The 288358-nt window shown below is 44.8% G+C and overlaps 1 protein-coding gene across 2 annotated transcripts; it reads right to left on the bottom strand.

Annotated features, from left to right (window-relative positions):
* Positions 1 to 58255: 58255 nt before the first annotated feature.
* On the bottom strand, positions 58256 to 258355 carry LOC147709790 (fucolectin-4-like). 2 transcript variants are annotated; one of them, XM_086925560.1, is made up of 6 exons: positions 258270 to 258355; positions 182561 to 182628; positions 153027 to 153176; positions 152465 to 152608; positions 115648 to 115930; positions 58256 to 58812 (listed from the first exon to the last, which is right to left on the bottom strand). In XM_086925560.1, the coding sequence occupies exons 2-6, from the start codon at positions 182625 to 182627 to the stop codon at positions 58665 to 58667; spliced, it is 792 nt and encodes a 263-aa protein (XP_086781686.1). In that variant the 5' UTR covers position 182628; positions 258270 to 258355; the 3' UTR covers positions 58256 to 58664. The 2 variants fall into 2 exon arrangements, with proteins under 2 accessions (XP_086781686.1, XP_086781687.1); XM_086925561.1 differs by lacking the exon at positions 258270 to 258355 and adding an exon at positions 247579 to 247769.
* Between the last annotated feature and the right edge of the window lie 30003 nt (positions 258356 to 288358).

The raw sequence follows: 288358 nt of genomic DNA, 5'->3' as shown, positions 1-288358 counted from the left end.
CAGGCGAGGGCTAGGCCAGGTTACACTAGCCAGGCGAGGGCTAGGCCAGGTTACACTAGCCATGCATTGGCTAGTCAGGATACACTAGCCAGGCGAGGGCTAGGCCAGGTCCGTGAGCCAGGCAAGAGCTAGCCCAGGATACACCAGCCAGGCGAGGACTAGGCCAGTTTACAATAGCCTGGCAAGGGCTAGGCCATGTCCCACGAGCCCGGCGAAGGCTAGGCCAAGTTACACGTGCCAGGTGAGTGCTAGGCCAGGATACACTAGCCAGGTGAGGGCTAGGCTAGGTTACAGTAGCCAGGCAGGGGCTAGACTAGGTTACACTAGCCAGGCGAGGGCTAGGTTACACTAGCCAGGCAAGGGCTAGGCCAGGTTACACTAGCCAGGTGCAGGCTAGGCCAGGCTACACTAGCCAGGTGAGGGCTAGGCCAGGTTTCACTAGCTAGGCTAGGGCTAGGCCAGGTTATACTAGCCAGGCGAGGGCTAGGCCAGGTTACACTAGCCAGGCGAGGGCTAGGCCAGGTTACACTAGCCAAGTGAGGGCTAGGCCAGGTTACATTCGCCAGGTGAGGGCTAGGCCAGGTTACACTAGCAAGGTGAGGGCTAGGCCAGGTTACATTCGCCAGGTGAGGGCTAGGCCAGGTTACACTAGCAAGGTGAGGGCTAGGCCAGGTTACACTAGCTAGGCGAGGACTAGGGCAGGTTACACTAGCCAGGTGAGGGCTAGGCCAGGTTACACTAGCCAGGTGAGGGCTAGGCCAGGTTACACTAGCCAGGTGAGGGCTAGGCCAGGTTACACTAGCCAGGTGAGAGCTAGGCCAGGTTACACTAGCCAGGTGAGGGCTAGGCCAGGTTACACTTTCCAGACGAGAGCTAAGCCAGTATACACTAGCCAGGCGAGGGCTAGGCCAGGTTACACTAGCCAGGTGAGGGTTAGCCCAGGCGACACTAGCCAGGCGAGGGCTAGGCTATGTTACACTAGCCAGACGAGGGCTATCCCAGGATACACTAGTCAGGCGGGCGCTAGGCTAGGTTACACTAGCCAAGCGACAGCTAGGCCAGGCTACACTAGCCAGGCATGGGCTAGCCAGGATACACTAGCCAGGTGAGGGCTAGGCCAGGTCCCGTGAGCCAGGCAAGAGCTAGCCCAGGATACACTAGCCTGGCGAGGGCTAGGCCAGGTCCCACGAGCCCGGCGAAGGCTAGTCCAAGTTACACTAGCCAGGCGAGGGCGAGGCCAGGTTAAACTAGCCAGGTGAGGGCTAGGGCCAGGTTACATTAGACAGGCGAGGGCTAGGCCTGGTTACACTAGCCAGGCGAGGGCTATGTCAACTAGCCAGGTGAGGGCTAGGCCAGGTTACACTAGCCAGGCGAGCGCTTGGCCAGGTTACACTAGCCAGGTGAGGGCTAGGGCCAGGTTACATTAGACAGGCGAGGGCTAGGTCAGGTTACACTAGACAAGTGAGGGCTAGAACAGGTTACACTAGCCAGGCAAGGGCTAGGCCAGGATACACAAGCCAGGCTAGAGCTAAGCCAGGATACACTTGCCAGGTGAGGGCTAGGCCTGGTCCCGCGAGCCAGGTGAGAGCTAGCCCAGGTTACACTAGCCAGGCAAGGGCTAGGCCAGGTTACACTAGCCTGGCGAGGGCTAGGCCAGGTCCTGGGAGCCAGGCAAAGGCTAGGCCAAGTTACACTAGCCAGGTGAGGGCTAGGCCAGGTTACACTGGCCAGGGGAGGGCTAGGCCATGGTACACTAGCCAGGTGAGGGCTAGGGCAGGATACACTAGCCAGGCGAGGACTAGGCCAGGTTACACTAGCCAGGCAAGGGCTAGGCTAAGTTACACTAGCCAGGCAGGGGCTAGACTAGGTTACACTAGCCAGGTGAGGGCTAGGCCATGTTACACTAGCCAGGCGAGGGCTAGGCCAGGTAACACTAGCCAGGCGAGGGCTTGGCTAGGTTACACTAGCCAGGCGAGGGCTAGGCTAGGTTATACTAGCCAGGTGAGGGCTAGGCCAGGATACACTAGTCAGGTGAGGGCTAGTCCAGAATACACTAGCGAGGCGAGGGCTAGGCCAGGATACACTAGCCAGGTTGAGGGCTAGGCAAGGTTACACTAGCCAGGTGAGGGCTAGGTCAGGTTACACCAGCCAGGCGAGGGCTAGGCAGGTTGCACTAGCCAGGCGAGGGCTAGGCCAGGATACACTAGCCAGGTTGGGCTAGCCCAGGGTACACTAGCCAGGTGAGGGCTAGGGCAGGATACACTAGCCAGGCAAGGGCTAGGCTAAGTTACACTAGCCAGGCCGGGGCTAGGCCAGGTTACACTAGCCAGGCGAGGGCTAGGCCAGGTTACACTAGCCAGGTGAGGGTTAGCCCAGGCGACACTAGCCAGGCGAGGGCTAGGCTATGTTACACTAGCCAGACGAGGGCTATCCCAGGATACACTAGTCAGGCGGGCGCTAGGCTAGGTTACACTAGCCAAGCGACAGCTAGGCCAGGCTACACTAGCCAGGCATGGGCTAGCCAGGATACACTAGCCAGGTGAGGGCTAGGCCAGGTCCCGTGAGCCAGGCAAGAGCTAGCCCAGGATACACTAGCCTGGCGAGGGCTAGGCCAGGTCCCACGAGCCCGGCGAAGGCTAGTCCAAGTTACACTAACCAGGCGAGGGCGAGGCCAGGTTAAACTAGCCAGGCGAGGGCTTGGCTAGGTTACACTAGCCAGGCGAGGGCTAGGCTAGGTTATACTAGCCAGGTGAGGGCTAGGCAGGTTACACTAGCCAGGGGAGTGCTAGGCCAGGTTACACTAGCCAGGCAAGGGCTAGGCAGGTTACACTAGACAGGTGAGGGCTAAGACAGGTTACACTAGCCAGGCGAGGGCTAGGCCAGGTTACACTAGCCAGGCGAGGGCTAGGCAGGTTACACTAGACAGGTTTGGGCTAAGACAGGTTACACTAGCCAGGCGAGGGCTAAGCCATGATACACTAGCCAGGCGAGGGCTAGGCCAGGTTACACTAGCCAGGCGAGGGCTAGGCCAGGTTACACCAGCCAGGTGAGTGCTAGGCCAGGTTACACTAGCCAGGTGAGGGCTAGAGCCACGCCTGTGGATGAAACTCCACCTCTGAAACCTACACTTGCCAGAGCCTGAATAAGAGGCTTAAGCTCAGTTGTAAGCACCAAACAGCCTCATTCTGTAGAAAACTGCACCGGGCAAACCATTCTCTGGACCCCAGGCCTGCTTCGGTGAGTGACGAAATGGAGGAAAAACATTTTCCATTACATTCATGGGGAAATAGCCCTGGTATCAAAACCCAGTGTGTTCTGGAGCCAACAAGGAATTAGGTTCCCTCAAATCAACACATTTAGGCTGGAGAGGTTGCTAGGGTGTTGGTTCTGGGCTCAGCTCCTTTTTCCCTCCTGACCCAGCACTGTGGTGGCACGGAAGTGGCGTGGGGTCGGAGCGCTTGAGTCCCGTAGCACGAGGGCAGCGAGGCTTGTATCTCTTTGCAGTTTGAGCATCAGCTGGGCAGTCCACATGCTGCTCACTACAGCAAGCAGTTTATGTTGAAAGGACCTGTCTTCCCAGGTTTGCAACACAATATAATATTTGTATTTGAATCATATGGGAAGTCATGAAAGACACTGGGAACTTCTGTTTGTTGCAAAGACATTAATTAAGGATTAACAAACAATGCAGTCATTTCCCAACCAGTCTATAAATTATGCAACCAACCAAGTTGGCTTTGTGTCAAATAGTTTATTTAACGGTGGTGCTTCAATACACCTTTGGATGTGAAATCAGTATATTACATAACTCTGTGCCGGGCAACACTGGGCTTTCAGCCAGACTCTGGCTCGCTGAGAGGCTTCTGAGAAGAATCTGTTATAATCTACATAGGCATGTCTTTAGTTTCAGTGGAACTGTCCTCGTTCACACCTTTAGAGGGGTGAGAGCCATCCCTGTTGCATATTTGGGTTACACTACCCTGCCACCACCATGGTCATCATTGTTAGAGGCCCCCCCTGCACCAGGGGCCTGGCTTACACCCTTGGCAAAAGCTACCTGGACCTCTTTAGGAACCCTGTTCAAGATTCTCTTTCATCCCAGGTACTGTTAACTAGCGATTTGTGCATCTTTGCTGATTTTAAAGTGGGGTTGTGCGAACTTATTTTCTAAGTTACAGAGTATTTACCAAAACAATGAACAAATAAAAGATATAGCACATCATATGTAAGAGTTCTGGGTGGCTTCGTCGATTGTTTGACTTGAGTCAAGTACGTAGGAAATGGGGACGATTTAGTGACATAGCCTGTCTGGTTTGTTGTGTGGGTAAGGCTAGGGGATAATCTAGTGATGTGTTGTTTTTGTGATACATTGGCTAAGTGGGCATGATGTAGGATGTTGATTGCTGAACTGTAGAATTTGATGGTGTCTGGAATGTTGGGGTCTCTGTGATGGGTGGAGCACAGCAGTTACAGTTGAGGAAGGACTGAGGCATAATATCAGCTACCGATGCTGTGGCTGTAATGTCAGGGCCTAACATCAAAAAATGAACTTACCTCCTGTCTGACTCAAAACTTATGCACGGAGATCCTTCCCGCCAACCACAAAAAGTCCCCTGACAGTGTTAAATCTGGTGGTATCTGGTAGGTTAATGTTTTGCTGGTGCAGCTCTAGACCTTTTCTATTAGTTGGCCTTTCTCATCAATGTCTGAAATGCCAGTGATCCATACATTGTTTTGCTGTATCCTGTCCTCTGTGTCTTTATGGCAGTCCAGTAGGTTTCTCAGCAGAGACAGAAGAGCACTCTAGTCTTCAGGATGCCTTCGTCTTTGGTATCTTGGGCATCACTTTTGCTCTGTTCCATTTCCTATGCCCATGCTTCAGCATCCTGTATCCTATTTTCAATTTCTGAATGTTTGCTTCCTATGAGGACACACTCTCCCTACGTTCCGTTGCAAAATTCGTTACATGTTTCTTAATGGGCATCATGTCTTGCAGGATTGCTGCCAGTGAGACATTGTTGGACCAGTTAGAGTGGGGTTTTAAGGCTCTGGGACTTCCAAGTGTCTTCTTTATCAATGTCCTTCTAGATTTTGCTGCCTTTTAGCTAATTTCTCTTTAGTTTTGTGTTGACTTGCCAGGCTTCTCCAGGAGTGTGAATGCTATGCCTCTTTAATATGTGTAATGCTTTGATTGAGACCTTGTTGTAACCACCTTGTAGAGGTGAAAAGGCGAGCTGGTGAAGTTTATGCTGCTTCTTTACCATCTCGCTTGTGTGGCTGATTTTATATCCACTGCAGTGATATCTGCGATCCTGACTACAATTTCAACTCACCCATATCACCTCTCCATATGAAATGGAATTTTTCACATAATGAGCAGAAAATATTTGGTGCTTGCTCAACAGCTGGTGCCAGACTTTAGATGATGGGTGCGGGGCTTCGTTCTAGTGTCGCCTCTTTCAAAATCACGTCCAGTTGTCAGACAAGATTTCACAATGCGCGTTTATGGAAGCCGACCGTGACACATGACTCATGTATTAGTGAGTTAGACAACAGGAGCACAGGGTGCATTGAGTTTCACAATAGCTGCGCCTCCTATTGCAGCACAAGCATGAGGTGCCACCTGCTAAATGAATCATTGATGTTTCATACAATAGAATCACACCCAAACAGTACTGCACAGGCCTTTATTTACCAGGGGTTGTACATGGTCCATTATGACAATTTTCAGGCTTAAAACATTCAAAGTTGAAAGCCTCACTGAAATGTATTGTTTAAACCTGGCTTTGCCAGAGAACATGCCTAATAAACGCAAAGAAAGGGCTTCATGGACACTTTGGCTGTGGCATGTACAAACAAAATATTGCACAGCGAGGATCTCACACAGACATAGAGTGCCACACAGACTCCCAAGGAAAAAACAATCATACTTGCATGTGACCACAGTTAGAACCTCACCCATTCACTCATTCATGTACTCATTCACTCACTCACCCACTCACTTACTCTGACACTCACCCACCTACCCACTCACCTACTCACTCACCCATCCACTCACTCATCCACTCACTCACTCATCCACTCACTCACTCATCCACTTACTCACTCATCTACTCAATCACTACTCACTAACTCCCTCACTCACTCACATTAACTCTCACAGGCACCTGCCCCACAGATAGAATGTCATGGAGGCATTTTTCGGTACAGGCTGCAAGACTATTACAGGCAGGCAGTGATCAAAAGACACTCAGATTATTTCTCAAATTGGAAGAGTCTCACGAGGTAGTAAGCATCACATGAGCAGAGTTTTAGTGACAGGGTGCCTCGCACTATCAGAGTGCCACATACTATGACTCTGCACACTACGCCAAGTACAAACTTTTCAACATTTGACTCTCGGGCTGGTGATAGAGAGCAGCCACAGGTTTCTTAGGAAGGCATGTGGTACAACAGACTTAGCACTCAACAGGCACCTAGAACTGCAACAACCCATTCGTCCAACACAGTGCATATCTTTGTACTTCAGTGCACAGTAAAAGTCAATACTACACACAACACAAAATGTATCCGGGACTCAAAGTCTCCAGTTCAGCACTCTTACTGCCAGGCAAGGAGGCCTCATGTGTCCCCGTCACCTCCCTTAGTCTTAGCTACCCTGGTGTAGGTTTCAGCACTCTCCCTTTGGTCTGGTAGGCATTTGCAGGCACTCAGGCACTCAGGGTTTGTCTCACCCACAGTTCCGGTCTGTGTTAGACTTCTCTGAGGCCTCTCACTCTTCAGCCCTGGTCCTCCCCTGGACGTGCTGACTGCATGTGTGTTCATCAGATGCTCCACTCTTTCCAAGGAGGCAGAGGACACAGAGTAGTGTCAGAAGGCAGAGACACTCGCCTCGTTGTTCCACCGCAAGATCCCCTACATACGCAACAGCTTTGGCGCAGAGACCACACCCCCCACCACCACCCTCTGCACCTGGACCCCGATCAGCACCGAAGACACCACCCGCATGATGAACACATTTCCACTCCGGCTCCCCAACCAACCCCTACCCACACCACATCTTCAACAAGGCCAACTCCACCATCGCACCCAAACTCCGGGACATCATCAACACCTCCTTCGCAACCGCCACCTTCCCGGAGAGCTGGAAACATGCCGAGCTCAGCGCCCTCCTGAAGAAACCAACAGCGGACCCCACGGACCTCAAGAACTTCCGCCCCATCTCGCTCCTCCCCTTTCCTGCCAAAGTCATCAGAAAAGACCGTCAACAAACAACTCGCCGCCTTCCTCGAGACAAACCGATCCCTCGACCCTTCGCAGTCTGGCTTCCGAGCAAACCACAGCTCCGAGACCGCCCTCATGGCAGCTACCGATGACATCAGATCCCTGCTCGACAACGGGGAAACTGCTGCCCTCATCCTCCTGGATCTCTCAGCAGCATTCAACACCGTATGCCACCGCACACTAATACAGAGCCCCAGCAACACCGGAATCCAAGGGAAGGCCCTGGAGTGGATCATCTCGTTCCTCTCCGGAAGAACCCAGAGAGTCCAACTCCCCCCTTCCGATCCACAGCCTCCCAGGTTATCTGCGGGGTACCCCAAGGATCCTCGCTCAGCCCCACCCTCTTCGCCGGCCTCCAGGAAGGAATGAAAGACGTCGCAGAGTGGATGAAGACCAGCTGACTGAATCTGAACTCAGACAAGACGGAAGTTCTCATCCTGGGATCATCCCCCTCCGCCTGTGACGACTCCTGGTGGCCCCCTGCACTGGGCACCGCTCCCAAGCCCACGGACAACGCACGCAACCTGGGCTTCATCCTGGACTCCTCCCTAACGATGAGCAAACAAGTCAACGCCATCTCGGCATCCTGTTTCAACACCCTGCGCATGCTCCGGAAGATCTTCCGGTGGATCCCCACCAAAACCAGGAAGACGGTCACCCAGGCCCTCGTCACTAGCCGACTGGACTACAGGAACACTCTCTAAGCTGTGACCACAGCGAAACTACAGAAAAGACTCCAGCACACACAGAACGCTTCTGCACGACTCATCCTGGACATCCCCTGACACAGCCACATCTCTGCCCATCTGAGAGACCTGCACTGGCTCCCTGTCAGCAAGAGGATCACATTCAGACTCCTCACCCACACACACAAGGCTCTCCACGACATGGGCCCCAAATACCTCAACGACCGCCACACATTCTACCCACCCACCCGCCAGCTCCGTTCCGCCAGCCTCGCCCTTGCCACCATCCCACGACTTCGCAGAGCCACCGCCGGAGGCAGATCCTTCTCCTACCTGGCGGCCAAGACGTGGAACTCCCTCCCCACCCACCTACGGCTGACCAAAGACCATCTCTCCTTCAGGAAACAACTCAAGACCTGGCTATTCGTGCAGTAGCAGATCCCCCTCCCCCCACCCCCCCCAGCGCCTTGAGACCCTAGCGGGTGAGTAGCACGCTATACAAATATGCTTGATTGATTGTTCGATTGATTGAGAAGCTTTCCTCAGTCAGGGGCCTTCTTGAAGGCACATGGGATCAGTAGAACACAGGCCCATAGGTTGTGGCAGGGCCTTTTCCCTCCTGTTCTGGGTGAGTAGTCGATTCAGTGCCTTGGTCATCCACAGGCTCAGGAAGCAATGTGTTCTGCCCCCGGTCGCTGATCTGGGGATAACAGCTAAGCTACTTTAAGGCACTTTAATGTGGCAGTAGTGGCTTGGTCTAACTGGGCGCACTTTTGGTCAGTTTATAGGCAGTCACTCGGCCACGCAGTCGCAAGCGCTTCAAGGTAGCAGTTTTGCTTTGAGCAGGGTGTTCTGCACAGCCACACTTGGGGGAAGTGATACTGACTCACACAATCCCCTTATTTTGCAGTGCAGACCACTCGGGCACTCTTAGGACAAGTGCCATGGGTGCAACAGCAAGGCTGAAGGGGCTATCGACTAACGCACACTTCAGCAGTGCTTCGAATGCACTGTTTCGGCAAAAGTCACCGGCCTCCAGCTTAGAACATGCCAGTTATGCTTCCATGAAAGTCTGACAAACCCACAGCACCAGAGTCAACTATTCATGCTCATGCCAGCAGGCTGCTCTTTCTGGAGGGCTGGCTCACTCCTTCCCTGCTCTTACTGGCAGGATCCCCCAGGCATTCAATGACAATGACCAACTCTTCTTTCAGGTCAGACTTCAGGTGATATCCCCTCACCTCTGTGGATGTGGCTGTCAGGCAGAAACCCGCCCTGGCGGTATAGCAGTCCTCTGGGTATTCTGCAGAGCGGCCCCTCCTCGGTTGAAGAGATTTTGGAAGTGGAACTAGTGGGTCAACAGCTCCCAACCTTACACAGGTATGGCAGGTAGGGGATGTGTATTCTCTGCACTTCAGAGTTTGGTCGACTCTCTCTTCATGTGACCTTCTCCGGCTGTTTCCTAAACTCAGCCTTTGTCTATAACATATTCAAAGTGAGGCAAATGGGAGCAGTGGTAGCACTTGCACCTATGTGTATAATACTTTAAATATACTAATATTATTGATAATACGCTAAGTTGGCCCTTCTGATATAGGAAAGCGTCGGTTGCAGGTTAGGCAAATCTCTGCATTATACAAGACACCTCAATATGTGTTGGATTGCTTCAATCCCCTAGTGTGAAGCCTTGTGGCACATGCATTTTGAGTGCTTCAGTACTGAAGTATCAGCAGACACTACTGTGAATGCAGTGGTACTACGATTTGGTGTAACAATGCAGGGTGCAACTCTGGAGGAAGGAGCATTTAGGAGTCTTCTTGAGGCTCCCGTACTATGATACCAGGGTACAGGTGCTTTATGGTAGCCCTGTGGGTGTGTCGGTACCGTTTCACAGATGCATACTACATTCATGGTGGGTACAGGTACTTTGTGGTAGCCCTGCGGGAGTGTCGGTACTGTTTCACAGATGCATACTGCACCCATGGCGGATACAGGTGCTTGGTCATGGCCCTGTGTGTGTCAGTACCGTTTCACAAAGCATACTACACTCCTGGTGGCTGCAGGTGCTTTATGGCAGCCCTGCAGGTGTGTCCGTACCAATTCACAAAGCATACTACACTCCTGGTGGCTGCAATTGCTTTATGGCAGCCTTGCGGGTTTGTCAGTACCAATTCACAAAGCATACTACACTCCTGGTGGCTGCAGTTGCTTTATGGCAGCCCTGCAGGTGTGTCAGTACCGTTTCACAAAGCATACTACACTCCTGGTGGCTGCAGTTGCTTTATGGCAGCCCTATGGGTGTGTCAGTACCAATTCACAAAGCATGCTACACTACTGGTGGCTGCAGTTGCTTTATGGCGGCCTTGCAGGTGTGTCAGTACTATTTCACAGAGACATACTCCTCTCGAGGTGGGTACAGGTGCTATATGGCAGCCCTGCTTTGTGGTAGCCCTAGGGGTGTGCTAGTACTGTTTCACAAATGCATAATTCAATCCTGGTGGGTACAGGTGCTTTGTGGGAGCCTTGCGAGTGTGTCAGTACTGTTTCACAAATGCATGCTGCACTCATGGTTGTTACAGGTGCTTTGTGGTAGCCCTGTGAGTGCATCGGTACTGGTTCACAAATGCATACTGCATTCATGGTGGGTTCAGGTGCTTTGTGGTAGCCCTACGATTGTGTCAGTACTGTTTCACAGATGCTTACTGCTCTCGTGGTGGATGCAGGTGCTTTGTGGTAGCCCTGCAGGTGTCTCAGTACTGTTTCACAGATGCATACTGCACTCATGGTGGTTTCAGGTGGTTTATGGAAGCCATGTGGGTGTTTCAGTACTGTTTAACAAATGCAAACTGCACTCATGGTGGGTTCAAGTGCTTTGTGGTAGTCCTGCAGGTGTGTCAGTACTGTTTTACAAAGCACATTGCACTCATGGTAGGTACAGGTGCTTTTTTAGGAGCCCTGCAGGTGTGTCAGTACTGTTTCACAAAGCATACTGCACTCATGGTGGGTATAGGTGCTTTGTGGTAGCCCGGCGGGTGTCTGTACTGTTTCATAAAGCATACTACACTCCGGGTGGCTGCAGGTGCTTTGTGGTAGCCCTGTGGGTGTGTCAGTACTGTTTCACAGATGCATACTGCACTCATGGTGGGTTCAGGTGGTTTATGGAAGCCCTGCGGGTGTGTCAGTACTATTTAACAAATGCAAACTGCACTCATGGTGGGTTCAAGTGCTTTGTGGTAGTCCTGCAGGCGTGTCAGTACTGTTTTACAAAGCACATTGCACTCATGGTGGGTACAGGTGCTTTGTAGGAGCCCTGCAGGTGTGTCAGTACTGTTTCACAAAGCATACTGCACTCATGGTGGGTATAGGTGCTTTGTGGTAGCCCAGCGGGTGTCTGTACTGTTTCATAAAACATACTACACTCCTGGTGGCTGCAGGAGCTTTGTGGTAGCCCTGCAGGTGTGTCAGTACTGTTTCACAGATGCATACTGTACTCATGGTAGGTACATGTGCTTTGAAGTGGCCCTGTGGGTGTGTCAGTAGTGTTTCACAAAGCACATTGCACTCATGGTGGGTACAGGTGCTTTTTAGGAGCCCTGCAGGTGTGTCAGTACTGTTTCACAAAGCATACTGCACTCATGGTGGGTATAGGTGCTTTGTGGTAGCCCGGTGGGCGTCTGTACTGTTTCATTAAGCATAAAACACTCCTGGTGGCTGCAGGTGCTTTGTGGTAGCCCTGCAGGTGTGTCAGTACTACTTCACAGATGCATACTGTACTCATGGTGGGTACAGGTGCTTTGTAGGAACCCTGCGGGTGTGTCAGTACTGTTACACAAAACATACTACACTCAAGCTGGGTACAGGTGCTTTGCGGCAGCGCTGCGGGTGTGTCAGCACCGTTTCACAAAGCATACTACACTCATGGTGGGTACAGGTGGTTTATGGAAGCCCTGCGGGTGTGCCAGTACTGTTTCACAAAGCATACTACACTCATGGTGGGTACAGGTGAATGTGGTAGCCCTGTGGGTGTGTCAGTACTGTTTCACAAAGCATACTACACTCATGGTGGGTACAGGTACTTTGAGGTAGCCCTGCAGGTATGTCAGTACTGTTTCACAAAGCATACTACACTCATGGTGGGTACAGGTGCATTTTTGCAGCCCTGCAGGTTTGTCAGTATTGTTTCACAGATGCATTCTGCATTCCTGGTCTGTACAGGTGCTTTGTAGGATCCCTGCGGGTGTGTCAGTTCTGTTTCAAAAATGCACACTACACTCATGGTGGGTAAAGGTGGCTGTGGCAGCCCTGCAGGTGTGTCAGTACTGTTTCACAAAGCACTTTGCACTCATGGTGGGTACAGATGCTTTGTGGCAGCCCTGCGGGTGTGTCAGTACTGTTTCACAAAGCATACTGCACTCATGATGGGTACAGGTGCTTTGTGGTAGCCCTGTGGGTGTGTCAGTACTATTTCTCAGATGCATACTGCACTCATGGTGGATGCAGGTGCTTTGTGGTAGCCCTGCATGTGTGTCAGTACTGTTTCACAAAGCATACTGCACTCATGGTGGGTACAGGTGCTTTGTGGTAGTCCTGCGGGTGTGTCAGTACTGTTTCACAGATGCATACTGCACTTATGGGGGATGCAGGTGCTTTATGGAAGCCCTGCAGGTGTGTCAGTACTGTTTCACAATGAATACTACACTCCTGGTGGCTGCAGGTGCTTTGTGGCAGCCCTGCAGGTGTGCCAGTACTGTTTCACAGATGCATACTTCACTCATGGTGGGTACAGATGCTTTGTGGTGGCCCTGTGGGTGCGTCAGTACTGTTTAACAAAGCATTCTACACTCCTGGTGGGTACAGGTGCTTTATAGTAGCCCTGCAGGTGTGTCAGTACTGTTTCACAAAGCATAATGCACTTATGGTTGGTACAGGTGCTTTGTGGCAGCCCTGCAGGTGTGTCAGTACTATTTCACAAAGCGTGCTCAAAAATGCATACTGCACCCATGGTGGGTACAGTTGATTTGTCATAGCCCTGTGGGTGTCAGTACTGTTTCACAGATGCATACTGCACTCATGGAGGATGCAGGTGATTTGTGGTAGCCCTGCAGGTGTGTCAGTACTGTTTCACAAATGCATACTGCACTTATGGTTTTTACAGGTGCTTTGTGGTAGCACTCTGGGTGCATCGATACTGTTTCACATTTGCATACTGCACTCATGGTGCGTTCAGGTGCTTTGTGGCAGCCCTGTGAGTGTGTCAGGACTGTTTCACAAAGCATACTACACTCATGGTGGGTTCAGGTGCTTTGCCGTAGCCCTGTGGGTGTGTCAGTACTGTTTCACAGATGCATACTGCACTCATGGTGGTTACAGGTGCTTTTTGGTAGCCCTGCGGGTGTGTTAGTACTGTTCACAGATAAATACTGCACTCATGGTGGGTACAGTTGCTTTGTCATAGCCCTGTTGAGGTTCCGTGATTCTGAACCCGTTCAATAAAGTTTGTCGTATCTAGACGATTTTGGTATCAGCGGACCGCAAATAATGAATGCGGCATGTACGAGTGTTTTCTTCATAATCGATCTATGGAAACACTACGTATTCAGGGATTCCTTTGGAACCTACGGGTTTCATTTTGTGTACGGCAGCCATTTTGTGGTTGCCCTCACATAGGCCGATGACTGCGGCCGAACGAATCTTTGGGACACGTATACCTTTAGCTGACTTTTATGTGACCGAAACGAACTGACTCCCTTGCCCGAAGCTGACCTTGTTGAGCCAGTTCCTTTGTTAGGCAGCTGGTCAGATAGAGATCAAAGAGCAGGACATTGCTGAGTTCATGGTACATACACACACCCTTCCTTCTTGCTTCTCATCTGTTTCTGTTCCTTCCTTTTTATGGCTTAATTATGGTTTGGGTCGAGGTCCTTTTATTATGGGTTCGTCCGGCCTGTCCGAGCACAAATGTTGGATTTTGCCTTGTCATTTCTGGTGGGCTGGACAACCGAAAGTGGGTTTGTAGTTATGCGATACGTTTGAAATATCACCATGTGATTGGTCCGTTTGTAAATAAATGATGCTAGTCAGGAATGTGATTTTTAGCATAAAAGACGATGTTTCGCTCTATGAAATTGTGCAGTCTCTAGCGAACCACCCGTGTTGTGCTTAGTAGACCTCTGTTCCTGGTTGCAGCCAATAAATTTGGTCTTTGACGTCACCGAGAAGTGTCCCGTGTCTCTGTTTGCCAAGGCAGGGGAACTTGAAGACATCGGGCGTTTTCCCTGGCGCCGCTGGGTTCTAAAACCCAGTTCTTCAGTTGGCGCCCAACGTGGGACGACTTCAGTGGTACCGGTCCGAGCCTGAAGATCGTGAGGAGCTTCGTGTAAAAAGTCTGGAGGAAGGCCTGCCACTTCATCGACCCCTGTATGTTGTTGTGGTCCGAAAGTCTTTGCTGCGAGGTTCCCCGCTTTCCGACGGCTACGAAGGACCTCTGCCCTGACTGTCGCCCTGTCTTGGAGCCCTTAGACAATTTGTAGTGCAAAACAATAGACGGGTCTTCTGGCGACACCATCGACATTTCAGTTAAGTATGAGTGGAGCGTCTCCCAGTACTTAGTTTTGTTTTGGGTATCCCCTTGGGATCTTTGATTTGGGACTTGCAAGCCCCAAAGCCGAGGGACTCGTGTATTCGCGAGGCTATCGTCTTTGATATTCCCTTGAAGTTTGAAGCTAGACTAGTGAGTGAAAATGCCAGGTCTTAGCAGACTTGGAAAGATATTTTGTTGTGGTTGTAATAGGGATTCCCGATTGGAGGACTCGTGTCCGGTTCCTCCGATTGGAACTCCGACCTATGAGCTCTATTTAAAAGATGGTGTGGGCCCTATCACGTATAATGAAGTATGGATTAGGTATACCAGGAAGGACGGTGTCCTAAAGTGGCCCCAATATGGTAGCTTTGAAAATGAGATTTAAGATAATCTAGAAGTCAAATTGTTCAAGCAGAAAGCCTGGCCGGCGATGTTTGACTCTTTCCGCCTATGGGGAAAGGAAGCCAAACAGAAAGAAATTAAGTTAGCGAAGATAAATAAAAGAGAACGAGGTATTTCGATGGTGCAAGCTGCTGTACAGTTTAGGGATAACGAAGAAGAACAAGAGAGTGAGCAGTTGCTTAGGCAACGTAAACTGGCAAAAGATAAGTGCTATCCAGCGTTGCCATCTCAGCAGCAAGAAGAAAAGAAAGACCTTGAGAAAGATCCTTTGATGGCACATTTATTGAGTTCGCCACCCCCTTATGTGCAGAGTGCTACAGCACCTCCGCAACCTTTAGTTGCTCAACCTCCCGTTGCTTTGCCCCCTGTGGTTCTACAACAGCCAGCTCCTCTTCCGTTGGCTCCTACTTCTTTGGCGCAGCCTTCTCAAGGGCCGCCGACTTTGCTACCTCATTCGTCTGCTACTCCTACGCCTGTATTGTCTACTCCTTCTGCAACTGCTCCTATGCATGCTTCTGCTATTCCTGTTTTTCCTCCTGTTCTTCTGTCAACTTCTCCTTCTGTTCGACAGAGAATGACTAATACTGTTGCTGGTTTCTTTTCTCCTCTTTTTGGGTCATTGGGTATGTCTCCTGTCTCAGAGCGTAAACAATTGCGTAGTCAATTGCCTGGTCCAGATGAACGTTCAGTATTGGATGATTTAGCGCGTAAATGGGTTACTTACCCTTTGCACTATAGTCTTGAGTGTGTTATGGATGTTTTCCGTCAATGGGAAGCACAGAACCAGAGATATGTTTTTGGGACAATGTGTGCTTTCCTTCGTGAGGAATGGGAAGATGGTGAATTAGGACGAGCTCCGCCTGAGCTGTTCCGTATACAGTCTGAGTTTGCGAAGGGAACTATAGTGGGTATTGATGTTGAGAAAGCAGTTGCGACATTGTTGTCGTTTATGAGTGAGTCTCCTTCTAGGCCGTTGTTTGAGCCTGATTCTTCAGTTAGGAGAAAGGCGCGACAATATCCAATGAGAGAGGTTCCCCCAGTTTGGAGACCGGGTGATGCAGCTGCTGTTCCAGCTGTTCCGCCTCATTGTCAGTGTGTTTGGGTACATGTTCCATGGAAAAGAGTTGAAGTTTTGGCCCTTAAGCAGTCTTTGCCTGATCCACGTAAAAATCCTGCAGGGTATTATAAGGAATTATCACAGACTGCGGATTCATGTATGATGAATTTTGCCGACATAAACATGTTGTTTGGGAATGTTGTTCCACAGCCTATATGGGGAATGATTCGTCATACGGATCATGCACAAGAGTTAGGTGATAAATGGAATAATATTAGAGCTGCAGATGCTAGACAAGTTGGTGGTGCTAAACCAGAGGATTTAGTTGCAGAACTCCCTGGTAGGATTGTTAGTTACATGAAGACTTTAATGCCTGCCGTGAGTGTTAATTGGGACAAGTTGTCTGCGTGTAAGCAGAAGAAAGACGATAGTGTGTCTGACTTTTTCAACAGGTTCGAAGAGACGTTTATCGACCATAGTGGTCAGTACATGAGTACGGAAGGTGGTCAACGGTTGTTCGTTGACAAGTTTGTGCATAATTTGCTTCCAGAGTTGTGCACTAAGTTGAAGGATTCTGAGAGTACTTGGGCTGTTTCGTCGTCAGCGCAGATTTTGGCTACTGCGCAGTACTACGAGAATAGGGATAAGGATGAGAAAGAGATAGCGGATAAAAAGACTAAAGAATTAAAGACGAAGGTTCTTTTGCAGCAAGCGTATCTGCCTCGTAATAATCAGCGCGATTATCAGCAACCTCAGCAATATCAGAGAAACTCGCAAAGGTTCGAGTCTACTCAACAGCGTTTTCCTGTAGGCCCTAATGAGTGTGCGTATTGTAAAGAAGAGGGTCATTTCAAGAATAGTTGTCCGGTTCTGTTACAGCGCACAAATGGTGCTTCTGGTGTGAGAGGTCGAGGTGTTCAGCAAGCTCCTAGAGGTAGAGGACGTGGTGTGTTTCCTCAGAATGCGCGTTCCTTGCCTCCACAGAATTCTATGAATAGCTTTGATCAGCAGAATGGTGCATCTGGTAGGACGGCTCAGTACTATGCGGACGATTACTACGTCGAAGGCGAGAATATGGATGGTAATGATTGCTAGGACAGCCATAGACAAAGAGAGGGAGTTGTTTCAGTTCCAGTTGATCAGAATGGACCTTATGTTAAAGTGATTGCATCAGGTGTGTGAGAGCCTTTTCTGTTGGATACTGGTGCTGCGAAGAGTTCTATTATGCACTCTAAACTCCCTGGCGCACCTTTGTCTGGCTTAACGAATGTTTCAGTAGGTTTTTCTGGCGCCCCGGTTACGAATCCGATTTCTAGTCGTTTGTCTATTTCTGTTGGACCTTGTGAATTTGAAGCACACCTTATTCTGATGACAGGTTGTGGTGAGAACTTGTTGGGATTGGACTTATTGAAAAGATTGTATGCAACGCTACATTGTTCTCCTTCAGGAGTACCGCTTACATTGGGAAAGAGAGTGATCTCTCCGATGTATTTATCTAAAGATAAACTTCCAGCTGAATTGTCTTCTCTCCCTGATTCTCTTTGGGCTACTGGTCCGAATGATGTGGGTCTTTTGGAGATTCCACCATATGTTGTGACGTTGAAAGCGAATGCTAGATTGCCACGTATTCCCCAATATCGAATTTCTAGTGATGGTGAAAGAGCACTTTTAGCGATCATCTATGATTTGATTGAGAAAGGTGTGATTGAAGAGACAAGAGGTAATGTGTGCAATAGTCCGGTTTTGCCTGTTTTCAAAAGAACTGATTCTTCACAGCCTCCTGTATATAGGTTTGTGATTGATCTTCGTGAGGTGAATACGATTGTAGTTCCGCAATTTCCTGTTGTACCTGATATCATCGCTTTATTGACTTTTATTCCAGCTTCAGCCATGTGGTTTTCGGTGATTGACTTGAAGAATGCTTTCTTCAGCATCCCGATTGCCGTGGAGAGTAGAGATATTTTTGGCTTCTCTTTAGGAGGCCGAAGTTTCCGGTTTAAGCGCTCTCCTCAAGGCTATTGTGAGAGTCCATCGATCTATAGTCAGGCTTTGAAAACACAACTTGATTTGTTTGTTTTACCTGATGGTGCTGCCCTTATTCAGTATGTTGACGATCTGTTAGTTGCGGCTGACAATGAAGAGATTTGTAAACAGGCTACTTTGTCGTTGTTACGTCATCTGTCTGATTTCCATCATAAGGTTTCTCTTTTGAAGTTGCAATATTGTCAACAAGAAGTTACCTGCTTAGGTCACCTCTTATCGAAGGAGGGAAGAAGATTGACCCCAGAAAGAATTCAAGTGATTGCGAAAATGAGTGTGCCTACGACACAGAGAGAAGTGCGTACTTTTCTGGGTATTACATCGTACTGTAGACAGTGGATCCCAAATTTTTCTTTGCTTGCGAAGCCTTTGATAGATCTTACTGTTAAGGATACTCCAAATTCTATTCCTTGGACTGACGAATGTCAGAAGAGCTTTTTAGAATTACGCGATGCGTTGTGTTCGGCTCCTGTGTTGGGTACTCCTGACTACAGTGAACCTTTTACACTGTATGTCCACGAGAGAGAGGGATGTGCATAGTCAGTTTTGACACAGCAGTTTGGCGATAAGCAACGTCCATGTGCTTATTTTTTGTCGACTTTGGATCCGGTAGCTAGAGCGTTGCTGAGTTGTTTGAGAGCTACAGCAGCAGCGGCTGTTTCGATTCGACAGTCTGCTGGTTTGGTGATGGATAATACATTGGTTGTGATGGTTCCACATGCAGTGGATACCTTGTTGAATCGCACCAAGACACAGCACTTAATTAGTGCTCGGTTGTCAGGTTACGAATTGACGCTCTTAGCGAGTCATGTGCATATAAAGGGATGCAACACGTTGAATCCAGCTACGTTGTTGCCGATTTCAGTTGAGACAGATGTTACTGAACAGCATGATTTCTTCCTTAGGACAGAGGAAGAAAGGAAAGGGAGAATAGATCTTAGGGACACTCCTCTTCCAGAGTGTGATGGTACTTTATGGCTTGATGGTTCGTGCTTTAAGCTTCCGAATGGTGATACGACTGCGGCATATGCTGTTACGACTTTGCATACGATTGTTGAAGTTGCACGTATCCCACATAATTCAGAACAAGCAGCAGAGTTGATTGCATTGACAAGAGCGTATGTGTTGTCGAAAGGGAAACCAGTGACTGTGTATACTGATTGCCAGTACGCGTTTGGTGTGGCTTACAGTTTTGGACATTTGTGGAAAGAGCGTGGGTTCCTGACTTCGCATGGGACTAAGATTCAGCATGGTCAGTTGGTGAATGAGCTCCTTGAGTCGCTTACTTTGCCGTTGCAAGTTGCGATCGTAAAATGCAGTGCGCATAAGAAAGTTACTGATGATGTTGGTCGTGGTAATGCGTTTGCAGATGAAGTCGCGAAAGAAACTGCGAGAGATGTGATGAGTCGAATGTATGTTGCGGGCCCAGCGAGATGGCTTCCGGATAGAAGTATGTGTGAAGATACGATTGAGAGCGTGAAGTTCATCCAAGCTGAAGCTACAGAGAAAGAGTTGATTGAATGGAGAGAAAGTAAGGGTAAATTGGATTCGAATGGTTGTTGGATTGAGTTGTCAGAGCATCAGCGATGGTTGTTACCCGATGCGTATGTACTTCCAGTGGTTACGATGGCTCATATAAGTGTGAAAGGGATTTGTAAGTTGTTAGCTCCTGTATGGCAGAATGCTGGAATTCCTAAGTGTGCAGAGAACTTGGTCAAGAATTGTATGGTGTGTTTGATGTACAATCCTGGTAAGGGAACTCCAACTCCAGCTGGTCATTTTGCTCCCCCCAACGTATCCGTTTGAGGCTTTGCAGCTAGATTTCATCCACATGGAGAGGTGCAACAACCTGAAGTATGTGTTAGTGGTTGTTTGCTCTTTTTCTAGATGGGTGGAAGCGTCCCCTTTGAAAGATAACACTGCCTTGTCCACAGCTAAAGCCCTTATTAAGAAATTTTTCCCTAGGTATGGTTTGCCGAGAATGGTCTGGAGTGATAATGGGAGTGAATTTGTGGGTCAAGTGATGAAGAGAGTGTGTGATGGGTTAGGAATTCGCCAGAAATTCCACGCTGCAAATCACCCCCAATCAGCTGGACTGGTAGAATGCTATAACGGCACCCTTAAGCTGAAACTAGCCAAAATTCAGGCGAGCTCTGGTCTTACATGGCCTGATGCCTTGCCGTTAGCACTTCTGTCCAAAAGAATGACTGTGCATTCACGAATGGGACTAAGTCCATTTGCGGTCGTGTTTGGTCGCCCGACAAATATATGGGGAGTGCCGCGGCCGACAAAATTTAGTGCGATAGAGCACCCTGTGTTGCTTGAATACCTTTATGAATTGACGGCTAAATTGCGTGTTTTGCATCAACAGGTTCATGATACCTTGTCACAATCATCTGAAGATCCAGGACATGCTATTAAACCTGGGTCCTGGGTCCTGATAAAGAATTTCCAGCGGACCAAGAACGAGCAGCCCTGCTGGATTGGTCCCTACTTGGTACTTTTATCTACACGGTCAGCAGTGTGAGTGCGCGGTAAAAAGAACTGGATCCATGGCGTACATTGTAAGAGGGGCCCTTTGCCTCTGCCGTACGACCGGTGGGTCCAGAAAGGACTTACTGTCTCTGAAACTGAAACCGTGCCTTGTTTTCTGCCTTTTAGCGATACCCGTTTGATTGGAACGAACTCTGAACGAGAAAGCGACGATCTTCTGCAAGAAGCTGTGCCTCCGTCGAATCGTTTGAACACTTCTGAACCTGAGCTTTTGTTTCGAGAACAGACATTGCCTGGCAAAGAGCGTTATAATTTGCGACCGAGAGTCGCTGGACAAATAAAATAATAAATTCTTTCTTTACTGATTTTTTTTTTAAGGTTAAGCTCTCCTCCGAGGAACTGTTTTGATTTTGTTTTTCGAACCACCATCCGGGTTCAGCTGTAGGGTCGCGGTGTCAAGTTTGGAGTGCAAGCCGAAGACGTTAGGTCGACGGTTCTGGTTGGTCTCAGGGTGTTCCCTGGACTGACAGATGCATTCCCTAGCGCGGAACACCCTACCGCCACGAACAGCACGATTAGAGGATGGAGTTTTTCGAGATGGAGAGACCTGTTAAAAGAATGAGCTTCAAGAGCAAAATATGTACTGTCATGAACAGAAAACGTTTTTTAATATTGTGTTTTTTTATGTTGTTTAGCTTATTGATGTTTTTAATTGGATATGTGACATTCTCTTTTCAAGTGACGTCCATGCCCACTACACAACCTATGTCTCCTCCTACTGTTTCTTCACATTCTTTTCACCCTCTGCCCGAACATGAATCTGTTAGGAGAATGTAATTCGCTAATAATTCCTTTGTTCAGCTTCTGCACCAACACCAGCTACTAATGAACACGACTAATTGTTGGGTGAGTGGCCTTATGCCCCATACTACCGATAAAGGTATTGCTTACCTGGTTTTGCCTTTTAGTTACAATGGTTCCGTATGGGCATACAGAACGATGTTCATCTATGTTCGTGAAATCTATCCCCTACGTTCTGTGAAAGATAGTCCGAAGACTAGTGCTCTAGTCAAGGGTATAGTCGACATGATTAGAGTAATTAGTTTCTATGAGACTATCCCGAGAGATGAGACACAAGCATACATTGGATGGAACGTGACTGGATACGGAGTTAGTCTGAGTGTTAACCAGTGAGCGAAAAGATCCCCTCCAATTTAGATAGTGCCCCATCAGGGTCATTATTGTCTGCAAGGTAATGGCAAGAATCCGAGAGCTCAGTTAGGGAAGAGCGTCTGCACTGAGACGTATGTTTTTGCGTCCCAGTCTTCCCCAGCGTTTCTAGCAGCTAAGGGTACCTATTTCATCTGTTACGATAGAGCGTATACATGGTAGCCCCCTGATTTCTCGGGCACATGTTTTTTCTCGTTCCTGTTGCCTCCCACGTATACAGCTGCGGCAGATTACCACAAGACGAGAATAGTTAGAGGTGTCTTCAGTAAGGAAGATACCGTAGGACAAGAATTGGGAGATTTCTTGAAGGGTTTTCTGCCGTTTTGGGGACCTCTGGCTAACAGCAGGAACATTCGACAGTTGACGAGAGTGGTTGAGTCCACCATAGTCGAAACTGCCGGTGCCCTTAGTAACCTGACTGCTGAGCTTCAGTCGGATCGCCTTATGACTCTTCAGAACAGAGTTGCGTTAGATGTCATACTTGCAGATAGAGGAGGGGTATCTAAATTGATTCAATCGAGCTGCTGCATTTTCATTCCAGACAACGCTCCAACAGTTTTCCAAGCCATTTCCAAGCTACATAAGATCTCCGAGTCTGTACATATAGACAAAGGAGATTGGTTGTTAATGGGATGGTTTGGGGGATTGCTATCCACGTGGGGATGGAATATTCTGATGGTCATTGGGATGATCTTAGCTATTCTTTTCCTGTTCTGTCTTTGTGTACAGTGTGCTCCTGCTATTTGTGGCCTTTGTGCTACTTTGTGTGCAAGGAGACCTGTCCAGAGAGAGTTGGTAAGTACTAGGATGATGCTACAGCAACATCTTGATGATCTGATGAATATAGACCTGGATTCAGACTGACATGAGTTTGGGTTTGTTGCCTATGTAAGGGCAAAAGGAGGGTCTGAGGTTCCGTGATTCTGAACCCGTTCAATCAAGGTCGTCATATCTAGACGATTTTGGTATCAGCGGACCGCAAATGATGAGTGCGGCATGTACGAGTGTTTTCGTCATAATCGATCTATGGAAACACTACGTATTCAGGAATTCCGTTCAAACCTACAGGTTCCATTTTGTGTATGGCAGCCATTTTGTGGTTGCCCTCACATAGGCCGATGACTGCGGCCGAACGAGTCTTTGGGACACATACACCTTTAGCTGACTTTTGTGTGACCTGAACGAACTGACTCCCTTGCCCGAAGCTGACCTTGGTGAGCCAGTTCCTTGTTAGGCAGTAGGTCAGATAGAGATCAAAGAGCAGGACATTGCTGAGTTTATGGTACATACACACACCCTTCTATCGTGCTTCTCATCTGTTTCTGTTCCTTCCTTTTTATGGCTTAATTATGGTTTGGGTCGAGGTCCTTTTATTATGGGTTCGTCCAGCCTGTCCGAGCAAGAATGTTGGATTTTGCCTTGTCATTTCTGGTGGGCGGGACCACCGAAAGTGGGTTTGTCGTTATGCGATACGTTTGAAATATCACCATGTGATTGGTCGTTTGTAAATAATTGTTGCAAGTCAGGAATGTGATTTTTAGCATAAAAGACGATGTCTCGCTCTATGAAATTGTGCAGTCTCTAGCGAACCACCCGTGTTGTGCTTCCTAGACCTCTGTTCCTGGTTGCAGCCAATAAATTTGGTCTTTGACGTCACCGAGAAGTGTCCCGTGTCTCTGTTTGCCAAGGCAGGGGAACTCAAAGACATTGGGCGTTTTCCCTGGCGCCGCTGGGTTCTGAAACCCGGTTCTTCACTGTGGGTGTCAATACTGTTTCACAGATGCATGCTGCACTCATGGTGGATGCAGGTGCTTTGTGATAGCCCTGCAGGTCTGTCAGTACTGTTTCACATATGCATACTGCACTCATGGTTGGTACAGGTGCTTTGTGGTGGGTCTGTGGGTGCGTCAGTACTGTTTCACAAAGCATACTACACTTGAGGTGGGTACAGGTGCTTTGTGGCAGCCCTGCAGGTGTGTCAGTACTGTTTCACAATGCGTAATATACTTATGGTGGGTACAGGTGGTTTGTGGTAGCACTGTGGGTACATCAGTACTGTTTCACAGATGAATGGTGCACTCATAGTGGGTTCAGGTGGTTTGTGGCAGCCCTGCGGGTGTGTCCGAACGGGGTCACAGATGCATATTGCACTCATGGTGGATGCATGTGCTTTGTAGTAGCCCTGCGGGTGTCCGTACTGTTTCACAATGCATACTGCACTCATGGTGGGTACAGGTGCTCTGTGGCAGCCCTGCGGGTGTATGCATATCAAGAGAGAGAGAGATGACCAGATAGCTAGTTCGTATCCCCGTGGTTTATATATATTTAATCAAAAGGAGACTAGCTCATCAACTACTAAGTTAAAGGACTCAAATATGTTTTGTCAGGGGGTAGAAACACCTTGTAGGTGTGTTCATGAAGCCCTCACCCACCAACCTAGTTGGTGGCATGCTTCATCATCGGGCCCACCCAGTAACACCTAGCATGTCCCGGGTGTGCTTCAACGCCTGATTACAGCGGAGAGGGTATATTGCTGAGTGTGCAGTGTGAGGTGTAAGGTATAGTGATGTTAAAACGGCTTGGCGGGGGTCCCAGTACTCGAGGGTAAATTAAACTTTAATAACTGGGCCTCCGTCAGCGGTTAAAAATAAGGCTTTTTGGATGTAGGAGGAGAGTTACGACCTCTCACATCCAGTGGTGGGTCGACATGTTTCAGCCAGTGCCTTATAACTATGCTGGCTTTCTTCAGGACCAAGATAAAAGGGTTTAGGTGTGAATTAAAAGTAATGGGTGTGTAATACAGACTATGTGTATACACGCCCTAAAGTGTTTATCTATGTGTGAGAGGGGGATTCCCTTCTCAAAAACACGCTAGTTTTAGCTGTATATGACTTCAAGGTAGAGAAGTGGCAAGGGGATGACCAGCTTTTATGGGCAGAGCCTGCCTGGGACCTGTTATGCCTCCTTCGCATACCTGCGGTTGTGTCAGTACTGTTTCACAAAGCATACTACACTCCTGGTGGCTGCAGGTGCTTTGTGGTAGCCCTGTGGGTGTGTTAGTACTGTTTCACAGATGCATACTACACTCATGGTGGGTACAGGTGGTTAGTGGTAGCACTGTGGGTGTGTCAGTACTGTTTCACAAAGCATACCGCACTCACGGTGGGTACAGGTGCTTTGTGGTAGCCCTGCAGGTGTGTCAGTACTGTTTCACAGATGCATACTGCACTCATGGTGGATGCAGGTTATTTTTGGTATCCCTGCCGGTGTGTCAGTACTATTTCACAGATGCCTACTGCACTCATGGTGGGTAAAGTTGCTTTTTCATACCCCTGTGGGTGTCAATACTATTTCACAAATGAATACTACACTCATGGTGGGTACAGGTGCTTTGTCATAGCACTGTGGGTTTCAGTACCGTTTCACAGATGCGTACTGCACTCATCGTGGGTACAGGTGCTTTATGGAAGCTCTGTGGGTGTGTCAGTACTGTTTCAAAAATGCATACTGGACAGGTGGTGGGTACAGTTGCTTTGTTAAAGCCCTGTAGGTGTCAGTACTGTTTCACAGATGCATACTGCACTCATGGTGGATGCAGGTGCTTTGTGGTAGCCCTGCGGGTGTGTCAGTACTGTTTCACAAAGCATACTGCACTCATAGTGGGTACAGGTCCTTTGTGGTAGCCCTGCGGGTGTGTCAGTACTGTTTCACAGATGCATACTGCACTCATGGTGGATGCAGGTGCTTTGTGGTAGGCCTGTGGGTGTGTCAGTACTGTTTCACAATGCACACTACACTCCTGGTGGCTACAGGTGCTTTGTTGCAGCCCTGCGGGTGTGCCAGTACTTTTTCACTGATACATACTGCCCTCATGGTGGGTACAGGTGCTTTGTGGTGGGCCTGTGGGTGCGTCAGTACTGTTTCACAAAACACACTACAGTTGAGGTGGGTACAGGTGCTTTGTGGCAGCCCTGCAGGTGTGTCAGTATTGTTTCACAAAGCATAGTACACTTGAGGTGGGTACAGGTGCTCTGTGGCAGCCCTGCAGGTGTGTCAGTATTGTTTCACAGATTCACACTGCACTCATGGTGGGTACAGGCGCTTTGTGGCAGCCCTGTGGCTGTGTCAGTACTGTTTCACAAAGCGTACTACACTCATGGTGGGTACAATTGGTTTGTGGAAGCACTGTGGGTGCATCAGTACTGTTTCACAGATGCATGGTGCACTCATAGTGGGTTCAGGTGGTTTGTGACAGCCCTGTGGGTATGCCAATACCGTTTCATAGATGCATATGCACTCATGGTGGGTACAGGTGCTTTGTGGTAGCCCTGCGGGTGTGTCAGTAGTGTTTCACAGATGCATACTGCACTCATGGTGGATGCAGGTGCTTTGTGACAGCCCTGCAGGTGTTATCAAAAACACTTGAGGGAGGTAGAGCAAATCGTTGGATTCGTGCTCCACGGGGATAATTAAATAAACAAAGTGAATCCAACATGGAAAGGGGAAAGAGTGATCAATGAATGTTGAAGCACTCAGTGTTTTGAAAAATACCCCTCACACACCAAAAGGCCCCTTGGTGTCATGCTTCATCATCGGGGTCTTCGCACCCCTCTAGCGGGATGCGGCGTGCTGCAACCTACGGCTACGCGGGAGCACTTATGGTGTTGACTATGTGTGGTGTCAAGTGTGTGGGGTATATTTAGAGTGAGTGGGGGGTGTGTAGTGAAAAAATTAAAAAGTACCTGGCACTAGAGTATAAAAAAGAAAAAAAAAATTATTCTGAACTCTGGCTGGTACTGTTAAAAGAAGTGCAGGACGAGGTCTAAGTTGTGTAATGAACTAGACCTCTGGTGTGCGTTGTTGTCGACATGTTTCGGAGACAAGCTCCTTCCTCAGGACGGGGGCACAACCTCCCCTCCCTACTCACGTCTTTGTTACTAAAAAATGTGTATTTACAGAAAAGTGAAATTGAAATTATAGGCTAAGTGTGCCTACAGCGGTCTGCTACAAGCACAATCAGCTGATCAGCGGAGCAGCGTGCGGGGTAAGACGGTGATCAGAGAGTCCTGTTCTTATAGCCACTGGAGCTACACCCCGACGTCCCGATTTTGCTCATGAAGCCTACAAAGAAGCTTCACAAGTCATTGTGCTTGTAGCAGACCGCTGTAGGCACACTTAGCCTATAATTTCAATTTCACTTTTCTGTAAATACACATTTTTTAGTAACAAAGACGTGAGTAGGGAGGGGAGGTTGTGCCCCCGTCCTGAGGAAGGAGCTTGTCTCCGAAACATGTCGACAACAACGCACACCAGAGGTCTAGTTCATTACACAACTTAGACCTCGTCCTGCACTTCTTTTAACAGTACCAGCCAGAGTTCAGAATAATTTTTTTTTTCTTTTTTATACTCTAGTGCCAGGTACTTTTTAATTTTTTCACTACACACCCCCCACTCACTCTAAATATACCCCACACACTTGACACCACACATAGTCAACACCATAAGTGCTCCCGCGTAGCCGTAGGTCGCAGCACGCCGCATCCCGCTAGAGGGGTGCGAAGACCCCGATGATGAAGCTTGACACCAAGGGGCCTTTTGGTGTGTGAGGGGTATTTTTCAAAACACTGAGCCCTGCAGGTGTGTCAGTACTGTTTCACAATGCATACTATACTCATGGCAGATACAAGTGCTTAGTCATAGCCCTGTGGGTGTCAGTACCGTTTCACAAAGCATACTACACTTGAGGTGGGTACAGGTGCTTAGTGGCAGCCCTGCGGGTGTGCCAGTACTGTTTCACAGATGCACTCACGGTGGGTACAGGTGCTTTGTGGTGGCCCTGAGGGTGTGTCAGTACTGTATCACAAAGCATACTACACTCCTGGTGGCTTCCGGGTCTTTGTGGTAGCCCTGCGGGTGTGTCTTTACAGTTTCACAGATGCATACTGCACATGTGGTGGATGGAGGTGCTTTGTGGTGGCCCTGCAGGTGTGTCAGTACTGTTTCACAAAGCATATTACACTCCTGGTGGCTGCAGGTGCTTTGTGGTAGCCCTGTGGGTGTGTTAGTACTGCTTCACAGATGCATACTACACTCATGGTGGGTACAGGTGGTTAGTGGTAGCACTGTGGGTGCATTGGTACTGTTTCACAGATGCATGGTGCACTCATGGTGGATGCAGGTGCTTTTTAGTAGGCCTGCGGGTGTCCGTCCGTACTGTTTCACAATGCATACTGCACTCATGGTGGGTACAGGTGCTTTTTGGTAGCCCTGCGGGTGTGTCAGTACTTTTTCACAGATGCATACTGCACTTATGGTGGATGCAGGTGCTTTGTGGCAGCCCTGCAGGTGTGTCAGTACTGTTTCAGAAAGCATAATAGACTCATGGTTTGTACAGGTGCTTTGTGGCAGCCCTGCAGGTGTGTCAGTACTGTTTCACAATGCATACTGCACTCATGGTGGGTACAGGAGCTTTGTCATAGCCCTGTGGGTGTTAGTACCATTTCACAAAGCATACTACATTTGAGATGGGTACTGGTGCTTTATGGTGGCCCTGCGGGTGTGTCAGTACTGTTTCACAAAGCATACTACACTCCTGGTGGCTGCAGGTGCTTTGTGGTAGCCCTGTGGTTATGTTAGTACTGTTTCACAGATGCATACTACACTCATGGTGGGTACAGGTGGTTAGTGGTAGCACTGTGGATGCATTAGTACTGTTTCACAGATGCATGGTGCACTCATGGTGGATGCAGATGCTTTGTGGTAGACCTGTGGGCACATCGGTACTGTTTCACAGATGCATAGTGCACTCATGGTGGGTACAGTTGCTTTGTTGTAGCCCTGTGGGTGTCAGTACTGTTTCAAAATGTTTACTACTCTCCTGGTGGCTGCAGGTGCTTTATCGCAGCCCTGCGGGTGTGTCAGTACTGTTTCATAATAAATGCATCCTCTACTCGAGGTAGATACAGGTGCTTTATGGAAGCCCTGCGCGTGTGTCAGTACTGTTTTACAGATGCATACTGCACTCATGGTGGGTTCAGGTGCTTTGTGGTAGCCCTGCAGGTGTGTCAGTACTGTTTCACAGATGCATACTGCACTCATGGAGGAGGATGCAGGTGCTTTGTGGTAGCCCTGTTGGTGCATCGGTATTGTTTCACAGATGCATAGTGCACTCATGATGAGTACAGGTGCTTTGTGGTAGCCCTGTGGGTTTGTCAGTACTGGTTCACAGACAGATGCATACCACACTCCAGGTGGCTGCAGGAGCTTTTGTGGCAGTCCTGCAGGTGTGTAAGTACTGGTTCACAGACAAATGCATACCACACTCCAGGTGGCTGCAGGTGCTTTCTGGTAGCCCTGCAGGTGTGTCAGTACTGGTTCACAGACAGATGCATACTACACTCCAGGTGGCTGTTTCACAAATTATTCTACACTCCTGGTGGCTGCAGGTACTTTGTGGCAGCCCTGCAGGTGTGTCAGTTCTGAGGTTCCGTGACGATTTGAACCCGTGTTTTCAATATTGTCGGAAATACATAATATTGGTATCAGTGAACCGCAAATGATCCATTTAGCACATCCTGGTGTTTTCGCTATGCTACGAGCAAGAGCACTCCTGTTATGAACACATTTCTGATCTACCCACGGCATCCATCTTAGATCATGGCAGCCATTTTGTGTTTCTTGCCCTCACATACGCAATAACCTCTGATCACTTCATTTCGATTAAGGACACGTAGCCTTAGCCGGAGATTCACCTCTTTCATGACACGTGCACCTTAAACCAGATTACGCTGTAGCTGCATGACTCGACAAAGGCTGCCTCCTCTGCCCGAGGCCAGTCCTGCTAAACTGGTCTTCGTGTCCATTGTCCTGATCACGATTAGGCGGCCGAAGCCGGTAGCCTTGCCCATTTACAACCCACAAACATCTCTTATCCCGCTTTTCTATCTTCCACCCTGGCTTCGTTCCTTTCTTTCTGAATCTTTATTAGGGGGAGGTAACGAAATTTACGATGAGGCGGTCCGGCTCTTGAATGCAATATTGACAAGGGATTGTGATGAACTAGTGGGAACCCCTCTTCGTAATGTTTGGTATCAGATTTTATCGACGGTTCCTGTGTAACGCCAAATATTTATTGTTTTAGACACAAAGGTTTTGAGAATGTATTACATGTAAAGAATTCGCCCCCAGCTTAAAATTTAGTATATAAGGAGCAACCCTCTTTGTACAAATTGAACAGGCTCCTAGAATCTGCCCATGTGTGGTTTCTGTGACTTCTGTGTCCCTGCAGTAATAAACCTTTGGTCTTTGACGCCACCATCGAGAAGCCCGTGTTTCTGTTCATTTGCGCACCAAGGCAGGTGGAACTCCGGGGTCTTTGGGTGTTTTTCCCTGACACCTCTGGACGGAACCAAAAAGTCCAGAACTCCAATTGGCGCCCAACGTGGGGCCACGTCATTCGGTACCGGTCCAAAAGCCTGAAGAGTTCGAGAAGCTTTGTGTGAAGATTCCTGAGGGAGGCGCCCCACTTCATCGATCCCGGCATATCGCAAAAGTGGCCCGAAGTTCTCTTCCACGAGGGTTCCCGTTCAGGACGGCTGCAGTGGGCCGTTGCCTTGACCGTCGCCCTGTCTTGGACCCGAGGTGCAGCCCTTAGTACAGCGAAACGTGACGGGTTTCTCCTTGGTGACGTCTTCAGTGCCTCAGTTAAGTATTTAGTGGTTGCTAGCTGGTTACTTCGTGAGGGTTGTTAAAATCCTTTTTGGTTCTTGGTTTGGTTTGGTTTCGTAAGATTATCATTGGTTGTTCTGGTTACGATAATCTATTTGGTTTAGTTTGGGTATCGATACATCAGTTCGTTTTTGGTAGGCCAAAGTTCTTGGTTCAGGTGCACATATCTGTTTCGTGTTTTGTTTGTTTTGTGTTCCGGACTGAAAAATGGTAAGTCGGAGAAATTGTATGTTGTCGTGCTTTGGTTGCAACAGTGACTCACGATTGGAGGACTCATGTCTGGTTCCTCCGATTGGGACTCCCCTATATGACTTGTACTGTAAACATGGTGTGGGTCCTATATCTTATAATGAGGTGTGGGTCCGCTACACTGAGAAAGATGGTGTCCTTAGTTGGCCACTACATGGTAGTTTTGAACCCGAAATTCTTGACAATTTAGAAGCGAAATTGTTTAGGAAGAAAGCCCGGCCGGCAATGTTTGATTCTTTCCGTTACTGGCGAAAAGAATCCAAACAGAGAGAAATGAAAAGGTTAAAGAAGGAACAGAAAGAGCAAGAAGAGTTGACTCTGGAGCAAGCAACTAAGCAGCTGCAAGATAACGAGTGTGAGAAGGCCATAGAAGTGGCCATTAGAGAGCATAATTTAGCGATCGACAAGTGCTATCCTGCCTTGCCATCGAAAACAGCCAAGATACTAGAGGACCCCGAAAATGATCCTCTGTTGTCTTATCTGTTACGGTCACCTCCACCGTATGCACAAGGTGCTACGGCTCCACTTGTACCGAATGTTCAATTGCCGGTTGCTGGACAACCTGGTATTCCTGCTCCTGCCCCTCAGAATCAAGTTCCTGTACCTCCTGTGGTTAATGTGAATGTTCCTACGGCTCCTCCTCTTCCTGGGTTGCCGACTTCTATACCTGTATCTGTCTCGCTTACACCTACTGTTCCACAAACTATTTTTCTCGATACTCCTACTGTTCCGCTATCTGTACCTACCTCTACTGTGTTCTCTACGTCTGCGAGTGTGTTGACTCCGCTTTCTGTTCATCGAAGAATCACTGATTCTGTTTCTAATATGCTGTCTCCTTTCTATAAAACCTTAATCAAGACTCCTACTTCTGACTCTGTTCAGAGACGTAGTCAGCTTCCAAGTACTGAAGAACGGGGAATTTTAGATTCCACGGCTCTCAGATGGATATCGAAGAGTAGGAGATATAGTACGAGAGATGTGCTAGATACATTTATGCAGTGGAAGGAACCAACACAACGGTATGTCTTTGATGAGATGTGCTCGCTGTTACGAGAGGAAATAGAAGAAGATGATATTGAATCGAATTTAGAAGACTTAATTAAGATTCAGAAAGAGTTTGCTGCAGGAATGATAGTGGGCCAAAATATAGAAGAAGCGATGGAACTGATTTTAAGTTATAGGAATGACCCATCACTTCGTTCACCGAGAGATTTAGAGAAAGGTAAGACGAAGCTAAGTCGCCAATATCCAATGAGGGAGGTTCCTCCGATTAGGCGCGAAGCTGTGCAAGCTGACAATGTCAATGGTATTGTAGCTGCTCCGGCCCAATTCCAAAGGGTATGGATACACATTCCATGGAAGCGAGCCGAAGTGCTAGCAGTGAAACAGGCTTTGCCAGACCCGCGTAAGAATCCTGCTGGATACTATAAGGAATTAACACAGACAGTTGAGGCTTGTATAATGAACTTAGCGGACATTGATATGTTATTTGGTAATGTAGTTCCGCAACCAATTTGGGCTAAAATTCGTAAAGAGAATCATCCAGTTGCCCTAGGTGGTGATTGGGCAGCTATCGCTGCAGCAGGTGGTCAGCAAACAGGTGGTGCAAAACCCGAACCCCTAATTGCTAATCTTCCAGGTAGAATAATTGACTTAATGAAGACTCTGATGCCCGCATTGCGTGTTAATTGGGACAAGTTATCAGCATGCAGGCAGAAGAAAGACGAAAATGTCTCCGACTTCTTCACGAGGTTCGAAGAGACTTTTGTAGATCATAGTGGTCAGGACATGAGTACAGAAGGAGGACAGAGACTGTTTGTCGATAAATTTGTGCATAATTTGTTACCTGAATTATGCAATAAATTAAAGGATTCAGAGAGTGCGTGGGCTGTTTCTACAACTGCGCAAATACTTGCAACTGCACAGTATTATGAAAATAGGGATAAAGAGGAAAAAGAAAAATCAGACAAGAAAACGAAAGATTTAAAAACTAAAGTTCTTTTGCAACAGGCGTATCCGCCTCGCATGGATCAGACTAATATGCAACAGAATTCGTATCAAAGAACAGACTATAGTTCACCGAGGCCTCAATATCAGTGGAACCAGTGTGCGTACTGTAAGAAAGAGGGTCACTACAAGAATGAGTGTCCGATCTTAGCGCAAAATAATGCAGCAGCAGCTCAGAGAGGTCGTGGTGGTTTTGTGCAGAATTCTAGAGGTCGAGGGCGAGGTGCTATGCCTCCACAAACGAATGATCGTCCTTCCAATCACTTTGATCAACGAAATGGCCAGTCTACTCAGCAAAATAGATCTCAACAATATCTTGTTGAAGACTATTGTGAAGTAGATGAAGGATTTCAGCAAAATGGGTACTAGGACAGCCATGGACAGAGAGAGGGAGTAGTATCAGTTCCAGTGGATCAGAGTGGGCCTTATGTCGCAGTAGCAACATCAGGTGTAGTCGAATCGTTTCTGTTGGATACTGGTGCAGCAAAAAGTTCTATCATTCATGCGAAACTCCCTGGCGCACCTTTGTCCGGCTTAACAAATGTTTCTGTAGGTTTTTCAGGCGCCCCTGTTTACAACCCCATATCTGGTCCTTTGTCTATTTCTGTTGGACCGTGTCAATTGAAAGCACCCCTGATTTTGACGAAGGGTTGTAATGAAAATCTGCTTGGTTTAGACTTGTTAAAACGACTATATGCGACATTGTACTGTTCTCCGGAAGGAGTACAGCTTACATTGGGTAAAAGAATCACCTCTCCGATGTACTTGTCAATGGATGCACTCCCGCCAGAGCTGCGTTCACTCCCTGATTCTCTTTGGGCGACTGGTCCTAATGATGTAGGCCTTTTAGAAATACCACCCTATGTAGTAACTTTGAAAGCAAATGTAAAATTTCCAAGAATTCCTCAATATAAAATATCTAGTGAGGGTGAGCGTGCACTTTTATTGATTGTGCAAGATTTGATTAAGAAAGGTGTGGTTGAGGAAACTAGAGGAAATGTTTGTAACAGTCCTGTATTACCGATTTTGAAACGAACTGATCCTACAAAGCCTCCAGTATATAGGTTCGTCATCGACCTCAGAGAAGTTAATAAGATTGTGGTCCCGCAGTTTCCTGTGGTTCCAGACATTACCGCCTTGTTAACATTGATTCCTGCTACAGCTACTTGGTTTTCAGTCATCGACTTGAAGAATGCCTTTTTCAGCATTCCGATAGCCGAGGAAAGCAGAGATATTTTCGGCTTCTGTCTAAAAGGTCGCAGTTTCAGATTTAAACGCGCTCCACAGGGCTATTGTGAGAGCCCATCTATTTACAGTCAAGCATTAAAAAGCCAGTTAGATTCCTTTGTCCTCCCTCCAGGCTCTGCTCTAGTGCAGTATGTAGACGATCTTTTAGTGGCTGCCGATGACAAGGAAACTTGCAAAGCAGCTACGATCTCGTTATTACATCATTTGTCTAATTTGAATCATAAGGTGTCACTTTCGAAAATGCAATACTGCTGCCAAGAAGTGACCTACCTAGGTCATCTCTTGTCAAAGGAGGGAACGAAGTTGACCCCAGAGAGAATAAAAGCAATTACACAGATGAGTGTTCCTCGCACGCAGAGAGAAGTACGTGCCTTTTTAGGTATTACCTCTTACTGTAGGCAGTGGATCCCAAATTTTTCTCTTTTAGCAAAACCGTTGGTAGCCTTGACTGGGAAAAATGTTCCGAGTCCGGTGCCATGGTCTGATGAATGTCAGGAGAGCTTTTCTGAGTTACGAAATGCACTGTGTTCAGCTCCTGTATTGGGTACACCTGATTACAGCAAGCCATTCACGCTCTACGTTCACGAGAGAGAAGGTTGCGCGCTGAGTGTTCTGACACAGACATTTGGTGATAAACAACGCCCTTGTGCGTATTTTTCATCAACATTGGATCCGGTAGCTAGAGCGTTACCTAGTTGTTTGAGAGCTACAGCGGCAGCTGCGGCTTCCATTCGACAATCTGCTGGTCTGGTGATGAACAACATGCTAGTGGTCATGGTTCCTCATGCAGTGGATACACTCATGAACCGAACTAAGACACAACACCTTACCAGTGCGAGACTATCTGGTTACGAGCTGACATTATTAGCGAGTCATATTCAGATCAAAAGATGTAATGTATTGAATCCAGCAACGTTGTTGCCGGCTAATCAAGAGTCGAGTGATTCCGAGCCACATGATTGTTGTTTTAGAACGGAGGAAGAGACAAAAGGACGTATTGACTTAAAGGACACCCCATTATCGGATCCAGATGGCACACTGTATGTGGATGGATCATGTTTTAAATTGGAGAATGGTGATGTGAGTGCTGCTTACGCAGTAACGACTTTGAAGACGATTGTGGAGACTGCAAGAGTGAGTCAGAATTCTGCCCAAGCTGCAGAATTAATAGCTCTAACAAGAGCGTGTGTTTTAGCTAAGGGAAAGAGAGTGAATGTTTTTACAGATAGTCAGTACGCATTTGGCGTGGCCCATAGTTTTGGCCGTTTGTGGAGAGAAAGAGGTTTCATTACGTCCCATGGGACTAAGATTCAACATGGTCAGCTAGTTAACGACTTGTTGGAATCTCTAACCTTGCCGACTGAAGTTGCGATTGTAAAGTGCAGTGCTCATAAAGCAATCACGGATGATGTTGGTCGTGGGAATGCTTTTGCTGATGAAACCGCTAAACAGACAGCTAGAGATATGATGAGCAGAATGTATGTTGCTACGTCTGCAAGGTGGATTGCTGAGTCTGGAATGTGTGAGGATACAATGGAAAGTGTGAAAGAGATTCAGAAAGAGGCAACTGAGGAGGAAAAACGTGTATGGAGGGAAAGTACGGGCAAGTTGGATTCAAATGGGTGTTGGATTGATTTGACAGAACAGCAGCGTTGGATGTTGCCTGATGCGTATGTGCTTGCAGTGGTGACGATGGCGCATGGAATAGCGCATATAAGTTCTAAAGGAATCTGTAAGATGTTGGCTCCAGTCTGGAAGAATGATGGGATCAGTAAGTGTGCAGAGAGAGTGGTGAAAAATTGTATGGTATGCCTGATGCATAATCCTGGCAAGGGAACTCCAACTCCTGCTGGTCACTTCGCTCCTCCTTCCTGCCCCTTTGAAGTGATTCAGTTAGACTTCATTCACATGGATCGCTGTAATAATCTGAAATACGTCCTGGTGGTAGTCTGTGCTTTTTCCAGGTGGATCGAAGCATACCCACTAAAGGACAATACTGCCCTATCAACTGCCAAAATTCTTCACAAAGAATATTTCCCTAGATTCGGTATGCCACGGATTGTATGGTCAGATAACGGAAGTGAGTTTATAGGGAAAGTTATGCAGAGTGTGTGTGCCGGCCTAGACATAAAACAGAAGTTCCACAGTGCGAACCATCCCCAGTCTGCTGGTTTAGTGGAGGGTTACAATGGCACCCTCAAACTAAAACTAGCCAAAATTCAAGCCTCCACAGGTTTATCCTGGCCAGACGCACTTCCCTTGGCTTTGTTATCAACGAGAGCAACTGTATATTCTAGAGTGGGGCTTAGCCCCTATGAGATCGTCTTTGGCCGCCCGGCAAATATTTGGGGTGTGCCGAGGCCAAAGGAGTTTTGTTCTCTAGAATATCCTATGTTGATAGACTACCTTTACGACTTGACTGCTAAATTGAGTCTTATTCACCAACAGGTTTTCGATGCATTGCCAAAGCCTCCGGAGAGTCCAGGGCATCAGCTGAAACCCGGCGATCAAGTGGTAATAAGAGATTTCGCGAGGACGAAGAACCTTCAGCCCAGATACATCGGCCCCTTCCAGGTCCTGCTTGTGACAAGAACAGCAGTTCGTGTAGCTGGTCGTAAGCATTGGGTGCACGCGTCTCATGTTTAGCGTGTACCCTTGCCACTTCCTTACGACGACTGGGTGAAGAAGGGAATTGGTGCCTCCGAATTTGAACACACGCCAAAGTTCATCCCTTTCAGCGATGCCGAGTTGATCACTGACACTCCAAACTCTGACTCTCCTCCTGAAAAGACTCCTCTGAACTCTGAACATTTGTCCTCTGCATCAGAAAAAACTCTGTCATCTGCGAACTTGAACACTGCAACAGCTACCAGTGATACACTATTTGACGATCAAACAGTACCTGCAAAGCAAAGATACAATTTACGACCTCGTAACATGGACAAATAAAGCAGGCAACTGCCCATTGTGATATTTCGAAATTTTGAACTTTTGCCTTCAGCCAGGAAGCTTTGCTATTGTTTTATTGTTTTTAAAATTGCCTTGCCGTCTGGGTAGCCGTAGGGTCGTGGCTGTGTGCCTAGTTGAATCTGCGGGGGTCTGACACAAGGTCGATCTTTCTGTTGGTTCTGGGAACTCCCAGGGCTGATAGAGGCATTTTCATCTACGTACACATCATCAGTGGTCGCGAGCGGATTGTAGAAGATGGAGCTTCCTGCGCTGCAACGAGAAAATGTGATTTATGTTCGCAGAAACAGACTTTATAGAATTCTTCACAGCAAATGCTTTTTGATACAATGTGTCATTACATTTTTGATTGTTTTGATGACGTTGGTGGGTGGAATCGTTTTCGGTATGAGTTTGATTTTTGTGCCAGTAACTACAGTACCTCCCCTTGATCCTGTTACTTCTACTGTTTCTTCTATACACTCCTTTCACTCGTTTCCTGAACATGAGCAAGCCCGACGCTCAGAATTCATCAATAACACTTTTGTGCAGCTCTTGCACCAACACCAACTGGTGGTTAACACTACAGACTGCTGGGTGTGTGGCTTGATACCCCACACTATGGATAAAGGTATTCCCTATCTGGTTTTGCCTTTCAGCTACAATGGATCATTTCAGGCCCTTCAAACCATCTTTGCTTATGCCCTTGAAACCTATCCTCCACGTCCACCACGTTCCACTAAATATAACTCTGCCAACAAAGCTTTAGTCCAGGGAATTATTGACATGATCAAGGACGTCAATAATACTCCATCATACCCTAGAGACGAATTGCGAATATATTTGAGTTGGAACTCTTCAGAGTATCGCCTTAGTTTGGGAGAAAGCAAGCGTAAAAGCTCAACTCCAATCTGGGTCGTACCTCACCGAGGTCAGGTCTGTTTGCAAGGTAATGGGAGAAATCCGAGAGCTCAGCTAGGGAGGAGTGAGTGCGTAGAGACTTATGTGTTTCCGGCTAACTCTTCCCCTGCCTTTCTTACTGCTAGGGGTACCTACTTCATCTGTCGAGACAGAGCTTATACATGGTTGCCTGCCGACTTTTCAGGTTCATGTTATATTGCTCGATTGTTACCTCCGACATACACTGCTTCATCTGACTACCACAAGACCAGAGTAGCGAGAGGTGTCTTCAGCAAGGAAGATACCGCTGGTCAGGAAGCTGGAGACTTCTTCAAAGGCTTCCTTCCGTTCTGGGGGCCTATGGCCAATAGTAGAAACATACGTCAGCTAACACGGGTAGTTGAATCTACTATTACCGAAACTGCTGGTGCCCTTAGCAATTTGACAGCTGAGCTTCAGGCGGATAGACTCATGACGTTGCAGAACCGTATGGTTCTAGATGTTATACTTGCAGATCGAGGTGGGGTATGCAGAATGATCCAATCAAGCTGCTGTGTCTTTATTCCTAATAATGCTCCAACAGTCTATGAGGCGATCTCTAAGCTACACAAGATTTCAGACTCTATTCATGTAGACAAGGGAAACTGGTCCTTCATGGAGTGGTTTTGGACTCTGATCTCAGCGTGGGGATGGAAGGTTCTAATGGTCATTGGTGTCATCTTAGTATTCCTATTCTCATGCTGCCTGATTATCCAGTGTGGTCCAGCTCTGTGTAGCCTTTGTGCTGCAACCTGTTTTAGGAAACCCCCTGCGTTTGGAGAAAAGGCGCGAGAAAGGATGATGATACAACAGCATGTCACTGACCTGATGAGCATAGAATTAGATTCTGACATAGACTGAGTAATTGCCTATGTAAGGGCAAAAGGAGGGTCTGAGGTTCCGTGACGATTTGAACCCGTGTTTTCAATATTGTCGGAAATACATAATATTGGTATCAGTGAACCGCAAATGATCCATTTAGCACATCCTGGTGTTTTCGCTATGCTACGAGCAAGAGCACTCCTGTTATGAACACATTTCTGATCTACCCACGGCATCCATCTTAGATCATGGCAGCCATTTTGTGTTTCTTGCCCTCACATACGCAATAACCTCTGATCACTTCATTTCGATTAAGGACACGTAGCCTTAGCCGGAGATTCACCTCTTTCATGACACGTGCACCTTAAACCAGATTACGCTGTAGCTGCATGACTCGACAAAGGCTGCCTCCTCTGCCCGAGGCCAGTCCTGCTAAACTGGTCTTCGTGTCCATTGTCCTGATCACGATTAGGCGGCCGAAGCCGGTAGCCTTGCCCATTTACAACCCACAAACATCTCTTATCCCGCTTTTCTATCTTCCACACCTGGCTTCGTTCCTTTCTTTCTGAATCTTTATTAGGGGGAGGTAACGAAATTTACGATGAGGCGGTCCGGCTCTTGAATGCAATATTGACAAGGGATTGTGATGAACTAGTGGGAACCCCTCTTCGTAATGTTTGGTATCAGATTTTATCGACGGTTCCTGTGTAACGCCAAATATTTATTGTTTTAGACACAAAGGTTTTGAGAATGTATTACATGTAAAGAATTCGCCCCCAGCTTAAAATTTAGTATATAAGGAGCAACCCTCTTTGTACAAATTGAACAGGCTCCTAGAATCTGCCCATGTGTGGTTTCTGTGACTTCTGTGTCCCTGCAGTAATAAACCTTTGGTCTTTGACGCCACCATCGAGAAGCCCGTGTTTCTGTTCATTTGCGCACCAAGGCAGGTGGAACTCCGGGGTCTTTGGGTGTTGTTCCCTGACACCTCTGGACGGAACCAAAAAGTCCAGAACTCCAGTACTGGTTCACAGACAGATGCATACCACACTCCAGGTTGCTGCAGGTGCTTTGTGGCAGCCCTGCAGGTGTGTCAGTACTGGTTCACAGACAAATGCATACTACACTCCTGGTGGCTGCAGGTGCTTTGTGGTTGCCCTGTGGGTGCATCAGTACTGTTTAAAAATGCACATTCCACTCATGGTGGGTACAGGTCCTTTATGGCAGCCCTGTTGGTGTGCCAGTACTGTTTAACAAATGCATACTCCACTCGAGGTGGGTACAGGTGCTTTATGGCAGCACTGCGGGTGTGCCAGTATTTTTTCACAAATGCATACTCCACTCGAGGTGGGTACAAGTGCTTTGTGGTAGCCAGTACTGTTGTCAGTACTGTTTCACAAAACACATTGTGCTCATGGCGGGTTCTGGTGCTTTGTGGTATCCCTGCGTGTGAGTCAGTACTGTTTCACAGATGCATACTGCACTCATGGTGGATGCATGTGCTTTGTCATAGCCCTGTGGGTGTGTCAGTACTGTTTCACAGATGCATACTGCACTCATGGTGGATATAGGTGCTTTGTCATAGCCCTGTGGGTGTCAGTACCCTTTCACAGATGCATACTGCACTCATGGTGGATACAGGTGCTTTGTCATAGCCTTGTGGGTGTCAGTACCATTTCACAGATGCATACTGCACTCATGGTGGATGCATGTGCTTTGTCATAGCCCTGTGGGTGTGTCAGTACTGTTTCACAGATGCATACTGCACTCATGGTGGGTACAGGTGCTTTGTGGCAGCCCTGCGGGTGTGTCAGTACTGTTTCACAAAGCATACTACACTCGAGGTGGATACAAGTGCTTTGTGGTCGCCATGCGGTTGTGTCAGTACTGTTTCACATATGCATACTCCAATCGAGGTGGGCACTGGAGGCTTTGTGGTAGCCCTGCGGATGTCAGTACTGTTTCACAAAGCATACTACACTCATGGGTGGTACAGGTTCTTTGTGGGAGCCCTGTTGGTGTGTCAATACTGTTTCACAAAGCATAGTACACTCCTGGTGGAAGCAGGTGCTTTGTGGCAGCCCTGCGGGTGTGCCAGTACTGTTTCACAGATGAATACTACACTCCTGGTGGCTGCAGGTGCTTTGTGGGAGCCCTACGGGTGTGTCAGTACTGTTTCACAAATGCATACTCCACTCAAGGTGGGTACAGGTGCTTTGTGGTAGCCCTGCGGGTGTGTAAGTACTGTTTCACAAATCATACTACACTCATGGTAGGTACAGGTGCTTTGTGTTAGCCTTGTGGGGCTGTCAGTACTGTTTCACAAAGCATACTGCACTCATGGTGGGTACAGGTGCTTTGCGGTAGCCCTGCAGGTGTGTCCGTACTGTTTCACAAAGCATACTGCACTCATGGTGGGTACAGGTGCTTGTGGTAGCCCTGTGGGTGCGTCGGTACTGTTTCACAGATGCTTACTGCACTCCTGGTAGCTGCAGGTGCTTTATGGCATCCCTGCGGGTGTGTCAGTACTGTTTCACAAAGCATACTACACTCATGGTGGGTACAGGTGCTTTTTGGCAGCCCTGCGGGTGTGTCAGTACTGTTTCACAAAGCATACTACACTCATGGTGGGTACAGGTGCTTTGTGGCAGCTCTGCAAGTGTGTCAGTACTGTTTCACAAAGCATACTACGCTCATGGCGGGTTATGGTGCTTTGTGGTATCCTTGCGGGTGAGTCAGTAGTGTTTCACAGATGCATACTGCTCTCATGGTGGATACAGGTGCTTTGTCATAGCCCTGTGGGTGACAGTACCATTTCAGAGATGCATACTGCACTCATGGTGGGTACAGGTGCTTTGTGGTTGCCCTGCAGGTGTCCGTACTGTTTCTCAAAGCATACTACACTCATGGTTGGTACAGGTGCTTTGTGGCAGCCCTGCGGGTGTGTCAGTACTGTTTCACAAAGCATACTACACTCGAGGTGGATACAGGTGCTTTGTGGTCGCCCTGCGGGTGTGACAGTACTGTTTCACAAATGCATACTCTAATCGAGGTGGGTACTGGAGGCTTTGTGGTAGCCCTGCGGGTGTCAGTACTGTTTCACAAAGCATACTACACTCATGGTGGAAGCAGGTGCTTTGTGGCAGCCCTGCAGGTGTCCCAGTACTGTTTCACAGATGCTTACTACACTCCGGGTGGCTGCAGGTGCTTTGTGGGAGCACTACGGGTGTGTCAGTACTGTTTCACAAATGCATACTCCACTCAAGGTGGGTACAGGTGCTTTGTGGTAGCCCTGAGGGTGTGTCAGTACTGTTTCACAAAGCATACTACACTCATGGTGGGTACAGGTGCTTTGTGGCAGCTCTGCAGGTGTGTCCGTACTGTTTCACAAAGCATACTGCACTCATGGTGGGTATAGGTGCTTGTGGTAGCCCTGTGGGTGCATCGGTACTGTTTCACAGATGCTTACTACACTCCTGGTAGCTGCAGGTGCTTTATGGCAGCCCTGCGGGTGTGTCAGTACTGTTTCACAAAGCATACTACACTCATGCTGGGTACATGTGCTTTTTGGCAGCCCTGCGGGTGTGTCAGCTGACCTGGTAGCCTTGCAGCTAGGACGTTCGTATATACGGCCTATCAGAGCCCACCACTTACGCCTTACGAGTGAGAACATCCCCAACATTTAAGGAATTCACAAGTCCATAGACTGAAAAAACAAGTTCGAGGTCGTCATCCCATGCATTTAAGAAAAGAAAAAAAGAGAAACCAAATTAAATTAATATGAGAGTCTTTTAAGGGATAAACGAACTTGGAGGGATACACTTTACCTGCAAACCCAGAGGAAAGATATACTCCGTACAGTGGTCCATTTTACCTATTCTGATAATAAATTATTAACATAACGCTGTGTGTAACTCTGGATCCGTGCCCCTGAGATTAACAATACGCAGAGCATGGGTCGGAAATACGAGCCACAATAAATAGGAGCGTTATAAACATTTGGACAAAGTCATTCATTATAAAGTACTTTGGAATCCATCGGGACGAACAAAGACGTAGACATCCAACTTCGTCTTAGAAATATTCAGAAGGCCTTGAGGAAGTCACATGAAGTGACGAAACACGTGTCGGCTGTTGTCTTTTGTGGATCAGGATAAGGAGGACATATAAAACATCAACTGTCCTGTATACTTTGTTTATCATTCTGTCCTGACCAGTTTTTGTATTATCTTCTATTGAATGTACATATCCTTTTTTATGCTCACTAATGTGTGTTAATAAAACGTTGTTACCGATAAGAATCAAAATTGTCACTTGTGGTTGAAATAATTAGGATCTACGCATGGAACAAGTCTTAATTTTTAATACTTAAGGAACTAAAATTGTAACAACTGAGTGCCGGGATATTGGATATTATAGGGTGTGTCAGTACTGTTTCACAAAGCATACTACACTCATGGTGGGGACAGGTGCTTTGTGGCATCCCTGCAGGTGTGCCAGTACTGTTTCACAGATGCATACTATGCTCATGGTGGGTACAGGTGCTTTGTGGTCGCCCTGCGGGTGTGTCAGTACTGTTTCAAAAATGCATACTACACTCATGGTGGATGCAGGTGCCTTGTGGCAGCCCTGCGGGTGTGCCAATACTGTTTCACAGATGCATACTGCACTCATAATGGGTACAGGTGCTTTGTGGTAGCCCTGTGGGTGCTTCGGTACTGTTTAACAAATGCTGATTCTGACTTTGATGTGCGGTTTTCTTATGTGCCACAATTAAATTCTCTTTCAATTTCTTTTGCTTCATTTCCAATTCATCACTACAGTATTTTGTGTACCTCAAGAGTTCATCAATTGGTTTACTCTGGCAACAAGTTAAATGCTGATGAATCATCATGTTGAACTTTGATCTCAATCCATGAACTCATTTACCACAAAATGCCCCATATCTTTGGTCTCAATTCTCTCTGTCTAAATGCCTACAGTAGTCTCTCATAAAAGGAAGGTATTGACTTGTTGGACTCCTGGGACGTTCTGTCAATTTTGATCCAATCAATGTATTTAGGGGATACCTTCAATTTAAAGAATGTAACCACCTGGTGATACTTCTTCATCACCAATGGTGACCGACCATTCGATATTGGATGTTTCATGGGTTCCTTTTCAGGCCAGTTCACAGGTATTTTGCATTCAACCCACAAATCAAACATCAAACAAGGTATTCAAATCTATCCACAAGACCTTTGATATTTTCAGAAACTAGTCAACCTGTCTGTACCAATCAATTTCTCTCAATTTTGGAAATTTATTTGTGAATGATGCAAGATCACTTCTGTTCCAGGGCAAGTAAACATAACCTCCACCAAGAACTTCTCTTAACGGGAAAGTTTGTTTATCCTCCTCCTCCTTCTATGTCATTAATTCCTGAGATGAAATTTCATTCCTGATGGTCTCATACTAGTGAGATCCTGGTCATTAAAACTTACATGGTACCCTCTGTGAGGCTTTTGACCTTTCAAGTCATCATCATCAACAAGACTTTATTCCGTTGATAAAAACCATAAAAGTACAATACATATATCCATGGGTGTTGACCCCCTTTTCGGACACCCATGAAAACTGTGACTTCAAGACGGGGTTCTCACTCTTTTTCCTCTCCTTTCTTTGAATTGCTTCCCTATGAAATGGATCCAAAAAAGGACACTTTTGCTGGAAATGTCATATTTTTCTGACATTTTATTTCCAAAGTTCAGCATTGGGAATAAAAGACTAAAAATATGAAAAATAGATAAATAACTAAATAAAGTAAAACAGAGTGGTAGCAAACTGGCCAAACTGATTTTATTCACATTGAAACACATTAGCGCCACTTTTACAGAGTTTGCCAGTGAAGCGCTATTTTTGTTTTCTTGTCTTTGTTTTCTCTGGATTTGGAACTAGTGCACCAATCCTGGAGGTATTGAAATGTGTAGATTGGAAAACAAAATGTGTGCTGCGGCTCTGCGTCCAGGGATGTGGTATTTTTACCCTACTGCTTACGTTTTGTAAGGATATAAGCAATGGCCATTGAAATGGGTCCATTCAGTGTCCTTAACTTTTCAGGCAAAAGCACTCACTGATTTCTGAATAGTGAGTGCAAACGTGTTAAGGTAACCATGTTGTTCCTGCTTACATTTCCCATGGTTTGCTAAATTTTGCATTCCCTATAAGTGTTTACTTTTTCCAGGCTGTTGTCTAGTGCGTAATTTAAATTGAGCCAAATCCAGGTTTTTATAGCGGGCAACAATTGGGTTGTAGTTGAAGACAGTGGGAGTTTTTCTCAGTGGGGCAGTACGGTGTTCAGTGGGGGAGAGGATGTGGCAATATGGTCAGAGCTGCTGAATTTGGAACAAGGAACCAGGTTCAGCCTTAATAACCAGTCCACCAGACCACTCTCCTGCGAGAGCACAATCACATGCTAGACCTTAGAAGGTTTCACAACACCTTAGAAGTCCTGGTGTCTTCGCACCAGCAGGTGGACCCTAGCATGACAAGTGTAGGTTAACCTTCAAGTCTTGTCCACCACTATCCATACTGAAGTTCACCTCCAGTCTTGCGGGCAGGCCTATGAAGGAGCACGCACTAGAACAACAGTCATTAAGATCACAGGACCCTTGAGAAGGGCCAGCTCTAGGGCATTGCAATCAGTGTGACCTCACTGGGTGCTGTCTTTAGGTGGAGTCATCATGCTTGCAAGTATATTATGGATTTAAAAAACGCTTGCTGCCACCTTCCTGGCCTCAAGCAATTTTCGGCAACAATAAAAATGTCATGATGACTCTGGTGATTAATGTTCTTCCTAGAGAGAGATCAGAATTTTGTCTAGTGGAAGTTTTGACTCATGGAAAGGTAGCTCAGAGGGTTAATGTACCGGCTGTGTTTTAAACACATATTGTTTGTCTCTGTGTAATGTGTGTGATGTAAAGTGCTCTGACACCCTACAATGGTATGAGTGGCGCTGTAAATCAAATTAAATGCATCTGAGAGAGAGTGGTTATGGAAACTTGGGGGGCACAGTTAAAGGGTGGGAGTGAGGGAATCTATGGCAGAGGTGGTCATTGGGGGCACTAACAAACATTAATGCACAGGACACCACCAGTGCTATGGCTGGCCTTGCCCTTGAGGCCAGTCTGCCTCACCCATAGGTACCTCCATTGGCCTTGTTTCAGCAGTAGTAGCTGCAACTCTCCAGGGATTGGCAATGCTGGATATTCACGCACACTAAACTAAGTTCGCAAACTTACAGTCACCCGGCTTCATTCACAAGCACTTTAAACATGTGCTGCCTGCTGTGGGGCCACTGGAATTAATTATGCAGCAAAGGATGACAACATTATGCCGTAGTGTTGACTAAATTATCCATTAAAAAAGGCCACAGCGTAATGCAGTATATTTTCAGATATTTTATTATTTTGACATGTGTACACATGCTAACAGTCTCTGGAAAGATTTTGCCGTATTAGTACCAGTGTAACATACAAACGCAGCAGTGAGAAAGGTGACCAGTCAACCTTTACAATAGGCCATCCACTCCGCAGCAACACAAGTCACATTTTATATTAACTTTTGATTTGTTTGAGCTACAAGTAATTTATTAGTTTATATGGTCAGATCATGCAGCAGATCTTGCATTATGAGGCAAATATAACACAGCCATAATTTTCGAGAAAACATTTGCAAACTAGGATATTTTGCCATTCATGTTTGAACTGCTGTTGTGGAAAAAGGGAGTAATAGAGACAAATGGCTTGTGTTTCCACATTTTATCGTATTTGGTACATTCTGTGATTAGAAGCATATCCCACTTTGTGAATATATTTTAATGTCAATAACTCATTATAAACTTAAATAATCATGTGTATCCATTGGTTGATTAAACTGGGCAGTGAAATGCCAAACAAATTCTAAAAATTGGGATGTCTGCACATTCTGGCCACACCTCTGGCTCCACCCACAGATCCAATCCTTGGATTATTCCCGCCCTTTGATTCTCTGCCAACTGTTCCCCTACTTTTTTCCCCCCACTTCGACCACTGTGTAAGACTCAGCATCCCTGGACCTGTGATGTGCCACACATTTACGGTGCCGGGCTTCTGCATAAGGGAGCTGGCCATTTTTGTATCCCTAAATGTGGTCACGTTGTCAGTTTGACATTGACTACACGTAGAGGGACTCTAAGTTTCTTCAAAAAAATATAGCTAACATTTGGACCTGTACATTTTATTTTGTATAAATTAATTGAATGTGTGTAAAATTTAGCAATGCCCGGGGAATTCTAGTAAAGGGAGCACCCATTGGCGAATCACTAGCGTGTGTGCTTGCTGCATTATTTATTATTAACTTTGACGTGCTTTAACTTTGGATAAAAGTTATCATGTATTCTAGCACCAAGAAGCCAATATTGGTCAATAAGTGTGCTACAAATAATCCCTAACATACACTGTGCATACAGTATATTTAACCTTGTGCTTTATTCATAGGCTGTTTTAAAGTATTCTGATGAAAATCGAATCGTGCTGAAGGCAGCCTTGATTGGTGTTGGATCGAGGACCTGGAAGTCTGCACACCTAGCAGACAGAGATAAAGCACCTTGTCAGAAAGTTTAGCGTTTTCCCTACAGGTGGTGTTTGTTGGCCTATGGCAGGGTCAGTCACATGTCCTGGATTCCTGGCATTTAATTGAGTATATCCCAGTTCTGCGCCCCAGTGTTTCTTGTGCCCCACCTGGCACATATCATGTCGGAGGATGGTGATGACGTTAACATTTTGCCCCCCCTGGAAAACTTTCTGCAGACGCCCATGCATATATCGATGTACACTGCATCATAAAAACATCTAAAATACTAATCATCAATGAATAAGGGCCACCTGGTAAAAAAGGAATTATTACAAGGACAAATTTCATTACGTCACCTAAAGCCCAGCAACCAGAGTTCATATATAGCGGTAAATCACCCCTTAAAAAAGAACACAAGTCACAGGTAAAAATGGCAGCATAAAACTCTAAAAAGAAGTGAATTAAATTCAAATGAAACCTAGTTAAAAGCAGGTGGTGGAAGAGCTTCATGACAATTCTCAGATAAGGTTCAATTTGAGGCGAGATTTTCAACAACAATAGTCTTTTACTGAGGGTTTTATTAACTCAGTCTCCTCTCTCTCCACCATCACTAGGTTCTGAAATTGTGTTTTTACCCAGATCAAATCTTATTTTTTTATTTTGTCCGGGGAATCATATAGATCTGGCTGACCTACTTTATTTAGAGTATGCTTGATATAATATAACCACAGGATATGGTTGGCTCGTTCCAGGGCGACACAATCCCTATTGATCTTGTGATTCAGGGTTAACTCAGGATTAAGCCATGTCTTAATCCAACATACAACCAGGCCAACCTCAACAGGTCTGAAACGTATCTAACACCTGTCTCATGATGTATCAGAAAAGTTGAGGTAGGTTGAGGGACTGCCAGGAGGGTGCGTTTACACTTATTTTCCACTATCTGAACACCCTCTGATGGTTTTTAGATGATCCATACAAGGCAATTGCTATACATTTGGCCCTATAGATGTTGAGCAAGGCTTTGATCGTGCTGGCCCCTAATCGATGTGCAAATCATGTACTGCTGCCGTGGACCTTGCCTTTGCGTTTATATTTACTCTCTGTTGGGGAACCCATGAGCCCCTCTCATACAATAGTGCCACTAGATAGGTGAAGGAGGTCACCCTGATCAGCTCTACTCCTTCGCAGTAAAAAGATTTGGATCCTTTGTGTTTCTGGCCCATAGTCATAGTATGTGATTTTGCTATGTTGGCCACTAGGTCCAATGATTTCGTATATAGCACCTTTCAAGTCAATTTTGTATTTGTTAGTTAGTTCGCACAATCTTTCAAAAGCCTGTCCAGCACATCTGGTAATATCTCTGCTCATGAATAAAAGCTCATTGTCTTGGTAAATATCTAATGGGTCATGTCTAGATTTACTAGTTTCATTTAATCTAATTCTAATTTAGCCACATCTATAGTCTTCCCCCTCACTGGGGTTTGAACAGTGCTTCACTGAGTCCCGAACTTTCCTCTTCACTTGCGAGGTCCATTCTTCTGAGATAATCATTGAGTTCTTGGACACCAAGACCAGGTTGTCCGGAAAGGGTATTAATGATTATCTCTCCTATTGAGGAGGTAGAGTTTACATTAGCTGGTGAATTCAAAATGGAGAGATCAGAAGTAGATGACCCCAAAGGTTTTCCTGTCCTGGGGATACTGCAATTAACACTTGGAGATACATTTGTGTTGGGCATGAAAAAGGGTGGCGTACTTTGGGAAAACCCATCAATCGGGGAAAACCGTGCCTGATTTATTGTTGGATTTGTACTTACAGCAGGCGTTGTCTTCACTTGTGTCAGGACCAAAAGAATTTCAGAAATATTACTCATTGTCGAGCTCCAAAAAGTGTTGCCTGATGCATTTATTCCATTAGAATGGCCAAAGTATTTGTAGTATTTCCTGCCAACCCAGGTTTGCATAAAGGAACTACAGGACTAATTGTGACAGGAACATTCAGCAGATCTGGGGTACTTGTGAAGATATATTTGAAGGAACGGCAATCCCTGATCCCTCTCCAATCAGGTTAGAATTTACATCTACTGGTGCCGTCGCACATCAGAATTTCCACTGGTATTTGCTTTACTCACTCCCCCAGTTTGTGTCTCATTATATGGGGGTGGACTATTTGTTTCTGTGAATGTCCTGAAGCACACCCCTGCGTTTTACTATTGTACTCCACCATTGTTTTTCACGTTGTTTTTTATCAAGTTTGGCGTGCATGCACTCTGTTGTGCACCATCCCGAATGCACCTGTATGAATACTGAGAAACGATGTGATGCGCACCGTGCGCATCATTTAAGAGTTGCACAGCCTTATACACGTTTGTGATTCACATTATTCACGTACTCAAAAAGTAATCAAAAGTAATCAAAAGTTTCAATCCATTTATTTGTATTCTTTTCTGTTTTTGTCTCTCACATCAAAGGTACGAGATTCCATAATTTCATGTATCTTATTTGCTTTAGAATTGCCAATCCAGGCTTATTCACAAGCACGTTTGAGAAACTCGAATCCTCCATTGACATTCAAATTCACCCAATGCATTTCGATCATATTTGATCTTCGTCAGGGGTATATGTAATAGTTAATAAATATATGTCAACCAACCAAGATCGTCCATGTGCAGCAACAATAAATTAACAATTCTTTCTTGTTATATCCCCCTAACCATGTAATAAATTTGTAATTTATGTTTAGTTGTTAGCAACGTAATGATGACAAGGTTGGATTACATTATTGTGTTTACACTTTAGGTTATGGGGTATTGCGCAACAGGGTGGGGTCAAGAAACAGAGGTTGGGGATGATAGACACGGGGACACCAATGGACGATGAAATTTGTTTTGGTAGCACTGCAATGTTTTATTTGAAGGTTAGGGGGATATAACAAGAAAGAATTGTTAATTTATTGTTGCTGCACATGGACGATCTTGGTTGGTTGACATATATTTATTAACTATTACAGATACCCCTGACGAAGATCAAATATGATCGAAATGCATTGGGTGAATTTGAATGTCAATGGAGGATTCGAGTTTCTTAAACGTGCTTGTGATTAAGCCTGGATTGGAAATTCTAAAGCAAATAAGATACATGAAATTATGGAATCTCGTACCTTTGATGTGAGAGACAAAAACAGAAAAGAATACAAATAAATGGATTGAAACTTTTGATTACTTTTGATTACTTTTTGAGTACGTGAATAATGTGAATCACAAACATGTATAAGGCTGTGCAACTCTTAAATGATGCGCACAGAGCGCATCACATCGTTTCTCGGTGGACTATTTGTTACCAGCTCATTCAAAAAGTCACCATCACGTTCCATATCACTGTCTTCATTTTGTTTCTCCTGCGCCTTTTGACATTTGTCTTGTCCCCTATAAGTGTTTTGTCTTTTCCTTTGCTTTCTTAGCTTCCTCAATTGTCTAAGCAGGATGTATTTGAGCTCCATTTATCATGTCAGTTCTCTATCTCTTCTTTTCTGCGTCCCATCTAACACCCATACAAGTACCTACTGCCTTTTTCACTCTTCCTTAAAATATCACTTTTTGTTTATCCTGAGCTCTATGTTCCCAATGATTAAGTGATTCATATTTTGCAGGTCTAGAAAGCAGTTTCATGTCATACAACATCCTCCTTAAATATCCAATGTTTCTCAATGTATGTGTGCCATAGCAAGGCAACGCTAGTGCACCCTCTTTCTCTGTGATCTTATGCCATTGTTCAAGTCAAATACACATGTGAAGATCCATGTTTATTGCCATATAATGACCTGGCCTACCTTCCGGTGGTGCATCTTCTCCCTTTCTAACATGTATAGTCCCATCTCCCTTAATTAGGCTTAGTGCTTTAAAGAATTTCAATTGCTGTCAAATTATGCAAAGTCACAAATATATTTAAGTTTAAAACCAGGAAATGATTGTTCACCCATAGTTCTCTATATGGCATTCACAACCAATCCCAGCGCGAAGCCAACCAATGACAGTGTGGCTCTACACCAACCAACCAATACCAGCATGCCACTTTCTGAATTCAATCTCACTCCTCGCAGCAGCTCGCCCTCCTTCACAATTTTCGCACAAAAAATAAATGCAAGCTCGCCCTCCTCTCTACAATTCTACAACTTTCTCACAAAAAACAAGCACAAGCATCTTCAACAACTAACTTTGTCTGCTCCTCTAATGAAATAAAACTATTCAAACACACAAGAAATGGCTCAGAGCAACACTTTCCAACCTATTCAGAGGCACACTAAAGTCGTCTTTATTCGATCTTCCAAGAACAGATCATCAAGAGTACACACAGGTAAAGGAAAAAACAAACAAACAAGATTCGTTACAGACACACATATTTAAAAAGTGACAGCCACATAGTAAAAAATAGAATGAGTCCTGCGAAAGTCCATACCTTGTAAGTTAAGAACTGCCTCATTTTTAGACGTATAGGATCCTTATGTTAATATATTATAAATAAAGTGACAGTGCAAGAAGGTCTAATTTAACATCGAATAAAGTGACAAGGCAATACATCCAGTTCAGATTCCTAAAAGCTAGCAATTAATTAAAAATATTTAAAAATTGATATCAGCTTTGAACATTTGAAAAACAAATCAGGAACAATAATGACTAAAATCACTAAAGTGCTTTTTACATCCAAGCAGCAAACTCCTTCACTTAACTAGAGTGCGCTTCAAAAAGTGTACAACTGTGAGGCAAACATTACAATCATTAACTTGACCACAAATTAAGCGGCTGTGCAATCAATCCTGTACTGATTCCAGGGAGCTAGGGCCTGGTGGCAGTTGATTGAAAATTATTCCAAGTTGACACTAGCATTAAACATTTAAGAAACATAGAAACAATAATTAGTAAACTCACTAGAGTCCTTTTTTTACAGCAAAACAGCATGCTTCTTCTCTTAGCTAAAGTACACTTCAGATGGTTTGCAACTGCAAAGCAAATGTTACAATTGCTAAGTTGCTGTAGGTAGAGGAGAGCCGCTTTGCACTTAGAAAAATGTATGTCTGCGCAGTGACGGCAATAAACACTTCCTGGTATACGGGAGATAAAATTGACAGAAAAAGACAAAATGTAAAATAGTTTGACTCGATTGCTCATCACATGGGCAAGTGGCAACTGTGTTAGTGGAATACTGATCTAAGGGAAAACATATCACTCAACAGAAAGAACCCACCCTAAATGTTGTCAACAATTTTCTCTCATAAACATTGGTCACATATAAAAGATATGGGGCAATAGATGGAGTTGCTTGGAATTTAGGCAATAATCTCTAACTGAAGGTTTGGCCACTTCCCGTAAGTTCCCTAGAGGTTTGTTTGTGCTTGATAAAACTGGCCCAAACCCACTTTCTGTCCTTTTTTGCAATTTCCTCGGGGTGCTCAAAAAATGAGGCACAGCCAAGTGCCAAAAAACAAGTTTCATTATATTGGAGCCATGAAATGATTAGACCATGGGCGCTACTTAAATAATCTCTAAGAGGGCCAGAGGGGCAGTACTTGTGGTGTCCTGGACATACTCAAGGCCTAGCTCCAGATTTATGGAATAATGCAGAGATGAGGGGGGGACACCTAATAACTAGCGGCAGAATCTATTCTCATCTATCTGCATTGCATGTACATCCCTGTACCCCAGCTACCCATTCCATATGTTAAAATCGGCAAGCATTTGCGTTTGAATATCTCTAATATGGAAGCAATGTGCTTTTTACCAATAGACATGGCAAGCGAGAAGGTATTGCCTATTGCTTGGGAGTTTCAGATTATTCTATTTTTAGTACACACATGCCATGTGCAGCCTTCATCAAAATCCAGGCCTAAATATGGGAAAGAGCTGAACCTATCTAGGGGTTTGCCCCCTATATTTAATGTTCGGGTTTTGGTCTTTTTGGGCCACAATTCATATTGAATAATTTCTTGAAGTGTGACTCCAGGCCCTTCATAAAACTAATGTAACTAACAATGAGTTTTTTGGAGGCCGTTGGCAGTCCTTACCAGGAGAACGGCGTTGTCAGCATAAAGCAGCGTGGGCTAAACTCGGATGCTATGTAGGTTAAGTATTTGCTCCCGCACCCCCAGCAACAACACCCAAGGCCCACCATTCCAATCCAGTAAACTATACAATACAACTCTCCCAATAATTTCAACTGAGGAATCCAGAAGGGATATCGGGCGATAGCATTTGACATCATGCATGTTTCCTATTTTTAAAACAGGGACGATTATAGATGACCACCACGATCTGGGCACCCCCTCAGCACAGGTAGAGTTAAATACCGAAGTAAGGACCTGGGTTCAGAACACTGGATCTTCCCTGAATAGGTCACGTGGGATTCCATCTGGCCAGGGAGCCTTCTTACAGAGATTGCTTTGAGAACCTCTTCCTCATTAAAAACAAGTTTGGGACACACTGGGGGCAACTGCACTGAGGCATCGACAGCCTGACAGTCGGTAGAATACAGCTGCGTAGGGTGCGCCACCCATGCCTCAGCCGACATACGGGTTTCTACTTTAATTGTTGGTGATACAGGGGACAAAACGGACTACAGCCTCCAAAAAGCGTGTGGGTCTTTCAAACGGCAAGGTCCCACAATAGATTCCCATTTCTCCTCCTTCATTGCAGACTTCCTTCTTTTGATGGCTTGCTGGTCTAACTGTCCTCTTTCCCTGGTTGCACACTGATCTCTGGGGACTTACTTTAGGGCCCTACCTAAGGTATCATTGGCTGCTCTGCATGCTTTATCAAACCATGATTTAACATGGCGACGCGGCTGAACAGTGGTTCTGGAAAGCAGCACGTTTACCTTTGCTAAAAGATTAGAAAAGTCAGTTAACATGAGTGCCGGGTCACAAGGTACATGATTGCAGCTATGCACCAGATCGGTGGTAGTATGTACAGCTTGGAACATGTTGCTCTCCAGGGCCGTGGTGCGCCAAACCACCCTGCGTCCTGCATCCTTGATAGATATGTCATGGGGAGGCAAAGACTTTCTCTTGGGTTGCACAACTGTATCTTGACAGAAACGGGGTTATGGTCACTATAGGTCTGAACAAGGACCTCACAGTTGTTAACAATTGGAGACATGCTCCAGGAAGTAAAAATATAGTCAATAGTGCTCCCAGCGCCCGACCTATAAAGCTTGAAATATAGTGATCAGAAACATTAGGGACCTTGTTGACCAGGCCCGTTCTGCCAAGAGTGAGAAAAGGACCCACCCCCTCGAGTCCATCACATTGCAATCAAGGTCTCGGGCAAATGGGTCAAAGGTAGTTGGAGATATGGATGGAGGGTGCCCCAGCTTAGCATTGAAGTCCCCCGCCACCATCAGCCTAAGGGGGCATTCCGCCTGTGCCTCTATCTCTACAAGCATTTCAATCACAGCAAAAAGACCATGAAAGAGGCACACTCAAAGGAAACCCAACCAGCAAAGTCTTGCTTGGATTGATTCAGTTCCTCCCTGTGCACTGAGATTCACTATACCAACCACACCTAACAATCATGCAAAGATAAAAGCCCCTATCTTGATTGTGCTGTCAGCGAGGTCACACGACTAGCACCGCAATACAGGAGACAACTATAATATAGGGTATTTTACACTTTTTTAGGCCATGTTGACCTGATAATCACTTCAACTTTTCTGCAGAATACCAAACTATCACTACAAAACACTGCAAGCTAAGCAATCGCAACACACAACCCTAATAATTCTCACACCTCCGCCACTAGAACTAGTTCCCAAACCACTGGAACTCCATCGATCCTTTGAACTGAAGCAAGGGCTTTAGGGGTTTGGACTGGGTTTGGGCAATTTCTGAATGGGACACCCTAACTCCCAGTCAACAGTCCCTTACTACCTGCTGTAGTGGATTCAGAAGGCTCCCACTTTTCCTTCCACTTGGATCGTATTTGACTGATTGAGGCAAAAGGGGAGTTAACATTCAATAGAACAGATCGACATTTGTGCAACCATTTTGGCTACACAAGCAAGACTGGGAATCGGAGGACAAAGTCAAGATGTTTAATACAAATTAGCAGTTAGTTTAATGTAAATTAATCTCAAAAACATGCTGTAAAGATACAGAATAGCCAAACCTCCTTAAGAAGTTCAGGCCCATTAGCATACGGCACGCAAGAAGTTCAGTCACAGTAATGGAAACGATTAGCATACAAAAACATGAGTAAAGTCCAAATTCCTAAAATGTAGAATCTAAGGGCCAAATGTATCAACACATTTCCCCATAGACACAGAATGGGCAAAACCCTTTGATACATCTGGCCGTAAGCTTCTAAGGGTAATTGAGTCTGAAGGGTCTCGGAAAGTTGGGAAAAGCAGAAAAAGGAAAATATGCGGGAAGGTGTCAGCATTGCAGATGCTCGGTCAAGAGTCTTCTAGGGATGGGAATAGGTGTTAGCTTAAGCCACACTCAGCAAAGAGTCCAAGGGGAAAGCAGGGAAGAGTGCACCTCTCAAAGTTCAAAGAACAGAAGCCTCTTTCCAGCTGTGCGAACATCAGTTAGTAACTCACAAAGCCTCTGGACGACACCCCTTACTCACCTCCATCAGGGGCTTCTCATGTGATGAGCTGCAACTTCAGCAGATTCTCCCAGATCAGTCCTGCTTGAGCATCACACAACTGCAAGAAAGTCTGTTAAAGCTCTGGCTCGCTCTTTTCCTTGTCAATGTCTTCTTTTCAGGCTCTCTAACACTAGTACAATGTTGCATATATATTCTTAAACTAACAAACTATGAAAACAACCTGCAATAAAAAGACATGCAAGCAAAAATGGAAAAGAAATATTTTATGCAGAAATAGGCCTACTAAAGTCAATTTAACAAGAGATTCAATGGTGACCAGAACGTGTTCTCCTGTGCTCATACAGCGACATATAAATGACAGATGTCAGTATGTTAATTCAAAATTACGTTCATGATGTATCTTAAGTAAATGCATTATAACTTGGAATACATGAACCTAGATGTAAACATGAACTTCATTTTAAATGCTAATGTGAAAACATTTGTGCATACGTTTATATAAATCTTTATTGTTCCTGAAGTATATGCATTTCAGTAGTGTGAGGATGGGTTTATTCAGTTTCTAGGGAATATACTTCATTTTAATAAGGTTAAGGCACATAGGGCCAGATGCAAACAGGAAATCAGCCTGTTTGTGACACTACAAAGAGTGGAAGCATACACTAAACCTGTTTTGCTAATCAGTAATCTATTGTGACTCGCAAATAGGGTTTGCAAGTCGCTATTAGGAAGGAGTGTGCCAAGGGTTAGCAAGTCGCAGGGGGATGTAAGATTGTTTTGCGCCCGCAAATGCGGTCGCAAAACAATCACATTTTCCACCAATTTCAAATTCAGGGGACCCCTTCCCCTTTCTGAGTGAAAGGAAACATTTATTTTAGGGCAGGCAATGGTCCTAGGGACCACTGCCTGCTCTGAAAAAATAAACTGAAACATGTCCTTTTTAAGTTTTTTAAATGCATCTCATTTTCCTTTAAGGAACACGGGCTGCATTAAAAAAAATAAACTGCTTTATTGAAAAAGCAGTCACAGACATAGTGATTTGCTGACCCCAGCAGGCCACCATCCCTGTGAGTGTATGCCATTCCCATTGGCTCATAAAATGCAACCTGCCTCATGAATATTAATGAGGCAGGTCCTTTGCAACCCATCTGGGAATCGCAAACAGTGTCTCAGACACAGTTGTACATCAGTGTGTGTGATTAGCAATTTGAGAGTCACAAGAAAAGGCAAATTGCGAGTCGCAAACACTGAGGGTCGTGCATCTGGCCCACGGTGTCTATGTATTCTCTAGTTCTACAGTGAATGCACTTCAGTCCTGAGTTCAAGTGCAGCACTCCACAATAATAGCGTTAGGATACCTAGAGAATATGGTGCTAACTGCACGTATATATTGCGTATTTGTGACATGTTAGGGTGAAGCCAAAATGACGCTGCTCCACAAGCATGATTGTTTTTTTGAAGTAAGGGATACCCTCCTTCAGAAAAACAATCTGTAAAAGGTTATTCCTCTTTCTATGTCTTCTGCAGAATGCAGCATATGCGGAAAGAGGAAATACAGAGGAGAAGTAAAGATATTTCTCCTCGTTACATCTGGGTCTGGCATGTGCACCAGTTTGACACAATGCCAGGTTTGCTGGCCTCAGTCAGTGACTTGGGGTGGATGCATGAGAACGTCCATTCCCTAGCGTTGGATGGCCTCCTAAAGACAGGGTAAGACAAGCCAGTGACTGGTGCCGCCTTGCGTTACTCCGCCGTGCAGGTGGCTGTCCGTGGCTTAGTAAATCCCAACAAAGGACTTGCGCAAGGACAATTCAGGCCATTAGTAAATATGGGCCTGTCCGTGGGGCCAAGTGATAAGGGCCTGTGCAGGATGACTGACGCCAGGCAAGTGCCTCTGGATTGGAGGTAACCAGCGGCGGCTCGCCGAGGGAGTGCTGTGAGGCAAGGGCGCGGGCGGGGGAGGAGTAGGGCGTGGGGGTAGTGGAGTCCGACATACGACAGACAGGAGTAAGGTAAGTCATTAAATAAATAAAACAATTGACCTTGCACGCACCGCAGCGCCGAGTTGGTGATGCAGTGCGCGCAAGGTCAATTGTTTTATTTATTACATTTCTTACCTTACTGCTGGCCGTCGTATGTCGGACTCTACCTCCCTACCCTGCCCCTCCCCCACCCAACCCCACCGCCCGCAGCACTCCCTCGGCGAGCCGCCACTCGAGGTAGAGCTTGGATACAGTAAATTGACGTTTATGGTGAGATTTGTCATTTATTAGGGGTTAATATAGGTACACACACACACACACACACACACACACAGATAAATATAGAGCATCACAGAGAACAACACAAATAGTTTGTCATAACTTTATAAAGCCATTGATAGCATTCCGCAAAGCCATTGAAAAAAGTGGTGTTTTGGTCTCTCAGCTTTCTAACAATTGCCTTTTACAGTTTGTGGTTGCATTGCAGAATACGTCTAAAACAATGAAAACTTTTAAAAATGATATATTTATTGCATTAAACCGAAAGAATCCTCATAACATTTCATAATATTTTGATTCAAATTAATAAAGAAAAATCCAGAAGATAGAAATGAACAGCAAACATTTTACCGTGATAAATTGAATTAAAGTTCATGCTTCAGCGGCTGCAGGACACTTGAGGTGTTTTCAATACATTGGTTTAGTAGCGCTCCAATATGCAGTTTGATATATATTTTTTATTGAACTATGATTTTGATGAAATGTGCCCATCTTTTTTTCATTCCGGTTGTGCAAAGACCTGCACTTCACAGAGCGTGAGGTACTCCCGTCGGCCTCGTATGATGACGTTCACGTGACGACCGACCATTCCGTGGCAGTAGAATGTCCGGGTGGCACCAGCTGCAACTCTGGAGATGGTGGCACACCTGGGGAAGCAGTGAACAGACAAAGATGAATGTTTGAAACAATTAGCCTTCCTGAGTACTGCTTATTTATCAATTCTACATGTGAGAAGGCCGTTTAGTATTGAGAAAGGCAAGAGGTTGTTTTTTAATGGTTCATCCCCAGAGACACCTGGCATGCCTGCACACATACAGCAGGCACCCACCCTCATAGACCAATACACGCACATTTTCTTAAAGTTTAACAGGCATTCATGCAACCATTCGCACATGCGAGTACATTTACCGGCGTCAATGTATAGACCCATAGCTGTATGTAAAGCTACAACCGTAGAACACTCTCTGCAGCCCAGACAGACTGTGGAGAGCAGCAACAGAGCCCTGGGGGCCAGGCAGTGGGCCTCATTTATGAAAAGTGACGCATCGCTGCGTGAAAGCATCGATGCGTCACTTTACACTGCGCCCTCCTTGCGACACCAATGATGCGTCATATTTACAGTATAGTGAATAAGAAGGTGAGCAACCCAATATACCCTTGCGGGCTCGGGCAGAGTTTGTTATAATAGGAAATGGCCAGCAAGGGTTTTTTTTTGTTCAATAGTTTTTCAGCACTGTTAGGACCTGTTTCGGAACAATCAGAGTACCTAAACCTGAGATTAATCAGTGGCTGTTCTATTTAATCCAAAATAAAGAGTTCCTAAGCAAAAGAACAAGAGATGTTACCACACTAACATCATATGTACAATAAATGATTAATAACTTGGATATTCAAGGTATTGATTATTTTTCCTTTGACATATCAAAAGAGTCCAACTCTGCACATTCTGTTTCATGTCATCTTTTGATTTTCTTCTGACTTTTAGTTGAAATCAATTAATTACTGTGCTTAAGCAGTCTGGAAAAATAATCAATACCTTGAATATCCAAGTTATATCTATGTATGTACCCTACCCCATGTGAATGTTCACCCCTTTTGTACAGAAATATATTTTTTTGCCTTGAACTTAAATAATAATTTTCAGACAACAAAAAATCCTGGTTTCTTGTATTTTTATTAATCATTTATTGTACATATGATGTTAGTGTGGTAACATCTCTTGTTCTTTTGCTTAGGAACTCTTTCTTTTGGATTAAATAGAACAGCCACTGATTAATCTCAGGTTTAGGTTCTCTGATTGTTCCGAAACAGGTCCTAACAGTGCTGAAAAACTATTGAACAAACAAAACCCCTTGCTGGCCATTTCCTATTATTACATATTTACAGTATGACGCATCATGTCCCAAGAAGTTAGAGATACGTCAGTATTCCTGACGTATCTGTATGGTGCAAAAGTGATGCATTGCTGGAGTGTGTCACAAAAGTGCCGCAACTCCAGCAATGTGTCCTTTCACATGGGGAAAGCCCCATGTGAAAGGGCCTGCGTCAGTCATACGCCTGCTGTGAGGCAGGCGTAAGAAATTGACGCATTTGTGTCCTAGAAGTAATCTTATAGATTTCACTGCATCACTTCCATGACCCTTCCTTGCATCAATACGCCCCCCCCTGCATACATTATACCTGACGCAGGAATAATGTGGCGCAGGGGTTTACAAAGTGACACATCTGCTTAGAGGCATCACTTTGTAAATATGGCGCAACAAGACACATTTTTTACGCCGCTGGGGCGTCACAAAAAGTGCCGCACCGGCGGCGTAAAAGTGACGCACGGCCTCATAAATGAGGCCCCAGGGGCCCAGATTTACTCATCTTTCACGCAAAGTGGCAAGGGGCCTGCGCTGTGGCCAGGATTGTTTTTGTAGAAGAAGTGATGGATCCCTTAGAGACAAAAATGTATGACACGGACCTGTTATCAGTCACAAAACTAGTAATCTCACCTTCACCCACTACAACCAATTTGGGCTTGCTTAGGTTAATCCTAAAACTAAATGTGACTGTTGTATCACACTACAGGTAAGATTTTTTAATTAACACCTTGGCTGCTACTCGAATTTTTCCCCTGTGCTGGACATTCCAGAACAGGGTGTGGTTGTGACGGAACCATTCCGTCATCAGCACAGCTCAGCCGTGACTGATGACGGAATGGTTCCGTCACAAGCATCGAAGGGGTTAATCTTTATTCTCATTTAGCACAAGCCTTGCCATATGCTGAATAACAATTACAATCGTCACAGTTGATTTTAAAGCACAATTAGAAAGCATGAAACAACAATTTTAGAACAGAAATGGATCAAGCAAAAAATGTGTAGAACCAAAGAAAAGCCTCCTTTAAAAGTATATGTCTTTATTAGAGACTCATAATGTGATATATGTATCTAGGCTTGATTGGCTGCTATCTGAAAATATCAAGAAGCTAGATTAATCTGTCTCGCCGATAATTCTGGGATTATGCCCTTTGTGCTTCAACATTTTACGTCAACACTGATGTTGATATCTGGATCAAACTCCTACTATTTGGAGCCTTCTCAAAAAGGTAAATATTTTGTTTACAAAAGCTACTGAAGAAACCAACAGCGGACCCCACCGACCTCAAAAACTTCCGCCCCATCTCGCTCCTCCCTTTTCCTGCCAAAGTCATAGAGAAGATCGCCAACAGACAACTTGCCGCCTTCCTCAAGACAAATGGATCCCTCGACCCCTCGCAGTCCGGTTTCAGAGCCAACCACAGCACCGAGACCGCCCTCATTGCAGCCACCGACGACATCCGAGCCCTGCTCGACAACGGGGAAACAGCGGCACTCATCCTCCTGGAGCTCTCCCCAGCGTTCGACACTGTCTGCCACCGCACCCTAGTCCAACACCTCAGCAACACCGGCATCCAAGAGAAGGCACTGAAGTGGATCATCTCGTTCCTCGCCGGAAGAACACAGAGAGACCGCCTCCCCCCGTTTCGATCCGAGGCCACTGAAGTCATCTGTGGCGTCCCGCAAGGATCATCACTCAGCCCCACCCTCTTCAACGTCTACATGAGACCTCTCGCCACAATCGCACGCCAACACAACCTCAATATCATCTCCTACGCCGACGACACCCAGCTGATCCTCTCCCTCACCAGAGACCCCGACACCGCCAGAACCAGCCTCCACGAAGGGATGAAAGACGTCGCCGAGTGGATGAAGAACAGCCGCCTGAAACTGAACTCAGACAAGACGGAAGTCCTCATCCTGGGACCATCACCCTCCGCCTGCGACGACTCCTGGTGTCCCCCAGCCCTGGGCACCGCCCCCAAGCCTACAGACCATGCACGCAACCTGGGATTCATCCTGGACTCCTCCCTCTCGATGACCAGACAAGTCAACGCTGTCTCCTCTTCTTGCTTTCACACCCTCCGCATGCTCCACAAGATTTTCCGATGGATCCCGACCGAAACCAGGAAGACGGTCACCCAGGCCCTCGTCACCAGCCGACTGGATTACGGAAACACCCTCTACGCCGGAACCACAGCCAAGCTACAGAAAAGACTCCAACGCATCCAGAACGCCTCCACCCGACTCATCCTGGACATCCCCCGACGCAACCACATCTCCGGCCTCCTGAGGGAACTGCACTGGCTCCCCGTCAACAAGAGGATCACGTTGAGGCTCCTCACCCACGCTCACAAGTCTCTCCACGACCTGGGCCCCAAGTACCTCAATGACCGCCTGACCTTCCACACCCACCCGCTAGCTATGGTCTGCTAGCCTCGCCCTCGCCGCCGTACCACACATCCGAAGAGCCACCACCGGAGGCAGATCCTTCTCGTACCTGGCGGCCAAGACATGGAACTCCCTCCCCATCCACCTCCGGCTGACCCAGGACCACCTCTCCTTCAGGAAGCAACTGAAGACCTGGCTGTTCGAGCAGTAGCGGACCCCTTCCCCAAGCGCCTTGAGACCCTTCCGGGTGAGTAGCGCGCTATACAAGTGTCATGATTGATTGATTGATTGATTAGCGACTGTTCACACAAAATTGTACAATCACAGCTGAAGTCTGCAAAGAGGACACGCAGGATCAGGTTGCAAGGGGTTGTCCCTGACACTATGGAGGAGGGTGTTGTCAACTACTTGTAGTGTGGCGGTCTCTGACATGCAGTGTGGTGTGAAGACTGAGTGTTAGTCCTGTAGAAGATCATTCATGCTGATGTAATCCTCCTGCTGGGAGGCAACTGCTTTCTCTGTTATTTGTCCTATGAATGGAAGGCCAGTAACAGGGCCATCCAGTGAATGGAAGGTGGGGAACAGGGCAGACGTTGGTGAGGCCGTGCATGGCAGATGGTGGCTAGCCCTAGGTGGGCAGTGCTACGCAAACAAAGGATGGATGTAATGCTGAATAAATCATACATTCACCCCCAGTCAAGACATCTGGGTTAAATCCATTGTTCTTGTGCACACCATGCCACCCCAGTTTAGACCCAGCCCTCTGGATCTGCCAGTGGAACAGCTTTTCTATAAGCGCTAGGAAGCGCTGTTGTTTGCACCTGTTTTTGAATCTTATCCGAATGCAAGAGCGAGGACGCGCTGTGTTGTTTTTTTTTGTAAATCCTTTCTGACGACAAGCATGAGGATGCGCGGCGCTAAGTTTTGATCAGTTTCACCAGTGAGCGCGAGGACGCGCTGGTTTCTTTCAAGCTCTTTCCGACTGCAGGCAAAAGGTTGCGCTGCTTTCAGTTCTTTGGTTTCTTTCACCTGCAAGCGCGAGCTAGCGTGGACTGCATTTTTTCCTTTTTAATCTCGCTTAGATCAAGGTTGCCCTCTCACGCTCTCACACTCTGCTTCCTTTAATTACCCATGGGATTGTAGTACAGTGGGAACCTACAAGGAGCTAATTTTCTGTATTATTTCGAGACTCCGCAAAGGACTAGTCACGTGAGTACCAAGGAACCTAACCCTGCTGTGTCATTTTTTTATGGATTGATTATATCGCTCTATGCTGTAATAGAGTGAGGGAAATTATAGTGCCTGCTTTGGTAGGATTTGTGAGACAGTACATCCCGGGACTGCTTCAGCTGGGAACATTGGCAGATGCATGCCTTTGGAATAGACTAGTGGCACGTCAAACTCATCCTGTCTAAGGAATTCTCTGTTTTCTATTTCTTTTTTTAATGGATTGACTAGGAACTTTCCGTACAAGCACCACCCGTATAAGGACCATTGTGAGTATCTGAAAGTACACAGTCTGGACTTATAATAGATTCAATAATAAGTGTAATAGAATATTTTCCTTAACCTGTTCCTTTCCCTCTTGTCTATTGCTGCAGGTTCCTTTTACCTCTTACTTGGCCCCATCGTTCCTTTGGATTGGTCCGACTATGTCTCTTCACTCCCTAGGGATACTGCTCTACCCTTCTGAGTATAGTGTCAGAGGGTGGCAGGATCTCAGGGGAGAGGAAAGACTCTCGCTTCGCTCCTGGGATATTGGAGTTTCTGTGTGGAGACTTGAGGCCTCAAAAGTATGACATTGTTGTGCATTCTGTCCATCACCTGTTGTTTTTGCTTTTGTCACCCCAAGTGGGCTGGATATGCCCAGATGTGAGTCCCGTGCTCTCCACACCACTGGAATCAAGCTATCCTGGCTGATGAGGGCTGAAAGCCCAAAACCAGTCCTTGGATGCTTATATCCAGTCCAGGGAGGACCTGTCTTGGCAGTTCGGGCTGTACTGTCCCCATGGGGCACAGGGTCAAGACTGATTTGCATATGGCTGGGTCCAAACTGAAATGGCATGGTGAGCCAAAAAACGATGGATTTGGTCCCAGATCTCTGTACTGGGGTGAATGTAAGACATTGTTCTGCATTCTGTCCATCAACTGTTGTTTTTGCATTAGCCCTAGGTGGGCGCCAGGGCACCCACTTTTTTATTTTGTTCAAATAATTTTATTAGAGTTTAAAAAACAGAGAAGTACAAATAATAAATGCAATGAGTGATACAGGATAGAAAAAGCAGTACATATGCAAAACGTATCAAAGAGCATATCAACCTCAAAATACATACAAGTTATGTTTGAGTTAAAGAGAGACAAGCCATGTATCACAAAGAATACCATAAAAGATAGACAGGGAAAAATCAAAGAGACAAAGGGGAACAGGATGGGGAAGGAGGGGTCAGGGGTATCCCAGTGGAGCAATTTCTACAAAATAATAAGAGGAAACGGAAAAATAGATAAAGAGAGTAAGCATGAGAAATAATCATAAAAGGGTTCAGGTATTAGAGGTATTAGAATTGGAAACCCCGGGGTCTAGAGAGCAATGCTGAACATATTTGTTCAAAGTTTGCCATACTGCCCTGTAGATATTTGGGGAGGAGTGACTCTCAGAATGCAACGTGTGAGCACTACGAAAATAAGACACGCAGGGCCACCAAGTGTGAAGAAAAATGTGTTGAAAGGACTTTCCTTCTGTGAGAATCACTTTGATTGCAATAGACAAAAGTAAGTCCAGTAAGGCCTGTCAGACTTGTCAAAAGGGAGAGGAACAAATGAAGCCCAGACGCCCAGAGCAACCATCGAAAAGGGCAAGTTAAGAGGAACATTGAAAATACTCGACAAGTGCTTCTGTGTAGAAGCCCAATAGTCGGCTAATAGCGTACAATCAAATAATCTGTGTTGATGGGTTCCTGGTTCCAAATCACAAATCCAGTAGCTATTATTATCTCTTAACGTCAATTTGTATAGTCGCGTAGGAGACCAATTAAGCAAAAGCATTGTAAAAAATGTATATTGGATAACGGCAAAAGCAATTTTATTACGAAGGGAGGGATTCCCAATCAAAGACCAGCCATTTAGCTAACTGTGTTAAAAAACCTTTATCAAAGTATTTGGACCATGTGGTATGAATAGATAAATACTGTGGGGCTGACGGGCTTGATACAACATTGGTAAGCTGTGGATGCTACATGCCCTGTCTGGAGCAAAGGGTCAGGAGATTACAGAAAGATGAGTGAATAGAAAATTGCTATTTTCAGAGCTTAACATTAACCTTCTAAAAGCTATTAAAGTCTAGCTTAGAAAGATCATATTTTGTGGCTAGATTTGTAAAAGGAAGAGGTTCACCATCAATGTCGTAAAGGTCCTGAATAATCTTAATGCCATTAGATGCCCAAACATTAGAAAGGTGAGGATCAACATCAAGGGTGAGTTTTGGATTAAACCAAAGAGAAGACCTCCTAGAATTATAGAAGCGACTCTCAAGCATCTCGCCAATGGTCTTTAGAGCAGAAACTGCATTGTTAAGAATATGATGAGAATGAGAGGGGACATCTTTTTTCATCAAAATGATGGATGACAGACTATAGGGGGGTGACAAAGAGATCGTTCAATGTGTATCCATGGAGGAATATAAAGTGAATCTGGTGAAAACAAAAACACCCCTTGAGACACTAGGAAGGCCGCTTGGTACAGGTACCTGTTTGGGAAGCTACAACCACCCAGAGCAACAGGTTTCTTACAAGATGTATACAAGATCCTTGCACATTTGTCGTTCCACATAAATGTCGCAGTAAATCAGTCAAGATCATGAAAAGTAGCATTGGTGATAAAAAATTAACTATTGGCGTAATCATCATTAAAGAAAATAAATTTGGGAGACCAGTTATTAAGAAGGTCTTTCAGTTTGACAAATATAAATGATTTGTTAAAGGAAACTGTTTCTATCAGGTCTCTACAAAACCTGGGGGCATATTATCAAGGGATTTATCTCCGCTTTTTTGGCTTTAAAAGCCAAGAAAGCAGAGATATAATTATCTCCCTATTACCTAGCTGTCGCTAACACCAGTTAGCGACAGCTAGTAGGAGATAGCGACCATCTTGGGCCCCGCTTTGCATGTCAGAGAAATTTATCACTAATGACATGCAAAGTGGGCGTGCCAAGATGTTAGCGACTGGAAACAGTCGCTAACATCGCTATCTCCTATGACCAACTTATGGTGATATTCGCGCTAAGCGCGAATATCTCCAAAAGCTAACACCTGCCTGAGCAGTTCTTAGCCATGTTATCCAATGGGAGGTGGATAACATGGCTAAGAGCATTAGCTCGCTAATGCATGAATATCGCGGACTTTTCAGCGATATTCATGCATTTCGGCCGATTTTTATCACTTAGGATATAAACCTTGATAATATTAAGGCTCCTAAGCGATAAAAATCGTCGCTACACGGCGATAGAATTATAGCCGCTAAGCCAACATAGCGATAATTATCGCTAGTTGTTGGTAATATGCTCCCAGATTCCCAAATACTTAAAGAGAGAGGACTGCCACTTCAGACCCGAAACACCAAAGTGGAGGAAAACAATTTCTCCTTATTTAGTGTATACCCAGAGACCTTCGAAGAGTCTTGGATGATACTAATTATGGAAGGAATAGCCTACTCAACATCTTCAGAAAATATGAGAATGTCAACTGCATATGCAGCCGTCTTAAAAGTAAGACAACCAAATTAAAGGCCTCTAACCCGTTGGCAGCGTCGAACGTTCAGCTCCAGTGCTGAACGTTCGAAAAACGGGTGGGGCAGCGCGGCCAATGGATGTGCGCAGCACTACCAAGGTGGTGCTCGCAACGACCGTTGGCGGACGGCAGCAGCCAATGGGTTAATGTTAGGTCCGGAATTAAGAAGTCTAAGTAGAGGATCAATCGCAAGCAAGTAAAGTAGGTGAGTCAGATGGCACCCCTGTCTCGATCCTTGGTATAGAAAGAAGTGAGCCATTAATTCTATTGTTTGCCTTAATGTTTGCGTATAAAGCTAAGATCATGTTAGTCATGCCTAGATCATGAGTTTCGAAATGGCATGTAAGAAAGGCAAATAAACCTTATGTTGTAATCTCTACCTGTTATTACCGACCTTTGGTACCTTCCGCCCTCCCCTTCCCATCCTCCCCTTTTGGTACATTCCCCCTTGAAGCTTACCTTAGAATGTTCACCTCAAGCAGAACTGTCATTGCTGTGGAGACTAGATGATTGGAATAAAGGAGAGTTCTATTACAGCTGTGTCTCTCTCTTCATTAATACATTATAACACCTTATTAAATGCCTTTTTTGTGTCAAGAGCAATTGCAGCTGAGGGAAGTGTTAATATATGGGGGCTTTTTTATAATGTGACTGAAGGTACAGATGTTATCTCTTGCAGGACGACCTTTGACAAAGCCAGTTTGAGAGTCATGCATTAGATTAGGGAAACATGCTTCCAATCTGTTAGATAGAATCTTCGCATAGATTTTGGCTTACATATTTAAAAGCAAAATAGGACAATAATTTTTAGGATCAGAGTGATCCTTGCTCTGTTTCAGGATGACCACAATGGTGGCCCCAGCCGGAGAGACCGAGACGCTTCCCGACAGGGCATAATGATCAAAACCTCTTATGAGATGACCAATAATTGAGTGAGTAAAATTCTTATGGAAGATGATTTGATGGCCGTACGTGCCCTGAACCGTGCCTGACTGCATGGCTTTAATAGTTTAAACAATTTCCTCAGAGTCTATTGGCTTATTCAAACGCAACCTATGTGAGTCAGAAATAATGGACAAAGAAAGGGAACAAAGGAACTCCAGACAAGTGGACTTCTCACATGACAATTTAGAGGTATATAACTTTTCATAGAAATCTCTAAATACCTCAAGGATATCTTGATTGAAAACTTTTTGTGAACCATCTCTATCTGTGATATAGGTAATTTGGGTGCGCAGGTTGGTGGATTTAAGAGTAAGTGCTAACAACTTACGTAAGAGGAAATGAAGCAATTTTTTAGCATGAACCCCAGGAGTTATAGAATATTTTAGTAGTCTCATATCCTGTAGAAGGGATTTCTTATTTGAGTGCCTATACAAAACTTCTTTCTGTTGAATTTCCTCTCCAAATGATTAAAGATAATTTATTATTTCACAGGTTTTTTAAAACATTTTTTTAGTGATATGGCCTCTCAGTACACATTTAGGATTAAGGACTAGCAGTCAAGGACCCAGGTTTCTTGATCTCTTGTTGCAGATCAAGAACATCAGACTCATTGTCCAAGATTTCACTATTTAAGCGCCACACACGATTCCCACCCTTGACAGCTAAGCTAAGAATGGACATAGCGATTGCTGCATGATCAGACACAACTGTTGGGTGGATCCATGTGTCAGACATATCTTGGAGAAGAACAAAGAGAAGAACGTAATGTAACCACTCTGTGGGTTATGTAGTCTCCAAACGTTCACTAACTGATGAGACGTGCAGACATTAAGTAATTGTTTATGTGCCCTAAGGGCTCTCTATCGGAATGCAGAGTGACGGTCCAAGATAGGGTCCATAAGAAGATTGAATCTCGACCTACAACTGTCTAAGAATGCAGAGGAATATAAGAACGTTTTTGGTGACTGTACTCCAAAACCCAGGGTTATCCGAGTTGGGTGCATACATATTCATGACATATAATGCTTGAGATCCATTGATCAGTCCAGTAAGTAGCCATCTCCTATTGGTGTCACATTCCGCTGTGACTCTGGACAAACCTGATTCTTTAGAAACAAGGGTAAGAACCCCATTATGCTTCCTCAATGCTTCAGAGCAGCCAATGTCCACAACCCAACCCTTTCTCATGAGCAGAGCCTCTTTAGAACCTAACTTGGTCTCCTGGAAGAGTACAATGCCCCCCTCAAACCTTTGTAATAATCCAACATTTTGGACCTCTTGATTTGGTGATTCACCCCTTCAGTAATTAAGGACACAACTTCTAGAGGAGATGTTTGGACAATAATAGAACAATGGAACCACAGTGGATAATAATGAGCTCAAAATGAAACCTAGCAAGACAACACACTGGAAGAAAAGAAGATGCTCCACTGGAAAAAGGGAAAAAAGGGGGTGAACAAAATAAGAAAGAGGGAAAATATTGAACCATATCTGCCCTGAACCAGGACAGAGAAGTAATGAGACCCCTTCCCACCAGGGACAGCATGCATAGGGAAAAAGCAGGGATAATGCACAGTAAGAGCTGACAAAATATAGAACTGATAAAAAAACGAGAAAGATAAGTAGCACAGGTGGCAGATTTTGGGAGAAAATAGAAGCAGTAGGGAAATCCGTATTTAGTAGGATACTTCAGAATGCAAATCACATGAAAGGTCACTCTGGGGACAGATAGTATACATAGTAGAAGTAAGACAACCAGGATGAAAGATATGCTGTTAGATCTGGGGGTCTCTAGTTGGCAATGGTATTCACCTTTGTCCAAATAGGGACCCTTACTTCTAAGTCAGGATAAGGGGATTACACTCCTAAATAACCCCTGCTCACCCCCTTGGTAGCTTGGAACGAGCAGACAGGCTTATCTCAGAAGCAGTGTGTTAAGCATTTGTGAATATGCACAGTAATACAGTGAAAACACTACAGATGGACACAGCACAGGTTTTATAAAATAAGTATTCTTTATATAGACTTAAGACAAGACCACAAACGACAAAAATCCACAATACTGTACTTAAGATGACTTAAAGATGCTAAAAGTTGCTTAGTTCAAGTTGATGATAAATGCGACAAAGTTCTCAACAAAGTACCTTTGCGTAACGCAAGGTGAACAAAAGGCTCGCAAAAGGGGAGATGCGTCAATTCCTTGATCCAGGGGAAATGATGCGTCGTGCCTCAATGCTTGCGCAGAGTAGGGGATGCGTCGTGATCCTTACCGGTGCGGGGATGTTGTGTAGGTTCTCGGCCTGCGGGCCCGTTGTGATGCGCAAGATGGCGCCTTGATGCAAGGCGATGATCCGGGTGCGATGCGAGAAGATGGCGCCCTTGATGCGACGTTGCAATGACGATGCGTAGACGCCCTGGCAGCCTTGCGACGACTTGGGATTTTGGAGCCGCGACAGGCACTGTGACTCGCTCCAATGGTGATGCGATGGCGACTCTCTCTATGGCGTCACCCTTCCCCAGTGCTGGGACAGCAGGCAACTTTAATGAAGACACGCTTCCTGGAAGATGCGGTGGCAGCACGCTTCTCCGGCGATGCGACGATTTCAGCTGCTGCGGCGACGCGTTTCCAGCTCCCAGCGACACGCTGGGAATTCCCTGGAAGGAAATTCACAGGGAGAGCTGGTAGTGAAGTCTTTTGTCCCTGAGACCTCAGCAGGAGGCAAGCACAAGTTCAAGCCCTTGGAGAATATTCTGTAAGATGATGAAAGTCCTTAAAAAGTTCCTTCTCCTTGCCTTGGCAATGAAGCAACCACTTCAGGCCAACCCAGCAAACTGCACACTGGCAGAGGGGCAGTCCAAACTCCTGCAGCTTCCATGGTTCTTCTCCTTGGCAAAAGTTTTCTTGTTCCAGAAGTGATCTAAAGTTCTTGGGACTGGGTCCCAATATTTTTACCCCCAAATCCTATGCTCTCTGAAGGCAGAGAGGCCTCTGCCCTGTCCAAACCAGTTCCTGAGCACTTGGTTTACAGGACTCTCTCCTTCCTTTCACAGTGCAGGGCAGAGACATCAGATGCGCCAAAGGAGGTGGAGCCAGCACAGTGAAGGGATGTCACAGCCCTGGAGCACTTTATTGACAGGTTTCCTTGTCTCCTTTCATAGTTCAGGGCAGAGACATAAGATAAGCCCAAGGAGGTAGAGCCAGCATTGTAGAGGAAAGGCCAAGCCCTATTCAGGTCCCAGGTGCAACTCCTCCCTCCCATCTAGATGCAGATCTCTCTATTCACCACTGCGCTGTCCCAGCCGGTCTCCTGGAATCCCCCAGCCCTGTCACTCACAAACCCTGACAAGGAATGCACAACCTAGCAGAGGCAGGCCTGGACAATTAGGCAAGAAAAATACCTATATTTCTAAAAGTGGTATTTTCAAACACAGAATATTAAAACCGACGTTACTAAAAGATGTATTTTTTTTAGCCTGAGTTCAGGCATATTAAATTTGAATTTCTACCATGTTCCCTGAATCAGTTAGGATAATAAGAATGTAGTAATCTAACTGCCCATTCTAGCCTATGGAGAACATGTAGCCTTGCAATAGTGAAAAACGAAAATGACTGTAATTCACTATTAGGATATGCTACACACACCAGAGCATGTCCTACCTTATACTTACAATGCACCCTGCCCTTGGACCTACCATAGGGGTGTCTGATATGAAGCAAAGGGAAGGCTTAGGGACTGGCAAGTGGGTGCACTTGCCAAGTCGACATGGCAGTCACAGACTGCACACAGGCCTTGCAATGCAGGCCTGAGACACACTTTACAAGCTGCTTCTGTGGGTGGCACAACCAGTGCTGCAAGCCCACCAGCAGCATTTGTTTTACATGCCCGGTGCACACCTGGTGCAATGTACTAGGCTCTGATAGGTAAATCAACTAACCCAATCATGGAATCACTAATCAGTATATCAATTTAACATAGGGGGCACTTGCACAGTGGCACTGAATAGCAGTGACACAGTGCCCAAATCATATAACCAACAAAAACATTAAAAAAACAGTGGAGACAATCAGAAAAAATGGAAGGGAAACTCACGGCAATGATGCCAGGTCTAACACTTATTGCAGGCTGAAGAGCTTCTATTGTCATGAAGTGTGTTCCTACTCAGAGCAATGGAAGGTTTGCATGTCGCAAATCAAAGTCGGAGGAGCCGACAGACGCCGCATCTTGATGTGCTCATCCACTCGTAAACAGAGAAGGTCAAAAAGCACTGGAAGCACAGTCCACCATGAAGAACCAAGGCTACAAGACACGCCACCGAGGTCCTACAATAAACCACCACCTGTGTGTTCAGTTAGATCATTGAATTCGGTGTCCCGGATAGTATCCCGTGCTGGCATGTGGACGGAGCTTAGCACAGAGCAGCCATCTTAGACGCGCACCAAGCCATGCCAGAGGGCACCCACTTTTTTAAAAAGGTGCTGCCGGAACCTGGTATAGGTTGTTTTAAAATATCAAATAGTTAACAGCCTCTAACATTCGCTCCAAACATTTCAAGCTATATTTTCCCACTAAACCTGCATTTTAAGTTAACCTAGAAAATTACACAGTATTACACAGTATGGCACGAGCGCACAGCGGACGCGCGCAGCGGGCACGCTGGCGGTACACCAAAGGCAAGCACGTCTGTGCCCGTCCGCCATCGTTCCGTGCTCAGCGCCAGCCCCCCTGTTCAGGGGAGGTCAGGTAACCCCCCTAAATTGCACTATGATTGTACATTTAAAAAATATCTTAACACTAATACTAGGGCCCATTCCTGTCTCTGTATCAGTCCCGATTTCTAGCTCTTGGAGCCTTTTAAAGTTTGCCCAGGGATTGAAATGCCAGAGCTTTTATTTCAAACTATAGATTCTTGGAAAACTTATGAAAAGATAGAGAGGCAGATGAGTACCTCTATTTGGAAATGTGTCCTCATGAATGTGAGATCCCTGATTAAATATAGTACAGAGTGTGCTTCATTTATAGAGTCTGAAAGCGTAAAGATTGCTTCCATCACAGAATCCTGGACTGATAAAACATCAGTTCCGGACTTAGTTAAGGCCAGGTCTCCAAACTATGTATGATATACTCTGAATAGGCTTATTGGAAGAGGAGGCGGATTAGCGGTCATCTACCATTCCTCTCTTGTCCCTACATTTAGTCTGGGAGTGGTGGAAGGCTGCGAGGCTTTGGACTTCTCCTTTCGCCTATCTCCTCATCACACCTTTCAAGGCTCTCTCATCTATAGACCAACCGGCCCTAGAGGTTGTTTTATTGATCAGGAGGGTCGACTTATGGAAGTTGTATCACCGCTAGTTCTTATACTGTTTTAGGCGACTTCAATTTACATTTGGAAGCCTCTTCAGACACGGACACAGCCAAATTGTTAGATGTAATGAAGGGCAATAACTTTGAGCAACTTGTGACTGGTGCGACTCATCAGGCAGGACACATACTTGACGGTATTTTTTCTAATAATCCACAATTGCAAGTTACGACTATCCTTCCGTTACTCTGGTCTGACCACAAGGTGATTTTATTTAACCCTACTATCCCCGATCGCCATCCTCAGAAGCTGTTGGAATTGGGGGTTGCCCAAGTCTCAAAGGGGGTAGCATGGCATCAAGCGGGCAGGCCAAACTTGGAGGACATGTGAAGCACTCACGCAGTACCCACAGTCAACACACCAGGCACACTACAAAAGAGGCAGGACACCAATTTGAGTTGGAAAATTAAGCAGTTTAGTATCTCCAACCTGCAAGGCAAAAATGCATTAACAGTGTCATCATAACACGGCGCCAACTGGCACCAGAGCCAAGTAAATAAAGGGGGGATTATTTACATAGGAAGTAGTCCAAAGTCCATGCTGTAATATCAAAAGGTTAGCATTTGGCACGTAACATCAATGACACCTATATCAGGGAAAAATGCACTTGGCGTATTCGCCCATTAAACATGCAACCAAACATTAGGGGTAAGAACCCAAAATAGCTGGCATTGGCGACTCCTGCAAAGAGAATAGGAATCACCTGGCATTAACATTAAGCAGGAACACCTGTAATAAAACATCAGGTTTCTTCCCCCCTCCACCTAGGGAATTACACATCAGGCAGGGCCTACTCAGGCCTTCATCCTTGAGAGGTTGGCTGAAATTGTAAGTTGCATATTAGCATAACTACACCTCATGCGTGACAACGCCAACCCCACCCCTGTAAGGGAAAAACAACAACAAAGCATTACAGCACATACTAGTCAGGAGCACCTGTAAGAAATCAGTACGGCAGGCTCATTAACCAGGGGCATAACAGGGGCCTGGAATAACTCTTCAGGCCAGCATAGGGGCACCACGTCACTAACAGGGCGCAAAAGCATACGATCACCCATCAGGTGTAAAACCACAGTATACCTAGGCCTCAATAACCTTAGTGTAGGCATAACATTTGCATAACCACCTTAGCAGGGTAATCAGCAGACCATAACACTAGGCGCAGTGGCGCACCACACCTTGACAGGTAACATGAAACGCTGCGTTACCCTAGGCAACCAGCATCCTGATCAGAAATGAACATGGCAAATAACCATTGCAGGGCACAGGGGTCAACAAGCCATTAACAACCAGGTTGAGTTACCCAGCCCTTCACTCTGCAGGGCCTGACACCTAGCTAGGGGTTAACTTGTCCCTCTACCAATCCCGGGGAGGTTTCAGTAATGTCCCAGCCCAGTCTAGAGGCTTAAAAAGGGGATCAATAGGGCCAATGAAACTCAGTACAGTTTCCAGGGGCTAGCACAAGTCCTGTGGCGAGCACCGACACTGTGCCCCGGCCCCTCACTGAGGACCACAGACCGGCGGGGTGGCCTCCCACTTCGGTCGCTCCAATTCGGGGATCCCTCCTCGGCACGGGGGCCCCGCACCAACACTTCACCTGGGTCCCCTTGCCTCACGGGGACCTAGGGCTTGGCGACGCTCTCCTCGCTCTGGCGGGCCGGCACCGACAGCGTGCCCCGGCCCCGCCTTCCTCACCGGCCCCTCGCGTGGGGCACAGACCAGCGGGGTGGCCTCCCGCGACGGTCGCTTCTCTCGGGGCTCCCTCCTCGTCACGGGGGCCCCGCAACGGAGCTTCACCCGGGTCCCCCTCCTACCTCACGGGGACCCGGGGCTTCGATTTCCCTTCTCCCGGTCTTCTCGGCCGATAACCAATCCCTGCGCGGCCTTCAGGGGTCACGGCCGCGCAGGCCAATCAGTGCGTGGCGGGGGCGGGCCGATGACGCGGTCAGGCCCCCGTCAAGTGACGAGGTAGACGGCGGCTTCAGGGCCCAGCGCGGCCCTCACTCCACTTCGGCGGCCCTCTCCTGGCACCGGGGGCCGCCGCAACGAGGCCCTCAGCAGTGGGGGGGGGTCCCACCCACGCCGGACCGTGGCGGTGAATCCCAGCGGCGATAAGGGGTAGGCTCCCTTGTAATTAATTAATAATAAGGCAGACAGCGCGCTGACACGAGGGTAGGCTCCCCAGCGCTGTTTCTCCTCACAGTTTCCTCAGCCCATACAGCGCGACTCTCCTCAGCAGATGGCGCTATTTACAGGCACTGCTCTTCAACGCTTCACCACACAGCGCTATGCAGGGCACAGTTCGAGTTCCTAGCGCTTCTCAATTATAGCGCTTGACAGGCAGTGCTTACAAGGGGGGGTGACAGTTCCTAGGAGCCTACTCTTCCCCAGATAGCGCTTGATAGGCAGTCCAGGGGCAGTCTAATAGACACAGTTCCTCGAGGGCACACTCCTCCTCAGAATAGCGCTTGCCGGGCAGTACCTCACAAGGGCAACAGTTCCTTCAGGCAGCTCCTCACGACCCAGTACTTCCACAGGGTCACAGCTTCAGCAGGGGGAGTGGACAATCCTATTTCTCACCTCCTGGGCGCTTCTTCATCGCAGCGCTGGCGTAACTCCCGGTTCCCACAGTGTCAGGGACCTGGGTAGGGGCCCTCCCTTGTCAGGGGCCCATGGGGACAGCAGAGGGGGGGGTTTATAGGGGTGCAGGGCCCAGCTCACAGGCCCATGTGGCGGTAGCACCTCACAGCAGGTCCCCCTCCCTTCCTTGTCCCTGCGCTGACTGAACCTCTGGTGACACTTCCCCCTATTTATACCCTCCTCCCAGGCAGTGCTAGGACCTTCTAGAATGTTGGCACATCTAGCCTAAACTGGTTCTAGGGGAGGGGGTGAGCACCCTGGGTGCCAGGCTTTCCCTCCAAAAGCTAGGGGTAGCTGGATAATGTTATCTAGACCGCTGACCTATGTCAGTCCAGTGGCAAAACCCATGGCCATGGCATCCATTTTAAAAGCAATACATTTCAGTCAGGTGCGTTTTCAAAATGGGGGATATTTACAAGTGCTCACATTATGTCAGGTAATTACATGTTTCAAAAGGGGTCTCACACCACTCATGGCCTATACAGGTTTAATCCCATGGGGGAGACATCCTAATAAGGGGATCACAAACCGAAAAATTTTGGGGGAAAAAAGGCCAAGTCCAACACGACTCCCCCCCAGCCAAAAGCCAGGGTAGACCGATCAATGCCTTGATGGGCTTCCCTGCTTGGGGCGGAAAAAGGTGGACGCAGGCCTGCAACTACAGGAGCACCTGCAGTCTCTCCTCCACTCTGGAACCCAATGGTTCTCTTTCGCAACCCTCCCTTCAGCAACAAAACCACCCCACTGGTGTTCCCTAGTGGGATGTTTCTCCTTCCTAGAGTGGGAGGCTCTAGCCTCAGGCTTGGAATTCTCTTGAACCACTCTCCTCTCTCCAAATTTCCACTTGTCCACCCCTCTGGGGTCTACACCCTCAGAATGACCAGCCCTTAGGGGCGAGGCTCCCCTCCCCCTACTTCTCCTCCTAGGGTTCCTCCATCTCCTACGCCTGGGGACACCCTCACACAACTCTCTCCCCAACCTGGAGTTGAAACTCACAGGCTGAACCGGTGACAGGGACGAGTCCTCCCTCTCCCTGCACCCCCTCCCAGAATTCTGCACCCTCCTACCCGGAGAAGTACCCCTGGGAGTCACTTCCGGGGGGACTCTGATTACAGATGTCCCTCCCACCAGGGCAGGCAACTCCTGTCCCTGGCCACCCAACCCGGGATCTACGCCCTGTGGCTGAGCCGGTGACAGAGAGGAGACCTTCCTCCCTCTGCACCCCCTCCCAGAGTTCCGCACCCTCCCACTGGAAGTGGTACCCCTGGGAGTCAATTTGGTAGGGACCTGCTTTACAGGAACCCCACCCTCCAGGCCAGGCAACTCCTGAACCCGGAACCCCAGTCCAAGATCTAGACCCTGTGACTGGTCAGTCCCCCGAACCACCGAAGCTCTAATTAATGATGCTCCGGGTTCTCCTGACATAAGGGGATCCCTCCTTCGGGTTGACACATCGGGGCAGCCTAGCCTCCCAAGCTGGGGTTCTCTTAAAGAACACTCCAGGCCTGGTGGCCGCAGCTGGGGCACCTTGGGACACCTCCCCGCCTCACTCCCTTCAGGATCACTCCCCTCAGCCTTCCCAGACGCTCTGGCACTTACCCAGAGGTCTGCCTCCCGTGCAAGTTCCCTGGGGTCTGAGAACCCGCACTGCAACAGATGGTGACGCAGTCTTGGGAAACAACTCCTCAGCATGTGCTCCCGGATAACGGCATGGCACAGCCCTTCCCAATCCTCCACTGCTCTCCTCACCACCCAATCCTCCAGTACAGTCCAACACTCCTCCTCGAACTCTCCCCAGGACTGATGGGACAGCTTTCCCCTGCCCCTAAACACTAACCCGTCCTCCTCCTCCGGGGAATCAGGCACAGTCTCTCGGGCTTCGGGAGTGGGACTCTTTGCACTGGACCTACACTCGCTGCCACCACTGGATCCCACCCACCTCGGTGAATCCAGACTCCTGAAACCACTCTCAGGGGTCAAACTACCCACCTGAGCTGATCTCTCCCTGGCGAAGGCCCTCTCCGCCTCCGCCATCCTCTCCAGCGCTAGGACTCTTTCAGTCTCTAGGCGCTGCTCTTCTACCCTCAGCTGCGCTAAGCCCTCGGCATGCCTGAGCTTTGCCAGCGCCAGCTGATACTCCCTCTCTTCTCGCCTATCTACCCACTCTTCTGGGGACAGGGAAAGGGATGGGGCAGTGCCCCCGGGACTGGACCCAGTGCGAGACTCCCTATCTTCGGTGTCCTCCACAGCTACTGGCGTCTCCGCCCTCTCAAACTCTTCCTCCTCATCGGAATAACTACCTCCCAGGGTTCTGGATGGGGAGCCCTCTCTCTGGTCTCTAACCCACTGACCCTTCAACACCTCGGGGGGGTAGTCAGATAAGTCCCCATCAATCTCTAAGGGCTCTCCCCTCTTGAGGGCCTCATAGAGAAACAGGTTCCTCCTAATGTTCCCTACTGGGGGTATCCCTCTCTCCAGGAGGAAGTCTATCACCTCCTGTTCGGTGTATTCCATCAGTTCCACCTCCTGGTAGATCAACCCCATCGTGGCGAGGTACACCCGGGACACACCCTCCCAGTGGAACAAAGGGACAATTCAGAACACTCTTCAGGAGGAAGCAATCAAAAAACACAATAATCCCCACAACAAGGCTCGGATTACATCCAAAGCTCTATTTGCAGTGTAACCCGTGGCCGCTGTGGTACTGCGCAAACACAAGTCCTATCCCACCGCTCTGCCACCAAATGTTGGAATTGGGGGTTGCCCAAGTCTCAAAGGGGGTAGCATGGCATCAAGCGGGCAGGCCAAACTTGGAGGACATGTGAAGCACTCACGCAGTGCCCACAGTCAACACACCAGGCACACTACAAAAGAGGCAGGACACCAATTTGAGTTGGAAAATTAAGCAGTTTAGTATCTCCAACCTGCAAGGCAAAAATGCATTAACAGTGTCATCATAACACGGCACCAACTGGCACCAGAGCCAAGTAAATAAAGGGGGGATTATTTACATAGGAAGTAGTCCAAAGTCCATGCTGTAATATCAAAAGGTTAGCATTTGGCACGTAACATCAATGACACCTATATCAGGGAAAAATGCACTTGGCGTATTCGCCCATTAAACATGCAACCAAACATTAGGGGTAAGAACCCAAAATAGCTGGCATTGGCGACTCCTGCAAAGAGAATAGGAATCACCTGGCATTAACATTAAGCAGGAACACCTGTAATAAAACATCAGGTTTCTTCCCCCCTCCACCTAGGGAATTACACATCAGGCAGGGCCTACTCAGGCCTTCATCCTTGAGAGGTTGGCTGAAATTGTAAGTTGCATATTAGCATAACTACACCTCATGCGTGACAACGCCAACCCCACCCCTGTAAGGGAAAAACAACAACAAAGCATTACAGCACATACTAGTCAGGAGCACCTGTAAGAAATCAGTACGGCAGGCTCATTAACCAGGGGCATAACAGGGGCCTGGAATAACTCTTCAGGCCAGCATAGGGGCACCACGGCACTAACAGGGCGCAAAAGCATACGATCACCCATCAGGTGTAAAACCACAGTATACCTAGGCCTCAATAACCTTAGTGTAGGCATAACATTTGCATAACCACCTTAGCAGGGTAATCAGCAGACCATAACACTAGGCGCAGTGGCGCACCACACCTTGACAGGTAACATGAAACGCTGCGTTACCCTAGGCAACCAGCATCCTGATCAGAAATGAACATGGCAAATAACCATTGCAGGGCACAGGGGTCAACAAGCCATTAACAACCAGGTTGAGTTACCCAGCCCTTCACTCTGCAGGGCCTGACACCTAGCTAGGGGTTAACTTGTCCCTCTACCAATCCCGGGGAGGTTTCAGTAATGTCCCAGCCCAGTCTAGAGGCTTAAAAAGGGGATCAATAGGGCCAATGAAACTCAGTACAGTTTCCAGGGGCTAGCACAAGTCCTGTGGCGAGCACCGACACTGTGCCCCGGCCCCTCACTGAGGACCACAGACCGGCGGGGTGGCCTCCCGCTTCGGTCGCTCCAATTCGGGGATCCCTCCTCGGCACGGGGGCCCCGCACCAACACTTCACCTGGGTCCCCTTGCCTCACGGGGACCTAGGGCTTGGCGACGCTCTCCTCGCTCTGGCGGGCCGGCACCGACAGCGTGCCCCGGCCCCGCCTTCCTCACCGGCCCCTCGCGTGGGGCACAGACCAGCGGGGTGGCCTCCCGCGACGGTCGCTTCTCTCGGGGCTCCCTCCTCGTCACGGGGGCCCCGCAACGGAGCTTCACCCGGGTCCCCCTCCTACCTCACGGGGACCCGGGGCTTCGATTTCCCTTCTCCCGGCCTTCTCAGCCGATAACCAATCCCTGCGCGGCCTTCAGGGGTCACGGCCGCGCAGGCCAATCAGTGCGTGGCGGGGGCGGGCCGATGACGCGGTCAGGCCCCCGTCAAGTGACGAGGTAGACGGCGGCTTCAGGGCCCAGCGCGGCCCTCACTCCACTTCGGCGGCCCTCTCCTGGCACCAGGGGCCGCCGCAACGAGGCCCTCAGCAGTGGGGGGGGTCCCACCCACGCCGGACCGCGGCGGTGAATCCCAGCGGCGATAAGGGGTAGGCTCCCTTGTAATTAATTAATAATAAGGCAGACAGCGCGCTGACACAAGGGTAGGCTCCCCAGCGCTGTTTCTCCTCACAGTTTCCTCAGCCCATACAGCGCGACTCTCCTCAGCAGATGGCGCTATTTACAGGCACTGCTCTTCAACGCTTCACCACACAGCGCTATGCAGGGCACAGTTCGAGTTCCTAGCGCTTCTCAATTATAGCGCTTGACAGGCAGTGCTTACAAGGGGGGGTGACAGTTCCTAGGAGCCTACTCTTCCCCAGATAGCGCTTGATAGGCAGTCCAGGGGCAGTCTAATAGACACAGTTCCTCGAGGGCACACTCCTCCTCAGAATAGCGCTTGCCGGGCAGTACCTCACAAGGGCAACAGTTCCTTCAGGCAGCTCCTCCTGACCCAGTACTTCCACAGGGTCACAGCTTCAGCAGGGGGAGTGGACAATCCTATTTCTCACCTCCTGGGCGCTTCTTCATCGCAGCGCTGGCGTAACTCCCGGTTCCCACAGTGTCAGGGACCTGGGTAGGGGCCCTCCCTTGTCAGGGGCCCATGGGGACAGCAGAGGGGGGGGTTTATAGGGGTGCAGGGCCCAGCTCACAGGCCCATGTGGCGGTAGCACCTCACAGCAGGTCCCCCTCCCTTCCTTGTCCCTGCGCTGACTGAACCTCTGGTGACACTTCCCCCTATTTATACCCTCCTCCCAGGCAGTGCTAGGACCTTCTAGAATGTTGGCACATCTAGCCTAAACTGGTTCTAGGGGAGGGGGTGAGCACCCTGCGTGCCAGGCTTTCCCTCCAAAAGCTAGGGGTAGCTGGGTAATGTTATCTAGACCGCTGACCTATGTCAGTCCAGTGGCAAAACCCATGGCCATGGCATCCATTTTAAAAGCAATACATTTCAGTCAGGTGCGTTTTCAAAATGGGGGATATTTACAAGTGCTCACATTATGTCAGGTAATTACATGTTTCAAAAGGGGTCTCACACCACTCATGGCCTATACAGGTTTAATCAATTTTGGAAAAGGTGATGGACAGAGTTTCTGAATGATGCAGAATACTCCTACCCAGTCAAGAGATCAGGGCTTGATCCATCACCGTTTTTTAGCTCACTGCACCATCCCAGCTTCAGAACCTGGCTATATGCAAATTAGTCTGTTCCTGTCCCAGTGCATGATGGGAACAGGGCAAACCAAACTACCAAGCCAATTCTTATACTGGGAAGGAGACAAGCTACCGGGGACCGGTTTCTGGCATTTCAGCCGTCGTCGGCCCGGCTTGCTTGAATCCTGATGGTGCAATGAGCTAGGGACTCACGTCTGAGTTACCCTTCCACACATAGTGTGGATAAAATCAATTTTGGATTCAAGCAAGCCGGGCCGACGATATAGCCAGGTTCTGAGCTGGGATGGTGATGGATCAACAATGCAAAAAATTCAGCAAGGGAATTATTTAACACAGTCACCAGTTTGGCCAACCCAGTGGCTATTACAACAACACCGAGTCAGGAACTCTGTGATAAACTGGCAAAATTCTCTAATGCTAAATCTAAGATTACTGTGGGCTATACGGATGACTTAAATTCAGAAAAGAAAGCTCATCTGGATAAATGTGCCCCGCTCACAGCTACTGACACTTTTAATCTTCTTATGCTTGTTAAATCTGTCACCCCTTCTGACCCTTGTCCGATACCTATTGTAAAGTTAGCGGCAGAACCGATCTCCTGAGTTTTGACCCCTATTTTTAACACTATATATTCAGAACGGTACTTCCTGCTAGAATGGGAAAAAACCTCTATTCTACCTCTACTAAAAAAAACTAATCTAAACCAACCCTGGGCGAAGCACTACACTACGCTCGCATAGTTTGAGAAGTTTGCGCAACTTCACACTACACAAGCTGTATGTAGCACAGTGCAAACATGCATAGTGCAGCATAGCGTAGTGCAGCGGTCATTTTTTGCTTGTTCGCGGTCCTCACGTCATGTTCGTGACCGCGAGCAAGCACAATGACATCCCGGCAAGATTCTCAACGCTGGGAGGTCATGTTTCTCATTGCGAGTGGTTGCGCATGCTCGCGACCGCTCGCAATGAGAAACTACCAATTCGCGCTGAGAAAGCTGCCGCTCGAGTAAAAATCTACTCGAGCAGTAGAAAACTACAGCTCGCACTGTGCAAGATGCCGTTTTCAATGATTGCACAGTGCCGGATGCTTGTCCGCACTGTGCAATCATTGAAACGCATCTTGCACAGTGTGAACATGCTACTACGCTGCTCGCGTAGTGCTACGTGAAGTTCGCGTAGTGCGAAGTGCACTTCGCATAGCGCTACTTCTCAAACTACGCCCACCCTTAATCTAGACGCAAACGACCCCAACAATTCCAGGCCTATATCCAGACTCCCGTTACCTGCAAAAATTGTTGAGAGGAATTTAAATATGCAACTTAGTTAATTTCTGGAGTCGACCCAAGCATTGGACCCAACCCAGCATGGATTCAGAGGGGGCCATCGGACTGAAATCTACTGAAGAGATCCGGACCATTGTAGACAAAGGGGGCAAGGCTGCTTTGATCATGCTAGATCTCTCGGCAGCATTTGATATGGTCCATCATGATTTGTTGATGGACCGGCTGCAGGAGATCGGAGTACAGGGCTCCGCCTGGAGACCACTGAAACATTTTCTCTCAAACCGGAGTCAGTCAGTGTCTTTGGGGAAATTCTCGCCGGAGTCTTTTTCATTACCTTGTGGGGTGCCGCAAGGGTCATCATTGAGTCTGACACTATTTAATATATATATGTCCTGTTTTGCGCCACTTATTCAGTCATTTGGGTTTAGTGTGACCTATTACGCGGATGACACACAAATCGTGGTCTCATTACAAACAGAGGAGTGGCGGAGCACGGCGATCAGATTTAAGGACTGCATGAATGCCGTAGGGATTTGGATGGCCCAAAACTGCCTTACATTGAACTCCAGTAAGACGGAGGTGGTATGTTTTGGCAACAATACACATTTTTGGACCCCTGAATGGTGGCCAGACACCTTGGGTCCTCTCCCCACATCTAACAAGAAGTGTGGGTGGACGAGAAGCTTAGTTTTAGAGAACAAGTGAATTCAGTGGCCTCCGCTACATCCTTTGCTTTCAGGTCTTGCAAGAAAATTCTGCCGCTCTTACCTATAGAGTGTGGCCAAACATTTGTCACAGCACTTACCATGTCTAGGCTGGATTACTGTAATAGTCTCTATTTTAATATCCCGGAAGGAATAATGAAGAAGGTGCAACTCTTGAAGAATGCTGGTGCTAGACTGGTGTCAGGTATTCCTAAATCTGCATCAATCTCTAAGGAGATACGGAGGCCTCATTGGCTGCCAGTTAGGAAGCGTACCCAGTTTAAAGCTTTGTGTCTGGTTCACAAGGCGCCTCATGCGACAGGGTCGGCTTACTTTAAAGAACGGCTGTATTGGTATACTCCAACCAGATAACTGAGCTCATCTGCTGCCAGGCTGGTCTATGTGCCTTTTGCAAAAAAGGCCTCCTGGGGGGGAAGAAGCTTTGTAGCGAATGCAGCCAAAATTTGGAATAATCTTCCATTACCCCTCAGAGGGATGACCCGCCTATTGGCTTTTCGAAAAGCTTTAAAAACCTGGCTGTTATCAGACTAATTTGATCTCTGCTCTGAGCCTTGGGTAGGGTAACAGAAGCGCCTAACAAATGTTATAAATAAAATAAATACAATTATAGGTTTGAATAATTGATGTTATATAAAATGGGCTGATGTGGAGAAATTGCCGGAGTTCATCTAGCAGGAAGAATTCCCTAATTCCAACCCTCAGACATGTACCAATGAATCTAACCACACCTGTCACTGTACCATAAAGGAACCTTGTTTACAATGTTGTCCCCCCTCGCTTCATTAGATGAGAGATGAGGCCACTCTGTCTCCCTCAGACACCAATCCCACGCAAACCCTACAATTCCTCCTTTTTGTCTCATACTTTATACATGTTGTCATTGATGGCAGGGCCTTGCAACTGATGCAGCAAGATCCAGAGTGGCTGCTGCCTCTCTTCTGGGTCAGAGTTTGCTGTTCCTATGCATCCCTATATAAAGGATGATTATACCCTTCCAGACCCGGGCTCAGATGATGAGTCAACAGGAAAAAACTCTTCAAATAACTCATTTAACAGCTCTGATGATTACACCCCGAAAAGAGGCCGCAACAGTTACAGATACCAACGTCCAAGAAGGGGGAATAGATGGCAACGAACATACCACCCTGGCTTTAACATAACTTATTATCAACCCTTTGTCCCACAATATGGAGGATGGATGGACCCGTTCAACCAAAGGATGTGACAGATGCCCCAAATGGGAGACCAACAAATGGCAGTACAATCAAATATACACCAACAGGAACAGCCTTTTTTATCCAGGGGCCGCAATCAACCCCGAGGCAGAAGAAAGTCCTTAACTTGGCACGACCAACAGAGGAACGTACTGACCCGGAGTATGGCAGCAGCTCAACCCTCAACCAGCAAGACCAATCACTGATTGTCAATCTTTCAGACGTAGAATTAACTGAGGATCAAATCAACATCCTGAACAAAGGATTAGGATATGTACCGACTCCTCAAACAGATATCTTTAAACTCAAATGTGAGTTAACCAAGTTCTGCTGAACACTGAAATTAAAAGCATACTTCTCAAACAGCACCTCTCCAATACAAGAAGGAGACACCACTCTGCGGAAAAAATCTACTTTTAACCCTCCTGCATTCAGTGTCCCCCCAGAACTACAAACCTTTGAACAAGCTTTGCTGAAGGGTGTGGAAAATATGGAGAAGACCAAGAGTAAAACTTTCCAGAACCTAACTAAAAAGGAACGTCTGACAATAGAGGCACTACAACAAAATGAAGAAATAGTGATCAAACCCGCTGACAAGGGGGATGGCACAGTAATCCTAAGCAAGACAGGCTACAACCAACAATGCCTCGCCCTTTTGTCAGACACTAGATTTTACCAAAGGATCACAGTAGATCCAACGGAGAGATTGCAAAATACCATATTGATTATGGTGTATGAGACCAAAATGTGGATATTGAAAAAAGAAGCTGAATTCCTAATTGCCAAGGAACCTAAAACTCCCTACTTCTATTCACATCCCAAAACCCACAAAAACAGGTCACCGCCACCGGGACAACCCATAGTTTCCGGGATTGGGTCAGTGCTGGAGCCGCTATCAAAATTTGCGGACGAATATCTCAAACCATTGGTCCAAAAAACACAAACGTACCTGAAAGACACCCGGGACCTTTTGTTACAAATCTCAGACACAACCTTTGATCCTGACACAATGCTTTTGATTGGTTTAGACGTGGAATCATTGTTCACAAGTTTACCACAAGATGAGACGATCCAAATTCTGGAAGATGTCCTGTACATGGAGGATTGGCAATATAACACTCCCAGGCATTTTATCCTTGAGTGTAGTAAATTGGCACTAAAAGAGAACTTTTTCGAATATGATGAAAAGCTGTATTTACAAACCCATGGTACCTCCATGGGCAGCGCCTTCGCGCCTTCGGTGGCAGGGCTGTACGTCAGTCATTTTGAAACCCAATTTTTCCTGAATGAAACAAACCCTTTCTCTTCCAGTATTATATACTGGAATAGATACATTGATGACATCCTATTGATCTGGAACACTGAACAAGATCTGGCCCAGTTTATAGTCTGGCTGAACAGTCTAGATCCTTGGCTCAAGTTTACATATACATCTAACAACAGCTAGCTAGACTTTTTAGATCTCACAATCTTCAATGAAAACAACATTTTACAAACAAAAACCTATACCAAGCCAACGGCTAAAAACAGCCTATTATCGTACAAAAGTTATCACCCAAAACCACTCAGAGACAATCTGCCATATAGCCAATTTTTACAGCTCAAAAGGAATTGTAGCAAAAATGAAGACTATAAGATCCAAGCACAAGAACTGAGCGTAAAATTAAAGAACAGAGACTATACGGAGAAAACAATCAAAAGATGCAGAAAAAGAGCCAATAATCAACCGAGAGAATGCCTCCTACAAATCCATCCAAAAGAACCAATACAGGATCTAACCACTTGCGTGACAACTTTCAATCCGGCCACTTACGCCGTACAGAAATTGATAAATAAAAACTGGCATATATTGAATACTGGTAAATTTGAGTGGCCCAAACCAAGATTTGCCAACCGAAGAACAAAAAACTTGAAAGACGCATTGGTACAAACACGCCCTCCAAAGAAACAACCATTGGCCATAACAAGAAATGTTACAATGACACCTTTAACAGGACATTATCCCTGCGGCGCATGTGTAGCATGTAAAACAACTACAGCTTCAAAAACATTGCCATTATCAGAGACCTTAGTATGGACACAGAAGCAACATACCAATTGCAATTCCTCCCATGTCATCTACATGGTGAGTTGCCCCTGTAAAAAGAAATATATAGGGATGACAAGCCGAAAAGTAAAAATAAGGATAAGTGAGCATAAAAGCAATATTAGACTAAAAAAGAACACCACCAAATTATGTTCCCACTTTACAGAAATGAACCACTCTTGCGACGACATTCACTGGACTGTGATCGAGATGCTTACTGACAAGTCCCATAACTCTGAGAGAATACTGTATGAGAAGGAACAGAGGTGGGTAAATCGACTTCATACCCATGAACGAGGCCTCAACGTTAATGTAGCCTGGCATCATTTTGCGGAGTAAAATAACACTCACTGACATTATAAATATCTTGGAGAACCTCACTAAAACATACCAAAGAAACTGCAAACATTAATTAAAAAAAGCCCTGTGATAATGATCCCCCAATAAGAAAAACTTTCCTGTTTTTCAAAATAAAGTTTGCTTTTCATGAATTGAGCTTACTTTCTGACAAGCTTACTTTATGATAACCCAACAACTTAACAATCAAATGGATCAGAGACCTTTTATCAAAGAACGAGTAAGGCTCCTTTACATTTGACCGCACTACCACGGTACCGCGGTAATCACAGCTCTCCCTCCCGGCTTCCTAATCACTCGGCTGGACCGCCCTGAGGGCAGAGGAGGGGGTCTAGCTATTATTTACAAAGACCAATTCCTCTGTCGAGTTATTCCGGAGACCATACCTGACTGCGAGAGCCTAGCCTTCTGCCTCGAACTCTCCCCTAACACCTGCTTCACAGGTACTCTAATTTACCGCCCTCCAGGCCCTCCCAAACAATTCCACAACCTTCTTGCCTCGATTGTGGCGGAACGTGTCAGCACTTCCTCGAACTTCACCCTGTTAGGGGATCTTAACTGCCACTTTGACTCCACAACCGATCACATAGCTACCATGATGATAAATGACCTAGCAGCGCTGCAGCTAACTCAAATCGTTAGGTCCCCCACTCATGTCAAAGGCCATTTGCGGGACCCTGTGTTCAGCAATTGTGCAGATCTTACATCTAGCCCACCAATCCCCCTTCCATGGACTGACCATTTACTAGTCCCCTTCACCTGGACCACACTCAATCCCCCAACCACTAAACCCACAGTACGAATAGCCAGAGCCTGGTCCCGCCTTCCAGTCGACAAATGGATGAGCAAACTCGCTAGCAACCCTCCTCTCCATAACAAGGATCCATGCCTAGCTAACCAGACCTATGAAGACTGGATCACCCAATCCCTTGACAACACTCTCCCCAAAAGAAAAACCACTCTAAAACGTTCCCATAAATCGGCACCATGGTACTCAGAGGCCCTTAGGGCAAAGAAACGCCTATGCAGGAAAGCTGAAAGGAAATGGCGTCTGGACTTCTCTCCAATAGGAAAAACCCAATATCGAACGCTACTTAAAGAGTACAAAGAATAAATCAAAGCCACTCAAGCGGCATATTTTTCTAACAAAATCATGTCAGCCAAATCAAAACCTAGGGAGATTTTCCTAATAGTAAAAAATCTCACCAAGCTACCACCCAGCTTACCTGTTACCACATCCACAGAGCACTGCAACAATGTGGCAGCATTTTTCCATCAAAAAATTGACAAAATCTACTCCTCCTTTCCCCCCCTGGCCACCTCCGCCCCAGCCTCGACTAACTCAGTCTTGGCAAACCCTACCCCACAGACCCCCACTACACTAGCTCACTTCCCCCTTCTAGATCTGGCATCTCTGGAAACTGTAGCCCGGAAAGTCAAATCTGGCTCCCCCAACGACCCAGCCCCACCAGGCATTATATTGTCGGCATCTCAGGTCACCCTGCCCATCATAATGGACCTCCTGAATGCCTCTATCTCCTCCGGCACGGTCCCGCCTGGATGGAAAAGGGCCATGGTTAAAGCACTGTTGAAGAAACCCAGTTTGGACACATTAGACTTCAGCAACTATCGGCCAATCTCTCTGCTTCCCTGGCTGAGCAAGGTGTTGGAGAAATACATCAACAGCCTTCTGGTCACCTTCCTAGAAACCAACCAACTGCTAGACCCCACCCAGACAGGCTTCCGACCCAAGCACGGAACCGAGACCGCCCTCCTCAAGGTCACCGAAGAATCCAGAAAAATCTTGGACCAAGGAGGATCAGTGGCAGTGATCCTTCTTGACCTCAGCGCGGCCTTTGACACGGTCAGCCACAACATCCTGCCTAACCGTCTGTCTAATGTAGGCGTCAAGCACCAGGCATGGCTATGGTTCGAGTCCTTCCTGAAAGACAGATCCTTTCAGGTTTTCGACGGTGAATCAGTATCTACCTGCAGACCTTTAAGGTGCGGAGTCCCACAAGGCTCCGCTTTAAGCCCGGCGCTATTTAACATTTATATGAGGCCACTGGCTGAGGTTGTTCGTCCGTATGGAGTTAAGATCATCTCCTATGCGGACGACACCCAGCTGGTGGTCTCACTGGCGCATGAGGCCAACATCCCCATGAGCGGGGGACTCTGTAAATGCCTTGAGGAAGGAGGAAGTAAAAAGCTGGATGTCTTCCTCATCACTCAAGCTAAACGGGGACAAGACGGAGGTGATGCTTCTAGGTCCCACGAATCCTAGCTCCTTCAATTCCCTGTGGCCACCCTGTCTGGGCACCCCCCCAACACCCAAGGACAACATCAAGAGTCTTGGGGTGTGGCTCGATAAATCCCTGTCATTCGACACACAAGCCATCAAACTGTCCGCCACCTGTTTTGGCCTTCTTAAAATGCTCAAAAAAATTCTTCATCTTTTACCTATGGAGGCAAAACAAGTGGCCATCCAGGGTCTGATCCAGTCCCGCCTGGACTTCAATAACGTCCTATACCTCGCTGCACCAGACTACACATTGCGGAGACTTCAAACAGTGCAGAACTGTGCAGCTCGGACACTGCTCCAGCTCCCACGCCGACAATCCGTCAGAGCTAGTCTGACCAGTCTACACTGGCTGCCAGTCCGCCAAAGAATCCACTTCAAAGCCTTGTGTATTGCCCACTTGGCTTTCTGGGACAAAGGCCCAATCATCACCCGCGACCTAATCTCTCACTACCATCCAAGCAGAAACCTACGGTCAAACCAGACTTTTTTGGCCACCGAACCCAGAATAAAAAGAGCCAGAGCAGGCGGTAGGACCTTCACCCATAACGCTTCCAAGCTATGGAACGCCCTTCCCCTACATCTGAGAGCCAATCCGAATCTTACCTCATTCCGGAAACAGCTCAAGACTCTCCTTTTCAACTCCCCACAATAATTCTGGTAACTACCCCCGCCTCTGCCTATACATCTGTCGGTCCCTCAGCGCTTGGACGCCCCCGGGCATCAATCGCGCTTAATAAATCCACATACAAATACAAATACAAAGGCTCCTTTAAATTGGAGCTCTCAGTAAACATCCGGCATCCAGGGGCAGAGTCAGCACCAGTCCGACAAGAGATCACCACGCGGGTAATGGCGCCTGAGAGACTGTTCGTGAAGAAACTGGTAAGACGCTGTAACTGCGTTTCTAACGGTATGGCCTCGTTTTTTCCACTTAGCTCTGTGCTTAAATAAGCGGAACCCCTGATGAAGTACCTAACTCTACCTACACAGGTAGGACATACTCCACCTTTATGTGTTCGTGCGGATTATAAATGGGCATAATGACTGTATATATATGTTTTATACTTCAACATATCGAGCACAGTTTACTGGCAGTAATTGAATGGTTTATTTCGTCCTGAAAAATGGGTCCCTGATTTAAAATTTAACATAAGATATCCCTTGAATAACAACACTATCGTCTGACACTCCTTAACGCACTTTCCCATGTTAAGAAGTCAAACTATGCAGTGCTTTTAGAATTGAAATATTCGTCTGTTTCTCCAAGATGCAGTAATTTAGTCCCTTTCTTTTTAAAGACGACCAATAGACCTGGGCATTTCAGATATTAGAAAATTCTATGTTTTTACACATAACGATAACAAGACATATAAACATCTTGTCTAACAACAAGCTTTATCTTCGTTTTGCATTATTAGTGATATTCTTGGCAGGATGTTTCTAAGTTAATTCAATACACATTAAAACACCTTCCTTTACAAATTTGAGTAACACAAGGCTTACCTCATAACTATTGATATTTTCCCCACTACCTAAATGAATACTGCGCACTGTTGCATGTTTTTATATTGCTTTATTACAGAATCTGGAGAGCTGATTTTTCTAACAGGAAAAACTTTTTGAGAAAAATACTGCACAAGTCGTGTGAGTATTAATACATGTGTGTAAGTCCTGACGAAAGCTCCACAGACCCCTCGGGCCTAAGGAGCTGAAACATGTCGACAATTCTCCATTAAAAACATACTACTAGACCCAGTAACTCGGTCTATTTAGAGTATAAAGCTTATTTTATATTAGCGGAAACTCACCCCTTAATAAATAACTTGGGTGTTCTTTCCCCCTTTTAAATAATGTTTCCATTTTTCTCTATATTTTGGTTTCACATTGTTTGTGGGGAAAACCCTCTATCTCTGGACACTGCACTCGAGACCAGAGGTGCCTCTGGATGAGGCTGGCAGCCAACACATTTTGGAACACCCTATGATAACTGCCATAACTTCAATGTGGGGCGGATAAAACATATATACCGCATTCCAAACAACATTGAGTTTTTGAGGGTATTCTAATCTCCCAAAGGTTGAGAAGTGTTACAAGTGTCCTTCTTCACTTTTGATTGATTCCAGTTCCTATTCATTCGCCAGGAGTTTTTAGCAGGAGAGAGTGGGACTTTCCGGCAAGAGACAGTAAGGTCCCACTCAGTACAATATTTACATTATATCCCTGTGTTAGCATCTCCTAGAGTTATTTTTTCCAATTTTTTTGATAGTTGTGATTGTGTAGACTAATTGGTTTGTGGAGGAGCCCCAGGGACCCAATATTGAGGACAGTCCTTGATTTCGCTAAGTGGCAGAATGTCATGGATGCCATCTTGGCCACTCTATTTAGTAAAATAACATCAACTAATCCAGAGGACTGTCCCCCTTCTGATCAATCTTGAAAAAGAGTTGATTCAAGAATGAAGAAGGCATTTGCAGATGAAACTTTATCACTAAAAGAAATTTTGTGTGCAGCATGCACCTCCCAGTCAGTTTTAAGAACTTTGATCATGTGGTGTTGGCTGTACAGGTGGGTCCGGTGTGTTCTGAACTGTTAGCAGGCATGGAGCAACAAGCACATCTCTTGGCCAACATCTCTTCAGATGAGGTTAAAGTGACTCCTAGGTCTTCAGGGCACTGATTGCTGCTCGGAGTAATCTCTGGATGAGCGAATGGAAAACGGAGACTGTGGAGAAAAATACATCCTAAAGATAATATTCCAAGGCAAGATGCTCTTTGAAGAGCAAAAGGATTCAGTGATATTTAAGGCATTCAAATACCATAAACATACTCTTCCATAGAAAAGAAAGTCTGATTACAGGATATTTTGACAAGAAAGTTAGATCTTCTCCCTGACTAGATTCCAAATCCTATACAGGTCGAAAGCAAAAGTTCCTGCTAAGGCACTTTTCTTCTAAGAAGAATACCAGCAAGAATGGTCCAGCTGCAAAGGGGGGCTGACAATTAAGGTTCCTCCAGAAACTGTTTCAGGTGGAGGGCGGCTGCATCCTGTTTTGGATTGCTTGTGCCAGGAGTAATGGACAGGTGAATTTTGGGAATAATCAGGGAAGGTTATGCAGTTGATTTTATGCAGTGTACTCCAGGAAAAGGGGGGTAAATATTGCACATCTTCGAGCAGCAAGTATCAAATGTCTGGCTCTTTCACAAGGACTGGGGTCATTGCTCAAAAGAGGGTCATTGTCAGAGTACCACAAGTGGAGAGGCGGACAAGTACATACTCTATGACTATTCTTGGTCCAGAAGGTGTCACATGCACACAGATCTGTTCTGGATTTAAAGTGGGTTAACTCTTGGGTAAATATTCTGCAATCTATAATTCCTCTAATAAGAAAAGGGTTGATTGGCCTCCATCAGTCTGGAGGATGCTTATCTCCATGCGCCTTTCTGAAAATCACACTTAAGGTTTTGCGGTTCGCTCTAGAAAATGGCCACTTTTACTTCCGAGTACTTCCCTTTGGGCTTAAAGCACCCCCAGAGACTTCACCAAAGTTTTGGCTCCTTTGGTAGCTCTTCAAAATTCTGAGTGAATTTATGTTCATCCACACCTCGATGACTGGTTGATCCAAGCTCCTTTCGAACGCTTGCTATTATCTCATACAGTGCTCGAAATGTTCCCAAATAACGGTTTTCGCATAAATTGGGAGACGTACATATATCATATAACTTGTACAAACGAAAAGTCCCAAAAATGTTCAGCTTTTGTGTTAAACATTCTGACAACAGACAAGAGACCCATGCTGTCTGTAAATGGAAGCTATTACCGGTCGGTAACGGCCAAAATCGTCTGTTACCGACCTGTAATAGACTTTTCCTATGTAGGGGGCACATTTACCGATTCAGTAAATAACGAATCGGCATTTACCGAGTCTGTATTTACTGAGTCGGTAAATGAAATATAGGAAGCACTTCAAACAGTGCTTCTGGGCTTAAAGGATTCGTTATTTACCACCAACTAATAGTTGGTGGTAAATAACAAATCCTATGTAAATGCAAATATGTGCATTTACACCTGTGCCATGTGACAGACATGCATGCCCTTAGGGCATGTATTTGTGCCACATGTGCACACAGGCACTACTCAGGGGTGAAACAGGGTGTCAAAGTGACACCCTGCCACCCTTGACTTTTTCCCAATTTTACCGAAATGGTATTTACCGATTCGGTAATTGACATTCATTCCTATGGGGCTCCAGGCCCATAGGAATGAATGGCAATTACCGAATCTGTAATTACCGATTCGGTAAATTCCGAATCTTAACGATTATGTATTTTTTACTGATTAATTTCCCACATAGCATTTACCGATTAGAAAATACCAAATAGGTAAAATTCGGTATTTTCGAATCAGTAAATCTAAATAATAAATGAAAGTGCCAACTTGCGACATCTAGACGCGGTAACCTGGATAAAGTGAAAGTTTGTGGTTGACCACGATGGAGTGTGGGTCGGATACACTGAGTGCTAGGGCCCGGTCACACTTTTACCTTCAGATTTAGTACTATTTCTGGAGCTTTTCCTCTCCTCGCTACGCGAGGCACATCGTCAGGCCAGGTTTCGAGTTGACAATGGCAGCTTGGATCAGCGCAAGGCCTCAGTGAAATACTGGAAGTCTTGAGCTCTAGAGCTTTCATCAGTACGAGCCTGAAATCCAGGCCAGGTCACAGTTTGACGTCAGTTGGATGACTCTTGCCAACGGACGGTCGACTTCTGGAGTTTGTGACCAAAAACTCTCAGAAGGTCTCCAAATTTCTGGAACTTCTTTCAAAAGGTCCCTTTGGGGTTCACTACGCCACTGGATGCAAGCTAACCTGGCTGATGAGGGGTGATACCCAAAAACATGTCCCAGGATGCTTGTTTCTGGTCCAAGGAGGGCATGGCTTGGCAGTTCAGGCTGGACTGTTCCCATGAGGAGCAGGGTCAAGACTGATTTGCATTTCGCAGGGTCCAAACTGGGATTGCGTGGTGATCAAGAGAACAATTATTTAAACCCAGATATTTGTCTTTGGCTGAATGTTTGTATTGTTCAGCTTTCCGTCCATCAATTTGTAGCGAATCTTCGGAGCTAGCCTCAGGATGCTTGTTTCCGGTCAAGTGAGGACCTGGCTTGGCAGTTCAGGCTTGACAGTTCCCATGAGCAGCAGGGTGAAGACTGATTTGTAAATGCCCGACACCAAACTGGGGTGGAGTGGTGAGTAAGAGAAGGATGGATTAAACCTATATCTTTGTGATTGGAGGTGAATGTTTGCATTGTTCAGCATTTTGTCCATCAATTGTTTCTTTTGATTTTGTAACCCTAAGTGAGAAGGGCATGCTCAGAAGTGGGTCCCGTGCTCACTGCACTACTGGATTCAAGCTAGCCTGGCTGATGAGGGGTGATGCCCCGAAACTCAGGATGCTTTTTCCAGTCCAGGGAGGACCTGGCTTGGCAGTTCAGGCTAGACTGTGCCCATGAGGAGCAGGGTCAAGACTGATTTGCAAATATCTGGGTACAAACTGGGGTGGCGTGGTGATTAAGAGAACAATGGATTAAACCCAGATTTTTCTGAATGGAGGTAAATGTTTGCATTGTTCAGATTTCACCCATAAATTGTTACTTTTGCTTTTGTCACTTTAAGTGAGAAGGACATGCCCGGACGTGGATCCCATGCTCACTGCACCGCTGGATTCAAGCTAGCCTGGCTGATGAAGGGTGATGCCCCAAAACTCATCTGAGGATGCTTTTTCCAGTCCAGGGAGGAACTGGCTTGGCATTTCAGGCTTGACCGTTCCCATGAGGAGCAGGGTCAAGACTGATTTGCTTATGGCTGGGTGCAAACTGGAGTGGCATGGTGAGAAAAGGAAAAATGGATTAAACCCAGATCTTTGTGACTGGGGGTGAATGTTTGCATTGTTCAGTATTCCGTCTTTGCATTGTTCTTTTTGTATTTGTCATCCTAAGTGGAAAGTATATGCTCAGACGTGGGTTCCATGCTCTCTGCGCCACTGGAATCAAGCTAGTGTGGCTGATGAGGGGTGATGCCTGGAAACCGGTCTCAGGATGCTTGTTTCTGGTCCAGGAAGGACCTGGTTAGGCAGTTTGGGATGGATCGTTCCCGTGAGGAACATGGTCACGTTTGCATATGGTTAATCTAAACTGGCATGGCAAGCAAAATAACGATGGATTAATCTTTGTGACTGGGTTTGAATGTTTGCATTGTTGAGCATTCCATACCTCAATTGTTCCTTGTGCTTTCAGTGCTCTAAGTGGACAGGGTATGTCAAGACGTGGGTTTCGTGCTCACTGCACCACTGGATTCAAGCTAGCCTGGTTGATATGGGGTGATGCCCCGAAACCAGTCTCAGGATGCCTGTTTTCGGTCCAGGGAGAACCTGGCTTGGCAGTTCGGGCTGGAATGTTTCTATGAGGAGTAGAGTCACTACTGACTTGGGTGGCGTGGTGAGCTAAAGAATGATGGATTAAACCCAGATCTTTGTGACTGGGGGTGAATGTTGTCATTGTTCAGCATTCCGTCCATTAATTGTTCATTTTGCTACTGATTCCTTTCAAACTGTTTTCTCCACTTTATAAATGTATACATAATGTTGCATGCTGGAACATGACAGAGTTATATTAATATTATTGAACAATTTGGGGATGGGAATGTCGCCTGCATGATGTTCATTATGGTGTCCCATGCCCTGCATGCCTATGCTGCATATCTTTTTTTATTTATTTTTTATTTTATTTATTGGCATTTTAATTAATTATATAACATCACAACAACAGAACCATCCAGTCTGATGTTACAGCAATCATGTGTCATGGTGCAGACATAAATCGTTTAATAAAGTACAGATACACAGTATATGGTCACGTTCCACCAATAATAAAGGAAATGCACACATGCACGAAGTGTTGAGGGACTCACAGTACCTAGAAGAAAGCAAAAAACATACAGAAAGGTCAATCCAAGTGCAACAGGCCATCGCCACCAGAGATAGAACCTCTTTCACCCATTCCTCCATTTGTCCCCTCCAGTATCAGTAGTACAAAGAAAGGGGCCTACCAAATAAACACAAAAAGTGAAATACCCTCCCACCTACTCCGGGAAAGGTGTAGCTACGGGTCGCCTGGTGTCATCAGCCTCCGACTGCGCCTGGTCCCACTGCAGAATGGGCTCCCAAATGTCCCGTGGTCGGGAAGCAGGCAGCATGAGCTCCCAAAATGTTACCGATTGTGTGTGGCTATACACCACATCTGCCAGCCAGCCTTTGATCGTGGCGCCCTCCTCCTGCCCCAACGCAAGGCCACAGTCTCTTGGCAAACAAAAGGAGTAAAGCATGTAGTTTATGAGTTTTGGGAGGAGTATGTTTGACATAACCCAATATACCCAGTTCCGGGGACGGGACATCCGATCTACCAACAATTTGGTTCACTGAGACAAACATTTTAGACCAATAATCTGCAAGCGCCGGGCATGACCAAGCCACATGTAAAAAGGAAGCGGGGGAGTGCCCACACCTCCAGCAGTCATCCCCATCCCTGAGTCCCATCCTGTGCAGGCTAATGAGCGTCCTATAGAATCTGTGTAGGAATTTGAAATGTATCAATCGCAATCTATAATTAGGTGACAATTCTGTAAGTTGCCCACACAGTATTCCCATTGGTCTTTTGCCAACGGAGTCGGGAGATCATCATTCCAGTGTTGCAGAGACTTAAGTTGAACCACTGTTGCTGTGGCCTGCATCTGTTTGTACAGTCTGGTGACTAACTTACGGGGGGACGAGGAACCCACCAGATTTTCCAATGCAGGGAAGACCAGGCGGGCAGCAGGGAAGTCGTCACTAATAGCACGGCATGCAGCACAAAGTTTGTGATACAAAAACAGTTCCAAGAAGGGCACCGTCTGCCCCTCCTCTGCCTCTGGAGGGGCCTGAATTCGCCATCCGGGAACAGGTCAGCCAAAGTGTACAGGTGTATTTCTGTTCCAAGTGTCTGCTAATCCCCCCTGCAATGCATGGTAGCAGCTGGTTCTGTGATAACAAGAGTGAGGGAGTATATAACACCGGAACACCCGCCCTTTTGTACATCTCCTCCCACACCCAGCATAGCATACCTGCAGAGTCCACATCCCCTCTAGGGTGCTTCGTCCTAGCACAGACCACTACCCTCAGTGGGATAGGCACAACTGAATCCTGCTCCACCGCTACATGGGGTTGGAAAGGAGTTGGATGCGTCCAAAAATGCAAGAACTGGGCCTGAGCACAAAGCGCATACAGGTGCATATCAGGAGCGCCCAGGTCACCCTGCCGGTGTAGGTAGTGTAGTGTCAAGAAGATTGTCCTTATATTGTGTGAGGTTGACCTGCCCGGGATGAAACCCGACTGGTCAGGAAGTGCCACCATAGGAAGCAGTCGCTGCAAACGGTAGCGACCAACTTGGCACATTTTTACATCGACATTTAGTAGTGAGAGCGGTCTTGAGGAGTCCATCTCCCTTTCTGGTTTACCGGGATTTAACAGTGAAATCATCATGGCTTCCCTCATGGTTTTAGGCAATGTCCCCACCTCCAAGGCCTCCTCATACACTGCCAACAGTCTGGGCGCTAGCTCCTCCACGTAGGTTTTGTAAAAGACCATAGTCAAGCCGTCTGGACCAGGCGCTTTATCTAGAGGTAGACTCTTTATGACTTTTGCTACATCTTCTGTGGTTGTAGGGAGGTCCATATACTTCCTATGAGTATTGTTGAACTAGGCAAGAGCGATGGAATCCATAAAAGACTCCAGTCCCTCTGGACAGGTCTCTTGGGTGGTGGCTTAGGGGCCGGAATAAAAGCCTAAGAAGGCATTGAGAACGTCCCTTTGACCCCTAACCGTGGTGTCCGGTGCAACATGGACCTCGTGGACAATAAGTTGTAGATTTGGGCAATCGGATGATACCAGCCAGCGTGCGTCCCAGCCTCTCTCCCTCCCAGTATCTCCTAGCCACCGCATATTTGTTCAGTAATTTCACCACACGGTTTGCTTCGTCAGCGTAATCTAACAGTTTACTTTTCAGTAAACCTGAGGTTACAAGGTAGCCAGTCTCATAAAATTGTGTTTCAAGATATTTTATGCTAGCTTCAAGAGAGGTCAATGTGCCCCTTATAGCCTTTAGCACCCCCGCTTGGCGCACAATGCATTTTCCCCTGATGACAAGCTTGAATTCCTCCCGTAGTGAAGCTTCGGTGTCCACTGACCCCGTGCTAAGCTCAAAATAGTCAGTAATGTCCTGACGGATCTCCTCCTTAAAGGCTTCATTAAGCAGGGCGTGTGGTGGAAGGCGCGAAGAGAAGGCACGTTTGGGCTGGTTTGGGAGCAGTAATTTCAGTAAACAGGGTGCATGATCGGACAACGAGCATGGCATGTGCTCCATGCCAGTAGCCCAAGTAGCCACATCCCTCGAAATCAGCAAAAAATCCAAACGAGACCTTGCGCTGCGGTGGTTGGAAATGCAAGTGCCTTCCCTCAGAGAGGGATGTCTAGTGCGCCATACGTCAATCAGATCACCGTCAGACATTATTGCTTTCAAAGCAGAACTAGCCGCCGGGTGTAAAGTCCGAGCGGTGCCTCGTCTATCCAGCGCATCCTCAAGGATAGCATTAAAGTCCCCCCCCCCCCTATGAACATGGAATAGCCAGTCGCCCTGATCTTTATCCATACATCCTTAAAGAAGTCAGGGGAATCAGTATTCGGACCGTACACTGCCACTATAACCATGGATAGGCCAGATAAAGTACCTTGTATTAAAAAATATCTGCCCTCCTTCCAGTCCAGTCCCTGCTTCACCAACACAGCCACACCCCATGCATAATTTAAATATATAGCAGAATGTACATGACCCCTCCTCCCATGGCGCAGCCTCAGCGAAGGCATAGTATTCAAATGTGTCCCTTGCAGGAGGCAGATGTCAAATGTAAATGTAAATTTGATATACTTGTAAAGCGCACAGCTGCCCCAGCAACGGTGCGTCCCGGCGCTGTATAAGGCTGTGGAACCCTTCCTGGCTCTCCCTGTGAGATGCCCCTCCTGGGCACCCCCAAGGTGAAGCCAGGCATCCCAATGTTGTTGGGGCCGTTGTGGAGATTAAGCAAGCTATTGCCCAGAGTTGCAGCGTGGGACCCATGATTAGAGTAGGCGCTGAGACAAGAATTATCGAGTCCACGGACATTGAGCCCAAGACCCTGCCGCGTCGGGACTTGAACCCTGGTCCCGGGCCTGGTCTCTGCTTCAGAGTCTGCCGCTCTAACCAGTGAGCCACACTTCTCCACTTCTCAACATTGTGGCGCACCAAATAAGCATGAACCAGTCTAGACTTACGTCCATCATTGAGCCCCCTCACATTCCAAGTCAAACAATTCAATAGATTATCAGCCATGTATGTAAACCCTTACAACTCGTCCCATCGTAAACTGTAGCAACGTGACGTAAGACCATCCAGAATGACATCGGCCTATCACCAATTCACCTATATACTGGCATCTGAACTCCACCCACCACCCACCACCCACTCCAACCCCCCAATCAGGTTGTAGATAACCCACCCTAACAATAGAAAATACCACCCAGAGGGGCAGCATACAAGGGAAACTTCCCACGAGTGATTGACATTGCCGGCAAACTACCTTGCATTGTACAAGGTGGCTGGGAGATCTGCGGATGTCCCAATAGTCAACATTGGAATTTCAAAACAATAACAGAACAGCATGGCTACGAGCAATAAAGTATGCAGTTACGATTAATGTAAAAGCATCCCCGGGCCCCCAATTTAACAGTGTGTTACTCTCAACACGCAGGAGCATACAATACCCAGTTTAATCATTGCCACTCAAATGTCCTCCCGCTGCTCCTGCAGTTTCCACCAGACCTTTAGACTTCTTCCCTCCTATGTGTTTGGCGAATTTCAGAGCGGATTTCACATCGGTGAAGAAGTTGGCAGTTCCATCAAAAGATAGTTTTAGTTTAGCCGGGTATAGCAAGGAGTATGGCATTTGAGCCTGTAATAGAATTTGCTTCGCTAGGAGGAATTCCCGGTCACCGCCTGCACAGCCGGAGTGAAGTCTGGGTAGAAAGAGGTCTTGTTACCCTTGTGCTTGATCTGGCCCTTCTCTCTGGCTAACCTCAGGATAAGGTCTCTGTCCTGATAATTCAAGAGCTTCGCAACAATCGGCCTGGGCGGTTCTCCCACAGGGGTCTCTGCCCCAGCGATCTATGTGCCCTCTCCACAACGAAGACTGCCGATAAGTGGGGGTCGAACAGTTCATGTAGCAGGTCTGCAACTTAGTCTCCATCTTAGATATGGCGGTTGTCTCCGAAATGCCAGTTACGCTGAGGTTGTTGCGTCAGGATCTGGCTTCCAAATCATAATTTGTGGCCCTGATGACCCCCAGTAGTTTGTCCATGTGGAGCAGCTGCTCCTTGGTTTCCATCTAGAATCCGTGGAACTCAGTATGGCGATTTTCCAATGCGCCAAGTTGCGTTTCATGCATGGACACCTGAGCTTTAACAGAATCTAGTTGCGACGTCAATGTGTCCAATTTAGTGTCGATATTACGGAGACTAGATCTCATCTCCAGCATGAGTGTCCTCCTTGATCCTCGACGTGGGAGCTACATGGCTTCTCCACCTGCTGCAGCTGTTCTGAGTCCGCGTGTCTAGTGGATCGCTTATTGTCAAAATTCAGTTTGGGCTGTTTAGCCTCTTGTTTGACCATGGCTGCAGGGTACCCGCGTGTAGAGGGTGAACTCAGGGCAAACAGCGGATCCCCGCCCACGCTTCATATTATCAAAGTGCCAGCCCTGCGCCGCAAAGTCTCTCCCAGCTACTACTCCAGATAAACCGGCGATGCGTACCTTATAAAATTCCAGGGCATCAGGAGAATGTCACCACATCTGCCAGTTCTCACCCCGTGTAAAGGTCTGGGAGTGAGATCTCATGTGGGTATCTGTAGCCACAGAAGCGAGCAATGGGCCACCGTACACCTCCTCCTTGATGACCCAGCTCACCCACCAATGGCTCGTGGTAGAAGCGCATCCCAGATCGACGACCTCGCAGCACTCCCTCCAGCAAGCGGGTCCGCATTCACGCTCCACCAGCGTGAGGGTCAACAGCCACAATCCAGGTGCAATTGGGGGCTCCACATGCAACCGCAACCTCTCTCTGCCAGCATGGGCAAACGGACCTCAGTATTAGGGGCCCAGCTGTACATGGCCAGAGCCCCCTGCAGCTCCACACGCCGGCATACAGCTCGATGGAGGATCCATGCCCCAGCAGGCTGAGCAGTCCGCCCAGACAACGTCCTCCACATTCCCAAAATGGCAGACCCGGGGGAGCCTGCAATTCGGCTCCGGGCGCCAGCAGCCGCGTTTATAATGTTCCAGCAGGGCAGGGGGTGCGCTCACCTTTTCTTTCCCTCCTCCACACTGCCTCCAAAGTCCACCCTTCAATTCCTGCTGGTGCAGCATGGGCAGCGCATCCACAAAGCGCCCTGTCCGAAGCAGTCCGCCCCCAACCGCACAACAATGCAGGAGCACCGGGGGTCCTCGGGTCGGGAAAACAGACGCGGGAACCAGTGCTCAGCAGGTCCACAGCAGCTCCCTGCAATTCGTCCACAGCTTGGCCACAGTACGCCTCGGCATACGTAGGGAGCCATGGGGCGACAGCCAGGTCGGCCTCAACATTGCAACCTTAGGCCTGCTGATCGTCAGCAGCCCGGGCTCAATTAGGCTCACGCCCCAGCATCAGTTCAGTGCAGCGATGTCGCGGCCTCCGGCACTCCCCCATAGGCTATCCCAGCTCTGTGCAGCAGTCAGTTGGAGCCTTCAAATTTCTACCAATCGTTGACCATGCCATCCGGTAACTTAGCTGATGGCCTGTGCGATTCAGGGACTGCCCGAGTGCAGGATATAGTAAGCATTTTGTCCCGGCCGGCGGAGCGCACTCAATGAGCGGCCATTCCGCTGCACAGCCAGCCCCACCCCCCCCATGCTGCATATCTTTGATCCTGTTTTTGCACAAGCATTTGCCTAGGACTCATCTTTGACTTTGAATTGAGAGGGGTACACCCAGTGGCGGCTGGTGACATTTGAACCTGGTGGCCGGAAAATGATTTCCGCACTGTAGCTCGCGAGCGTGGCGTGCGTGCCCGAACACCCCCGCCCAACCCCTCCCCCCGAGAAAAATTTGAAAATCGAGTGGACAAATGGTGCATTTGCAAGCAATTTTGAGAAGGAAGGAAGGTTAATAAAGAAATTGTGAAAGTGCAGTTATGACAGTAAGAAAGAGATGCCATACAACATAGGTAGCTACCTGCTTAATCAATATGTGGATTCATAACAGACTTTGAGATACAATGCATTTCTGACTACCTCACAGAGATTTTTTATTTAAAAACAAGTAAACAGATCGCAAACTAGCAGAATTCACCATATAGTTACTTTTTGTAATTAAAATCAACACGTCTGTCCTTAAGAGCAGCAAACTTTTCAATAACTTGTGTGTTGAACTCTGGTATTCTTTTGAGCAGATCGCTCTCTATGGAAAGCATTGCTAAAGCATTCAGTCTTTCCTGTACCATTGTGTTCCTCAAGAATGTCTTAATCCGGTTTAAGCTAAATTCTAAGCTTACTTGATTGAATGGGAAGAGTGGCTAAAACGCTGATTGAAAAACTAGACAAACTTTCGGCCCTGGTAGTAGGCTTAAACATGAAATTGCAAGAAAGGTTAAGGTGTCCCTTGAGTGCTCTAAACAATACCCTGCCTGACCCCTTGGTGCCCCTGAGGAAAACGTAGCCTAGTAGGAAATAGTATCCTCACTAGAGCTGTAGAGGTCGACAAGTATTTCCAATGCGGTGAAATCCTGGACCACCGGTGACTGTCCACAGCGCCACGAGGCCACTAAAGGTAAAAGAACACTAACGAAAACCAAGTGAGATGAGAAGGCGTTGGGTGACACCCAATTTCAACAATAAAGCTTAAATCTAACATGATCCAGACATAGCAGATCGGACGTGGCAATCGACCAAGTCTGTCAAACAGCTACCCTGCTTCTCTCTCGTACCACCATCTGCTCGCTCTGGGACTGGCCTTTCTACGGCAGATTTCTCCTCAGTCAGCCAGTTAAATTAATAAATCAGACGCTTGTCAGAGGCCAGCCTGCAGCAAGTGAGTCAGCCTCCGAGCGATAAATGCTTCTCACATTCCAAGAGACAGCTGTCGTGCATTTCTCTAAATGTTCCCCTCCTGAACCTTTGAGTGGAAGTCTGCAAAATCCCTAAACATCATAGTCTGGCAAATGAATTACTTCGCAAGAAAACAGGCACATAAACACACATGGACATGCTCCTTGTTTTCCATTTCAATCATTGTGTTGCATCATAAAATAAGTGGTGCCCTCAGGGAACTTTCATACTGCGTAACGCCTGCGGCTTCCACCAAAATACTTTAAGTTGCCTCGGCAAACATCATGCATAGAATCTCAATCTTCGCTATCAAGGTATCCATAGGCATAATGGAAAAAAACGGGTACAGCTGTGGGGGATCATGGGTAATGCTTAACGGGTGGTGGTGGGAGTTTGAAATCCAATACAAAAGGGCGGTAACGGGTAATCACCATTGTGATCAACACCATCAGCATTGTGGCTCACCTCCTCGTTGTCGTTGATGTCCAGTCACAATAAGGTAACTGTTACGGTAGTAGTCATGCTCCACGACAAGGCAGCATTCCAGGAAAAGTTACCATCAGCCAGGACAGGAGCACGCACACCATGCACACCACGTTTGAAGCGGGCAGCTGGCAGCACTGTGTGTGGCAGTTGCTACGGCGGGTGCGGGGTGAGAGTGACTAAGGAGGAAGGGACGTCATCAGGCAGGTGGGTGGACTGACTCCAGCTCAGGATTGGCTGGAGCAGCCAAATTTCCCGCCCCATTAGGTGGCTGGGGTCTGCGGCATGAGGCAACCCCCGGTTTCCCAAGGGGGGGGGCTAGTGCGCATGTTCCCTCCGGGCAGGAAAATGACCTGTCCGAAAGAGGACACGCCCACTAGCGCGTCTGCACAGCCCCCCCCCTTTCCTGATGGTTTCTGGTCCGGCCCGGTGACCGGCTGGCCAGAAACTGGATGCCGAACGTGTGATTTTAAGCACACAGTGGCGGTCCCGGATGGCGACGGTGCGCATTGGGAAGGCAACGCCCCAACGCCCCAATGGACGCACCGCCGCTGGGTACCCACCCCCTTTTCTGAATCGTTTTGTCCACCATAAGCATGGAAGGGTATGCTCAGACATGAGTCCCTTGCTCACTGCACCATCAGGATTCAAGCAAGCCGGGCCAAAGACGGCTGTAATGCCAGAAACCGGTCCCCGGAAGCTTGCCTCCTTTCCAGTAAAAGAATTGGCTTGGTAGTTTGGTCTGCCCTGTTCCCATGATGCACTGGGCCAGGGACAGACTAATTTGCATGTAGCCAGGTTCTGAGCTGTAATGGTGCAGTGAGCTAAAAAACGGTGATGGATCAAGCCCGGATCTGTTGACTGGGTAGGAGTGCTCTGCTTAATTCAGATACTCTGTCCATCACCACCCCCTTTTCTGAATCGTTTTGTCCACCATAAACGTGGAAGGGTATGCTCAGACATGAGTCCCTTGCTCACTGCACCATCAGGATTCAAGCAAGCCGGGCTAAAGACGGCTGTAATGCCAGAAACCGGTCCCCAGAAGCTTGTTTCCTTTACAGTAAAAGAATTGGCTTGGTAGTTTGGTTTGCCCTGTTCCCATGATGCATTGGGCCAGGGACAGACTAATTTGCATGTAGCCAGGTTCTGAGCTAGGATGGTGCAGTGAGCTAAAAAACGGTGATGGATCAAGCCCGGATCTGTTGACTGGGTAGGAGTGCTCTGCTTAATTCAGATACTCTGTCCATCCCCACCCCCTTTTCTGAATCATAATGGAAGCTAAGCATGAATTGAAAATTCGTTCCACTCTGGGAATTTGTGAATTTTTGGCAACTTCGCGATCCACGAATCGCGCAAAATTACCCAAAAATTAGCAATCTGCGAGTTCACTAATTTTTTTTTCTTGTTCGCGCTTCAAAAATATCATCTCGCGCGCGCGGCATTGACTTACCATGATTCTGCGTTCGCTGATGAGTTTTCCTCCATGTTCGTGTGCGCTGCGAGATTTTGGAAGATGGCCAAGCGACGCCGCGATCGCAAACACGTCATTGCGACCCGAAACAGGAAATTGCGAATGCGAACACATCATTGCGACCCGAAACACTAAAAAGGCATCGCAAGCAGGCTGGTTAAGTGGAAACAACATGTTCGCGACCGTTGCGACCACATGCGCAGGTTCGCGTTCCCGAACCAGTAAAAAAATCTTGCGAACTCGCCAAAAAAAAGGAAAAATTTGCAAACTCGTGAATTTTGGCAGATTTTGCGAAACAGGATCCCAAATTCGCGCGAATTCGCGTATCACAAATTCGCAAAATCCTCCCATAGTTAATGGAAGCCTGTAACCCTAAGCAGCAAATGTTTGCCAATGCCTAACATAAGCTAGGAGTACAGAGTAAATTACTCCATCCTGACTGAGATGCCACCGCCACATGTATAAACGATGCCCAAACAAGTGGTCATTTATAAAGCATTTGCAGGAACTGCCCTAATGGTGGTTCCTGTCAATACCTTGCCCTGCACCAAACTGTTTTCTTTTTTATTTTGAAAAGACAGTCCCGAAACAGGATTTTTGTTGTTTTGAAAATAAAAAACGTAACGTCCCCTTGCCATGGGGGTCATCTTCCATGCGAGGGGGCATGTTTTGTTTTTCACCTGGCAAGGTTTGCCTGGTGGTGACAAACAAGAAAAAACAAGCATTTGCAATGCAATAGGTCTCGCATTAGGAAAGTTTGAGCTATTGGTATTGTAAATGACAAATATTTTATTTATGTGTTGGTTTTGAAACTAGCGATAATAATAGCTTTGTCATTTACAATGCCAATAGTTTTAACTTTCGCAAACGTGACACCTATAGCATTTGCAATGCAATATGTGTTGTATTTACATTACTTAGATGTATTAATATTACAAATAACAATGGCTTTTATTTTTTTAAATAATTAATACTTAAATAAAAGTTATTTTAATTTATATTGGCAAGAGCTTAAACTTTTGTAAATAACTTTTGGGAAGATTATGTTCAGTGTATTTTATTGTGATGAAAATCCAAGAACAGAAGTGAAATATTAACATCTTTTTGTGACATTTGTAATAAAGCTTGAAACATTGAGTCAACATATTAGAACCAGTTGTTGTTGAATGTTTGCACAGAGTGATGCTGTGGCGTTCAGTGGTGCTGAGTGATGCTGTGGCCCTCAGTGGTGCTGAGTGATGCTGTGGCATTGAGTGGTGCTGAGTGATGCTGTAGTGTTGAGTGATGCTGTGGCATTGAGTGGTACTGTGGCATTGAGTGATGCTGAGGCATTGAGTGATGCTGTGGTATCGAGTGATGCTGTGACGTTGAGTGATGCTGTGAAGTTGAGTGATGATGTGACGTTGAGTGATGCTGTGACGATGAGTGATGCTGTGGCGTGGAGTGATGCTGTGGTGTTGAGTGGTGCTGTGGCATTGAGTGTTGCTGTGGCGTTGAGTGGTGCTGTGGTGTTGAGAGGTGTTGAGTGATTCTGTGGCGCTGAGTGATGCTGTTGCGTTGAGTGGTGCTGTTCCGTTGAGTGGTGCTGTGGCATTGAGTGGTGCTGTGGTGTTGAGTGGTGCTGTGGCGTTGAGTGATGCTGTGGCGTTGAGTGATGCTGTGGCGTTGAGTGGTGCTGTGGGGTTGAGTGGTGCTGTGGCGTTGAGTGGTGCTGTGGCATTGAGTGGTGCTGAGTGATGCTGTGGCGTTGAGTGATGCTGTGGCATTGAGGGATGCTGTGTGTTGAGTGGTGCTGTGGCGTTGAGTGGTGCTGTGGCATTGAGTGGTGTTGTGGCGTTGAGTGGTGTTGTGGCATTGAGGGGTGCTGTGGCATTCTGTGGCACTGAGTGATTCTGTGGTGCTGAATGATGCTGTTGTGCTGAGTGATGCTGTTGCGTTGAGTGATGCTGTGGCATTGAATGGTGCTGTGGCGTTGAGTGGAGCTGTGGTGTTGAGTGGTGCTGTGGTGTTGAGTGGTGCTGTGGTGTTGAGTGGTGCTGTGGCATTGAGTGGTGCTGTGGTGTTGAGTGGTGGTGTGGTGTTGAGTGATGCTGTGGCGTTGAGTGACGCTGTGGTGTTGAGTTTTGTTGTGGCATTGAGGGGTGCTGAGTGATTCTGTGGTGCTGAGTGATGCTGTGGCATTGAGTGGTGCTGTGGCGTTGAGCGGTGCTGTGGCATTGAGTGATGCTGTGGCGTTGAGTGGTGCTGTGGTGTTGAGTGGTGCTGTGGTGTTGAGTGGTGCTGTGGCATTGATTGGTGCTGTGGCGTTGAGTGATGCTGTGTCGTTGAGTGATGCTGTGGCGTTGAGATCGAGCCAACAGGGGAAAAGGAGCTCAGGAGGTTATTATGAGAAGTTAACCAAGACCTCTTACACCCAGACCTTCAAGTCATCTTTGATCTGTAAGGCGATTAGACATTAGTGTGTTTATTCCAGTATGGCTGCGTTTTTTCAGTGTGTTTGTTAGCATGTGAGCCCTTCGGTGTAGTCTGTGGGTGGGGGTGGTTGGAGATGGTTGATAAGAAAGTAAAGCGGTGTTCACATCATCTAAAGATGTGGATACTCATATTAGCGTGTGTCTGTGCAGCTCAGTGCCGCACGGAAAACGCTCGAGGGGGTAAAATACCGACAGCAGAGAGCTGTTAAGTGAAACAAGTCTTCACGGCTCAATGCTGTTTGGGAGGTGGGAGGGGTAGTGATAGGGCTGAAAGCACATTGCTTTGAGGTCGTGGGGAAGCAGTAGTAAACGAGTGGGAGGGAAGCGCTGGCGAAGCGTCGCACTTCAAGAGCCTGGTGGGGGGGCAGGGCTGCGAGCGAGTGGAGCGCATTCCAATGAAGTCTGGTGCGATGGATGTGACGTGATCTTTTGTGACTCCAGCTGGATGCATTTGAGCACCTTATTAGCGTCCCTGATGTTTTATCCCTAATTTTAAAAAGCTGTTAAAAGTGGTATTGTCTAAAAAGAATATGTGTAAACTGTGTCGAATGTGGCGTGAGCACTTGTGACTTTATTTGGAGCATTGTGTGCTAATAACGGAGCTGTGTAGTAGGGTAGGGTACACATTTGTTCGCAATATTTAGAAATAAGTAAAAAGTGATAATTTAAATATATGTAACGTTTCAGTACGAAAATATCACCTGCTGGAAGTGGCATAAGCCCCTGGGACTTCCTCTGGAGCTCTTTGTGGCAATTTCCCTAGGGCCCTCGAAGGAAGGGTTTGCGCCGATGCATGGAGTTATTGCTATGGAAGCAAAATAGCATTTTGATTTTGCAGCACTCCCTGCATGTTTATTCAAATAAAAGGGACGCATGCCCCATTTAGTATAATATCACTCATGGAAGGAAGGGAGCACAACAGAGCTTCATATTAGCGTAGAGTGTAGCTTTTTCCGTTAAATTAAGAAATGTCAAAAAGCGGTATTTTGTAAAAAGAAAACGTGTAAAGTGCGCTGGATGTGGCATGCTTCCTTGTGATTCCATCCAGGGCCCTCTGTGCTATTAATAACGCTCCCTATTAGCATAAAATGCAGCCTTCTTTGTGATATTTAACAATGGGCAAAAAAAGTCTGTTCCCAAATACTCCCCTCAACCCCCCCTCGCCCGGAGCTCTGTGTGGCAATTTCTCTGAGCCCTCCGTGCGCTGTTGCTGTAAGTTTGGTTTCAGCTGTTTTAAAAGAGCAGGAAAGAAACGTTAGAGGCGCTGCATAGAGTTGCTGCTAATGAAGCAAAATAGCATTTTGGTTTTGGAGCACTCCCTGCATGTTAATTGATATAAAAGGAACATGTGCACCATTTAATATAACATGTGAGAAATATTGTATTAAATAATATTGTATTATAATGGGGAGACGAGAATAAAATGTGCTCTGGAAAGTGGTAGCTGCGCACACAAAAGTGAAACCAAATTTAAAATTACAATTCTATCATAGTGTAGGGTAGGAGTTTCAGCCAAAATATAGAGCATGTCTGCGTGCAACCCTGGGAGGCGGGAGCCCAAGTAAGCTTTATATTAGCGTAGAGTGTAGCTTTTTCCGTAAGATTAAGAAATGGTAAAAAGTGGTATTTTGTAAAAACAGGACATGTAAAATGCACTGGATGTGGCATGAGCCCCCGTGATTCCGTCTGAGCTGTGTGTGCTATATAAATAAATCTCCATATTAGTGTAAAGAGCAGCCTTCATTGTGATATTTGAAAAGGGGTACAAAATTATTTTAAGCCCCAGAGACTCCCTCCAGACCTCTGGGTGGCAATTGTTCTGAGCCCTCCGTGCTCTACAGCTTTAGGTTTTGTTTCAGCTGTTTGAAAAGAGAAGGAAAGAAACGTTAGAGGCGCTGCATAGAGTTACTGCTAATGAAGCAAAATAGCATTTTGGTCTTGGAGCACTCCCTGCATGTTAATTAAACTAAAAGGAACACATGCAACATTTAATATACCATCACTCCTGGGAGGAAGGGAGCCCAACTGAGCTTCGTATTAGCGCATGGTTTAGCTTTTGCCGTAAGATTACGAAGTGGGCAAAAAGTGGTATTTTGTAACAAGCTCCTGGCATTGCTGTGGGGAGGGGGGAAGAGAAATGCACGGCTGTGAAAGTGGCTCTCGGGGCGCATTCCTTTGAAGGGTCGGGTCTGATGCAATTATGCGAGGCAGGCTGGTTAGGAAGCAAATGGCAAGGGAGGGAGGCTGAGGCTTTGATGTGGGGAAAGGCTGATCGGCAGAAGGCTCAGGCAAGCTCATGCACGAGGCGGCGTGCACTTCCCAAAATCTTCTGGCCTTAAGAAATGGTTTGACTGCATTAGGGCTCGTTTCCTATTCCTGCGGAATAGAAAAAGACGAGCCCTAAAAAGGGCAGACAGTGAGGTTTTGCTGCTGCAGTGACAGAGTAATCTCAGCCGGAGCCAAGCCTATGGTCCGCCCATATTTAGACGGGCTGTCCAATGTGTTGGCGGGGAGGGATCTTCACTGTAATGGGCCAAGAGTTCTGGTTACATTTCAGAACTCCAGGAAGTGGTCAGCTTGCAGATAACATGATAGGCGCGGAGGTTCTTTTTCACATTGTTGTGATAGGAAAGTCTGAGATCCCACCTCTGTGCATTGGATCATGATCATGCAATTCACGCAGGGAGGATCATAGTTGGGATTGACTGTGGAGGAGGCGGATACATGCATTCTGGGGACCATGGAAGGATTTGGCTGATGAGGAGAGTTTAGTTGCTAGGCTCCTGAAATTGTTGTCAAATACCTGTTCTAGACCTTTTCCTGTCTGGGATTTGACTTTGGTTTTGGAGGCATGCATTAAAGCTCCATTTGAGCCTATGGAACAGGAAGACCTGAGTATCTGACTCTGAAAATTGTCTTTCTTGTATCATAAAGTGACACAGAAGGTTGGGGAATTAGGAGCTGTGTCAAGTATCCTCCTGCAGAGTTTTGCAGGACAGGGTGGTGTTAGTTGCAGTGCCTACCTTTGTACCGAGCATCACTGCCTCCGTCACAAAAAATAGGACATGATTTTGCTGGAGGTTTTTTCTTGTCCTGCGACTCAGAAAAAATCCATTCTGGCTGATCATCTATAAATGTTAGGGGGGCTCTCCTCATCTTTTTACAAGGGGTTCAGACAGTGGGGAAGCTGGAAACTTTGTTTGTGAATTTTGGTACAGGATGAAGAGGAGAAAAACCTGCAGCTGTGACTTTCAGTAGGCAGATCAAACTCCTTATTGCAAACGCCTTCGAGGTTGAGGGTTAAGTCTGTCCATGGATGTATGATGGAACAACACGTGCTTTTACAACGCGTACCGTTACGATGCAGGTTTTACAACGCAAGTCGACCCCTGGTCCACCTGGGTATCGTTACTGTATTGCTCTGCATTTAAAAAGCTGTTGTGCTGCTCGCATTGCCTCCCCAGCTGATTCCTCCATCATAGCGCTCACTATTCAGCCGTTTTGTGTAGTAGTGGGCTGCTCGCTTTATGTGGCCATATTTATTTATATTTATTTATCATTGCCTCCGCTGTGATATCCTAAAGGTTGCCCGCTTTGCCTTCAACAGTGTGTAGCCTATTTGTAACCCTGTGTGTGCCCCGGGCTCTTCCAGTTTCGTTTCACCAGCCATCTTGTTGTTGTGCATCGGAGCCCGTCCCCTCCACCACAATCCCGCCTCCCAGCAGCCCCTCCCTCGCCCCTCCCCTTCCACTATCCATATATGACAGATGTATTTGCGCGCAGCGTTCAAGCGCAGCGGATGCGCCCAATGCGCGACGAAGGTGCACCAAAGGTAAGCCCGTCTACGCCCGTCCGCGCCTGGACCGCGCCCAGCGCCACACCCCCTGGTCCTCGCAAAATGCACTCATCCCGCATAACGTATGACGCTGCCACCCTCCTAGCCCTTAACCCCGGACGCACACCACAATGCTACGAAGCTGCCCCAGGACTCACCCACGGCCCCTTCGCCTGCCTCTCCTGCAAGTTCGCCTGCATCAAGACCCACACCAAACCCACTAACTCCAAACACAGATCCAACCCTAACCACCTGAAGTGCATCCTGCTGAACACCCGCTCGATCCACAGACACGCCACTGAACTATGGGACCTACTGGACACTGCTTCACTGGGGACATCGCCTTCCTTACAGAAACCTGGATGAAGGAGGAGGCATCGCCATCGTTCATAAGAACACCATCAGAATCTCGACGATAACCTTGCAACCGCCGAACACCTCCACTTTCAGATCTACTCCGACCCCAGGACCACACTTAGAGGCACCCTCATCTACAGACCACCAGGAACCCGTAAACAATTCAACGAAGACATCACTGACTTCATCAGCCCACATGCCCTCGCCTCCGAGAACTACATTCTACTGGGAGACCTCAACTTCCACCTGGAAAAGAAAAACAACAACAACACCACCACCTTTCTGGACAACCTGGCCAATCTTGGTCTCAAACAACTTGTTGACACCCCCATCCATATAGCCGGACATACGCTCGACCCAATCTTCTCCTCCAGCAAGCACATCTCCTTCGATCACACCCCAGCTCTCCATTAGACGGACCACAGCTGCATTCACTTCAGTTACAAAACTACCTCGACCCACAACCCCCCACAACCTTTTCCATGAAGAAACTGGAATAAAATCACCACCGACCAACTCCTCACATCGCTCAAACAAAACCCTCCCGCCCTCTCATCGGACCCAAACCAAGCGGCCACCAAACTCAAACAATGGATCACTCACAGCGCTGACGAACTAGCACCCTTGAAAAACCACCAAACCAAACAGAGTAACAAAAAGGCCTCCTGGTTCAACGAGGACCTTAAGAAATCCAAGAAACTATGCCGTACTCTCGAGAAAGCATGGAGAAAAAACCCAACCACTGATAACCTGACCACCTACAAGACAGCCATCCGCAAAGACCACCAATCGATCCGATCCACAAAGAAATCAGCATTCAAGGATCGACTCAACAACAACGCCCAAAACAGCAAGGAACTATTCAACTTCGTCAAAGAATTTACCAACCCCACCGCAGCCTCAAACGACATTACTCCCTCCCAAGACCTCTGCGACTCGTTATCCTCTTTCTTTCACAACAAAATCGCTGACATACATAACAGCTTTGAGAACATTTCCAAAGAACAGTCCACTCCACCTACCTCCGAACCTAAACCGCCCTCTACCATCCTCACCGCCTGGAACCCAATCACCACTGAAGACACCATCCGCTTAATGAACTCCATCCACTCAGGCTCGCCAACCGACTCCTGTCCCCACCACATCTTCAACAAAGCAGACTCCATCATCGCACCCTATCTTCGTGATATCATCAACTGCTCCTTCAACTCCGCTACCTTCCCAGAAAGCTGGAAACACGCAGAACTTAATGCCCTCTTGAAAAAACCCACAGCGGACCCCTCTGAACTTAAAAACTACTGCCCCATATCCCTCCTCCCATTCCCGGCCAAAGTCATTGAGAAAACCGTCAACAGACAGCTCGCCGCCTTCCTTGAATCCAACAACTCCCTTGACCCCTCACAGTCTGGCTTTCGAGCCAAACACAGCACCAAAACCGCCCTTATTGCAGCCACTGACGACATCAGAACACTACTGGACAACGGAGAAACAGTTTCCCTCATCCTACTCGGCCTCTCCGCCGCCTTCGACACAGTCTGTCACAGCACCCTCATACAACGCCTCAGCAACATCGGCATACAAGGAAAAGCCTTGGACTGGATCATCTTGTTCCTCGATGGGAGAACCCAGAGAGTCCGACTCCCCCCATTCGAATCAGAGGCCACCGAAGTCATCTGCGGAGTACCACAAGGATCATCACTCAGTCCCACCCTCTTCAACGTTTACTGCTGCTGGAGCAAAGTCACGAAGACCAGCTGTTCACCTCCTTTGCCAAGAACCCACCCACCGACCCCACCAACCCAGAAGCCGCAGCCCGCAACCTAAGACAGTGGATCGACGACTGCACCAACATCCTCGCCCCACTCAAGAAACCCTCCAACAGCCACGCCAACAAGAGAGCCACCTGGTTCGCCAACGAGCTCCAGGCCTCCAAACGCGCATGCCAGAAACTGGAGAATTAGTTAGAAGGGGTAGGTAACCCAATATACCCTTGCGGGCTCAGGCAAACAGTATGTATAGATAAAGATACCAGCAAGGGTTTTATTTTTAATCAAATGATTTCAGCGACACAGGTCTGTATTGTTAAGACTCTTAAACTGAGAATGTCAGTTGCTGACGTTGTTTTATCTCACCTTGTTATTAGTGAGAGAACCTAAAGAGCTACCACACTAGCTCTAAGGAGACAAGAAAATTCAAAAATAAGAAGCAACACAAGAGTTCATATTTCAAAACAGAATTATTATTTGTATTTTTGAATAAAAATTATGAATTCTACGGGTTCAAAATCAACTGAATTGATACCAGATCTTCGGTACAAGGAAACAGGCATTCATTCCATTAATACAAAAGATAAAAATCCAGTCTGTGTGATTAATAACTGTGACTTCTTGTCAAGATAAACAGTAAATCAGATGAAATAAATGTCATTTAATGCAGACATGAACTGGTATGTCGACGTTTCGATCATCTTCAAGCTCCTCACTCATGCACACAAAGCACTCCACAATGCCAGACCAGCCTACCTGAACAGCAGAGTCAGCTTCCACACCCCCACCCACCAGCTCCGCTCCGCCAGTCTGCACTCGCAGCTGTCCCCCGCATCCAACAAACGACCTCCGGCGGCAGATCCTTCTCCTACCTTGCCGTCAAGACCTGGAGCACCCTCTCTACTCACATACGGCAGACCCAAGACCTTCTTCTCACCTTCAGAAGGCTCCTCAAGTCCTGGCTCTTCGAGCAGTAGCAGCATCCCCCCAAACCCCCAGCGCCTTGGGACCCTCACGGGTAAGTAGCGAGCTTTACATGTATGCTGATTGATTGATCACATGTGGGACTGGAGCTGTATGTCTTGTAATACAATAAATGTCATAGACACAAACTGTCGTCTACAAATGGCAAATAGAAATTCTTTTTCACAATACCTTTTATTGTTATTTCCTTGGTTTGATGTAGAATTTCCTATAAGGATTTCTGCTCCATCCAGCTTTTCAGCATTAACATTTCTGTTGGTGATGGAAATGGCATAAATTTTCTGTGGTTTCAGTAAATCCACCCTCCACCAGGGATTTTGTTGATAATCTGTAAAGGAGCAGGATCCATGCATAACATTGGGATCCTGATTTCCATCTATTGCGTTGATTGCATGTGCCAGATAATCAATTTGACTCGACTGGGTGGCTCGACCACCCAGAGCCACATTCTCACCTAAAAGTAGAAAAAACATGAGTTGAGACCCACATGTGGTTGCTTCAATAATATCATCTTCATTTCTATATCATATTTATGCCAAAACATAATTACTATATACATCTTAGAACAGTACACAAGGCTTTGAAAATCAGTGGCTTTATGTTAAAGATATACTGCCATCATAAATGAGGTAAACAATCAACATTTAGGTGTAGGAGGTGATTTTAAAAAGCATTTTTATATAGGACACATCAAAGGTATTTTAGAATTATATTGAATCAGCACAATCATATCAACGCTGATATACAGAATGCACCAAAATGACATTTGACAAAAACATTTACTTGTTTATCCCACTTCAATGACTTTGCACACCGCACATTACTTTTACCTGCCAAGTAAAAAAAATCAATGAGCCCCATTCAAGTTTGTCACACAAGTGGAAGGGGGAAAGGTAAAAACTCACGACTCCGGCCTCCCCAATCCAAGCTGTAACACACATGGAGGAGTAGCAAGTGAATTAAGGAAGGTTGCACGTGCTCAGTGAAAAAATACTGCCATCTCACACAAAATTATGACATGCTTCATCATTGGGCTCGCTTCAATACACCCTTGCACAGACCAATACAAACATGAAAAGAATAATATACTGATATATTTCTGGGATCACCGAAATAAAAGTGCAGTGAAAGTTAAAACTAGTACCGTGTTGTCTCTGCTCAAGAATGTATTCCTGGACCCACAGGCTAGAGCAAAAAATGTGAAGGATGGTGGCGATGAGAAATAATTAGGAGTTCCTTCACCCCTACTTACTGCCAAAGTGTCGAAATGTTTCTGCCTTGTATCAGGTGCCCACAGTATTGGGTCACAGCGGCATTCCTCAGGACCTTTCTGATCCCAGTAACTTGTTTTCCCTCTGAACCCGGAATTAGGTATTCGTGGAACCAGTAGTTTCCAGAGAGGGGGTCACCTTAAGTAACTGATATCCGTTAATCAATATTATTTTTCATCATGCTAAAACTGGCGAGTAAATGGGAGAGACCCCCTGCAGTCAAACGTTTGTCAAAGGTGGTGCTCTGCTGTGACCGGCGGAAACTGGACAAAGGAAAACAAGTTACTGGGATCATAAAGGTCCTGAGGAATGCTGGTGTGACCAACACTGTGGGCACCTGTTACAGGGCAGAAACATGTAGACACTTTGGCAGTAAGTAGGGGTGAAGGAACTCCTAATTCTTTCCCATAAACACCATCCTTCACATTTTTAGCTCTAGCTGGTGGGTCCAGGAATAAAGTGTTGAGCAGAGACACCACCGTACTAGTTTTAACCTTCACTGCACTTTTCTTTCGGAGATCCCAGAAATATTTCTGTATATTATTCTTTTCATGTTTGTATTGTCTTCCCCTCCTTTTGCTCCACCCCAGGCATTGATCTGTGCCGGGGTGTATTGAAGCAAGCCCAATTATGAAACAATGTCACAATTTTGTGAATGAGGGCAGTATTTTATCACTGAGCGCGTGCCACCTCCCCTCCCCCATTCAAGTTTGCCATGCTGTGGGACTGCATCTTTAGCACAGCTACTCTACGTAGATGTCATACCCTCAGCTGGGGCATTTCAGGCCGGATCCTCAGGGTTTCACCTCTGCTTTCTCAGGGATACTGTCCTACTGTCTCCCTGAGGAAGCTGAGCCTTCTATCCCTTCTTCGGGTGGGACAGCACGACCATTGTTCATTGAAAGGTCAGGGCTGTCACTGTATCTTCCATAACTCATGTTGGGCTGCTTGTGCACCGTAATGTATCCGGCTCCTTTAGCATGTCCATACCCCCACTGTAAACCAGGGGCCTGTGCCCTCTGCTCTTCTACTGCCTGCAGGGTACTCTGCTGGGCTAGATCAGTTGTAGGGGGGATGTTACACTCCTTGAAGGCTGGGCCTACAATGCCTCTCTTTTGTTTCACTGTATAAGTGTGCATATTTCCCAGATGAGTATAGTGTTTTATGTAACGTAAAAGTTAAAAAATATAAAAATCCAGCATGGAAATCTGTGGTAAGAACATATTTTTGTGTCCATTGCCACTGATCTCACTCATCCAGGGCTTCCATTCTGTTTTCAGATATGTACAATATGATACCAAAGACTTCTTTTGTGATATATGCTGGTTTGATTGACTTACCTTCCCAATATAATTCAGGTATCCTTCAGGGCAATCATTATTATAGAGGTTAGTACCAGCGTTAAAGGCTGATGTAGCCAACACCTGTTTCACCCTTTCCCTTTGGCATGCAAGCCTAGAGCTTTCTCAAGGCTGGAATTTGAGAAAATATAAGATATAACCAATAGTAGTTAGTTTTAAAGATATTTTAAACTCTGGTAATGGTGCCAAACTATTCTGAGAACATAGTTCATAAGTACCTGCACTGCACTCGTGATTACGCGAGTGCGGCTTATTTTCCTGGTTCAAAGGGATTATGAGCTGTTTGGTGAGAAGTAATACAGGAATTCTTAATGTAATCACTTATATTATATCGTCTATTTATTTAAGCCTAAATTGTGACATTTTTATATGAGTGAGCCTGCACTGACATAGGCTATTGTCAAGAACTTTAAAAAATAACCTAAACTAATTCTTTTTATGGTTTCAAATGGCCACATCTGGCCCATCACAAAATAATCATAGTTCATGCTCAGGTTTGCACCCTCATGGAGTAATCATTGGTGCGTGCAGAGCATTGTGCCATCCTCCACCAATCCTCAGGACAGAGCCATGTTTGTACCATCAACCACATTCCACATGCAAACATTTCAACAAACATACCACACTTGCTATTATGATTAAGCACATTTCTCACATAAACGACATAGTATTAATGCTGATGACACTACACGCCGCCTCATGTCTTCTCCAACAGGGATTTCATTAACTTCTTCCTCTTGATGCTATTGGCCGAACATTGGTGAAGTATCACAGGTCGTAGCTAAATGTCCATTGGAAGTGAGCAGAAAGGTTGTTGGATGCTGTACCTTGTGTCACCAAAGGAGGTCCCTCTAAGGATGCCAGAGTGGTGTAGTGCTTCAGAGTATTCTTAGATTGACATATAAAGTCAGTAGAAGAGTGTTGTATTTCAGCACGTTGCTAAAGGTCCCTCAGAAATGGGCAGGATGGGGTCAGTGCCTCAGTGTGTTACTAGAGGTTACCCTGACTTCCCTGGAAAGACTGCGCCAGTTTATATCAGTGCTATAGACCCCACTAAAGTCAGCTGAAGTGGCGCCACGGCATGGTTGTTGCTGCAGGTCTCATGCAGGTCAACTGTGGTGTAGTTGCACCTTGAGTCATATGTGTGTTGACGTAGACAGACATATTTTCCAGGTGTAAAGTGACAAGATATATCCTCATGAACTCTTGGTTTCACTTTAGCTGCTGCAAGCCACAGAAGGTGGTGCAGTGGCAGAGCATGAAACTTGGATTCTCCTCTGTAAGGGCACACGTTTAGCAGGTACATGCTGTGGTAGGCCCAATCATCAGCACATCACATGCAATGAGTAACTGCTAAGCATTCCCCCAGCCAATCAACATACATTGCGTAGTCTTTGCGGCCCAGCAACCAATGAACAATGAGAAATTCCCCAGCAAGCCAAAACAATTGAAATTCCTCTTGAATACCAACAAAAGGTTTCCTCCAAATGGATGGTTTCGAGCGAATGAGTTCGCAGAGGCTGGCTCGCGCATTTGCAGCCATTACAGGACAAAGGTCTGTCATTCCTGAATTAAGATCGAATCAAAGAATCATTGTGGACATTTTAGGTAGGTTTTGACCCATGTCACATGTGAACAACACAAAGTAAAGCTGGACTATAAACAGTAGAGGAACTTGAAGATTCATATAAATTAGTATGTAAACAATCTATAATACTTATTTTTAAAATAACATTTTCTGTTTTCTATGTTTGTTTTAAAATAACACCTGGTAAAAAACAATGATACTGCGTTTACAGGCATTTCTGCATCACATTTCAAGCAGTCGTTGGTTTATAATGTGGTAGGTGTGGGTTTTAGTGTGCTAAGTGTTCCTTTCAGATAGTGTTTTGTGTTCACCAATTAATCCTTGCCAGGGGATGAAAAGAACCGCACGCATTAAAGCTGCAGCACTCTCTAGAAAGTAGAATATTTCATCCTATAGAAGTTAGGGGTAGATGTATCAACATACCCCTTTGTGATTTCTAAATAGCGATTTTTAAGGAATCGCTATTTAGAAATCGCAAAATGGGATGCATGTAAAAAAATCGCTGTTTTTTAGCGATTTCTTAATCTTCCTTATTTGCAAATTCGCAATTAACAAATAATTTCCCATTCATTCCTATGGGCCAGGAGGCCCATACGAATGATTGTGAAATTAATCTCAATTTGCGATTCGCAATTTGCTAATCGCAAATTGAGAATAATTTCAAGGGTGCAGGGGTGTCTCAAGGACACCCTGCTGCACCCCTGAAATGTACATGTGTGTGCATATGGCGCACATACATGCCCTATGGGCATGTGTGTACGTCACATGCCACCTTCAAAAATGCCAAATTGTGCATTTTTAAAAGAATTCGCAAATTAACATCAACTACAAGTTGGTGGTAATTTGCGATTTCTTAACCAAAATTCGCAATTGAAAAATGCTACATACATAGCAGTTAAGGAATCGCAAAATTGCAATTCCTTAAATGCTATGGTAAAATAAGGAATCACAAATTTTTGCAATTCCTTAATCTGCAAATTTTTGATGCATGCCAAAACATGCAAATAGACCGTTTGCGATTCGCAAAGGCCGAAATTCTGCGAATTTCGGCCTTTGCGATTCGCAAACGGCTTGATACATCTAGGCCATAGTCACTTCAGCCAGCTTAGAGCCAGGGCAGGGGAGCCTAAAAATTCCATACACTTCAAAGCCACTGTCGAGATGCTTCTCCTACCTTCTAGAAGCCGGGGTATGACAAGGCAACCTCTGATATCAACTCTTAAGTACACTTCTGGACCTATGCATACTCTGCCATGAAGAAATACTACAGTGCCACTGAAAGGACTGCCATTCTGCTCGACTGCTCACCTGCCGCTGTCTTGCTGAATTGCTGCCTTTGTGCCCTGCTGCCCTCTTGCCTGGGAAAGGAGGACTGTACTTACAACTTGAACCCAGGACCACCAGAGTGACTCCAAGGGGCTAGCCGCCTGATCTGAGCATCAGGGACCCTAAAATGTTCTAACACCACGATCTTCTGCGCAACAGCAAATCATTTTCAGAGGTCCTTCGCCAATGGGGAATCCGGCCTTGTGGAACTGTCTTTGGCTACAGCCCTCTGCTTCGTCCCACTGAAGATTTTCAGTCTGCATTTCTGAGACTGGTTCAGAACATAGAAATCTTCTCTGCGGCTTCGACCCATCGCTATCCAACATCAACGCTCCCTCCTTGGAAACCTCCTGCAGCCTTGCTGCGCTGAACTTTACCTTCTCAGAAATGTATTCGCTGAAATTATTTTATGTCCGAAGGTAAGTGCTGTTAGGGCCTAATCCACCTCTTGTCTCCGAACCATGCTCCATCATGGTCAGCCATATTTTTCGGCTTTGACCTGGTCTCGTGCAAGTATATGTCGACGGTTGGCACTTTGATCTTTTAGGTGCTTTTTTACTAAAAACTTTAAAAACTCATAACTTCGGTTCCACTGATTGGATTTTTGGTGGGAAATAATTTATTGAAATGTACTCTACATTTCTAAATTTGTGTTGGGTTTTCCTTTATTTGTTGTTTCACTTTATTATGGTTTGTGTGCTGCATAAATACTTTACACATCGCCTCTCAGTTAAGCTTGTCTGTTTTTTGTGCTTAGCTACCTGTGGTTAAGCACAGGTTAATTGAGTGACCTTTTGTGACTCACCCTGCAGGGATTGTGGCTGTTTCTTAACCTGGGCTCACACCAATGTCAACCAATACCTACATTTCTCACGCCCACTAACCCACACACGTGGGCTCATTTCCTAATTTGTTGAGTGGAAAGTTACTAGCATATGTTTGATGTAACAAAGGCCACCTCAACCACTACCACATTCATATACTTGTGTCTCCACTGGATATCTGGGTTCAGGACCCCACATATAAAAAACAAACACAACGCCACCAAAATGTTAAGCAATATCCAGCTTAATTCACAGAAAAATGTTACGCTGATAAGGAAGGGTCCTTCAAATGCTGCCATGCTCGCTACAGAGAGGTTATTGCACTGTGATATGATCTTCCTTAAAGAGGTGAGTCTTATTTTATACTCCTTTACATGCATCCTGAGCCTCATTTTGGCCATAAGGGCTCTCTAACACTCTGGGTAATGATGTATATGTTCTGCTGTTTCCATCTCAAATAGGAACAGTGGCACATCCACACTCCTTTGCAACACACCAGGAGAGCCTTCCTATTTTCCCTGGGGTTCTGCAGAAAAAAGCAATTAAGTGGTGCTCAAGCGTGTGAGGTAGTGTGAGGTTCTCACCCTTTTAGGCCACCTCTGGGCTCAAGTAAGCTGTGACATGAGGGGTCACACATTTTAGTTACCTTAGGACACGAGTTATAGTTATTTGAGATAACGATAACTATAACTACTGAATTTCTATGGTTTTATTTTTGATATTTGGTGTGCCTTCCTCCTGTTGCATGAGAAATAAAGGATTGACAGCAAGACACTCGCTCGAGTGTGTGACTCATTTGAGGTTACAAGACATAACAAATGGAATAAGATGGAACGGCATGGTCCTGCCGTATGATTATAACAGTAAGTTATAGTTAGTGCTGTCTGTTTAGCAAGCTGAAAAGAGTATGTAACGAGGTATGCCAATTATAATACTTTGAAGGCAGTGGATGAATAGCAAATGAAAGTTATAACTATAACTTTAGAATGTTTTATGTTTGTGTAGTTTAAACCCAAATTGTAAAGAGAAAATAAGTTAACTATAAATAATCTGTAACCATTTTTTTTTAAAATTGAATTTCCAGTCCAGTGTCCCAAATGGGAAGTTATTATGTGGAGTGTTGAACAGTACAGCAGAATAGGTTGTTGCAAAGGCTGTTGTCATAGGCCGGAGTATTGTAGACTGGAATCGATTGGAGTAGAATATCGTACTGTGTAGTAAAGAGTTATATAGTGTAGTGGCATGGTGTCTCCCATAGTGGACTGGGGCAATGAGTTATTCAGGGGCATGGCATGTTGAACAGTAGAGTAGGGTCTTGCAGGCTGTCATAGAGTGTTTTAGAGTGGAGTAGGGTGAAGTGGAGTGTCATAGAGTGGAGTATCGTCAAGTGGAGATCCTTAGAGTACAGTGGAGGAGAGTGTTGTAGAGTGGACTGCAGTGTCATATAATGGAGTGGTGCATTTTAGAGAGAAGTTGAGTGTCATGCTGTCAAGTGCCATACATTGTAGTACCGTGTCATAGAATGGAGGAGCATAGAGTGAAGTAGAGTGTCATAGCCTGCAGTACAGTGTTTTCGCTGCCCTGCGGGGTCCCACAGGGATCCTTGCTCAGTCCGACACAATGTAATGTTTATGTGACTGTGCTAGCTGCCCTGATTCAAAACGTTGGCTTCACTCTGACATCATACACAGACGACACACAAATGGGTGGTGTCTCCTTTGAAAAATTAGCCATATACTTCATTACTATTCAATGACTGTATACAGGAGGTAAGTTTATGGATGAGCAAACATTGTCTGAAGCTTAACTCCGAAAGAAACTGAGGTAATAATGTTTGGTAGCATTTAGCCAGCCTGGGCGTCCCCCTGGTGGCCTGAAGAATTAGGTGCTTTCCTAAACCCTCAACCAAAGCTAGGAATGTAAGTGTCCTGATTGACAGTAAGGTGACATATGGAAACCAACTACATACTAAATACTATGGTCTCCTCCTCTTTCTTTACAATAAGGAAAATAAAGAAAATTCTTCCTTTTTTTCCAACTAACACTAGAAGGACCATTATCATGGCATTAGTGCTATCAAAGCTGGATTATTGCAACTGTCTCTATATGAATAGCCAAGCTCAATATCTAAAAAAACTGCAGATGGTTCAGAATGCAGCTGCCAGATTTTTACCAGGTTTACTTAAATTCCAATCTGTATCAAATGAAATTCCTAAACTACACTGGCTCCCAGTAAGAAACCACATCAAATGTTATGCTCCCTGCGTTGCCTATAATGCCTAGAATAATTCTGACCCTGACTTCTTTAGGCGTCTTTTTAAATGGTACCAGCCCACCAGACTCCTGCACTCTGCTGGGGCAAAACTAATTGTTACACCCAGATTCTGAAAATCGAATTGGGGTGGGAAGAATTCTGATCCCTGTAACAGCTAAGGTGTGTAACTCTCTCCCCCACTTATTAGATATCTGCCCTTGCTGTTCCATCAGGAAGGAGCTCTAAACGTGGCTGGTTTTCTTCCTCCAGTTGTGTTTCTTCATAGCCTCAGTGCCAAGACACCTCCGGGTATACAAGCACTCAATACATTTTATAAACATAACATAACGTAGAGTGGAGTTGCATACACTAGAGTAGAGTGTTACACAGTGGAGTGGACTATAGCACAGTGGTGTGGAGTGGAATAAAGTGTAGTAGAGTGGAGTATAGTGGATTGGAGTACACTGGAGTAGAGTAATGTGCAGTTGAGACAGATCGAGTGGAGTAAAGTGTCATAGAGTGGAGTAACATGCCGTAAACTTTAGTGGCGTGGAGTGCAGAAGAGTGGATTGGCACAGCATACAGCTAAGTAAAGTGTCATATATTGGAGTACCGTGTTGTGCAGTAGAGTGTAGAGGAGTGGCATGCACTATTGGAAAGTTATGCACACTACAATACAGTGAAGTGGCATATGGTCTAATTGATTTTTGTAGGGTGAAGTGGTGTACAGTAGAGTGTTGTAGAGTGTGGTACAGTGTATTGGCATACAGTGTTACAGAGTACAATGGCAGTGGGTGCCATAGAGAGGAGTGGTATACAGTGGAGCAGTGGAATAGAGTTGAGTACTGTGTCAGAGTAGAATGAGGTAAATTGGGTTGCAGTGGCATGTAAAGAGTTGCATACAGTGTCATACAGTGGACTAGAGTATCATGGAGTGTAGTGTTGTACAGTGGCATACAGTATAGTACAGTTCTGTACAGTGGAGTGAAGGCATAAAGATGGGAGTAAAGTGTCTGAGAATGGTGCACAGTGTTGTAGAGTATTGTAAAGTAGAGTTGCATAGATTGAAGTAGTGTGTAAAACAGTGGAGCTTCGTAGAGGGGGTTGTTGTGTAGCAGTGTAGAGTGAATTGAAGTTTTGCACAGTGGAGTAGAGTCAAGTGGAGTAAAGCACAATAGAGTGTATAAGTGTGTCGTAGAGTATAGCGGCATTCAGTGAAGTGCACTGGCATAGCCTAGGCAGTAAACTGTTATAAATTGGAGTGGGGTCTCAGACAGTAGAAGGGAGAGCTCGGCTGCATAGTAAAGTGTTGTATGGTGGAACAGACTGTTATACATTGAAGTGTATGGGCCTAGAGTGGAGAATAGAGTTGGACAGTGAAGTGTATGGGGATAGAGTAGAGTAGAATGTCATAAAGTGCCATGAGGTGTGGTAGACTTTTAAAGAGTGGAGGAAAGTGTCATACAGCAGAGTGGATTACTGTACAGTAGATTAGCATACATTGGAAAAGTGTACAGTGGGTTGTAGAAGAGTGGAGTGGCATAGAGAGGAATAGCATAGAGTTGAGTGGCATAGGGTGGAGTAGGGCCAGTGGATTGGCATAGAGTGGAGTGGCATACACTGAAGTAGCGTAGCCTAGAACCGAAGAAGCTGTTGTAAATTGTAGTGGCGTCTCATAGAGTAGAGTGGAGTGCTGTGTTGTACAGTGTTTGAAACTGTCATATAAAATCTGGGAGGCCTGGCAAACATTTAGAGGGTTGTAAGGGGATGTATTGATGCACAGATTAAACTTTTTGAGATTGTAGCCAATTGCTTAAATATTTGACTTTGAACTAATGTAAAATGGGTGATACACTAAAATTGCTCTTTGTAAGTACCTATTGTGTTTATGTTAAATAAAAAGATTAACAAAAATGTCAAAAAGAGAAACTGTGATAGAGTGGAGTAGAGTGTTATACAATAGAGTGTATAAACATATAGTCGAGTGCAAACTTGCACATCAGATTGTACAGGGACAGAGTCTAGTAGAGTGGCATGGAGTGTAGTAGAGCTTTGTACAGTGGAGTTATATAGAGTGGTGGAGAGTACACCCGAGAGGAGTAGAGTGAAGTAGCATACAGTGGAGTGGCATGAAGTGAAATAGCATAGAGTAGTGTAGGCTGGAATGCTGTACATTGGAGTGGTGTAGAGTGTAAGTGTATTGTGTACAGTGAAGTGGCGTACAGTGAAGTGGTATAGACTGGAGTGGTGCATTGTAAATTGATACTTGTTATAGCGCACTACTCACCCGCAAGGGTCTCAAGGCGCTTGTACGAATACCGCTGTGGAACCCATCCTGGCTTTCCCTGTGAGGCGTCCACTCCTGGGCACCCCCAAGGTGAAGGCAGGCATCCTCAGCGTTGTTGGGGCTGTTGTGGAGATTAAGCAAGCTATTGCCCAGAGTTGCAGAGTGGGACTCCATGATTGTAATAGGCACCGAGGCGAGAATTATCAGGTCCGTGGAATTTTGAGCCCAAGACCCACTGAGGCGGGGAATTGAACCCTGGTCCTGGGCTAGACCTCTGCATCAGGGCCTGCCGCTCTAATCATTGAGCCACACTTCTCGCATTGTGGGGTAGGATACAGTGTGATAGCACACAGTGGAGTAGTGTACAGAAGAATGTTTTAGCGTGGAATACCTTAGAGTAGAGGGGCACAGATTGAAGTTGTGTACAGTGTAATAGCATAGAATAGAGTGGCGTACAGTGGAATAGTGTAGAGTTAAGTACAGTGGAGTGGTGTAGAGTAGAATAGCGTATAGTGGAGTGGTGTCCAATGGACTAGCACAGAATAAAGTGGTGTAAATTAGAGTGGTGTACACTGGAATAACAGCGGAGTAGCGTGTAGTCTAGTGGCATACAATGCAGTGCTGTAGCCTGGAGTGGCGTACTCTGCAATGGGGGTAGAGGATAAAGCATATAGTGGAGTGGCATACAGTGGAGTGGCGTCCAATAGGCTACCATAGAATGGAGTATGGTGGAATGGAGTGGCATAGAGTGAGTGGCATAAAGTGGAATAGGATAGAGAGGAATACCGTTAATTGGAGTCGCATATAGCAGTGTGGCAGTAAATTGGAGTGGCATAACCTGAAGAAGCTTAGAGTGGAGTTTCATACAGTGCAATAGCATTGAGTGGAGTTTTGTAAAGTCTAATAGTGTAGAGGGGAGTGGCGCAGAGATGAGTGTTATACAGTGGAGTGGCATAGAGTGTAATAATGTAAAGTGGAGTAGAGTACAGTGGAGTGGTGTGGACTGGAGTCCGTACAGTAGTGTGGGGCAGAGTGTTGCAGCATACAGTGGAGTGGCAAATATTGCAGATGGGTCCAAACACATTGTGTGGATTGAAGTGGCATAAAGTGGAGAGCCATCTCTGGAATGGCGTAGAGTGGAATAGAGTACAGCAGAGTGGCATACAGTGGAATACAGTACAGTGGAGTGGTGTACAGTAGAATGGCGTATAGTGGAATAGTGTTTGGTGGAGTAGCGCCTAGTGGATTGGCGTACAATGAAGTAACGTAGACTGAAGTGGTGTATAATGAAGTTTCGTACAGTGGAGAGGCATAGAATGGAGTGCTGTACAGTGGAATTGTGTATAGTTGAGTGGCTATAGCGGGGTGGCATACAGATGTTTGTGAAATTTTGCAACAATGTAGATTATGGTGTGCCCGGTAATGCAAGATAGAAAATTGTGCTGCCTCGCGGTTCTTCAAATTTACCAATTAACGCAAGGCCCCCATGGGTGTGATGCAGGGTTACCACAATCCAATAATACAGCTAGGCCTTAGTTATAGTTTGGGCTGGTATACTTTGCAGTATACCATAGTACATGATGGGACAAGCCAGTATATAATTGGGTGATGGCTGTTTTTCGAGAATGAAAATGCAGCCATATTGTTTTAACTAAACTTTGGCTGTGTTCAGTATTAGGGCCTTATATTTAGGTAAGTAGGAGGTCCCTACCTATTACCACTTTATTAAAGTGGTAATAGGTAGGGAAATGTAATTATAGATTTTTTCTATATTTTTAAATAGGTTTACGTGCATGTAGCGCAAACATTTGTGAAATTCCGCAAAAGTATTGCAGCGACAGATATCACTAAGTTTAAATGCCTCATAACTTAGAAAATTACTTACCTTTCTTAACTCGTTCGGCGCTGATGACGGAACCGCTCCGCCATCAGCCGCGGAAGCGCTGTGCTGATGATGGAGCAGTTCCGTCATGGCCCGCTCGCCACAACTGCGCGGTGCGGATTCCGCGCCTGCACTGGGCGTTCCATTGAGCGGGCGGGGCCATGATGGAACCGCTCCGTCATTAGCACAGCTAAACCGAGGCTGGTGACGGAGCGGTTCTGTCACTAGCATGGGCGCGCCGCACGGCTGCCCCGCCCCCTTAGCGCTGCGGCGGAATAGCCACCGCAGAGAAGGTGTTAACTACTGCACACAAAAAGCACCATCTCTGCACCATAATGTATAATTCTGCCAACTTTCATGTAAATCCATTCAGCTGTTTTTGTGATACGTCAAATATAATAAACTATGGAAAATGCATTGGTGGGACCTCCTTTTATCTTTGTACCCCAACAATAAAGCACCACAAAAATGTACATAATCCCAAAATGTAGAAAATGCAATTGGTCTAAAAAGGTTTGTGGTGAATGATCAAATGGGTGGGAAGTTATTAGGGAGCTATTATCCAAGCAATTCCTATCTTTGGGAATACCAACTATAACTACAGAGTGGCAATCAGATTTAATGTGATTTCTTTTTATTGTTTTTATCGTGTATTTTGCTTATTCTTTTACATAATCATGAGACTATAAGTGTGTATTTTAGTTGTTTATGAAGTCATTCTGAGACTTATTCTATGCAGTCTAGTTTGTTTTTGCGGCTATCTTTGTACCTTTAGTCGTATTGTGCTACATATAAAGATCAAAGTGTGTGAAAGCCAATATATTGTTATTATAAAAAGTCAAATCCTTTTTTCCTAATGTGTAATTATCATGTCCTATATATAGTAGTTTGTGTATCTCACTGCTTGGTTACTTTTCCATTTTGGTGCACAAGAGTAAATAATGAAGATGGTTTTTGTTTGGCTTGTTGGGCACAGTTTTATTTTGTGAGCTAGAGGGCATGCAAAAAAATCTTATGTAGATTAAGATGTATTCTGTTTGTTATGTATTTGTTTATAGGTTTATATGTGGCCATAATCGATCTTTCAGTTGTTTATTTATTTATTTTTAAATTTTATATAGTGCTAGCGTGACCGGAGGATATCAGTAGCGCTTCACATCAGTTACAGAGCAGAACAAAGAGCAAAACATAATACAATAAAGCAAGACGTTCCGAATAAGAATATTAATAGTGTCAATGATGAAGAGTTCCATTTCGGGGTCTTGTTGACACAGCATCGGAGAGGAGTGAGGTGTCAACTTCAGCACTCCGACTGCTCCTATCTGTTCGCTAGGGATCGATCGAGGAATAGGATTTTGAGCTGACTTTTGAATTTAGCCAAGGAGGGAATAGTTCTGATGTGGGGGAATAGAGATCCAGATATTGGGTGCATTTCCAGAGAAGAACCTGGCCGTGGTTTTTTGTTATATGTGATTTCAGCAGGATGAATAGTAGGGTGTTGGAGCTTCTGAGGTTCCTGTTCTGACCTGCTTTTTTGAGTTTGGAAGCCAGATATTCGTGTTTGCCGGTGTGTACGGCTTTGTGAGTGAGGCAGGCTGTTCTGAAGTTCGCCTGCATTTTGATCGGTAGCCACTTGAGTTCTTTGAGTGCAGGAGAGATGTGATCAAATTTCTTTATTCTGAGGACCATTCTGGCAGCCGTGTTGAGAGTTGTTTTCAGAGGAGCGAGATGCGGTTTAGCTAATCCCGAGAGGACTGCGTTTCCATAGTCCAATCTTGACAGCACCAATGATTGGGTGGCTTGTTTGAGATCTTTGGGCAGAATAAAAGGTTTTATTTTGTTCAGTGGCTTCAGGTTGAGGAAGGCGCTCTTAGCCGAGATCTTAATGTATTTGGTCATGTCCAGTTTTGAGTCTAGCGTTATGCCTAATGATTTAACAGAGTCGGCCTGGGTGAGGTTCCCATTGCTTTAAACCACTCGATCATTTGTGGGTTCTCTTATTTGTTCAATATGAGGAGTAGTTCAGTTTTGTCCGGATTCAGTTTTAAGTGGTTACTTGACAGCCAAAGTTGCACTTCCCTCAGTATGTCATTGAGTCTTTGAATGTCTTTAACAGAGGAGATTTCCAAGTAAATTTGAGTATCATCAGCATATAGGTGTAAGGGAATGTTAGCTTTTCTGAGTAGGGTGGTGAGGGGTTCCATGTAGATGTTGAAGAGTTGAGGGGAGAGCACTCACCCTTGGGGGACTCCCCTATTGACTGGGTGAAGGTCGGACTCAAAGCTTTTGATTTTGATTCTCAGGGAGCGATTGTGTAGGAATGAGGAGAACCATTTGAGGACCACCTCGTCTAGACCGGCCCTTTCTTTGAGAGTCTTGAGAAGTTTGTGGTCAACTGTGTCGAATGCTGCCGATAGGTCTAGGAGAATGAGGAGGCAAAATTGGTCTGAGTCGAGTGATTTGTGGATATCATTGTTTATATTGAGGATCGCGGTTTCTGTGCTGCAACCTTTCCTGAATCCCGACTGGTGGGAGTCAAGGAGGTTGATACTGTCCAAGTGTTCAGTTAATTGTTGGAGTAAACATCTTTCTAGGGTATTGGAAAGAAGAGGGAGGTTGGAGATGGTTGGAGATGGTCTGAAGTTATTCAAATAATTAATATCCAGGCCTGGTTTTTCAGCAGTGGGGTGACTTGTCCCACTTTGAGCCAATCTGGAACAATTCCCTTTTTTAGGGAGCTGTTTATAATCTTGCACCAGAGTGGGGCTAAGGAGAGTTACAGCTTTTTGGTCAGTTGCGCTGGTAGAGGGTCTAGGACATGAGATGAAGGTTTGGAGGTGGAGATCAGTTTGACTATCTACTCTTGTGGGATGGGATGGAAGAGTGACCAGGATTTAGTGTGGGGTAAGGGAGCACTACCAAACACCCCAGATGAGCTGCTATTGGAAAGGGGGGGGTCTATTGATGTCCAGTGAGTGCTCGATCTTGGAAATCTTATCATTGAAGAAGTTGGCAAAGTTGGCGCAAAGTTCTTTAGATGCCTGCCCTAGGGACGTATCGGGTTTGGAGGGTTGTTGTCTGATGTTATTAAAGAGCTCCTTGGGTCTGTTTTTTGCGCTATCCAGTGCGGAGTAGAAAAACAAGCATTATTTTGTTCTTGATATGACTGTTGTACTTCCTTCGGACTGTTCTGAGTTGATCACGATGGATGGTAGTATGATTGTTCCTTCAGCGTATTTCTATGGCTGTTAGTTGTCTCCTTTCCTCATTCATGTCGGAGTCGAACCATGATCTGGATGAAAAAGCTCATTTTATTTTTTAATTTCAGGGGTGCTAGTTGGTCAAGCAAGATTACCATATTCGAGTTATAGAGCAAGGTGAGATCGGTTGTGGAGAGGAGGTCATTGCCGCTGGGGAGGAGAAAATGTAGCCTTTCTTCCATGATGCCAAGGGAAATCTGGGTGAGATTTCTGGACCATTTAGGTTGGTCTTGTACAGGTGGCATGGATAGTACTCTTTGATTGATGTGGAGTAAGATCATGTAATGATCAGACCAGTCCACTGGTAAAATGTTGTCGATTGTGTTCATGTAGTAAATCTGAAACTTACATATGCAGTCTAGTTTATTCTAAGGGCTCCCTTATTGCATTTAATAGGTATGTGCTACATATGAAGGCCAAATTACATATATGGCAATCATTGTTATTGTTATACAAATTGATTTTTTTTCCTATTGGCCAATTACAATTTTCTCTAAATATTAGTTGATGTGACTCACTGCTAGGGCATATTTTCATTTTGTTGCACAGGGGTTGTATACACAAGATATTTTTTGTTTGGCTTGTTGGGATACATTTATTTTGTGAGCCAGAGAGCATGCAAAGAAAACTTTTATAGACTAAGATGCATTCTATTAGTTATATATTTGTTTCTAAATAGTTCTTTCAGTTGTTCATGTAGTACATTTGAAACTTTACATATGTCGTCTAATTTTTTTAGGCTTCCTTGCTACATTTAGTAATATTGTACTACAAGATGTCACTAAATTGAAAAACCATATAACTTAAAAAATGCTTACTGTACTTACCTGATGTACCCAAAATAATCATCAGTGCCCCTAATATCTAACCCTACCAATTTTCAGCAAATCCAATGCGATACACTGTACTCTATGTAAAATGCATTGGATTTCAAGCCAGTTTTTTCTTAGCACCCCGCCAACCAAACATCACACTACTTTCAGTCCTCTGATAATTAAATGGGTGTAACAGGTCTGCAAAATTTCACGGACATTCGTCAAATGGGTGCAAAGTTATTAAGGAGCAAAAATCCCAAACATTCCTACCTGTGTTGAACTTAACTATAACTACAAAGTTGATACTGCCATTCTGTTATATGGTAATTGGAGGTGAAGCAATGGAAAAATGCACACATCACATTATACTATGGATACACTTCATAGATGACTTATTTGTCATGGAGATGTTGTAAGGTAGAGGCAGTCCTCATTGTGGAGGAGATAAACATAATGATTTTAATTTGGCTTTTACGAGTCAGAGAATTCAGAGACTTCCTTGATGAATTAATAAAGATAGATGCACAGACATTGATTACAACACTGTTCCCGAAAGACCACAGTATGCAACAGTATTTTACATGTTCATTACTTCCATCTGGCACCACTTATTAACAGCACACCCCTCAGGGAATTCTATAGAGCTAGAAGAGTTTTGAGTAGAAATGAGGTATATGGTGAAATAGAAAGGCAAATGATAACTAGATTCTGGGCAAGAGGGTAAAGTGCAAATATTATGACTGCAGCCTCCAAAAGAGTGAGGCAGCACACACGGGAAGCAGCATTGTTTAACGATACAAGGAGGAAAGAAAGAAAAGATGGGACTCAGGTTTATTGCCACTTATAACCGAGAACATGTGACAGCGACGGCTGCCCTAGGGAAACATTGGCATCTTATTAGAAGTGAACCAGTAATTGGTCATATTATTCCTAGGAGATCTCTTATTTGTGATAAACATACTCAGTCAACGGGAAATCCCTTAATGAGAAGTGATATAAAAGTGGTGAGGTTTTTATGAAATGCAATCAATGCAAAGCATATCACCATGTAGTTAATATCACCACATTCAGACCACCATGTTACAAAACATCAAGGTTACGGTTAGTTTGACTTCCAGAAGTACATATGTGGTTCATACAATAACATGCCCTTACCAAAGACATATATATAGGCAGTGTGACCTTGCCTGTACATAATGAACCTTAAAACATTTAAGAGTGATCACAAATAGAGATTTTAGCTACCCAGGTGCCAGGAAGTTTAGTAGATTCCATAATAGAGAGGATTCCCAGCTAAGATATTGTGTTTTAGCACAGGCACCCAAAAAGGTAAGAGGAGGTTATAGAGAATGAGTTTTGAGACAATTAGAAATAAGATTCCTTTTGGATATGGGCTGTAAAGAACCATATGGTGTCAATATTAATGAAGAAATACATATGTACCTGGGTTAAGCCTGCTTCTTTATAAGCTATACAATAAATGCCTTGAGAAGGTATGACTTTGCAGATTGAGGATGGATGAATTACGTTGAAATATGATGTCACTCACAACAAACATAAGAACATAGTTTTTTTTGCAGATGTTCATAATGAAGATCATTGATTACATTGCTCACTGGGGCTAAATTTGGTAACTAGATAAGGCGGGCAAAAATAGTCAAAGGGATATCGATAAATAAGACATTGCAGTGGCCAGTCCAAACAGATTTTGGAGAGTTTGCAATGTAATAATTGTGATATTTTTCACTAAATAATTAATTTTGTATTAATGTATTACATGTATTATTTTTTATGGTTGGTATAATTGTATATATATTGTATGCAATTATACATTGATATATTATGTAAGGACTTAGAAACATACATGAATATTATGAGAAGGTGCTCAACTTACATTTTATCTAATTTAACTTTGTTAATAATGATTATGTCAGGTTGATTTAGATTATATATTATATATAAATGGAAAATACATACATTGGATAATGCCGTGTTCTACCAAATTATTGACTTGTATTGCCAGGATTTAATTTATGTTTCGTAGTAATAAATACATTCTAAGATGATGTCTGTTTGCCTATTTTGAAAGTTACTCCTTTATTTATGACTATGATTTTTTGGTTTGAATGAAGTAACAAATATGTTGCCTGAATTGTGAACAAGGTCTTAGCAGCCGAAAAGCATTGAGAGTCTTCAGCTTTCAATAAACCATGCAACTGTTTTCTCTGGAATGCCGTTCTTCTCTGTGAGGAGGTGGAATTCTTGTGTTTATGACACACAGACGGGCCCACTTACCCGAGCATCACTGGTGATCAGGAAGCACGCTGGCACGATAGCTGACAGAGTGTAGGTAGTAGTAGGTAGTTATAGTTAGGACCAAGTTTCCAGAGGAAATGCTTTTTTTGTTTTGTCAATAACTTCAGCGCCGCTTGACTAATCTTCATGAACTGTTTAAAACTTTTCCTGCAGTCGGGACAGCTGGTGTGTTGAAGGTTTGAGGGTCTTCCGTCAAGTGGGGGATGAGAAAAATGGGGAGCACAAAACACTTTTTCCCAATGCACTTCCCCTTAAGGATTTTGAGCACGACTACAGCCCGAACCACTAAACGGAATTACAGCAAGTTTGGCAGAAGGCTAGATTTTGGCCCAGAAAGCATGATTTTTGTTATATGGTGTAAATCCGTTCAGTAGTATTAGAGCTATTTAAGTAAAAAAATATAGATACCTGGGAACGCGGATCCTTGCAGTGGACTCCCGGATCCTACTGAAATTTGATTGGCGGTCAACACTTCAACCAGGAAGTGTTGGCAGAAATCTTGGGACTGGGATTGAAGCCAAGCGCCACAAAAAAATTGGAAAAAAAAGAAAAGGGGGTAGGGTAAGAATACCATGACCTCCAAGATATGGGGGTTAAAAGTATTTTTTAAAATTACTCTTTGCAGCAAATTCACAGGTGGACCCTTGGATCTGCTGTAAAATTGAACCATTTTCTGGAAAACCTGTGGGTGTTCCAAATCCTTGGGAAAGTGCTTTTAAATTATGCAGAGGGTGTCCCCCACCTCCCTGGGGTAAACAAAAAAATGATGGGGGACCACCTCCCTAGAGCTATTTCTAAAATTAGTGTGGGGAATGCCATACAACCTCCCCCGCAGCCCATGGGGACCACCACCTTCACCAGGCCACAACTTTTTTTTTAAATGGAACAGGCCGTTTTTGTTTTAGGGATCGCCACCTCTCCGGGGCAGGCCATACCTAAAACAAAAAAAGAGGGGGACTGCACGCTGCCCCTGACCCATACATGGCCATCATCCCCCGCCATCCCACAGAGCCAGCTACTGCTATGACACGGGGTGCCCAACCCTAGGACATAGATGTTTGCAATGGCTTGGCGGGAGCGTTACTGCTACAGCCAAGCCATACCACACTGTGCTTGCTTTTAGCAAGCACAATTTCTGTTACAGAGAAAGAGCTTCATGTTGTCAGCTCCCTATCCGTTAAAGCAATGCCAGCTCCCGCAGGAGGTAGGGAGCAGGCAAGGACTGCGGGCCTTAAGGCTTCCCCCGTGGTCCCCAACAGAGTGGGTGCATTGGGTGGGCCTGCTTGTCCCCGTCTTTAATGTTAACCTACCCATACTGCTCACTGTCACATGACCCCTCTTCTACTTCTCCTTTGCAGGTGGTTGCTGGCCTGCTCCTGTAATCTGGTTTGCCTTTGGAGTTGAACCCAGACCCATGAACCCTTGGCACATGCAACACCTTTTTGCCTAATTATTGTCCAGTCCTCTACCACCACATAACTGTGTCTGGCCTTTAGATTCTCCCCTGGACCTTTGTGGAATTTACTTGACTTGCTGCTAATATTGTAATGGCTCAGGTTACTCAGGTTAGTTTTCACGGTCTTGGCATGATCACGGCCCTCCCAGTACTATTAAATGTCATTACAGCACAACACCTGGAATTTAGTATCCCGCTTGATTTTTTTCACCCTAGCACTCTCCAGCATGTGCGCACTTCGGAGCTCACACGCATTGTGGCTGCGATTTATTCGCTTTATATACCTATTCTATTCTGTCTTTTACCCTCCCTTATCCCTCCTTTCCTTGTCCCCTCCTTCTTCCTTTCCTTTTTATTCCTCATTTTAGTAGACATCTCTCTCATATAACATGCCCTTGTCCTGATGATGATCCCACTATCACTTTAGGAATCGAAATGCCGTTGACTATAGCACCTTGACTTGGAATTGTTCAATATAACTATTGTATAGTGGTGCAACGGTGCTCACACTATGCTTTGTTGCCCTACTATTGACTGTATTTGGGCCATAACTGTTCATGCCTGAGTTGTTCTAGCTTCGATTTTTGACACAACCCCCACTTCCTGATGTAAAACTGCATATGTTTATTCTCCCATAAGGAATTCTATCACAAAGTTTTCATCACTGTGTTGATTTGTTCTATTTATCCTTGATGTAAGTAATCCCAGTTCCTTTGTAATTGATTGGGACCAGAGCACACACAATTGAGGCGGAACCCCGGAGATAGGGTCCCCGGGGCTGAAATCGGGCCCCCTCCCCTTATTCATTTATTTTGAATTAAAAAAAAGGCACTTGGCCCTGGAGGATGCGGTCCCCAGGGGTGAAATTGGCCTGGTAAAAGGCCCATGCGCCTTCTCATAATAGGCCTGGCCCTGGGGGTGGAATCCCAGGGGCCAACATTAGCCCAGGGAAGGGCTGCAGAATAAACTGTGCCACCCTAAGGTACCCCTCACCAAGCACCTACTGTTGCATTCGCATGGTGGTGCAGGAACAAATTATTATGGATGTTTTGGGGAAGTTTTCACTACATGGGGGTTCAGTTTGGTAGACTCTGCGTGGCATTGAGTTACACCGGAGGAACTTTTGGTTGGTGCAGTTTGTTTAGTTTTTACATTCACAATTTTAAGTAAGGCAAAGTTTGGGATTCAAGAGGCACAGGTGTTTGCATAATTTTATATACCAAACTTGCATGGATGATAGAGTGTTACATTTTTAGAGAGACTGCGTTCTTTGTTTTATGTCTAAAGTGGTGAAATACTAATAGTGTTTTTTTTATTTCAACTTATAGGTAACCCTGACTAAGGGCTGTTCCGCCCGAAATGCACTGGGCCAAAGTGAATAAAGCTGCCTCGGATGAATTATATGGCCCCACCTGCTATAGAAAAAGGCCTGGATAGGCATATCTATAGCATTTGAAAAAAATGGTAAAGCATGCAGCCATTTAAGTGTATGAAGAAAGCAAAGAGAAAGTGATGAAATTAAACCTGGACTAAAAACTAATTAAAATTGATGATTTAACGATTGACAGAGTCTTTTCAATATTTTTTCGAATTGGCTATGTGAATGGTGGATGGAGCGTCACATCGCTCCATATGGTATGAAGTCTTTCACCCATCCTGTGGGGCAGGGAACAACGTCAGCCTGAACGCAAATATTGTTGCCTTTGAGCATGTTAAAATAAAGGATGGCCGAACATTAAGGTGTGCATTCTGTTACTCAACTTGGATACACACCCCTGTGTGCCACGCCTACAGAACACTATTGGCCTGATTACAAGTTTGGCGGTGTGGCGGTGGGACCACTCCACAGCCGCACCGCCAAACCCGCGTGATAACCGGCTGCCGTATAATGACTTTGTTGTCATTGGCAGGCTATTCTTTGGCGTTCCCATTGTGGTGCCTATAAAAATAGGCACTGCAAAGGGAACATCAAAGAAAGTTCCAGTACGGCATGGACTGCGAAGTCCATGCATTGCTTGAACTAGGGATACATGCACACTTGGGGGCACATGTTGTGCCCCCTTGTGTGCATCCAAATGGAGGGAAGCACAAGGTGGCCCCCTTTCTTTCCTCACTGCCACTGTTTTAATGGAGGAAAAACCTCAATGAAATCAGTGGCGTGAGGAATGCGATAATATGCTTAGCGGGACTGCGGCAGTCCCACAAAACATATTGATGCGTCTTGACTGCTGCGCCCTGCCAAATAACGTTGGTTCCCAGGGGGAGTCGGCAGTCCCAGGGCGGTATGACCACCAAGGTTGGAATGTGGCAGTGGAAGACCGCAATGCCGCCACACCATGAGTTTGGCAGTCTGAGGACCGTTAGACTCGTAATTAGGCCCTATCTATCTACTACTATTATAAAGAGAGAACTGTGTCCTTTGAGCCAGGTAAACTCGAAAAGTACACCACCAATCGCAACACCCAATACATCGTTGGAAAGGGGAGGTCCAGTAGATGGATATAGGCTATATATAAAAAATATATATATACGTTATTTAAAAAATTTACAATAAAAAATGTAGTCCCTTCGAAGTAGCGCCAGCCGTGTTCGCTAACCACGTACGTGCTGACATCATCAACGGAAAACAGGAGTGCGAGGAGGAGCGGCAGACAGGACCGCTGGGAGGAGCGGCGGACAACAGCGCCTGGAGGAGTGGAGAACTTAGCCACACTGGAGTGGCCTGAGGTACGTGAACGGCGGGGGAGGAGCGGTGAAGTAAGGAGGACTGGACTGTAGCGGCGGCGGACAGGACCGCGGGGAGGAGCGGAGAACTTAGCCAGCACTGCTCCTAAGGTGGACTAGTTGGCACCATATTTCAAGTTTTTCCATCTTGTTTTGGATTGAATTAGTATTTTAGGGTCAGGGTTATGCCGACTTCCTACAGGAAGTTTTTATTTAGAGGGTGTAGACACCCTAAAGGTAGGCAGCCTGTTAGCAACTACCTGTCACTCCCCTTAACACCCCTAAATTAGGTATTTAAGTGGCACCCCTGAGTTTAAAAACTCACATATGACGGATCAAGGGAAGAAGGTCAAAGAGGAGTCACTGTCTGGGGAAAACTGCTGAAATCCCTGTAAACTTTGGGAGCACACCCTTCCTGCTCACAACTCTCTTGACAATCATGACAAAATGACTTGTCCTGAAAGCTGGAAAACTTCTAGAACCTCAGGTAGGCTGCCTGTACTTCGAAAGTTGCCTAAGTCTTCCTTGGAGTAGGGTTCCAACTCCCTTGTAGTCTGCAGGCACTTAAGAGTAGAGTCCAGTCAACCACCTTGCGGCCCACCGGCCCGACCAACACAGTAGATTTACATGAAAAAGTACCTATGCTCTGGAGTGTCAGATCTGTCTCTTCGCCAAGTGTGAAGACACCAGCACCAACTGTAGCTGTGCAGCACCAATATCCAGGGTACCAGACTTCCTGCAACCAACACTAACATTGAGAGCCCATTCGGGATTCCTACTTCACCATTGAGGGACTAGGGATGCCATCATCACTGAGACCCACTTTGAGAATGGCCCAGCAGTCCTGATTTTGCCCCTGCCAGCTGTTTGTCCCTAACTGCGAGGAGAACCTTTGTGCATGTGGTCCAACTGTCCTACTTGCTTTGTAACCAGCCCTCCTGGCTTAGGTACCGATGAACCTGCTGTGTGTTCTTGTTCAAAAAGGCCCTTGCGTCCCAAACTCCCATTTAGGAGCTCTTGGACTTGCCTAAAAGTCCCCTTGTGAGGCCTTTTTCCAGATGACCGACTATACTTATCTTTATACATCCATGACTTTTCTTCACATAGGATTGCATTGTTCGTAAAGGCACATGCCTTTGAAAGATTTTCTTACCTTTAAAAATTGATAATATAAGCAGTAAATATATTTTTGAACAAAGTTCTTGGCTTTACAAAATATTTTAAATGAAGTGGGTTTTTTTCAAATTTGGTCTCGGATTTATTCTTTGAATGTGTCTCCTTTATTATCTCTGTGAGTACAGCAAATGCTAAGCACTACCATCTGAAAAGCCTTACTGCTTGCCCACACTACCACAAAAGAGAGCATTAGTATTATCTACCTAAGACTTTGTAAACCAATTTGGGACCCACTGGACTTTCTGCAGAGCATACTTCTTTTTAGCACACTATACAGGGAACCGGCATCCTGCATAGATGGAAACTGTGCTCTATTTGGGCATAGTTTGAAGTTTTTTGAGAAAATGTGGGTTAAGAAAAGTGATCATCCACCCAAGTCAAACATTAATGACTTCCTTTGGATTTGTAAAGTTAAAAAATGTCTCCTGTTGGTCGGGTTCCCTGGAAGTCATCTGATCAATGGGCCAAATACTATAGGGATACATTATGGCAAAGTTTCTTTGAAACTTTCTGTCACAAATTATCTGCATGTGGTGTCAGTGTTGGCCGCTTACATTCAAATGTGAAGGTACCATTTTTATTTAGAGTGTAGATGTTAGGACTGTTTTTGCTGTCTGGAAATTCCCTTTTACAGTATTTAAATATGATGAAACCAATGTTTTTCACTATAGTTTAAAGTGTAGAATATGTAAGAAAAATAAGCTGTGCAGTTCAACTAAGTCATATCATCCTGGCCTCCCTTGGGATCTTAGTTTCAAAACTTCATGCGTTAGACTAATATTGAAGCCATCCCCCATTGCACATTTCAGTGAGATCCCCTCTTCTCAAATTGATTTGATCTATTCCGCTTTTGTACAATATGCTGTTTCAACATGCAGAAAGAATCGACAAATATTCCAGTATTTTGTGGCAGTCTTGGAGAATGCTCTGACGCCGTACATTGCTTTTCTTGTTTTAGAATTTACCACTTGAATATGCACACAAGAAAGTGAGAAGAATTTTGTAAATCTCAATTATCATGTATTTAAACAATATCTAAGGACAGGAATAATATGTTCCCTTTTATTTAGACCAGTGACTAGCCATGTAGCGTCATTTTGAACTAGTTGGAGCCAGCAGACTACTTTCTCCCCAGTAGCCATGTGTATCCTGTCGCCATAGTCCAGCGTAAGTGGACAAGGGATTAATAAATTGGGGTTAAATGTGTTGGCATTTTGCGTTGGCAAAAAGTCTGATTTTCAAAACGGGCCTATTTGCAACCATATTTAGCAAACCCTAATTGTGATTCCTTAACACATTACCAAATTGCAATTTGGGTTTACTAAATACCAAATCATTTTTGGATGAGCATGTTTAAGGCACCCCTTTAAAATACTGATTCAGAATGCAATATATTAATATTTTGCAGATGAAAACCTGTCACCTAACATTAATACTTTACAGACTGTACAACAGTAAAGGGTAACCAAGTCACAAATGGGAGAGAGTCCTGAAGGGAATGCTGAAAAAACATAGGGCCACATTGGTATTCCGACGGAATCCTTTCCGACCAACTTAGTTTTGGGGAGTCCGACCAACCAAAGGTTGCAAATACCATTCGGTCGGAGTCCCATTGACTTCAATGGGAGCCTGTGTTCCGACCAACAACACATTATCCCATTGAAGAAAGGGGAGGTTGGAGAAAGTCTTGCACACTGTGGCAGGCACCTATGATGCCTGCCACACTGTGCATGGTTGGAAAGAGGGGACCCATGGGAGCCCCCATGGGCCTCAACGGGAGGCATCCGGGCAGAAAAGGGGCCTGCTATGGGCCCCCAGAGTAAGTTTTCGACAGCCGTTCCATGTCAAAAAAACCCGGTCGGATAGGCTGTCCGAATCCGACATTGTGATAGGTCGATCAGAAACGCTGTCCATAGACCTGTATGATTCGGCTCTGACCAACTCGGAGTCTCCGAATGGTTGTCGGAACCGAGTCGGACGGACCGAATTGTTACCCACCATCATAATCGGTCAGTCAGAAATGTTTCAGTCGGTTAGAAACGTAGGCTCCAACTCGGATTGGGAAAATCCGATTGCAGTTTGGATCCTTTCAGACCGACATCCTAATGAGGCCCATAATGTTAGTTAACATTTTTTAAAAATAATTTTTTTAAAACTCATGCCCTTTCCCATTCAGGACAATGGACTAAATGATTTTAAAAAATGATTGCTTTATTTAAAAGCAAACAGAGACATGGAGTTCTGTTTACCCCCTGGCCACCATCCCTGTGATGGCAGTGAGTCCTAGTGGATCGGAATTTGTGACTTACATAATTAATATTTATGAAGTATGTCAAATTGTGACCCACTATGATTCATTGTTTTGATAACTAACCCAATAGTTCATTGGTTGGTTCGCAAAATACCACACTGGTTGGAAAAATACTCATTGCAAGTTTTAACCAGCATTTTGCGACCAGTGCTTCGTACATCTGGCACAGGAATCCAAAGAAAGAATCAAACAAATCAACCCAGTGAAAACCTTGCTTGAAGGAAGATTATTCACCTCAGTTTGTGTTTTTTAGTTTCTTTAATCTGGGGGGCTACCTCTTAACACCCTTAGTCCTGTGTCATTTTTTTTCTTCCCCTGTCTTGGATGTATAACGGTACGACGCGTACCATCACAACGCGTGCTTTAACAACGCGCCCCTTACAACGCAAGTCGTTACCACGACTTGCATTGGGGGCGCGGATTGAGAATAGTATAATTTACTATTCTAACACCAGTCCCCGTGGACACTAGGGAAGGTGTTCGGAATAGTAAATATACTTTTTCTAATCCCTTAGCGCCCTCCAGCGCAAGTCGTGGTTACGACTTGCGTTGTGATGAACGCGTTGTTAAAGCCTTGGGGAGTAAAATCCGCGTGGTAAAGGATGTTTCCTCCTCTCTTAGTTTCCCTTCCTCGATCCTATCACTTTCCTTACTGCCATTGTGCCGTTCCACCTCCCACTTGCCACCTCCCCATTTCATCCACACCATCCTTATCCACTAATGCCACCCCGTACTACTCCAAACCAATACTTAAAAGAAACTTAAATTCTTACAATTAATTTAATTTTAGTAATTGTAACAATTTGAAATCATTGGTTTCTACCCTGGAACCATTACACTCTTTCCACTGAACCAGGGTATTTTCATAGAAAAGCAATTTTGTCATTTTGTTATTTTTCTCCAACATGAAGTTTCGTCAGTCTAATTTTGTCAGCCTGACTGTCTTTATTTTGGTAATTCGTTATAATGATGGAAATCTGTATAAATGTGACCTGATTGTAGGACACTATTTCAAAATGTAATGCTTTACTCGGTACCGTATCACGCTTTTTTTTCCAGTGTCAATAATGCATGGTGGGAACACAATGAAAAATCATTGTAGGCCTTGGCTCAGTTGTTGGCTTTGCCTGTCTAAGCCTTTTGGCCAAAGTTTAAAAGCTCTACATCAGAGGTTCTTAACCTGTGGTCAGGGGACAACTTGGGCCCCGCAGAGCCTACTGAAGGGGTTCACGAGTGCTTGGAAATTAAATATATTAACAGATTAATAAACTGTATATAGAGAAGCAAAATGTGCAATCGAACATTTTCAAACGTTTTGTAAATGTTATGAAATTTGAAATGAGAGGCTAAAAATTAGGCACCTGATTTAGATGTTGGCAGACAGGTTACCACCTGTCTGCCAACATCTAAGGCCCATTATTTCATATGGGATTTATATTTCGGCGGACGGGCTATCCATCACTTTTGTGTCGGAGTAACCCATTCACCGACATCCATATCAGGCCCTAAGTTAGTAGCCTCAGATTGATTTGTGGGAGCTGCGCATGTGCAGCAAACAGAATACAGGTGGGACATTGAGAGGCCTACACTGAATTTTGAAAAGCTGTAATCTTCCTATTAAAATTAAAAAGTTATTTTCACTTTTAGATGTGTTTATGAACTAAATACAATATTTAATCTTTTGTGTATTCGTTTGATGAATGCTTGTTTCTGAATTTTTGGGGGATTGTTTTGGGGGTCAAACCATTGAAAATGCTTAGGCTGGGATCGCTGGCTTCAATTGATGACTTACAGGCGGTTCTAGATTCCATAATAACTCTGTTATTGTCCCTTGATTTCAGTGGTGATTAAGTGGGGTTCCAGAGAAGTAAAAAGGTTAAAAACCACTGCTAATCTCTGGCTCATGAACATTAGAAGAATGTTGCAGTATTTTGCTTTCATAAATCGTACTGTATTATCAAAATGACAGATATCATCTTGCTTCCAAACACTGCTTTTTGCAGTTTGAATAGACTAAAAAATAAAAAATAGGTATCAAGTAAAGCATTACATTTTAAAATGATGTCCTCCAATCTGCGATCAGGGGCAGGTCTCACTTATACAGAATTCCATCCTCTTAATGAATTTCCCAAATTAAGACAGTCAGGCTGACAAATTAAGACTGACACAACTTCATGCTGGAAAAATGACAAAATGACAAAATACCTTTTCTATGAAAATAGCCTGATTCAATAGAAAATGTTTAATGGTTCCGGGGTAGAAACTAAGCGCTGCAAAAAGAACTCCATACAAATCTTGTTTTGAAAACCATAGTTCTGTAAACAAATGAGCACAGGGGGAATTCAGAATGTATTCTAGTTTTCTGAAATGAATAGCTTTCTGGGTTCATCCATGGATTTCTCACCTATCCAACTACACATTGCAATAGAGAAAAGAATGTATTTTTTCCTCTCTAGCTTCCAGAAAACTTAGTGGCCGATTTTGATCTCATTTGGAAAGCAAATCGAACGACACATGTCTGGAATGCGTTCTGTACGACTCATGCCAGTGGAGTCCGACCGAACAAGTACTGTGCATTTTAATGCATCCGGATTCAAATAGATCGGACTTCCATTGACTTCAATGGGAGCCTGTTTACTAAATGCGTACACAGGCTCACATTGAAGGAAGGGGTGACTGGGGAAAATCATGCACCCTGTGGCGGGCACCCCTTGGTGCCTGCCACACTGTGCACGGTCTGAAAGGAGGCATCCATGGGTATCCCCAAAGGCATGATTCGGAGGACCCTAGGTGAAGGAGGGCCTGCTATGGGCCACAAAAGACTGATTCCAGTAGCCTTTTTTATCCAGGTACAACGATTCATGAAGGAAGTCCGAATCATTCATCGTACTTGCTAGCTTGGAAAACCTACCCCATAGAGCTGTAGGATTAGTCTCCGGAAGGCTGTATCTCTCCGTATGCCTTCCAGAACTGATTCGGTCAGCGCCAAGGGTTTCAAGGCATTTATCTTGGTCGTTCGGAATTGGTAATGAGTTAGTCGGAAACAACTGCTCCGGATCAGTTTAGGTAAAATTAAATCAGTTTTGGAGCCCTTCCAATCGAGATCGGAATCGAGCCTTTAGACTTGAGTGATTTTAAGGAAGCAAATGCTTCGCTACTTCCTTTTTTTTGTTAGAAAAATATATGACTTTAGTGACAGTATTTATTTTGCATTTTCCTTCAAAAGTGAATGTTTTCCATGCTTTATTCCATACTTATTTTTCAGACTGCTGCAGAGTTATCGATATGTAGGAGAAGAAGAAACTAATGAGAAAAACAGGTGGATTTTTAAGCCACATGATCAGGCATAAACCTTGAAAGAACAGTAATGAAATGTAGATGAATGGAAGGAAACTGCAGGGCATATACATCACAGAGTTCCATATCCTGGCGTGATATAATAGGACACTTGAGTGACGGAACTAATGATTTAGATTCATCAAGCCACGCAAGCCCAACCTGGGTGGCCCAGAGTGGCCTGATGCATCTGGAGTAACGCAATGCAGCACACATTGCTTCGTTGGGTTACTTTGCCCCACGGACGCGTTCCATGACTGGAGAGTGGGTTTTCCCACCCATGGATTTTGATGCAGTCCCAGATTGACCATTTCTGGTAGACCTGGGAATTCATCAAAATGCTACGTCTTCCCAGGTGAGGCATAACAAGGAGGAAATCTTTTTTTCTCCCACATGTTCCTTCTTTCTATGCTTGCTGCATGTTGCAGCACACGGTAAAAGAGGAAAATGCCCTAGGGGATTGTGTTGGTGCAGGAAGGTGCCCCTTCAAAAAGAATCCTACTTACAACACAGGCAACTTGCACCATCGTGCAAATGTACCTGCATTGGCATGGTGAGCAGATTGTGAGCCAGCGCAATGAAAAGATAGGAATGTGCTGTATAATGTTAAATACGGCACGTTCCTGCCCTTTCACTATCATGCAGCACAACGCAGCAAGAGCTTGCTGCACTGAGTGGTTTCTTGATAAACATGCCCCTTTATGTTTGAGTCTAGCATTATGGGTCAGCAGTGGCAAGCAGTGTTCACATCCCAACCTGAGCTCCACCATGGGTTTGCTATAGTCTCTCTGTCAGGAAAAACAGGTAGTCGGGAGGTGAGAATACAACTTATGCAGGTCTAGCAAGACACTGCAGATGAGGTATGGGAGCCTTCTTATGTGAACCTGCACACCACACCAGGGAGGACATGCAGTATGGCAATTGGTCTAACTGCGATGTGCAATCACAACCCAAAATTGTAGTTTGCTTGCACTGACCTACGTATCTTTATTGCTCCTTCACGGATTTTTGCCTGATCACATGGCTAAAAATCTGCCTATTTTTGCAGGCCTTGAAAAAGCCCCAGGGCTGCATGCTAACTTGGGGTAAAACAGGTGTTATATGTGCAACTTTATGAATTCCAATGAAGTACTTGAACTTGAATAAGATAGAAGAAAATAAAGAAAGTATAATAAATCAAGATCACAATGTTAATTTTGAGTGTGTCAATCAATGTCCATCTCGATAATTGCTCTCTGTAAATGAGATTGTAAGCCTTTGGCTACTTTACAATATTATTTACTTGTTGTTTGCTTTAAAGTTGTTCTATACAATATCCAGTGGGTTAGTGGACCAAACCAATGCGGTCACCAAATGCATATATACACCAACCAGACTTATAAAAAAAAGTACATCCTGTGGAACCAACTGTGAACTTCTCACTTTTCTTGTGGCCTTTGTGCTCTTATTTGTTGTATCAAGGGCTGTTGGATTTTCTGCAACAGATTTTTTTTTACCTTATATCGTGTTTTTTTAAAAAATATGTCACTTTTCAGCTGGAACCTATTACAACGGCCTTGAGAGATGCACCGGGAACCTGAACTCCTGCAAGGCAAAATATGACACCCTAGGAGAATCTTCTCACAGCTAATGGGGCACTTATTGCTTTGAATCAACGGGTCTAAAGGGACTGCATGTACACAGTGCATCTCAGGCTCTTGACCTGTTTAAAATACCTGAAATAGAGCATGCGCGTATGCCCAAGGCTTTGGTCAAGTGGAAGGAGTGCAGAATAATGGAGGCTGGACCCTCTTGTACCCTATCGCCAATACACGGTGGAGTTTCTGCAATCCAGTATTTATTTTTAAGACACGTTGATAGAGATACATTGAATTTCGATCCACGAAGAGATTCTATGATTAGGCTTTCCTTTTTTCAGTTTCTATTTATGGTAAATTCTGGTGGGGTTTTTTCAGTGTTTTCAAAACCTTAAAAAATAGTGGGTATCAGTAGTTACACTTTTTTGCACCATTAAAAAAACAGAACAGTGTTTTTCTGGTGTTTATGTAATGTTTTGCTTTCAATTATTGCTTGTTTTCTGCACGGATAGTGCATGAGTGAAGACAGCATGTATACAGGGTATAAGAGGCCCAAATACAATTTACAAATCAAACTTATTTTAGTACATCATACAATACTTCTTTTGTGAGTCTTTGGTCATGAGTGCTCACTCCTTCCTTCCTAAGTTCAAGTTCAAGTTCAAGTTCATGAATTTGTATAGCGCACTACTCACCCAGAGGGTCTCAAGGCGCTTGAGGTGGAAAGGTGCATTATTTATCAAATAGCCAGGTTTTTAGTTGCTTTCTGAAGGATAGGTGGTTCTGTGTGAGGCGGCGGTGAGTGGGGAGAGAATTCCAGGTCTTGGCCGCTAGGTAGGAAAAGGATCTTCCTCCCATGGTGGACCTATGGATGCGCGGGATTGCGGCTAGGGCTTGATTGGAAGATCGTAGTTGACGTTTGGGTGTGTAGAAGGACAGTCGCGTGTTGAGGCATTCAGGTCCTAGGTCATAGAGGGCTTTGTGTGCATGGGTAAGGAGGCGGAAAGTTATTCTTTTATTGACGGGGAGCCAATGGAGGTCTTTCAGGTGGCCGGAGATGTGAGCTTGGCGGGGGATTCCAGTATGAGTCTGGCGGAGGTGTGTTGGATGCGTTGGAGTTTTTTCTGAAGTTTGGCTGTGATTCCGGCGTAGAGGGTATTTCCATAATCCCGTCGGCTGGTGACCAGTGCGTGGGTGACTGTCTTTCTTGTTTCGGTGGGAATCCAATGGAAGATTTTTTTGAGCATGCGTAGTAGGTTGAAGCATGACGATGGGACTGCGTTGACTTGTTTGGTCATCAAGAGGGTGGAGTCTAGGATGAAGCCCAGGTTACGTGCATGATCTGTGGGAATGGGTGCTGTACCCAGGGCCGGAGGCCACGATGTGTTGTCCCAGGCAGAGGGGGATGATCCTAGGATGAGGACTTCCGTTTTGTCCAGATGACTTCGGTGGCCTCTGAATTGAATGGAGGAAGGCGGACTCTCTGGGTTCTTCCGGTGAGGAACGAGGTGATCCCGTCCAGAGCTTTCCCTTGTATTACGATGTTGCTGAGGCGTTGAATGAGGGTGCTATGACAGACTGTGTCGAAGGCGGCGGAGAGGTCGAGTAGGATGAGGGCTGCTGGTTCTCCGTTATCCAGTAGCGTTCGGATGTCGTCTGGTGCAGCGATGAGGGCGGTTTTGGTGCTGTGTTTTGCTCGGAATCCAGACTGTGAGGGGTCGAGGGAATTGTTGGATTCAAGGAAGGCGGCAAGCTGATTATTGACGGCTTTCTCAATGACTTTGGCAGGGAATGGGAGGAGTGAGATGGGGCAGTAGTTTTTAAGTTCAGAGGGGTCTGCTGTGGGTTTCTTCAGAAGGGCGCTGAGTTCGGCGTGTTTCCAGCTTTCCGGGAATGTGGCGGAGTTGAAGGAACAGTTGATGACATCGTGGAGATGGGGTGCGATGATGGAGTCTCCTTTGTTGAAAATGTGGTGGGGACATGGGTCGGTTGGCGATCCTGAGTGGATGGAGTTCATCAGGCGGATGGTGTCTTCAGTAGTGATTGGGTTCCAGGCGCAGAGGTTGTGAGAGTGCTGTTTTGGTTCGGGGGAGGGTGGAGTTGACTTGTCTTCGGCCTGGCTTTCAAAGCTGTTATGTATGTCGGCAAATTTGTTGTGGAAGAAAGAGGATAAAGAGTCGCAGAGGTCTTGGGAGGGAGTGATGTCGTTGTTGTCAGTAGTGTAGTTGGTAAATTCTTTGACGATGTTGAATAGTTCCTTGCTGTTGTGGACGTTGTTGTCGAGTCGCTCCTTGAATGCTGATTTCTTGGTTGATCGGATCAGTTGGTGGTGTTTGCGGATGGCGTTTTTGAAGGTGGTCAGGTTGTCAGTGGTTTGATTTTTTCTCCAGATTTTCTTGAGGGAACGGCATTCCTTCTTGGATTTCTTAAGGTCACCATTGAACCAGGGAGCTTTCTTGCTACTTATTTTCGGCCAGGTTGTCCAGAAGAATGGTGGTGTTGCTGTAGTTTTTCTTTTCCAGGTGAAAATTGAGGTCTCCCAGTAGAATGTAGTTCTCGGAGGTGAGGGCATGTGGGCTGATGAAGTCAGTGATGTCTTCATTGAATTGTGTGCGGGTTCCTGGTGGTCTGTAGATGAGGGTGCCTCTGAGTGTGGTCCTGGGGTCGGTGTGGATCTGGAAGTGCAGGTTTTTCGGCGGTCGTGAGGTTATCGTCGGAGCTGGTCGTGATTCGGATGGTGTTCTTATGGACGATGGCGATGCCTCCTCCTGTTTGGTTGGTGCGGTCCTTTCGGATGATCTTGTAGGTGTCCCGGATGGCTATGACGATGTCGGGCGCTGAGGAGGCGTTCATCCAGGTTTCTGTGAGGAAGGCGACGTCCGGTGATGTAGTGTCAAGTAGGTCCCAGAGTTCAGTGGCGTGTCTGTGGACCGAGCGGGTGTTCAGTAGGATGCACTTAAGGTGGTTAGATTTGGAGCTGTGTTTGGGGAATTTGGTGTAGGTTCTGATGCAGGCAAACTTGCAGAAGTGGCAGGGGAATGGTCCATGTGTGTGTCCTGGGGCAGCTTCGCAACAAAGTGGTGTGCGGTCGGGGTTAAGGGCAGAGAGGGTCGCGACGTCGTACGTAATGCGTGTAGAGCGGGTATTGCGAGGACCAGGGGGTTTGGCACAGGGCGCGGTCCAGGCGCGGACGGGCGTAGACGGGCTTACCTTTGGTGCACCTTCGGCGCGCATTGGGCGCGACCGCTGTGCGTGAACGATGCGCGCAAATGCATCTGTCATAAATGGATAGTGGAAGGGGAGGGGCGAGGGAGGGTCAGCTGGGAGGCGGGAGCGGGGTGGAGCTACCGCTAACAAGCACAACAACAACAAAATGGCTGCAACAGATGGAAAGCAAAACTGGGCGAGACTGGGGCACAATCAGGGCACAATCGGGCATAAAGTATATTTAAATAGGCAATGCGCTCAGAACAATGCGCTAATTAAAATATATTGCACTACAGGTGGCGATCACACAATGTCCGTCTCAAGTGCCTCTCAACATTGGCACTTGAGATGGACAATGCCAAAATAGCCAGTACACAATTTGCTAACTCTGGACAATTATATAGCTTTCAATACCAATACTGGTGCACCTGAAGATTGTGATTCTCTAGGACATGTTCTGCAACATGTGCATTGAATTGAGCGCATATGCCCTCAGTTATTGATGTGGTCAAAAATTAAGCAGTACTTTTCAAAGTCTGGAGAAAATTCAGAAGAGATCTACAACTTGTTCAGAGTACCTCAGCAAGGCTTCATTAACTACAAATGCCATGGTTGGTGAAGAGACTTTTCTATGCATCATTGCAAGCCATATCCCTATAGACTATAACATAATATTTGTTTCACATCTACACCAAATATGCTGAATACTTGGTAGACAAGGGTGTTTTCAGACTCTAGTATTTTGATTATGTCCACTACAGAAGTCATGTTTTCCTGTAAAAACTTAAGCATGCAGAAGACTGTACTTTTTTTTACCTCACTATCAATATGTGAGCAAAGATTATCACATTTCTTGCCTTTGGCATCATCATTAAGCAAAGATTCTGTAAACAGTCACCACATGGATAATATAGCATTCACAGCCTCTAGAACTGAGACCCACCGGCTAAATCATACAGTTAGGATGACTCCTTCATTGATGCCACACAAAGCACAAAAAGAGAAATATGTGTATTTTAGTTCCTAGTAATAACGAAACAGTGCTGTAGAATTGACTACAAAGTCAATAGAATTCTTCATGAAGCTTTCAGCATACCATGTAGCAAGTGACAAGAATCTCTTGCAGGGAAGCACTTCAGCTCAGGTATTGATTTTGACAGGTCATCATACATCATTTTTATATACGTAGCTGAATTAGTACAAATACAAACAATATCACTCCAATCTTTATTGAACTTGGTAGGAACTTTTTGCAGCAGCATTCCAAGTGACACTGTGTTCCGTGTTTGCCAAACGTCTGGTGTAATGTTTTCACCAGTATCTCAGATGCTTGGTGACAACACACATTTCACATATACTTGTCTCTACACCTTGCATTAAATGTTTAAAGCCAGGGGTGTTTTTTAATTCACCTACAAGCAACACTGACTCACTAGAAAAGAGGGCTGATGTATCAAAAGATTTCACCCATTCTCTTTCTGTGGATAAATGTAATGGTACATATTACGAAACCAGCCATTTTACCTATCAGTGAAATCAAATGTAGCCACAATATCAAATATGATTTTGATATTTTCTGATTCTCTACAGTTTATAAAATAACTAAATAAGACCTAAAACATGATTCTAAACACTGCATCTTTAGACCAAAGAGCACAAAACTGAAGAAAGCAGAAGGAAGACCTGCTTTTACCTTTCATACCTTAACAACAAAACTCAAGCAGAATAATGTTAGCCCAGTCTTTCTTGCTGCTGACTTGTATAACAAAGTACAATGTATTGGTCCCTTCAGGAAAAATGAGAATGACTCTTTCACTCATCTTTTCCTTTCTCAGAATGGCACTTAGTTATTGGTTTGTGAAGGTGTTTTTTCAGTGTTTATATGTTTATACTGATGATGGCTATTTTCCTTTTGGTGGGGATTTATCAGTTATTATAGGTTTAAACTTAAAACCAGATAGCCTATCTGTGATCCCTGAAGAAAACTCTATAGTAGATAAAAATGCATTACACATACCTCTGTAATAGCATTCTGTCCATTGATTATCATGGTCGTAGTTGCTGGTGGTAGCGCACCACTCGGTAGAATAATCTTTTGTAGTGCAGTTTTGGTAGGTTACATTTTTGTAGAGGAATGGAAACACGCAATATGGATTGATAGCTGTAATTCAAACATGCAAATCAAAAAGTAGATGAGTCAGGATGTAAAGAAGATAACTTAGAAAGTTGTTTCCTGGCAACCTCCCCCGTTTTCTAACTTGAAGCTGACCTCAACCTCTTTATGATAACCCACAATACACATTGTCAACCAATGTACTGAAGATGTGACTAGATATCAGCGAGTGATGTATTACTTAGTTATGACATACCGTAACTTTGAATTATGGGCCCAAACCATACCCACATAGTACTTGCACACCCAGCATTGCCACATGATAGGGTATTCATCAGAGTGATCTGTTGAGAGTTTTGTCACAGCATGTTTGAAATAGATTTCAGCAAACATTTAGGCCATGATTAGAAGCTGAGAGTTGAAGAATGATCCCTATGTAAATGGTGTGAAAATGCATTACACATACCTCTGTAATAGCAGTCAATCCATTGATGATCCTGGTCGTAGTTGCTGGTGGTGGCACACCACTCGGTAGGATAATCTTTTGTGGTGCAGCTTTGGTAGGTTACATTTTTGTAGATGAATGGAAACACACAATCTGGATTTATAGCTGTGTCTGAAACATGCAGATCAAAAAAGTAGATGAATTGGGATGTAAAGAAGATAACTTAGCAAGTTGATTCCTGGCAACCTCCCTAGTTTCCTATATAGCTGACCTCTACCTCTTTACAATAATCCACAATACACATTGGCAGCCAATGTCCTGAAGATGTGACTTAGATATAAGTGAGTGGTGTATTACTCAGTCATGACTTAGTGTAACTTTGAAGTATGGGCCCAAACCTTGCCCACATAGTACTTGCGAACCCAGGATTTACACATGATAGCGTATGTTGCAGGAGGTGTTCCTCAAAGTAATTTGTTAAGAATTCTATTACAGCATGTTTCAAAATAGATTTCGGCAAACATTTACGCCATGATTAGAAGCTGGAAGTTGAAGAATGATCCCTGTGAAAATGGTGAGCACCCATAATATGGTAATCAAAATATCAATGGAACTGAATATCAAGGACAAATTATTAAAACTGATATATCGATAGGTGAGTAAGTATAGATTTTTAATACCTAACTTCACACAAATGTACCTTGGTGATGTATATCTTCATGGTACTTAAAGGTAGAGTTATGAATAGTAAACCTAAATTTCCCCATATGTACATAACGTTTGATATTTTTTCTCTCGATATTCTGTCCACAATATTCTTTTAGGTCGATATCCTTAAAGTTGATATTCAGTTGTGCAACTTGTGCAAACAGGAGTTTGTTCAGAGATAAAAAATACCTTTTCTGACCTACTTGGAAGTCATGGCTTTAGAGTGCTACTGAACATTGGTATACCCAATGAAGATGTTAAGGAAAGTTGTCCATTTGAACTTGTTGTACAATTGAAGCTAAGATAAACTGGTCACTTTGTATGGTTGTTCACTTTGAGCTTATGGTGGTTTATTGTTTTCTCCTACTAAACACTACAATTGTTTTATTATGAAAATACCAAAGGTTACTCATAACGTTTATGAAATACCCAGTTTTGCTGACGTCTCAGTATCAGATAATACCAAGAGTCACTGAGAAATCTGTGATTGCTAATAACCAAACTTACTCTGTAAAACATTGACTGACTCACTTAAAGCTCTTTGTAAAAGTGATACACACTCAGGGGCCAATTACGATGTCAGACACCATCTTGTAAACATGACCACCAACCTCTGGTCGACGGTTCCGACTGTCTGATTTGGATGCGACCAAACACTGTTCGGTCACATTCCAACATTTCCCTATGAGAGCATATCTTATGGCTGAAAACCGGCCGTAGTACATGCTCCCATAGGGAAATGGAAGGTAGTGTTAATCCCTGTATCGACGATGGCGGTCGTAAAACCTAGTGTAGTAACCCACATAATTCACTGGTTCACTTAGAATTATGCATCTGATAATACCCAAAGTCAATTAAAGAGATTTATATCAGTAATACACACTGAGAGCTCTGCCCCACATAATACATTTGGGCATTCAGGGTCCAAATCAATCACTATTTTGCACAATATGCCATCTCACTTTGGAACAAGCAATATGCAAATCAGATTTGACCCTGCTCCATTGGTCCAAACATTTCTGGGTTGCTTGTGCTCTGGTTAAGGGAGAACCCGGCTTCGCAGTTTGGGCTGGACTGTTTCGCTGAAGCATGGTCAAGAATGATTTGTGTATAGCTGGGTCTGAACTGAGGTGGCATGGTGTGCAAAATAAGCATGGGTTTGGAGGCAGCTCAGAGTAATTACCAGAGCTGAGTTTAATTCAAGCATTTCATCCATCACTTTTTGTATACCTATATAGGTTGCCTTGGGTGGGATGATTATGCCCAGCATGGGCCCCGTTCACACTGTGTCACTGGAACCAATGTATACTCAGCTGATGAGCCCATAAGAAAGGCAAAACTGGTCTTGGGTTGCTTGTGTTGAGCTTTAGGGATGATCTGGTTTGTCAGTTCGGGCTGGAATGATCCTATTGGAGCACAGTCAAGATTGATTTGCATAAAGCTGAGTCTCAACTGATGGGGTATGGTGTGCAAAATATGGATGGATTGGGATGTGGCCCTGTGTAAATTACAGCGACTGAGATTAATTTAAGCATTCCACCCATCCATTTATTATGCTTTTATATGTTGCCTTAAGTGGGAAGGGTATGCTCAGATGCCCAATCACACTGTGTCACTGGAACTAAGCTAATCCTGTATGATGAGCCCATAACAAGGATAAAAAACAATCCTGGATTGCTTGTATTCAGGTTCAAGGAGGCCCTGGCTTGGCAGTTTGGATAGAATGTTTCCATTGGAGCAAGGTAAAGGCTGAATTTCATATAGCTGGGTCTAAATAAAAATGGCATGGTATGCAAAATAACAATGGGTTGGGATGTGGCCTAAGTAAATACTAATGCTGAGATTAATTCAAGCATTCCATCCATCACTTTTTGTATTTTGTAATACATGGTCTGCTCTAGGGTACTGTAACTGGTGCCACAGCCCCTGGTGCTGTGCTCAAGGGCGTTGCGTGTTTTGAAATATCTTACGGGATTAAAAGCACCAGCCAGAGTTCCTTGTGTTTCCTGCAAATTTCAAGCAACAATTTAATTGTCAAGAGAACTTTGGTGATTAAGGTGCTTGCTGGAGAGAGATGGGAGTTTTGTCTGAAGCAGTTTTGACTCATAATAAAGTAGCACAGAGGGTTAATATACCTGCGGCAAAGTAGGTGTACCATGCAGATCACACAATTTTATTTTATGTAAATAGCTCAGTGGATTACTACTGCTTTCCTCACAGAGATTTGTTTGTTAGAAAAGCCAATTCAGACCACTGTATGAGTATATGCTCCTTCAGACCAAGCACACATAAAATATACTGTCTACTAGTATGGACGATATGATTCCTATTACTTGTAGTCCTTGAATCACTGACATAAAATTGATTAAAAAATCTTGATTTTTTTAAAATATTGGAAATTGAATATTGTGATAATAAACATCACTTCCCTATACTTTATTAAAAAAAATACAAATATGTATTTTTAATAATATCAATAATAGAAATATTGTTTACAAAATAAAATAACACACAATATCAATAACATCAATATCATAAAAAATACATATGTTTTATGACCCAAAAACAATATTTAACATAAAATCATAATAAACATATATACAAATTTTAATTTTATTACAAAAAGATGTTAAAAACACAGTGCAAATATGCACGTAAAGATAATATTTATTTTTTAAAATATCATGTAACATAAAAGCATATTAAAGTAAATAAACATAAATAATAATTTAGCAATAATATATCAAAAAGAAATGTTAAAAACACTGTAAACAATATACATTTAAATATATAATTAAATAATAACAATAACATTTTGTAGAAAATATGAATGAAGTAAATACACATACATTAATTTAACAACAATATTGCGAAAAAATGTAAAGAATGCAGTGTAAAAGTATACAGTAAATACATCTTTCTGTCCGCCGCGGTACCCCCCACCATGATAATATGGCGGGGGTAAATCATGTTGTGATGGCGAATGGATCGCTACCGCCGGTCGGTGGCAATCCGTCCATCATAATGGCTCCCTTAGTGTTATCCTATGGGACAAGTAATCCTGAGAGTAGGGAAAAATGCATTTACGAGTTTTTCTGTACCAGGACTCGTAAAACTAAAAGGCACATATCCAACATTTTAATTAAAATTCACCCTGCCCTATGGGTTACCTAGGGCCTACCTTACGTGTGACATATCCAATAAAATGGGAGGTTAAGGCTTGGCAATGGGGATAAAATGCCAAGTCGGACTGGCATTTTGAAACTACGTTCAGACTGCAATGATAGGCCCGGGACATGTTTTAAGGGGCTACCTAAGTGGGTGGCAAAATAAGTGCTTCAGTGCCTCTAGTAGAATTTAATTTACAGGCCTTGGATGAATGGTATACAACACTAAAAGGGACCTATAAGTAAATTAAATATGCCAAATCTGTGCAAGTCAATATTACCATATTTAGGAGAGTGAGCACAAGCACTTTAGCACTGGTCAGCAGTGGTAAAGCGCACTCGTTGTACCGTGACATCCCGCCATTAAAAACAATTGTGCCTGATTTAGAACAATACGATCTTAATAGGTGATTCCTCTAGGGTAAACTGACTGACTTGTGGCACTAATATTGTTCGTGCCAGCAGATATAATAAAGCATAAATGAATCGGATTGTCCGTTAAAAAGTACTCGTGAATGATTAAATACGGTCAGTGCATGTCAAAAAATAATCACCTATTAAGATCGTATTGTTCTAAATCAGGCACAATTGTTTAAAATGGCGGGATGTCACGGCACAACGAGTGCCCTCCTACGCCACCCCGATCTGCAGCAAGTTTGGTGACTTTTCCTACTTGCGTTTAGCTGCTTTAATCAACCACTTGTTAACTTTTGCATGATGCTTGTGCACATTTACTTGCGGCATGTTTAGACCTTATTTCCGCCTTATCCTTTGTACTCGAAACTGCACCCGGCTATGGTCAAAATTCCTTTGTACTTACCTTAGCTCTACCATGACTTGGTTTCTTAGCTGGTTCTTGTTCCTCTCTGCTCCTCAGATTGATTCCCCGCCACTGCCTTCGATTGATTCAGGCCCTGGTGGTTTCACCTTTAGCTTTGGGATAAGTTCCACATGTGAAGGAATCCTTATGACAGTTTGGAACACTGCGCTCCGCACACACACATGCAGTAAGTGTGTAGCATGTTCACCACTTTAGAATGATTGCTATGCCTACTTCATTTAAGTTGAATGTCACCTTTACTACCCAGGCGACGCCTCACTCCTACCAACTCTGTATACCCTGGAGAGCCACGGAGCCCTCGTTCTCAACAACTGACCTGTGAGAATAACCCTTCCCCCTCCGCTGCTACACTCATGATAATATTTTTTAACTTTGCCCAAACTCCTGGAATTTTGTTCACATTTTAGCTACATGTCAGGTAGTCACACACCGTCCCTCCCTTTCCTTTTTAGGTGTTTCCAGCCCCTTTCACGTCACACCTGTCCTGAGGAAGACCCCGGTAGTAAGGTTAAAGATACCTAGGAATATAGGGGTTGAAACGTCGACTTTACAGCATCTGCCAATACCAAATCGACAGTGATATCCAAACTGTGATCCCATATGTTATATGCCAAATATGTATATAAGTTATGGACTTTGACTTTCTGGTATATGACTAATATATACCACAACTGTATGTGATATTTTTGTCACCATCACAAAACTTTCTCTCCCACCACTTGCTATCTAACATCCTTCTTTCACCCCCCTCCTATTTCCCCCTTGGACACCACACATTTCAATGTGATACCTTATTAAGTTATTCTTAAAACTGTTCATAAAAATGCATTCCCAATGTGATCAAATAACATTCGGTGGACATTATTGTTTCCGCTCTCATATTGTTTCATGATTTATGTGTTTGTTTTTAAAAAAACAATTCCTTCCTCCCCTCATGTGAAAGCCAGTAACACACTGGGACCACATTTATATATACACCGTTTAGTACCCAGTACCCAGTGATTCCGGGTTTACCCTTTTCTGTAACCAGAAGACCAAGAAAGGCGCTCCTAGCGCACTAATGTTGTTATTATTGGAATACCAGAAAAAGCAGCGGGGCAGGCAGTGCACTTATTTGTGGAGGACCAGATCATCAAGGAGCTTCAACCTAGGGGACTATTCAACTACTTTTCAGTGGAACAGGCACATCGGGTCCCTGGTGCTCGGCCATCCCATTATAGCAAGAATCTTTAAATATTGAAATTGAGACGTAACCCTAAAGACTGCATGGAGCGCCCCGCCGCTCAAATTTGAAAATGCCACCATTGCGTTCTTTCCTTGCTTTAACATTAAAGTACAGTAACAATAACACCGTTTCCTGGAGGTCACAAAAGCTCTCCTAGCGAAGGATATGTATTATTCCATGCTTTTCCCTGCAACACTTAAAGTCACAGCAAAGGGCAAGAGCTGGCATTTCTCTACACCAGAAGAGGTGTGGGACTGGCTGGATGGCTGGAGGACAGGAAGAAAAACCTGATGCAGGTGTAATACCACCAATAGACTAGTCTAGTCTGGATATTTGTATTGCGCAGACATATCACATCCCGTGAGGGAGTCTCATAGTGCATACTGGCAGGGGTAACTGGCTACCACAGAAAGGGAATCAGCCCCAGGTCTGGCAGGGGGATCTCCCTGGACGACGGAGCAATCAGGGACACAGAGAGACTGAACACATGGAAAGGGTCACCACATAAAGAGCAGAGGAGGGCTGGGGAAGTCCAATAGAGATACTGACTGATGACACCTAGGTCAGACGTCTCGACAACCAGGCGGACTGAATCTGCCTAGCCAGCTAAGTAACTGAAGTTTTTCATAATGGACATGCTGTAAGTGATGATTACTATGCACAATGGACAGTGTGAAAAGACTCCTGTCCTAGGGCAAATAGAAGGGCTGCTGGGGCGGGGGAGAGACTGCTCAAGGCTTAAGCCCACCTGTTATCTGGTGTTAAAGTTACAGGGCGACATGCACTCTGCAGGTGGGGGTGGTGGGAGGTTCTGTGGCCAAAATGCAGGGTAGCAGGGGCGGACAGTTTTGGGGATTGTGGATTAAATTGCAAATTTGTATATGGTTTGATATGCAGTTATATATGATGCTTTGCTTGGCAGATATATTGACATGGGAGGGTCGGCTAGATCGAAAGAGACGAGAGTCACCACAGTCACCAATACAAGGTAGATGGCTTTGGAACAGGTACATACTGAGATGAACAGGCCTGTAGGGATGAACCCTATGAGCCCTCATCCTGGGCCCTCTTGGGATTGGAATGCCCAAGAATAGCACCACATAAACTACAACGGGGAGTGTTGGAGAGCGGACTGGCAAACCCAGATATAAGGAAATACTATTGAGCTGCACAGTTGGTCACAACTAAGAAGTGTTTTTTTTGGGACGAGACAAACCTGCCTATAGGGTAGATCATCTCTCGATGGCGAAGAGAGGCTACCCAGCAGCATTGTACTACCACTGCATACCCAACAAATAACTCTGATATGGAAGGAGGCAACAAAATGTTTCATTTGGCACGGTAAATTATCAGCGAAAATCCCACTGTGGGATAGGAACCTCCTAAGGGAGGTTGGAGGATTACAGGAATTTTGCAAATGGGGACTACTGGGGATAGATAGTCAGGGAGACTTGTGGAGAGGGAAGAAGATGATAGAATTTCAAGACTTATAAAGTGAAGACACAATGCCCCACTCCGAGCACTACAGATACATTCAACTAAAACATACACTGCGATGTCACATACCAGACGACAAACACAAAGTCGAATATGCACCCCAAGAGTTTAGGATCTTACTAGATCCTATGACTTCCAAAGCAACCTCTCTCATAGATAGAAAAATAATGAATAATACACCCGACCCATTGGTGTCTCTTTGAGAGGTATGGGAAACTGACCTAGGTACAATGGAGGATGACGACTGGGTAGAGGTTATACGGAGTCCTAGGGAGATGGCAATGCAGGTGAGATTCCGTCTTTTACAACAGTGTAAATTGCATAGATCCTATACAACTATGGCACTCTTGCACAAAATGAACCCATAGTGACACTGTTGTATGTACATTGGGTTGTGGGGCACGGGGCACCTTTTATCACAAGCAATGGGATTGCCCCCATAATAAGCAGTCCTGGAAAGAAATAACCCGGATCATGGCTGAGGGAGTTGGAGCGGATATCCCAATGGAAGCCAAATTGCACATCTATGTGTGACAGGAGAAGATAGATGGCCTAAATATGTAACACTCTGGCTTAAGACAGCAGGCATTGTGACAAAAAAGAATATAGCAAGGACACGCGGAAAGAACCAACCACCTACAGTAACTCAGTGGAGCAAAGATCTAGACAGGTGCTGTGCAGCAGAAAAAGTGGTGTTTCAGAGCAGAGGCTGCCCCAGAAAATGGGATAAACTTTGAGGATTTTTGGATGACGTACAGAGGTCATTGAGGCCTGTAGGACTATATGTTAACAATGCATGGAGGGTTCCTTTCTAAAGTTAAGAACTGGAGATGTACTGTGGATGACACTACACTTGTTAATGTAATACTGCATTATAAATGTATTGAGTGTGAACGCTATCCCTATGCATGCATGAAGACTGTAATCTGTCCTATGTTATCTAAATGTAATGCCAAGCTTGTTAATTAAAAAAATAATTGAAAAGATAGAAAGTCATGAAACATACCATTAAGACCTCGAGTTGGCATCAGTCTAAGGCAGTGTTTCCCAATCTGTGGGTCTCAAACCACTGGTGGGTCATGAGCCGATTTCTTGTTGGGTCATGAAAAGTCAAAGCAATAAATGAAGATGACTTTAAATTCTGTGTTTATCATGTCACATTTGCTGCACTTCAAAGACAGGTCAAATGTCCACCAAAGTCTTCTGCTACTTGTTTTTTAACACGAGGAATTGGATTTTCAAACTCCTCCCACTTTTCAGCCAATAAAAGAATAATAAAGTGAATTTTGTGACCTTCTTCAATGGGTATATGAAGACTGAATGAAAAGGCTGTAGGGTGTTATTTTTTCCTAACATACAACAACATGTAATGCCTGTACTTGAACTGCACGCATTCAGAAATTGGCAAATTTTTGTGGAATTCTGAAGTGTGAAGGAAACAAAAGATTTTTACAGCATGAGAACAAATGAAGACGCTTTACTTCATAAAAGATTTTAGAATAGAATCTGTCTTTGAAACAACTAAAAACAATATATATATATATATATATATATATATATATATATATATATATATATATATATATATATATATATATATATATATATATATATATATATATATATATATATCTATACTACTATTATAAAGAGAGAACTTGCACCTTTGAGCCAGGTAAACTCGGGAACCACAGCGCCAATCTACACACCCGATACATTGTTGAAAATGTCAGGGTGTGTAGATGGACATAAGCTATATAAATAAAAAAAATAAAACGTAAATTTAAAAATTTAAGTTTAAAAATAAAGTAGTCCCCTGAAAGTAGCGCCGGCCGGGACGTAGCCCTGGCGGCGACGTGCGTGATGATGAGGAGGAGCGGCGGTGCAGTGAGGAGCGGAGCTCAGGTGCGTCATGAAGAGGAGGAGCGGCGGAGCTACTACTAGCATAAAAAATGTGCTCTAAGTCATGCCTGATTCGACCAGAACGGTGCCGGCAAAGTGAATTCATATTTTCAAACAGGTAATCTTCATATCAATTGAATTACACGATCAAACAAGTTAGCAAATGCAAACTAACAAAAAAAGCTATGCACCCTTTCCAATCAGCAACGGCACAGCAAAGACAACTATAGTAAATATGCTAATGGTGTTTGCAAATGGGTGTCGTGATGACACCAGCTCGTGCTGTTTTAAATGCTAGAGAGATATTCTTCTCCCAGCGAGGAATGACCCGGGTAATCCTGGTAATTATAGACCCGGCGCGCGATGATAGGCTTGGAATCTGCGGCGCTGCCTGCTCGCGCTGTCACTCAGGGGCTTCTGTGTGGGCGCGAGGAGGCCCTGCAGCAGGAGGCCGTCGAAATGTCAAAAAAGATGAATGTGGTGGGCAAGGAGGGAGGATGGCGCAACTGCCCCCGAAGTGCCACGTGATGCAGCTCGTATTCCTGGTGTGGGAGGACAGTTATCTTGTGAGGTGCTGCGGATAAAAAGGTCTCACGCAGAGGGCCATAATAAACAGTCCGGGTTGATGTTTATTTCAGCCAGGATATTACATATAGTAAAGGTCTTCTGTTTTACTACATTTCTCATTGGCCTGTAATTCAAGCTTTAATGAATTCATTCCTTATTTGTGCGGAATTGGGAGAGCCTCCCAAATCTGTATCCCGATTCATTTTTTGAGATGAGCAAGCAGGTTGGGGAGGTATGATCCTGCAGGAAGAGGATGGGGCATAAGGACTGGCTGAGCGAGGGAAGAAGCATAAGGAAATATGAAAATGCAAACGTAATTTCGCGTTCCGAATTTCCACATGCTGCCCCCAGCCCCCTTCTGCCCTGGGCAAAAAAATGCAGCCCCCAGCCCCCTTCTGCCCCAGGCAACGCTGGGGCGGGCTGCTAGTATATATATATATATATATATATATATATATATATATATATATATATATATATATATATATATATATATTACCTACTGGCGATAGCCAGTAGGTATATATAGTTAGGATTTTTTTCCTATGGGACTTTTGAAAATTCTATGTCTAATAACTTTGGCGTTTGTGGACGGAATCGGCTGAAATTTTCAGGAAAATGGCACATTTTGTTTCTGAGCAGCTCCTGAAAATTTGGGGGGGGTTCGTCAAGGGGGGGCCGAGAAAAAAGGGGGGTCCCAAAACGCGTTTTTCCCATGTTAATTTCCATAGGGCGGTTGGACTCACTTTTAGCCCGAACGGCTGAATGGATTTCCACGAAACTTGGCAAAATTGTAGGGACTGTTAGCCCGATGTGCCTTTGCTAGGTCTCAATATATGTGCTTCAGTGGATTTTGAGAAATTAACGTTTAAATCAAGATATATATCTGTAACAGCGCTCCGGGCAGCGGTCCGGTTCGCGAACTTTTCGCGTATCGGAACTTTGCGAAGCGAAGCTGATTGGCTCTCCGGTGTCTGTCAACATTCTAAACAGTCCGGTGCGGCCGCCATCTTGTCTCTCGGTAGGATCGAGAGACAAGAGGAGGCCAAAACAAAGGGGGAAATGAAGGAAAGGGGGCAAGGTAGACCCCTTCTGACCCCCTAGGATTGATGAGGGGGATATTATAGAGCCACGCCGGGCCCCAAAAAAAAAAGAAAAAATCCGACTTTTTCGCCGTAGAGACGCGTCTTGGTTCGCGAACCGGGCAGCTAACCGGGCAGCTAACCGGGAAGCTAACCGTCAGTGTAACCCAAAAAAAAAAAAATCCGATTTTTTCGCCGTAGAGACGCGTCTTGGTTCGCGAACCGGGCAGCTAACCGGGCAGCTAACCGGGAAGCTAACCGGCAGTGTAACCCAAAAAAAAAAAAAAAATCCGATTTTTTCGCCGTAGAGACGCGTCTTGGTACGCGAACCGGGCAGCTAACCGGGCAGCTAACCGGGAAGCTAACCGGCAGTGTAACGGGAGTCTGAGGAGTAGCTGATTGGCTGTCAATATTGTAAACAGTCCGGAGCGGCCGCCATCTTGTCTCTCGGTAGGATCGAGAGACAAGAGGAGGCCAAAACAAAGGGGGAAATGAAGGAAAGAGGGCAAGGTAGACCCCTTCTGACCCCCTAGGATTTATGAGGGGGATATTATAAAGCCACGTGGGGCCAAAAAAAACCAAACAAAAAAATCCGATTTTTTCGCCGTAGAGACGCGTCTTGGTACGCGAACTGGGCAGCTAACCGGGCAGCTACCGGGAAGCTAATCGGCAGTGTAACGGGAGTCTGAGGAGAAGCTGATTGGCTGTTATCATTGTAAACAGTCTGGAGCGGCCGCCATCTTGTCTCTCTGTGGGATCGAGAGACAAGAGGTGGAAAAAAAAAGGTGTAAATGAATGAAAGGGGTAAGGCAGACCCCTCCTGAACCCCTAGGATTGATGAGGGGGCTATTAAAGTTCCCTGGGGGGTGAAAAAAAAAAAATTGCGATTTTTCGCGGTAAAGGTGCTTCCTGGTACGTTAACCGGGCAGCTAACCGGCAGCGTAACGGGAGTCCGACATATTGTGTTTTTTGAACGTTTGTGATATGTGCACGTGTGGATTTTGTCTAATTAAGGTTAAAAAAATATATATATATCTTTAAGCGTGTTCTGGCGCGCTTACGTTTTGGGTTTGGTTTGCGCTGCAGAGACGATACGTCACGGTTATGCGATGCATCATGAGGCGTCTCACGGGCTACGTGATACGTCACTTAATAAAGAATATATTTTACAGCTATAGATATTAGCTTTTAAAAAACCAATGAAATTCACAGAAAAAACCATAGGTTATAGACCATATATAGTTAGGAATTTGCATTTACAAAACCTTGAAAATTCACTGAAAAAACCATAGGTTATAGACCATATATAGTTAGGGATTAGCATTTAAAAAACCTTATTTTATTTGCACAAAACCATTGAAATTCCATATATAGTTAGTTGCACTAACTATATATCGCGGACCCGCAATCCACTGCTAATGATGTCACATATTACATCATTCATGACATGGTCAGTGACATCACTGATGACATCACTGATGACATCTCAAATGACATCACTGATGACATCACTGATGACAACACCCAGTGACTGTATGTTTCTGTAAAGTTAAAATATGTCTTACATATTGAAGAATGAGTGGATGTATAAGTGTCTGGATGAAGGATTTAGTAGGTGCATGACTGACTGTATGAGAGAATGATTAAATGTGTCTCACTGAGTGCATGGGTTAGTGATTAAAGTGTCTTAATTTGGCAATCAATATTTATGTTCTTCTGTAAACTGCTGCATGTTTAAATCAGTAGCTATATCAGTAATTATATGGGTTATTGAATGGTTGCCCAAGTATTTGTATGGGAGACTGAGTGTGTGTGTGGGTGGCTGGGAGGTGTATAACTCTGTGCATAGATGTGTGAGCGGTTGATTCCCTAGGTGTATGGGTTCAAAAGTGCATGTAGAAACAGCTGTATGGACAGTTGACTGTGTGCATGAGTATATTGGTGAGTGAATGGATATCTCAGTTCTACATGTCAAAGTAAGTACATATGTAAAACACACTCCATGTGAGAGTTGACATATATAAATAACTGAACATAAGAGTCAGTGAATGTGAGAGTGGCTGTATGAATCATTGTGAACTTGTATCAAGGATTGTATAAGAGAGTAAATATGTGTTAGTATATGTTTGAATAAGTAAGGTGTGTATAACTGTATAGTTAAGGAAATGGAGATGTGATTGATTCTTTGCATGACTGAATAGGTGTGTGAGTAACTCCATGGATGTGTGACAGTCTGTGAGTGCCTGTTTACACTGAGTGTATCAAAGGTTATATTAGAGTCTGAAGATGTATTATCACATAAATGATATCATCAGTGATGTAATCAGTAATGTCAAATGAGATGTCAGTGATGTCATCAGTGATGTCATTTGAGATGTCATCAGTGATGTCATCAGTGATGTCATTTGAGATGTCATCAGTGATGTCATCAGTGATGTCACTGACCATGTCATGAATGATGTAATATGTGACATCATTAGCAGTGGATTGCGGGTCCGCGATATATAGTTAGTGCAACTAACTATATATGGAATTTCAATGGTTTTGTGCAAATAAAATAAGGTTTTTTAAATGCTAATCCCTAACTATATATGGTCTATAACCTATGGTTTTTTCAGTGAATTTTCAAGGTTTTGTAAATGCAAATTCCTAACTATATATGGTCTATAACCTATGGTTTTTTCTGTGAATATATATATATATATATATATATATATATATATATATATATATATATATATATATATATATATATATATACAAAATAACAAAATAAGCTATGCACCCTTTCCAATCAGCAACGGCACAGCAAAGACAACTATAGTAAATATGCTAATGGTGTATATATATATATATATATATATATATATATATATATATATATATATATATATATATATATATATATATATATATATATATATATATATATATATATATATATATATATATATATATATATATATATATGAGAAAAATACTTAAAACATAATGGATAAAAAGAGCATGATGAATTGAGTTTACAAAAAAGATAAGATTCTACTGTGTGGGACATTCCTTCAGGATAGTAATATGAGTTGTTAAGTTTTATGCACCTGCCCACTGTAGTCAATCTCCTGGGCTGAGACAAGTCTGGCCTTACGCATTCAAAGACCTCTGAGCCCCTCTTAGTGCTTCTTCTAGGGATTTCTAACATCAATAGAACGGATGCACTTGGACCACCATATCTAGGCTGCGTAACGGTATCCTGCAAACACAACCAGCCTAGAAGTGTCCTATTATAGGAGGCTGGAGGCAACCAAGTAGCTCCTAAAAACTAAGGAAACGCACAATGGTAGTAGCCATTACCTCTTCTGGACACTGTATGCTTGACAGAAAAATACAGAGTGGGATAGATCTTCTCAAGGCCTATTTCACGACTTGGCATAGTGAGCTCTGACGACTCTCATTTGCCTACTTAACATCGAAGGTCGTAATGGGTAGGGACTGGTATCTAAATGTAAGAACAATTTCCTGGCCAAAGCGCGAGTGATCTCGTTAATCGTATTCTCATTGCTAGGGAACAACTTAAACTCCAGAAAATCCAGGGTCAGTGTGCCGCTATTGCAACCTATGACTTCTTGATGTAGCATCTATCAATAGGCCAATTTAATTGACGTTTTGGAACCAGGAGTAAGGCCAATGGCACTGCCCAGAAACATCCTAGACCCAGCTTCCTAAGCAAGGGCCTAATATGCAAGATCCAAAGTATGTGCTCTGTGTCTGGAAGGGCTGATATGTCTTTAAGGGGCTCTCTATAGGCATCCAGAGCAGTTGAGCTCCATACCCAATGCCAATACAGTAGACGTCGAAGCTCTACTTTGCAAGAGAGTTCCAAATCTTGGTGTAATGGGTGTGCTCTTTGAGAATAAAAATAGCTGCCTAATGAAAGGTAGCTACAGTTAGCATAGCCTCCGAATGAAGCTGCTCCCAGAGCCTTGATATTATAAATCCCAATCGCTGGAGCGGCTTTCTTTGAAAGGGGTATGGTGTATGTCTTTAGCAGTTGATGTGGAATTTTGACTTGCGATCTAAACATCATCTGCGCCAGCTTGTCACCTATGTACTACATGCACGGCAGCTATTCTAGGTCACCTATGTATTACGTGCATGGCAGCCATTTTAGGTATCATGGTCTCCCTGTCCACGATCGATCGCCAGCACGTCCCTCTGACCCAGCAAGCATCCTCTGCGCACCCCGGCTCCCCCTCCCTCCTCCTTCTGAGCACGACCCTTCTGCATGACCCTGTCCTTGAGAGTCACGCCAGCGCCTGACCCGCACCTCCTCCCCTCCCATGAATGCCCCTCTGTTGCTAAACCTCCCTCCTGCACTGGATTGTCCACACAGCATGAATACCTCTCCATTGATGGCCCCTCACCCCGTGTCCGACTGTCCACACAGGTCCGAGGCCATTGCCTAAGCCGGAAGATATCATTTACTGCTCTTTATTGTATGAGGTCGCTCTCCTTCAAAGGTCCCTCTATTTGATCCAGGCCTCCCCACCCCCTGTGACATGATCAGGCGCACACATCCTAAGACTCGACAACACACTCAGCTGCGAGATGACTCTCTCTCTCTTATCAGCAGGTTGAGGACCTCTATTGTGAATGTATATGGGGGTGGGATTAACACGAGGGTTACGGGGATGTCTTTCCCATGCTCTACAAAGTTGTGATTGTATTAAAGGAAGGTCACATGCCATAAACCAGTGTATAAGAGGCCAGGCCTCCGAGTGGCTGTTAGAGCACCTCGACATGATACCTTGTTGTCTGTTCTGATGTGTTCTGCTCCGTCGGAATAAACTTCTGTTTCCTGCCTTCTGGTCTCCGGCGCCTGCCTCATTGCTTGGTAAACTTGAATGGTACAAGGGCGGTTAGCGCCGGGCAAATCTTGAGAAAGGTCCTAGCCCTACCTTTTTCCACAATTGGCGTCCCAAAGCGTGGGGCCCATCAGCGACACGTGGATCCAGTGGGAGAGGTCCCGATGACAGAGTGAACGACTGCAACGATCGGGAAGAGCTCATGTCCGATAGACCCTCGTCTGACAGCCGATCATCCGACCTTCACTAGTTCTGAACAGACCTCTCTCGAGTGATCTACGGTCCTGACTGGGAACCATCAGGAGTGCCGCGAACAACACGAAGGAGAGAGGACGATCGGGCGCTGGATCCAGAGGACAGGAAACCGTCCATGCGGTCCGGGTAAGGTCGTGTAAACACGACGAATTGAGGAAATTGTTTTTGGATAATACTAGTATTACGCTTTGTTGAAACCCTCTGGAGATTCACTGTCTGCAAACGGGGAAAAGCAAACAGGCTCTCTCTTTGCAAGCAGTGAAGGATAGGTAACGCAGACTTTTGTCCCCATTGTAATCCGTCGTACCTATCTTCCTCCCCCACTGTTTCCCGAACTATCGTTCGTGGATTATTGTCTGGAGATTCTTTGTCTGCAAACAGGGAAGAACAAGGCCTCTCTTTGCAGGTAGAGAAAGAGTGGGTAGCGATAATTTTTCGTGCCCACTTATTCTCCCCACTGGATTGTTTGATTGGCCGATTATTCGGTATTGGTTCTTTTGAGGTATTCACGGCCTCCAAATAACGTAGAATAGAAATATTCTGTCTAGTCTTTGTCCGCCGTGATAAGACAGGTAGTGCAGACTTTTGTCCCCGTTGTAATCCGTCATGCCTGTCTTCTCCCCACTGGTTGGTAGCCTGTTTAGCCCGGACCGCTTATTAGAGATGAACCATCCAGCTCCACTGGAGGGCACCCCTAATAAGGACATGTTCACTAAGTATGGACTAGTCGCTATAGCTTACACTAAACTATGGCATAAATATACGAAAAAGAACCTTGAAAGTCAGTGGCCACTGATAGGTTCCTTTGACGAAAATAAAATAAAAACATTAGAAATAGCGCTCCAGAAGAATAAGACCACGCCCACTATGCTCGACAGTATCGGCATGTGGCGCAAAGAAACGGAACAGCGAAAGAAAAGAGAAGAAGCAAAAATAGGGAAAGAATTACGAAAGGCAGCCCACCTAGCCGCAAAGCAACTAGAAGAAGAAATAAAAGAAAGAAAGGAAACTATGCAAAATCAAGAATCAGGGTCGACAGGCCAATGTCCTGTTAGGACCCCCTCTGCGCTCTACCCTGAATTGCCCTCCAAACAACGAGCGAACGACGAGCTACTACTAGGTCCCCCAACCATCTACATGCCCCCTCCATATGCCCCCTGCCGACAAAGCTTCCACGCTCCGAGTGTGAGCGAAAGCGATCTCAGCGCTAGTGCACCAGCCCTCACGGCCTTTGCACCAGCCACATTAACAACCTCATCAGACGACCCCGAGTCTAGCAAACAATCATCGGCCAGATTAAATAGATTAAGCAAAGATGAGCGGGACGGGATCGACAAAATAGCAAAAACCTTGGTAGAACGAAGGGAGAGCGAAGAGTACACAATGAACATATATAATTCACATGCCGAAAGCCACAGACGGCATTTTATTTTGCGATTCAGCTACCACACCCTGAACGCATATGAAGATAGGTATCAAAGTAAGGGTCCCGCCAGGCTGACAACGCTGTATAGGAAGATTGACGTTGGAGATGGGACTGAATGTGAAGCGACGGAACTCTTCATGCAGATGCTCGAGGTCTTCCGCCACCTTACAGAACAAAAACCAGAAACCAAGGTTACAGTCCCTGAAACGACCTCAGTAGAAGTAGTCAATACTATGATGCCTATCAGAGAAGCGGCTCCTTACTGGATCCCGCCACGGGGCCAGGGAACGAGCGATGATATTAATAATGAAAATGCAAAAGGGAGGGTTGTGTACAATTGGGTTTACCAACCATGGGACCGACAAGATATCCTAACCTTTAAGCAAACCCTGCCCGACTTAAGAAAGAACCCGACAGCATTTTACACCGAATTAGGCACAGCCTTGGGTTCGACAATAATGACCTTAGCAGATATTGACTTGTTCTTTGGGCTATGTCTGCCGGCTGACGTGTGGAAGCAAATCCGGAAGGCTGACCACACGGATCTGTTTGGACATACCTGGGACCAACTCGGTAAACTAGATAGACAGCGAGAACCGGGGAGCAAACCAGTGAAAGACATACTGGAACTCCCAGATAAAATAGTCCAGAAATTAAAAACACTGGTCCCGGAAAGAAAAGTAGACTGGTCGATAGTCACGGCCTGTCGACAGAAACCCCAGGAAGATGTGTCAGAATACTTCTCCCGATTCGAGACAGTGTTCTCCGACTACAGTGGCCAGGACATGACCACTGCAACCGGACAGCACCTGTTCGTACAAAATTACGTAAAGGGTCTAACACAAGAGGTCTCCCAAAAACTGCAGACGAGTGAGAGTAGTTGGGGGGCCTCCAAACCCGCAGCTATCCTTCAGATGGCTCAGTATTACGAGCACCAAAAGAATGAGAATGATAGGGCATCCGAGAAAAAGAAGAAAGATTTAAAGGAAAGGGTAATGATAGCCCAGATACAGGGTATAGCGCTAGGACGGGAACATCAAAGGGGGAACTACCAATCAAACACCCCCAGAGATCTACCTCCTAAGGATCACACCCCGACATCTCACACTGGACGGAGAGACGTTAGCAATGACCAATGCGCTTTCTGCAAAGGGCTCGGCCATTGGAAATTCCAGTGTCCGGTTTTGCTAGAGATGAATAGAAATAGGGATTCCAGGGATGTGGCAGGTGGTCCGAGGAATAGAGTACAGGGCCGAGGGAACTCCAACGACACTAACAATGACAGATCAGGAAGACTGAATACATTTGACCGTCCCCGACAGAATCAATATCAGCTATCCGAAGGTGAAAATGCCCCCGATTTTGCATAGGACTGCCAGGGGCAAGGGAGGGATCCAGTCGAGCTCTGTGTTGACCAGCAAGGTCCTTATGTCACCGCTAAGGTCTTGGGTACAGAGTCTCCATTCTTGGTAGACACTGGGGCGACACGTAGTGTGTTATCAAAACGACTGATTCCAAGGGCACCCTTGTCTGGCTCACACATAACGTCGATAGGTTTCGATGGGACGCCCTCCACTAACCCCCTGTCCGTACCTATTACCTTTGACCTAGAAAGCAACACTGCTGACGCGACATTCCTACTTTCCTCCAACTCCCCTGACGCCATTATGGGCATTGACTTACTGAAGCATTTTCGAGCTACCATTAGGTGTTCCCCAGATGGAATACGAGTCATCCTGTACGACAACCCAGACATGCCCAGATCCCGTCCCCCACGACACATGTGCTGCATAACTGACGCTGACATGTCCTTGCTTGACACCCTGCCTCCGTACCTGTGGGCCAAAAATGACTCTGATGTGGGGCGAATGATGATTGATCCTATTCACATAACTGTACGACAGGACGCCATACTCCCGAAGCTTCCACAGTATCGGATATCCCCCGAGGGTGAGAAAGCACTGGTAGCGATTATTCAGTCTCTGGTAGATGCAGGAGTGGTTGAAGAGGTGGTTAGCAACGTCTGCAACAGCCCAATCCTACCCATTGTTAAGAAGCAAGGTGAAGGAGATGAGAAAGCGTACCGCTTCATCATCGACTTACGAGAGATTAACAAAGTAGTTGTACCCCAATATCCTGTGGTCTCTGATATCACCACCATTCTGACCCTCATCCCGTCCACTGCCACCACCTTCTCTGTTATCGACCTTAAAAACGCATTTTTCTCTATCCCCATCCATCCAGACAGCCGTTATCTTTTCGGCTTCACTTTAAAATCTCGCTCATACCGATTCTGTAGAGCTCCCCAGGGGTACACTGAAAGTCCCAGCATTTACAGCCAGGCCCTCAAAAGACAGCTGGATGCTTTCCAGCTACCAGAGGGAGTGGTGTTGATCCAATATGTCGATGATATCCTTTTGGCGGCCGACACCACCCCGCTGGCAACGACAGCCACCGTCCAACTCCTACACTTCCTTGCAGAAAATGGCCATAAAGTCTCCAAAAAGAAACTACAGTTCTGCCAGCCACAAGTAACTTACCTAGGCCATCTTCTGTCCAAGGAAGGGAGGAAACTTACCCCTGACCGAATCCAAACTATCCTAGACACCCCCATCCCAAAAACGCAAAAGCAGGTCCGCTCTTTGGTTGGCCTAACCTCTTTTTGCAGACAGTGGTTGCCTAATTACAGCCTCATTGTGAAACCATTACTTGCCCTGCTGACCAAAGACGTCCCCTCCCCGCTTCCTTGGACCACTGAGTGTCAAGCCTCCTTTAAGGAATTACGGGATGCACTCTGCTCAGCACCCGTCCTCGGAACGCCGGATTACTCCAAACCCTTCTCCCTCTTCACCCACGAAAGGGAGGGATGTGCATTGTCTGTCCTAACTCAATCAATCGGTCCTAAGCAGCGCCCTTGCGCCTACTTCTCCGCCACTCTTGATCCTGTAGCCAGAGCCTTACCTGCCTGCCTTCGAGCAGTAGCTGCCGCTGCTGTCTCCATCCGTCAGAGCGAGGGAATCGTACTTTCCAACTCCCTCACTGTATTAGTGCCCCATGCAGTTGACACCCTTTTGAACCAGACAAAGACCCAACACCTGACTAGCGCACGACTGACAGGGTACGAGTTGACTCTGCTTGCACCCCACATCACACTTAAGAGATGCACGACTTTGAATCCTGCCACATTGTTACCCCTGCCTGAAAACGACCCCGACGTTCCTCCCATACACGACTGTGTGACCCTCACAGACGAACAGACTAGGAGTAGGGTTGACCTCCGAGACACTGCTTTTCCTGACCCCGATGGAGAGCTATGGGTAGACGGCTCATGCATCAAACTCCCAGATGGCACCACTTCAGCTGCCTATGCAGTAACGACAGCCCAAACAGTAGTTGAAACAGCCTGCATCACACAACGATCTGCCCAGGCAGCAGAGCTGATAGCCCTCACCCGAGCATGCATCATAGCCGCAGGGACCACCGCGAACGTATATACGGACAGCCAGTATGCCTTCGGGGTGGTCCACCATTTTGGGCTCCTGTGGAGGGAGAGGGGATTCCTGACGTCCCACGGCACCCCAATCCTCCACGGAGATTTAGTGTCCGCTCTGATTGAGGCAGTTCTCCTCCCCAAACGATTAGCGGTGATCAAATGTCAGGCACACAAAAGAGTGACAGACTTAGTCGGACAAGGGAATGCATTAGCCGACATCACTGCACGAACCACAGCTGAGAATAGGACAGTGACACGCATATATGTGACCAGGTCACAAGCAGAAAAATGGAGTGACACAAGGGAAATGATCAGAGACATACAGTCGGCCAGCACCCCTCACGAATTGACTAAATGGGCAAGGGTGGGTTTGAAGGATGAGGAGGGTTGCTGGCGAACAAAAGATGCAAACAAATGGTTGCTGCCTGACTCATATCTGATTCCCATACTGACAATGGCTCACTCCCCCGCACACATAGGATCTGCACCCATGATCGAACTCATTTCCAAAGTCTGGCATAACGATAAAATCCCCGACTCAGCCAGACGCCTGGTTCAGCAGTGCCTTATTTGTCTGCAACACAACCCCGGGAAAGGAACTGTAGTACCCCGGGGAGGGTTCGGGACCCCCAATCATCCCTTTGAGGTCCTTCAGATGGACTACATCCAATTAGAGAGATGCCAAAGCCTGAAGTACGTACTAGTCATCGTGTGTGCCTTCAGCAAATGGGTAGAAGCCTATCCAACCCGTGACAACACTGCCATGACTACTGCCAAAGTACTACTGAAGGAATTCTTCCCTCGCTATGGCCTTTGTCGAATTTTATGGAGCGACAATGGCCCCCACTTCATAGCTGAGGTTATCCAATTAATCCTAAAGGGGTTAGGGGTGAAGCAACGATTTCATGCGGTCTTCCACCCCCAATCCGCTGGTCTAGTGGAACGCCATAATGCCACGCTGAAGCTGAAACTGGCAAAAATAGTGGCCACCACTGGACTCAACTGGCCGGATGCCCTCCCACTGGCCTTGTTATCGATGCGTTCCACCCCCACCAAGCACCATTTGACCCCCTACGAGGTCGTGTTTGGGCGTCCGATGAATCTCTGGACTGCTCCCAAACCGACCTCCATTCATGACGTCCCGGACGTCCTACTATCTGATTATTTGTGCAAGTTAACTAAAACGTTGTCTGTCATTCATCAACAGGTGCAGCAGGCCATCCCCGATGCTTCCAGGGGCCCCGGCCACGACATCCAACCGGGAGATTTCGTATTAATACGAAATTTCCAGCGCACCAAGAGTCTGGAACCTCGGTGGACGGGCCCCTGGCAAGTGCTGATCACCACCCGAACAGCACTCCGAGTGGAGGGGAAGAAGCACTGGCTGCACGCGCATCATTGCCGGAAGGTCTCTGCGAACCTGGCCACGACAGAAAACGTCAGCACCCAAGAAGAGCTCCTGAGCAAAGACCGACCGATATTGGACTGTTATCCCGATACTGAGGCACTCGAACTTGCAAAATTCTCTGATCCCACCGTGCCATCCAGAGAAGGGTATTTCCTGCGTCGAAAGGAGGGAGTTTCGGCTAAGTAGGCCACGGACTAAGTTAAATCTCAGAACGGTGACCTAAACACAATCAAGGGTTGCCGGGAGAGAAGCTAAACGAAGTCTGTGGTTCTGCCCGCTACCGAGCCCCCTTGAAGGTGATGGAAGCGCCAGATAAGAAGATGATGGAAGCGCCAGATAAGAAGATGATGGAAGCAACAGGAAATACCCAGTATAGAAATCCAAAGACTGACAACTTGCACAAATCAAAGACAATCGCACTCTTCATTGTCTTCCTCTTCTGCCTCCTCCTCATGACCTCCTTCTGGATTCTGGAGGAAAGCACACCGGCTCATGAGACATTGCTACCTACTGCACAGCCAACACCCCTGAAAGAGCATCACCTAATATCTCTGTCGCCTCAGCTCCGAGAAAGGCGCAGGGAATTCTGGAACAATTCCTTCGTGCAACTGTTGCACCAACACAACCTTGCTGCAAATGCTACAAACTGTTGGATCTGCGGGTTGCTCCCGCATGCCACTGGACACTCCATTCCCTTCATCCCTTCACCCTTCTCAGTCCACGGCTCTTGCCTCGCCTGGTTGATCCTCATGCAAGAGAGCCACAGGGACAACGCCACCTCCAGCCAGACAGTGTCACACTTCTACTCTGGGTTCTGGCTGAGCAAAACAGGAAAGACCCCAGCTGCCCTGTGTCCTGCGCTCGCGGGCGCCACCTTCATCAAAGACATTCCTGCCAAAGAACGAGTCGAAGTACAGGTGCTCCACAATCCAGCCAGAACCACCTTCACTCATCTGCAAAAACAAACTACCGCCACTCTGACTGTGGCCCTGTCTGTTATCAACATCACCGGCCTTGTGTGCCTAGAAGGCCAGGGAACGCAACTGGTGGGTTACAGCGCCTGCCGAATCACCAGAACATTGGACTCAGCTGACCCCCCTTCCTTCGTTGCTTCTCCGAACATGTACTTTGTGTGTGGCACCAAGGCTTACACCTGGCTCCCGAAGGGTTGGAAGGGTATCTGTTACATTGCCTTCGTTCATCCACCCACATATGTAGCCCCAGCCAACCATCACCGGCAGAGACGTGCAGACGACCTTGGACAAGCCGACTCCACTGGAGCACAGTTCCTGGATGCAGCAAAGGGACTTGTTCCTCTGTGGGGCCCCATGGCAAACAGCCGTGCTATCCGACATCTGACCCAGGCAGTAGAAACAACGATCAACATCACGGCTGGTATCCTCGCCAACAACACTGCGGAGCTTCAGGCGGTCCGCCTCGTGACCCTCCAAAATCGTCTTGTCTTAGACGTGGTCCTGGCCGACCGAGGAGGAGCATGCCGCATCATCGGATCCAGCTGCTGCACCTACGTGCCTGACAACTCGCCTTCAGTCTACAAGGCTATTGAACACCTCCACAGACTTTCCTCGGAGGTTCACCAAGAACAGGAAGGATGGTCGCTTGGGAGCTGGTTTTGGGACACTTTGAAGAACTGGGGTTGGAGGTTGTTTTCCTTTGTGTTGATACCTGTTGTGATCTTATGTGGGTGTTGTTTAGGTATCCAATGTCTGCCACCCTTGTGCGGCCTTGTTTCTAACTGTATGTGCCCAAAGACTTTGGACTTCCGAAATGAGCACATGAGCCCCCTCTATGAAGTAGAAATACGTGGCCTTATGGGGATAAATTCAAACTGACAAGTTGGCGAGATATGTTAAAAGGGAGGACTGTGGAATTTTGACTTGCGATCTAAACATCATCTGCGCCAGCTTGTCACCTATGTACTACATGCACGGCAGCTATTCTAGGTCACCTATGTATTACGTGCATGGCAGCCATTTTAGGTATCATGGTCTCCCTGTCCACGATCGATCGCCAGCACGTCCCTCTGACCCAGCAAGCATCCTCTGCGCACCCCGGCTCCCCCTCCCTCCTCCTTCTGAGCACGACCCTTCTGCATGACCCTGTCCTTGAGAGTCACGCCAGCGCCTGACCCGCACCTCCTCCCCTCCCATGAATGCCCCTCTGTTGCTAAACCTCCCTCCTGCACTGGATTGTCCACACAGCATGAATACCTCTCCATTGATGGCCCCTCACCCCGTGTCCGACTGTCCACACAGGTCCGAGGCCATTGCCTAAGCCGGAAGATATCATTTACTGCTCTTTATTGTATGAGGTCGCTCTCCTTCAAAGGTCCCTCTATTTGATCCAGGCCTCCCCACCCCCTGTGACATGATCAGGCGCACACATCCTAAGACTCGACAACACACTCAGCTGCGAGATGACTCTCTCTCTCTTATCAGCAGGTTGAGGACCTCTATTGTGAATGTATATGGGGGTGGGATTAACACGAGGGTTACGGGGATGTCTTTCCCATGCTCTACAAAGTTGTGATTGTATTAAAGGAAGGTCACATGCCATAAACCAGTGTATAAGAGGCCAGGCCTCCGAGTGGCTGTTAGAGCACCTCGACATGATACCTTGTTGTCTGTTCTGATGTGTTCTGCTCCGTCGGAATAAACTTCTGTTTCCTGCCTTCTGGTCTCCGGCGCCTGCCTCATTGCTTGGTAAACTTGAATGGTACAAGGGCGGTTAGCGCCGGGCAAATCTTGAGAAAGGTCCTAGCCCTACCTTTTTCCACATTGAGATGGACAATGTAATAGCGCACAATCAGCTTTATGGACCTGCATTGACCAATCTAGGCTAGGTGTCAGCCTTAAAACTTAAGACAAAATCCTAACTTCTGTGAATACCAAAAGTAGTAAGTTTAGGATTTTGTCTTAAGTTAGTTCTGTGAATCGGGCCCTATGTAAAGAGTTTTAGCTGGACTGTGGAGTGCCTTGGTATGCATGTTACAGATTGCATGACCCAGGAATGATCACGCATGTCACATGCCCTCTTCCTTGCCGGTTATCTCAGCTCCCCATTGAATTTATTTTCAGTGTGGGGTAGTTGAAAGAAAGTGACCCGTAACACAACAACCGTGTAATGACTGCGTACTCACCATGTAAATGTGAAGCATTGTCCTGCCCCACGCCCAACCCGAAGTGACTTTATGTCATCTTGCGGTGGGCTTTTCCGAGATAAATGTGTACAGAAGCTCTACAATTAAATATACAAATCTTGCACAATTCATTGGATTTCACAGTCAGGACTTCATTTATTTCATCATTATTGAGCTGTCATGCTGTTTTTTTTCCAATATGTTTCGTACTATTTTATATCACTTCCTCGGGGCAAGAAAACCCGTTAAATTAGACTGTAAAATCGAGTCATGTTGCATACTTCAACCAGGTCTTAATCGATTCTGGGAAACCAACTTGACTGCGAATCTAGCAGTTCACTGGGCTGTGCACATAGACTTGCTAGCTCATTCAAAGTTGCTCAAGAATTGAACTTGGAATACCAAAAACAAGGCTGGGAGTACGTACAAACTAATGACTGGGTCATGTTTTCTGCATCAGAGGGTGGGCATGGCCATCTCTATATCGGTAACTGATGGGCACACGTTCTTACTTGTGCAATGGTGTAGATTTCTCTACTTCCTGCTTGGTTGGGAAACCCAGAGTTTTTTCTCATTCCTTAGAGCCACAGGCAGTTTACACAATGACAAGTTGCTGTTAAATTAGAGTTAATTATAGCAGCAGGAGAGGCAGGGACACCCAGCTGGTGGGGGCATTGTAAACTATCAGCAGAGCTGTGAGGCCGGCCAAACTGGACGGATTGGGAGGGGAAGGGAGAGCAGAGAAAATACACAAAAATGACAGGGAAACCAGTGCAGTGCTCGTGAAACGGGCCCAGTGCTAAATGTTCTCAATTATTAAAGCAAACAACCCAGCAGGAGCCAATTGTGAGGGAGGCAGCAGTAACGCAACTGTGGCATTAAGAGGAGGTGGTAGGAAGAATGCTATATTTGAATGTAAGCAGCTAGGGCTCTGAAGCTAAACACAGACAAACAGTCTGTGCAGTAAACTAAGAAAAATAGTCCCCCAAAGAAGAGATAAAGAGCCATGGCGGAATGAGACAGTACTAAGTCCCTGCTCTGTGGGAGGACCAGAAGAGAGAAAGGAGGGACAAGGAGGCAGGACTGGCCACAAGCATGCATGGATTTTTGAAGGACACCGACATAGACTAATCAAAAGCAATGTCACGAAAGGGGATGGACTTGATGCCCACACACCGATACAGCAGGTCTCGAAGAGATAGCTGCGCTGTCTAGCTTGACCTAAAAAGGGTAGCTCAGCTTAGTGTAAACAGGCATTTTCTGGGTAACAGGTAAGTGACAGACTTGCGTTAAATCAGGCAGGTTGAAGGAGATGTGAGCAGGCTGAGAAGAGATTGGGTCTATGCGAGGAACAATAGGCAGAGTAGGAGAGAGGGCAGACTATGTGGAAACTCAGCAGATTCTGGAGGTTAAGGGGAGATTGGTATAAAAACAGGTAGGCTGAGGTGAAGGCGGGAAAGAGGAAAGAAATTGCACCCTAGGGGAAGAAATTGAAGATTCTGGTGGAAAGCAGTTATAATCAGGGGCAAGAAAAAAACAAGCTGATGAAAAAGGAGAATAACGTGGAGGGAAATGGCCAGAACTGAGAAAGAGCATCTAAAGTAGAAGGAACTTGAGGGAGCCTAAGGGAAAATAGGCAGATTTAGGTAGAACCTGGAGACTGAAGGAAAGCAGAAAGGCTGAAGGGGTAGTGGGCAAGCTGGGGGCAAAGAAGAAATACTTTGAGGGAAGAACCAGCAAACTGAGGGAAAAATGGGCAGACTGGTTGAAAGATAGACAGACTGAAGGGAAAGAGGACAGAATGGAGGGGAGAGTGTGGTCAAAAACTGAGAGACTTGAGGGGAGAGCACATAGAGTAGGGAAAAGTGAGTTGCCCCAAGAGAAAATAGTAAGAATCTGTGGAAAAAAGGGAGAACCGGGCAAAGTAGGCAGGCTCAAGGGGTAAACGGGCAGCGAGACAGGCTAGCATAACGTGGTTATGACTCAGACATAGAGCAGGTAGAAGGACAGTGGGAAGGCCCTGTAGAAAGTGTCCAGATTCGGGAAGAATGGAAAGGCTTAGGGAAAGAGAGCAGGCTACGGGGAAAGTGGGCAGACTCAGAGTGGAGAGTGGGCATCTTGGGCACAGTGGACAGACTAATAGCAAATTGGACAACATATGGGGAGAAGTCCCAGAACAGGGAAAGCAGGCAGGCTGAAGGGAAAGGAGGAAGCCTGGGAGAATTGACACACTAGATGAAAGAGGTCAGGGAGATGATTAAGAGGGCACATTAGGCTGGAGAGTAGACAGACTCTGAGAAAGCAAGAAGGTGAAGGGAGAACAACAGAATCAAGGACACAGTGAGACGAAGGTTTATGTATTGGGGCATAAGTCACTCTTATGGCCATGCAGCATGTTTTTCAAATAATTTAGGGCTGATTTTCTTTCAATGGAAATTTGACGGTGGCATTTTTTTATTTTCACATTTTGTCACATTTTGTATGGCAATGTATGAAAGGTAAAACTGGGCATGTGTCCGCCTATTGTGAATAGAATAACCCTGGGCAAAGCACTACGCTACGCTTGTTTAGTTTGCGAAGTTTCCGCTTCTACGCACTACGCGAATTGCACGTAGCACACTGCAAACACGCATAGCGTTGCGTAGTGCAGCTGTCATTTTTTTCTTGCTCACGGTCCTCAACATCAAGTTGGCGACCGCGAGCAAGCAAAATGACATCCCAGTGAGACTTTTTCCTCGTTCGCGATCAGTAACATCAAGTTGTTGATCTTGAGCGTGAAAAATAAACCTCCCGGCGAGATTTTCAACGCAGGGAGGTCAGGTTTCTCATTGCGAGTGGTCGCGTATGCTCGTCAGCACTCACAATGAGAAACTACCACTCTGCGTTGAGAAAGCTGCAGCTTGCGTAAAAATCTACTCGAGCGGCAGAAAACTACAGCTCGAAAGGTGCAAGATGACGTTTTCAATGATTGCACAGTGCCGGATGCTTGTCCGCACTGTGCAATCATTGAAAATGGCATTTTGCACAGTGCGAACAGGCTACCACGCAGTTCGCGTAGTGGTGCACGTAGCTCGCATAGTGTGAAGTGCACTTCGTGTAGCTACGCGTAGCGCTACTTCGGGAACTACGCCCAGGGATTAAATAGAGCTGGCAGACAAATGGCCACATTTCGAATGGCCCTATGCCAGCGTTCATCAGAGGAGTATTTCAACCACAGAGACAAAGTAGTCTCAGTTGATGAGATACTTAAGTTCTGCCCAACTCTATTGCGATGGAGTATGCTCTCTGCCGAACCCTAAATCAGGCTCTTAATCCTTTTTACTTCACTCTCTGAGATCTATCTCATGCGTGCTTGCATCAAATCATGTCTTGTTTACTATCTCTGTGTCAGAGACCGTTTTCTACTGGTGAGGCCGTGTCTTTACAATTCCCTTCAGAAAGCATGCACCCGAAATATCGACTTAGGAATCTCTATGGCACCAAATGTTGTGCACACAATATTGAAGGACAAAATATGAAAGGAAAGTATGCATGGATTTTCTATAGGTAACTCCACATATATGTACCATAATGATATCTATATCTTCAAGGTCTATAGATGTGAAGTTAGTAATAGTTAATCTATGCCGCCTCCATAACCACTTACCTTATGTTGTCCCTCAATATTCTGTTCAGGATATTAGTGTATCTCGATATTCCGTAATACAATACCTTCAGAACAAGCTGCAGGATAATCCTATTTTCAGAAGAGCAACATAAATCTGGTCTTCCAGTTCTAGGAGTGGAACCAGGTGCTCACAGGAGAGCACTGTGGAGGGAAATTCTAACATAAATGCCAGTTCTCAAGGATTTAGACAATAGGCTTGTGACAAAGGAGGAAATATAATGTGAGGATAACAATGAAAATGCAGCTTTGTACATTGCAAATAAACTCAATAACGTCTAATAATGGATATTTACATTACCTATCACTGCTAAATCCATGGCAAGCAGCAGTGTGCAGACAACAGCAGTTTCAAGTGCAGCTTTCATTCTGCGGATAGAAAAAGAAATGTTTAGCAACTTCGATTACATTGAAATTAGAGAGGAAGCCGAGGGCCACCGTGACCATGGAAGAGGCTACTGAAACAATGGATTGGGCGAGGTCGGATGAAAAGAAACCCATTTGAATATCCCACTATTTAACATGACAACCTCAAATAACTGAAACATGCTTTCCCCTTTATTTGTTTTCAACTATAAGGCCCTGCAGGAGTCAGCCGGATTTGCAGAGTTTGTGGATCAACATGTTTCAATATACTACAGAGTTATACGAAACAAAAATAATTTACATTTAATGTAAACAGAATGCGGCAGAGCTTCACCTGTAAATCACCATTGGTGGAAGGGTAAGAGTCCCCAATATGTGTGTAAAGAAACTAAAGGAACTTACATGTTAACTATGTATCTCAATGCTTTGTCAGCAAAGTAGTCCTTAAGAGATGTTTTATAAGGCTTGTGTTGAGTTACGCTCTTCACATCAGACTTCTGGCGTTTGTCAATTCAAGGACCCCTAACAATGCCTAATCTCTGGTCTAAGTAGGTGAGATTTTAGCTTCAGGCCTCTCTAAGTGATACTCATACTGCATGCTTCAAGGAGGAGCCATTTTAGAGACATGACAAAAAAAGGAGCCATTGTGAGAGAAGCATTTGGGTACTTCATGTCCTTGCAGACACAGAACTACTTAAAAACATATCCTATTCTCAAAATTGGTAGAATTAGAAAAAAAGTAATTGCTTATGTATTTGCAAAGTGAGTCAGGCTTCCACACTAAAGTTCAGTAGAGAAATATGTGGAATGTGTGCAGTCACCTTACCCCTTCCAGACTAGTGAATGTGTTTTGGTAAAGTCCAAGGGTTAGTGTTGCTAGTCTAGAATCATACTGTGAGTCTATGTGCATTTGGGAACCATTGTGAAAGAAGCATTTGGGTACTTCATGTCTTTGCAGACGCATAACTCTTTAAAAACCTATCCTGTTCTCAAGTTTTGGTAGAATTAGAAGCCAGTCATTGCTTATGCATTCGCAAAATGAGTCAGGCTTTCACACTAAAGTGCAGTACTGAAATATTTAGAATGTGTGCAGTCACCTTACCCCTTCCAGACTAGTAATTTTGTTTTGGTAAAGTCCAAGGGATAGTGTTGCTTGTCTAGAATCACACTGTGAGTCTGTGTGCATTTGGGCAACCATTGTGAGAGAATCATTTGGGTACTTCATGTATTTGCAGACACATAACTGCTTTAAAACCTGTCATGTTGTCAAGTTTTACTAGTAATAGAAGCACAGTCATTGCTTATGCATTTGCAAAATGAGTCAGGCTTTCACACTAGAGTGTAGTTCTGAAATATGTAGAATGTGTGCAGTCACCTTACCCCTTTGAGACTAGTGAAGAGTGTTGCTTGTCTAGAATCACACTGTGAGTCTGTGTGTATTTGGGAAACCATTATGAGAGAAGCATTTGGTAACTTCATGTCTCCTTGTACTACTCTAATCATTCAGTCACTATCCACGTACTCATACAGTGATTCAAGGCCTTAGCAAATGGACTGCTACAAACTCTTATGCACTGTGCATTTAGTCCTCTAATCACATACATGCTTGTGTTTCAGGCCCACCATTCCCCAGTCAGTATCCTTACACTTTGCAAACACCTTGTTACTCCTCTTGCGCTCCTTTAGTGACCCTTTCAGCATCATGTACTAATCCATTCTCTGAAGTAAAAATCAACCAATTATAAATTCACCCAGTTTCTCCCCTTGCAGTACTCTAATCATTCAGTCAGTATCCAAGTACTCATGTAGCGAGTCACATGGACTGCTTCAAACTCCTATGCCCTATGCATGTAGTCCTCTAACCACCTACACACTTTTGTTTCAGGCCTACAATTCCCCATTCAGTATCCATACACTCCAGCAAACACCCTGTTACTCCTCGTGCACTCCTTTAGTGACCCTTTCATCATCATGTACTAATCCATTCACTGCAGTAAAATACAGCCAATCATAAATTCACCCAGTGTCTCTCCTTGTAGTACTCATGCAGTGATCCAGGCCCTTAGCACATGGGCTGCTACAAACTCCTATCCACATTGCATGTAGTCCTCTAATGTATTTGTATTTGAGCTTGTAAAGCGCACTGCTACCCGTAGGTTTCCTGGCGCTGTATAACGCTGGGGAACCCGTCCTGGCTTTCCCTGTGATATGGTCCCTATTGGGCACCCCCAAGGTGAAGCCAGGCATCCCCGGCATTGGTGGGGCCGTTTGTGGAGATTAAGCAAGCTATTGCCCAGAGTTGCTGAGTGGGACCCATGGTTGAAGTGGCACCAACGGCGAGATTTATAGAGCCTGCTGACATTGGCCCAAGACCCTGCTGCATCGGGAATTGAACCCTGGTCCCGGGCCGACCTCTGCTTCTGGGTCTGCCGCCTCTTAACCAGTGAGCCACACTACTCCACCTACACACTTACACACTTGTGTTTCAGGCCTACAATTCCCCAGTCAGTATCCATACACTCCTGAAAACACCCTATTTCTCCTCTTGCACTCCTTTAGTGACCCATTCAACACAATGTACTAATCCATTCACTGCAGTAAAATACAACCAATTATACATTCCCCCAGTGTCTCTCCTTGTAGTACTGTAATCATTCAATCAGTACCTAGGAACTCATGCAGTGATCCAGAGCCTTAGCACGTGGACTGCTACAAACTCCTATGCACTATGCATATAGTCCTCTAACCACCTACACACGTGGGTTTCAGGCCTACAATTACCCAGTCAGTATCCATACACTCTTGTAAACACCCTGGTACTCCTCTTGCACTCCTTTAGTGACCCAATAAACACTATGTACTAATCCATTCACTGCAGTAAAATACAACCAATTATACATTCACCCAGTGTCTCCACTTGTAGTACTGTAATAATTCAATCAGTACCTAAGTACTCATACAGTGAGCCAGGCCTTAGGACATAGATTGCTTCAAACTCCTATGCACCATGCAGGTAGTCTTCTAACCTCCTACACACTTTTGTTTCAGGCCTACAATACACAGTCAGTATCCAAACACTGCTGCAAATACCCTGTTAATCCTTTTGCAACCCTGTAGTGACCTTTTCAGCAGCATGCACTAATCCATTCACTGAAGTAAAACACAACCAATTATAAATTCACCCAGTGTCTCTCCTTGTAGTACTGTAATAATTCAATCAGTATCCAAGTACTCATGCAGCGAGCCAGACCTCAGGACATGGACTGCTTCAAACTCCTATGCCCTATGCATGTAGTGCTCTAACCACCTACAAACTTGTGTTTCAGGCCTACAATGCCCCAGTCAGTATCCATACACTCCAGCAAACACCCTGTCACTGCTCTTGCAACCCTGTAGTGACCTAGTCAGTACCATCTACTAATCCATTCACTATGCCAAAAGTGAACTATTTATAAATATACCCAGGCACTCTTGTTGAAGTACTCCAATCAATGAGTCAGTACCCAAGTACTCATGCAGTTGTCCAGGTCTTACAAAATGGAGTACTACAAACATCTGTCCAATGTGCATACAGTCTTTTAATCACCTATACACTTATTTTACAGATGTTAATTTACCCAGGCAGTATCCATATACACCAGGAAACACCCTGTCACTGCTCTTGCAATCCAGTAGTGACCTATTCAGTACCATATACCAATCCATTCACTGTGCCAAAACTAAACCACTTATAAATTCACACAGGCACTCTCCTTGTAGTACTCTAATTATTGTTTTAGTACTGAAGTACTCATACAGTTAGCTCAGCCTTAACACACATACTTGTACAAACTCCTATCCACTATGCATGTAGTCGTCTAACCACCTACAAACTTGTTTTTCACTTCTTTAATGACTCAGGCAGTACCTATACACACTTGCAAACACCCTGTCATTCACCCAGGCACTCTTGTTGAAGTACTCAAATTAATGAGTCAGTACCCAAGTACTCATGCAGTAATCTAGGTCTTACAACATGGAGTACTACAAACATCTGTCCAATGTGCATGCAGTCTTTTAATACCTATACATCTATTTTACAGATGTTAATTTACCCAGGCAGTATCCGTATACTGCTTTTGCAATTCAGTAGTGGCCTATTCAGTACCACATACTAATCCATTCACTGTGCCAAAACCAAACCATTTATAAATTCACCCAGGCACTTTCCTTGTAGTACTCTAATTGTTGTTTTAGTACTGAAGTACTCACACAGTTAGCTCGGCCTTAACACACATACTTGTACAAACTCCTGTTCACTATGCATGTAGTCGTCTAACCACCTACAAACTTGTTTTTCACATCTTTAATTACTCAGGCAGTACCTATACCCTCCTGCATACACCCTGTCACTCCCTATGCACTGCTCCAGTCAGCCACCCAGCATCATGTAGTAATCCAAACACTGCACCAAATGCCAAACATTTATACATTCATCCAGGCATTCTCCTTGCAGGACTGTAATCATTCAGTCAGTGCCTAAGTACTCATATAATGTCCCAGGGCTTAACAGAAACACTGGAACAATTCCTTGTCCATTACACATGCAGCCCTGTAATCACCTATACAGTAATGTATACACCTTGAATTACAATTTCAATTAGTGATGACAAAAGAAAGTGATTAAATGATTTTTATATAGAATGTGTTTGTATAGTAATAGAAAAGTATACTATATAAATGTATTAAAATACATTTATTTATGTTTATTTTTTACAGATATTGTTTATCATCATTAAAATAAAGTCATCATGCCTGAAATATCAAGAAAGAGAAAAATACAGCAAAAGGACAATGATTTGAAGAAAATTCAACAACAAGTATTGGATAACCAACATCATGTGGGTAAAAAGAAAAAGTCTTCCGGTAAGACAACAAAGGAATTCATTAAAACTTTCAAAGCCTAGAAGCAGTGTGCAGAATGTCCAAACTACTGAGAATGGTTCGACCAGAAAAAAGAATATCAATAACATGATATATGCTAAAAGAAGTCAAAATCAGTATAAAGAAAACCACAATTTATTTTAATATAATTAAGTGGTTTTTAACTTGCTGAAAGATATGAAAAAATATAGAGAAAGAGCACTATTTTATAAAAAGAAGAAGCATATTTAATCCATTTTTCAAAAGGCTTTTGAAGTAAAAAGGAAGCTATTCATTTTAGTTTTCAACAGAATTCAATCACTAGATAAACCAATCCGTTTAATGAAGGCAAAAATATAAGAGGAAAAGAGCAATTAACAGAACTAATTTTTGTGATTTTTTTGGGTGAATGGAAACACAGTTCAAGTTCAGAGCCTTTCTTTAATGAAGAGAGTTATTTTCAGACCAATAATTTATTGCATGCAGTTGATACCAGTGGGTGAGCTTATGAGGTTAGAAAAGGTTGTCCAATTGAGAAAGAGAAGATGGTTCCCATAAATGCAGAATAAGTGTTAGCTGATGAAGTTCTAGGGAGACGTACACTTGGGATTGCAGTAGTATTTGTAGTGTACGGCAGGAATCTATTGATATTTTACAGGATTTTTACGAGCATATAGTAAAAAAAAGTGTTAAACAAAAGCTTAAGATATTGCAAGGACTAGACCCTTCCAGAGTGAGAAACATACTGGTTTGCAAGGTCATTCTCTGGCTTGTCTTTCTATAAAAGTATGTCAAAGTGTTTTTCACCATTTCAGGATGTTAGCAGTACATCATTCTCAAATGCGGAAGTTAGTCAGAAGATTGTATTATGCAAAAAGTTCAGCACTACTGTTAAATGAGTTGAACAGTGCTCTTTTGCGTTGATCAGTATCAGAAGTAAAGAAGGTTTGTGATGAAATTGAGTTTTGTTACTTTGGTCCTGAACATGAGAATGCAGAAACTGACACATTAATAGAGGAAAATATTGAAGAGAATTTGCAACATAGTACTACAAAAAATGTTGAAGAACAAATTACAAAGTTTAAGGTGATTTCCGGTGAAAGGTCAAATTATTCTTGTATTTGTTGTCGGCCAACTCACTATAAAAATCAGACTATGACTGTTGATCTGTATTTAAAAAGTGAAAGAGAAAATAATGATAAGTAGAAGGAAGTTGCAACTTATTTGTTGGTAGGGAATTGTTTTGATTTGGGTTCTGATCAGCGTATTTGTAAATATTGTTGTAATAATTGAGATGAGAATAAAATGCCCGCTAAAGCTGTCCATAATAATCCAGAGTTGGTAACTATTCCTCCAGAGCTGATAGATTTAAATACCTATGAGTCTATTCTCATTCAATGTGTGCACCCATTTCAGGCTATTGTTCGTATGGAGCCTAAAACAGGTAAATTGCCTCCTTCAGATTTACAAAGAGGATTAAAAGGAAGAGTTGTATATTTACCTCTAGATTTAAAGAAAAATATTGAAACTATTGGTGTAGAGAATGTAGAAAAGGAAACACTAGTTATTCTAGTTAATGGCGTTCCTACTAAGAGTATGAAAATCTGGCAAGAATTAGTGGATGTTAGGAAAGTGTAAAAGGCAACATTGTATCTGATAAAAAACAATCAGTACTATAAAAATGTTTATGTGGGAGAAGAAGAAATACTTTTACAGAAGATACTGAAACATCAAGTGGACAAATTGAAAAAGTACACATGTCTAAAAATGAAGAAATCTATGAATATTATAGTGTACATCCCCTTCATTCAAAAGAAGTGATGGGGAATACTGTTGAGTTATTCCAAATGAAAAAAAACAAAGGGAAGTCCCATGAGTGTATGGGAAAATAGCTTGGAAGCTCGTTGTTTTTCGCAATTGTTGCCAACAGGAAAAGGCGGATGATATGATGAACGACCTGTGCAGATTCCTGCATCTGAATATCAGACAACAAGACTGTATGCAGAAGATCCAAGATTTCGACAATGTATCCCATATATATTTAAACTAAATTTTAGAGTGGCTTGTCTGGACTTTCATATGCAGTCAATAACATATTGAAAACAGGAGTACATCTTCAAAATGTTTCTGCAAAGGAATTTATGGATAAAGATCATCAGAGAGATGATCATTTAAAATCTCTGCTGATAATCTGATAGCATGTCCGCGTGGCACTAATGAATATTGGTACGTCGTCACGGAGAACTTAAATGTATGCTAAGGAACTTAGGAATTCCTACATATTTCCTTACCCTGAGCTGAGCAGAATACGCTTGGGATGATTTACTTTGAGAATCAAATTCGAATATAAAAAATATTGAATACAAGACACCTGGAGAATTGTGCTCTTTGGATCCTGTTAATGTATGCAGGTATTTCAATCATAGATTTGAAGCTATGATGTCTTTTATCTGCAATAAAAAGAATCCTCCTCTTGGAGAAGTTGTGGATTTCTTTTGGAGAAAGGAGTATCAAGCTCAAGGTGCTCCTCATATACATATGCTGATATGAATCAAGGATGCCCCCAATTTCGGAACTGATTCCGATGACACTGTTTTGTCTTTTATTGAAGAATATGCCATACCCAAAAGCACAGAAGAAAACAACCTACGACAACAAGTCTTACGATTCCAAAGCCATTGATGTGGAAAATACTGTAGATGAAAGTACAAATCTAAGGAAAAGTTTTATACTAAATGTTGTTTTGGATTTCCACGTCCTGTATTATCCAAATGAAGAGTAAACAGTTTTATGTCAGCTATGAGACATACCATTACTAGAAAGTCTCCAAAAATACCTACAATTTGGAGAAGATGTGAGAAATCAAAATACATAAATGATTACAATCCGGTTATTCTGTCTATGTGGAATGCTAACATGGATATTCAGTACGTAGCTGATAATTCCATTGCTGTTGCTCAGTAAGTAACATCCTACATTACAAAATCAGAAAAGACGGAATTGAAAGAAATGTGGGAAGAGATTTCTCATGAGAAGAGTCTAAGTAAGAAATTATACAGTTTCAGTTTGAAGATGTTATCCCATCGAGAAATTGGAGCGTATGAATACTCAGATCGGTTATCATCTGCAAGTTTATATTCCAAATCTAGAAGAATCATTTGGGTGAGTCTAGGTCTTGCTGCAACGCAAAATCGAGTGCTTAAATCCGTTCAAGAAATCGAATATTTAGCAGAAAAAGATCTGGAAAGTACAGATATTGTGAAAACAAATATGTTGGACACTTATTAACCAAATAGAAGTCATCATCTTGAGAACATATGTCTCTATGAAGTGCTTCAAAACTACACTTTTAAACGGAATACTACAGAAAACATCAATGATGGAAAATATGCAGTGATTGGTTCTGAAGGATGTTTGGTGAAACAAAGGAGAGGAAATTTGATTAATCACAGGAAACTGAGTTGCGATACTCCTGATAAAAGGGAATTTTACTATTTAGCACTTTTGAAACTGTTCCAACCGTGGCGTTCAGAATTGGAATTACTTGGAGATTTCTAGAGCGATGAAGATTCCTTCAATGCTTATAAAGATACCATAGAATGTACTTTTTTTGCAAATTATGTGAAAATGTTGAACAATGAAATTGATCAAGAAGCTACTATTGCAGCTGAGATTGCTAGAGACAGTTCTTAAGACAGTCAAAGTTCTGCTCCACTGAGTCAAGATCCACTAGGACAACTAATTGTTGAAAATGAAGCAGCAATCGCCATGAATGAGGTGGAAACAGCAATGCATCAAGCTCAAGAAGATATTATGGACTTGGAAGAACAACTAAATGTTGAACAGAAAGAAATATATCAGTAAGTGAGACAACAGATTGACCATGGATTTCTTCATGAAAAGAAAGAATGCATATGCACATCATTTCAACCTATCCTAATGTATGTGAGTGTTCAAGCTGGAACAGGAAAAAGTTTCTTAATTACAGTAATCACCAGTTACCTACAGAAAACAACTGACTCACATTTGTCTTGTGTTGTAACTGCTCCAACTGGGTTGGCAGCACACAATATTAAAGGAATTACATTGCATAATTTACTTATGCTACTTGTGGAGCATGAAAACAAATTGGAATATCACAAGCTATCTGGAGAAGCTTGTTATGAAGTTTCAAGAGTGCCAAAGAAAATGAAACTTGATGAGTTAAGCATGGTCTCAAGCTTAATGCTTGCTATTGTGCATTTAAGAATACAACAAATTCTTAAAACAGAGTATAATGTCTTATTTGGAGGAAAACGTCATTGTTTTTGGAGATCTTCTGCAACTTACTACCGTAAAAGGACAACCAGTATTTAAAACACTTGTGCATGAAGACACCAGAAAGTCTTTGGGTAGTGTTGGAAACGTAAATATTTGGTGATATTTTGAATACAAAGAACTCATTACAAAATATGCAACAGGCAAATGATGTTGATTATGGAACTATTCTTCAAGATATAAGAATTGGAATACTGACGGAACATAGAAAACAAGCTATGCAAAGTCGATTACTTTCCAATTTGTTTCCAAATGAAAATATAGTTCCTGAGAAAATATATATGAAAATTGTAGAGAATAAATCTATTATCTGCTTAATGCCAACACTGCGCGAGTGTTCTATATTCAATGAACAACTTTTGAAGCTAGAAAATGAAGAAATAATAAAAATGGAAGCCATTGATAAAATAGAGCATGAATGAATCACTATTATTTTGACAGAAACATTGAAAACAAAATGGGATTCTTTAGAAAAATCGATATCTAAAACTGCTGGCTGCTGGTTTAGAAAAGAATCTATTTGCATGTATAAACTTTCGGGTCATTTTAAGGCGTAATTTGGATGTAAACAAAGGTTTAGTTAATTGAGCAATGGGTAAAGTTGTGGATTTTGGTAATTATCAGAATAAAGATGGAATGGAATTGAATTTTTAAAAATTAAATTTCGATCAGATTGAAAAAATAAAACATATTGATCATTGTTCAGTTCGTTTTTTGCTTGTTAAAGATTTATATATCTGTAGAAAACAGTTCCCCCTTTCTCTGGCATATCCAGTGACTATTCATAAATCTCAAGGTTTAAGTGTAGACAGTGCTTTGGTGAACATTGTAAGTACCGTATTTAAAAAGGGTATGGCATATGTTGCTTTGTCCCGAGTCAGAACTTTATCTGGTTTGTTTTTAATTGATGACACAAAGGTTACTGCAGATGCAAACTGTGTAAAAGAGTATAATCCAGCTCCCTTAAACTGAATTCCCAAAAGACCGAGGTTGTCATCTTCGGGAAACTCTCCCCTTGCTGGTCTCCTGCCTGGTGGCCTTCAGCCTTTGGAACTTTGCCCAACCCCGTTCCAAGGGTTAGGAATCTAGGAGGGGTATTTGATGAAAATGTAAACTTTTCTGCTCATGCCAACCAAATAGCGGCAACACCTTTCCATAAGCTAACACTCATTAAAAAAATAACTCAGTTTTTACCCGACAGCGCTGGTACAACCCTGGTAAGTACCCTTGCACTATCCTCACTTGATTACTGCAATGGCCTGTTCGCCAATGCACAAACCCGGGTTGTTAACAAAATGCAATTAGTACAGAACGCTGCAGCAAGACTGTTATCCAGGACCCCTAAATTTAAACCAATTGCCCAAACCATTCGGAATCTTCACTGGTTAACAATCAAAAACAGAATAAAATTCAAGACATTGTGCCTTGTGTTTAAAGCACTACATAATTTAGTTCCGCAGTTTATCAGGAACCAGATAACTCCATACTGTCCTTCAAGACAATTGAGATCAGTTACGTTGCACCAATTAACAGTTCCTCGTACCAAAACAGTTTCCTGGGGAGACAGACGGTTTACAGTTACCGCAGCCAGACTCTGGAACTTTCTACCTCTGTCAATTAAGATGAGTCATATTCTTTTTTCTTTTCGGAAAAGTCTAAAGACCTGGCTCTTTAACCAGTAATCAGTCCGGGACCCAATAGGTTGAGAAGAGCATATGCTCTCAATTTAGGTAAATATCCTGTATTTGAAAAGTGTGTGGTAGGTCGGAAAAGAAGATAGGAGAATATCTGTTGTGAAGTTATAGAGAAGGAAAAAAACAAGATAATGGTGTGATTGCAAGCAAAAGGAAAAAGGATACTGTTGAAGAGATTGTTGGTTATCAGTTTGAAAATAGTTCAGGTATCAGCTGCTATGCTAATGTAGTGGTCAATGTTTTTTTTCTTGAAAGTTTGCAACAGCAAATTATGGAGAATCGGGAAAAAAGATTTTGTTCCTTGTTGCATTCTGTTTATGAAAAATTGAGGACTGATAAAAGTAAAATGCAAAGCGTTTCTGATATTCATAATCTTTTGGATATATGTTCTGGTTCTACACAATTTACGCAGAATATCAAACAAGATGCTCAGTAATTTATAATGTATATTTATAAGACCAGAGATTTTAGTTGCTCCTGAGGTGAAAAGCCGGGAGCTAGTGTTAGCTGATCTATTGTTTTTAAAATACCGACTCTTTGCACTGTATTAGACCCGTTTATTTAAAATTGCAATTTCTTTGTTTTCACCACCTAGTGTGTTTTAATTCTTACTTTGAGTGCTTAGGTTCACTTGGAGCTTCGCTACATTAGGACCCGTTTTTCTCGCCTTATCAGCCAAGTAGGAGCTGAATCGTGCTTGGGGCATTGAGGGGCCGATCATTTTGGTGGCCATATTGGGTAGGAGCAGGTTGCTGCTCTAGTGTTTGTTAAGAGGCGCCTAACACGACGCACTCAAACACTTAAAAGCAGACGGTCTCTCTACGCGCAGCGTACGCGGCAGTGGACGCGCCATTCGCGCCAAAGGAGCGCCTAAGGAAAGCCTGTCTGTGCCCGTCCGTGCCAGGCCAGGACAGGCGGGGCTTGGGTCCTCAAATGATGGAACCAGCGTCCTCGGAACTGCTGAGTTATAATGGTAAGGAGTTGCGGAGCTTAGAAACAGCCCTTTAAAGACTCTGTTAGAGGAGATAAGGATACCATGTCCCCTATGTAAACATACAGGCTGAGGACCCAGCAAATGGAAGCAATATTCTTTTGCTTTGCTTAACTGTCGCTCCCTTCCGAGGTATGCAATAGAAATTTGCCTACTTCTGGAGGAGCAAGACCCGGATACCCTCTTCCTTACCAAAACGTGGCTTACAGATTCATCTGATCCGGATATAGTCCGGGCGCTTCCATCGGGTAACTCCATCTGTAGGCAAGACTGTCAATCAGGACGAGGAGGAGGAGTGGCCATTATTTTTACAAATTATTTTGACTGTCGTACCTCAGAGAATCCTCTCCTAGACTGTGAGAGCTTAGGTTTTTCCATCTCCCTCTCTTCTACCTGTACCTTTTCAGGTATCCTTGTTTATAGGCCCTCTGGAGATCACCGTGGCTTTTGTAATAACCTTCTGGAGAAGATTACTCTTCCCATCAGTAGCTACTCCAACTATTCCATCTTAGGGGACCTCAATATTCAGCTCGACGAAACAGAGGCATTGCCAGCGCACTGCCTGTTGGACACTTTGAGGGTAGTTCAACTAGAACAAATAGTGACAGGTCCTACGCACATTACGGGCCATCTTCTAGACCATTTCTTCACCAATATGGGTAATGTTATTTGTAATCCGCCCAGTTTTGTTCCTTGGTCAGACCATGCCCTGCTTTTATTTGTCTGGTCCCCTATGGAGCAAAACTATACACTTAGCCTCTCAAAGAAACTTATTCAGACATGGTCCAGGCTATCTGTGGAGGAGTGGGAGGCAGTCTTGAGGAGATCCCCCCCAGCTCCTTGCGATGACCCCGTCCGGACCAATGGGGCCTTTCACATTTGGTTAGAATCCACCTTGGATTCCATTCTTCCCAAAAAAGTAGTCCGCCATCGGTCTGGCCTAAATAAAAAAAAATGGTATTCAGGGGATTTAAAACAACTTAAACAACGCTGTAAACGGGCGGAGAGGAAATGGAGGAAAGATTTCTCCACCCCAGCGAAAGAAAAATACAGGGTACTGATCAAATCCTATAAAAACCAGCTGAAAACTGTGCAATCGGCGTACTTCCAGGACAAAATCTCAGAAGCAGCCAATAGGCCAAGGGAAATATCTAAAATATTTCAAGAATTGGTTACTCCTCCCCTGGCCATTAGGGCCTCAACCGATCCCCTGAAACGCTGCGAGGACCTGGCCTCCTTTTTTGTTGCTAAGGTTAATAACATCTACTCTGGTGTCGCGCCATTAGATCAGTCTGCCAGCATCAAGGAGAGCAAGTGGGCATCGGAGGAGGTCAGTTTGGACCCCCACAGTTGTCTTGAGACGCTCCCTTTGCTGGACCTGGCCACTGTTGAATGACTCCTCAGAAACCTTAAGTCAGGTTCACCCTTGGATGCTGCACCACCATCCACCCTTTAACAGGTATCGGGGATGGTATGCCCCGCTATAATGCAAGTCATCAATAGCTCCTTGGAGACGGGAGTAGTGCCCCCACTAAGCATGGGCGGAAAATCCGTTTCGCTCGCGGATTTTGCGGATTTTCGGTAAATTCGCAATCCGCGAGATCCGCGAATCTCCCGCAAAATCCGCAAATCCGCGAGCAGCGGATTTTATGGCTTGCTCGCACTGTTCGCGTGAGTTCGCGGCTTGCCAGTACAACTTCGCACCCCGCGAGTAAGTGCTAAATTGCAGAAATACGATCTTAGCAAAACTGAAACTACTTACCAGGTTCAAAAGTTCAGGCTCATCATTAGTAGCCATTTCCTGTAGTGCTTCCTGAGGGGCCCCTCCAGAGTTCAGTTGCCAGTTGCAACTATTATGTGACCCTGCTCTGAACCTCAGAATAGTTACACATATGCCACAAAGGTCCTGAATTACAGCTAAGGGAGACAAGCAGGAGCCAGGCTGGAAGTTAAAATCCATTAATCAGCCCCTAATTCATTATTGTCAGTTGGGGCAGGGCAGGTGTTGTAACTAATTTTGCAACAATGAAAGCACTTAGCAAGTGCAAAAGATCACTAATCAGGAAGCACTAAGGAAGCAGGTGCCAGCTAAAAAAATATTCTGTGACACATTAATCAGCCCCAAATTAATTCAGGTCACTTGAGGCAGGGAAGGTGTGCTTTGCTTTGCCGAAAATAATGTACACTGGACAACCAGAGGGTGTGGTGATGAAACAGAGGGTGGCATGGGTGGGCCAGAGGGTGGCATGAGTAGTCAGAGAGTGGCAGTGGTGACAGAGAGTGGCAGTGATGAAGAAGAGTGTCCCAAACAGGCTGGACACGTAGAAACAACAAGTTCGCAAAACTTGCGACCCGACAGGTAAGTTCGCAAATTGCGAAATTGTAAAAACCCTCGCGAACTGGCAGAAACACGCGCGAACACAAAAAAAAATAAAAATCCGCAAATTCGCGGGAATTCGCGGATTTTGCGGATTGCGAGTTCGCAAATCCGCAAAATTCGCGAACGCGAGATTCGCAAAATTCGCCCATGCTTAGCCCCCACCTGGAAGTTGGCGAAAGTCAGGGCCCTATTGAAAAAATCTAACCTGGACCCTGATGATTTGGCCAACCACAGGCCTATATCCTTGCTACCTGGGCTCAGCAAGATAGCTGAAAAACATGTGAATCAAGTTTTCTCCTCATTCATAGAGACCACAGGAGCACCTCATCCCTCCCAGTCGGGATTTAGATCTAAGCAGGGGACAGAGACCGCGTTGGTGGTAGTGGTGGAGGCAACCAAGAGTATTATAGATGCCGGAGGCTGCGCGGCGGTGGTCCTATTGGACCTCAGCGCAGCCTTCGACACAGTCAATCATCCCCTCCTGCTCCACCGGCTCCGCCTCGCCGGGGTCTCTGGAATGGCCCTTAAATGGCTCCATTCTTTCCTGTCGGAGAGATTTTTCTCAGTTTTTGAGGGGGAGGTGTCATCAGACCAACTTCAACTGTATCACGGCGTTCCCCATGGATCCTCACTCAGCCCTACCATGTTTAACATCTACATGAGACCATTGGCTGAAGTGGTGCTTCCCTGGGGAATTCAGCTTATCACCTACGCTGATGATACACAGTTGGTCATCTCGCTGACTAGGGATGACACCATAGATCAGGGGATTAGCAATCTGACCCTCTGCCTCACCAAGGTGATGGAGTGGGTGACCTCCTCTTTTCTAAAACTTAACAGGTCAAAAACGGACATCATGCTCTTGGGCTATAGAGCCCCTCTCAATCTTGACCCCTGGTGGCCAATCTGTTTTGGTCCTCCACCCCCCAAGACCCAAATAAAGAGCCTAGGGGTATGGCTTGACTCTTCCCTGGGTTTTCAAGTCCAGGCAAAGAAGTTTGCTTCGACCTGTTATGGTTTGATCAGGGTCCTCAGGAAGGTTTTGACCTTCCTTACCTTTGAGGCTAGACACATGCTGGTCCTATACGTACTGGAGGAGTGAAGACGCACATTGAAGGAGACCTGCCGAGCCGCATTCTACCATCTCTTCACGAGTCGGCCGCGAACATATGAAGGTCTGGTTCCACACTGGGGATTGCCGACCTGAGCCACAATATCTGGGATCAGAATTGTTCAGGAATATAGGAAGGCTATTAATTGACACATTGGAATACCGATCTTAAGCTTGAAATTGGGAACCAGGCCTTTAGGGCACACTTGATACATGGTGCTCGCCTGGATACCATATAAGTTTCTGGGTTGCCTTGTCATATAAAGGTACAAACCGCAGCTCCCTATCCTCTGAATCCTGATCAGTGACATCTTCTTCTTCAAAGATAAAGTGCATTATATTTTTTTAAACATACATCCAGATTGCATACAACATAGCAATCTTCGTCACGATTGTCCACCTTTATACGACCTGCTGAATTGCCTATGACTCTCTAACTCATTTCGCCCTGAAGAAGTCCCATTTGGGACGAAATGCGTCGGCTGTTCTTTCTTACAAATGGAACAATAAAGAAAAAAATATTTTGAAAAATAATCGGACATTGTTTTCAGTATCTTTTGTGACAAACCTGTGACCTAGTTTGTACAATTTCTACATGTGGTGCCCCTGTTCTTTCAAATTTAATTTCCTTAAAGTTCTGTATGGAACTATCACTGTGATGGTGGGTGACTATCGGTGTGCACACTGATCCCTTACTTAAATACAAAGGTAAAATTACGACTGTGGTTATTTTGGTTAGGTGCATTTGTAAAGAAGGTTCCACCATCCATCTTGTTTAGACATATTGTAATGATGCTCAATTGGTTTTTATACAATGTTTGCCTAGCGAATTACCAAATTCCTAACTAATATTTTTGAAGCCAAAGTTTTAGGAACATAATTTGGCCTCTGAGGAATTTATTAATATGTATTAATACGATTACTATTGAACAATTTCAACATAAAGGATTTCAAGAATACTATGTGGCCTAAAGGAAAAGTATATATTTGAATTAAGGACTTTTTCTTGCACATTCTGTGAGCATATATTTTTGAAGAACATTATTTACAGTGTATGAAAATGAAAAATAAGTGTTCATTGTATTATTATTTGAGTTCTTTCATATTCAAGTAAGAAGTTTCTCTTAGAACAAAGCATTATACATATGTGTGATTTGTATTATATGGTTTGTTATTGAGGATGTAGTTTTTGTGGAATGTTCAGAAATAGTTGGGTATATTATAAATATGTTTGTTGTCTTTTTTTTTAAACAATCTTATTGATTGTTTTTTTGCCCACTGTTATGTGATGAGTACGGTTGAAATCAGTGTTTGTAGTGAAATTCAATATATTCTGAGAACAGCAAAAAAGACAAAGAAAATAATGTATGAAATGTTAAAATTATGTTGTGTTGTAAAAAATATATTATATATTATAACTGTATTTTTCTTCTCTTTCACAGATCCTAATTCTGAAATATACATTTTACAGAAATGTGAATGATAAAAATCAACTTAAAAAAATGTGTAGCATTTGTTATTTCTATTACTGTGAAGGTAAGATTAACTAAGTAATAATATGCAAAATGGGCCGTGTTTGCACACTAGTGAAGAAAGGGGGGATAGACGGAGTAAATATGTGTGGAAAGATGCTCTGTGGGCGTTTTAAGTTACGGTATAAAGTTATCTTGAATACTGAGTGTCCTTGGGGGCCAACTAACCCACCAGATATGTGCAGAAAGTGCCAGGGAGTTGCATTGCAGAGAGGTAGAAAATAGGACCTGGCTTCGGAGAACCTCTCTGCAACGCAGCTGTATGGTGTTCAATAGAGAGACACAGTGGGCTAGTAGGACCCAGAGACTTTCAGGATTAAAAGAGACTAAATTCTTTAACTTAAAACACATCACAGTGAGTGTTTGCACATGTCACATGACGCCCCATCCCTTCCCTTCAACACTCTAAAAAACATGTGCTATCACTTTGCCAAAACCTAAGTACTTATAAATGTATCTTGTTCTCTCTTTGCAGTACTGAAATTACTCTACTTATAAGTCATATAGTTGAGGATTGGCCTACCCATTAAGCCTAGTACAAGTTAATGTCTTTATATACTATGCGAGCACATCTGCAAGAAGCTACAAAGTATTAATGCAGTCTTCAAAACACCCAGTTTATACCTATGTAGTTTTAGAATCTCCCTGTCATAGGATATTGTGTGACCTGAAAAAAAAAGATTTGATTGGTTCATAATATTTCCCATTGTACCTCTTGAAGGACTGCAATCATTTCAATTCTTCTTCTGAGCATCTTTGGAGAGATACCTCTGTGTTTACCTCCAGTTACTCTCATGCAATATTTCAAACAATGAACTAGCAATATGTTCTTATTGTAACAGTTTGCCAATACCTAAGCACTTATGGGGCAAATTTATAAGCATCCTGTGCCAACAATATGTCACTTTTTGATATGTACAATCAGAGGAAAAGGCACTCTGTGTACCTTTTCTTCTCCATGTAAATACGACCTCATCATACACACCACTTTGCATTGAAAGGGCGTCCTATAGGTGTTGCTGTGCATGTTTGCACAGAACACTCATAGAACAAGATACATCTCCAGATTTATCATAAATCATAAATCTGGACATGTGTGTGAATGCTGCACCATTGGTGTAGCAAGGCACAACAAGGAGAATTGTTTTCATTTCTCCTCATTTTTTCTCTTTCAATATATGCTACATTGCACAACATACATTGAAGGAGAAAAATGCCTTCATTGATTGTTTTTGTGCAGGAAGGTGTGTCTTCCAGCACAAAAACAAACTCCACACGACACAGACATCCTTGCACCATGGTGCAAGGGTGCCAGTGTCACCGCATGGCTGAATTTTAAGCAGCAGTGCAGAGGGAAGCATAGACTTGTACATATGTTGAATCCCTGTGCTTCGGAAGTACCACAGCACACTGTAGCTAAAGAGCTTACAGTATCATGCTGCAGCACTTCCTTATAATTCTGCACTTATACATTCACCATACACTACTAATGCATTATTTCAGTCAATTATGCACTACACATATAGTCAACTAAACTTTCACACACTATCATACAAATATAGCTCTTTTTTAACCAGAGAAGTTAGTTCTGAAAAAAACTTTCTTTTTATTTCATATATATTTTTTTAATTTTTTGCAGAATTCTGCTATTTTTTGGTTGTTTTAATTTTTAAAGGAAAAAAAGAGAACTGGAGGAACAAAACAATGAACTTCAGGAAAAAAAAATGTGCACCAGTGATTTTTCTGCGCTCTGCAGATAAGGTCAATGGACTGCTACCCATAGCAGAGCAGTTTGTTGCACTTAATGCAACTAATTTTAACATGTCCAAATTCTTGACGTATGTCAGGGTGACCAGGAGATGATGCCGCAGATGTTCTTGCCACTGCTGGCGGAGGGTTGTCACCGAGTCTTCTGCACTCCTCGTTCGCCAGGTTCACAGGGTGCTTTAGCATGCTTGCATTCCTGCAAGAGTATTTTTTGGTTGGATCACCTCTTGACAGGACTTTTTTGCAAATCTTACAGGTGACTAAGGTGGCATTGACTTTTTTTTTGTCCTTCGGGAAAGTAAAACATTTCCAAACGACTGATGTGTACCTCTCAGGGCGTGGAGATTCAGGTACAAATCCATCATGGGATGAGTGTTCAGAGTCTGATGGTGGCTGCTGTCCAGAAACCATTGTCTTGGAATGTAAAGCAATAGCAGGTGTGCAATCAGCTAAAAAAAGTTCTTCTTAGCTCTCAGATGTTCCTCCAAAGAAGGTCTAAGAAGAATGATTGAAATGGGTGGGGTTCTTCAATAGTTAGGAAATGTTATGAACCAATCAAATCTTTTTTTTTTAGGTCACATGGGGTCCGCGCACTGTGCGCACAGGCAGCATGCACCCAAAGCGACTTCACGAAATTGCATTTAAAACTAATATAAGTTTATTAAAAGTAAAAGTGTATTATTTTTATGATTAGCTTAGATACTGACTTGACCTAATATGTATATTAAAAACATATATATACATAATTTTAGACATTAACAAATGTTGCGGGAGTCGCCACCCACTGCGTCCAACATGTATATGACGTCACGCGCAAGCGAACGAGCATCGCGTAAAGTAATACGTATGTGTCGCATATGCGCCTGGAGTCGCGTACCGGTGGCATAGCAATCGCGCAGGAAAATACTCACCTATCGCACATCCTACGCGGATCCGAGACAAAAATCCTTAAATAGCGGGTAGGTTCCGCGCAGTGATCGAGAATGGTACGCTTTTTGTGCACGACTCCAAAAACAAATTGGAAAAAAAATAAATAAAAGAAAGATATATAATATAAATATATATATTTTTTTAAATATAAAACAAATAAAAATATTAGTTTCAATATTTTAAAAAACATTTTATTTCCATTTATATCAAAAATATAAAATGTAATTAAAAAATAAAATATGTAAAATAAATAGTTAAAAAAATGTAGAAAATCAGTAGAAAAAAAGTAAATATCAAATGTATTACATTTAAAAATTGTCATTTAAAAAACCTTTGAAATTCACTGAAAAACCATAGGTTTCAGACACTGTATAGTTAGGAATTAGCATTTAAAAAACCTTTGAAATGCGCTGAAAAAACCATAGGTTTCAGACATGTTATAGTTAGGAATTAGCATTTAAAAAACCTTAAAAACTCACAGAAAAAACCATAGGCTTCAGGGGTGTTATAGTTAGCTAGATATTTCACTCATACAAAACCATTGAAATTCCTCCATTATAGTTAGTTGTACTAACTATAACTCACGCGCCCGCAATCCACTGCTGATGATGTCACATGTTACATCATTCATGACGTGGTCAGTGACATCACTGATGATATCACTGATGACATCTCAAATGACATCACTGATGACATCATCCATGTGAGAATCTGATACACCTCATCATACACTAGAATAACCTTATATCACTCTCTATAAAATATTGTGTGAGTTTAAACCATTGACAACCAATACAAGTTTCTAAAAACCCACTCAGTGATTCGTAGGTCTACACACACATATAAACACTTACCTATAGATTCACTCATACATACTCACAAAGACCAATAGAACACTATTAAATATACTTATACACCTACATCAACATTACACACCGGCACACATCCTATTCACTTATACAGTCATTCTACTCACTTATGCAAACAATTGATCATACTTACATTTACTCAGACACACACTTATACCAACACAACTTTATTTATTCATATAGATAGTAACTCATACTTAGTGTGTTATAAAATCACTATGACAAGTATACAGTTTTCCATACAGTCACTCATATAATCACTGAGGTTTATGTATACTTATTTATATACAGAAACTGTCAAATACACTGCCTTTTATATTTCTAATTTGTTGGACATGCATCATTGAGAAATATATATACTCATCAACACACCCATAAAGAGATTCACTCACCCAAACAAGTGTTTCCACATGCAGTCTTAACCTCATATACCTACTAAATCAACTGTTTAAACATCTTTGGACATTCACACACCTCCCACCTAACCACACACAAATCCACTCTCCCATACAAAATACTGACTTAACTAATTAATAACTAATATAGACTTTCACATAGCTAGTAACCAACATATGCAGTAGTTTACAGAACAAAGACAGAGTGATACAGATATTCACACAGTTTAATCACTATCCCATATATTTAGTGAGACATTTTAAATTAGTCACTTAGACAGTCAATCACAGTGCCACTAAATCATCCATCCAGACACTTATACATCCACTCAGTCTTCAATGTGGATTGCTATATAAATATAATCCTTATTTAAATATTGAACCAAACCACATTCACTGGATGATGTCATCAGTGATGTCATCAGTGATGTCATTTGATATGTCATCAGTGATGTCATTGACCATGTCATGAATGATGTAATATGTGACATCATCAGCAGTGGATTGCGGGTAGGCGAGTTATAGATAGTACAACTAACTATAACAGAGGAATTTCAATGGTTTGGTATGAGTGAAATGTCCAGCTAACTATAACAGCCCTGAAACCTATGTTTTTTTCAGTGCATTTCTAAGGTTTTTTTAAATGCTAATTCCTAACTATAACACGTCTTTTTTTCATTGAATATATATATATATATATAGATACATTTTCCATTGTTCTTACAGGAAATTATTACACCACTCCCAGAGAAGGCCCTTTTCAATCAGATTATTTCTTTTTCAGATACAACTGACTCAGAGGGAGAAGGCTCCATGAATCAATTTGATGTGTATGTTAATAAAAGGGATCAATACGATAGGTCTGCCTCCAACAATCGTTTTGTTAAGAACAGAAGTGGGAACTGTCGCCACAGATTTTGAAACCAACCCAGGGGGTGCCTCCAGAACCCAGATCTGCCTCAGAAATTTCTACAAACCAGAAGCTAACAATATTGGAGAAACTAAACACCATACCAGTCTTATATATATATATATATATATATATATATATATATATATATATTATATATATATTTTCACAGAAAAAAACATAGGTTTTACACACGTTACAGATAGGAAGTAGCATTTAAAAAACCTATGAAATTCACTGAAAAAACCATAGGTTTGACACATGTTATAGTTAGCTGGAAATTTTACTGACATAAAACCAATGAAATTCCACGTTATAGTTAGTTGGACTCACTATAACTTGCGCGTGCAACGCACTGCTGATGACGTCACATATTACATCACTCATGACATGGTCAGTGACATCACTCATGACATCACTGATGACACCATCCAGTGAATATGTGTCTTTCTGAAAAATAAATATTAGTGAGTAATGTTTAAATATTTAAATATATATATTAGTGTTTCACTTTGTGTATAAGTGGCTACATGTGTTGGTAAGTAGCTACATGCGTATGTATATGGGTTATTAGATGTTTCTCTTAGTATCAGTATGAGTGTCTATATGGTTTGGTGGGGGTATTACTTAGCACATAGATGCATGAGTGACTGACTCTCTGTTTGTATGTGTTTTGAAGACAGCATATGTGCAGGACTGTATGGGTGGATGAGTGTGTATATGTGTTTGTTAGTGAGTGAATGACTGTCTCACTAGTGTCTTTATCAGTAACGACATATGTTTTAATCTAGTATATGTGAATATTGATGTATATAAGTGAGTATATGTGAGAGTAAGAGATTGAAAGAGTTCCTGTTTAAATAAGTATGTGTTTCTATAAGTGATTGTTTAAGAGAATAAATATGTGTAATTTTCAATAGAAGTAAGGTGGAAGTGTGTGTATAACTCTATATTCAAATAAATGGATGTTCAATAGTTTATTTGCACGTGTGAGTATGTCTGTGAGTAACTTTTCGATGATTGTCGGTGTGTAACAGGATGTATACGTGTATCATTTCATATGATGAGTGAGTATATGTATGAGTGGATGTGTATATAGATGGTGGAATTACTGAATTACTTGTTGTAACTGATATGGGTATCTGCATTTTTTTTTAAATTTCAGTTTCTATTTTTGAATATGTGTTTCAAGGGTTACATTACAGTGAAAGGAGGTCTGTCACTATGTCACAAGGATGGTGTCATCAGTGATGTCACTGACCATGTCATGCGTGATGTAATATGTGACGTCATCAGCAGTGCATTGCACGCGCAAGTTATAGTGAGTCCAACTAACTATAACGTGGAATTTCATTGGTTTTATGTCAGTAAAATTTCCAGCTAACTATAACATGTGTCAAACCTATGGTTTTTTCAGTGAATTTCATAGGTTTTTTAATTGCTACTTCCTAACTATAACGTGTGTAAAACCTATGTTTTTTTCTGTGAATTTCATTGGTTTTTAAAATGCTAATTCAGAAAAATGTCGTGTATGCAACCTATACTTTTGGCAATAAAGTTCTGGCAATATTTCTTTCGAAAACAAGCCGTTTTCTTCACTGTTCAAGTTGCATAGAGACTCCTTGTAAAGCAATACAGAATTCGAAAGTCTGTACCTTGCCTTTTTTTAAACACATTAAAATTTGTCTGTAAATAAAAATAGCCTTACTAAACTTTCGTGCGCGACCCGGTGTGCGCACTCTCGGCAACAGTTGTCAATAAAATGGATATCGCATTTCCAGGCTTTCGTGCGCGACCGAGTGCGCGCACAGGCCTATATATTTCATAAAAACCTTGCGATTTGAACTTATTGAATTTCTTCATACACCCCTCAAAGAACTTTTAGTACGTCAAAGAGACTGTACCTAGACTTCTTTTTTATTCTTATGAAACTTTTCAGTAAATGGAGCCGAATGTCTTTTTAAACTTTCGTGCGTTACCGGATGTACACACCTTGGTATTTTTTTTAGAAATATAAAACGTTTCATACTTTAACAATTGTGCGCTTAAATCCAGCTCAGAAGATATACAAAATCATGATGGTAGTTGGTTCAGCCCGGACCGTTTATTAGAGGTAGATCGTCCGACTCCACCGGAAGACACCCCTAATAAAAAGGACATATATATAAAATGCGGACTAGCCGCTGTATCGTGCTAGCAAACTATAACATATAAATCGTTAGAAAAAACAAAAGGAATCGAGCAAAATCAGTAGGCCACTGATGAGATCTTTTTTTGACCTCGCTAAAATAGAAAAATTAGGAACAACCCCTCATGAGAAATATGAAACTAGTGAGAGAAACCGAGCTCGACGCCATGATGGCTGCAAGACAGCTCGGCTCCGCCGCCCACCCCACCCAAAATAACGACAAATATTATAAAGATACACAACACACCAGCAAAGTAACAGGGTAAAACGTTTTATTAAATAACTATTTACATGGCAGCCTACTGCAACATGAAAACAACACTTTCAATTGGTTCTTAATAGTTTCAATTCTGGAATTTACCCGCAGCACTCCACCCACTTCCCTCACTATCTTTTCTACTCTCAAGAGACAACAACGTCCTACATCTTTCGGAAGACTTTGGTGAAATGGCTACCGTATCTCATTCATCTTCCGAATCTGACCAAAATGATCGACTACCTTTAATAAGAAAAAATAAATCTTTCATCTGTCAATTTTTCACTTATCCTGAAGATCAAAAGAAAGTGAATGCACCAAAAGTAACCTGCACGATATGTGACTTGGTTCTCTCAAGAAGAAATCCAGCAAAAAAATAATTCTTTTCCATACATACCATGGTGCGGCATGTCAAACAAGTGCACCCTCTGCAATTTGCAGAGGCAACGACAAGAGCCCTGGCCACGCTATTACCATTAGAGGTGGCCAGCACATCTTCTGATCGACGACCTGTATCTCCATGGAGTGCAGAGATGGACTTCAGATATTTAACTATATATGGTCTATAACCTATGGTTTTTTCAGTGTTTTTCTTTGGTTTTTTAATAGCAAATATCAAAAGCTTTTTTGTGGAAAATGACTAAAATTAGGTATACATAAGCGGCGTTCATTTATGTTCACCACAGCCATTGTTAAAAGTAAAGTGAAAGTCGCGAAACAGTGGCCACGCCATCTAGTCCCTTTTAGGCCCCATCATGCACGTAAGTAACAGCCATTTTCTGTGTCATGGCCTCTCTGCCCACTGCCAATAGCCTATGATTGTTCAAAATTGGTTCTCTTTGGGTCATTCTCTGTTCACAAATAAGCATAAAGTCGCAATACTCTATTTAGTTTTTGCAGATAGTGAAGGATAGGTAGTGCACACTTTTGTCCCCTTTGTAACCCGTCATGCCTATCTCTGCCCCGTTTGTTGGTAGTTGGTTCAACCCGGACCGTTTATTAGAGGTAGATCGTCCGACTCCACCGGAGGACCCCCCTAATAAAAAGGACATATATATAAAATGCGGACTATCCGCTGTATCGTGCTAGCAAACTATAACATATAAATCGTTAGAAAAAACATGAAACTAGAGAGAGGAACCGAGCTCGACGCCATGATGGCTGCAAGACAGCTCGGCTCCGCCACCCACCCCGCCCAAAATAACGACAAACACTATGCAAATATTATAAATATATACAACACACCAGCAAAGTAACAGGATAAAACGTTTTATTAAATAACTATTTACATGGAACCTACTGTAACATGAAAACAACACTTCTAATTGCTTCTTAGTAGTTTCAATTCTGAAATTGAACACCCAGTACATCCAGAGGTCATGTCCGACAAGTTGTGTGGGGGGATGCCTTGCTAATGCCGCCACCCCACCACCTTCTGTAGGAAGGACTCTGGATATCCTTGGTCCCTGAGAGGCTTCGATGTCCCTGCCTTGCACAAATGTCATAAGTTCTGGATGTTGAGAGCCATACTTCAGGGTCTGACAAGTTGTGTGGGGGGATGCCTTGCTAATGCCGCCACCCCCACCACCTTCTGTAGGAAGGACTCTGGATATACTTGGTCCCTGAGAGGCTTCGATGTCCCTGCCTTGCACAAATGTCATAAGTTCTGAATGTTGAGTGCCATACTTCAGGGTCCAAGAAACGCGGACTCGGAGGGGGCGCTTGGCTCCTGCCCCCTCCCCAAGTCTTTTTCCCCTGGTATGGCCTAAGATCGCCCCCGACATAGGCGGCCGGCTCCCGGGGTCAGGCGGAACTTCTTGCCTTTTGATGCCTCTTCCATTCTGGACCTTGTCCCACAATCCGTTTGACCTGAAGACACGTCCTGCGGTGCCCTGGTCCAACCATCACATTTACACCGTCTCACCCGCCATCCGGCTGACTTGCACCCACTCTTCCGATACATCGACAGGCGGCTGCCACGGAGCTCAGGAAATGGCGGTCGGCTCCACAGACTTGGGCCTGGCCTGCAAGGATGGCTCTGGGCAACCCTGGAACTCGGACGCTTGACTGCTAGGGCATGAGCCCCATTCCCAAAAGCGTCCCGTCAGCCTTGAAGATTCTACAAGAGTCACCTAGGCCCCCGACTCCTGCAGACTTCCGGTGGGGAGCGACTGCCATGATTGCTCGCGGAATGGCACCGACGTAGCCACGGGGTGCTCTCATGCTGACGCCAGCTTCAGTCTGAAACATCCAGAAACACTGTAGACTACCAATTCGATCAGTTCCGGTGGAGCCCCAACGACGTATCGCGTTCTTGCGTAATCCGTCATATGACGCGCCGCGTTAGCGCACCCGGAAGTGCTCCGGTGCGCGAGGCGCGAAGCGCAGCTTCCCGGAAGCAATGCGGAGCGCGTAACGTAAGCAATTACATTTCAGTTGGTTCTCCCTCACAATATTTTCAATGTCACATAAAAGTCACCCATCACCCACTGCCATCTCTGGCTGTTTCCATGGTAACACCTCATTCTGCACCTGGCTGAAGGCACAGGTCAAAAGTTCATATCTCAACGTTCTACAGCAAAGTAACAACACTGTTTTCCCTCCAGAAACACCTGCCAATCCACAGCTCTGTTACATGTCTTTTCTTTTCACACCCAATAGTACTTTTCGTTTAACATAAACATTAACATGCAACGTACTGTTCAATCTCCACTTCTTACAATCAACCAATCATTTTTATTTTTTAAACCACACCCAGCCTCTTCCTTTTTCTTCATTTAGAATTTCAACTTCTAACTACCATTCCACTTCCAGAACCGATCGGAGGACGACTACAAATCCCTTGAAAATGAAGGTCTGGCTAATAGGACACAGTTATATTCACTGGAGTGAAAAATATGCAGTAAGCAGATGAATTTGCAACCTCAGCTTACCAAATGTACACATAACATGGATTTCCAAAAGAGGATTGAAATGTCACCAATTGATTCCATTGGTGAAAACTTTTATGCATCTCCCAGAACCAGACCTTATAATTGTGCACTGTGGTGGAAACGATCTAGGCACAATCACTGGGGTAGGTCTGGAAATGCTTCTAAAAGACACCTTTCGACAATTGATGACACTTTTTCCTCGATCTGCCTTGGTATATTGCAATATATGCCAAAGACAGAAATGGAATTGGTCCAATCACCATTGTGCACAATTTGAGAAAGCAAGGAGACATGTAAATAAATCTGTTTCTGCGTTCCTCAGAGATTATAGCATGGGTTCTATTTACCACAACAACTTTGCGATACCACATGCAAGACGTCTATAGGAGAGACGGTGTTCATTTCACGAATGAGGGAAACAGAATCTTCCTCAGCAACATCAGGCTCTACATCGGTACTTACTTATAAATGCAGAAAACACTCAATTAACACAATGGCTCTTTTCAGAGCCACCTTATATCTAAGCACTCAAACTTCTGATTTATCTCCATTTTCACACTCTTGTAAAAAGGTGTGCGCGACCGAGTGCGCGCACCACGCAACTTTAAAAAAAATATATATATATATATTTTCGCCTTTAAGGGCCTTACTGCACACCCTGAGAAAACCTACGCAGCTAAACAATCTCTACCTTCTCCCCTTTCCATATTCCAACGCTTTGAAATCAACAATATATTTACTCGCAATGACAAAATGGCGGTCAACACTTCCTGATTTCCTTCGAATCGAACGTTAACAGACGTCACGCAACAAAATTCCGCTCGCGCGCGCAGCCGTTTGGGTGCGCGCACATGTGCGCGCGTATAGATATATAATTGACTTTAACTTTAATTTACTCAGCAACTACTGAACGGATTTACACCATTCCAAAAAAAGCGTAATCTGCGAGCCGGACTGTACAGTTTTGCCAAATTTCTTATAAATCCATTCACCCGTTCGACCTGTAGCCGAGTCTAAAGGTCCTATGGAAAATAACATGGAGAAAACACGTTTTGGGACCCCCCTTTTATCTCAGCCCCCACTTGACCAATCCCCCCCAAACTTTTAGGGAAGGAGCGCAGCGGACCAAGCCATCTTCTTTGAGAAATTCGCTAAGATTCTTCAACCAGGGCCAAAGTTATTCCAAATAGAATGTTGAGGATTTCCTATGGAAACTAGGTCCTAACTATAACTACCTACTGGCGACCGCCAGTAGGTAATATACATATATACTAGCAGCCCGTCCCGACGTTGTCCGGGTATGAATTGCTGCCGGCCAGTAGTATATTGTTTTGTAGGATTTCGTTTTGATAGCATTTCTTATCACCCCATAATCATAACCCACCCTTACTCCTTAAAATACCCCCAACACCCTTAACTACTAACCCATCTTAACCCTATAAATACCCCTGTACCTCAAAACCCAAAACTACCCCTGAACCTTAAAAATACCCCTGTGCCCCAAAACCCAAACCTAGCCCTGAACCCTAAAAATACCACCATACCCCAACACCCAAACCTATCTCTAAACCCTAAAATACCCCTGTACCCCAAAACCCAAACCTAGCCCTGAACCCATAAAATACCCCTGTACCCCAAAACCCAAACCTACCCCTGAACCCTAAAATACCCCTGAACCCCAAAACCCAAACCTAGCCCTGAACCCTAAAAATACCCCTGTACCCCAAAACCCAAACCTAGCCCTAAACCCTTAAAATACCCCTGTACCCCAAAACCCAAACCTACCCCTGAACCCTAAAAATACCCTATATCCCAAAACACAAACCTAGCCCTGAACCCTAAAAATACCCCTGTACTCCAAAACCCATACCTATCCCTAAACCCTAAAACTACCCCTGTACCCCATAACCCAAAACTATATCTGGACCCTTAAAATACCCAAACACCCCAAAACATATACCTCAGTACCCCAAAACATATACCCCTATACCCATACTTACCTTATCCGAACATTAAAAAAAACATGCTTTTACCATTCATGCATTTACAACGAATTTCGTTGTAAATGTATGCGTGGTAAAAGCATATCAAATGTAATGCCATGCGTTATAATGGCAATGCGGAGTCATGGTACTTTTGTAATGAAAGTATGCGGAGTGATGGTATGCAGAAAGAAAGTTGCGGAATAATGGGTGTTTATCCTCCCCCGGTAAGTAAATTGGTGGCACGGCGGCCCACATCTCCAGCAACATACTCATATTTTTTCACCACCCATTTGAAAAATGCACAGGTCTCTCTCATTGATGGCCAGCACCGACATACACTTTTAGACACACCTCCCGCCACAAGTTCTAGAATTGCGAACTTTAGAGCTGGGGGAGCTACGTTCGAATCTCGGCATCAGCTCAACATCCTGTGATTCCAGGCAAATCGCTTTGTCTCCTTGTGCCTACCACAAATGAATGTGTTCTTCTGTAATGTAAATTGTGCTCATGCCATGTTGTAGAGTTTGCGCTATATAATATTGCAAGGAAAAATAAAGTAGGGAAACTCGAGTTCACACACTACTGAACGCGCACTCTTAAAAGCATCAGCAGTGCACTGTGAATCGGAGCGTTTCACAGGCCTGTCACAGATAAGAAATGCTATCACAACGAAATCCTACAAAAGAATATACTACTGGCCGGCAGCAATTCATACCCAGACAACGTCAGGACGGGCTGCTAGTTGCTTTATATAGGTGGAAAGCATGGTTTGGATCCTGTTAATAGCTGATATGTTGCTTATAGTCTACTTTTGTAAACCATATGCATATATTTCTGCAGTGAGAGTTTTAGGCAAGCTGATTTTATAAGACTATTACTTCGGTCATTTCCATTTTTTGTTGATGTCAAATGAGATGTCATCAGTGATGTCATCAGTGATGTCATTTGAGATGTCATCAGTGATGTCATCAGTGATGTCACTGACCATGTCATGAATGATGTAATATGTGACATCATCAGCAGTGGATTGCGGGTGCGCCATATATAGTTAGTCCAACTAACTATATAGGAGCAATTTCAATGGTTTTTTATATGTTAATTCCTAACTATATAAGGCCTGAAACCTATGGTTTTTTCAGTGAATTTTTAAGGTTTTTTAAATGCTAATTCCTAACTATATAAGTCCTAAAACCTATGTTTTTTTCAGTGAATTTCAAAGGTTTTTTAAATGCTAATTCCTAACTATAAGTCCTGAAACCTATGTTTTTTTTCAGTGAATTTACAAGGTTTTTTAAATGCTATTCCCTAACTAAATAACGCCTGAAACCTATGGTTTTTTCAGTGAATTTGCAAGGTTTTTAAAATGCTAATTCTATTAGCGGATAACGTTTAAATATGTTACTAGGTCCTAACTATATATACCTACTAGCTATCGCCAGTAGGTAATATATATCTAGATAGATAGATAGATAGATAGATAGATAGATAGATAGATAGATAGATATCTCCTCCCACAAACAGTCTATGATAATGATCAATATATTTGAATGTATTCACGAAAAAACGACCCTGTGCTGCTATGCTGGGATTCCCTGGTGCCCAATACCAATATAAATGACTTTTTTAAAACAACATATAGGCCAATATAAAGATGATATTTTTGCTAACTATATTCTGATATACAACCTTACAACATTCTTTTATTGTATTCCTCATTGCCCTAAATTGTTCCTAATTTAAAAATGCTCCATGCAGGCCTATCAGCATTTGTTGATGTACAGTAACCCTCGTTCGAGCCTAGCAGCAGCCTTTTACTCTTGCTCATACATTTGTTACTGGAATGTGACCTTTTAAGAAACCCAAGACACACTTAATGGTAAGGTGATAGACAGGACTTATAGAAAAAAAAATCCCATCTGCATGGCTACCTAATGAGTTCACCGGAGAATACCGATATGGTATTGACTGTCTGTGCTGCACAGGCAATGTTTTAGAAGGTTAAATGTTCTGTAAAATGCCCACTTCGAGCTGGAGTGTTATTTGCCATCTAGTATGTATTAGTTAAGTTGAAGAGTGCACTGAGGGTGCTTGAGGGATCAATGTATCACCTCTCGGAAACGCTGCGTAAGCGAGGCTGGCAGTGGTGGAGAAGCTGTCACTCGGGGTGCTGGACGTGGTGCTCACGGTGTTGGGGCGCGGCTGTTCCGGGTCCCCCATTCTCGTCTTGCGGCAGGTGTAAGTGGGCGATGAAGCAGTGGCACTGCAGGGGGGCCACTGGCCTCAAACACTAGAGAGACGCTCACACTGCATGGTGCCCAGAGTCCGCACTGTAGTGCAGTGCGCTATGAGCTCCTGCGGGTGTTCACAGCGCCCCCTGCCCGGGAGCAGACTCTGAGAAGCCTGGGAGGTCACTGGCAGGTCTTACAGTCACTGCAACCTGGAGCTTGTGGTGAGGTGTGATCCAATGTTTACGTTTCCAGGTCAAGTCACAAACCATAACATCGTTTAGATCCTGGTTTCTCCACTTGGCACCAACCGTGTGATCTTGCGCAAACCACTTTAACTCCTGGTACAAAGTTGCGGATTCCCCGGAACGGTCTAAGCTCCAGTATTAAGCCGTATCTTAGAAGACTGCATGCCTGCACCCTCCTGCACTGGGGCCGCGCTGTCGGGGTCCCCCGCACCCCGGGATGTCCTCGGTGCGGGCAGAGCTGCAGAAGCGAGGTCCCAGGGTCGGTCCCTCCCGCTCCTCTCCTTGTGCTCTCTTGCCTCCTCTGTGCGCCCTCAGCGGCAGCGGGTGGCGAATGAAGGGTGGGCTCGGTGCCGTGGCACCCCCAGGGGCACTGTCCGCTCCTCGTGGGTCTAGCTGGGAGGGTGAGGTGAGTGTGTGGGGTGCCACAGGTGCCCCCTTCTTCCCCTGCAGTTAGCCTTGCGGAGCTTCTTGCTATGGCACAGGACCGGTGCTTGACACGGATCCTCCACCCTACCTTTAAGTACAGTGCATCCGCCCTATCCAATTACAGTGCCATTTCCACCCCCGCGGCCCCTCCCGGCCCCTCGTGCACTCTATTGTTTGCTAACAAGCGTCTGATGCAATTTAAGAGCCGCCAGACTCTGCCAGGCTGGGAGGACGTGCCTTATTCATGAGGCGCTGCGGTGGCCAACCTGCAAGTCTTGGCACCTCCCACAGTGCCCTCGTGTGCTGGGCAAGGCGCTATAGGCCAACCTGCTAAAGACAGCTCAGTGTGTTGGGACCCTACTGCAAAGAGTACCGTTAAACCCAGGCTGTCATGTTTGGGCAGATATAGGCCGCAATCCTTACGAGGTTGATATATTTACAGCCGTATGTGAAACTCAACCTGTTATCCTTCGGAGGTCAATATAACCAGGGCCACTTGAATTATACGATTCTGCAGCCGCAGCGTTTTCCGCTTAATTATAAAGTTTTGCCACTTAATCCATGATCTGCTGTATCTGCAGATTATAACCAAAAAATGTGCCTAGCTAAATCGGATCAAAAGTTACTAAATATGTGGCGACACCTGTTTCCGCGCAATGGAATGCCATCCGCAAAGTTTGACTGGTCTTCCTACAGTTTTTATGACCATATGTGGTTGTTAAAATGGCACCAATGAGTTAAAATATTTGCTCAGAAAGTGTTGGAAAGTGTAAAAACACAAAGTAATGAGCCAACAACATTAGAAAAATTGTGCCTCATCATACTGCATTATTTGCCTTCTTTTGTTCCTCCCTTTTTGCATCATTCGAGTGGCCTAGGCGATAATAGTATTATGCTTGACTTGCATTTGTCTGGAGGCCTGTATTGACAAGGTTAGCCTCGAGGCCTGTATTGACAAGGTTAGCCTCGAGGACTGTATTCACAAGGTTAGCCTCGAGCCCTGTATTCAGAAGGTTAGCTAGACTTTTCCCGATAGTCGCTCACATTCCACAACTCTACCCATAAGAAAATCCATCACGATCTGTACATCTATCCGGAATGAAAAGACTCCCATCTCACAGTGAAAAACTTCTTTTTCGAGACGTCAATGTGTTCCATATGAGTTCTGGAATTTCATTGTAGTGTCACTTGGATGCCCAGTTAATGCCAATGAGCCTGTGATTTTCTGTGCACGTGGTGCAATTGATGTCTTTTGGGTTCAAGTTTGCGCACAAAAACAATATTGTAATAAACATAACGAACTGGATATTATTTACAAAGCGCAGTTTCTCTGGACTTCGGAGCGCTACTGCGTAATACAATTCTGTCTTGAAATGCTTTGGAAAAGGCAGCACAATGGTGCACATTGTGACAGTGAGGGGAGTGAGTTGGGAGGGGTCGTGGGTCTGGAGAGTTGCCTGGGTTCAGATGTGGATTGGGGTCAGACGACCCATGAAAGCACTTCCTTCGCGTCCCCTCTCAATTCACATGAGGCAGACGCCGCCCGAGGGGCAGGTCGACCAGATGCCGCCACCTCAAATACACACACCTCAGCATCTTTCTCCCCCTCGGCATGGGAGACCGATCATCGAAGGCTTCCCCCAGGCAGGCGGAAGCGGAAACCACGTCCTCCCGGCCCCGCCCACAACCAGGCGGCGGCCATCTTGAGGCGGCTCGGGCCGCGGCGGTGATCTTGGAGGGCAAAACGAGGGGTGGGCACCCTCGATATTAAAATAAAAAGATTGCAATAAAAGAGAGAAGCCCCCACTTGACTAATCCCCCCCAAACTTTCAGGGAAGGAGAGGAGCGGAGTGAGCCATCTTCTTTGAGAAATTTGCGAAGATTCATCAACCAGCGCCAAAGTTATTCCCAATAGGTCCTAACTAAATATACCGACTGGCTACCGCCAGTAGGTAATATATATATATATATATATATATATATATATATATATATATATATATATATATATATATATATATATATATATATATATATATATATATATATATATATATATTCACTGAAAAAACCATAGGTTTCACACCAGTTATAGTTAGGAATTAGCATTTAAAAAACCTATTAAATTCACTGACAAAACCATAGATTTCACACCATTTATAGTTAGCTGGAAATTTTACTGACATAAAACCATTGAAATTCCCACGTTATAGTTAGTTGGACTCACTATAACTTGCGCGCCTGTAATGCACTGCTGATGACGTCACATATTACATCACTCATGACATGGTCAGTGACATCACTCATGACATCACTGATGACACCATCCAGTGAATGTGTGTCTTTCTGAAAAATAAATTTGTTTTATATATGTATTTGTAAAGGTCGATGGAAGAATAAATGTTTAAATACGTGTGTAAATGGATGTTTTTTTTAAAAAAAATTGGTTGGGTAACTGGCTTATTACGTGTATCTTAGTGAATACATATATTAGCGAGTATTGTTTAAATATTTAAATGTTTGTATCAGTGTTTCTCTTTGTGTATAAGTGGCTGCAGGGGTTGGTGACTGACTCACTGTTTGTATGTGTTTTGAAGACAGCATATGTGCAGGACTGTATGGGTGGATGAGTGTGTACATGTGTGTGTTAGTGAGTGAATGACTGTCTCACTAGTGTCTTCATTAGTAACGACATATGTTTTAATCTAGTATATGTGAGTATTGATGTATATAAGTGAGTATAGTATATATAGTGAGAGATTGTAGAAGTTCCTGTTTAAATAAGTATGTGTTTCTATAAGTGATTGTTTAGGAGAGTAAGTATGGGTAAGTTTCCTTAGAAGTAAGGTGGTAGTGTGTGTATAAATGTATATGTAAATAAATGGATGTTCAATAGTTTATTTGCATGTGTGAGTATGTGTGTGAGTAACTTTTGGATGACTGCTGATGTGTAACAGGATGTATAGGTGTATCACTACATATGATGAGTGAGTATATATATGAGTGACTATATAGAACTGTTGGTGAATGAGTGGATGTGTATATAGATGGTGGAATTACTGAATTGGTTGTTGTTACTGGTTTGGGTATCTCCATTTTTTTGAAAATGTTTGTTTCTATTTTTGAATATGTGTTTCAAGCGTTACATTACACTGAAATTAGGTCTGTCACTCTGTCACAAGGATGGTGTCATCAGTGATGTCATGAGTGATGTCACTGACCATGTCATGAGTGATGTAATATGTGACGTCATCAGCAGTGCATTACAGGCGCGCAAGTTATAGTGAGTCCAACTAACTATAACGTGGGAATTTCAATGGTTTTATGTCAGTAAAATTTCCAGCTAACTATAAATGGTGTGAAATCTATGGTTTTGTCAGTGAATTTAATAGGTTTTTTAAATGCTAATTCCTAACTATAACTGGTGTGAAACCTATGGTTTTTTCAGTGAATTTCAAAGGTTTTTTAAATGCTAATTCCTAACTATAACTGGTGTGAAACCTATGGTTTTTTCAGTGAATTTCAAAGGTTTTTTTAATGCTAATTCCTAACTATATAAGACCTGAAAGCCCACCAGGAATCTCCAGTATGCGCCAGGGGACTGCATTGCAGAGAGGTGTAATGAAGCCACAACCCTTTTTACACCTCTCTGCAACGCAGCCCCCGTGCATGTTTGAAGAGGGGGAACTAATTCCCCTTGCATACTGGGGGCCCCTGGGGGCCAATTAGCCCACCTGGAACCTCCAGTATGCGCCAGGGGCTGCATTGCAGAGGTGTAATGAGACTATGCCCCTTGTTACACCTCTCTGCAACGCAGCCCACTGCCGCGTTTGCAGAGGGGGAACTAATTCCCCTTGCATACTGGGGGTCCCTGGGGTCAACTGGTCCACCAGGAGCCTCCAGTATGCGAGAGGGAGCTGCATTGCAGAGAAGTGTAATGAGGCCACACCCTTGTTACACCTCTCTGCAATGCAGGCCACTGGCGCGTTTGTAGAGGGGGGACTAATTCCCCTTGCATACTGGGGGTCCCTGGATCATATCTGCCCAAACACCGATATTCCGAATGATTGTAAATTACTTTTACTACTCTCTACTAATCACTCTACTATTCACTCTACTACTCTCTAGTACTCACTCTCCGCTACTCTCTCTACTGCTCTCTACTACTCTCTACTACTCACTCTCTACTCTCTATTACTCACTCACTACTCTCTACCTCTCTACCTCTCTCTTCTTCTCTCTCTACTAATCTCTACCTCTCTACCGCTACCTCTCTACCTCTCTACCTCTACACCTCTACCTCTCTACCTCTCTCTACACGCACACATATACACATATATGCATATATATATATATGCATATGCATTTATATATATGTATGTGTATGTATAAAAAAAACAACAAAACATTTTTTTTTTAAACAGCTACTTTTAAAACTGTCATTCTTTTTCCCCATGGTAAGCTCCCCGGTACGCTTACCGGTGCGCGTACCGGTGCGCGTACCGGGCGCTCACCCCGCGAAAATCAAATTTTTTTTTAATTTTTTTTTTGCTCCGCGGGGCCCTTTTATGGCCCCCACATCAAACCTAGGGGGTCAAGGGGGGTCTACTCTGCCCCCTTATGGTCATTTCCCTCTTTGTTTTGGCCACCTCTCGTGTCTCGATCCTACCGAGACACAAGATGGCGGCCGCTCCGGACTGTTTAGAATGTTTACAGACACCCCAGAGCCAATCAGCTTTCTGCGCGCAAGTCGCGGTAAGCGCCCGGTGCGCGTACCGGTGCGCGTACCAGAGCGCGGCCATAGATATATATATTTTTTTGAACCTTAATTACTCAAAATCCACTGGAGCACATATCTTGAGACATAGCAAAGGCACATCGGGCTACCAGTCCCTACAATTTTGCCAAGTTTGGTGGAAATCCATTCAGCCGTTCGGGCTAAAAGTGAAATCGACCGCCCTATGGAAATTAACATGGGGAAAATGCGTTTTGGGACCCCCCTTTTATCTCGGCCCCCGCTTGACAAATCCCCCCCAAACTTTCAGGGAAGGACCGGAACGCCGCGAGGCCATTTTGAGGAAATTTTGAGGCAGATTCGTCAACCGGCGCCAAAGTTATTCCAAATAGAATTTTGAGATTTAACATTGAAAAAAATCCTAACTATAACTACCTACTGGCGACCGCCAGTAGGTAATATATATATATATATATATATATATATTCACTGAAAAAACCATAGGTTTTACACACGTTATAGTTAGGAAGTAGCATTTGAAAAAACTATGAAATTCACTGAAAAAACCATAGGTTTGACACCAGTTATAGTTAGCTGGAAATTTTACTGACATAAAACCAATGAAATTCCACGTTATAGTTAGTTGGACTCACTATAACTTGCGCGTGTAATGCACTGCTGATGACATTACATATTACATCACTCATGACATGGTCAGTGACATCACTTATGACACCATCCAGTGAATGTGTGTCTTTCTAAAAAATAAATATGTTTTATATATGTATATGTAAAGGTCGAGGGAAGAATAAATGTTTAAATTATTGTCTTAATGAATGTTTTTTTCAAAAAGAAATGATTGGATAACTGGCTTATTAAGTGTACCTTAGTGAATACATATATTAGCGAGTAATGTTTAAATATTTAAATATATGTATCAGTGTTTCACTTTGTGAATAACTGGCTGCATGGGTTGATGAGTACCAACATGTGTAGGTATTTGGGTTCTTAGATGTTTTTTTAGTATCAGTATGAGTGTTTCTATGGTTGTGTGGGGGTATTACTAATCACATAGATGCATGAATGACTAACTCTCTCTTTGTATGTGTTTAGAAGACACCATATGTGCAGGACTGTATGGGTGGTTGAGTGTGTATATGTGTGTGTTAGTGAGTGAATGCCTGCCTCACTAGTGTCTTTATCAGTAACGAGATATGTTTTAATTTAGTATATGTGAGTATTGATATATATAAGTCAGTATATGTGAGACTAAGAGATACAAAGAGTTCCTGTTTAAATAAGTATGTGTTTCTATAACTGATTGTTTAAGAGAGTAAGTATGTATAAGTTTCTTTAGAAGTAACGTGGTAGTGTGTGTATAGTTTTATATGCAAATAAATGGATGTTCAATAGTTTATTTGCATGTGTGAGTATGTGTGTGAGTAACTTTTGGATGATTGTCAGTGTGTAACAGGATGTATAGGTGTATCACTACATATGATGAGTGAGTATATGTATGAGTTACTATATAGAACTGTTGGTGAATGAGAGAATGTGTATATAGATGGTGGAATTACTGAATTGGTTGTTGTAACTGGTATGGGTATCTCCATTTTTTTGAAAATGTTAATTTCTATTTTCCAATATGTGTTTTAAGGGTTACATTACACTTAAAGCAGGTCTGTCATCAGTGATGTCATAAGTGATGTCACTGACCATGTCATGAGTGATGTAATATGTAATGTCATCAGCAGTGCATTACACGCGCAAGTTATAGTGAGTCCAACTAACTATAACGTGGAATTTCATTGGTTTTATGTCAGTAAAATTTCCAGCTAACTATAACTGGTGTCAAACCTATGGTTTTTTCAGTGAATTTCATAGGTTTTTCAAATGCTACTTCCTAACTATAACGTGTGTAAAACCTATGGTTTTTTCAGTGAATTTCATAGTTTTTTTGAATGCTAGTTCCTAAGTATGTAATCACGTTCGTAACTACATAGTGTCACCGCCTACACGTCCTGAGAAGCGCATGTAAAGTCATGTGACTTGAAAACAAAACTTTCAATTGGTTACTAGTAGTTTCTGTTCTGGAATATACATGAAGCACTCCACCCACTTTCCTCACAATCTTTTCTACTCTCAAGAGACAACAACGTCGAGCATCTTCCAGAAGACTTTGCTGAAATGGCTACCCTACCAGATTCATCTTCCGAATCTGAAGGAAATGAGCGACCACCGTTAAGAAGAAAAAAGGAATCTTTCATTTGGCAATTTTTCACTTATCCTGAAGATCAAAAGAAAGTGAATGCGCCAAAAGTAACCTGCACGATATGCAATTCGGAGCTCTCAAGGGGAAATCCAAATAAAAAATATTCCTTTTCTGCACACACCATGCAGCGGCATGTTAAACAAAGGCATCCTGAGCATTATGCAAAAGCATCGACAAGAGCCCTGGCCACGCTATTACCATCAGAGGTGGCCAGCACATCTTCTGGTGGACGACCTGTATCTCCATCGAGTGCTGAGATGGACTTGAGACCATATCTTGCGAAGGTGCACATGAAATGCAACGAGTGTGGAGAAATTCTTTTGTATGGAGAGCAGAGCCTCGTTCTTATTAAACTCAAAATTGACAGTCACAAATGCCCCAAGAAAAGATAAATTTCTTCACTTCATTTTCAAACTATTACATACTGAAAAATGTAGTAGCAACTTTAAGAAATCGAAAGCATTATAACACTTCTTTCCCCCCCCCAAAAAAAAAAAAAAAAGTTCTTTTCAGAACTAACTCTTTCTACCAAAACGTGCTCTAAGAGCATATTATGAGATATTTTTTCGCCGCTTTATTTTAGTGCGAGACCGGGTGCGCGCACCCTCCTATCGCGTACAGGACCTGACACTTGCATGTGAAGTCATGTGACTTCTAAACAACACTTCTAATTGGTTCTTGGTAGTTTCTATTCTGGAATTTACACGCAGCACTCCACCCACTTCCATCACTTTCTTTTCTACTCTCAAGAGACAACAACGTCGAACATCTTCCCGAAGACTTCGGTACAATGGCTACCGTTCCGCATTCATCTTCCGAATCTGATGAAAATGAGCGACCACTTTTGACAAGAAAAACGGAGGCCACGCTATTACCATCAGAAGTAATCAGCACATCTTCCGGTGGACGACCTGTATCTCCATCCAGTGCTAAAATGGACTTGAAACCATGTCTGGCGAAGGTGCACATAAAATGCAACAACTGTGGAGAACTTCTTGTATACAGAGAGCAAAGCTTTACTCTAATTAAACACAAAATTGAGAGTCATAAATGCTGCAAGAAAAGTTAAATTTCTTCACTTTATTTCGATAGTATGACATACCGAAAAATATCATAGCAACTTTAAGAAATCAAATGCATCAAAACACTTCTTTCCAAAAAAAAAAAAAAGTTCTTTTCAGAACTAACTCTTTCCACCAAAACATGCTCGAAGAGCATATTATAAGATGTTTTTTCGCCGCTTTATTTTAGTGCGAGACCGGGTGCGCGCACCCTTCTATCGCGTACAGGACCTGACACTCCCATGTGAAGTCATGTGACTTCTAAACAACACTTCTAATTGGTTCTTGGTAGTTTCTATTCTGGAATTTACACGCAGCACTCCACCCACTACCATCACTTTCTTTTCTACTCTCAAGAGACAACAACGTCGAACATCTTCCCGAAGACTTCGATACAATGGCTACCGTTCCGCATTCATCTTCCGAATCTGATGAAAATGAGCGACCACCTTTGACAAGAAAAACGGAGGCCACGCTATTACCATCAGAAGTAATCAACACATCTTCCGGTGGACGACCTGTATCTCCATCGAGTGCTGAGATGGACTTGAGACCATATCTGGCGAACGTGCACATGAAATGCACGAACTGTGGAGAACTTCTTGTATATGGAGAGCAAAGCTTTACTCTAATTAAACAAATAATTGAGAGTCATAAATGCTCCAAGAAAAGTTAAATTTCTTCACTTTATTTGGATAGTAGGACATACTGAAAAATGTCGACGCAACTTTAAGAAATAAAAAGCATCATAACACTTGTTTCCAAAAAAAAAGTTATTTTCAGAACTAACTCTTTGTACCAAAACAAGCTTGAAGAGCATATTAGCTGATATTTTCTCGCCGCTTTCTTATAGTGCGCGACCGGGTGCGCGCACCCACCTATCTTGTACAGGCGTCGAGACACGCATGTGCAGTCATGTGACTTTAAAACAACACTTCCAATTGGTTCTTACTAGTTTCTATTCTGCAATTTACACGGAACACTCCACCCACTTCCCTAGAAAACCAGTTTATCGTAAATCTTTTAAAGCCTCCTCATATGAAATATTCGACATCAATCACATAGCAGAGTACTAAATAGCACTATATACACTCCGTCCCTTAATTATAAGAGACTTATTCCTATGTAGAATCAACTTTTGCTCTCCAAGATAATGTAAAATGCTGAGCCTATTACATAATTTTATTACACATATATGTTACTATTCTCCTTCGAGTACTAACACCGTAGAAAATACCACCAATAGCGGTGATATTTTTTACACCGAGAACGGGCGATTTCTATCGCTTAAAGCCCTTACAATTATAAAGTTTTATTTCCTAAGTCTCTGATCTCCAACTGTGCAACGTAGATCCCCTGTGTGTCCCAATAAGGTCCATAAACAAAAACTACAGAGCCAGCATTATAAACATACACAAAACAACAAAACGACAAGAGCCACCATGCTAATATATATCCTTAATATAATAAACCTCTGAGAATAAATACATATTTCCGTGGCAGCCCATAACACAAATGTGGCGTCCCCTTACTCTGCTCCATTACCAAACACCGTAACTCCCCGCCCCCCTCACTTTTCACTAAACTCCGCACTCCACCCCAGCCAAACCCCCTATTACAAACCCCCAACCTACCCTCCCTGCCCAACCCACCATGAACCTCAAACCGCCCCTAGAAAACTTATAAGACACAGGATTACTAAAACTCAAAGAATATGCAACAGGCACATAATGTAAATAGTACATAAAGACACATATTTTTTCCAAAATACTATTTAAAAACATGTTCTATTTTTAATAAATCTATCATGCATCTGACCCTCTAGAACTGCTTTCAAAACGTGAACTATAAACCTCTACTTTTCATTTTCAAACCATACACTTTCTTCTGACCCTCTAGAACTGCTTTCAAAACATGAACTATAAACCTCTACTTTTCATTTTCAAACCATACACTTTCAATTACATTATTTTTTTTCCACAATTCATGTAATGTTACAAACCTTTTCTAAAATACACCAGTCCGTATCATTTATAAGGATTTATTTTCAGTCTTCATCAGTGACACTTTCTTCACATACAATAGAAATCACTATAACTTTTTAAACGACAATGCTAACGCGGTAAAAATAACCCTTCATTTACGTTCCTTTAAGAATGCACACTATGTACCCCACGCATGCGTTTCTTAATCTTTGTATTTGGCAGCGAATACCGACCTTGAATCGGAAGACATGAACAAGAGCGCCATTGTCACATTTAAAACTGAACGTTGCATCTGCTCACACACATATCTTTCACTAAGCTAACATTCACAGAAAACAGCATTGATGTAAAAAAAAATTGACCTTGCTTTACAACTCCCTCAAATCACTCCCTTATTTTTTAACGCATCCTCCAGTTCAAAAAAAGCTACTTTTTTTGATAACTACTAAGCAATATATAAGTGACTAGACTCCTAGAAAATGTATCAAGTCATTCTGCTCCTCTCCACTGCATAGCCGGCGACCTAATTCTGTGGAGTTGCTATACAACCAGCGGTGCTGCGCCGTTTCCTGTACCATCTTGGGAAATTCAAAATGGATGTCCCTCCTGCCTTCGCAAACGAGCCGGGCCACTTAGAACTATTTCGCCAGAGGATGCTTGACTACTACGGCATCTTACCACTCTCGACTTTGAATACTTCATATCGATTATCATTTCGATATTCGCATTTCACCTGTGTGCAGCCTGTATTTCATTGCCTGAGCTGTGATTTCACGTGGGCCCTGGATTTATGTCTCTGCAATTTGGTACCTCCTGAACCGAATTACAATCACCTCATGAATCCGTTACTTGATCATGAACAGCTTTGTTACAACGGAGGGTTTATGGCCTTTGCAGCGATACAAGGAGTTCTGGGTCATTGGAATATATTCGCAGCGGCGCAAGATTTCCTAACAGAGAGCTACATCGAAAACCCACCGAACTGCCCAATGATGGTAAAAGACACTCCAATAATGACAGATCATGAATGCTCCTTTCATCTTCTCAATTGGATGGCTGACATGTTTTCAGATGATAACAATGATTTCATGTTAGAGGCACTTGCTACATACTTTGCCTACACAATGGACACTTAACTCTTTCCTAACAGCGAGCTATATCGAAAACCCACCGAGCTCCCTCTGATGGTAAAAGACGCTCCGATTATAACAGATCATCAGTACTGCTTTACTCTTTTCCATTGGATAGCTGACATACTTTCAAATGATAAAACTGATTTCCTGTTACAAGCAGAAACTACCTATTTTGCCTAAACAATGCTTCAATAACTCTCAAACAAGCCATTGACGTCCTCATTTCCTTTTGGTTTTCTATATTCTTCACGTTCTTTTCCATATTTTCTTTTGAAGAACAGACCTATTTGCTTTACTAACAGTGGACATTATGATTTCGTGTTGTTTGACAGCTCATTCATAAAGTAATGATGTATAACCACTTGCATTTTCATATATCGTTCCTAAACTGAAAGGCCAGAAACCTTCTTCCATTTATTAAAATATAGTATACTTCCTTATAAGAGTGTACAATGTTTTTTTCCAACTATATTCATTTTTCTTCAACTATAGCGTTTGTATTCCATGTACTACTGACAATACCAATTACTGTGTTTTTTGCAATTTCTGTACTCATATTACATAATGATTTGCCTTTAAAACAGTACATTTCTAAATAAACATTTCAAATATTCACGGTTTCTCTTTTAATCCATAATCTCAACTGAAATGATTTCATATTGAAAAACTATTCATGGGTTCCACATAACCTTAACTGTAGTCACTGAGGACCTTATTTATGAAGACCTTCCGCCGCCAGTGCCTCATTTTTTAAAATGGGAAAAAGTAACGCACTGGTGGCGCAAGGCCTTCATAAATAAAGTCCTGAATGTTTTCTTTTCTCGACCTCACTTACTGATACTAGAACCTGCAAACCAATTACGGCCCGTGAACTCTTTCTTAGTAGGTCGCGCACCGTAAAGACAGTTATACCACTGTTAACATTTTTTTTTTAATGTTACTAAGCACCGACACAGTTCCGCTTCACTCAGAGTTAATCACTGCTCCCACACTTCTACAGGCCAGACGCTATGTCGTATTTCTCTCCTTATCACCCTTTCATCTCCACAATAACAAACAGTTGTCCGCCAGCCACCAGAGAACAGACTCAGATGCAGAGGCACCAAAGAGTGAACCCATCACCAACTGCCATCTCCGGCTGTTTCCATGGTTACACCTCATTCTGCACCTTGCTGAAGGCACAGGTCAAAAGTTCATGTCTCAACGTTCTACAGCTAACTAAGAATACTATTTTCCCTCCAGAAACACCTGCCAATCCACAACTCTGTTACATGTCTTGTTTTTTCACACCCAATAGTACTTTTCGTTTAACATAAACATTGACCTGTTCACTCTCCACTTGTTACAATCAACCAATCATTTTTATTTTTTTAACCACACCCAGCCTCTTCCTTTTTCTTTATTTAAAATTTCAACTTCTAACTACCATTCCACTTCCAGAACCGATCGGAGGATGACTACAAATCCCTTGAAAATGAAGGTCTGGCTAATAGGACACAGTTATATTCACTGGAGTGAAAAATATGCAGTAGGCAGACGAATTTGCAACCTCAGCTTACCAAATGTACACATAACATGGATTTCCAAAAGAGGATTGAAATGTCACCAATTGATTCCATTGGTGAAAACTTTTATGCATCTCCCAGAACCAGACCTTATAATTGTGCACTGTGGTGGGAACGATCTAGGCACAATCACTGGGGTAGGTCTGGAAATGCTTCTAAAAGACACCTTTCGACAATTGATGACACTTTTTCCTCGATCTGCCTTGGTATATTCCAAGATATGCCAAAGACAGAAATGGAATTGGTCCAATCACCATTGTGCACAATTTGAGAAAGCAAGGAGACATGTAAATAAATCTGTTTCTGCTTTCCTCAGAGATTATAGCATGGGTTCTATTTACCACAACAACTTTCGCTACCACATGCAAGACGTCTATAGGAGAGACGGTGTTCATTTCACGAATGAGGGAAACAGAATCTTCCTCTGCAACATCAGGCTCTGCATCGGTACTTACTTATAAATGCAGAAAACACTCAATTAACACAAGGGCTCTTTTCAGAGCCACCTTATATCTAAGCACTCAAACTTCTGATTTACCTCCATTTTCACACTCTTGTAAATAGGTGTGCGCGACCGGGTGCGCGCACCCCGTATTTTTTTTTCGGAGAAAAATTATATCTTTTTGCGTTTAAGGGCCTTACTGCACACCCCGAGAAAACCTACGCAGGAAGACAATCTCTACCTTCTCCCCTTTCCATGTTTCAACGCTTTGAAATGAACAATATATTTATTCGCAGTGACAAAATTGCGGACAAAACTTCCTGATTTCCTTCGAATCGAACGTTAACAGACGTCACGCAGCAAAAAAAAAAATTCCGCTCACGCGCAGCCGTTTGGGTGCGCGCACCCGTTCGCGCTTATAGATATATAATTGACTTTAACTTTAATTTTCTCAACAACTACTGAACGGATTTACACCATTCCAAAAAAAGCGTAATCTGCGAACAAGACTCTACAGTTTTGGCAAATTTCTTATAAATTCATTCACTCGTTCGAACTGTAGCCGAGTCTAAAGGTCCTATGGAAAATAACATTGAGAAAACACGTTTTGGGACCCCCCTTATATCTCAGCCCCCACTTGATCAATCCCCCCCAAACTTTCAGGGAAGGAGTGCAGCGAACCTAGCCATCTTCTTTGAGAAATTCGCAAAGACTCATCCACCAGGGCCAAAGTTATTCCAAATAGAATGTTGAGGATTTCCTATGGAAAACAATCCTAACTATAACTACCTACTGGCGACCGCCAGTAGGTAATATATATATATGTATATATATATATATATATATATATATATATATATATATATATATATATATATATATATATATATATTACCTATATATATATATATATATATTACCTACTGGCTGTCGCCAGTAGGTATATATAGTTAGGATTTTTTCCCTATGGGATTTTTGAAAATTCTATGTCTAATAACTTTGGCGTTTGTGGACGGAATCGGCTGAAATTTTCAGGAAAATGGCACATTTTGTTTCTGAGCAGCCCTTGCAAATTTGGGGGGGTTTTGTCAAGGGGGGGCCGAGAAAAAAGGGGGTCCCAAAACGCGTTTTTCCCATGTTAATTTCCATAGGGCGGTTGGCCTCACTTTTAGCTCTAACGGCTGAATGGATTTGCACGAAACTTGGCAAAATTGTAGGGACTGTTAGCCCGATGTGCCTTTGCTAGGTCTCAATATATGTGCTCCAGTGGATTTTGAGAAATTAACGTTCAAAACAAGATATATATCTGTAACAGCGCTCCGGGCTGCGCTCCGGGCTGCGCTCCGGTCCGCTTACTTTTCGCGAAACGGAACTTTGCGATGCGAAGCTGATTGGCTTTCCAGTGTCTGTCAACATTCTAAACAGTCCGTAGCGGCCGCCATCTTATCTCTCGGTAGGATCGAGAGAGAAGAAGAGGTGAAAAACGAAGGGGGAATTTAATGAAAGGGGGCAAGGTAGACCCCTCTTGACCCCCTAGGAATGATGTTGGGGTTATTAAAGGGTCCCGTGGGGAAAATAAAAAAAAAATGATTTTTCGCGGTAGAAGCGCTTCCCGGGCCGCGAACTGGGCCGCAAACTGGTAGCGAAACGGGAATTCGCCATTTTGTGTTTTGTTTTAATAAAATTACTAGGTATAAGGGGGTGCGGGAGACGTATCCTGATCCCTTATGTTTTCTGAGGGTGGCTGATCAGGCTCATATATGTTGATATATGTCTTCCAGCGGCTGTGCGTGCGCCATCTTATCTCTCGGTAGGATCGAGAGAGAAGAAGAGGTGAAAAACGAAGGGGGAATTTAATGAAAGGGGGCAAGGTAGACCCCTCTTGACCCCCTAGGAATGATGTTGGGGTTATTAAAGGGTCCCGTGGGGAAAATTAAAAAAATTGATTTTTCACGGTAGAAGCGCTTCCCGGGCCGCGAACTGGGCCGCAAACTGGTAGCGAAACGGGAATTCGCCATTTTGTGTTTCGTTTTAATTAAATTACTAGGTATAAGGGGGTGCAGGAGACGTATCCTGATCCCTTATGTTTTCTGAGGGTGGCTGAGGAGGCTCATATATGTTGATATGATACATGTCTTCCAGCGGCTGTGCGTGAGCGTTTTTTTTTTTTTTCTGCGTGACGTCTGTTAAAGTTCGATTCGATGTAAATCAGGAAGTGTTGACCGCCAATTTGTCACTGCGATAAAATATTTTGTTATAAATGAATCCTTATTGATAAACATTGTCTGCGTCATCTTGCCTTTTTTCCAATGCCACAATTTTGTCGTGCACGGCACCCATTTTAGATGCCTTGACCAGACCCACTCTCTGCACGCCGTCGATTCTCAGCACGGCTCCCCACCCTCGCAAGCATCTCCCCCACGCACTGGTCACCCCCGCTCTCTCTCTCATGCATGGGCCATAAACTTCCCCCCATCTGCGCTGCTCTTCCCTGAGAATCACACCCTGTGCCCGGCCGACACCTCCCTTTCACCCTATTCACTACCGCACCCTCTGACACTCCTCTTCCTCTGTGTCCGATTGTCCAGGCCGGTCCCAGGCTATCACCTAGCCCTGCGGATGTAGTTTATGGCCCCAGCTGTAGAGAATCCAATAATGCCAACCCTCCCGATTCAGGCGTGAGACTACCGATTTCAGTGCTAGTCTCCCTCCTCCCGATTCCTGCAAGCAAAAACCCGATTGCTCAGGGGTTTCAGCTGACAGGGCTTGGTATTGTGTTGCGTGCTAATTCTTCCAGGAAACGTCAGAGGGCCGATGCAGGGGCTCTAGAAGGGGTGATAAACCATTTAAGCCTCATTAACAAGCGCATGGTCTTTTAAAGATCTGTGAAGTACTCGGGGCGGCGGTGTGTGTGTGCCCTCTTTCAGGAGCGGGCGGGGGGGGGCACTGCCAGCAACTTGCCAGGCCAGGCAGTGTTCAACACTTGCATCACGCTTTCTCTGCCTGCTATTGCGCTCCATGCTTTGGAAAGGTAAGAAAAAGAACGTGCATTTGAGTTTGAAATGTCCGATCCTGTAGCAGCACACTTCCAAAGCCCACACATGACAATAACCCGATTCAAGGCCCCATTCACCCGATTTTTTAAAAATATATAGCACTCCAACAAAGTAGGATTCTAAAACTTTATTAACTTATAAATATATCGAACGCAATAAAAACTGTAAATACATTTAAACATTTTTTGGCAAAAAGAAGCAACAATGGTCAGTAGCTGTCTTTTGTGCGAATAGTCCCAAGGCAGCACAACGTGCTGAGTTCTGGACGGCACCCAGGTGATGTCACCTGGGTGCCGCACTGGTTTTTGGTATCCTACAATGCAGCTCAGAAAAACAGCGTGGGGCGCCCCAGGTGGTGCGCGGGAGGCCTCGTCAGTAGCGGTCTGTTGTGCGAATAGTCCCAAGGCAGCAGAACGCGCTGAGATGTGGATGGCACCCAGGTGATGTCCAGTAACTTGCTGCACTGGTTTTGGTATCCTACAATGCTGCTCCGAAAAACGGCGTGGGGCGCCCCGGGGGGGGCGTAGGGGATGCGGCGTGATCGGGCCTCCCCAGGTGGAGGCTCGTCTGCTGTACTGGGGCGCCCATTTACCGTTTCAGTTGCCATCCTCCATTCAGCTGTTTATCGCCCACTCTTGCGGCTACAGCGTCTCGCTCACCATGTAGTTGAGTTGCGCCCACTCTTGCGGTGCAGCGATAGGCGGCTGCCATAGGACTCTTAAAATGGCGGACGGCTCTTCGGATTTGGGCCTGGTCCACTAAAATGGCCCTGGGACACCTTGGAACTTGGACGCTTGCCTGCTAGGGCTTGGGCTCCATTCTCGAAAGCGTCCCCTCAGCCGTGAAGATTCTACAAAAGTCTTGGGGGCCCTCGACTCCTGCAGGCTTCCGGTGGGGAGCGGCTGCCATGATTGCTCGCGGAATGACCACGACAGAGCCACGAGATGGTGGTGCTCTCATGCTGACGCCAGCTTCAGTCTGAATCATCCAGAAACAAGGTGGGGCTTTCATCGTTTGGGAAAAAAAAATGTTCTAAACCAATGAAAAGTGTTATTTTTAGGTCATATGACCAAGCCTTCCATCATTAGGAAACCAAAAGTAAAATGAACAAATGAAAAGTTTTATAAACAAGTCACATGACCTGTTATGCGGCATAGGGCTACAAAAAGCGTAGAAAATCCGTTGGCACGTGAGGCGGCGTCAGTAGCGGACCGATGTGCGAATAGGCCGAAGGCAGCACAACGCGCCGAGATCCGGATGGCACCGAGTTGGTGTCCAGCAAGTTGCTGCACTGGTGTGGCTATCCTACAATGCTGCGCCAAAAGTCGGCGTGGGGCGCCCCGTTAGCCTGTGAGGTCGCGTCAGTCAGTGGGGGCTGTGCAACTCCCCCAAGATGGAGGCTCCTCGGCTGCAGTGGGGCGCCCCTTAGTGTTTCACTCGCCGTCCAACTGAGTTGCGTCCGCACTTGCGGCTACAGTAGGCCGAAGGCAGCACAGCGCGCCGAGATCTGGATGGCACCGAGGTGGTGTCCAGCAAGTTGCCGCACTGGTGTGGCCATCCTACAATGCTGCGCCGAAAGACGGCGTGTCCAGCTGAGTTGCGGTCACTCTTGCGGTACAGTGACTCGAACGCGCCGAGATCCGGATGGCACCGAGGTGGTGTCCAGCAAATTGCCGCACTGGTGTGGCCATCCTACAATGCTGCGCCGAAAGACGGCGTGTCCAGCTGAGTTCCGGTCACTCTTGCGGTACAGTGACTCGAATGTGCCGAGATCCGGATGGCACCGAGGTGGTGTCCAGCAAGTTGCCGCACTGGTGTGGCCATCCTACAATGCTGCGCCGAAAGTCGGCGTGGGGTGCCCCGTTGGCTTATGAGGGGATGTCAGTAGTGGACCGATGTGTGAATAGGTCGGAACCAGCACAAGGCGCCAAGATCCGGATGGCAAGTCCTGGATGTTGAGTGCCATAGTTGAGAGTTCTGAGCAGTGTTTGTAACACTGTCTGAATCTTATTTGCACCTGCTGCAGCTTCACTATTGCCCTGGTGTGGCCAAAGATCGCCCATGACATAGGCGGCCGGCTCCCGGGGTCCGGCGGAACTTTTTTCCTTTTCCTTTCTGCATCTTGTCCCACAATCCGTTTGACCTGAAGACACGACCAGGTCCCTGAATGTGTGCAGGGGGACGCTATTGATTGAATCAAAATGGCGGCTTCACACAAAGCTGAGTCAAGCGTTGTTGTTGATGCTATACAGACAAAAATTGGTTTTCAGTTTGTACATTCTTCAGGATTTTTTTTTCCATCCAAGGCTGATTGAGAGTTTGTAGAACAATGGCTTCAGATTTTCAACATACTACTCTTCAACATTCTTCCTAAATGTAACAATGTGAGACTCACTAGGAGAACGGCTGTTTATCTTTCCTTTCAAAATGCTGCCAACAATATTTTCTGAATGGAAGACACCATCTTGTAGCATAAAGGGTCGAAAGGGGTTCTGGTCTGGCCGATGGTTGGTGGAGACATTTTGACTATATCTTGGACCTGCCCGGCCTCGCCCAAAATGGCGCCGGTATAAATGGGACTTGTAACTCCTTGTTGTGTACTGGTTGAACAACCTTGATATCACGAGATATGAATGCAGTTTTGATGCTCATGGCGGGCGGGGACGAGAATTGATTGAATATTTCGACATCCCTATTGATATTAAGTTCTGATGTGTTATTGATTACTGTACTATTGAAAGTTCGAATTAACGTCATCCATGGTACTTGCCCGCAAATGTATATCTAGATAATTTTTTTGTAAGTGGCCCTGTCGTATTTTAATTACAAAATGTACGTCCACCGATTCCGCAACTGTTAGACACCTTAGTTCTTGCAACCTAATGACCCGCTCGTTACGTTCCTCTACAGTGTAAATGTCTCCTCATCATATACGATTTCAGTTTGCTCCGTGGCCGGCCCACGTGGTTATAGGCCCGTATTTGTATACTGACATTTTCGCAATAAAGGTTTTTAAAACAAAACATGGTAGTAGTATTTACATTGGTAAAGTTTTTACTTTTAGTCACTGTTTTCGAATCAGTAAAAGGCAAGTGAAATAAAGCAGTCCAATTACATGACGGATAAAAGGTATAATACGTAGGAACGCAGTAAAGATAAATGGTCAAGGGCAGTTGTGTTTTCCACTCCTGCAACATAAAGTGATCGATAAGAATCTGATAATCAGGCGTATCGGCGACTAAGACAGCAGGCCGAGCCTTTTTTACTCAACGGCTCCGTCATGGGACGAAGAAACGCCCTTTTTCTCGAAAAAGGAATATATTTTACTTGCAGGACAGTTGTAAATTTTCCGGGAAAGTACATTAGCCTGGAACATTATAACATATATGTTTAAAAAAAAATAATGTTCGAAACCAATAAAAAGCGTAATTTTTAGGTCATATGACCAAGCTTTTCATCATTAAAATAACAAAAGTAAAATGAACCAATGAAAAGTTTTATTAACAAGTCACATGACCTGTTATGCTTACGTTACGCGCTGCGCGCCGCGCCCCTAACGTGGCGTGTCATATAACGCATTACGCGACAACGTAGGTCACGAATATAGTCAAAATGTCTCCACCAACCAGCGTTCGGAACACAACCCCTTTCAGCAGTCCAAAAAGTTCTGTTAAATGACAACAGAGGGGAGAGGCAACAAGAACCATCAGTCAAAGAGGGGAGGGCAAGTTCTTCTCTACCGGGTCATGTTGGGGCGCTACCGGAACTGATCGAATTGGTAGTCTACAGTGTTTCTGGATGTTTCAGACTGAAGCTGGCGTCAGCATGAGAGCACCACAGTCTTGTAGCTCCGTCGTGGCCATTCCACGAGCAATCATGGCAGCCGTTCCCCACCAGAAGTCTGCGGTAGTCGGGGGCCCCCAAGACTTTTGTAGAATCTTCACGGCTGAGGGGACGCTTTCGAGAATGGGACCCAAGCCCTATCAGGCAAGCGTCCGAGTTCCAAGGTGTCCCAGGGCCATTTTAGTGGACCACGCCCAAATCTGAAGAGCCGGCCGCCATTTTGAGAGTCCTGTGGCATCCGCCTATCGCTGCATCGCAAGAGCGGGAGCAACTCAACTACATGGTGAGCGAGACGCTGTAGTCGCAAGAGCGGGCGGTAAACAGGTGAATGGCGGAAGAGGCACAGTGTAACAAAAGTGGGCGGAATGGCAACTGAAACGGTAAAGGGGCGCCCCACTACAGCATGTCTTCAGGTCAAACGGATTGTGGGACAAGGTCCAGAATAGAAGAGTCAGCAAAAGGCAAAAAGTTCCGCCGGACCCCGGGAGCCGGCCGCCTATGTCGGGGGCGATCTCAGGCTACACCAGTGCTATAAGACTTGGGGAGGGGGTCGGAGCCAAGCGTCTTCTCCGAGTCCGTGCCATCACACCGCCCCTCGGGGGCCTCCGTCAAGCGGTTTAGGGAGGTACCATATCACATTGTTTTCAAATGCAGTCAGGTCCACAAACGGCCCTCACTTACTTTGAGAATAGTGAAGCTGCAGTAGGTGCAAATAAGCTTCAGACAGTGTTACAAGCGCTGCTCAGAACTCTGAACTATGGCACCCAACATCCAGAACTTATGCCATTTGAGAATGGCAGTGACATCGAAGCAACTCAGGGACCAAAACCATGAACGTACTTTCACGTATGAAAATCTTACTTGGGGAGGGGGCAGGAGCCAAGCGCCCCCTCCCAGTCCGCGGCACCACACTGTATGTTGAAAATCTGAAGCCATCGTTCTACAAACTCAACCAACCTTGGATGGAAAAATCTAGAAGAAAGTACAAACTGAAAACCAGTTTTGGTCTGCATAGCATCAGCAGCAACGCTTGCTATCAGAGTGCATGAGTTTCATGCTCGATCGATTGAGCTAGCCGGATCGGGCAACAAAAAGTATAAAATAGTTATGTAAATAGTTATTTAATAAAATGTTTTACCCTGTTACTTTGCTGGTGTGTTGTATATATTTTTAATATTTGCATAGGGTTTGTCGTTATTTTGGGCGGGGTGGGTGACGGAGACGAGCTGTCTTGCAGCCCTCATGGTGTGGAGCTCAGTTCATCTCACTATTTTCGTATTTCTCATGAAGGGTTGTTCCTAATGTTTCTATTTTAGCGAGGTCAAAAAGAGATCCAATTAGTGGCCTACTGATTTTGCTCAATTACTTTTATTTTTTTACACGATTTTTCACGATTTTTCACTATCTGCAAAGACTAAACAGAGTATTGCGACTTTGTGCTTGTTTGTAAATAGAGAATGAACCAAAGAGAATCAATTGTAAAACAGTAAATGCTTGGATAACAATCAATCAAATGGAGAGACAAGCAGGCACGACGGATCACAACGGGGGTAAAGGCCTGCGTTAACTACCCTTCACTATCTGCAAAGAGAGAGTACTACTAAGAGAAAAGAGGGGAGGGGGGGGCAGCGTTCAAAGCACATCAGAGTGCATAAACACGAAAAAGTTTTTACCTATCACGTACTTGACATTTGACAGCTTTTGATATTTGCTATTAAAAAAACATTGAAATTCACAGAAAAACCCATAGGTTTTAGGCCATATATAGTTAGGAATTTGCAATTACAAAACCTTGAACATTCACTGAAAAAAACCATTGGTTATAGACCATATATAGTTAGGGATTAGCCTTTTCAAAACCTTATTTTACTCACACAAAACCATTGAAATTTCATATATAGTTAGTTGTGAGATATGGGAAAAATGGGGAGTGCTCGGCCAGATTTGGTATTGGAAAAGGAGTGAGGCAAGGATGCGTCCTTGCCCCATTCCTTTTTTCATTATAAATCAATAGTCTGGGCAAACGACTGGTCGAGCTCCCCCCTGACTACCAAAATATAAATGGAAACTCGGTCCCAATATTATTATACGGGGACAACGGGGTCTTAATGTCAAGGACACAAATGGGCGTCCAGAAAACCGTAACATACTTTGTTAATTACATGCAGGTGAGGGGGCTGCAAGTGAATATAAGTAAAACATTTAGCATGAAGTGTGGGGAAAGAACTCCAAAGAAATGTGATATCTTTATCAATGGTAAAAAAAATTGAGTGTGTGGAAAAATTTGCCTACCTAGGGATAAATTTCGATCAGAATGGTACCTGGCCAGCTGCAATATTAGCCTGGAAAAATATGTTCTTAAAAGCTACCGGGGCGCTTGTCAGTTTGTCAAGACAATTGGGTTCTCGACCGGTCCCAGAATTGCTTGCAACTTATAAAACCAAATGTGTTTCATCAGCCACTTATGGAGCAGGTATATTGGGCTTTACTAACGCACAATGTGTACAGAATTGTGAAAACAACTTCCTGCGCAATTTATTAGCAGTACCTAGTTCAACTGCCACATACATCTGCCACTCTGAAGTAGGCTTGAAGCATATTGCAGATATCATAATGTCTTGCCCTTTATTACTTTGGCACAAGACATGGAATACACCCGAAGCAGTTTTTAACCGGGATGCGATCATGGACTGCTTAAAACTGGATAACGTGTACTGTATTCCATGGCTACATCATATTAAGAAGATGGCGGACGAAATTGGTCATCCAGAATTTTTTACAAGCCCAGACTGTATGAACATCACCTCCAGAAAGGTTTTAAAAAAGGAATATTTGTCCTATCTGGAGGAAATGCGATGGCTTCTGGAGAAAGAAAAACAATTGGTCATGGATAATCACATTATGCTGTCATGTACTGGGATTCAGCCATATTTGTCACATGTGACAAGACCCTTTGATCGGATGTTATTGACACACTTTCGCCTAGGTATTGTGCATAGGATCACTACATTCCCCACGATGAACGATTGGTCACGTACTTTGACACTATGCCCCTGTGACAGCAGTTCGCCACAATCAACATTGCATGTAACTCTTTTCTGTGGGTTTTACACATTGCCGAGGAGGTCGTTTTTATTACCGATCCTAAAGCAGTATGGACTAAGACATTGTAGAGCTGCACACTTAAAGTTACAATGCATGGAAGATGACTTGACAATGGGGCGTGTAGTAAGTTATTTAAAATGTGTGATTAGATTAAGAAAGACAATCAGGTTGTAAAGTAACTGTACTGCCTTATTTATTTCCCTGGAAATGTATTTTTATCTGCCATTTATCTGCCTTTTTATGTTTTTCAAAATGAAATACGAATAAAGTAATTTGACTATATATATATATATATATATATATATATATATATATATATATATATATATATATATATACACAGAAAAAACCATAGGTTTTAGGCCATATATAGTTAGGAATTTGCATTTACAAAACCTTGAAAATTCACTGAAAAAACCATTGGTTATAGACCATATATAGTTAGGGATTAGCCTTTTCAAAACCTTATTTTACTCACACAAAACCATTGAAATTTCATATATAGTTAGTTGCACTAACTATATATCGCGCACCCGCAATCCACTGCTGATGATGTCACATATTACATCATTCATGACATGGTCAGTGACATCACTAATGACATCACTGATGACAACATCCAGTGACTGTATGTTTCTGTAAAGTTAAAATATGTCTTACATATTGATGAATGAGTGGATGTATAAGTGTCTGGAAGAAGGATTTAGTAGGTGCATGACTGACTGTATGAGAGAATGATTAAATGTGTCTTACTGAGTTCATGGGTTAGTGACTAAACTGTCTTAATTTGTGCATCATTATATCTGTTGTTCTACAAACTGCTGCATGTGTTGATCAGTAGCTATATGAGTAACTGTATGGGTTATTGATTGGTTGTCCAAGTATTTGTATGGGAGACTGAGTGTGTGTGTATGGGTGGCTGGGAGGTGTGTGACTCTGTACATAGATGTGTGAGTAGTTGATTCACTATATGTATGGGTTCAAAAGTGCATGTGGAAACAGCTGTATGGGCGGTTGACTGTGCATGAGTGTATTGGTGAGTGAATAGATATCTCAGTGCTACATGTCAAAGTAAGTACATATGTAAAACACAGTACATGTGAGAGTTGACATATATTAATAACTGTGCATAAGAGCCAGTGAATGTGCGAGTGGCTGTATGGATCATTGTGAACATGTAGCAGGGATTGTATAAGAGAGTAAATATGTGTTAGTATATGTTTGAATAAGTAAGGTGTGTATAATTGTATAGTTGAGAAAATGGAGGTGTGATTGATTCTTTGCATGACTGACTAGGTGTGTGAGTAACTCCATGGATGAGTGACAGTCTGTAACTGTCTGTTTACACTGATTGTATCTAAGGTTATATTAGAGTCTGAAGAGGTTCATGGTATTATCACATGAATGATATCATCAGTGATGTGATCAGTAATGTCAAATGAGATGTTATCAGTGATTTTATCAGTTATGTCATTTGAGATGTCATCAGTGATGTCATTTGAGATGTCATCAGTGATGTCATTTGAGATGTCATCAGTGATGTCATCAGTGATGTCACTAACCATGTCATGAATGATGTAATATGTGACATCATCAGCAGTGGATTGCGGGTGCGCGATATATAGTTAGTGCAACTAACTATATATGGAATTTCAATGGTTTTGTGTGAGTAAAATAAGGTTTTGAAAAGGCTAATCCCTAACTATATATGGGCTATAACCAATGGTTTTTTCAGTGAATTTTCAAGGTTTTGTAAATGCAAATTCCTAACTATATATGGCCTAAAACCTATAGTTTTTTTCTGTGAATTTCAATGGTTTTTTAATAGCAAATATCAAAAGCTGTCGAATGTCAAGTACGTGATAGGTAAAAACTTTTTCGTGTTTATGCACGCTGATGTGCTTTGAACGCTGCCCCCCCCTCCCCTCTTTTCTCTTAGTAGTACTCTCTCTTTGCAGATAGTGAAGGGTAGTTAACGCAGGCCTTTACCCCTGTTGTAATCCGTCGTGCCTGCTTGTCTCTCCATGTGATTGATTGTTATCCAAGCATTTACTGTTTTACAATTGATTCTCTTTGGTTCATTCTCTATTTACAAACAAGCACAAAGTCGCAATACTCTGTTTAGTCTTTGCAGATAGTGAAAAATCGTGAAAAATCGTGTAAAAAAATAAAAGTAATCGAGTAAAATCAGTAGGCCACTAATTGGATCTCTTTTTGACCTCGCTAAAATAGAAACATTAGGAACAACCCTTCATGAGAAATACGAAAATAGTGAGATGAACTGAGCTCCACACCATGAGGGCTGCAAGACAGCTCAGCTCCGTCACCCACCCCGCCCAAAATAACGACAAACCCTATGCAAATATTAAAAATATATACAACACACCAGCAAAGTAACAGGGTAAAACATTTTATTAAATAACTATTTACATAACTATTTTATACTTTTTGTTGCCCGATCCGGCTAGCTCAATCGATCGAGCATGAAACTCATGCACTCTGATAGCAAGCGTTGCTGCTGATGCTATGCAGACCAAAACTGGTTTTCAGTTTGTACATTCTTCTAGATTTTTCTATCCAAGGTTGGTTGAGTTTGTAGAACGATGGCTTCAGATTTTCAACATACAGTGTGGTGGCGCGGACTGGGAGGGGGCGCTTGGCTCCTGCCCCCTCCCCAAGTAAGATTTTCATACGTGCAAGTAGGTTCATGGTTTTGGTCCCTGAGTTGCTTCGATGTCACTGCCATTCTCAAATGGCATAAGTTCTGGATGTTGGGTGCCATAGTTCAGAGTTTTGAGCAGCGCTTGTAACACTGTCTGAAGCTTATTTGCACCTACTGCAGCTTCACTATTCTCAAAGTAAGTGAGGGCCGTTTGTGGACCTGACTGCATTTGAAAACAATGTGATATGGTACCTCCCTAAACCGCTTGACGGAGGCCCCCGAGGGGCGGTGTGATGGCACGGACTCGGAGAAGACGCTTGGCTCCGACCCCCTCCCCAAGTCTTATAGCACTGGTGTAGCCTGAGATCGCCCCCGACATAGGCGGCCGGCTCCCGGGGTCCGGCGGAACTTTTTGCCTTTTGATGACTCTTCTATTCTGGACCTTGTCCCACAATCCGTTTGACCTGAAGACATGCTGTAGTGGGGCGCCCCTTTACCGTTTTAGTTGCCATTCTGCCCGCTTTTGCTACAATGTGCCTCTTCCGCCATTCAGCTGTTTACCGCCCGCTCTTGCGACTACAGCGTCTCGCTCACCATGTAGTTGAGTTGCTCCCGCTCTTGCGATGCAACGATAGGCGGCTGCCACAGGACTCTCAAAATGGCGGCCGGCTCTTCAGATTTGGGCGTGGTCCACTAAAATGGCCCTGGGACACCTTGGAACTCGGACGCTTGCCTGATAGGGCTTGGGTCCCATTCTCGAAAGCGTCCCCTCAGCCGTGAAGATTCTACAAAAGTCTTGGGGGCCCCCGACTCCCGCAGGCTTCTGGTGGGAAGCGGCTGCCATGATTGCTCGTGGAATGGCCACGACGGAGCTACGAGATGGTGGTGCTCTCATGCTGACGGCAGCTTCAGTCTGAAACATCCAGAAACACTGTAGACTACCAATTCGATCAGTTCCGGTAGCGCCCCAACATGACCCGGTAGAGAAGAACTTGCCCTCCCCTCTTTGACTGATGGTTCTTGTTGCCTGTCCCCTCTGTTGTCATTTAACAGAACTTTTTGGACTGCTGAAAGGGGTTGTGTTCCGAACGCTGGTTGGTGGAGACATTTTGACTATATTCTTGACCTACGTTGTCGCGTAATGCGTTATATGACACGCCGCGTTAGCGCACCCGGAAGTGCTCCGGTGCCCGAAGCGCAGCTTCCCGGAAGTGATCCGGGACGCGGCGCGCAGCGCGTAACGTAAGCATAACAGGTCATGTGACTTGTTAATAAAACTTTTCATTGGTTCATTTTACTTTTGTTATTTTAATGATGAAAAGCTTGGTCATATGACCTAAAAATTACGCTTTTTATTGGTTTCGAACATTATTTTTTTTTAAACATATATGTTATAATGTTCCAGGCTAATGTACTTTCCCGGAAAATTTACAACTGTCCTGCAAGTAAAATATATTCCTTTTTCGAGAAAAAGGGCGTTTCTTCGTCCCATGAAGGAGCCGTTGAGTAAAAGAGGCTCGGCCTGCTGTCTTAGTCGCCGATTCGCCTGATTATCAGATTCTTATCGATCACTTTATGTTGCAGGAGTGGAAAACACAACTGCCCTTGACCATTTATCTTTACTGCGTTCCTACGTATTATACCTTTATCCGTCATGTAATTGGACTGCTTTATTTCACTTGCCTTTTACTGATTCGAAAACAGTGACTAAAAGTAAAAACTTTACCAATGTAAATACTACTACCATGTTTTGTTTTAAAAACCTTTAGTGTGAAAATGTCAGTATACAAATACGGGCCTATAACCACGTGGGCCGGCCACGGAGCAAACTGAAATCGTATATGATGAGGAGACATTTACATTATAGAGGAACGTAACGAGCGGGCCATTAGGTTGCAAGAACTAAGGTGTCTAACAGTTGCGGAATCGGTGGACGTACATTTTGTAATTAAAATACGACAGGGCCACTTACAAAAAAATTATCTAGATATACATTTGCGGGCAAGTACCATGGGTGACGTTAATTCGAACTTTCAATAGTACAGTAATCAATAAACACATCAGAACTTAATATCAATAGGGATGTCGAAATATTCAATCAATTCTCGTCCCCGCCCGCCATGAGCATCAAAACTGCATTCATATCTCGTGATATCAAGGTTGTTCAACCAGTACACAACAAGGAGTTACGAGTCCCATTTATACCGGCGCCATTTTGGGCGAGGCCGGGCAGGTCCAAGATATAGTCAAAATGTCTCCACCAACCATCGGCCAGACCAGAACCCCTTTCGGCCCTTTATGCTACAAGATGGTGTCTTCCATTCAGAAAATATTGTTGGCAGCATTTTGAAAGGAAAGATAAACAGCCATTCTCCTAGTGAGTCTCACATTCTTACATTTAGGAAGAATGTTGAAGAGTAGTATGTTGAAAATCTGAAGCCATTGTTCTACAAACTCTCAATCAGCCTTGGATGGAAAAAAAAATCCTGAAGAATGTACAAACTGAAAACCAATTTTTGTCTGTATAGCATCAACAGCAACGCTTGAGTCAGCTTTGTGTGAAGCCGCCATTTTGATTCAATCAATAAAGTCCCCCTGCACACATTCAGGGACCTGGTCGTGTCTTCAGGTCAAACGGATTGTGGGACAAGATGCAGAAAGGAAAAGGAAAAAAGTTCCGCCGGACCTCGGGAGCCGGCCGACTATGTCATGGGCGATCTTTGGCCACACCAGGGCAATAGTGAAGCTGCAGCAGGTGCAAATAAGCTTCAGACAGTGTTACAAGCACTGCTCAGAACTCTCAACTATGGCACTCAACATCCAGGACTTGCCATCCGGATCTTGGCGCCTTGTGCTGGTTCCGACCTATTCACACATCGGTCCACTACTGACATCACCTCATAAGCCAACGGGGCACCCCACGCCGACTTTCGGCGCAGCATTGTAGGATGGCCACACCAGTGCGGCAACTTGCTGGACACCACCTCGGTGCCATCCGGATCTCGGCGCGTTCGAGTCACTGTACCGCAAGAGTGACCGGAACTCAGCTGGACACGCCGTCTTTCGGCGCAGCATTGTAGGATGGCCACACCAGTGCGGCAACTTCCTGGACACCACCTCGGTGCCATCCGGATCTCGGCGCGTTCGAGTCACTGTACCGCAAGAGTGACCGCAACTCAGCTGGACACGCCGTCTTTCGGCGCAGCATTGCAGGATGGCCACAGCAGTGCGGCAACTTGCTGGACACCACCTCGGTGCCATCCAGATCTCGGCGCGCTGTGCTGCCTTCGGCCTACTGTAGCCGCAAGTGCGGACGCAACTCAGTTGGACGGCGAGTGAAACGCTAAGGGGCGCCCCACTGCAGCTGAGGAGCCTCCATCTTGGGGGAGACGCACAGCCCCCACTGACTGACGCGACCTCACAGGCCAACGGGGCGCCCCACGCCGACTTTCGGCGCAGCATTGTAGGATAGCCACACCAGTGCAGCAACTTGCTGGACACCAACTCTGTGCCATCCGGATCTCGGCGCGTTGTGCTGCCTTCGGCCTATTCGCACATCGGTCCGCTACTGACGCCGCCTCACGTGCCAACGGATTTTCTACGCTTTTTGTAGCCCTATGCCGCATAACAGGTCATGTGACTTGTTTATAAAACTTTTCATTGGTTCATTTTACTTTTGGTTTCCTAATGATGGAAGGCTTGGTCATATGACCTAAAAATAACACTTTTCATTGGTTTAGAACATTTTTTTTCCCAAACGATGAAAGCCCCACCTTGTTTCTGGATGTTTCAGACTGAAGCTGGCGTCAGCATGAAAGCACCACCATCTCGTGGCTCCGTCGTGTTCATTCCGCGAGCAATCATGGCAGCCGCTCCCCACCGGAAGCCTGCAGGAGTCGAGGGCCCCCAAGACTTTTGTAGAATCTTCACGGCTGAGGGGACGCCTTCGAGAATGAAGCCCAAGCCCTAGCAGGCAAGCGTCCGAGTTCCAAGGTGTCCCAGGGCCATTTTAGTGGACCAGGCTGAAATCCGAATAGCCGTCCGGCATTTTAAGAGTCCTATGGCAGCTGCCTATCGCTGCACCGCAAGAGTGGGCGCAACTCAACTACTTGGTGAGCGAGACGCTGTAGCCGCAAGAGCGGGCGATAAACAGCTGAATGGAGGATGAGGCACAGTGTAGCAAAAGCGGGCGGAATGGCAACTGAAACGGTAAAGGGGCGCCCCAGTACAGCAGACGAGCCTCCACCTGGGGAGGCCCGTTCACGCCGCCTCCCCCACGTCCCCCCGGGGCGCCCCACGCCGTTTTTCGGAGCAGCATTGTAGGATACCAAAACCAGTGCGGCAACTTACTGGACATCACCTGGGTGCCATCCACATCTCAGCGCGTTCTGCTGCCTTGGGACTATTCGCACAACAGACCGCTACTGACGAGGCCTCCCCGCGCACCCCCGGGGCGCCCCACGCTGTTTTTCTGAGCTGCATTGTAGGATACCAAAAACCAGTGCGGCACCCAGGTGACATCACCTGGGTGCCGTCCAGAACTCAGCACGTTGTGCTGCCTTGGGACTATTCGCACAAAACACAGCTACTGACCATTGTTGCTTCTTTTTTCCTAAAAATGTTTAAATGTATTTACAGTTTTTGTTGCGTTCTATATATTTATAAGTTAATAAAGTTTTATAATCCTACTACTTTGTTGGAGTGCTATATATTTTTAAAAATTCGGGTGAATGGGGCCTTGAATCGGGTTATTGTCATGTGTGGGCTTTGGAAGTGTGCTGCTACAGGATCGGACATTTCAAACTCAAATGCACGTTCTTTTTCTTACCTTTCCGAAGCATGGAGCGCAATAGCAGGCAGAGAAAGGGTGATGCAAGTGTTGAACACTGCCTGGCCTGGCAAGTTGCTGGCAGTGCCCCCCCCCCCGCCCGCTCCTGAAAGAGGGCACACACACACCGCCGCCCCGGGTACTTCACAGATCTTTAAAAGACCATGCGCTTGTTAATGAGGCTTAAATGGTTTATCACCCCTTCTAGAGCCCCTGCATCGGCCCTCTGACGTTTCCTGGAAGAATTAGCACGTAACACAATACCAAGCCCTGTCAGCTGAAACCCCCGAGGAATCGGGTTTTTGCTTGCAGGAATCGGGAGGCGGGAGACTAGCACTGAAATCGGTAGTCTCACGCCTGAATCGGGAGGGTTGGCATGTCTGGATTCTCTACAGCTGGGGCCATAAACTACATCCGCAGGGCTAGGTGATAGCCTGGGACCGGCCTGGACAATCGGACACAGAGGAAGAGGAGTGTCAGAGGGTGCGGTAGTGAATAGGGTGAAAGGGAGGTGTCGGGCGGGCACAGGGTGTGATTCTCAGGGAAGAGCAGCGCAGATGGGGGGAAGTTTATGGCCCATGCATCAGAGAGAGAGCAGGGGTGACCAGTGCGTGGGGGAGATGCTTGCGAGGGTGGGGAGCCGTGCTGAGAATCGACGGCGTGCAGAGAGTGGGTCTGGTCAAGGCATCTAAAATGGCTGCCGTGCACGACAAAATTGTGGCATTGGAAAAAAGGCAAGATGGCGCAGACAATGTTTATCAATAAGGATTCATTTATAACAAAATATTTTATCGCAGTGACAAATTGGCGGTCAACACTTCCTGATTTCCATCGAATCGAACGTTAACAGACGTCACGCAGCAAACAAAAAAAAAAACGCTCACGCACAGCCGCTGGAAGACATGTATCAACATATATGAGCCTCCTCAGCCACCCTCAGAAAACATAAGGGATCAGGATACGTCTCCCGCACCCCCTTATACCTAGTAATTTAATTAAAACGAAATACAAAATGGCGAATTCCCGTTTCGCTACCAGTTTGCAGCCCAGTTCGCGGCCCGGGAAGCGCTTCTACCGTGAAAAATCCATTTTTTTTTATTTTCCCCACGGGACCCTTTAATAACCCCAACATCATTCCTAGGGGGCCAAGAAGGGTCTACCTTGCCTCCTTTCATTAAATTCCCCCTTCGTTTTTCACCTCTTCTTGTCTCTCGATCCTACCGAGAGATAAGATGGCGGCCGCTCCGGACTGTTTAGAATGTTGACAGACACCGGAAAGCCAATCAGCTTCGCATCGCAAAGTTCCGTTTCGCGAAAAGTAAGCGGACCGGAGCGCAGCCCGGAGCGCTGTTACAGATATATATCTTGTTTTGAACGTTAATTTCTCAAAATCCACTGAAGCACATATATTGAGACCTAGCAAAGGCACATCGGGCTAACAGTCCCTACAATTTTGCCAAGTTTCGTGCAAATCCATTCAGCCGTTCGGGCTAAAAGTGAGGCCAACCGCCCTATGGAAATTAACATGGGAAAAACGCGTTTTGGGACCCCCCTTTTTTCTCAGCCCCCACTTGATGAAACCCCCCCAAATTTTCAAGGGCTGCTCAGAAACAAAATGTGCCATTTTCCTGAAAATTTCAGCCGATTCCGTCCACAAACGCCAACGTTATTAGACATAGAATTTTCAAAAATCCCATAGGGAAAAAATCCTAACTATATATACCTACTGGCGATAGCCAGTAGGTAATATATATATATATATATATATATATATATATATATATATATATATATATATATATATATATATATATATATATATATATATATATATATATATATATATATATATATATATATATATTGAAACCAAACGTCCTGCTGCTTGGGAGTGCACACGACCTCGCTCTGCCTTTTGGCTTTGAAGATGCAGCCTGCCTCCGTGTGTCACTTATTTATTCCTGCTGCCAACGCGTTTCAAGGTTTCACAACCCCTTCTTCCTGGGCTCAAAAGCGACAAATGAGGGAGCAGCTGCTTAATTACCATCCTTTATTTCATTTATGACGGCACCCACTGGGCGTGTGCAAAGTGTTAATTTATTGCATGATGGGACTTGAAGTCTTCAAAGTGCAGCTACACCTTTCAATTGTTCGCTTTTGCAATCATTTTATTTAATTTCAAAGCGACCTTAGTAGGTCCGACTCACTCTGACAGGCTCTAATTTGCATATAGAGCGACGTGCTGATCCAGCGATGAAAAGTTCAAAACCGGCAGCCTTGTAACTGGTTAAGATCCCCCAGCTTCCAATGGTGCAGCGCCCCACGGTCGGACCACCGTGTGAATTAGATTGAAACCAAACGTCCTGCTGCTTGGGAGCGCGCACGACCTCGCTCTGCCTTTTGGCTTTGAAGATGCAGCCTGCCTCCGTGTGTCACTTATTTATTCCTGCTGCCAACGCGTTTCAAGGTTTCACAACCCCTTCTTCCTGGGCTCATCCCATCATGCAATAAATTAACACTTTGCACACGCCCAGTGGGTGCCGTCATAAATGAAATAAAGGATGGTAATTAAGCAGCTGCTCCCTCATTTGTTGCTTTTGAGCCCAGGAAGAAGGGGTTGTGAAACCTTGAAAAGCGTTGGCAGCAGGAATAAATAAGTGACACACGGAGGCAGGCTGCATCTTCAAAGCCAAAAGGCAGAGCGAGGTCGTGTGCGCTCCCAAGCAGCAGGACGTTTGGTTTCAATATTACCTACTGGCGATAGCCAGTAGGTATATATAGTTAGGATTTTTTCTCTATGGAACTTTTGAAAATTCTATGTCTAATAACTTTGGCGTTTGTGGACGGAATCGGCTGAAATTTTCAGGAAAATGGCACATTTTGTTTCTGAGCAGCCCCTGAAAATTTGGGGGGGGGTCATCAAGGGGGGGCGAGAAAAAAGGGGGGTCCCAAAACGTGTTTTTAACATTGAGTTTTCCGTAGGGCGGTTGGCCTCACTTTTAGCTCGAACGGCTGAATGGATTTGCACGAAACTTGGCAAAATTGTAGGGACTGTTAGCCCGATGTGCCTTTGCTAGGTCTCAATATATGTGCTTCAGTGGATTTTGAGAAATTAACGTTTAAAAATAGATATATATCTGTAACAGCGCTCCGGGCAGTGCTCCGGTTCGCGTACTTTTCGCGTAAGGAACTTTGCGATGCGAAGCTGATTGGCTCTCCGGTGTCTGTCAACATTCTAAACAGTCCGGAGCGGCCGCCATCTTGTCTCTCGGTAGGATCGAGAGACAAGAGGAGGCCAAAACAAAGGGGGAAATGAAGGAAAGGGGGCAAGGTAGACCCCTTCTGACCCCCTAGGATTGATGAGGGGGATATTATAGAGCGACGCGGGGCCCAAAATAAAAAAATAAAAAATTCTGATTTTTTCGCCGTAGAGACGCGTCTTGGTACGCGAACCGGGCAGCTAACCGGGCAGCTAACCGGGAAGCTAACCGGCAGTGTATCAGGAGTCGGAGGAGTAGCTGATTGGCTGTCAACATTGTAAACAGTCCGGAGCGGCCGCCATCTTGTCTCTCGGTAGGATCGAGAGACAAGAGGAGGCCAAAACAAAGGGGGAAATGAAGGAAAGGGGCAAGGTAGACCCCTTCTGAACCCCTAGGATTGATGAGGGGGCTATTAAAGTTCCCCGCGGGGCAAAAGAAAAAAAAAATTGCGATTGCGGTTTTGCTTGCGCTGCAGAGACGATTTGTCACGGTTATGCGATGCATCATGAGGCGTATCACGGGCTACGTGATACGTCACGTAATAAAGAATATATTTTACAGCTACAGATATTAGCTTTTAAAAAACCAATGAAATTCACTGAAAAAACCATAGGTTATAAACCATATATAGTTAGGAATTTGCATTTACAAAACCTTGAAAATTCACTGAAAAAACCATAGGTTATAGACCATATATAATTAGGGATTAGCATTTACAAAACCTTATTTTACTCGCATAAAACCATTGAAATTCCATATATAGTTAGTTGCACTAACTATATATCGCGGACCCGCAATCCACTGCTAATGATGTCACATATTACATCATTCATGACATGGTCAGTGACATCACTGATGACATCACTGATGACATCTCAAATGACATCACTGATGACATCACTGATGACATCTCAAATGACATCACTGATGACATCACTGACATCTCATTTGACATTATTGATCACATCACTGATGATATCATTTATGTGATAATACAATGAACATCTTCAGACTGTAATATAACCTTAGATACACTCAGTGTAAACAGACACTCACAGACTGTCACACATCCATGGAGTTACTCACACACCTAGTCAGTCATGCAAAGAATCAATCACACCTCCATTTCCTCAACTATACAGTTATACACACCTTACGTATTCAAACATATACTAACACATATTTACTCTCTTATACAATCCCTGATACAAGATCACAATGATCCATACAGCCACTCTCACATTCACTGGCTCTTATGCACAGTTATTTATATATGTCAATTCTCACATGGACTGTGTTTTACATATGTACTTACTTTGACATGTAGCACTGAGATATCCATTCACTCACCAATACACTCATGCACACAGTCAACTGTCCATACAGCTGTTTCTACATGCACTTTTGAACCCATACACCTAGGGAATCAACTGCTCACACATCTATGCACAGAGTCATGCACCTCCCAGCCACCCACACACACACTCAGTCTCCCATACAAATACTTGGGCAACCAATCAATAACCCATATAGTTACTCATATAGCTACTTATCAACACATGCAACAGTTTACAGAACAACAGACATAATGTTGCACAAATTAAGACAGTTTAGTCACTAACCCATGCACTCAGTGAGACACATTTAATCACTCACTCATACAGTCAGTCATGCACCTACTAAATCCTTCATCCAGACACTTATACATCCACTCATTCTTCAATATGTAAGACATATTTTAACTTTACAGAAACATACAGTCACTGGGTGTTGTCATCAGTGATGTCATCAGTGATGTCATTTGAGATGTCATCAGTGATGTCATCAGTGATGTCACTGACCATGTCATGAATGATGTAATATGTGACATCATTAGCAGTGGATTGCGGGTCCGCGATATATAGTTAGTGCAACTAACTATATATGGAATTTCAATGGTTTTATGCGAGTAAAATAAGGTTTTGTAAATGCTAATCTCTAACTATATATGGTCTATAACCTATGGTTTTTTCAGTGAATATATATATATATATATATATATATATATATATATATATATATATATATATATATATATATATATATATATATATATATATATGTCCATCACCAAAGCTGCCTGCTTTTGGAGAGCCCATAACCGGTGAGTTTTACGCTGATAATTCTTTAATGAAGGCACTGCAAACAGAAAAGAGCATGGTGACACTTCAAATGCAGAGTCCGGCTCCCCGACGCATTTTGTGCTTAACAGCACTTAATCATGGGCTGCCTGCTCAAAGTTCGGAACAAGGGCAAAGCGCATTTAAAGGCATCTGTATTTTCAAAAGTCCTGCCTCAGTGGGCGTGACCACCACAAGTGGCCTCCTGGATAATGTAGTTAATTGATTTTACCCCTGTGGGCTGCATGCCATTTTCCAAACGAATGAATTCAGTAAATCCCAAGTGTGGTCACACTTATGTGCCTACTTATGTGTTTCTTGTGTCCTCCTAGGAATACTCATTGAGTAGCAGATAAAGAAAGCTTCCTTATCATTATTTCCCCTCTGCTGGGGCACCTTATATATTTCCTCAATAGACACACATGATAGATATACCTTTGTGTATAAGGCTATGTTCGCTAGTGTGACATATTTCACCTATTTATTTCTTTAGTTTATGCACACGTCTGGGGTGATTCTTTTTCTTGAACCTATACATTTCTACTTCCCCTTTTGTTTCTTTATTTGGATGGTTGTACAGTTTATGGTGTGGTATATGGTAATATGACACCCTTTATCCTGTACGTCACCATTTATCTAATGTATTTAGTTTTAACATAGGAAATTTGGAGTCCTTATATATACAAATATCATCTAAACTTTTGTATTTTCTAGATGTTACTCTGGCTGTACCCCTTGCTCTTTGGCCTTCTGTCACTTTCGTTTTAGTGCCCTGAGGAAGGTTGATGAGGATTGCGGGTCGTGACCGAAACGGGCGTCGGTGCTGAGCCAGAAAGCAAGAGGCAAGGACCATTATTCCAGTTTATGGTGGTGTAACCAGAATACACTAAGAATATAACATGTTATCTATTATGTATTTAACCCCTTGGCTGGGGCGGTAAATCAGCCACAGCGCTAGGGGGGAGGGGGGCCGCGCAGCGCCGCCATGCTCGTGACGGAACCACTCCTTCACGAGCCAAGGTGGCGCTGTGCTTGTAACGGAATGGTTCCGTCACGGCCCCACCGGCCTAATAGAATGCTCAGCGCAGGCGAGAAATCAGCGCCGTGCAGGTGCGGCAGCTGGGCCGTGACAGAACCATTCCGTCACCAGCACAGCACCACCGTGGCTCATGAAGGAATGGTTCCGTCACTAGCATGCAAAGGGTTAAAGAAAAGAGGCAATTAATTTCCTGTTAACCAATATTTTCTGCTCTTGAATCTTTCTATTGTTTGTTTTGTTTCCTTTTTTGGATTATGTCATCCTGTTTCTAGATGATGAAGGAATGAGGTATGAATGGTGGCTGAAGAGGAGCGTGGTCAGGGAGATAAAACATGTTTTGTTTTCCAGAGCGCTATAATTTATGAATATATGATTATGTATTTCTGAGATGTATTGTAAAGATATCTTTTAATATATCTGTTTTGTAGTGGAATTAAATGAATTAAATAACTTATTTTTATGAATGTGCATATATTTTGGCACCATTATGGCTGTTAAATGAATTTCAGGTATGGCGAGATATTCCACCCTTTATGACACTAGGTATGATTTCCGTATTGTTGGTACTTTGATTTCCTTGTTGTCCTGCTTTTGCATTTTATTTACAGGGGCCCTCTTCTTGTTTGTTTTAAAAAATGATGTGATGCCATGGCAGCTCTCCAAACACTGATACCAGGCAGGGACATTTTAACCTCTTCAGCGCTAATGACAAGGGTAACTCGTCATGGAGTTTCCATTGATTTCAATGGAAATCTCATTAGAGGAGCTGCACTCCCTTAGCAGCCAAGTGGTTAAGGATTTGGGGGGCCCTGAGCCACATGTATTTTGGGGGAACAGCTTTGAATTTATGATCCAATTTCAGCTCTTTCATGACATATTCAGGGATACTGATGAGTCTTTTTCAATAGCAGCAGCTCACTAAAATTACTGCAAATAATCTCTGTGACACCCTCCCTTTTCCTATTCAAAGATGGCTGCCAGGCCTTGCGCATGGAAACATTGTGGGTGGCTTTAGGGGATCAGAGAGTGGTTCAGTGGAGTATTGCATCCACTGCAGGGGCCTATGTTCTACCTCATGGTCACAGGTTCAAATCCTGGCGGGTCCACTCAGCCTTCCATCCATTTGAGGTCGATAAAATGAGTACCATTGAGTTGGGTAACAATATACATCTGTTATTTCAGCGCCAAGTTGCCCTGTTCCTGGGGTGAACGTGCGCTGTACAAATACTTGTGTTATGTCTTCTTTGCCGGAAACATTTCCATTTTAATTGCAGCGCCTACCCTCCTAAAGCATACGGCTGCTTTACAAATCGTGACAGTCCTCAATGTTTGTGTTCACAGTCATTCAAGGTTGCATCCTGTCATTATTAATCAAGCAGGCGCTATTGTTCAGGTCTGTAAACATACATTCTATGATGTGACTAACGAGTTAATTAGTGTAAAATGCAACCCTGCTTGCAAATCAAAATAAAGATGATGAAGGACGGCGTGAGTTCATTTCAGCCACTTACGATCGGCCGGGCCACAGTCCAGTCCATTGGTTTTCACCCACTGTGCCACTCTAGACAGAAAGGCCTGGCATAGGTAAATCAGCCTTGGTTATCACCATTGCACGTGGGGGTCCATTGCACAACTAACCAGGTGATGGAAGGAATGCACATTTGTCGGTGTGCAATTTGCACCTTCTTCTTTGTAAACATGATTTCGTACAACAGGCCCTAGAGGGTGAATAGGGTGTGGCAAACAGCAAAACACTCCTGTCTTTTCAGAGGTGTAGGGGATAGTGGAGAACAAAACATAGGTGCCGTGCACATAGACATATTTGCAATACTGCCTCCTGCAGTTCATTCAACCTCAAACAATCTGCAGTAGCTCATGCAGAAGACTAAACCTACCTCTGGAACCCACAGTCAGAGAGAGTCCTGAGGGCATCACGTGGATCTAGATTCTACCCTGGTTTATAGGTGCCATGCCTTCACTCTGGAACCCACAAACAGAGAAAGTCCTGAGGGCATCACGTGGATCTAGATTCTACCCTGGTTTATAGGTGCTATGCCTTCACTCTGGGACCCACAGCCAGAGAGAGTCCTGAGGGCATCACGTGGATCTAGATTCTACCCTGGTGTATAGGTGCCATGCCTTCACTCTGGAACCCACAGCCAGAGAGAGTCCTGAGGGCATCACATGGATCTAGATTCTACCCTGGTGTATAGGTGCCATGCCTTCACTCTGGAACTCACAGCCAGAGAGAGTCCTGAGGGCATCACGTGGATCTAGATTCTACCCTGGGTTATAGGTGCCATGCCTTCACTCTGGAACCCACAGTCAGAGAGAGTCCTGAGGGCATCACGTGGATGTAGATTCTACCCTGGTGTATAGGTGCCATGCCTTCACTCTGGAACCCACAGTCAGAGAGAGTCCTGAGGGCATCACATGGATCTAGATTCTACCCTGGGTTATAGGTGCCATGCCTTCACTCTAGAACCCACAGTCAGAGAGAGTCCTGAGGGCATCACGTGGATCTAGATTCTACCCTGGTGTATAGGTGCCATGCCTTCACTCTGGAACCCACAGTCAGGGAGAGTCCTGAGGGCATCACGTGGATCTAGATTCTACCCTGGGTTATAGGTGCCATGCCTTCACTCTGGAACCCACAGCCAGAGAGAGTCCTGAGGGCATCACATGGATCTAGATTCTACCCTGGGTTATAGGTGCCATGCCTTCACTCTGGAACCCACAGCCAGAGAGAGTCCTGAGGGCATCACGTGGATCTAGATTCTACCCTGGGTTATAGGTGCCATGCCTTCACTCTGGAACCCACAGTCAGAGAGAGTCCTGAGGGCATCACGTGGATGTAGATTCTACCCTGGTGTATAGGTGCCATGCCTTCACTCTGGAACCCACAGTCAGAGAGAGTCCTGAGGGCATCACGTGGATCTAGATTCTACCCTGGGTTATAGGTGCCATGCCTTCACTCTGGAACCCACAGCCAGAGAGAGTCCTGAGGGCATCACGTGGATCTAGATTCTACCCTGGTGTATAGGTGCCATGCCTTCACTCTGGGACCCACAGTCAGGGAGAGTCCTGAGGGCATCACGTGGATCTAGATTCTACCCTAGTGTATAGGTGCCATGCCTTCACTCTGGAACCCACAGCCAGAGAGAGTCCTGAGGGCATCACGTGGATCTAGATTCTACCCTGGTGTATAGGTGCCATGCCTTCACTCTGGAACCCACAGCCAGAGAGAGTCCTGAGGGCATCACATGGATCTAGATTCTACCCTGGGTTATAGGTGCCATGCCTTCACTCTGGAACCCACAGTCAGAGAGAGTCCTGAGGGCATCACGTGGATCTAGATTCTACCCTGGTGTATAGGTGCCATGCCTTCACTCTGGAACCCACAGCCAGAGAGAGTCCTGAGGGCATCACATGGATCTAGATTCTACCCTGGGTTATAGGTGCCATGCCTTCACTCTGGAACCCACAGCCAGAGAGAGTCCTGAGGGCATCACATGGATCTAGATTCTACCCTGGTTTATAGGTGCCATGCCTTCACTCTGGAACCCACAGCCAGAGAGAGTCCTGAGGGCATCACATGGATCTAGATTCTACCCTGGTGTATAGGTGCCATGCCTTCACTCTGGAACCCACAGCCAGAGAGAGTCCTGAGGGCATCACATGGATCTAGATTCTACCCTGGGTTATAGGTGCCATGCCTTCACTCTGGAACCCACAGCCAGAGAGAGTCCTGAGGGCACCACGTGGATCTAGATTCTACCCTGGTGTATAGGTGCCATGCCTTCACTCTGGGACCCACAGTCAGGGAGAGTCCTGAGGGCATCATGTGGATCTAGATTCTACCCTGGTGTATAGGTGCCATGCCTTCACTCTGGAACCCACAGCCAGAGAGAGACCTGAGGGCATCACATGGATCTAGATTCTACCCTGGGTTATAGGTGCCATGCCTTCACTCTGGAACCCACAGTCAGAGAGAGTCCTGAGGGCATCACGTGGATCTAGATTCTACCCTGGTGTATAGGTGCCATGCCTTCACTCTGGGACCCACAGTCAGGGAGAGTCCTGAGGGCATCACGTGGATCTAGATTCTACCCTGGGTTATAGGTGCCATGCCTTCACTCTGGAACCCACAGCCAGAGAGAGTCCTGAGGGCATCACATGGATCTAGATTCTACCCTGGTGTATAGGTGCCATGCCTTCACTCTGGAACCCACAGCCAGAGAGAGTCCTGAGGGCATCACGTGGATCTAGATTCTACCCTGGGTTATAGGTGCCATGCCTTCACTCTGGAACCCACAGTCAGAGAGAGTCCTGAGGGCATCACATGGATGTAGATTCTACCCTGGTGTATAGGTGCCATGCCTTCACGCTGGGACCCACAGTCAGGGAGAGTCCTGAGGGCATCACGTGGATGTAGATTCTACCCTGGTGTATAGGTGCCATGCCTTCACTCTGGGACCCACAGTCAGAGAGAGTCCTGAGGGCATCACGTGGATCTAGATTCTACCCTGGTTTATAGGTGCCATGCCTTCACTCTGGGACCCACAGTCAGAGAGAGTCCTGAGGGCATCACGTGGATCTAGATTCTACCCTGGTTTATAGGTGCCATGCCTTCACTCTGGGACCCAAAGTCAGGGAGAGTCCTGAGGGTATCACGTGGATCTAGATTCTACCCTGGGTTATAGGTGCCATGCCTTCACTCTGGAACCCACAGTCAGAGAGAGTCCTGAGGGCATCACGTGGATCTAGATTCTACCCTGGTGTATAGGTGCCATGCCTTCACTCTGGAACCCACAGCCAGAGAGAGTCCTGAGGGCATCACATGGATCTAGATTCTACCCTGGGTTATAGGTGCCATGCCTTCACTCTGGGACCCAAAGTCAGGGAGAGTCCTGAGGGTATCACGTGGATGTAGATTCTACCCTGGTGTATAGGTGCCATGCCTTCACTCTGGGACCCACAGTCAGGGAGAGTCCTGAGGGCATCACGTGGATGTAGATTCTACCCTGGGTTATAGGTGCCATGCCTTCACTCTGGAACCCACAAACAGAGAAAGTCCTGAGGGCATCACGTGGATCTAGATTCTACCCTGGGTTATAGGTGCCATGCCTTCACTCTGGGACCTAAAGTCAGGGAGAGTCCTGAGGGTATCACGTGGATGTAGATTCTACCCTGGTGTATAGGTGCCATGCCTTCACTCTGGGACCCACAGTCAGGGAGAGTCCTGAGGGCATCACGTGGATGTAGATTCTACCCTGGGTTATAGGTGCCATGCCTTCACTCTGGAACCCACAGTCAGAGAGAGTCCTGAGGGCATCACGTGGATGTAGATTCTACCCTGGGTTATAGGTGCCATGCCTTCACTCTGGAACCCACAGCCAGAGAGAGTCCTGAGGGCATCACGTGGATCTAGATTCTACCCTGGTGTATAGGTGCCATGCCTTCACTCTGGGACCCACAGTCAGAGAGAGTCCTGAGGGCATCACGTCGATCTAGATTCTACCCTGGGTTATAGGTGCCATGCCTTCACTCTGGAACCCACAGCCAGAGAGAGTCCTGAGGGCATCACGTGGATCTAGATTCTACCCTGGTTTATAGGTGCCATGCCTTCACTCTGGGACCCACAGTCAGGGAGAGTCCTGAGGGCATCACGTGTATCTAGATTCTACCCTGGTTTATAGGTGCCATGCCTTCACTCTGGGACCCACAGTCAGGGAGAGTCCTGAGGGTGTCACGTGTATCTAGATTCTACCATGGTTTATAGGTGCCATGCCTTCACTCTGGGACCCTGGCATACCGGGCACAATAAAGACATCTCCAGCCAATCAGCTGAGCAGAATTCTAGCCCTCGACGAATCAGAAGAGTCCAAGCGAGTCTCCCACCCACACGGTGCGATCACAAACCAGTGAGCTGTCCTGCCTTGAGGCAAGATGTGTTTCCATTACTCCCAGCGAAGGGCTGGTGGTGATTGTTTGTTTGGCAAACTGAGAAATCCAGGGGGTCATATTACAGAAGGTGTCCTGGGGCATAGTTGGCTTTCGCGCTCGTCCTTACAGAGGGGACTTCAGACTCCACCGTCTGTGTCTCCTTAAGGGCCTGGCCCCATGACAATGAGGGGAGGCCTTTGCCTCTGAGTGGTTTCCAAATGCAGACAGAAGAACACTAGTGCGTCTGGTGGCTCAATAGTTTTGTGCCACAAATAAAGGACCTTATGGGGTCCCAGGGATCTTCCCAGTCACCCCTGCGTTGGGTTGCAGAGGGTCCCTGCCTCATCCTCCACGTGCTCCCAGTCCCTCTGCATTGAAAGCCAGAATGGCAGTCTCAAACCTCTGACCCACATTTCTCCGAACTTGAGGCACAGAGTTTGCTTTTTGTAAGCCTACCCACACTCCCAAAAAGTATAAGTAGAGTGAGTCTTTACCTGTATTGATGGGGAAGACGACGCCTCTGCAGGAGCCTTTGGTTTCTATTCCTCCTTAAACCTTAGCACATGAAGAACACTCCGTTATATACCCCTCATTGTCCTACACAGAGCCGTGCTACATTTGCATTGGCATTTTACCATCTATTGCCAGTTAACGCTGATACAAGATGAAGAAATTCCTAATTTCGAAACAATTTGAATAGATGAACCTAATTTACCATAACTCAGTTACATAACAAGTTTGTTGTCGGCCTGTCAGCCAGCCACTAATGAATTAAATTAGTAAACAGTGTTGCTCTGTGCAAACAGACTGGAATGCTGTTACTTTATATAGCAGACAGGGAAATGAAAGAGAAGGCAAAATATAAAGAAGGAGTCAGAGTGAGAGGGAGGTCCTAGGATTGCAGCACGGAGCACTATTCATGCACACTTGGAAGCTGGAGTAGATGAACTATGGCATTGAAATAGTGATGATCAGCGTGATATTCATGAAAAGATAGGCCCTAATTCACAAAGTCATTTAAACATCGAAAGCACTAGATCACATAGGCACAGTCCCCTGGACTTACCTGCGGCCTGTCGTCTGGAAGGTCAGGGCCCTTGTGGACCTGGCTCTCGCGGCTCGCGGCTCCTGCCTTGACTCCCTCTTGCTCTCTCTACCTCTCTTTCTCTCTGTGACTTGGTGCCACTTCTCTCACTCTTTGAACCTTTTCTCTCATTTATTGTGTCTTTTTCTTCTGCTCTCTTTTTGCTTTTTCTTGCTGTTTGTGCTATTTCACGTGCTCCTTTTTCAACTTTTGCTATCACACTCGCTCTTTTGTGACCTTTGTGACGTGCCTCAGCATTTTGTCTGCGCGCAGCCTTCATGAGCCCATTTTCTTCCCTCTCTGCACCCGTCACTTCTCCCCCACTCCTTATCTGCTTCCCGCACCTCTATCCTTCTCTACCATAGTGCACCTCCTCAGCCCCAACCACCACTTCCTGCGCGTGTACCCCTTCACAGGACATACGTAATGTCCGATGTAGCATGGTCACACAGCGTGTGTGCTGCTGGAATGTCGGTGGTGCTCCAAAGTTGAGCCCATCTGCACTCGTCTGCTCCTGGACTGTGGTGATCCTCAGAAGCCGTGGCCCACCCTGACTCACCTCTAACCCACCACTCTGCTTTGCACCTTCAACTCCGGACATCACATCACCCTGTGCTGGTGCACCACATCACACAATACGGAAATAGCTTTCAACTGCACCACTTATTTATTTCAGATTTGTAATGCGCACAGCTGCCCCAGCAACGAGGCGTCCCAGCGCAACCAGGGACCAAAAGCCAGAGCCGACACGGAGAGCAGCATAGACATTACACATCTGGCGAGAGGAAAAGCCAGGTCTTTAAGGCTTTTCGAAAGGCCAGATGGTTCGGCGTAACTCTCATAGAGGCAGGGAGCGAATTTCAAAGTTTCGCCGCCAGGTAACAGAAGGAGCGACCTCCGGCCCTCGATCTCCAAACACTGGGACGCGGACCAGCCCAAGGTCAGCTGATTTCAGCGAACGTCCAGGCACATAAGGCTCCAGCAGGTGGAGTAACCACTGCTCTTGTAACTCCGACCAAGAACATACCCACAACACCCAACCCTTCACATACACTGACACCTATCAGCAAGCATACTTGCACCTCTCACACATCAATATCATGCATGTTGCTTAGCACCTGGATGATCAGTAAGCATCCCACGGACATTTGGGACCTGACAAACAATGCCCCAAACCTCCTCTTCCCCAAGGAAACGTGAATGACCACCGCTTCAACGTCGGGCGCTGCAATTGCCATCCCTGCTGAATACAACATCACTAGGCAAGAACGCCTAAACATTGCTAGAGGAGGAATCTCCATCACCTACAAAGACATCTTCAAATGAACCCCCTTCTCTGAAGCCTAAGAACCTGCACACAACACCTCAATTTAAAATAATAAATCAGAGCAAACTTCACGCTGAGTGGACCCCATGTCTATCTCCCCTGTGGGTCCATGAGCCAGCTATGCTAGCAAAATTGCAGACTTCTTCGCCCCCTAATCCTCAACTCGAGTATATTCATCCCCCTAGGGGACCTAAATTCCTAGCTAGATCCCCATACTGACCCCAACTCTTCCACCCTTCTTGCAAGCCCTGTAAACCTGGGACTAATCCAATACGTCACAGAGCCCACCACGCCGCCGGACAGATCCTAGCTCCTCTGTTCACATCCTTCATCATCATCACAATCAACACACCAAGACCGGTCACCTGGACAGAAAACAACATAAACAGTTTCTAAATCAATTCCATCAACACAGAAGAACTCCCACAGCGGGGACAGCACACTGACACTGAAACAGACTTACAGAGGTGGATTGGGAGACCACCCTCCACGAGAACAAAGCAGAACCTATGGGCCTCCTGAATATTTAAAACTTCAGCAAGTGGATCACCAACTGCACTGACACTCTGGCCTGCAAGAAACAAAGCCGCACAGCAAAAACTAGAACTTAAGCCAGCTGGTTCATTGAAAACATCTTGCAACTCTCCAAGCATCTGGAACAGAAAGGGAGAACCAGTAGAGGGGAAGTGAAAAAATACACTTTTAAAGCCACCCAGAGAATGTACCAAAAAGCTATTCTGAGATTTTATGAGAGGGCCCTAGTCGAAAGAATAAGCGCCAGCTACAACAGTCATAAAGAAATCTCTGCAATTGTCTATGACTTCACCACACGCACTGCTACCACGGGCAAAATCAGCCCATCACACAATCTGTGTAACAACTGATCAAACTTCTTTTGTAGCAAGATCACAACCATATACAGCAACTTCGCCCAACAACCTTGCTCCCTGACTTTCACCAGAAGTCTCCCAGTGACGAACAAAGACAACACACCACATGGGACACCAAAAGCACAGAGGAAACCACAACAACCATGAAGACCATATACTCTAGAGCCCCGGCAGACCTCTGCCCCATCACGCCTTCAATAAAGAAGCAATCCCATCAGTGTGACCCTCAACCCTAACCGCGAGACCTTCATTAGTATAGCCACCTTTGCGGAAACATAGAAACACCCAGCCATCAACACCCCCCTAAAGAAACCCTCGGCCGACCCGACCAAACCCAGCAACTACCAACTGATAACCCTCCTTCCCTATCCATCCTGCCACAGCACAGAAACTGCCCTCTTAGTAGCAATGGAAGACATCCGATGACTCTCGAGATGGCGAAAACCTGAGCCCTCATCCTTTTAAACCTATCAGTAGCCCTCAGCACTGTATACCATCCCATTCTGATCTGAACATTCCACTAAGCAGGTATCTAGGGACAGTTCCTCAAATGGGTCTCCTCCCTCCTCACCAGAAGAATCCAAAAAAAATACCCCTCTACTCCTCTGAAGAAGGGAAACAAATCTGTGGCGTCCCACAGTGCTCCTCACTCAGCCCAAAGCTCCTCAACATCTACATGACTCTTCTGGCCGACGTCATAAGGGCCCACAACATAAACATCTTCACATATGCCAATCACACATAACTGATACTGTCCCTCTTGGACAATACACCCAACACCACGAACACATTCACCACATGTATGAATGAAGTGTCCAGCTGAATGAAATCCAACTGACTCAAACTGAAGTCCGAAAAGACTGAAGTGGTGATCTTCGGGAAAGGTGCCGTGCCTTGGTACTTTACCTGGTGCCCGAAGCCTTGCTCACAAGCAAGAAACCCCAGAATCATCATAGTCAACAAACTGGAGCGGGCTCCCAAGTCAATGTAACAGTCTTGTCCTGCTTCATCACCATAAGGATGCTGAAGATAAACTTCAAAGAAAATGGTCAACCAAGCCCTGATCACCAGAAGACTGGGTAGGGGGACACTGTGTACACAGGGATAACCAACCAGGTCACAAGAAGCCTGCAGAACTATCCAAAACATAGCAGCCAGTCTAGTCCTCGTGGCCAGGAATCCTCTGCCCATCACACTAATCTTGTCTGATGTATATATGTTCTTGCCAGAATAAAGGTACTAGTTCACCATGCGGTGCAATATAGGTTCATCATGCTGGGCAATGTAAGCAGTATGAAATGATAACTGGCAGAACGCTGTATGTACTGAATGAAGGCTGGAAAAAAACTGAACAACACTGTGATTAATGTTAAGCTGTGTGAAAAAACATAGTGGGTCCAAAGGTTTCTACATTGCATTCCATGGGCAGACAAATATAGATGCTTGTTATTTTACAAGTAAATTTGTCCTTGTCCTTTTTTAGTTTTTAGCTCCCCTGAGCATCGCCCTGCGTAACGAGGAGACATCACAAGTGCCCGGATCGGCTCCATAAAACTGGTCACGCCACCTCACGGTGTGGATTATTGCCGAACCTGTTACAGGATACCCGTTGTGCTCCGGATGATCCTGTGTGCTGGTTTCACAGATCGAATGGTGCAGAAGACTGAAGTTCCCTGCTCCACGTCAAAGCAACAGGTAGGAGAGAGCTGTAATGGAGAACTTGCCTCAGTTCATTTGTTGGTTTTCCTCTCATTCTCTCCGGTTGCTGCGAGAGGAGGGTAGTCATACTTTTGCTAAGGGAATGCGCTCTAGACCCAAATGGAGCATTCCTGCCATATGTAGACAAGAAGGCAAACAATACAGTTGGCATTTAAGTGCTGAATACCAGAGAAAATTTCCAGAGGAGATAAACAAGTTAGTATTTTTAATAGCAGAAAGCATTTTCCAGAGTTACATGAATAAACAGTACAGAAAAAGTTGATTAATCCATACAATGGATCTATTTGGTTATTTCAGAACTCTACTTTAATGACTACTTCTTGGACACTATTATTGGGGAATAAGTGACTTCATCACTCTTCCTCATTGTAAAGGTCATGAAGAACATTCTTTATTTCTTTTCAGGGAATGTCTATATCTCCTTATATGATTGATGTTAAAGAGAACTGTAATATGCATAACCAGAGGTGAAACTGAACAGACATGCATAACCAGAGATGTTACTGAACAGACATTATCTAACTACGTGCTTCATTCACTTCCAGGTCTCCCTCCCAGCAGTACTCTTCCTAATTCCCTTCCCCTCTTCTGACCACTTTGATCATCTGTGACTTTTCAATCTATAGTCGAAGCAGGAAGAAGGTGGGCATCTTGAGGGTACTGCTCCTGATGAACTAAATCTTGACACATCAACCTCCCATGCTGAGCCAACATCGCACAACCACTGGCTCCTTATACACAAGCCCATACACTTCAAACTCCTCAAACATACCTACAAAGCACTCCACAACACAGCCTCTGCCGTAACTATAACTCACACCTTTTCCATGCACTGCTTATATCATTTTATATTGTCTCACTTACACCATGTAAAAATGTAAAATTATAGCATTTACAAGAACAGTTATTAAATTGAAGATCAATTCTTTTGTGAGAACACAGTGCATGGTAGGGTGGTGAGCTATAGTTAATGTAGTGTGGCTACTGACTTGAAGACAATGTGTATGGAGGTGCATGAGTTATAATGATTTGAAGGTGTTGCATAAATTATAAATTAAAGATATACGTTTAGTAATTAAATTTTACTGCCCTTTAACTTTTGTTTGTAGCTCAAGAATAAATAAAGTTATATTAATTTAAAGGAGATGCATAAATTATACATTTAACGTATAACTATAACTTAAGAATGTCTGATGTTTGTGTATTTTTGGTTTGGTCAAAAGAATAAAAAAGGTTTTCATAACTATAACAAAGGTTCAACCTTTGTTTTATTTATTTGAATTTCTTTTTATTTTATTTATTTCAGAACCTGTGCCGACAATTTAAACATATACAGATTACATGAGGATTGAAAGAAAGACAATTTACAATTTTCAAATTCACCATATGGAAAGTAAAACAGCAAGATTAAGGAAGCCACCGCTATGAAGAGAAAGAGGTTACAACAGACAAAAAAAAAAGAAACCTGAGAAAAGCAAAAACATTGTGGCAAATTAAACAGGTTACAGGATGAGTATTTTGATTATAGGATGCATTTATGGGTGACCTCATTTGTTGAACATCTGTCTTCTGAGGAAGTGTCAGTGAGATACAATATACATTTAATGTTCTTCTTTCCATATTTTGATGGGGGTCCAGATGTTTTCCCCCAATCTCCCAGCTCTCATGCCCTTTTTTCCATAAACTCCTTTTTCTAAGTTATAAATGGCTAGTAGTCTCCCTAACCACTGCTTAAACCCAGGTGCCAAGGGATCCAGCCAGGCTGTTGTTATGTAATATCCAACCCCTGCCATGGCTATAAAGAGGAAATAACGGTTATCTTCAGGAGCCTCCTCATTAGTGACTTCCATCATTATAAGTTGTGCAGAGAGGTTCGTTTTTATATTGAGGGATACCCTCATAAACTTTTCAATTTCACTTAGCCAGCCGCGCAACAGGGGGCAGGTGGCGAACATGTGCACTACATTGGCGTCGGTGCTGTTGCAGCGTGGTCAGTCATCCTGCCCACCCCATTGCGTGATTTTTGTGGTGTATACTATAGTAAAAATAATGTTTTATAGTGTTGAGCCTGAAGGGCAGCAGAAAGGAGCACAGTCCTCCCGAGTTCCAGTGAGTTTAAAAATAAATTGTATGATATACCCAATTTCTGCTCCCATTTAGACCTGTACCTCTCAAGATCATCTTGAATAAACAGAGTAAATTTTGAATAGATTTGACTAATAATGCACCCCTCTTCACATCGGACCATTTCCACAACCCTATTGTTGTTGAAACCGTTTGTACCTCCATTTTTTTTAACTTAAGTAGCTTCGGATTTGTAAATGCTTTTAGAAATCCCTAGAGGGTATCGCATATCTGTCCTGAATTTCACTAAATAAGCATATCTCTGTACCATCCAGCAGATCTCCTATCATGCAAATACCTACACCCTCCCATCTTGACATACCATTGTCCCTAAAGATCTCTGGCATTGTTGGATTTTTAAAAAGCTGCGTATAGTAGTTCAGCCTGCCACGCCCAGTTTTTCTTTCAATGGCCGCCCAAATCTTCAATGTAGCCTGAAGAGTCTTAATCTGACCTTCTCATAGTAGCTTGGTTCACTGCAATTCAAAAAGCAACCCTTAGCGACCTCGCCTAAGAGTAGCTCATAAAAAACTTCCATCCCATATGCATTCGCCTGCTCTTCCTTTCGTCCATCGGGCAGCACTCGCATATTGCATTGCAAAGCGGCAGCCCAATAGTACAGTCTTAAATCGGGAACCCCCATCCTCCTTTCTCCCTTTAGATTTAGATTTTACATGCCTTGACCTACCGCTGGCGGCTACACCATATGTAGTAATTCTAGCCAATGCCCCTTCCCTGCACGCATTGGAGTACGAAACATGGGAGGGTCTTCAAAATAAATCTCTTCACTGGCTGGGCAATTAAACCGGTCTTACCGATATATTATTTAAGAACTTTAAAATGGTCAGACGGGTTACTTGGGTGGGAAAGGGCCCGAAAATCCTTCAGGGAGATTGTATTGTCTTGACTTTCAACGATCCTAGGCTTGTGCATTCAGCACTTACAAGGGCAGGGAATGCACGTTCCAATTACACTGAAATTAATGTTTTACCTCAAGGTGCTTCCTATTTGCCCCCAGTTGTGAATAATTCTAAAAACCTAGCAAGGGATCTGTATGCTGATATTATGAGATCACGTAACGTCCCGCTCCACAACCGTTTTGACTTACTATCCACTTTAGAAGACATGGATTGACCAAGAATACAATTTATGGGGGGATGATCGAGTGAGGCTGGATTCCGTACCGCCCTCAGGTACTTCCTCACATGAGTTGGTTAATGGTCAAAAACCCTTATGTGAGAATGGGATAGATCGTAACCTGTTTTTAGCTCATACTAGCAGCCCGCCCCAGCGTTGCCTGGGGCAGAAGGGGGCTGGGGGCTGCATTTTTTTGCCCAGGGCAGAAGGGGGCTGGGGGCAGCATGTGGAAATTCGGAACGCGAAATTACGTTTGCATTTTCATATTTCCTTATGCTTCTTCCCTCGCTCAGCCAGTCCTTATGCCCCATCCTCTTCCTGCAGGATCATACCTCCCCAACCTGCTTGCTCATCTCAAAAAATGAATCGGGATACAGATTTGGGAGGCTCTCCCAATTCCGCACAAATAAGGAATGAATTCATTAAAGCTTGAATTACAGGCCAATGAGAAATGTAGTAAAACAGAAGACCTTTACTATATGTAATATCCTGGCTGAAATAAACATCAACCCGGACTGTTTATTATGGCCCTCTGCGTGAGACCTTTTTATCCGCAGCACCTCACAAGATAACTGTCCTCCCACACCAGGAATACGAGCTGCATCACGTGGCACTTCGGGGGCAGTTGCGCCATCCTCCCTCCTTGCCCACCACATTCATCTTTTTTGACATTTCGACGGCCTCCTGCTGCAGGGCCTCCTCGCGCCCACACAGAAGCCCCTGAGTGACAGCGCGAGCAGGCAGCGCCGCAGATTCCAAGCCTATCATCGCGCGCCGGGTCTATAATTACCAGGATTACCCGGGTCATTCCTCGCTGGGAGAAGAATATCTCTCTAGCATTTAAAACAGCACGAGCTGGTGTCATCACGACACCCATTTGCAAACACCATTAGCATATTTACTATAGTTGTCTTTGCTGTGCCGTTGCTGATTGGAAAGGGTGCATAGCTTTTTTTGTTAGTTTGCATTTGCTAACTTGTTTGATCGTGTAATTCAATTGATATGAAGATTACCTGTTTGAAAATATGAATTCACTTTGCCGGCACCGTTCTGGTCGAATCAGGCATGACTTAGAGCACATTTTTTATGCTAGTAGTAGCTCCGCCGCTCCTCCTCTTCATGACGCACCTGAGCTCCGCTCCTCACTGCACCGCCGCTCCTCCTCATCATCACGCACGTCGCCGCCAGGGCTACGTCCCGGCCGGCGCTACTTTCAGGGGACTACTTTATTTTTAAACTTAAATTTTTAAATTTACGTTTTTTTTTTAAATTTATATAGCTTATGTCCATCTACACACCCTGACATTTTCAACAATGTATCGGGTGTGTAGATTGGCGCTGTGGTTCCCGAGTTTACCTGGCTCAAAGGTGCAAGTTCTCTCTTTATAATAGTAGTATAGATAACTGAGGGCGTGGGTATGGCTGATACCCATTTCAATTCTGGGGCAATCCTGAATCTAGTTCTGGCTTTGAAGTAACATCTACCATGGACGGGGACAACTCCTTCTGAGGTGTGCCTCCCTATGCGCCAGGAGGGGAACAGGTAAAGGAATATTCTACTGAGGCTTGTAAAAATACTATTTTGGAATATTGTGGGTTTATCTACTAAAGTGCGTAGCCCCGAGTGGTTAACGTTTATAGATCATTATTCCTCAATCTGTTTACAAGAAACCCGGCCAGTTAAGGAAAACCATATTACTGGTTTTTGAACTTTCCACACACCCTCAATTATTAGTGAGCATGGGCCCAACAAAGGTGGTCTATGCATATATGTTTCCAATACGGCTGGTGTGATTAACACAAAACTCTTAACTGAGTCTGATTATTATCAGCTCCTATTAATGAACAGGACAGGTGGACATGGTACAGTGCTAATCAATTTTTATAATAATATCCCCAAAACTCAGACTATGAGTGTGCTTACGCTTCTATGTCACACTCTAGGTAATCTTGAGGATAAAATGTCTGGTGAAATTTGTATTATTTGGGGTGGCGATTTTAACTGTTTCTTGTGCCAATGAGGTATGTGTGGCCTAGGTAAAGAAGATATAATGGCCCATTTTTCCCATTTTATTCTGGGGGATCTGTTAAATGACATTGTGTTTCAGTTTGACCTGGGATATGCCAATGAATTGTGTACTCCCACAGTACCCTTTGAGCCCACCTTTAATGGTAGGGGAAGTAACTCTATTATTGACTATATTCTAGTCTCAAATAGATATTTATGTAATATCCGCTCCTTTGTAACACATGATATCATAATGTGTGATCAACTATACAATCAGCATGGTTTTTAATCTGGAGAGGACAGATAGAACTATGAATCATGAGGATTTACACTATGAGTTCAACATCAATCTCGCTAGTACTAACGGATTTTCCCTAAAGTGGGCAAAAGTGGATCCCATGACCTTTATTAACAACCTGGTAAACAGGTCTAGTGACAAATTTGAAACCTGTGTTACTGAGCAAGGGATGATCCAGAGGTTTTAAATGCTTCCTTAAGATCTCAGGTGAGGTACGGAAATTACTAACGGGGAGCAGAAAAAGGGTATTTATAAATCACAGAGCTGGTTCGATAAAGATTGCAGCAAGGCCCACACCCTCCTGAAGAAGGCATTGCATAGTGTAACTGGATCTAGGGAGGAAATGAGACAGCCAGAACTAATTATTGACAAGCTTTGAAAAAGTGTAAGAAACAATTGAGATTAGAAGCATGGCAGACGTTACACCAGGCATGCGTAAGGAAAGATAATGATGGCTTCTGGAAAGCAGTTAATGCTCTGTTTTTTACTAAGGGGACACTGGTAAAATAGACATTGCCATTACTGAGGATAAGTGGGTTGAATTTTTTCGGATCTCTATAATGATGAGACCACTGGACAAAATGAGGAATCCTCAGTAGCAATGATGACCAACAATAGTGCACAGATGGGAGTATTCCCTATAGATATTAAAATTTCTTTAGAGGAAGTTACCAGGGCCATAAATGAGAGTACTTCTGGTAAAGCACCAGGGCGGGATGGCGTCCCTGTGGACGCATATAAAAATAATATTGAGCTGTGGGCCCCACTCCTAACTAATGTCCTAAATAGCTGCAGCCGACATGGTTTTGTTCCCACATGGTCGGACGTAATAGTGAGCCCCATTTTTAGGTCTTGTGCCTAGCGGTGCAATGCGCAGTGCTCACGCAGCGCTAGACATTTTGTATTTGAAAAACGGGGAATGTGAGGTGACCTAGGAATTGCACACGTTCGTGCGTGTGCGTTTCCTTTTGAGCTCCCCCATTGGCCTTTGCCTGCGTCTTATTCTAAAAGACTGCGCCCAATTGGCCGGAGGCTCACGCATAGCTCCTCCCATGGCCTATTGGTGTATATTACGCGCACAAACGTGTAATAGACACCAATAGGCCATGGGAGGAGCAATGATTGTGCCCAGACACAGTCGTGACGCACGTTTAACTTGTGAGCTTGTTGCAATAGCGATCAGTTTCACGATCGCTTTCAGTCCCGCTTTTCAGAGATCGCCATCTATACATGTACGAGGCTTGTAACGCTCCTACTGGCTCGCACCCTACATATGTGAGCACGAGGCCACTCCTGGGTGGCACCCCCCAGTCCATTCGTTAAGTGTAACAGGCAAGTCTGTGACCACCTTCAGAACCCCACTCCTCACCCCTAGTCTCCCTCCAAGCAAATTAACCACCTCCAGAAACCACCCTTGCGCCTAGTTGCCCATGTGTTATCCGAACAGAAACATGTCGGCAGAATATAAAGTGTAAAGGGAAACTGCTTTGTCTTCTTCTTGGAGGGGTAGGGGCACCGAGGTGGCGTTCCATAATAAGTTATTTTTTATTTTATTTACATAAGGCTGTGTTAATCTGACAACATATTCTTCCAAGAAGGGCGAGTCTCGAAACACTGCAGGCAGGTAACCTTTTATATAGTTTTACTGTATGATTCACATCTGGAAGACAGCTTGATTTTTTTCCTAGATTTTCATTGGCTGCTCGCACCAGTGCTTTCTGGGACTTGTAGTCGTGGATTTGTTTAATTAAACACACTACTCCATAACTTAATTAATTGTAAAAGACGAATACGGTCAGCACTGGAATAAATGCGTCTTTGCCACAAACTGTAGGCGCTGTCAATTAAATATTCAATCTTCATCTCCTTTGAAGTTGCAAAGGCCAACTTAGTCTACTGTCCTTTCGAGGCCAGAAGATTGTAGTGAATTAAATTAAGCATTAGTGATAATTATTTCCAGGTTTAGGCATGACTGGAGTCTAGTTTAAAGCGCAGTTTGCGATACATTACTATTGCAAGTCGCATTGTACTCTCTTTCGAACATCTGTTGACAGGAAATATGCCACACCCTGCCCCCCCCCCCCAACCCCAGAACCTCTTGCATTTATCCAACCTGTTTGCAAACACCTTTCACACCAGACATGTGACTGACTTCACCCCAGCCCTCTGAGCTCTCAGAGGCTAGCCGTGCTTGGCAACCTCCCCCGCCCCTTGCTGTATCTCAGTAGCCTGGACCCCCCAACTGCTGTCTCAGCAGCCCCGGCACCCCCCCTTCCTGACTGCTGTATCTCAGTAGCCCCCGCTACCCCCTTCTGCGTCTCTGTAGCCCGGGTGCCCCCGCCCTATCTCAGTAACCCCCCCTTCCCTGCTGTGTCTCAGTAGCCCAAGTATGGTAGGTACCCACAGGGTTGGATTGGGATTAAAAATCAGCCCGGGCACGCAAAAAAAAATCGTCCCACATTTGCATAATACCTTCCCTCAAATCACTGCTTTCAGCATAATTTTACCTGAAAAAGGGGGGGGGGGGAGGGGGTTAAAAAATGCACGCATCAGTTTACACTAGTGAAACACACCTGAAAACAAGTGAGGCCACTTCTGCTCAGTATGCTTACTTTAATTGAATAAAGAAAAGGGGTGACACCTCTACCTGTTGCTGCTATATGGGAGATAATGAGTGCCCATCTCCCTCCAGAAAGGCCACTCAGACACCCACTGGTCCGCTGGCTGGCGGTATAGTCAAACAACAGAGACACCGCCCAAATCGGCCTCCAGACTGCTCAAAAGCGGCCCTCAGCTGGAACTCGGACCCCGGCCCCTCGGGCATTGCCTGAATGCCCTCGTTACCAATCCGATGCTGGGTACCCACCCCTCGCCCTGCTTTGTCTGACAAGCCCCTCTCCCCATGCTGTCTCAGTAACCCGGGTAGCCCCCGATGTGTCCCAGTATCCCGGTTCCCCCACCCCCTCCCGTGTGTCTCAGTAGCCAGGGTGCCCCACCATATCACCTTGTGTGTCTCAGTAGCCCGGGTGCCCCCCCATATCACCCCGTGTGTCTCAGTAGCCCAGGTCCCTCCCATATCACCCGTGTATCTCAGTAGACCGGGTACCCACCTCCGCCCTCCCGTGTGTCTCAGTAGCCCGGGTATCCTCCCCTGCCCCCATGTGTCTTAGTAGCCCGGGTCCTCCCATCACCCCCTGCTGTCTCAGTATCCCCCCACCACCTTCCCCCGACCCCTCCCTCCTTCCCGTGTCTCAGTAGCCCGGCGCTCAGTCTTACTCATTCTCTCTGAGGGCGAACACAGTTTCACTTCATTAAAATGCACTCGACTCCTCCACACAATTGACGTCCTTCAGGCAGTCATTTTTAGGTTTTGCCTGGGGCACGGAGCTTTAGCTCCGCCCCCAGGAGAAATCTGTAGTTTTCAGTATGGGTGCCTTCAATACGCCCTCTGTTCCATTGGCTAGCTCCATAAATGGAGGCTAGCCATTGGAACAGAGATCTGTCCGTCAAGGCCGGACCAGATTTGGGGGCGTTCCCGAGATTTTTTCCCTCTCCACCATTTTTGCCTCGTCATCGGGCGGTGGGCGGGGTTTATTTATTTTTTTTGTCCACGTTTGTTTTGGCCATTCTGCGGCCGGAAGAAGTCCAGGTGAGTGCTTCGTTTTTTTCTTGTTTCTTGCCTTATGTCTTCCCGCCCCCCTCCCGCTCTCCGTGCCTGTCCGTGTGTCTGTTCCCGCTCCCCCCCACCCGATTGCTCGCAATGAAGCGTGCCCCTAGCGTTAATATCTCCTTTTGAAGAATTGTCCCCATCGCCGCCCGGCCCGCGACCAGGAAGTCAGGCAGGCCGGGGGCGGTACTGCGGGACACTCGTCATTCCCCGGGCTGCGCTCTGATTGGCTGCCGGCCCGGGACCTAAGTGGAGGAAGAAGCAGCCTGCAACCGGCGCCTTCTACGCCGCCGACCGGAGACCGAGGAGATTCCCGAGGAGCGGGAGCTCTCCAGCTGCCGACGAGACTTGGTGAGCCCTGCCGCCGCCGACCAGAGACCGAGGAGAGTCCCGAGGAGCGGGAGCTCTCCAGCCGCCGACGAGACCCGGTGAGTGCCTGAGAAGGAAGGGGGAGGCGTTGGGGCACACTGCCGGTGCCTGCCCCCCCACCCTCGCGGCCGGTGCCAGCAAGAGAAGGAAAGAGGCCAGCGGAGACTACCATTTCACCCCAGGACGAGTCGTAGAGGAGCCCTCGCCAGCAGCCACCCGGTGAGTGTGGGCATCGGGGAGAGAAGGGCACCAATGTTCGTGGACACATTGGATTAAGGAGTGAGATCTATAATTAGCCCCTTCTCTTCTGCCTAGGAGGGTGCGCGCGCCTGAAGCTCCACGGGCGTCATTGTAGTTGGTACCTATGATTATTTCTAACTCACTTGGGTTCAGTTTGGTCTAAATGGAGAAATCAGGGGACACATAAGCTACTTTGCTTGTCTGGGAGGGGAAGAAAAGAGATGCATAGATCCGCCTATAAGTACTTCATTTTATTGCAGCTTTATATCCATGGACTAATGGTCGCGAAGTTTAGATGTAGCTCCTTCACTTGCATTTTGTACATCCTTCTAAACATCAATCGAGCTGTGGCTTCTTTTTAAGGAAGAGCCAGTTTCTGATCTTTAAAAAAAAGTTGCTGGAAAGGTGTCGCTTGATGTAATTGGGCTGTTGAAAGTAACGACCTGCTAATGAAAAAACAAAAGAAAAATTCCACGCTCGCCGTGGGAACTAAGCGTTTAACGGTAGGATGGAGATGGCAGGGTCACACTGAAGTGAATCTAGAGTGCTTCGCGGTGTGCCCTCACGTTATGTACCAGAGGGAGGAACTGAATGACACGAAAGTGCTCAAGAAATGACCAAGGAGATGAGAAATATGGGAACACAATCAACTAGTCGTTTTGTGGTTTGAAGCTTCAGATGGAAGGTGTGAATGTTGGCACAACTGATTTATGCATTAACTGAGGTCTTCCAAACTATGTTGTTGTAACAATAACAAAGTGTTGTTTAGCGGTCTGGCCGTTCATGTTTTTTTTAAACTTTGGACATCTCTAAACAGTGGGCTAATACTAAGTACGAAATAAGGCTCTGACCCCAAAATGTGGTATTAATCCTTGAATTTCCATAATAATTTCTGCTTCTAGAACATCATAGGTACATACCGGCCTACTGCTTGAAACTGGTGGAAGCATTTGTGATCTAATAGGTATTTTCTGATAATGCAAAATTGTCTGGTGATGTATATATGTCGTCCACTTCCATAAGAAACCTCCTGGCTGGGCCTCTGAAAATAACTTCTAAATGTAAAGAAGGCCTATTTTTAAAACACTCCATAGCTACTATCATCAAAATCATTTAGAAAAGTAGAAGAATGTGGTTGCCTCTACCCTTCTTAGCTTTGAAAAACGACTACACTCCTCCAAAGCTAGTGTTGGCCTGGTCTTCCCACACAGGCTCTACGACAAAGCCTGGGAGATGCTTGGATCCACTGGTTCCACAAACTTATTCTATGTCTGTTTTAGCACAGCAGACCATCACTAGACACAAAGAAAAACCCCAAACATATTTTGGATTTGGGGGAGAATCAGTGAGTGAAAAACAGCAAACGATCAAAGAGAAAACAAGGCTGTTGAAAAAAGAGTAAGGGGGTGAAGTTCCTTCGCATCGAAAGGTGAGATGAGTTGTTGCAAAATATTATTTTCAATTAGTGTTATTTAGTTAGCAAGTCCACTAAATGTATTTCCCTTTAATCCTGTTCTCCAAAAGGAGAGGAGACGCCGTGTAGGACTGCGAGTATTCTGGGCGTGCATGCAGGTAGACAGCAGTTAATCGAATCCAGGTGCGCAAAATAGAAATTTTTGTTTATTTTCAACACCTTCCCAATCTGAAACTAGCTTTTGAGAACAGCTAGGACTCCCACAGGGCACGTCCTGGCAGCCAGATCACGAGTGAACAGAGTGATGGGCAGAGTAGGCGTCTGCCACACACAGTGGGCAAGGTTTTTGGGGTGCCCAGTACATTAGTGCTGCTCATACTGGTGGAGGGAGGAGATGAGAGAGCAGCAGGTACGTTTAGTTACATAGCATTTCTATGTATGGCAGAGTTGGGAGGGAGACAGCACCCAAACAGCTAATAAAAATAATATTAAAATATATTGACAATATAGCTTGCTGTATTACTAATGAGCTTCGCGGCGCAGCCATATTGGAGTGCTGTAAGGTAAGGTTGCTTCTATTATCCCATTGAACAGTACTCTGTTTACCCACCTCTGAAGGATGGAAAGCTGAGCTGCCACGCCAGGATTCTTGAACTTGTGACGTGCATGTCACAGTCAATGCCATCAGTGAGCACATATCTCACTGCGCCATCTTGCTGGCTTATTTCCCTTTCATTTACACAGCCTTAGAAGCAGCCAAAGTCGGTGACGTAAAATGTAAGCCTAGGGACAAATGGATGGTTGGATTTGTGGGGTAAAGTTTTATTTAATGTGATTTTTTGTAGCGCAAACTTTAAACGAAAGTGTCAGAGTGGTTTACATAAGAACCAGTTGCCAAACCTAAGGACTTTGATTTACATGCGTTAAGTAAAAGATACAAACAGGAAAACAATTGAAATGTACTAGATGTAGTCACACAAAGAAGAGACTGTTGATTCTCGTTATATTTCTATATACATATGGAAGGGATATGAATAGATGTACTGCAAGAGTCACATAGGAATGTTAGAGTAGAAAGGTCTACTGCATATACTAGTGAATACAGTCATCTCTATATACAGAAAAAATTAGTTACATTTAGAGGGGTCGGAGTGGGACACAGTGGGTGGATGCATGATGGATGGATGTATGCATGATGTATGGGTGGATGCATGGATGGGTTGTTGGTTGGATGGGTTGGTGGATTGCATAAATTGTTGAGGGATTGGCTGTATATATGCATCTATCCATCCACCCATCCATGCATCTATCCATACACCCATCCATGCCCCCATGCATGCATCCACCAACTCATCCATGCAAGCATTACAACAAGAGCCCGCAGCTCTCCTTCGTCTCTCCTCGCCCCCCTTCCCTGAGCCCGCAGCTCTCTTTCGTCTCTCCTCGCCCGCTTCCCTGTGCCCTGCCCTGCTATTGCAAATGACAATGCCATTTATTTATGTTAAAAAAAACATAAATAAAAAAAGAGCAATGCCAATAGCTCACACTTTAACAAAGGCAAAACCATTGCATTGTAAATGCTTGTTCCTTATTCGGAATGCAGAACTGCCTCAGGCTTGTAACAATTCATCTGCTTCCGTTTAGAGACGGGAGAAGTCAGGAAAGATTGTTTTCTGTTGCTTACAAGCCGAGTTTCCAACCGGTGAGGTCTTTAGGCATGGAGCGCGGAGGGGGAGGGGGCAGGCTGTAATCGGTACCTGCCCTCACCAGAGGCAAGGCCAGCACCTGCCCTCGCCTGAGGCTATAGTCGGCACCTGTCCTCACCTGAGGCTGTAACCGCTACCTACCCTTACCTGAGTTTATAGCAGCCACCTTTCCTTACCTGAGGCTATAACAGGCACCTTTCCTTACCTGAGGCTATAACAGGCACCTGTCCTCACCTGAGGCTGTAACCAGCACCTGTCCTTACTCAAGGCTATAACAGGCACCTTTCCTTACCTGAGGCTACAATTACACCTGCCCTTACCTGAGGCTGTAACCAGCACCTCCCCTAACCTGAGGCTATCACCAGCACCTGTCCTCACCTGAGGCTGTAACCAGCACCTGTCCTTACTCAAGGCTAGAACAGGCACCTTTCCTTACCTGTGGCTCTAACAGGCACCTGTCTTCACCTGAGGCTGTAACCAGCACCTGTCCTTACTCAAGGCTAGAACAGGCACCTTTCCTTACCTGAGGCTACAATTACACATGCCCTTACCTGAGGCTGTAACCAGCACCTGCCCTTACCTGAGGCTATCATCAGCACCTGTCCTCACCTGAGGCTGTAACCAGCACCTGTCCTTACTCAAGGCTATACCAGGCACCTTTCCTTACCTGTGGCTATAACAGGCACCTGTCCTCACCCGAGGCTGTAACCAGCATCTGTCCTTACTCAAGGCTAGAACAGACACCTTTCCTTACCTGAGGCTACAATTGCACCTGCCCTTACCTGAGGCTATAGTCATCACCTGCCCTTACCTGAGGCTATCACCAGCACCTGCCATTACCTGAGGCTGTAACCAGCACCTGCCCTTACCTGAGGCTATAGTCATCACCTGCCCTTACCTGAGGCTATCACCAGCACCTGCCATTACCTGAGGCTATAACCAGCACCTGCCCTTAAACAAACAGAATGATAACACGCAGATTGGATAGTGATGATTGTGACACACTTTCATGAAATCCGTGAAATCCTAGCACAATAGGCTTGAATTAATGACCATTGAGCAGAAGGCCAAACTTCATAACATCATCAACGCTTTTGCGACCTTGTCACACCTCATGATTGATCAAACTTTTATCATGGATAACCTAGGCATAAGTCAATGCATTGGCTTGTGAGACCAGTGCTCAGACCCTCCAGGATTTCGCAAGTGTGAAATAATTGTGAAATCAGCTGACTAGCGTGTTGAGCACTAAATGTATCTTTTTGGCCGCATGAAAAGGTCTCCAGCAGACAGCCCCAAAAATGGTGACATTTTATTGGCTGTACGAGCACACGTCACTACGTGGCATTGTACAGCCGTAATAGCTACCTGCTTCCTCCGATGCATTACAAGGTTGTTGAAAGAAAGATGAGAAACTGAAAGTAGTGCTGAGCTGGCAACTTCTGTACAGCTATAAATGATGCATTCTGTGCGCATCATTTTTAGGGACAAATAGACAAGCCTGGAGGGCAACATTACTAATCAGAGTTAGTGTAACCCGAATTCATTCTCATCTGTTTACCTTTTTCAAGAGACAGTCAGCCCGCCTGGCAACGATATTAACAAGCATTTGCAATGTAATAGGGCTCGCATTATTAAAGCTTGAGCGATTGGTGTTGCATTATTTATTAATGCCAATGCTTGTTAAAGTGTAAAACCTTTTTTAAAAATTGTATGTACCGATCCTCTTACCCGCACTATAATCGTTTTTCACCCTGCGGCTTTGCAGGCATTAGGGCGAGCCAATCTGCCCCTTGGTCGCCATATTGGGGGTAGGTTGGACACTATTGGGTGCCATCTTCAGGGACGCTCTAGTGGCCAGACAGCACTGCCTATTTAGATCGCGGCATGCAGGCGCGCAGCGCTCACGTGCAGCGTGTGCGCCGGTATTGCGCCGGAGGAGCACCAGAGGAAAACCTGTCTGCGCCCGTCCACGCACCGGCTGCGCTCTGCGCCAGCCATGCTGCCGTTTTAATCCCAGAGGCTAATAGACGTGTCTACTCGAGGGAACAGCTGTGCGAGATCGGTAAGGGCCTGAAGGCTGATCATGGCCCCAATCTGGGACATTCTCATACCTATTGTACAAAAAACCCTGTGGCAGAGGAGGCAAGGTGTGGCTTGATCAATAGTAGATCTATGGTAAAACATCACCAAGAGGTGGCCAACTTGGTGGATGATATGAAATTAGATTTTCTCTTTGTGACTGAGACATGGTCAAGCTCACATTCCACTGTAAACATGGGCCTCGCATGTCTAGAAGGATATAAAATAATACAGAAGCCTAGGAATAATGGACGAGGAGGGGGGCTCGGGGTAATATATAAAGATAACTAGAACTTGCGTCATCTGCAGGTCGAGGAGGTGGCAGGAATTTAATTGTTGGGTCTCTCAGTCCATGAGCCCAGAGGTACTCTTTTCTCATGTCTTTTATGTTATAGACCCCAGGCTCGGACACCCAGTACCTTGCACTGCTAAATACCATCACAAATCTGACCCTCTCTCACTCCAGAGTACTGATCCTGGGAGATTTTAATCTCTGGGATAATGGGTGCCTGGCCGGCCATCTGAGAGATCTGATGGCAGTCTCAATTTGAGACAACTAGTGCAATCTCCCACTCATGAGGGGGGCCATATTCTTGACCTCCTATATGCTAATCAGGAAGAAACAAGAATGATAGACGTTCTGCCACAATACTGGACAGATCACTCACTCATACTCTTTCACACAGTGGTGCCTAGTTCTAGCATGATTGGGAGGCAGGCGACAACGTGCCGGAAAGATAGAGACTGGTCTAAACTGAAACAAGACAAGATAACCCAGACATTTTCTAGGGCAAATCGTTTCGACCCTTCCATCTTGGTAGAGAGTAACTACCAACAATATTATGATCTAGTAACCGAGACGTTAGACTCTCGAGCCCCAGTGAAAAAACGTAAAGGGAAGAAGAGACCTTCGGCTCCTTGGTATAGCGAGGGTCTGAGGTTGCTTCACTTGAAATGTAGGAGGGCGGAACGGATTTGGAGGAAGCGCTATTCCGACACAGACAAAACTACCTTAAAATTACTACAGGAGGAATATAAAAAAGGCATTGCTAAGGCCAAAGCCGAGTTTTATGCTGCCTCTATTTTACAATTCTCCAATGGCACCAAGGCCCTCTTTGACATTGTCAAGAAACTTTCTAATCCGCAGTGTTTGAGTAATAAGGTGACTGCTACGCAGAAGCTCTGCGACGAGATAGCAGTATATTTTGATGAGAAGATTGCCACAATTATAGGTAACCTCCAAAAGTCAACTACCGTCAATGATGAGATTATGTTTCCGGAGTATGTAGAAGAGCGAGGGGTGAAACCTTACCTTAGTCTATTTACTGAGCTGACTGAGGAAGTGTTCAGCAATCTAGTATGTAAGGTCTCTTCAGGTTCCCCCCTTGATCCCTTTCCTCCGAGGTTATAGAAGGAAGTGGGACAAGCAACCTTACCCTGGTTAAATCAGATCTGCAACCAATCGTTGGAGGCAGGGGTGGTGCCGGATGCTTGGAAACAAGCTATGGTCACCCCCCTGCTCAAAAAGCCCTCGCTGGACCCTGGTGTCCCTGCTAACTTCAGGCCTAATTCCCTCTTACCTTTTCCAGTTAAGGTCTTGGAAAAACTGGTTAGCAGGGATCTTTCAGTTTTTTTTGAGGAAAACTGTTTGTTGGATGAGGACCAATTTGGATTCTGTCCAAAACATGGCACGGAGTCTGCATTAATAACGGTTATGGATAGCCTTCAAAGGCGCGCGGACAATGGAGAGCCTACTGTATTGATATTTTTGGATATGTCAGCCGCCTTCAATACAGTGAATCACTGTATCTTGTTGGAGAGGCTAACAGAGATTTGGGTGAACGGGATGGCTTTTCAATGGTTACAATCCTACCTGTTGGGCAGACACCAGACAGTATTTCTAACACCATTTACGTCAAACAAATTACCAGTCCCCCACGGCGTGCCTCAGGGCTCGTCAATCAGCCCTATCCTTTTCAATATTTACTTACGTCCTCTACTCCCCCTGATTAGATCTTTTGGGATTGAGCTGGCTAATTATGCCGACGACACCCAACTGGTGTTCTCCCTGGAGGGGGAACAAGCGGTGCCGTTGAGTACCCTTCAGGACTGCATGCGCCATACCTCCGTTTGGCTTAGGGAAAACTACCTTCAATTTAATGGAAGTAAAACGGAGGTAATGTTTTGCCCGGGTAACACCCTACCTCGCCACCTACCATTGGAGTTTAGACTTACACCATAGGAAGTACCCCTGACTCCAGTTAGGGTGGTACGGAATTTAGGGGTTATGGTAGAGGATAACCTTCAGATGGAGGCCCAATCCAACAAGACAATTATTATTATTATTATTATTATTATATTTATTTTTATAGAGCGCGCAGCTATCCAGAGGTTTCCCGGCGCTAAAGACACGTTAAGCGAGAGTACAGTAGGTGGACAAAAAGGGCCTAATAGGAGGATTATTGGTTAAACAACCATGTTTTTAAGTTCCTGCGGAATTGGAGGTAGCATGGGTCTGTGGGAAGATGAATAGGGAAGGAATTCCAAAGGGCAGGGGCAAGGTATGAGAAGTGCCTGTATGGTTCTCCTACGAATGCTACGACTGGTGCTACCTTTTCTCCCAAAGGAGACTCGCCCTCTGCTGGTCAGAAGTCAGATACTTAGTAGACTGGACTATTGTAATGCTCTGTACTTGGGTGCCCCGCAGTACATCATTCAGAGCCTGCAAAGAGTCCAGTCTACGGCAGCCAAACTAGCCTTGAGCTGGGAGCGCCGCTCTTCCACTTCTTTGGCCATGAAAGAGCTACACTGGTTGCCAATCTGTGAAAGAATTCGCTTTAAATCCTTGTGCACAGTGTTCAATGGACTCCACAACTCAGGCCCAAGACCGCTATCTAACAGGTTTAATTGGTACCAGCCGAAGAGGATGCTTTGCTCCTCCTCGTTAAACTTAGCGGTGACATCCAGATTTTAGCGATCTAGGATGGGAGGCCGGGCTTTCAGTGTGTCAGCAGCTCGACTCTGGAATGAGTTACCACTTCGAATTAGACAGTCCGACACGTTGACCTCCTTCAGGAAAAGCTTAAAAACCTAGCTGTTCCCTAGAGGCAGTTAAGTTCCAGCTCCTTCCCTTTCTCTCTGACCATGCTACTGCAAGGGGGGCCTTGTGCAATAATCTGAGCGCCAAGATACCCGTAGGGTGAAAGGTTGCGCTATATATGAAATAAATGCATACATACATACATACATAGAAACAAACCAAGGTGTTATTGTCCAATTTCCTTGCTAGACTCCATCCTGAAAGTAGTAGGGGAGGGTGATTCTTAACAGACTACAATTATGGGCTGAAGAGACAGGCGTGCTATCTAATTTACAATATGGATTCCGAGCGGGGCTAGGTACGGTAGAGCAAGGTCTTAATCTAACACTGATTATAAGTACATTTTCAGTAGCAGAGGGAAAACATTTTTTGCCATTCGTAGATCTGAGCTCAGCATTTGACTGCGTAAAACATGAAAAGTTGTGGAAGTTCCTTATAGATATGGAAGTTGATCCACCTTTACTTTTATTCATTAAGGAACTGTACAGGGAGGCAGGGGCCAGGATTCGCTATGGGAGAAAGGGGGAATGCTCAGCCAATTTTCGTATAAAAAAGCAAGTGAGGCAAGGCTGTATTCTTGCCACTTTCCTTTTTTCTTTATATATTAACAGCCTTGGTCAATGTTTGATTGAACACCAGCAGGACTACCCGATCATTAAGAATACTCCAGTCCCCATCTTACTCTATGCGGACGACGCAGTCATCATGGCGCGGACGCAAATAAAGTTACAAAGAACCGTTACCAACTTTGTTAATTATATACAAGATAGGAATTTAAAAGTAAATATCAGTAAACGTATACAATGGGCTGTGGGAAAAAACGAGGAAAAAATGTGATATTTTTATTAACAACATTGTCGAAAGTACTGATACGTTTTCCTACCTGGGGATCACTTTTGATTGGACTGGGTCTTGGATTGCGGCTACGCAGGCAAGAAAATTAATGTTCACAAGAACAATAGGTGCGATTATCAATTTTTCAAGGAAATTAGGCTGTAGACCTTTCCCTGAGTTATTAGCTATTTATGTAGCTAAATGCATATCTACAGCGAGAAATGGGGCAGGTATTTGGGGACTTGCAGATGTTGAACTTATTCAATGCTGTGAAAACACCTTTACTCGTTACTTTCTGGTGGTTTCTGGCTCCACTGCTACTTTCAATTGTCACATGGAACTTGGTCTCCCTTTTATTTCTGATATCATTAATATGAATCCTTTTTTACTCTGGCACAAGGTGTGGGCATCAACTGTGACTGGTTTTAATTGTGATGTAATTGTAGATTGCCTTAAACTAGAGAGGGTGGCTAATGTTCCATGGCTCAGTTATATTAAAAAAATGGCGAAGGAAATTGGTCATCCTGAATATTTCGGAACGCCAGAGATCATGGAAACAATATCTAGAAAAACTTTGAAAACAGTTTGCCTGACCTATCTGGAGAATAAGCGTTGGCTTAGAGAGAAAGATAAAAAAAACTGTTATGGATAACCATCTGATGACAATTTGCTGGGGTACACATATTTGGTACAGATCCAGGGAAGTTTTAGTCGCATTCTTCTAACCCGTTTTCGAATTGGGATCTTTCACAGAATGTTTATGTTTCCAGATGTTAATGACTAGTCGAGAATTTTACCCCCATGCCCATGCGATGATATCCCTAGCCAAAGAATGCTGCACAGTATTTTATTTTGTAAATTTTACACATTTCCTATGAAAAGGTTTTTGAAACCAATCTTGAGGCATATGGGCCTAAGACAATGCAGAACAGCTTTATTGAAGTTACAGTCCTTAGAAAATCAATTGATTATTGTGGCTGTTTCTTCTTTTTCAAAGTCTGTTATTAGATATAGGAATACAATGTGATGACCTACAGCGATGAAGTCTGTTATTAAATATAGGAATACAATGTGATGACCTACAGCTATGTTGCCCTTGCTTTTAAGGATTTATTTTGATTGTTCTTAAACTGTGTAACTTAAGCAAAATGTAATCCTTTTTAACGTGTGCTTTTATGATTTTCATGTATGTAAAATCAAATAAAGCAGAATTTTGATTTGATTTGATTTGAAAGGTGAAGATTGTGCCACTTGTCAAAATAATGTTTTCCCTTGCTTATTATCGGAACAATATTTGCAGCAACAGTTTGCTTAAGATCAGATGTAATTTTTATTCCTAATTACATGCCATATTTGTAACCTGTGTGTCTTCCCAGCTAACCAGCCTGTTGATTACTACTTTCATTTTCAGCTGGTTAAACTTATACCCTGAAATTTCCCCACGGGGGCATTCGGGCAATGCCCGAGGGGCCGGAGCCCGATTGCTATGACTGCGGCCTGGGAGTCGGGTGTGACTACAGCTAGTTTGTCTGCATATGCAGGAATTTTGGTTTCCAGCTCTCAAAATAACTTTGGCTTAATTTTTTCATTCACTTCAATTCTTCTGATAAATGGGTCTATATATAAAGAGAAAAGTACGGGGAACAGGGACACCCTTGCCTGGTACCCTTTGCAATCCGAATAGTCTCCGTATATCCTCAATTTATTCTAATTTGGGCCACAGGATTCCTATATAAGCCCTTAATTGCTTCAATAAATCCTTTACCTATCCTATACCTCTCAAGAGTACCCCACAGGTAGCCCAGGAGACCCTATCAAATGCTTTCTCAGCATCTAAAAGTATCATTGCCTTAGGATCTCCTGAGACAGCTGCGGCATCGAAAAAAAGTGTTACCACTCTGCACACATGCTCTGTGGTTCCTCTGCCAGGTATAAACCCATGCTGTTGTGGGTGAATCACTTTACTAATAATTGAGCTTAATCTAGAGGCCAAGACCTTCGAGAAGATCTTGGAGTCACTATTCATGAGGGTGATTAGTCTATATGATCCAGGTTCTTGCAGAGATTTCCCTTTCTTCAAAAAACAACTATTGCTGCCTGGCCCCAGGACTCGGGTATAGAGCCTCCTCCATACACCCCTTCAAATGTCCTTACCATGTCTTGTTTCAAAGTATGATAGAAAATGTTATAAAATTCCAGGGAAATCTGGTCTTTCCCCGATGGGAGATTCATTAGGGCATTATGTATTTCACCTTCTGTCAGATTCGCCTCCAGATCTTCAATATCACTTGAGGCAAACTGCTCTATTCGTATATTATTCAGGTACCCCCTGACATCGTCACATGGTGGGTCAGATTCCTCCTTGTAAAGTTCAATATAATATATTTTAAATTCCTCCCGAATACCCAGTGACTCTTTTATCAGGCTCCCCTCTGCATCCTGTATCTCCGCTATCTCACCCATCACCCTCCTGTGCCTCGTCCATACAGGTAGCATATGCCCAACTTGCTCATTCAATTCATAGCATCCCTGACGCCATGACAGATATTTCTCAGCCGCTTTAGTCGCTGAAATTGCCCCAATTTCTGCTTTGGTTATTGCTATTCTATAAGTCCAGCTCTCCACCGACGCCCCTCGTGCTATTGCACTAGTCAATTCCTCTTCCAGTTTTATCAAGGCCTGATACAGTTTTTTCGAGTGATCTACTTCTTTTTTCCAGTGCTGGGTGCTATAGCTGAGAGTCTCACCTCTCATTCCGGCTTTAAGTGCATCCCAGACCATTCCACAACTAGTATTATCCCTGGTAACCTCTTTGCTGCTGATGACGAGCTCAGCTCGTCATCAGCCACGGTGGTCTTGTGCGGATGACGAGCTGAGCTCGTCATGTAACGCGGCTTTTAAAAAAAAGCCGCACAGCGGAAAAATAACCGCCGCAGCGATGCGGTTAATCTCCAAAAACCAAGTATTCCAAGAATTCATATGGGTAATATAGTCTGGATCTTTCAAGAGAGCTCTCTCGAATGTCCCCCTAAAGCTCACTGTTAACACTAGTGGGTTATGATCTGATTTCACGCTGTTATGTTAGGTAATCTTGTATAGCGCACAAATCATTGTGGGGCATCTCGGCGCTTAACTCAGAGTAACACCTGGGGGGGAACAGCTAGGAAAAAGGGCGTCTTAGTACAGAAGAGCCTTAAGATGTTTCCTAAAAGCTTGGTAGGATGACATTTCTCGTAGCACCATTGGAAGACTGTTCCAATATTTAGAGGCCAGGTAGAAAAAGGCCATACCCCCGATCTACGACGTTTAATTCGAGGTACATGGAGTAGTTGAAGCGTGCTGGACCTCAACGGACGGATTGGAACATGTTTTTTCAATTTCTTTTGAAGGTATATTGGGCCTTGTCCCTGAAGCGCGATGAAAGTCAGGCAACAGACTTTAAAAAAAGATCTTTGTTTAAATGGTAGCCAATGCAAAGTTCTCAGCAGTAGCAACGAAGGGGAACCCGCCAGTTGATTCAGGACCAGCCTGGCTGCCGTATTCTGGATAACCTGCAGTTTATTCCTGTATGTTACTCCATCCTCAGCCAGTAGGGCATACCCCTAGTCTAAACGGCTAATGATCGTGGCTTGGGTCAGCGTTCTACGATGTTCCATGGGAATAAAGGGGAACATTTTTCGTAACAGTCTTAACCTAAAATAACAGGCCCCAGAGATGGAGGTTATGTGATCTTTCATTGAAAGGGCGTGGTTCAGCTTTATGCCGAGGTTGCTGACACTCGTTTTTGGCGTGGGAGGGGGGCCCAATTGCGTCGGCAACCAGTCCTCAGACCAGGCCGCTGCCACCTTCCCCAGCAACATGACTTCAGTCTTACTCAGGTTCAGCTGTAGACAGTTTTAGGCCATCCAATTTGATATCTCCAGCATACCTGTACTAAACCTCAGCCTGTCAGCCTCCGGGTTAGAGCGGATGTTGAACAGAAGCTGGGTGTCATCGGCGTACGACACAGTTTCGAACCCCAGGGCTACAACCGCCTTAGCCAGTGGTGCCATATAGATGTTAAAAAGGGTAGGGCTAAAGCAGGAGCCCTGGGGGACGCCCTTGTCTTATGATGTTTTTTTAGACTGATAGGAACCCATGGTGACCGTTTGGTATCTGTCCGTCAGAAAATTCTGCAGCCATTTGAGAGCCAAGCCCTTAATGCCGGCAGAACTTAACCTCTCCGCAAGCCTAGCATGAGAGATGGTATCGAAGGCCGCGGAGAGGTCAAGAAGAACCAGAATAGCTGAACCACCGGCATCCATAGTCATCCTCAGGGAGTCTGTGACCGCCAGAAGGGCCGTTTCTGTGCTGAAGCCCCGACGAAACCCAGATTGAGAGGGGTCCAAAATACCGTTAGCTTCTAAGTAACTATTCAGTTGCTGGTTTATGAATCTTTCCAGCATTTTACCTAAGAGAGGGAGCAGAGAAATGGGGCAGTAATTAGCTAGATACTGAGGATTGGCTGAGGGCTTTTTTAAAATGGGACAGACAAATGCTTTCTTCCAAGGGGCTGGAATAACACCTTCCAGAATTGAGAGATTAAACATTTTTGGGATGGTGGGGGCCAAAATATTGGATAAGAGTGACATAATCTTGGGGGGGGGGGCAGGGATCCGCCGGGGAGCCTGCTTTGGCGGTCTCCAAGGCTCTTTGGGTCTCTGTAAGTGAGATCGGCACAAAGCATTCCAAGGAGCAGTCTGTCTGAGTGTTGAGGCCACCTGAACTACGATCAAGAGGTAATTTCCCCGGTCATGGATTGAAAAGTTGGCATACATTGTGTCCATTTTCTGCTGGAAAAACCCGGTCAATGAATCACATAAATCTTGCGAATTGATGGGAGATTGCTTACAGGCAGTCGGGGCAGCAAAGTCTTTGACAATGTTGAATAGCGCCTTTGAGGAATTATTCGCACTTTCTATTTGCTTCACAATATACTGACATCTGGCTGCCTATAAATTATGATGGTAGACTGTCAGCGCGGATTTGAAAAGCATTTTCGACTGCGGGGATTTACTCCGTCGCCACTGTCTTTCCAGCCTATTTCAGGAAGATTTTTCCTGCTTCAGTTCGGTGGAGTACCATTTGGCTGACCGTCTAAGACTGGTATGTTTGGCCGTTCTGTTTACTGGAACAATTACATCCAGAACCTTAATCAATCCCTCCCCAAAAACCGTCAGTGCATTTGATACGTCCTGATCTTCTGGCAGGAGCAGCGACTGAAACTCAGCCTCAAATACCCTAGGGGTCAGCTTGCTCCATTGCCGCTGTATTGATCGACCACTCCCCACAGGCTGACCTAGAGGTGTCTGCAAGCTAGAAGGAGACGTGAACTTGATCATTACATGGTCAGTCCAAGTGAGGGGCCAGGGGGAGTCAAACTTAAGTGAGTCTATATTCGTAAAGATTAGATCCAGAGTATGACCTCCGCTATGCGTGGATCCTTGGACTCTCTGTGAGAGCCCCAGCTGCTCCATATCCGTGAGGACCTTATTCACCTCCGGTGATGAATACAGTTCCCCATGAAAATTGAAATCGTCCAGCAGCAGGAATTTATTAGATGCGAGGGCGTATGTAGCTATCAGGTCCACAAGACTGTCCGCAACGTCAGCCTTCGAACAAGGAGGCCGGAATAATAAGGCCCCTGTCCAGGTTTCTGAGGGTGAGAGTTTTACTTTGAAAATACCCACTTCCATGCTTTCATCAATTTGCGAGTTGACCCAAGAAATATTAACATAGTTTTTAAAAACAATGGCAATACCCCCACCCATTTTCCCCACCCTATCCAGGTGAATAATTTTATAATTGTCAGGAATGGCTATATTGATCATCTGGAAATTGGTGGGGTTCAGCCATGTTTCCGTAAGAAAGCAGATTTCAGGAGAATATAAATTAATCAGGTCCCATATTTCAAAGGAGTGTCTGGCTAAGGAGCGGACATTACAGAGAATATAGGCTAGGATGCTTCTCTATGCTACTTTCTGACACCAACTGATTTGAAGTAAAAAAATTATCTAGTCTTGCATCCATTTTGTGGGGGGCCGAGTAATATGTACTCCCAGAGTCATTCACTTTTGTCTGAGCCCAGACATCCATTAAACCATTTTCTCGAACCAGTGTAAGCATGGCCTTCGATACCCTGCTTTTACGTCTAGTATATTTCCTGGCACTCCCCCCCAGCTAATGGACAAACCATTAATAATTAAATCACCACAGAATATTGTTGGTGCTTGTCGTGAGGATAAGTCTGTGTTCGCCTCATCCAGTACTTCGGGGCATCTCCGGTAGAGCCTGACACAGAGCAGAGAGTAAAATTATACCTGCTGTAACAACACTCTGTAACTACCCACCACCTAATCTATTTGCCTGACACTTCTTCCAGCCAATTTCTTTCTTACGTGACAGGATAGCAACACCTCTTGTTCTGGCATCCTGTATTGTTTTAACAACCAATGTATATCCTACCTGTTCCATTATTTTCCCCCTAGTGCCCTCAATGTGTGTCTCCTGTAAGCACAAAATATCTGCTCACAGCCTTTTCAATT

The sequence above is a fragment of the Lissotriton vulgaris genome, chromosome 6 (assembly GCF_964263255.1).
Source record: "Lissotriton vulgaris chromosome 6, aLisVul1.2, whole genome shotgun sequence".
NCBI lineage: Eukaryota > Metazoa > Chordata > Amphibia > Caudata > Salamandridae > Lissotriton > Lissotriton vulgaris.
This window is presented reverse-complemented; position numbering and strand designations above follow the sequence as displayed.

Excerpts from the sequence above, each read along its gene's own strand:
- LOC147709790 (XM_086925560.1), bottom strand. The coding sequence starts at position 182,627 with ATGAAAGCTGCACTTGAAACTGCTGTTGTCTGCACACTGCTGCTTGCC. Across the intron at positions 152,609-153,026 it reads GATTGACTGCTATTACAGAG|CTATCAATCCATATTGCGTG; the intron begins GTATGTGTAATG and ends TTTGAATTACAG. Across the intron at positions 115,931-152,464 it reads GACAGAATGCTATTACAGAG|GTGAGAATGTGGCTCTGGGT; the intron begins GTATGTGTAATG and ends TTCTACTTTTAG.